Genomic DNA, 251,907 nt, shown 5'->3' with positions numbered 1-251,907 from the left:
ACAGCAGCCCGAGCAAGTTAACACAGCTCCCCAAATGGGATCCAGCAGGCGAAACGATGTGGCCAGGTGGTCCTCAGGGGTCAGCCTCCAGGATCCCAGAGCAGAGCAGAGGAGGGCAGAGCACAGATGGGGGATTGGGCGCGGGGCAAAGGAAGAGTAACCAACACACGGTGAATCCTGAGTTGGTGCTGGATGTTGAATGTGGAGCTCAGAGGAGTCGATCGCGTGCTCAGAACCCAGCCTGACAGTGGAAAGTTAGAGCTGTGGCAGAGTGAACTGCGTCCACCACAGGAGCCAGGTGGTGTCCTGGGAGAGGGGACACCCGGGTGTGAGAGCCTGGGTAGAGAAGAATACAAAATCACTGTGAACCGCCAGCATGGAGAAGCAACACGCAGGCTGGGTTTACCTGTGAGCCCAGAACGCAAACGGTATCAGAGGCTCTCATTCACGGTTCTGAGGACCTGGTGCTCACGGAAGCATGCAAACTGCAGGCACCGTAACCAGGACGGAGGTGCTGACATCCAGTACCTTCCACGTCGGGCCGTGCACTGCATCTCACGTATTTTATCTCATTTTGTAATCCCAAGATTGCTAAGCAAGAATTGAGATCTAATTTGCAGATAGAGACTGAAGCTGCAGAGAGGGCTGTGTATGCCCCAGGAGGGAATCTTGACTTTGTTCCCCAGCACTGGATCCCCAAATAATGAACCTAAGAATCATCTGAGGAGCATTGAAAATGCAGATTCCTGGGCCCTGGGCCAGGAATTCTGATTCTGTGGGCGTGGAGTGGGGTCCCATAATGTGCATGCTGAACAAACGCCCAGGGATGCAGGCAGTCCTTTGAGTACACTGGCACAGGGAGGAGGAGGCATCGCAGGGCTAGAGCAAGGCCTGACCCCACTGGACTTGCTCGTGTGTCCATGGCCCCAGCCACCGTGTGATGGCTTGGATGTGCTTCGGGCATGGGGTGGGCAGAGCAGCCGCTGGTGAAAGTTGAGCGGAGCAATGCCTGTGGAGGTTGGATTAGCGGAGAGATTCGAGGGGACAGGGAGGCAGAACCGACCCCCCAGGATGTGTCAATTACATGAGGCAGTGAGGGAGGGGGCCCTCGGTGATGGCTTGGCGGATGGCAGCACTAATTACCAAGGTCACTGGCACAGAGCTGAGTGAGCTGGGCAGAGCTCTGGGCTGGAAGCCCTTCCTGGAGGCACCAGGGCACTGGCGTAGGTGACTAGGAAGTGGAGCAGGTCATCTAGGCAGAGTGTAGGCTGGAGGGAAAGGAGTTGCCAAAAGGTATTGAGCAGAATGGTCAGAGGCTAGAGGGAGCACAAAAGCCAAAGGAGGGGAGGGAAGAGCGTCACAGGCTCCTGCAAGGACCGTGGCCTGAAGAGGGTCAGAGCACAGTGAACATTCCACGCAACGCTCAGGAGCCTGTTGCCTCCGGCAGGCCGGACTGCAGTGGGTTAAAGTGGGGCTGGTCGTAACAGCAGCACTGGGATGCGGAAAACCAGGAACATAGGTGCATGTCCGTCGGGGATGCGGTAATAAATTACACTTGGAGGTATTTGTAAATCAGTGGAACAACTGGCAGAAGTTTAAATCAGTGAAGTAGGTCTATATGTGCTGATAGGGAAAGAGCTCAAAGACGCATGAAGTGAAAAAGACAAACTGCAGGGCAAATATATATAATACATAGGTATGACCCAAACGTCTAACAGAGAGAGACAGAAAAAGGAGAGGCGCACCAGTAGACATTTAGCCACGTGCTGAATGGCCAAAAGTGAAGAAAACAATATTTAGCTGAGAAAGAAGTCAAACCCAAGTAGCATCATGTAGAATGGACTTCTGGGATCCAAAAATAAATCTCCAAGTCTACGAAAATTAACTTACAATTACCTTTTTACTATTAAAAATTTAATAACCAAATTGTAAGAGTTTGACGTTACACATCGTAGGTTCATAATTTTTACTCTATATGTAATACACACTAAAGCGAGTAGCAGGCCAGGTTAATTTTTGTCTAGTCCTGTGAGGGTGGAGTGTGCTGATGGTGAAGTTGACACCAAGTCGTTAACTCTCTTTTGCTCTCTCCTCCTCTGCCGTGTGGTAGATTGGACCATTATTCCCTCCTTCCCAGTCTCTCCCTTTGCCATCTGACTCAGCAGAACCTCCCTCCAGAGAGCTCACGCCCCCTGATTGAGCCAGGCCATGCGACCTGCTTCAGCCGACGGCATGTCAGCAAACACAGCATGAGCAGAGGCTTTAAATGAGCTCCTTTGCTCTCATGCTTAAAATTACAGTCATAGCTTCGTTTCTGAATTTGAATGTCCAGGCCCAATAATAATAATAACTCCAAATTTGTTTTAATATCAACCCTTCTCTCCTCCCCACACTGGCCTGGCTGCTGTGGAGGGAGAAAGGGGGCACATGACCCTTCTTTTTGTCCTCTTGTCCAGTGTTTCTGTCTTTCCTCCGGGTCATCGCTGGTTAATCACCTTCCTAGGCAAAGTCTACTAGCAGACAACGGCCTAGACCCATTTTCCTAGTGGTGTTGCCCAACTGCCATCACGCCTGCCCTCTACAACTCCCAGGATAGGACTCAGACCTCAGTCCTCAGTGTCCTCAAACCTAGGAGACAATGGGATTTCCAAGGGTCACTCTAAGGTCTGCTGTCTCTGGGCGAGGCTTGAGGTAGGGGAACGCCATGCTCCCAAAGCCCTTCTAGGCCCCTCCCCGCAGTCCTCCACATGGGACTCGCCACCCTCCTACCTCCTCAGCATGGTCACTGAGGGGCTCAGGAGTCTGAAATCACTCCCGAATACCTGCTTTGACAATCGGTGATACAACTGAGCACCTCCCTTTGTCATGGAGTGTCCCTGGCAGCTGGAGTCTCTGTAGAGACATCATTTGTAACACCCTGTTGTTCACACCACATCCAGGAGCCTTGGGTGACGTTAGTAATGATGTCCTCTCCCTTTGTCCTCTACTCTTTTTGTTTTGAAGACATTTATTTCTATCGCACCTCCCTCCTGACCATCTCTGGGATCCAGGAAACCATTCCTTCCCACCTATTGAAAGTTTAGGCGTCATTATCTCTCAACCCAAAACTTTTCTCTGCTTCCGGGTCTGATTCCCCACCCCAAGTCCCGCCTCCTGCCACCAGCCAATTCTTCTCCTTGGTTTCAAGACCTTCAGTGGCTCCCCACTGTCTAAGAAATGAAGTCCAAGCTTCTAAGCACTTCATGGGCTAGCCTCAGCCTCTTCCCTCCACAGTCCTTTATGTCCCAGGCACAAGAACTCACCCTCTCTGACTGAAGTGTGCCTCTCGGACCTCAGTAACTTTGCACCGCTGTTCTGTAAACCCAGAAGGCCCCACCCAAAGTCCATTCCTTCTAGTCAGCCCCAACTTGAATGGCATGCTCTTTGAAAATCTCCAAGTTGTAAGGTAGGTTGTCTTGGTGGGCTCCCAGGACAATTTTTACATCCCTCTAGCATTGTCTTTATCTCACCGTAAGGCAACTGTTTGTTAAACACGTCAATCTCCCCCTCTGGGCTGTGGAAAGTCCAGGCTTGGAGGCCCACACTGCATCATCTCTACATGCCCGAGATCTAGTCCAGTGCCTGGTGGCAAATACATTTTATTTGGAAGGGTAGCTTGATGGATGAACAGATATATGACTGGATGGATCATTTCTCATAGTCACCTGCAATCTTTTTAGAAGACACAAATAAAGAAAAGATGATGACAATTCAACAATAAAGATGATAAACCAGCTCCTGGACAAGCATCCTCTATGCAGTGGGGTGGGGAGTCCCCACTCCATGAAAACCACAGTTCTTGTCAAACCCCCTGCAACTGGCAGAGGTCACCTGTGGGAGTCTGCTCTCCAATATCTGTCCCCAGTAGCACTGCGGACACCAGCCCATGGACACAACCCGCTTGCCACGCCTCCTCCCTGCCTCTAGGACTGTCCCCAGCAGTCCCTGCCTGTCTCCTGGCCCTTCGCTTCTTCAGATGGTCATCCCTGCAGGAGCTACTCCAGGGCCTGAGTCTGTCATGACAACAGCAGTAAGACATGGAGGTGGTGTCCTAGGTGCCACCACTCACCCTGGAGGTGAATCATATTGGCCAGCTGAGCAGACCCAGATCTGGTGTCTGAGATGCAGACTTCCCACCACTCTTGTCCGGTGGATTTTTTGAAGCTTTTTGGACAATTAAATTCTTTCTTCAAATAGGAGCCTATTATGTCAGATCTTTACAAGGTGTGACTCTGGTTGAAGCTGGGTTGGGTTGCCCAGATCCGTCCTGCTCAGCAGCCACTCTCGCCCTGAGACATCTTCACCAGGCCACATGGCTTTATGGCATATGGTCTAAAGTCCACTGGCTTCATCCTCAGTCTGGCCTTGGGCCTTGACCTGCACCCACCCACTGGAACTGTTCAGGCATCCTTCCTGCTGTCCCAGACCCCTTCAGTCCTACACTGAACTCCAATAACGTAGCTGGGCCCCAGAGGCCCCACCCACCCCCAGCAAGCTCCTCACCTCATGACACTAGGCCCTACTGTGAAAGGAGAGATGGCCCAGAATTACAACCCAACTTGAAGGCTTCTGCGGCCAAGCCCTTCCCCATCTCATTGCAAGACCTCGTTGTTTTGCTTTTACTGATTCAACTCATCCAGAACCCTGATATTCTTTGGGGGAACACCCCCCTCCATTCTTATACCCATTCCATATCATTTGGATGAGGCTGACTCCATCTTTCCCCATCTCAACAAGCAGACACCAGACCCAAGCCGAATCAGTTGAAGCACACGTCCCTGTAGCCACGGTGAGTGGCTCAGGGATGGATAAGTGGTCCAACCAACCACTGAGATTCAGTTCTGGGACTTTTGCCAGAGCTTTCTTTCAATATAAATTTCTTTCAATATAAACTGAAAGAAAGCTATATGAAGAAGTCACTGCTGCTGGTGGCCACTGTGTGAGGAAAGCCTGTCCAACAATGGAGTCACAAAAAGAAAAGAGGAAAGAGATGGAGAGAGACAGATCCTGGTACATTTGAGCATCATGCCTGACGCTGGCCTACCCCTGGGCTCCTCGCTAATATGAACCAACAACAATACTTTCCTTTACTTAAACCAGTTGGAGTTGGAGCTAAATACAATCATCTTAGCAGCTGACCTATCCCTCACCTTGCTTTGTCCCTTAGACTATATGCTGGACAACTGTCCATCCTTGCACAGGCAGCTTCAGCAGCTTGGTGTCCCCAGCACCCTGCCTCCTCGGCCACTGCCTGTTGGGACATCCTCTGCCCTTTCACCCTCTGAGGCCATTGTCACATGGTAGCTGAGGCCAGCCTCTGCCCACTCTCCTCTTGTAATCCACAATACCACCTCTTCCAGCCCTTTCCTCAGTGATATTTTGATTACTTTGACGACTGAAAGGAAAATGGAACAATTCACTCCAAAGCGAATACTGGCATCCTTTCAACGTGTTTCTTTTCTGTGCTGTACGCACAGCCCTGTCTGCTGGCTACACGGCTCATTAAAGTGCAAAAGCGTCGGAGGCAGGGTTGATGGGATGTTTAAACTGGTGAGAAAAGCTATTGATTGTTGACATGCTGCTGGCTCCTCAGGTTCAGGCATCAATAGCTCATCGATGCCTCCCTCTCAGTGTTTACCAACGTGCCTCCTTCTCCACTCCAGACCAAACGAGAGCAGCCCCGACCTTGGGGGAGAAAGGAGAGCCCGTTACGGGGCACGTGGAGAAGATTTTCTCTGTTTCAAATGATTTGTTTCAAAAGATCTGAATCCCACAGGCCCGAGATTGAGCCACTGTGATCTGCCGGCTTAGATAAGAATTCACCTCACCAACACCCGCCATGATCCTCCATCCACTGAATTCAAACCCCCTCCCTCCACCGAGATGCCCCAATAGGCCTGAAGCGTCACAGCAAGGTTTCCACGCAGGTCCAGGGGCCGACCCTGTAGGGAAACAGTTTCTCACCTCCTTACGCCTCATTACAGATTCAGCTGCCTCTCTCAGTGTCATCAGGGTACTGATGTGAGAAATGCTGTGAACTAATGGGGCTCAGTGTTCATTCATCTGTAGTCTCCCCGGGCCATCTCATCCACTGTGGAAGCCACTTCCGCTCTGAAGCTGGCGTTCCCCAGGTCTGAACCTACCTCTGATGGGACCATGACTTCTAGCCCAAACTGGAGCTCCCTACCTTCAGGGCATTCTCAGATGACCCGCAGACACCTCAAACTCACTATGTACAAAATTCAGCTCAGCATCTTCCCCCCAAAACCTGACCATCTAGCCACATCTCCTGCCTCAGTCTGGTGACCCATCCCTCCGCTCTAGCTGTGTCCATGAGAATGATTCTCGCCTCCTTCTCTAAATGGCTGCCACCGCCAGAGCCAGTTGATGCTAAATGCTTGCTCTCTTCCTACACCCGCCCGCCGTCCCCCAGCAGCCTGGCTGCGCTAGAACAAGAGCTTTCCACTCCATCCCCCACTTCCCCTCAAAGCTGCTTTCACCCGATGGGCAGAGTGATCTTCTCTAAAGTGCAAACCCAACCTGACCTTCCAGGGTAAACTCTGCCTCCAGCCCCAATGTTCCAGACATCTAGGTCGGCCACAGTGCCCCAAGACGTTCCACACCGCCAGGCCCTCCTCTGGGCCGCCTTGCCTCCCTTCCAAGCCCTCAGTGTTGATCAGTCCGTCTTCTGTGTATGCTGTAACTCGAACCTTCCTTCTACGGGGCACTCATTGTAGGCCTTCTCTTCTGGGTCCATCTTGCTTATTAGGAATGTGAGCTCCTTGTTGTACCCCTGCAGCATCCCAGGATCTAAGCGGCATTCAGAATATCCTTCTGACTCAGGATCGGGAGAGTTTCGGCCTCATCAATAATGCTTTCCTCACTGCTAACATGGCCCTCAGTCTGACCTCGGAATCCAGCTGGTCCTGTGCACCCACAAACCGCTATGGACAAGAACCTGCAAGGCAGTTCACATTGCTGGGCAGGAGGACAGTGCCCTGAAAGCTTGCAGCAGGGCAGCCTGCCCTTTAGGGGGAAGAGAAAATGATGCAAGCGCCTTCCTGACCCCCCAGAGAGCCCAGTATGCCCACAGAAAACCCCTCCTGTCCCCACGCGTTTTCTCAGGTCACCTAGGCACACTGCTAGGTATTTACGAGCGTTGGGAAGTCTGCCACCAGGCCTTTTCCTTCTGTCCCATCAGCCAGGAATGTTCTATGGTTTAATGCTCGCTCTTCTTCTCAAATGCAGAAATGTTAGTGGCTCCTTGCTGTGAAGACTAATCTTCATTCCCAGAAGGTCGTTTCACCTGGAAGTCATCTGTGGGAAGGCGTCTTCAAGATTCTCAGCCTGGCCTCTGGAAAAAACCACAGGATGTGGTCCTCAAACCCCAGAGGGCCAGCTTGGAAGACGGCTTAGCTTCTCGATGAAAATGAGAGAAGGGGTGAAGGGGAAGCACGTACCCTTTTCAAAAAATTCCACTACCGTGTGATATTTTCTCCCAAGATATCATAACACACATCCTTTGAATTGATATTTTCAAACGAGCACATTCAACACAAAAACCGCTGCACTGCTGTCTGCTGTTGCTCAAAGCACTGGAGTCCCAAGGGCAGAAACAGGTCTGGAGTCAAGTGGTCAGACAGAGCAGCGTGGAGGCTGAGGCAGGAGTAGAACCAGTCAAATAGTCAATCAACAGTTACTAAGCTCCTACTATGGGCCAGGCACATGAGCTCAGTGGCGGAGAGGACAGAGGAGTCCCTGCCCAAGAGCTCTTATTCTCCTGAGAGGTGGCAGAAGTGGGAGAGACTGGGAAGCGCCTGAAAGCCAGGAGGAGTCCACATTTCATTCTGGGGACAACCCAGAACTTCTAAATTTCATTCTGGAAGTCATCAAGGGCTTTTGAGCTAGAAAGTGACATTCTCTGGTTTATATTTGGAACGGGCCATCTGGCAGTTGGGGAAAGAACAGATTGTTGCAGGACAATAGTAGAAGCAGGAAGCTCAGTTAAGAGTTATTATAGTAGGTCCAACAACCAAGGAAGAGAGTGAGACCGGGGTGGCACTGGAGATGGTGGCGTGGGAACAGATTTCAGGTGTACCTCTGGGGTGCGCCAATGAATGCAACGTGGAACATGAGAGAAAGAAAAGCACTGGGGATGGCTCTGTGATTTATCACTTGAGCAGTGGGGTAAGGAGGATGCCCTTTATAAGATGGAAGAGCTGAGAGCAGGGACAATCTGATTTCGAGGAGGGGGCAATCAGAGTCTCGTGCTAGACATTTTAAGGTTGAAATATCTGTGTAACAATGTCAAGGAAACAGTTGGACATGAGTCTGAAGCTCGGGGTGGAAGGAGTCTGAGCTGGAAACAGAAAGAACCTTGGAGACTGCAGAACAGAAATACAATGACATCTTATATTCCAGAAGGGAACGCAAACAATGAAATAGCCCGCAGAGTTTCCATCTAGGAAAACAGGCTTGTTTCCGAGTAAGAATAAGAAAGGGTTTTGAAGGGAAAGAATCCCTCTCTGGAATAAGTTCCAGATTTCCTCTCCACTGGGGAGGGGGCGAACCATCCATCAATAGAACCTGCGCCCAACCCCAGTCCTGCCAACTCTCCCAGTGGTCACAGACAGTCACTGCACCTCTTCAAGCCTCAGCATCCCCATCCATGAAATGAGAGAGTTCAATTCGATGATGTAGCTGTGGTCCCTTCAGTGCCTCGCCTCAGAGCCCAAATCCTTCTTGTGCTTACACCCTTGGGCCAGCCCAGTGCCTGGTCTGGGGCAGTGTGCAGGAGTGTAGAAAAGGTCCCTACTTCAGGAAACTCTTCCATAAGATTGGAGAAGCCACTCACAAGTGAGGGATGCTAGGAAAGTGCATGGCGGATGTCTCCAAGGGCGCATCTTCTAGACTACTAGCCCCTTCTCCATCGCTGGCTAGGAGAGCTGTAGACCTCCATTGTTCTGATGACATGCAAACTCTTCTCTCCTTGGGAGGAAAGGAAAATAGCTCTTTATGATGGCGGCAGCTGAGAGCCACTGATCACTGCTTTGTGTGCTACAAGCTGTGTTGTAGGCAAGGCCACCATGATGTCTAAGGGAGAGAGTTTAAGAAAATTACCTGATGAGTCCTAGTTCCTTAACTCAGAGCCTGGCAATCACATTCAAAACTGCTCAACAACCACTCAGTGTAAAGAGTCTGGTTCCCACCACTGGGGAGCGGGTAGGGGAGAAGGGGCGGAAGGAAGAAAGAGAGAAGATGATGCTGCTGAACAAATTGTAAATAACTATTGATTGTTTAAAAAAACAAAATATATATATGCACATGCACAGTCTGGAGCTAAAATCCAACTTAAGAAGTGACAAGGTGATGATGAGGGAGTAAGGAGGTAAAACTGCGCTAAGATTTGGCCACAAAAAGGAATGAAGGACTAATTTATGCTACAACCTGGGTGAACATTATGCTAAGTGAAACAAGCCAGTTACAGAAGACCATATATTGTGTAAGTCCATTGACGTGAAATAATTGAAATGTCTAGAATAGATAAATCCACAAGAGACAGAAAGTGAATTCATCATTACCTAGGGCTGTGACCTAAGGTTCTGGGGGAGGGGTATTAAGGACTGATGACTAAGGGGTCCAGGGTTTGCTTTGGGGGTGATGAAAATGTTCTAAAGTTGATTGTGGTGATGGTTGCGCTATTTGAGGAATATACTAAAAATCACTTTATTGTATACTTTAAATGGGTAAGTTATATGGTATGTGGTATATCCCACTAAAGCTGTTTTATATATACATATATTTTCTTTTTTAAGTGCACTGAGGCTGTTCTTGTTATATGGGGGGAGGGGCTTGTAGATACTAAATGACAATAGTTGAAACACTGACTATTAATTCAATTCAGTTATTAAAGTGAGAGCCACTCCTGCGTCACAAGAGAGCAGAGACTAATCAAGAAATGTTGCTCTCAAAAACTACCTGCTGGACTCATTCTATTTCTAGATTTGTTTGGGGGTTGGAAGGAATGCCATAGTTGGTGGTGAGGGAGACGTGATAAAGTGAAATACATGTTTCACAATAAATGTCACTTCTGTCAATGCTGGCAGTTGCAATATGTGCAAAAACAGAGCTCTCCCTGTAGGGTGTGAAAGTGAGAGCTGTGCTTGGAGGAGTTGTGGAGCCAAGCCAGAGGGATGCAGCATGCTACAGAGGAGACGATGCTGGAACGACACATGGGGAGCAGGTGCTGGGTACAGGGATTGAGAAAATGCATACTTTGCAACTCATAATCTTGTGGCCCACAATGAAGCAGACTCGATGGATATCAAACTGGACCCTACTTACGCTTTCCATTATTATCTTCACACTTGGTCTTGCCCTATCCAGTAGTTCTCAAACTCCAGTATGCATCAGAATCATCTGGAGGGCTGGTTAGAACACAGCTTATTGGACCTGCCCCAGAGATTCTGATTCAGTAGGTCTGGGGTGGAGCCTGAGAACTTAGATTTCTAACAAGGTCCAGATGATGCTGATGCTGATGCTGATGTTAATGCTGATGCTGAAACTGAAGCAGCCAACCCATGGACTGCATGTTGGGTAGAAACAGTGAAGGGACTCTGCCAAATGCAATTCAGTGCTGGATGAGATCACAGTGAGGACTCTTCAACAGAAATGTCTTAAGACCACTCTTGAGATGTTCCAGGGGCAGAAAGGATTAAGGGAGAGGTATTGTTCTGCCCTGGGAAGATGGGCCCAGGGCCCTCAGGCAGTTTAGATTGGATTCTAGGCTTCTTGCTTATTGTTTGCAATCAGTCAAGTTACCCCTGTAACAAATTGCCTTAAATTATTGAAAGTGCAAAAGGCACGGCTGGGTAAATAATGCACAGGATGGTAAAAGTCTATATTCATTAAGAGGTTGCCCACACTGCATGTCTCCCACTTTGTCTGACTCCAAATGATTTGTTCCCACCAACCTGATATTTCTCAGTGTTTTCCCGTCTACAAACTCTCCATTTGAGGAGACTGAAATTCCTCATGCGTTTCGTACAGGTCTCCAAACATAATCTTCGAGGTTTGGCCGCAGAGAGCCATGGAGTAGCCTCACAGATCCACATCCTAAGTGTCTTTAAGCTGCTCAACAGCATGTATGCTAATATCTCCTGATGATATGTTTAATGTGTTTAATATCTCTTGATGATAATGAACTCATGATTAGAAACAAGTAACTCTCAATTACAGGTTGCATTAAAGGCAAATTAATGAATTTGAACCCAAGAAGTCTTTGTTTCCAAAATGCAAATTTTTTCCCCAGCTTTATGGAGACATAATTGACAAACAAAATGTTATAAATTTAAAGCGTACAATGTGAAGATTTGATATACGTATGTATTGTGAAATGATCACCACAATAAAGTCGGTTAACACATCCATCACCTCATATAGTTACCAGTGTGTGTGTGTGTGTGTGTGTGTGGTTAGAACATTTAAGATCTACTCTCTTAGCAAATTGGAAGTATACAATACAATATCATTAACTGTAGTCACCATGCTGGACATTGGAATTTTTGCCTGGGTGAAAGATGCATTAAGAAATACAATGTTTTCTCAAGGAAACTTTCCCTGTAACGAGATACGGTAAAGACTAGCCGTGGTAGGCTGATGAAGATTAAGATAGGCTCCTTAGAAAGCATCACGAGACAGAACATGCAAATCACCATGGAAACCGAGCCATGTTTTTATTGTATAGTAGGTTTGCTAATTATCCTAAAAAGGTAAGAAAGTCCCCTGTCTAAGGGGAGATCAGGATGGGTATTAATGAGTAATATAGCGAGAGAGTGGAGCAAGGAGGTAGCTGGGAGTGTCCATCTCTCTCTGACCTGCCAGGCAGGGGTGATACACAGGGCCGGGGCGTAAAGAGTCTGGCTGCGCTGCTGGATGCAGGGACACGAGCATCAGCCGTGGACTCATGCCCAGTTTCCCCAGCCCCTGAGGTTGCTGCTCCCCTCTGATGTTTCCAGTATGCATGGAGCCTCCCAGATTGTAGGGGAGCAGACAGCGGGAGCACACTGTCCTATGCTGTCCCAAACCCGGAAGTCAGCCTGGCCCTGTGGTATGCACCCCCCAGGTAAGAGACTGGACCAGAACAGGAAGACAGGGAGGGAGGGTGCGAACGCATCCTGGGCACGTGCCCTGGGAACTTTCACTCACGTTCGCTCATTGAACACTCTCTTAAAGCCTGGTCTGGACAAAACTTAACATTTGCTGAACATCAGTTATGTGGCCAACACAAAGCCCTTTTCTCTTTAATTCTGATAATCTCGAGCATAAAGACATAGGAAGCAAGGGATATGACGACCCTCTAGGTAAACACAGGCTGGACTTATATATAGATTTGCCATGTTTATTTCAGAACTTTTCATTTTTTTCCTTAAGATTTTTTTACTTTTTTCCTTTTTCTCTCCAAAGCCCCCCGGTACATAGTTGTATATTCTTAGTTGTGGGTCCTTCTAGCTGTGGCATGTGGGACGCTGCCTCAGCGTGGCTCGATGAGCGGTGCCATGTCCACACCCAGGATTCGAACCGACGAAATACTGGGCCGCCTGCAGCAGAGCGTGCGAACGTAACCACTTTGCCAAGGGGCTGGCCCCAGAACTCTTCATTTTTTAAACACAACATTTCTGACGTAATTTAAGTAACTTCTGAAACACTCTCTATAGTTGGGTAAATCCTTCCTTCTATGCTTCTGTTTTTACCAATCTAAGTATTTATCCATAAAAACAAATAATATTGTGTGTTTTAAATTTTACATGATTGGCATCACATTGTATTTATATTCTGCAGCTTCATGTTTTCACTTGACACTAAGTTTTCAAGAACTGTGGGCATTGATGGCCTAGATCAACAAGTGAACTAGCGACGTCACCAGATTTCTCCTGTGACTACAAGGGCAGTTGCAAGGAACAGAGTCTGTATGATATATGCCCTTAGGACTCAAGACTTTGAGACCTAGAATGTGACCAGTTTCTGGAAATGCTCCATGTGGGCCTACGAAATTTGCACTGTCTTTGTTTATGGGGTTCTGTCCATGTCAATTTGATCAAGCCAGGCAAGTGGCATGTACTTAATTTGTGTCTACTTAAATTGGTTTCTAAAGAACAGTGTTTAAAATTATAGTAACAGGACTTTACCTGTATCAATTATTTTGGTCATCACAACTTTTCAAAAATATGTATGATACGAGTCTGACAGATGAAGAAACGTGAGGCTCAAGGCTGGGAAGTGACAGACTCCGGGCTGGACCCCATCTGCTTCCAAAGGCAGTTGGTCTTGTAGAAGTCAATATCTGCAACTGAACAAATGATCCAGCCACTGGGGCAAATAGAGGCAATTCAGCCTATGTTTAAACCCAGCTTTGTGAAACTCCAAAATGATAACTCTCAATCTCTAAACTATTGTGAAAAATCTAGCAAACAAAAATCCAGCCTCTTTGAATTACTTCCTGCTACGCTACGCTTGACATTCTCATTAACCTTGTCTGCTGACTTTGGACGGGTCCCCCTGAGTTTCCCCACTGTGTCCTACTTCCCATGGATGTCCCTACAAGCACCAGGCACACCTGTCCTCATGCCCACCCCCTCCCACCTCTCAGGGCTCCCCTGGCCATTGGATGGTCCAGCGATGGCAGGTTCATAAATTATAACCAAAGACAATCCAAAATGCCTTCCCAGCCTTTATGTCTGCATTTTCTGCCTCTTAGAATGGAACCTGAAATAGCAGTTTCACCATAACATCAACACAGCTTAGGCATCAAGGCCCCTCCCTTGCAAGGACCCCTTCTCAAGCCCTGTACTTAATTCTGTATTTGTAGTTTGGTTTTCTCAAAAAGGACTCCGAAAACCATGTGAACTTCAGGCCACCCAAAGCTGAGATCCATCTTTGCAGAAACGACTTCTTTATCTTGGAGATCTCCTAGTCAAGTACGTACTGAGGTGCTGAGGGGGAGTTCACCGGTCACAATCTTGGGATTAAAGCTTAGCTCAGAGGCACAGGCCGAGATCTTCCGGTGCCATCTCCTTCCACTTGTGCGTCAGGCTGGGCACCTTCCCCCACCCCGTGGGATGCGCTGGCCTTGGTCAGCCCTGCTCCGCTGCAGCCTTCAAGCCAAGGGAAGGCCACTGCTCCCAGCTCAGCAACCCGCCTGGGCCCCGCCCCGCTCCAGCTGTGTCCACTGGGCTCTTGGGGAAGGGCCAGACCAAGCCAGATGATCTGACATGATGAAAAGGGAAATTCTCAGCATTCCTTCTGCAGAAGACATTTGCCAAATGCAATGCAGTGAGAAGAAGCAGGCTGAGGTTTTCTTGAGCAGCCAAATGCATCTTCAACTCTAACAGAGTTCAATGCCGGAGAAACTGGGTCACATCTAATTAAGTCGAGTTTCGGGGGGAACTAGTATCTGCTATGGACAGAACAGGGGGCCACAGAGAGGGAGGCCAAGGAAGGGAGGATGCAGGACCAAGCATTGAGATACTCTCCCAATGCACACAGACTTCCAGTTTTGGAAAAATGTCTTCATATTCCCAGAAATGACCCAATGGAACAATCAGATTACATTATTTTCTCCAGTCATCAATGCACAGCGATGGTTCCAGATGGAAAGGGCCAGGATCCTGTTTTAACTCTGTCTTGACTCCCACACGGACCGATTAGCCAAAGTTGCTTCTAAAAGTCCTCTTTCCCGCATGCTCATTTTCCTCTCTCACCAACAACAAAGGAGGTTTGGTGGGGAAAACGTCAAGTCTGTCAGTTTTGATTTCCCAGGCCAGCTTCAGCTGGTCAGCTTCCACCAGGACACTTGATGGTGTTCAGAAGTCTGGCCAGAGTCGGTTCCCTCACAGCCAGTGAGCAATCTATGGCTCTAGAAGCACTTCCTAACGGACCCTCTTAGAAGCCTCTGCATTCTAATTATTAAAATAATTTATTATCTGATCCTCTTGGCAAATGCAGTGCAGTGAGGAGAAGCAATACATTGGCAAAATATTTGGCAAAGCCAAACGTTCCCTCAAGGTTTAGCTGAACACCTCCTCCATGAAGCCCTGTCTGACTGCCTCCCACCTGGAGGCTGAACCAAGCGTCTGCCTCCCTGCTCATCTCCATATAATAGCACTTATGGTTTTACACAATTGTCTCCATCAATTCCATCTTCCCCACCAGTCTGGAGACCTCACATTGCCACCCGTCCCTCCTGTGGTTCTCTATATCTCTACCACCCTTTAGAGCTCACAAAGTCCTTTCATTTACTGCCCACTTAATGCATATGATTATCAGCTGCCATTTTACAAATAAAGAAGCTGGCCTGGAAAGATTAAGTGTTTGCCCAAAGTTCCAGTGCTGGTAAATGTCAACAGTTAGTCGTACCCCTTCTGATTCTGAGTCCAGTGTCCCTTTCACTGTTTGGCGTCTGTGGGTAACAAGGCTTTAAGGAAATGAAGACATTGGGAGGGCAAAAATCCACATCATAGCTTTCCTGCCCCTGAACAGATGACTGAATTATAAATTATGTGTAAAACATACAACACAGTCACAAATTAAAATGCCTAGAGAGGCCAGCCAGGAACTGACAACTGCTGAAGCAGGCCGGGTGGGGGCCGGGACCCATAATGCCTTTGTCCTCACAACTCACAGTAGAATAACCTCATGATTTTGATCAACCAATGAGCCATTCAGATCAGTCAGCCTCCTAGAAGAGACTATTTTTTAATTTGTGTCTAATTTGGTATTTATTTTGCTTCCATCAGTCTTTCTACTACTTTCTTCCAGGATGCCTTTCAGATTGTTCTACAGAGCCTCACCCAGCATTTGCACAATATCGAACATTTCACAACTGTGAAATGGAAGGAGAAATGGCATCCCAAACTTTCAACACTCTCTCCTTCCTGCCCCTTTGCAGGCATCTCCATCTCAGACCAGCTGAAAGGCTGGGTTTCCGCAGGCTGATAGATCTCTGCTACTTTTACGATTACTGAGCGCCTGCTGTGCGCCTGGCCCTATTCCTCACGGAAGCCTGGCAACAATCCTCCAACAAGACAGATCCTAGCTTGGTCCTGTGCTACACATGAGGAGAACAAGTTCCAGAGAAGGAAAAGAACACTCAAGCAGCAAAGCTAGGATTTGAACCCAAGTCAAAGCGATTACAGACTCCACACCCAGTACATGCTTCGTGCATACTATCATTTATCCCCATTTTACAGATAGAGAAAGAGGCCAGAGAGATTACAAAACTTCCTAGAAGTCACACCCCACTGGTAAAAAAGCAGAGTTCACGATTACATCTAGTCAACAATAGGCTCAGACCCAAGGAGCAATTCTAGATCCACTTCTAAATTTTAACACAGGCTTAGAGGAAATGAAAAAATGATCCTAAGAAGAAGAACAAAGTTTAATGCTGGCTTTGCTCCAATCCCTGCTAATCATGCCTTTAATTAAGAAGCTAAAAAAGGTACACGTGAGCTTAGCATGTTGGATCTTCCCTTCATTTGTGAGTCTGATTTTTTCTCTATTTACAAGTATGGTCTTGTCTTCCAGCCTCTCGTTACTCAATGTGTGGTCCGTGGACCAGTGGCATCAGCATCCTCTGGGAGTTTCCCAGGAATATGGGATCTCAGGCCTCACCCCAGACTCACTAAATCAGAATCAGCATATTAACAAAATCGCCAGGCGATTTGTATGCACAGGAAAGTTCGAGAAGCACTGGACCCCATGACACCAAGAAATCTCAAATATCAATCACTTTATGAACAATTCTCTTCAGTGCATCGAAAGACAGGATTAACTAGTGATGCTACTTTTTAGAGGCAACAACTCTGCTCAGAGACACAGCTTGCAAACAAGAGCAGCTTGAGGGGCCACGATGAAGTATCTCGGAATCTCAGTTTGCAGGTGAGCGAGCCCACTTTGGGGTGCCTGCTACACCCAGCCATCAGCGTCGTCTGCCATGGCGACTGTGCCTCTTCAAAAAGACGCCCGCCCATCCACCCTTCTACATGTTCTCTGGGCCGGTTATTCACGGAGCTCCAGGGAGGGTGTCACTGCTTTCAAACTCCTTGCTGAACGACTAGAGACTAAAACTGACCTTTTGCCACAAAAATGCACCCAAAAATGAAGTAATAAGGGAATAGCAATGAACCTTAGGGGCTGTCCATCAAGCAAGCCCAGGATGGGTTTGAGAATGTCCTTATAAAGCCATATGGCGACTCCTCGGTGGCCAAGCTGTGGGTGGTATGGGACTGAGACCAGAACCATGGAATCCTGGGTTATAGGAAGGTCGGAACTGCTTCGGGTTATGGCCAAATCTACAATTAATCCTTGGAGGATAGACTCGGGAAGGGACCCTTGGCTGGAAGAAGGATGCAAGCCCGGGAAAGCCAGGAGCCTTCTCCAGGAGGCGGTGCACGGCTTTTCTTGGGGCCTGCTGGAATTTCATTATCCTGTGCACACTGTACAGATGGGAATTTAATAATTAATTAGGGAATAGCTCACCCCAGAGCCCGCGCAGGGGGATTATGCAAATCCACTGAGATATGGCAAGGGGCTGAATATTTTATCGTATGTTTAATTTGCAAATACAACCCACCGAGAAGGCTCAGGCGGGAAACCTCTCATCATAATAATTATTATTACTCATGCAAAACTACTTGAGTTTCCATCAGACCTCCTTCCTTTCAACTGCTTTCAGCAAACACTTCTCTGAAGAAATGTAATATATTTTTTTAATGAAAAAAAAGTAACTGAAATGCACGAGAATATTAGGAACGAAACGAACCTGTTTGGATGGAATAAAAACTAACCTAGAGGGGCTTGCCTGGTGGCATAGTGCTTAGGTTCACATGCCCTGCTTCAGCAGTCCGGGGTTCACAGGTTCAGATCCCAAGTGTGGACCTAGCACGCTCGTCAAGCCATGCTGTGGCGGCAACCCACATAAAATAGAGGAAGATTGGCACTGATGTTGGCTCAGCGACAATCTTCCTCCTCCCAAAAAAAACTAACCTAGACCTTACCTTTGCTCAGCCTACAACTCTCTTTACCACTCAAATAGCTCCCATCAAAAATTCCTTCCAGAATTTTCTTTCATGTGCACTCTGATTACCAGCTGAGTTAGGAAGCTGAACACCAGAAGAAACTAATGCATTACTTCTTGTGTACTCCAAGCACTACTTAATGCATTACTTAAGTCACTCATTGATTCTGAGTACCCCCAGCATCTGTCCTATAAGTTTTCCTTTGCTTAAATAAGCCAGAGTAATTTTCTGTTGCCTCCCCAACAAGAACCTAACCACTCTGGTCTGTGTGGATAATATGAGCTAACTAATCACCACCCCAAGGACTTCTAGCTAATTCCACTTGTTCTACCACAGGTTGAAATCATCTAGAACAGGGTCAACAAACTTTTCGTGTCAAAGGCCAAACAATAAATATTTCAGGCTTCATGGGCCATATGGTCTCTGTTGCAACTTCCCAACTCTGCTGTTGTATTGGGAAAGCAGCCACAGAAAATATGTAAACAAATGAGCATGGCCGTGTTCCAATAAAGCTTTATTTACAAAAACAGGTGGTGGGCCAGATTTGGCTGCCATCCAGATCTTGCGGTACTTGCTGTTCTGCTATAGCATTTCTCAAGACTTCGTGCGATTTTTCTTTCAAAAAACGATGGACTCTCTCTATGACTTGGAGCGTGTGTATACGCAGACCTACACGTATTAGATTAAACCAGTGGTCCTCACGTTTGGCAATGTCCAGAGACCAGGGTCAGCTCCATGGGCGTGTAAGTTGCATGATCAAAAGGGGTACCTCACTTAGAAGCGGCCCAGCCCCAAATTTGATTTAATGCTCTGCTGTCATTGTCCTGAATTTCTTAATAATTTTTGTACAAAAGGCCCTACATTTTTATTTTGCACTGAGTCCCGCAAATTATGTTGCCAGTCCTTCTGGAGACATAGACAACATCAAAGATTGTCACCACTGGGGAGGAGCTCCTCCCATATAGTTGGCAGAGGCCAAGGATGCTGCTTAACACCTTACAGCACACAGGACAGCGGCCCATAGCACAACAGAGAATTATCAAGAGGTCAGTAGAGCCAAAGTTGAGAAACCACGTGAAATTGCCAATATTCTACCATTTTGACCTACAAATATAGTCGTTTTACATGGTGCAGCCTAATTTAACTATGTTTTACATCTTTATAAGACTTATAAAAATACTTACAAACCAGGAAAAAAGTCCTCTCTCCATCTACTTGTTTCTGGTTTCTCTTTGTTCACCACAAATAGGCCTCCTTTAGGCTGCCCCCAGTCTGTGTACTCATGGCTTTATCTGTTTCCTGAATTTCCTAGAAAAGTAATACATGCAAATGGAACAAATTTTTAAGATTGCGAAACATCCTCAATATAAGTGAACATCCCGCCTACTCGGTCCCCCTTCCCCGTTGCCCTCCTCAGAGCAGTCCCATTCATCATTTTCTCATCTGTCCCCTGATGGGGACATTCTATATTAGGGTTCCTCTCCTATTTTCTTTAGGATGTTCTTTATCAGCCTGCCTAAGGTATTCACCGGACATCCCCCACACCTGGTCCAGCCCTGCTCTGCTTCCTGGGGCTTCCTACTTCCGTAACGAGGTCTCCAAATGTTCCAGAACCTTCTCCTCCAGCAATTCTGCCTCCTGGAGCCAACTCATTCCACTCCCCTGCTCCCCCTCTTTTAAAGCCCTGGCTGAATAAAGAGTACCATTCCATTTTCCATTTCCTAATTTCTCTCCCTCGGTGCTCTTTGTCACAGAATGTATCATTGCCCTATTTAAAGTCTGTTGGGACCCAGAGCCTGTCAAAGCTGTTGAACAGAATAAAAAGCTCTTGAGCTTGATCCAGGCCAAACCTCTATACATAACCTCGACCCTCATCTCTGTTCCAAATAGAGCAGGAAAGAGACAGCCAATGTTGGAGGCTCTGACATCCCTGATCCTGATTCTGACTTGCAGAGCGAAGTGGGGCCGCCTCCCTGGGCGTGCGAGCACGGGGATATGTGGTCACGTATATGCTCATAAACTATTAACATCACTTTTGAATTAAAAAGAGAAAAAGACTAGCAAAAGCAACCAGGAAAGCACAAGCAGGCAGGGAACACGAATTCAAGAGAATGATTAATTATTTAGAGGTATTTAACCACTATCTTGATGCAAGGGCAACATTACTAGTTGGGAGAAGCGGGGAGCCTGCGGGAAAGTGTGGCTCTGAGCCCAGCCAGCGGCTGATGGCCGAGGGGAGAGCAGCAGGTCCCTGGGAATCAGCCTTCTCTTCCTTCTTGACCTTTCAACTCCCACAGCTGCCTTCCTGTGTCTCCCAGGAGGAAGGCTGCAGGCTCATTTCCCCCAGCCCTCCAGGGAGGTGCGAGTAAGATGCCCCAGAGCCGGTTGTCCTGGCTGCTCGATGTCGCAGGTGGCAGCTTGGTGACCAGAGAAGGCTGACGGGAGAGTGTGATGTCAGAAAACTAAGCAGATCTGAGGTTCACGCCCCCAAGCATGGCTGTCCTTACGCTCCAAGGTCACACTGACCAGAGAGGGAGGGTGTTTGGGAGAAAATCTCAGCGCTGCTACTGTATGGTCCTCCAGGCAACGCTAGGTCCTTCCCGGTTCTAGCCACATCTCTGTCCGCATGGATGCCTTGAGATGGTGAGTGGAGGGAGGGAAGGTGCAGGACGAGCTGGGGGTAAAAGAAGAGAAGAGAAGCATTTGTGACGGAGGAGCAGTCTCCGTGTGGAGTTCCCAGACTCATTGTGCCAGAAAACCCTGTGCAGCTTTTTTTTTAATTGCAATAAAATTCACAAACACAAAATTTATCACTTTAACCACTTTTTATTGAAATATATTTGACATATGATATTGTGTAAAAATACGCTGTACAACATGTTAACTTGAAACATTTATATATATTAACATGATTGCCTTTGTGCCAATAATTAGCACCTCAGTCATGCTTCATAGTTAACTTTTCTTTTTAATGGTTGGAATAATTAAATTCTAGTCCCTTAGCAAGTTTGGTGATTATAATATGATATTGTTGTCTATATCCATTTTAACCATTTTTAAATTTACAATACAGTGCCACATTTTGTTTATCCGTTCATCCATCCATGAACACTTGGGTTGCTTCCACCTTTTGGCTATTGTGAATAATGGTGCTAAGGGCATGGGTGTACAGATATCTGTTTGAGCTGTGTAGGTTTTTTAAAATCACATATCCCCAGTCCAGCCCAGACGGCCTAGTGGTTAAAGTTGAACACGCTCCACTTCAGCGGCCCAGGTTCACTTCCCAGGCACGGAACCACATCACTCGTCTGTCAGTAGCCATGCTGTGGCAGCGGCTCACACGGAAGAACTAGAGGGACCTACAACTAGGATACACAACTATGTACTGGAACTTTGGGGAGGGAAAAAACCCACATTCCCCAAGTCTTACTTTGCGAGATGATGTTTCAGTAGCTCTGGTGTGAGTCCTGGGACCCTGTATTTTTAACAAGACCCCCCACACACCCGACTCTAATGCCAGACGGGGTTTGGGAAACAAGGAACTAGATCTCTGAACAAGTTATGCTGGTCCCAGTAGTGCATCCTCTTTGTGGCTCCCCTGTAATCCCGCCCTGAGGATGAGGGTAAAAACGGCTTCCATCTGGTAAACATCAACTCCAACAGTTCGGACAAGGTAGGTCTGATTTACAGTAGGGAAACTGAGACGGAGACACAGCTCAAACACCAGGATTCAAGTGCATCCCTCTGATTCCAAAGACCTTGCTCTTTGGCCCGTGGACCATACGGCTCCAACTCCACTAAGCAGCTGGGAGCTCTCCTGGGTGACTCAGGGGAACATCCATCTCCAAGGGATACGAGGTAAAAGGAGAGAAAAAAGCTGCACCACACAGGGGCTGCTGTAGGAATGAGCTCCCAAAAATGTGAGGTGCGGAGTATGCGAGAGGTGGCTGTTTCCCATTTCTGGAAAGGTGTCATCCACAGCTTGGAAACAGGGAGTGTGGCTTGTGTTTTGGTTTAAAAATGGTGGGTCAGCTTCTTACAGTCTTTCAGTTAAGGACAGAAGCAAACAGGATGAAGGAAGACACAGAAATGCTCAGTCACATCCGCTGCCCTTCCACCGTGTGACCCAAGGCCCCGTTCATGGTGTTTTATATGCGTGTTCTTATTGAGTCCTCACGCCAACCCTTCAAGGAATGATTCTCTCCACTTTACAAATACAAAGATGAGAGCTCAGAGAAGTTGTATGATTCGCTCATGGTCACCTAGTGAATGCCAGAGCCAAGACTAAAAAGCAGGTCTTTCTGACCTGTAAACATGTTCTCTCCTGACTCTTCTTTTTTTTTTTTTTGGTGAGGAAGATTGTCCCTGAGCTAACACCTGTGCCAATCTTCCTCTATTTTGTATGTGGGATGCCGCCACAGCATGGCTTGATGAGACATGTGTCCACGGCCAAGGTCCATGGCCAGGATCTGAACCCGCAAACCCCAGGCCACAGAAGTGGAGCATGAAAACATAACCACTATACCACCAGGCCAGCTCCACCTCCTGACTCTTCACACTCCCACACCTCCTCCCCATCTTCTGTCTCCAAGCAGTCCCAAGGTTTTCTTGCCCCATCAAAGCACTTCAGACTAAAAAGGTTTAAAACCACAGGACTTGAAGATTGGGGCCATCAAGTATCCAGGAGAAAAAGAAGTTTCTCACTTTTGGAACATTCTGATAAACTTCTCATCTTCTCATGATTTGAGTTTAGACTCTGGAGTTCCCAGAAAACAGGTGTTTGTCTACCCAAACCTGCAGTGTGTCTCTGAGCTCCTCTAAGACTTACTACCTTGTTGCTTAGCAAGATTCTGCTGGCCATCTTCAGGGAACCACACCATAAGTCCATCACGCTTCCTGTGATGTTTTACAGATCATGTCTAATGCCATTCACAGTGCTATACACATGTTTATCTCAATGAGTGGTTACCGACTGGATGAAGAAAGGAATGAATGAATGTGTATTTCTCGTATGTCTTGAGTGGACCTGTTTGAGTGCTGTATTAGTCAGAGTTCTCCAGAGAGACAGAATAGAGACAGATTTATTTTAAGAAATTGCCTCACATGACTGTGGGGGTTGGCCAGTACAAAATGCGTTGGGCAGGGTATCAGGCTGGAAACAGGCAGGGTTTCTATGTTTCAGGCTTGACGTAGAATTCCTTCTTCTTCAGGAAACTTATCTCTCCCCTTAAGACCTTCAACTGATTGACCGAGGCCCACCCACGTTAAGGAAGGTAACTACTTTACTTAAAGTCAGCTGTTTGGAAATGTCAACCATATCTAAAAAAATGCCTTCACAGAAACATCTAGAGTTTGAACAAACTGGGCACCATAAGCTAGCCAAGTTGACACATAAAATTAACCATCATGGGGCCGGCCCCGTGGCTGAGTGGTTAATTTCTCACGCTCCACATCGGTAGCCAGGGTTTTCGCTAGTTCGGATCCTGGGCGCAGACACGGCACCACTTGTTAGGCCATGTTGAGGTCGCATCCCACATGCCACAACTAGAAGGACAACTGAAAATACAACTATTTACTGGGGGGATTTGGGGAGGAAAAGCAGAAAGAAACAAAAAAGATTGGCAACAGTTGTTAGCTCAGGTGCCAATCTTTAAAAGAAGAAAAACCGTCACATGTGCATGCCTCTCAAATCTAGAGATGTGTAAAAATACAAGTTACTGTGGATACTTGTAAAGGGGAGGAAAATAAGGATATTAAAGACTGACTAACGTTAATAATAAAATTACTATGAACTTGTGATCACCAAGACTAGAGTCGGGATGTTGTTACTATTTATATTCTGCTTGCTTGCAGAAAATATTTGAAGAATCAGAGTCGAGAGCAAAACTCCAGAAATTGTCCAGAGAACTAAAATTATTGCGCTTTACTGAATAGCCACTCTAATAAGTGATACAATTACACATTATTTTATAGCTACTAAGTCATAAGATTTTAGAATTATGAACGATCTCAATTCAAAGTTCACTATTCTATGTAAAAAAAACAAAAAACCAGGACCAGAGATAAATTCATTTACTGAAGATCGTATCCGATTAAGCCACGTGCCCCACTCTTTGCAACTAGGCCACACAGTCAAATTAACCCAACCTTTATTGAGTACCTACTGTATGCTAGGCTTTCTTCCAGACACCTTGCTGGGTGGTAGAGACACATGCTGGGCATTTTTAAGCACTTTATGCATACAAAGTCATTTAATCTTCCCAAGGATACTCGAAGGGATGTACTGTTCTTATCTCTGTTCTACAGAGAAATCATTGAGGCGTAGAGGGCATAAGTGACTTGCCTGAGGTCACAAAGATTCCAGGCCGGGTTGCTGGAATTCAGACCCAGGCAGCCAGACTCCTGAGTATGAGTTCTTGTCCATTGCCTGATGCTGTGTCTGGGAGGGAAGACAAAAATATAAGCAAAGTGCTTCTGCTTGTATTTTTTTAATGCACTGGGAGGGGTGATATTAGCCAGGAGTCTTAGAACATGCCTGGGAGTGACGTAGCTAGGAGAGGTGAGTGCCGAATTGGAGCATGAGAAGATCTAGATTTTGTGGGACCAGAAACTAATGTAATTTGGAGGCCTTCCTTTAAATTGCAAAGTTATGCATACAAAATTAGGTGCAAAAAATGAATATTTACTTAGAACAAGAAAAAACTCAACAAATTGCAAATTGTAAAAAGCTGATCATCTACCACAAACATTTACACTAACGGGAAAAATAACATAATCTTCTTCTTAATTAACCGCCTGTTCCACCTCTACAATGCTTTTATCCCTACGTTGTCCCACGCATCCTCTGATTGCCCCTGCCTTTGACGTTGGAATATCTCCTACAGAGAAAACAGACGATGCAATCCTTCCTCCGACGTGGTTGACAGAAATTTTATTTTTATTCTTAACAGTTCAGAAAGAATTCTTTCTACTTCCCAACGAATTTCTCGTTTGATCATGTAAATTTTTAAGATTGTTGCCAAAACTGAGAAAACCTCTCAAGGTTTATATATGAGCTGTTAGATTTCAGGCATTTCAAGTTTTCTCCTGTAGCAACCAACCTGATAATTTTCAAATTCTTTGAACTGATGCAATTCACTAACCATGTTGCTGTTGATTTCCTCATTAGGGGGGTATTATAAGTTTAAATTATCTTGTTAATGTAAGTATTTCAAGGCAAATTAGCAAGAAACTTAAATCTTTTTCCAAAGTGTTCATATGATTAACTAGATTATCAAAAAGTCCAACAGCTTAGTCATCATTTCTAGCAAAAAAAGAATAACTTTCTCTTAATGAATTTCTGCCTTTGACATAACTAAAAATAATTTTTGACAATTTTTAAATGTCTGAATGATTTCTATTGATTTTGTCATGAATTTTGATCACATTTCGTTCATAGTCTATTAAGCTTAACTGAATTTGCTCTTGATTCTCTAATGAACAAATTTAAAGATGACAAAATAGGTTCGCTTTTATCTACATCCAAATTAGGGGTCTGTAATTTTTCACTTCTTTTATTGAAATATTCCAAAACATTTCCACATTCCAAGAAAAATGCATATTGAAGGTTTATTAAGTTTTCGAATAAGCTTTATGCCCTTCATGTATGTTCCGGCTTCTCTTCCAAGTCTTCAAAAATATCTGTTCAAGTCGTCGACACTTTCCATGTTGCAAAGCTCCAACAGCTTCACAAAGGGCAGACATCCCCATGGCTCGTAAACTCTTAAAGAAAATTCCCAGCCGGGCGAACCTGAAAAGAAACCATATAAGAGATGCAAACTATTGAAGCAGTCGACAACTGTGGGCATAGTGGAGGCACCAGGCGACAAGGGGAGAAAACGCCGGGGTGACTCCTGAGTGCCGGTAGAATATTTTTCTTTTTGCGGATTGACAAAAACTTATGACCATATGAACACATCAATAAGACCCCCCCCCCCCAGGGCCTTGGAAGGGGCCCCGAAATTCACTCTGTAACGTGGAGAGAACCTGAGTGTCACCACAAGGTGATGATATCAACAAAGGCCCCAAGGACTTGATAAGGCGAGACAGGGTCACGGGCGTGTCACAGGTGAGTGATGCCAGAGCAAGGACAGCCCAAGGCACTAAGAGAGCTTGCCCTGTGGGAGATGAGATGTTCAGGACGGTTTGCTTTTTTCAGGTTAAAAACAATTTTTAAAGGGAGGAGGGGGGGCTGGCCTGGTGGCGCAGCCGTTAAGTTCGCATGTTCCACCCCGGCGGCCCGGGGTTCGCCGGTTCGGATCCCGGGTGCGGACGTGGCATCACTTAGTAAGCCATGCTGTGGTAGGCGTCCCACATGTAAAGTAGAGGAAGATGGGCACAGATGTTAGCTCAGGGCCAGGCTTCCTCAGCAAAAGAGGAGGCTTGGCAGCAGATGTTAGCTCAGGGCTAATCTTCCTCAAAAAAAAAAAAAAAAAATACTATGTTTAAAAAAAAAGCAAAGGGAGAAGGGAGAATGGGAAGTCAGTGTTGAAGTCAGTGTTGAAGGAGTGCAGAGTTTGAGTTGGGGAAGATGAAAAAGTTCTGGAGATGGACAGTGGTGATTCGACGTTTGCAGAACAATGGGAATGTACTTAATGCCACAGAACTGTACACTTAAAAATGGTTAAGATGATAGGGCTAGACCTGTGGCATAGTGGTTAAGGTCGTGCCCTCCACTTCAGCAGCCTGGGGTTCATGGGTTCAGATCCTGGGTGTGGACCTACACACCGCTCATCAAGCCATGCTGTGGTGGCATCCCACATAGAAGAACTAGAACGATCTACAACTAGGATCTACAACCATGTACTGGGGCTTTGGAGAGAAACAAAAAAAAAGGGAAGATTGGCGACAGATGTTAGCTTGGGGACAATCTAACATCTGTCGCCAATCTTCCTCACCAAAAAAACAAAAAGTTAAGATGATATATTTTATATTATGCATATTTTACCACAATAAAAAAAATTTTAGGAGAAATAAATTAACAAAATTTTGTTTTAATTTGAGATAACTGTAGATTCACATGAAGTTGTAAGATATAATACACAGACATCTCTTGTACACTCTACACAATTCCCTCACTTTGCAAAACTCTGATGCAACAACACAACCAGGACATTAACACTCGTACAATCCACCCCCATCTTATTCAGATTCCTCAGTTTTACTTCTACGTGTGTGTGTGTGTGTGTGTAAGTCTATTGAGTTTTATCACCTCTGCGGGTTCGTGTATTCACCACCACAGACTCCTCCACAGTCCCGACACCACAGGGATCCTTCATGCTGCCTTTTTATAACCTCACCCACCTCCCTCCCACCCTACTCTCCATCCCAAACCCCTGACAACCACTAACCTGTCCTCCATTTACAAAATGTCATTATTTCAAGAATGTTATATAAATGGCATATCATTCATATATGCCTTCTTGGATTGGCTTTTTATGCTCAGTGTAATCTCCTGGAGATTCATGCAATCCATTTACAATAGTTTCATTAGCTGGCTCCTTGGGGCTGCGTAGTATTCCATGGTATAGATGTATCACAGTTTGCTTAACCGCTCACCTATCAAAGGACGTCTGGACTGTCGAAAGACAGTTTTTGGCTATTATGAATAAAGCGGTTATATGGGTTTTTGTGTGAACATAAGTTTTTATTTTTCTAGATTGAATGCTCAGGAGGGCAGCGGCCGGGTTCTCTGGCAGTGCAGGTTTTTTAAGAAACTGTCAAACTGTTTTGCAGGGTAGCTGGACCATTTTACATTCCCACCGGTAACGTATGAGTGGTTCAGCTCATCCACATCCTCGCCAGCATTTGGTGTCACTATTTTTATTTTAGCCATCCCAATACGTATGTAGTGGTATCTCATTGTGATTTTGATTTGCATCTCCCTAATGACTACTGATGTGGAGCAAGGTGTTAAGCACAAGAGTGGTGTGACAAATGGGCACTTCAGAAAGGTCACTATGTGGAAGTGGTTTCAATGCAATAGTCCCTGATAACAGCTACTGGCGGCCTGACCCAGGTCGTGAGGGTGAAGTTGGGGGGAGGGGGGGCTGGAGGATTCCAGAAATGCTTTCAGAAATAAAGTTGGCTAAATGTGGTGACCAGTGAGACAGGGAGAGGCACCAGTGAAGAAAAGAGAGGAATCCAGAATAACATCTAGGTTTCTAATTCAGTCTAGAAATGTTGAGTTTTGCCTACAACACATCCACGTAGTGCAGAGCATTTGGATCTGAGCGTTCCAAATCGGAGTGGAAGCTGGACTGAAGTCATGGACTCCAAAGCTCAGGGGTTTCCATGGCTAAAATCAGCAATGGGAGGGGCCTGACTTTTGAAAGCTCTAGTCCGCTGGCTCCCGGTGTAGGCCGTGCGCCCAGAGCGTCTGGGGACTGCGGCAGAGCACCCAGCAATGCACACCCAGACCAAGCATCTTCCACAGCACGTGACACGCCTCCTACACCTACGGGCTATTTTTCGCTTGTATGTAGATTCGGTTCTGATTTCACAAATCCCTTTTAAAATTTTTAATTATAGATTCTTTCCTTTATGATTATTTTTCAATCAAATAATAAAAGTGCTAAAACTGGTATGAAAGTTTGCAAAATGTTGAATCATTTAGAATGGGCCGTGGCTTCAGCTAGTTGGTCTTCCCAGGGCCGGGGGTCTGCGCTGCTCCGAGGGGCCGGCTTTCGGGTCCTCCGGGTATTCCCTCCGGGTATATCCGCTCTCCTTCCCGGAGACTCCCTGCCTCCCCACTCCCCCCGCCCCCCCTGCCGCAGCCATCCTTTAGAACTCGAGAATCCCTCGCCCCAGCCTACTCCTCGCAGAAAGCACAGGCCCGAGGGCCGATCCCCTCGGAGTTGGCCCTGGACCCCCTCCGCGGGGAGTCCCTCCTGGTCCCCCGCCCCCCGGGGGAAACAGGGCCAGCCGCGCCGGAGCCGCCAGCGCCTCGCATCCTAGCGCTTCCAGCGCAGCTGTGGGGTCTCCTTTGCAACCTTTGAGATACTTTATTACATTACCCAAGCCCTGTCCAGCCCTGAACCCGCACCCTGACCCCCGGTCCCACCCGCAGGTATGCAGTAAGAGAACCAGCGCAGCCTCGAGATGCCCAGAGACACAAACCCGGAGGCTCTGTGTGGGCGCAGGCGGCCAGGCACGAGGCGCGCCGGGGAGTGGGCCCAAAAGGCGGGGCCTGTGGATTCCAGCTTTGGCAACGGTATTGCATAAGGTTGCTGCTTAAATACAATTCCAAAGAAATTGCGAGTCTCCTTGGGAAGGAGAGGGAGGGAAGAAGCGACCTTGGCCTGCTCTGTTCCCCGAATGGCAATCTCTGATGCGTTGTGACTGTAACAAAGAAGTCGCAGGGCGGACCCAAGGTCTTACTGCACATTGGGGGGGATTCCTCTCCCGGGGATCTGAGACTGGTCTCTTATCTCCCGGTAATGCCTCTGAAGTCTCCTGCGCTGAGAATCAGCGAGGACGATGGCGCAGGAGGCCGTAGGGACCGCTGCCGCCCCCGCTCTGCGTCCGGTTCATTGGTTCTGTGTGGTAGTCAGCGCTGGACGCCCAAAAGCTCCGCCCTGCATTTTTCCAACAGGGAAAATAGTGAAGCTTCTTTTTACTTATATTTGTCTTTTTGCCTTATTTTTGGAGTTTTCTAAAATTAAAAATCCAATGTGCAGACCCTGGTTATTTTAAAACAAGCAAGTTAACTTGCGCTGCATGAACTGGCCGCTTGAATGGTTTCCCCTGGAGATCCTGAGATTCCTAGGATGAATCCAATCGCAGGAAGCGGCGAGTCAGGAAGGAAGAAAGGGAGAACTAGCGATGGAGGAGGTATGGCCCTCACTTTGCCTCCTGAATCTTCTCGGGCCCATGATCAGAGAACGCTCTTCTGCACCAAGGCAGCCTCACCCATGGGCTGAGCCAGGCCCACCCCTCCACAGTGGAGGCAGCCCCTTGGCTTGGGGGAGGCCCACCTGAATTTGGCAGCACTGCCTCGGCCTGGGGTGATGCCAGAGGGGCCCTGGTTCCCACTGTGGGGAAGGAAAGGCCTTCCCAGCTTTGAAAGTTGGTGTCCTTCTTTTGGGACTCACTGCAAAAGGTTCCCATTAAAAAAACGTCATGGCCACATGGAGAACTTGTCAGTGGACGACGTAGTAGATCCAATGATTAGGGGAGTTCACAAATAAAAAAAGCAAGAAACAAATATGCATTAGCTAGCTTTTTATTTTGCCAAGAATGGATATTTTTTAAACAATTACTTTCTCCAATCACCATCATTTCTTCTAAGAAAGGGTGCTTAACTCATGCACATACATGGACGCATGCACACACTGAAAGATAAATGCCTAGACTAACGGACAGCCCATTAGTCGACAACGTGGAGCTTTCTGGAAAGCCTGGAGAAGCCCTGGTTTGGGGTATCAGTCCCCTCCCTTGGCTGTGCGTGGGGACCCCGGCTACACCTACATCAGCTCTCAGAAAGATTAGTGGGTGTGAGAGCCCCAGTTTTCCAATGTGAACTTCTCGGGTAAATGTACATGAGAATGAGTTGACTCTCTGGAAGCCATCCCCTCCCTGGAGAAAGAGCAGAAAAATGCAAACTAACACAAAAATATTGTTTTCATTCTTTAACCATTGTTCACCACCTCCTAAATGTGAGTTTCCAAGGTCAGTTTCAGTCTGAAACTTCTGATTCCATCTCAGTGGTGATGGAGGCCTGGCCCAAAGCTGGGCCAGCACAGGGATGTGGCCTGCCCTGGTGTCAGCTATAGAAGGGATTCTGTCTGCTTACAACTCACCACAAGGCCCAAGTCACTCCAAATGCCCCACAAAGACCAGGGAAGACATCTCCAGACCCAACTGGTCTGCACTGCTTTGGTGCTCCAAGGATGCCCTTCTAATTGCGGTTGGGTTGGCTCTGAACAGGCCTGCAGGATGGAGAAATGGAGACTTTTATCCTGATAAAGATGCTGAGGCCACTTTTTTGTGCCAGAAGAGAGATTCCCCCTTGTCACTCTAAAGCAACTTGTAAGGAATTGGAAACCTCTAAAAGGGGAAGCATCTGTGACCATCATCCCCACCTCCTTCTCACAGTCAGCTTTTCCTTTTCTTCACAAAGGCACATTCCCAAGCATCCCACGGTCCAATTTGTGTTCTAATGGTGAGGAAGCGGGGGCGGCTTCTGGGGAACTTGGAGTGCAACGCAAGAATCAATTTCCTTCATCCTGAAAATGTTCTCGCACCTGAATGTGGGCCTCTGAGGATGAAAGAGGAAACTGACAACCAGAAATAAGGCTTGGAGATGAAGCCTCATTTTGAAAAGGGCCAAAGAGATGAATAGGTGGTTAGAAAAAGACAAAAGAAGTAAATACAAAGGGCCAACAAATAGAATTAAAATGTTCAACATCACTGGCAACTTTTTAAAAATGTGAACCGATCCAATGAGATACCATTTTTAGTGCAACTAATTGGCAAAATAAAAAGTTGTAATAGTCCTGGTTTCCTGGGGTCTGGGGAAATTGACACCCCTTAGGAGGGAGTAGAAACGATTGCAATTTTTCTGGAAGTCAGTTTTGCTTTATATATCAAACCTCAAAAACATGCATATCCTTTGACTCCATCATTTCACATGCGCAAAGGTATTCTAGGAAATAATGAAGAATGTGCAAAGATGTCTCTATATGAGGATGTTCACTAAATATCCAACAGTAGGAAATTGTTTAAATCACTTACGGTATATCTAAGTAATGGAACAGAGGAATATAATATGATACTATAATATAATATGATAGTTGTGTAATTGTTGGAAAGGCATTCAAAATATATTGCTAAGTTTTAGAAGGGTTACAAACAGTAAGCACACTTTTTTTCTGGTTTACCCATTTCATTCACCAAATATTACTAAGCGATAGGAATACATCAAAGATCAAGATAGACAGTTCTTTGCTCTTACAAAGAATACATTTCTTAAGGTAATGGGGTCTGGGGATTGGATAACAATAAATTAGTTGAAAATTAGCATATTGTGATAACTGCTATACAGAGAATTAAAGTAAGTGACATGATAGAGATCTTTCTGACAATTTTAACTAAGATCTGAATAAGAAGGAGAAAGTAATGAGAGCATTCCAGGCATAGGAAACAGTTAGTGCAAAGGCCCTGAGGCAGGAGCCAGCTTTAGATGGCATGTTTGGATACAGTTGGGCCATGTAGCTAAAGTGAAAGAGGGGCAGAGTGTTGGATAAGTTCAGAGAGGGGCAGGGACTGGATCACGTGAGGGTTGGTAAACCAGGTAAGGAGCTGGGATTTTATTCTAGGTGCTATGGGAAGACATTGCAGTTCTCCAACAGGATCCATGATCTCATTGATGCTTCTAGACTTCACGCTGGCTGTTGTGTGAAAAAATGGATTTGAGAGCACAAGGATGAAGGCAGAAAGACCAGTCTGTGGGGCTGCTACAGTGGTCCAGGCAAGGCTTGAGGGCTGCTTGGACTAGGGTAGGAGGTGAGATGGAGAGAAATGGGGGCAGTCTGGATTTATTTGGGAGTTGGTACCAATGGTATTTGCTAAGAGATGGATGACTCTAGGATTTTGCCCTCTTTCAGCCTGTTCCCCTCAGTTGCTTCCAGCTCTAATTCCAGTCCTTCCCTACTGAGGTTCAGCTATATCCTCAACAAGATGCACCCAGCTGCTAGCTGTCCACCAAAGTCTAAGCTCCTTTGATGCATAGAAACAGAACAACGGCTGCCTGACTACATTAATTTCCCAGCCTCCCTTGCAGCCAGGTGTGGACATGTGACTTTCTCCAGTGCACTATTAGAAGAAAGGATGATGCAAGCAGAAACCATCATTCCTCCACACTCTTTCCCCTTCCCACAGGCTGCAAACCAGGCTTGGCAGCAAACCAGCTTCAATGATGCAGATTACAATGAGACTTTGGGGGACGGTGGAACGATGAGCTGGAAGGAACCTGAGTCCCTGAAGGACCACCTGGAGCTGAGTCTCCCACCAGCCTAGAAAGCCCACCTGGATTGTTATGCAGGAGAGAAAAAATGGAAACTTATTCTTTAAGTCATAGAATTGTTGGATGTCTTTGTTACAGCAGTCCACCTTGCCATAACTGATACACCACCTCAACACGATCTATATATTTTTAAATACCAGTGGACTCTTTTTGTTAAAAAATAATTGAACCCCTCAAACAGTACCTCCAGACAAGGGTAGATCTTTGGGTCTCTCCACTCCTGTCCATGGCTGAACTTGTCTCCTCTGTGGACTAGATTCAATGCTTGGTGTACCTTTAAAACCCAATTTGGGTTGGAAACCAAAATCAACAAGCCCTCCACGCAGGAGGTATGGGAATTTTTTTTTTACATACTATTGTTCATTTATAAAAATATTTGAATTAAGTACCGTATTCCTTGTTCTCAGCAAATGCTTAACAATTGAGAAATCAAAATAAAAAAGATCATGCCATCTAATGTTAACTCTGCTAGAAAAGGAATTGATTTTTTTTTTTCATCGAATTGGGTGTATTCCAGAGAGGCGAGCTTGGAGGAGTCATGGAATCTGGCTTTCATGTGTTAATGAATCATCTTACTTTCCAAAGATGTTGGTGAGTTAGTCAGCAAGGGGAAACCCTAGCTGATCAATGAGAATTTATTTATATCAGCCAGTGAGCTCCTTCCAAAGGGTCCAGACTTGGAGACCAGCTACCCCACGGTTCACAAGGCTGACGAAGTACTCCGAAGCCCACCAGGAAAATGGCGTGCCAGGAGAGCATGCTCTGCGGACGGACGTTGGTGCCTTTCACCAGAGGTGACAGCCCTGCATTCCTCCTGCACAAGCTTCAGCATTGCTGCAGAAGGCGGAGCACGAGCTCGCTCCCCAGAGTGGCGGGTGTAAGTGTTTCCGGCGGCCTGTGGGAAAGAACATGAAAGAGAAACAATGAGTTAATAAGGCCTCGCTTCTTGAGGATGGGCACAGGCACTGGGTTTTTAGCTTAAACACATGTACATACTATCAAATGTGGAAAAGCAGGTGATTTTTCTCAGTATGGTTTTGGGGTTCCCTCCCACGCTGAGACCATGATGCTGGGTCCAATAGCCATCCGCTGGCTCCCCGTCCAAGCTCCTCCTCACGACTTCCCAGCCTCTGTAATGAGTACTCGCCACCTCCCACACTTGGGTACTCCTCCATCTCCCATTCCTGCTAAGCACTTGGGACTCCCATCAGTCCCGGGCTTGCCAGTACTCTCTTAGCACTCCAGTCATGCTCTCGATAACACTGTGCCAAGATTAATAGAATCTTCTAGCTGGTCTTCCACCTCCTATCTCTCCAAACCATCTTCCATTGACCTACCTAAAGCACAGCTTCACTTACATCGTTCCTCTGCTCCATAACCTTCAATGGCTCCCTATTGCTCATTCTGCAACCAAGATTCTCCACCATAAGGCCCTAACCTCCCTTCTACTTCACGTCTCTTCTCCAGTACACCCAGTCCAACTAGGCTTAATCACTCCTTATTGAACTTGTGCACTTTTTGCCATTTCCAGGCCTTTATTCATGTGATTCCTTGACCTGGAATACTGTTCCTCCTTCCCCATCATCCACACATTGAAACCAAATCTGTCTATCAGACACCTTCTCAAGTGACAACTCTCCCATAAAGACTTTCCCAGTTTGATGGCATTGTATTTGCGCTGTCCTTCTGTCCCTTGTTCCCCTCTAACTTGCAGTGTCAACCCCGAAGTGTCTATCGGAGCTTCGGAGCAGCAGCCTGGTTGGAAGGGAAGGCCAGAGAATGGCCTTCAAGCTGCCTTTGCATGAGCACCGTGTTTCACTATGATTGTATGAGGGGAGGGGCTGATGAGCTGGAAAATGGAGCTGCTGAGGTCCCTTCCCCCTACACCAGCCACTGAGCCCTATTTGCTCTCTTTTCTTTCCCCCACTGAACTGCGAGCGTCTTAAGGGTAGAGGCTGTGTTCCTCGAGTCAACGCCTGCTGCAGGGTTGCGCGATGCCAGCTGTGGAGTAAGTGCTTGACACGAAATGCGCTGAGTTTATTAGAGTAGGCAGTGCCTCTGGGAGGCATCCAGCTCGCACAGCTTCTTCCCATCCGTGCAGAACAAGTCACTGCCCAGCACACGTTCCCACCTGTGTCTCGCCGAAGCCAAGGGTGAGATAGGCTCCTATGGGAACACCTGACCTGCTTCTCCTTTAGGCTGTCCTTTTACTTTGGAACCCAAGATCCCCAGAAAAACGTAATGGGGTGGCACCCAAGCCAAAGGGACAGCTTCTCATCTGGACCTGATGGAAGAGTCATGCAGTTCATTTCACATTGTTTCATCAGCTGAGAAGAAACCCTTCATCGATTTCAGCAGGAATCTACTTTCTGAGGGCGCCACCCCTCATCCGAAACAGACAGAGACAGCAAATTGCTCCACAACCCTGTAGCCTGGTTTCTGTGCTGCCTGGGATGCCTCCTTCCACCAGCCAGAGCCCCGTGAGCCCCACCAACACAGCGCCCTCTCCCCATAAACTGAAAGCCTTGGCAAGGGACATGGAGGGGGACCCGGCAACGGCACGTAGCCCTCACAAAAAAGAGAAAAGGAAAGAGCGGCCAAGGAGGTGGAAACCCCAGCTCTTCTGTTTTCCTCTATAAATTCGAGGCCAGGTTTTACCTCTCCCTCGGCAACTCCGCCTCTGACGAGAAACTACTACAGATACTAGCCTTGTGCTGCATTAGGCATTCACGCCCCCACCCCTTGTCACTTAATGGCCTTAGTTTGTTTTGTTTTTAACTCTTGAACCCAGGCTAGCTTATTTCCTATTCATATTTTTAAGGAATTCAGGCCCTCTGCAGCAAAGACAGACAAGCATACCCCGGAGCTTCACATTAGGGATGTTTCTGGATTGTTGGTAGAAAGCATGTATATTTGTTAATTTGCACCCTAAACACACCCCACGGCCTCATTTAACTCTGAGCGCTCATGTGTGTATTGCAACTGCCTGTGCATGGTTCCAACTTAATCAAGTACTTAATGAGTAGCATTAATATTCCTTGTCTTCTCCACGGGAGACCACGCTCATCAAGGTGAATAGCGCCTGGCCGCCTCCACAGCCTGCCGTTGAGCTAAGAATTGTCTGTCCTCATCTACACAGTGGACTGTTTGTCCCCCAAGATGGGAAAACCCTGCTGGGCACTTTCCAAAGGCTTCATTTTAGAATGAGATGTTTCCACTTAGAGATCTTTTGAAAATGCCAGGCAATTTGGAAGAGCAGTGGGAAACGTATTATCTGGGTGATCGTCTTTCAGAGATGCTCCTAGCGTGCCTGTTACGTGCCAGATGCTGCGTCAAGTGCTGGGGATGCGATGATGACCCAGGCCCTAGTTCCTGCCTTGGTGGCGCTTACCGGCTGATGGGAGAGGCCCACACTTATGGAAGGGTAACCCTAATTGGTGCATAATGGCAATGTGAGATCAGCATTAGGAAGGAAAAGCTGGGGTGCTGGGGAGCCATTCCCTAAGATGTTGGAGCTGAGCTGAAAGACGAATAAGGACAGAAATCAGTTATTCATGGAATATTCCAGCTGGAACACACACACACACATACACACACCATCTAGTATAACTCCTCTATTTATAGATGGGGAAACTGAGGCCCAGCAGAGCTAAACGTCTTGCCCAAGGTCAGAGCTAATATAGAAACCAGCATCTCCATACCCACGCCCTTCCCGCTCACTCACATGGATTTTATTTATATCCCAGCTATAGATTCTCTCAATACACTTGGCCAAGAAAATGCCGAATATTGAGTTAAAACCACATCCCTCAAGACCACAAACATAAATAACGATCGTGTTTTAATGTGGATGTTACCTTTTCATTTCGCAAATCCGTAGAGTTCTCATCATATCAAAATGCAAGACAGTTTGTTTTCCGTAAGAACAGGAAGGTCGTCACCCTGTCTAAAACGCACCGGCCAGTCTCTCTAACCGTGCATTGCTAATGTGGGCGTGAGCTGTGTGCTCAGGCTGACTTCAGCCCCCAGCGGGGGTTTCAGATTTGCACACGGCGATTGGGTGGCTCTCTGCTGTTCCCTGTAAGTGTCCTTCCCTGGACTCCGGGAGCCTCGGGGGATCTACCGCTGCCGGAGCGGCCGTGTTCTCGCCAGTGTGTACATGCGCTGCATGGTGAAACATTCTTTTGAAAAGCCCGTGAGAATCCACTTGCAGTCCGCCCTTGTGCACCTAACAGCGCAGAGCAGGGGCTGGAAAGCAGCGCAGCAGACTCGAGGTTACCCCCGGGGAGCGGCTGCAACGGGGAGGGGACGTGGTACCGTCTCCTTTTCACTCTAGAGATGCCTGAGTTGCGTAAAATCGTACGCAAGACCGTATTAGTGTATTACACACTGAACACATATGGATGACTTTTTAAAAAGAAGATTCTTAAACAAAAATAACACGTCAATAGAACAAAGGTGCCTCTCCGCAGAAAGCAGCGGCGTTTCTCCTGGATGTGAACGTCCATTCCAGGAACCTCAGGGTATCTCCCCCTTGACCGTCGTGGACTATCTCCGGCATCTCAGGCAGAGATTAGGAAAGTTGTAGGCGCCTCGAGGGTCGCCGCACTTGCCGCTCGCGCCCGTGTAACCCGCGCGTTTGGGGAAGTCTTGACTTGCCAGCGTGCGCGCTCCCCAGCCCCCAAACTGGTGCTGATGCGGGAGGGTGCGGTCGCGGCGGGGCGGGGCCAGCCGAGCCCGCACCCCCACCGTCTCCCCCGCCCCCTCCCGCCAGCCCCGCCCGCGCTCGCCCCCCGCCCGCGCCCCGGGCGCTCGGCCCGCCCCCTCCCCTCGGCGCTCAAAGGAACCTCGCGACGCCGCGCTCGGCGGTGGCGGGCGGGGGCCGGGCGAGGGAGGGGTGGCCCGAGCCGCCCGACTCTGCAGTTGTCTCCCGAGCGCGGGCTGCGCCGCCCGAGCCGCTGGGTGGAGAGGCACCAGCCGTTCGCTCCCGGGCCGGCTCCTCCAGGCGCTCGCAGGCATGCAGCCCGGGAGCAGGCGGCGTGCCCCGGGCCGCTGCTGAGCCGGCCGGGGCGGCGGGGGCGCGCACTAGTTGAGCCCCTCCCTCCTCACCCCGGGGCCGACCGGAGGCGCCCCGGCACCCCCTCTTCGCCCGCAGCTCCGCCAGCGCCACCCCCCGCGGGCCGCAGGGGCTCATGCAGCCGCCAAGGTAAGCGCGGGCCGGGCGCGGGGCGGACCCAGCTCTGACATCCCCAAGCGCCGCCGACACTTGCCGGGGCCCCGGCCCTGCTTTGGTGCTCCCCAGCGCCGCGTCTCATCCTGCTCCCGTCTTGCCCAGATTTGGAGCTTTGCTGCGCCTCGATGGCTTTCGCTCTTGGCAGCAGTAAAGTTTTTGTGGTTTGGTATTTGCTCTTTTTTCCTCAAATGCTCTCCCCCGGCAGCCGGCAGCGCGCGTGGTTGGGCAGATCCAGCGAACGGCTCTTCCACTGTGTGCGGGCTGGGAGCTCCCTTCTTCCGGCGAGGCCACCTCCTCCTGGGGCGGCCGCGCTGCCCGGCCCCTGGAGCCTGGGACAGTCTGGGACGGAGCCGGCCACCGGGCTGTTCTGCCATGAACCCCCATTGGCCCGACTCGCCCGGGACGCCTCCTCCTACTCCGCGCCTGGCTGCCTAGGCCTGCCCGGGGGGGCGTCGGCGCTGCGCTCCGTCTGGGCTCGGGTCGGGGCAGTCCTTCGCCTGGGAGCGCCACTGCGCGGGAAGGTGCAGGGCTTGGGATGAGTGCTAAGGGATAGGACTTCCCGAGAGCCTCGGTGTTCCTGAGTGGACGAGTCCGCACCCCGCTCGCGCCGTGGCTCATCCCAGGGAACAAGCTGGGGCAAGGGGACAGGTGTATTTAGGAGGAGGGCCGATGCGGGGCACGCAAGGATGCGGTTCTTGGTTGCATCCTGTTAATGTAAGTAATTACACTGGTTTGCCAGGAGGTAAAGTCAGTTCCCCCAAGTTGCGATTTTAATGGAAGCCTGCAAGCTGCTATGATATGCTGTGGTTTCAGAAGGCGTTGGACTGTATTTATTTTATAAATCGGGAGTCTTGCGGGCGGATTAGGGGAAACCGCGCCATCTAGCGGAAATGGCGAGCTGCGTGTTCCCTTTAGGCAGCGAAGTTGGGTGTTCTCAAAGTAGGAGACTCCCTCGCGAGGTGGTGAGGAGGGAACTAGCCCTGGCGTCCTTGGGAAGAGTAGCTCTCGGTGAATCTACAGTCCCCGGGAGTGGATCGGGGCGCCCCACGACCCGAGCTCAGCATGCCGAACTCAAGGGACAGAATTGCAGGTCGTACTGAGTGGCCGGCTCTCACCTCAAGGAGATCTGCCAGCATCTCCACCAGGCTTTAGGATCCTCCAGCAAAAACATAACATATAATGTCACCTGCTGGTAAGAGGATGCCCCTTCCTCAGGCGTCTATCGCAGAAATCTGAAAAACGTACGCACAGACATTGCTCGTCTCCCGTGCAGCCCAGACAAGTGACTTTGCAGGCAAATCTTGAGCCGCGCGACCCTCAGAAAAGAGGCTGGCTGTGCTCTGAAGGGCAGCTGAAGGAGAATTGGGAAAGGGTCTGTGCCACTCTGTACAGGAACGGTGTAGTGTACCAAAAATAGCAGTTTTGCTCATACAAAGAAGAGGTTTCCTGCTGTTCCACTACCACAGCAGGTGACAAGCCAGCCCCCTTTATAAGGGTCGTGATCTCCAATTAACAACTGGGGCTGACTTTGCTGGATGGTGTACAGAAGGGACAAAGGCTCTGGGTGGGGCACCCACACATCCAGGCGGGCTTCACATTCTCTGTGGCTGGTTTTTGCTGCCACCTTCCAGGCCAGATGATATTAGCAATGAGCTGGGTTCTCCCTCATCTGAAGGGTACGTGGGTTCCTTGTAGAGCAGCGTGGTGTTCTGCTTGTGGTGCAGACTCTTGCCCCTTGAGACCCTCTGAGCTGTGGTGGTGGTGAGGGAGGTCCCAGCCTCCTTGTTTCAATAGGCTTGCTCCCATCATTTCCATCCCAGGTGACAGACAGGTGCTTATACTCCAAACAGGCATGTGGAATGGTGGGTGGCCTATCTCCCCACCCCCTGTGCTGTCTCAAAGTCACTCTTCGTTTGCAGGTGTTTATTTAATAATCAGATTTGTGACAAAAAGGATCTGGCAGTAACCTGGCATCTTATTCAAGGAGAACTTCTCTGATTTTTGCTAAGAAGGCTCTATCTGCTTTCTCTCCTTACGAGCCTTTCCAAGGTATGACTTGCATCTCCCCAGTGTGTATAATAATACAGAAAGGAGGCATGAGAAGCTCCTATTTAACATGCCCCTTGACTCGGCTCTCCAGCTGCCTCGTGTGGGGCCAAATAGAAGAATTCTTAGATGAGGAGATGCAAAATAAAATGAATAGGTACTGAGCATCCCTAACATTGGGACAGGCAGTTTTCCAAGCCCCTCTCACAGTGATGCTCGCTGGCTCCTGGAAGCAGGCAGGAACAGGTGTTTTCATTTCCCTTTCTCAGAAGAAACTGATGCCCAGAGAAGTGAAGGGGCATAGCCAGGGTTCTGTGGGTTTAAGGTGCATTTTTCCCTACAACCTTGCTACCAAATGAATTAAACTCAAGGACTTCCTTTTACCAAGTATGGTCCCAAAATCTCGTCATGCTTTAGCAGGTATGATCACCAGTCTCTCGAGGTCTGCCATCCAGGGAAAGAGACGGGATATACCCACGTGAAACGGAGCATAAACAGAAACTGTTGGAAACCAGTGACAGACTCATTGGAATCTGTTAGTTCTGTGAAATGCAAAGACACTACTCCTTACAGATCATTGTTCTAGAACTTGACTTATAATATCCCAAAGGTAAATTTAAGTAACTTTTAAGTGTCTGCAGCGTTCCTGTGGCGCTTTAGTTCTGAGAATGGCTTTGCTTTTCAAACAACGTTCATTGTTTATTCATTCAACAAACTTAACTCAGCATAAATTTAACCTGAAGAAGAGAGGCTTCAGACTTTCCCAGGTGTCTGGTATACAGTCCTCTTCAAATGACAGGCTCCTCTTTTTCTTATTTTGACTGAACAACAGCTCAATTTCACCCTCCCTTTCCTTAACGACAGAACTATGCAATGAACAGTGCAGTGGAAAAAATTAAGAACTGCCTCAGCCAATTGCACGTACAGAGTCAGGCAGAAGTCAGTTTCCTTGGTGATAAATGAACATCTTTTAAAAGGATGCCCAATTTCTTAGCCAGGTCTGACCTAAGAGTAGAACGTGCTGTATCATATTAGAGCCTAGGGGTCAGGAGGCAAGAATGCCTACTGAGATGTGAAACTTTACAATTCTAAGGACAAGAGGAAAAAGAAATTTGGAAATTTGGGCAGAAATTGGAAAAACAAATGCAAACATCTTTTATAGCCCCCTTTAAAAAGTGAAAAACACTGCTACTTGACAAGTATAAAAATGCACTATGTACCTACTCAACTTATAAAATTATTATATCTATTGTATCTATTATATATGTTGCTAGAGTAAAGAATTAACGTGTAGCAAAAACTTTATAGGGAGAGTAATTACAAAGTTGCTGGTTGAGTTTACTTCTCGTTTTTTCAATTGTTTGTTTAAAGCAACACTGAGAGATGGAGAGCTTTCAGGAATCAAGATACTGGGTTGGCCAGAGCCTGAAAATCTGGCAAAAACTTGAAAACAAAAGATTCTGTCATCTATCTGGTAAAACAAGGCCGCTGCCTGTAGATTCTAGTAAAAATGCCCTAAACCTTGTTGATTTCTTTCTCACTAGGGCATTGTTTAGGACTTACCATCCTAGCTTCTCCTTATGTCTCATTGTTTCATCTTCGGGGACTCCCAGATCTCAACATCTTTGCCCCTGGCTGAGAGCAACAATTTGTCCTCTTCCCTGATAATACTTTCCTCCTGCCCTCGTGAACAGAGGTTTTCTGTGTAAATCCTCAGTAAGAGTGTCAGTACTGTTACTTTACTCTTAGCACACTTTTCTTCTTGAATGTGGATGCAAACTTTTTTTCCTCCTCCTTAGGAGTTTTGAGGAATTTTCTCCTTGACCTCTTTAAGCAAGATTAGGGAGAAACATACAAACACGCAGAGATTCATCCCTGATGACCTCCGAAACTTCTGTTGTGGTATTAGCATTGTCAGCACAGTGCAGACACTCTACTTTAGAATTCACTCTCCTGTTCGTCTTTTGTACATTTCCCAGTTGATCTGTACCATGCCATGTCTCTTCCCTCCAGATTATCTATTAAAAACCATGATATTTAGTTGTTCAAGGCACTTTCACAAAGTTTTATCCTCTCTATCAAAGTCTAATGAGACTAGAAGACCTTGCTGGTTACCCCTTGCAAGGATGCCCTTTCACCTGTTCAGATGAAGGCTTGCAAAGAGGCCTTGCTCAGAAAACCTCAGGTGGGCAAAGGCGGGGCCATCTCGGTGTCTTAGCAATTTGCTGCCAGAGTGCATTTTCAGCTCCTGGCACTGGCGTCCTGAAGAATAGACTGCTCTTACAAGAACATGTCCGCTGGGCTGTGAGAGTTTAGCTAAGCTTCTCCATGGTATGCCTGTCTCTGCATCCTTTTGTTTGGCCAAGCAGACCTCAGGGGCCTTCAGCGGACCCTAGCCCCTTGTGCAAGCGCATGCCCTGGATAGCAGCCTGCAGAATCACAAGCAAATGTAAGTTGCTAGTATGAACCCCCAACAGCCTTTGTGATCAGCAGTGTCCCCTGCCTCTCGGGACCTGCCCAAGATCCCTGTGGGGCTCACCAAAATCCCCCTCTTTGGTTTAAAGTGGCCAGTCCAGCCTTAGCTTGGGAACCCCAAAGCACTCTACCCCTGGATCCTAATAAAATGCATGTGCCCCAGGTCCTGGTTCTCTCTCGCTGTCTCTGCCCTCTGACCTCCCCACGAGGCCCCTCAAGGCATGCTGGATACTTCCTCCAGGACCTGTGAATAATAAACTTCTCTATTTCAGTTTCTCCTGTGGTCTGTTGTTGAGCCATGGCTCACCATCTGGAGGCCTATGCTTCACTTAACAAGTGTTAATTTGACAGATTCATAACAGAAGAACACACAGAAATGCAGATTTCATTCACAGAATACTAAAAAGGACAGAATTTCTTCAAAACAATTGATGCCTTGAAAAGAATGAGAGTTAATGTTTGTTTGGAAGTTTTGGCAGATAATATACTCTCATTTACATTTAATTTAATATCCTTTATGGAAAGAGGTAAAGTATAAATAAGAAGTAGATTTTTTAATGCAATTGCATTTTCTCAGATGGGCTTCCATTTATCCAAGAGAGGCAAAGCAAAAAGAAACACAGAGCTTAGAGGCCAAGCTCCCCTGAGACATTAGGAGACTCCTAATAGCACCCCCTCGTGGGTCCAGACTTGCTAATAACCCCTCACTGCTAAGTTTGGCAGGTCATTTGCCCCAGAACAGGAGATTCATGGGAGTTTAATTTATGTCGTTTTACATCAGTCAGTGCAGCTAAAGTAGTTTGATACTCAGATTTCAGAATACTGAATTTAAAATGCTTCCCTTACTGTCCAGAAGCATGCTTGATTTTGTGTCTTTGGGTGTCTCAAGGTCACATGGTAAGGAAAAGCCAGATGCCACCCTCTTCATGCACCCTTTTCCATTGCTTTTATTTTTCTCTGCCGAGAGCATTTTGAGAAGAAAGAGCCTTACACTCCAAGCTGTCTGCTTTCTTCATGAGTAAATGGATGCTATCGGCAGAGTCTGTGGACTTCGGGTCTGGTAGGGAACATATTGCCCACCCTGAGCCTGGGCCAAGAGTCAGTGAGGGCAAGGCAAAGCAAGCCAAGATGGCGCCCAAGCCCTCCCTCTCTGGTTCAATGAGCAATGTCTAGGGGCCGAAGTCCATCTGGCTTTGAATTTGAGACATGACCTGAACAGCTTGTGGTCTGAAGGGACTACAGTAAATGATAATATAGGTAGGTTTACCTTAACATCTTCTTGTTGTGTAATATTTAACTGTCATTCAGAGGCTATTAAGTCTGGGTAAGTACGCTATGAAAACTTGACCTAAAAAATACCGTTTAGCATCCAAAAGAAAGAAAAAGAATTCTATATAACTATTTTGACTTTGTAAGATTTTAGTGGGGTGGGGAAGATCGTTCAGGGAAATTTTTCTTTTCTTAAAACATTTTTATATGTTTCTGGAAAACAGTGTGTGTCTGAACATATGCCTACTTCTAAGGCATGACCCATCATTATACATACGGAGCATATTATTTGACTAACAGAAAACAGTAAACCCCAGGTGAATATAAGAAGCAGCTGTAATTGGTGGGAAGAACACTGAACTTGGCATCACAAGGCCTGAGTTTGAGCTGCTCCCTGCTATTTATATTCTTGGTGACCTTGGACAAGTCGTTTCATCTCCCAGAGTCTCAGCGACCTCACTTACGAAATGGAGATGGCTGTAGCCATCATGTAGTTGAGATGACTTTCCAGTTACACGAGAGGCTCTGTCTTATGGTGGTTGCTCAAAAGAACTTGAGCATGGCTGATAATGCGCTTAGAACCCCCCCAGAAGTCAAGGTTATCCCAGAGTCCTTGGAGAATTCTGCACATTTCCCCTCGGTTCCCATACATAGAAAGGCTCCAGCAGAATCAGGCACATAGTAGACATTCTGTTATAATCCAAACAATGGTTTTATCCATGCTATAAAACTAATATTGGCAAGTACGTATCAACACTTACTCATGCCAAGCATCTGTTCTGAGTGGTCTGTTACTGTGTTCACTCATTTAATCCTCACAATGACTCTGAGGGAGCTAAAGTATATCCCCATTGTACAGATGGGATAAGTGAGATCTAAGAGTCTGGGTTCAGGCTGCTTGTTCTTAGCCAGTGTGCTGTATTGCCTCTCTAATGTTAAAGTGAAGAAATTCCCTGAGCCTCCAGTAAATTTTAAAAGGAAAACCATGGTGGTAGAGAGAATGTCACACAAAGCGATGCATTTGTTCTTCTGTCTGGATTGGCTCTCTTCCCCACCTCCCGTCAACTAGGGATCTTCTTTATTTCAGCTTTGCATTAGCCATTCTAAACAATTTTGAACTTGATGAATAACTTGGTTATCTGTTCCTATTGCTAAATGTCTATGGTATTTGCGCTTGGCACCAAATTGTTCATTAATCCAAATATTCCAGCCTTCTGCTGGTCGAGAGAGAGACACAGACTCACTGTCAGTTCAAACAGTTGCCATTTGGTGGATAAATGGTTCCAAGCTGGTTCTTCTCCCAAGAACTTACTGGAATGGGGAGAGGTAAACGCTGGGTGGTCTGTTCTCCATTACCGGAACCTGGTGCATCTCGGTATGAGTATCCGAAAGTTGCTTTAAAACAAGAGGTTACTAAATGTTTTTAAGGTGTGGTTTCAGGTACACAGTACTATTGCTGAGGATTATTGCTGAAGAATTTCACGCTGACACTAAAATATAAAAATGTCACTCATCAAATAACATCTCCCACTCGCTCGGCAACATTTTTGCTTGGGGAACCCAGAAATGTTACAGATGAGGCCCCAGCATGGCTCCTTGGACTCAAGTGTCGGCAAGGCCAGTTAATTACAGAGCCAACATCAGTTCACTGGATCCATAGAGACACCAGACTATGGAGCTGGGTGACTTCTCTGGGGCAGCCAGGCCATGATTCTGCAGGTTGCAAAGGTGAGGGTCCATGGATAGGACAGGATGTGCAGGGGCCACCTAGCTGGGGTAGAGCCACCGCAAATCCCAGGTCTCTCTCTTTCCCCGTATCTACTGCAAGGTCTAGAAAATCTCAGTCTCAACACTGTCGATTAAGCAATTCAAAGATGCTATCACTTTCATTCTGGGCTTTGGAGGCAGAGGAATTTGCAAGCTGTAGACCACATAGTAGGTGTGCTCCAGAGTCGCAGACCAGAGGCTCAAGAGGAGAGTGAGGGAGGCTTTCATATCTGAAACTCCAATTGTACACTAGTTTGTTTCTCAAGTAGGGAGAAGTGGGAGAAGTATCAAAAGAAAAAATGTGGCTGCTCCAAGAGCTTTCTGAGAAACTTAGAGGTCAAGAAGGAGAGGTGAGAGGGGCTGGCTCTGTGGCGCAGCGGTTAAGTTTGCACGTTCTGCTTCGGCAGCCCAGGGTTTGCCAGTTCGGATCCCAGGTGCAGACATGGCACCGCTTGGGAAGCCATGCTGTGGTAGGCGTCCCACATATAAAGTAGAGGAAGATGGGCATGGATGTTAGCTCAGGGCCAGTCTTCCTCAGCAAAAAAGAGGAGGATTGGCAGCAGATGTTAGTTCAGGGCTAATCTTCCTAAAAAAATTTAAAAAAAGGAGAGATGAGAAAAGACAGAAGGAGGGGCTTCCAAATACCATGAAAATGTGAACCCAGAAATTAGCAGGTCATCAGAAGGGCTCTGAAGCCTGGGCTGAGGCTGGGGGAACACAGAGGGATCATTGCTTCTATTCCAGGCAAGAGGATGAGCACGTAACGTAGAGTAGGGTTCCCAGAGGCAGAGGGAGACCAGACATCTCCGTGCCTGGGAAGGTGCTGGTGAGCTCCACAGAGGTGGCATGACAGCCAGGAGTCACCCAGACTTGCCCAAACCCCACTCTGCCACCAAGCCAGCTGGGTGACCTCAGGCAGGTTACTTACCTTCTGCAGTGTAAGTGGGGGTAAATGTGAGTTGTCTGACTTCCAAATGAGAAGGGACAGAATAAGCATCTTGAAACAGAGCTCAGAGTCCAGGAAGAGAAGAGAATGTAGCTGTGTAGAGGCACGTGGCATCCCTCACATGGGCTATTTTATATGTAAGTCTACCTGTACATACATCTGTAAATCCCCTGTGCACTCAGTTCTTCTCTGACTGCTTAACTCCTGCCGTGATGGAGGGGTTCATAGGACTATTTAACTGAGAGAGAAAATAAAATAGGAAATACCCACGGGGGAGGGGGCAGTTGGGAAGTTGCTAATAGTTTTTGGTAAAATGATAGCTAGATTGATTGATTTTATATGTGCTTGTATGCACATGGAAATATCTAGAAAGATGCACATGAAGCTGTTGAGTTATTGCCTCCAGAGAGAGTGACCTAATTTCGTTTAACAGGAAATTGATTTTTTTAACGTGTGCATATATTACTGTTTCACTTCTTTAAAATGAATGTGATGCTAGGTTGAAGGAAACAGAAAGCCCAGAAAATTTATTCTTCCAGCACTTTCTTTTTTAAAAAGATCTCTTTTCTATCTTTCCAGCACAATGGATGTGTCCGTGCCTACCAGCAGGGGTGTGCTTCTTGGGGGAGGGGGCACTCTGTACAGTTGTCACATGCTGAGGTGGTCCGCCACGCCCTGAATGTTCCCAGACTCTGTTCCTGAAAGTGGACTCATGAGCATGAATGCTAAGCCATGGGGCAGTCTGATGTGAATTGTCCAAGAGGTGAAATTTTAATGGAGGGTGTTCTGAGACAGTGTAAGGCTGATGTTAATGTAGATATCACCAAATCTGGTACTAGTGACATCATGCTTTGCAGACAGTGGTCCTTTTTGGGAAAGAAGTTAGCATCATTGACCCCCAGCTTCTAAAGACTCGCCAACTCTGTAAAGTCCCGAGTGGATTTGCAGTAATGCTGATGGGGCATAAATGTGGGGCTCCCGACACATCGCATAAACACCCCTCTCCAAGTACTCAGAGCACGCTGCTGAAATGATTTGTCTCCGCATCTCAATGCCCCCTGGGCTGCCTGGAGGGGACCTGGACTGTCTGCTGCTCTTCTGAGAATCCCAGACCCCTGCTCAGAGCCGATGACTTGTTGAATGAGTAAAACAGAAAAACGGTCAATAAAAAGAATCTGCCTTATGTGGGGAAAAAAATGTCATTACTCTGATCACACGCATCTAAAGACACGTCCAAGAGCAAATAAAATCTGCTACTGTGTTTTAAATCCATATAAAAGAATTCAAAGAGAAAGTAAGCTGCTTCTTCGGTTTCTAAAGAGAGCTATTGGAATGTCAAGAAAAGCGTGTTTCAAAACACCATTACAATATTGGAATAAAATCTGTATGTTTTAATTACTAAGCATAAGCGTCTCTCATGGCGAGGGAGGGAGAATATAAGCAAATGAAATAGTGCGCACACAGACAGAAAGGAAGCCTCTGGCAAAAGCTGAGAAAACGAGACAGGACATAGGAGGGGCACCCTGTAAGACTTTCTGAAATCAGCAGGGAAGGGTCTGAACGCCAGAGTCAGGACAGTGAGACTCACAAATGGTTTGGAAGAAGAGAAGCCGCCTCCTAAATTGTCATGGAAACAAACAGGTCAAGGAAATTCTGTGGCGCTCCATCCCGGACCATCTGGAGGGAAGGGAGCAGTGGTAATTAAAGATGGCAGTGATATCCTGGTGGCCAGAATGTGCGACTGTCCTTCCACACCGGGCCTGCACCTAAGGGCATGCACGCTGGGTCCCCTGCCCACAGAGGGAGCCCATCTATCCAGGAAAGGTCACTTTGAATAGCCACTTTGGTGGAATGTATACTAAAAAGTAACATTACCAAGCACCTATTAAAGTCCCAAGTAACTGGACAAAGAGAGCAGCACACTTTCTGAAAAGAGAACGTGAAGCCAGACCGATCTGTTAGCCTTATTCGAGGAGCTAGAAACAGGCCTGGAGACGAGGGAGAAACCGAGGGATGGATTATGTTTAGACTCTCGGAATTCTTTCTGACGAAGCTGCACCCAAGGGTCATTTACAGTAGCAAATTGCTCCAGAGCGAGAGGGTGGCGGGGGATTCCCACAGATCGGAATTGTCTTTAGAGACAGGAGACAAAAAATAGGAGAAACGGGTACTTTTCTGGATGAAGAATTATAAACAGTGGGGATCCCCAAGGATCACTGGTACTCCCAGACTTCATTTAAATGTCCATCGATCATCCGAAGGAGGGATGCTCAGATGGTTCTGGGCCTGTGGATGAAATGAAGGCTCTGCAGAGACATGGCAAACAAATGGTGAGTAACTGCAGGACGAGCTTACGAGTTCGCAAGAACGTGCATATTAAGCTTTTGCAGGGGCAAGCCTCGGTTAATGCGTTTAGGAGAACATAATCCAAATTACAAGAAAACGGACTCTGTCCAGTCTGTTTATAGCCACAAAAAGGGATCTTGGGGGTCTTTGCAAAATGTTTGTTCCTAAAGGCGGTGCAGGACCAAGTACTCAGAAAATGCTCTCAGAAATGGTAACCAAGCCAAAAAGGGATTCTCCCTGGGCCGTCGCCAAACCTGGCAGTCTTACGACCTTCTCGAGAAAAATATCTCAGAACTGTAGAAAGGTGAGTAATCACCCAGACAGAAGGCTTTGCCGAGAAGCTGTGCCTCTTTGTTCTTTAAAGACTTTAGTGTAGAAATAGGAAGCCAGAAAGGTGATGTGATCAAAGTCTATAAAACCTTGAAGGTTATGGAGAGAGTGAACAAGGTCTGGTTCATCAAATCTGAGACGAGCAGACCCAGGTAGCCCTTGAAGTTTGAAAGAGGAGTTTGAAACAGGAGTTGGAGGGATCAATTAAAAAGAAGAATTGGGTCCTGCTCTGAGTTGTAAATTGGAGCAACTGAGATCCTCAAGACATGGTAAAAGTTTTTTCAAAGGTGGGGGGGAGAGGAGGGAATCAGGCTCAAGAAATTTCGCTAGTAAATGAATGATGGATTAAAAGCCATTGACAGCATACCCCTGCGCTTCTGAGGTTGGCAAAAATGCTTCTTGGGACCAGTATTGGCTCCTTATTAGTCAGGAGTCTGTGCCTACAAGGGGGAGAATCCCAAATTAAACCAGTTTCAGCAAAATAAGGATCTTTCTTGGCTCATGGCTGGAGCAGGTCCTAGTGGAGCTAAGGAAGAGCTATGGGGAGAATCTCATGCTGAAGAGGGGCATGGGGATTTAGCCCTGAGAATCTCCATCAGTCCCCAGAAAGCTCATCCGATAAAATGCAACTTTAGTAAAAACAGTCTAACAACTCTGCAAACACACCTTGGACCCACAACACTCATAAACACTCCCCTTATCATCATATTGCTACCCCCAGACCCATCCTATGTAGGAATCAGAGACCAGAACTGGGGCGTCCCCCATAGCAACAGTCTCAGGAGAGACTCTGACTGGTCAGCTTGCTCATGTGCCACTCACTGCTTTATAGAAAGTGATTATTCAGTTTTCTGTCTTGCCTTGACTTTAAGTCCGGGAGGATAAACTGGTGGACTCAACCTGGGTCTTCTGTGCACCCAGGCTTGACGGAGTGTGATTGAACTCACAAACCTAGCGAGGCCCTACACATGAGTCACCTGGGAGAGCTCATTAAAAATGCTGATGCCCAGGCCCTCCCTCCAGGGATTCAGATTCAGCTGCTCCGGAGGGGGGCCTGGGCATCCATGTTACTGTTAACCCCTCCACGGTGGTCTCCTGAAAGAATAAATCCCTCCCTTTCTCGAGGCCCTGGGTGGGGCTCCCGGGTGCTGGCCCTTCACGGGCTTTCTCAAGCTCCTGCTCTCTCTTCCTGCAGCCTCACCATCCTTGAGCTTTTCCAGCTCCTCGGGCAAGCCACACCTTGGTATGTGGAATACTCAGTGCTCCTTCTACCTGGACTCCTCGCCCTGCTCCCCACTCCCTCGCCCACCATCTTCCCCTGGCACACTCTCCCACCGGAAAAACTTCCTGCCCTGCGCCCCAGGCTGGGCTGGAGGCCCCTGGCGCCTGTGTTCTGTGTCTCCCCCGTTAGTCTGTTATGCTTTATTGAGAGTGATTGTTAAGTTATGTGTCTGGCCTTGATGTTAAGCCCAGGGCAGACTTGAATCATTGGAATGAATGGCACATTCCGTCAGTCATGCGTGGGGTTCGGTGTGCTCCGCTCTGCAGCTTATTAGCCGGGAATGGGGTGAGCACATAAGCTCACTCGGCCTCAGTTATCTGATCTGCAAAATGGGGATGATAAGAGAACCCACTCAGCTTGAAGTGTCTAGAAATGTACAGTACTTAGCCAGCCCCTGCATAAGGTAAGGGCACCTCGAAACATTAGCCATTATTACCATCATTCTCACTAAAAATGAATCCTTCAAGACACCTTGCAACACGGCCGCCTTTTTGGTAACACAGCCTTCTCCAGGCACTTAGTCACGAGTCACCTCTCCTTGACCCCTCACCTTCCTCTAATATCTGTTTCTCCCAATAGTTCAAAGACAGGGGCTGTCTTCTTTATTTCTTTATCCCCCAGGGCTTAGCAGGCAGCATCCTCGATAGAGATTTATTGACTGATGCCTCGGGCCCTGGATTTGGGAACCCCTGTTCATGCCCTGTGGCAGGGAAAGCTGTGGCCCCACCCACTCCTGACCCCGGGAGGGCTTCAGCCTTATGCATTATGCAGAAGCTGGCCTTTCAGATGCCCCCTACCCCTCCACCACACAACCCTAGCCCCTGAAGGTGAAGAGGGAGAGATGGGGGCGAGGGTTCCAAGGTGGGGCCTCCACAGCCAGGGCTGGGAGAAGGGAGCAAGAGCCAGGCAAGAGAGGTCTCTACCCCGAGGCCAGGCTGCCTCCCAGGGGAGACCAAGTGAGGGATCACACTCCACAATGGGAGCCGACTGTCTCAAGTCCACTGCGCTTTGAGTTAAGCAAGTTTCTATGGCGAGTGGAGTGCTAGTTCCAAAACCCAACATTTCAAGAATTTCTTACTCTGGCAAAGAGTTCGGGAGTTGTCAATAAGCTGGTTGTTTTGGCCGGTATAGACAGATTCCTCGAGGTCAGCACGACCCCATACTGCTGTATTGGGACTGGATTTGTCTTGAGAGTCCAAACTGTGTAAAGGCCAAATCTGCACTTTTGTGATGTCCAACTTCAGCCTCACATGTTCCTCCTTGTGAGAGAAAAAGCCCTTTGCATCCCTTTCCCAAATTATTTGCTTATGTCATAAGAATTGGATCTCCTTCCAAAATGGCGGTCTATCCCATAGCAGGAAGGCTGGGGAGCTCCCATGGCCTGGTGCCCCTCCCGAATTGTATTCACTTGCCATCTGGGGCTGACGATATTATCAGCCTGCCCCTTACAGATGAAGAAACTGAGGCATAGAGGCTTAAAGTCCTGCTGCCAATGATCCACTCTTGGGCAAGGACAGTGCTGGAAGGGCCCGCACTCGGGCCGTCTGAAGCCTGCCCGGCCTCTGCTGGGTCTTGGGCCATGTTCTCCGACCTGAAGATGCTGCTGCAATGGTGTTGGATGATTTACTGCTGGGGCTGTTGGGAATGCTAATGGACCCCTTCTCTCTCATTAGCCAGAAGCTTTAGGACTAACTTGTGCAAGGCGGAGTCCAGCACATGGTGTTCATTGGTGGACCTCAGAGGTGCATCTGTGCCATCTGGCTGTGTGCCTGCCTCAGTGTGCCAGGGCCGTCGTGTGATTCCGTAGAATAAAGTGTTGGGTCTGGCCCAAGGAGGGGCCGAGCTTGAGGAGAACGGCATTCGAGACCTGGATGTTGAGGTGGTGGCTTTCACTGGACAAATCTGTCACACTTTGCAAACCGGGGCTTCAAATTCCCGTTTGAGGGGAATGATAATTAGAGTCTGCTGGACTGAGGCCTAAATATTTGAGGAAAATACGGTGGCACCCCAACTGTGAAGGCGAGCAGTGCCACCGTGGCCTTTTGCCCTAAGGAAACAACAGCTTCCCTTTGCCCCGGGGCACAGCTGGCTGGGGCATCTTTCCCCCTTTGACTGATCTGTGGAAGTCAGAATCACAAGCATCAGTGCTTTGGGCTGTCTTCACAGACAGGGAGCTTTCTTCCTCTTGCCCATAGCCTGCTGCTCTGGAGCTGCACTCCCCTCCTGGCGCGCAGAGCCTTAACCCAGACGCGGCCCCGCAGCCTGTGTGGCCTTCAGCGAGTGAGGACTGTGATAGCACTTAAGAGAAACATCTCAATTGGATCAAAACTCAGAATTTTTTTCCAAAGCACCAGATGAGTAGGCTTGGAAGTGAGGTGAGGGGGGCCCAGGGAGGAATTAATTTGACTAAAGACACTTGCTCTGGCCTACTTGTGTTCCATTCAAAAGATGCTTTTCTGGGGAAGTTGCCAGTCTCTTAAATACCCCAACAGCGGCAGAAGAGCTGCGGGGCCCAGGGAACCTTGGGGAGGAGACCTTTTTCTCCTGGAAAAATAAGCGACCAACTTAAGGGAAGTCACCAACCTAATGTCCTCCCAAAAGCAGCCTTGGTGGCCTCGGGGCTGCCGGGCTCTGCGCACCGCGGGGACCACTGTACCCGCACCTCCCCCGAGGTGGCAGCTGTCCTCCAGCCACCTCCGTCAGGCTCGAAGGCCCCCAACTCAGAAGCGCAGCCAGGGCAAGTCCTCGGGAAGCGGCGAGGTGCTTGGAGGGGATGCTGGAGGCGGCCGAGGCCAGGCAGGGTGGGTGGCCCCGGGGCGACGGCGGGCGGGAGCCTCGAGGTGCGTTAGTAGCTGAGAGCCAGCGGGCCATCCCGGCCAACCCCGGCCAACTCAGAAGCGGATTTTTCAGCCTCCTGCACTGGGGACACATCTGAGTGAGAGAAATGAGCCAGGGGGTGTCGGTGGCGGCTTCAGGACGGCAGTCTAGTTGGAAAGGGGACCTGGGGTTTGTCTCGAAGCGCAGTTTCTACTTGGGTTGGATATTTATGGGGAAGACTGCGGGGGCGCGCTGCCGCCCTCGCCCCCTGCAGGGCTAGGCCGTCCGGGGGACTGCGCCTTTTCTGCGCGACAGTCGCGGGGGTCGCGGACCCGGGGCGCGCCCCCCGGCCCCCGGTTCCCCATGTCCCCGCAGCAAAGCGCGGCAGCCCGGCCGCCTCGATCCCCGCCCAGCTCCTCGTCCCTCCACCCGCCGCGGGCCGCGCTGAAACCCGAGCGCGAGGGGGCGGGCCGCGCGGCGGCGGGGGCGGCGGGGCCGCGCCGACATTGGCGGGGGCCGGAGTGATGGATGGCGAGGGAGGGGCGCGCGGGGAGGGGGGCGCGCCGGGCGCCCGCGGCCGAGGTGGACCGAGCCTCCCGGCTCGCTGCTCCCGCCGGCGGAGCGAGGCTGCCCTTTCTCCGCAGCGTGATTTATTCTTTTCTTTTCTTCTAAACTCTTCTTCCAGGGAGAGGCTAGTGGTAACAGGCCGAGCTGGATGGATGGGTATGGGGAGAGGGGCAGCACGTTCAGCCCTGGGATTCTGGCCGACCCTCGCCTTCCTTCTCTGCAGCTTCCCCGCAGGTAAGGCACTGCCCCTGGCCAGGGCACAGCTGGCCGGGCCGCCGCACCCGCTCCTCGCGCCTCGTCGCAGCACTGGGCCACATGTGTGCGAGCGAGTCGGGGCTGAAGTTCCCGGCTCCCCTCGGGCCCCCGCCTCCCATATCCACGGGTCTTTGTTTCTCGCGCGCCCCGGCGAGGGCGCGATGGATGCCCGGGGGGACCCCCGCCAGGGCTGCAAGGAAAAGGAGCCGCGCGGGGAGGTCACAGGGGCCGGCGGCGCCTCCCTCCTTCCGCGAAGGAGGGGGGGACCGGGAAGGCGCCCCTTAGGGGCCGGGGAGGAGAGAGAGAAGGGGGAGGCTTGGACACAGTGCGGGGGGCACTTTTTCCGGCTTCTCGCCCACCAGTCTGCAAACCTGCCGGGTACCCGGGGGTGGAGCCCCTGAGGTCCCACACCAGTCCCCGCCCGCCCCCTCCTCCGGGACCCGTCCCGCCCCACGCGCGCGCCCACGCGGGGATGCCCACGGACCCGGCTCCACCGAGCCCGTATTCCTGTTTGATAACATTTCGCGTCGCCCCCTGTTTGTTTTTATTGTGTCAGAAAGGGAGAGAATTTCAGAATTAAAGCTGAAAAAGCCCATCTGTTTCCAATGAATCCCCCATAGTTTTTCACAATGTTTTTGGCAGATCGCTGCTTTCAAATTCCTCCGAGCCCGGACCTCTTGTTTTTGTTGGGGGAAGGGAGACCAACTCCACAGAGAAGCGTTTGTTCCTTCCCAAACGCTCCAGTTTCTTTACTTTTTTTTTCCCCCCCTTTCAGGGGGAGGGGGAAGGCACGAAACTTAAATCCCCGGTCTGTTTTCTTTATAATGTTTCATAAAACTTTATGTCATTTTTGCCATATGCTACTCACAGCCTTGGAAACGTCAGTTAAGCCCATTATACCCATTTTCCTCTTGCTAAAAATACAAATAAACCCAGTGTCACAGACCAAATGGTCCCCGTCGCAAGGCGAGATCTTCCGGCCGGTGTCATTGCGTTGCGGGTTTCCAAGGTGTCTTTTTGCAAAGATGCGAGCTTGTCTCGCTCAGCAGCCGGACTCAGATCCGGTAGCCCCCGCGCACAACCTAGCTTTGCAAGAAAGGACTTGAGTTAGACCGAGATTGGGTTGTTTCGTTTTGCTGCTCAGCCAACTGGGTTTTAGGAACTGGCAGAACTGGGCAGTCTGGCCTCGGCCTGGCTGCAAGCTGGGGCTCCCGGCCGGCGGTATGCAGGCAGCGGTAAGGGGCGAGGCCTCAATTTACCTTCTCGCCCCTCCCCTGCTCTGGGACCTCTGGCGCGCCCCGTCTCACTCAGCAGCTGTGCGCCCCAAGGGCGTCCGGGAGATCCGGAACCTGCTCCCAGCCCCGCATTCCGTGGGGGAGGCCCCGGGCAAGGGCAAGATGGGGGGGCGCGGTGAGTGCCCCACGGAGCCCTCCGTCCCCGTCCTCCTCGCCCAGGATTATTAAAGCCTCTATAGTGGGTCAGGCAGCGGGGTGTCCTCCTCTTCTCTTAGAAGGCAGTTTCCCCAACGACAGAAGGGTCTAGGGGAAAGGCTGATTTGGTTCTCTCCCAAGAGCTAAAAACATCAAATAAAAAGTGAACCCCTTTCTTTAAAAAGAAATCCCCCTTTTGGGGAAACAGGAGTTTGCAATTTGTGTGCATCTTGGTTTGGTCTAGATAAAGATCCAGCCCGCTGGAAGTTTTATCAGATGGGTTGATAAATGGCTTTTGTCCCTTGGCTGCCATGGGGGATGTGATCTCAGCTCGAAGCTGAAATTGAGAAGGGGGGCTTAGAGGCCCTTAAAACGACACCTTCCCGCTCTTAAAGTGGCAGCACTTGCTAACTTCTTGGGCTGGAGAGAGAGGAAGGAAGGGCTGGCGAGGGACTCAGAGTTCGGAGGGAGCTGCAAGGGCTGCTGGTGGTGTTTTTGTTGCTTTTCAGGTCATTTCTCCATCTTAAAACTTTATCTTAAAGTATTCCCTATAGTGTGAGCGAAGCTGGTGGGTTATGTCATTCACAGCCTGAATTCCATCACTTTTGTTTCTAAGCAGCCCATTTCTTTTTGGCTTCGAAGCTGGTAACTAAAAGCTGCAGATAAAACAGATAGCTTGCTGCACTGTCATGCCCACCGGCTAATGTTGCTCCTAATTTGAGGCCTTGACAGCCGCATTTAGTGAAATTGCCCACCTTACTGAAAAGTGAGCCTCCAGTATCCCCAAACGAAATGCACGGGCGGCTCTGAGAACTTGTATGCCCAAGAAACCTGGGTCAAAAGATGGTTTCAGGAGTAAGGGAGGAAATGGGAAATTTCCACAACAAAGAGATGGACTGTCATCTTTGAGGTGTCGCCAGAGAGGCCGCTCTGGGGTAAAGTCAGAGAACCTGCAGGTCTGCAGGAGGGCAGGGTGGGCGATCGAGAGAAAAATGAAACGCTGGCCATTTTGAGGCAGGAGACACTTGGGCCCCCTGGGCAGCGGCCTCGCCCCCTGAAGACAGGTGGAATCTGGCTGGAGCAGCCCCGTGAAAGCATAGGTTTGTTCAGTGCTAGTCAGCTTGAACGGCTGCCAGGAGTAAACCCATAGGAGGACAAATTAAATTGGACATAGTTATGTGGAGAAAGATGCCTTAACCTCTTCTAGACTGAGAGGGCTTGTGTCTTTTGAGAGTGTTTACACGGACTCACTCACTGTGTCTGGTGCACCTACTGTGTTCCTGACTCTGACAGCATTTGGGGCCCTTGACTGAGCAAGGCCACATCTGCCTTCAGGCAGACCCCAGCCCCATGAAGGGACAAGGGCTCTGCGCTGTCCCATGAGCCGTCAGGGTGTCTGCTTGGACGATGCTGTGCCTACAGGGGATGGACAGAGTGGCCGTGTCTTGCTGGTGGGGGTCAGGGGAGGGGAGTGTTGAGGCCAAAAAGGGCTTCTTAGAAGAGTGTTCCACAAATAGCAGCCTTTTCAAAACACAATCAATAGATACTTTTTAAACTTTGAAACCGTTGTGACTTAATAAGACAGATTTCTAAGAGAACTCCATCAGAGGCATCCGTTTTAGACGCGTTGGCATGCTTCCCGTTAACTGCATATGGATGCTATACTCTAACACGGTGGTTCTCAAAGTGTGGTCCCCGGACCAGCAGCACCAGCCTCCCCTGGGAACTTGTTAGAAAGACAAGTTCTGGACCCATCCCAGACCGACTGAAGCAGATCCTCTGGGGTGGAACCCTGCAGTCTGTACTTGCACACAGCTTCCAGGGACTTCCGATGCACACACAAGTGTGAGGAGCGCTGTTCTAAGAATTATTGCCCTGCAGCCTTTCTTTTTCCCTTGTTTCTCTCCTTTTACTTTGAGTCCTTAGTGGAGACCCAGGCCCTCTGTGCGTGTGTGTCATTGTAGAGATGAGAGTATTTCTCCCAGAGCTACTGTTCAGAAACGTGCAAGCAAGTCAACCTGCTTACCACGTTGTTGCGCTCCCAGCAGGACTGTGTGTCCCAAGGGAGAGAATGAAATGATGTCAAGTTGCAAGAGCCAGATGGCAGCAGAGCCAGCTAGCAGGCCGGTGTGTGACACACCAAGGGGTCTGCAGGGCAGAGCCTTGGCTCCCCAGGAGGGCCGATGGATAATCTATGGGCAGTTGGCCCCTTAGGCCCCGAGGGTGGATTGGGGAGCAAGGAGAGCATCGCTGGTGTTCCTTCTGGATTAAGACGGAAAACCTCTCGGCAGGGTTGGAGAAATTGCTAGCATTCACCCAGAGCACAAAGGAGAACTGGGGAGAGGTGATCCATGGGCCCAGTTAGGGACACTCAGTGAGATGGGGAAGAGGGGGTCCTGGGACCCTGTGGAGGGAAGAGGATGCGACGGAGACCAGTTTACATCTTGGGGGGGGCATGTGGTTCCTGCTAAAAGTCCTCTCTGGTGAAATGTGCAAGGCCTTCGACAGAACTGGGCAGAGAACCCGACTTTATGTTTTGGCTAAGTGGTTAGGCGCCATGCTGTTTTCATGCTTGGCTAAATTCAACCTGCCTAAAATTGAAGGCCCTGTTTCTTCTAGGGCAACTCATCCTAGTTCACCCAGGACTTTCCTAATTTTGAAACAGAAAGCCCCACGTCTTGAGAAGCCCTCTCAGTCCTGGGCCCATCAGGATGGTTGCTCACCCTAGATTCTTCCCCTCCAGCTCACTGGACTAGTGCCTGGCCTGTGTCTGTTGGAGACCACACTGCCTGGAACCCTCAAGTCCTGGGGGTGAGGTGGACCTCTCCATTCAGTCCCGTCACCTGAGGCTGGGGGGGTCCTTCTTCCACCCTTTTCTGCCTCTTTCCATTATCACCTTGCTACAAGCAGCTGACCAGCTCTAGGACCTGCCTCCTGCCCACCCCTGACAGACACACACCAAGATGCCAAATGAATTGCTCTAAAATTCCCGTTCAGGAACTTGTGGCTCCTCGTGACTCTTTTGAGCATCAGGAACTTGTAGCTCCTTGTGACGCTTTTGAGCATCCAGAAGTCAGGGAGCATCCTCTGACTTCTGGCCCCACACTCCACCTGGGCCTCATTTCCATGGCTTCCAGCACATGCCCAGGCTCCAGGTGACACTTGGCTTCCCCGTACTCCACTATCACCCCACCTTACCCATGGGCAGCCCCTGGGCCTTGTTCGTGCCACTACCCGGTTTGGAATGGAATGCCTATCCATTTGATCGAGGCCCAAGTTCACTGCCATCTGTTGGGGTCCAGTGCAGACCCTCAACCAACAGCCATGCCATCTCTCCAATGCCCTGGATACCTGTCGCTTCGGCTGCTGACACCTGCACTTCCTCCTGGCCTCGTTGCTTCTTGAGTCTTGGGTTTTTGTCCTCTTCCAAACCAGCAGCTGTGTCTGTAAGAGTAGAAACCCCATTTGCTATTCCTTTATACCCTTCTCCTTGCTCCCCACCCCAAACACACCGGGACAGTCCTAGGAACTACAGGGCCCTAGGGGTTTTTTGCATTTCTGTTTGTTTTTTGCTCAATAAACAGAGACCGCAAGGTTTTTTTTCCCGAGATACCTCAATCTTTTTTCCAAAATAATTTTTTCTGGTTATAAAAACAGTACTCATTTTTAAATCTAAAGGCCAAAAAGGATAAATATGAAAATGAAAATAACCCAAATTCCAGCCTCCCATAGGCAACCATCACTAATTAACACTCATGAACAACCTTCAAGTTATAATACCTTTATATTGTTCTATCCAAAAGGACAATCATTTGAAGGAAAATAATAATTTTTAGTGCACTTCCATTTATTGGGTGGCTGCAGTGTACCAGGCACTCTGCCAAATGCTTTAAATATGTCACCTCATGAGATGTTCACACCTTCCCCATGAGCATCATCATTCCCACTGTACCGATGAGGAATCAGAGGGTCAGAGAGGTGGCCTGACATTACACAGCCAGTTAGCAGCAGAGCCAGGAGAAAAACCCCAAACTCTGCACTTTTCCATATACCAGATTCTGGATAAACACACTTATTAAATTTGCCATGTAGCATATTAGACTTTGTGCTGTGTAGCACATGAGGCTTTAAGGCAGGGAAAAAGTAAGAAACAGACTTTGGAGATATGTTTAGACAGCAGAATGAAGAGGGACCCCATTTTCCATGGATCTCGCGTTTTTGCCTCCTCCCAGGGGCCCTCTCTGCTCCCTGATCCATCCCTGGCTTAGCATCGCAAAGAAGAAGATGCCACCCAGCGACAGGTCAGGGAAAGCAAATTGGCAGGGCTGTCATTGTGCAAATTTTCCCAAGTCAGATTTATGTCTTCTGGGTTTTGCTTATTTATTCATTTCATGCACCATTTCACCCGAGCAGGCAGAATACCGAGACGCCTATTACAGAGATCCCTCTACACCCAGGGCCCTGCAGAAAGGAGCCCATTATTGCTCCCAACGCTGAGGAATGTCCCGTGAACACAGGCTCACACACATGTGCGCGCCCGCCGGGCATGTGCCCAGCTGGCGTGCCTTTGCCCTCCCGCTGCACGAGGAAGGTGGAGGAGAAGGGACTGCCGCGGATGGCAGTGAGGGAGAGAAGCCACTTCAAATGCATTTGGACCTGCAGCGGCCAAGCAGATGAGCCAGGGTTGCTGGAGGTAGAGCCAGGAGGGAAAATGATCGTTTCCAGAGCCATCCTGAGACTCAGGAAAAGGGGTTCGGCCTCACAGCTGGAGGAGCAAAATGCTCACGTGCGAGCTGCTTGCATATCTGAAAAGTGATGTCTCTGCCATGGATCACCCTCCTTGTGGAACCCAGGGCAGCTTCGTTCTCTGCCCTAGAACAGGATGGTATTGGCATGGATCCTGTGCTGGCCCTTGCCCACCGTGGGTCCATCTTACCCAGAGAGGCCCTCCGCCACCTGAATGACAGGCCTGCTGGTGGCCTTGGGCCTGAGGGTCAACACACGTGCTTCCGAACGTTCCACGTGGCCCCAGTGGGAGCTGGGGGAGGGTGTCCAGCTTGGAAAGCTGAGATGTGTCCTTTTCCTTGGCACTCAGCGTGGTTTCTTGCTGCAACTTGGCATGAGTGGAGGCTGGGGCAGAGTGGCCCTGGCTGGGTGTGACGGGGGCAGTGCCTCCTGCCTCAGCTCGGTGAGTGGGGCCACCTCTGCCCACACTTGGCAGTGAGTTAACCCCCAGCTCCCCAACCTACCCTCCGCCCCTCCTTCCTAAGTCGATTGAGATTCTCCGAGAAACTTCCTCTTGCCTTGCTCTTTCTCCTGTAGTCCAGTTCCTGGAGAAAGCCCCCGAGCAAAGTCCTCGTGCATTCGAGGGTGGGAGACACATTGGAGTCTCGGGCTCGGTCAGTTCCCTGGGACAGTCTTAGGCTAGACCGGGGGAAGAATGCCTTTTAGGAAAGGTGATTCTGGCTGCTCGTGGGTTAAGTAAGCTGGGGTCGCTGCACTGGATGAAAAATCCAGCCTGTCACCTGGGTGTGTTCCTTTCGGCATCTGATGCCAAACACCTGGATGTTTACATCGGGACAGTCAAGTGAAATTCCTACAGGAGTGACACAAACAGGCAGCCTCAGGCATCTCTCAAGCAAAGAGACTCCGGAATACGGCCCAAGCCAAAGTTTGCCAAATATTGGCACTAGATCCATTCGCTCTCGCCTCCTGGATTCAGTGCTAAGGGACAGGAGGGGGACAGTGGCCGGTTGCTCGTTCTGCTGATGCTGCAGCGTGGGTTTCACGCCGGGCGCGAGCAGGCTGACCCCCCTAGCTTGGTGCTCCCTTTCCCCCTCCTTCAGGACCTACACCCCAACATGTTGCTGAGAGGGGAGCCTCAGCGTCACTGCTGTCTAGGGCGGGCGGGCAGTGAGGACGAGGGACACAGAGGTCTCAGGCTGCAGTGCTGGCCTTTCCACTGAGGCTGTGCAGTGATTTCTCTTTTAAGCTGCTCTGCCTGCTATCCCAGCTGAAGCCGTCACCTCTGAAGTTACACCACTTCCTACGTAGTGTTCTGCTCATGCTGTGGACTTACTGAAAATTATCCGGGGCTCCCCACATTCAGCTGGATCTAATCTGAAATCCTGAGGCTGGAGAGTACATCAAGGTCCAGTCAGGAAAATAGAAACCACACGGGGTATTTCCACAGAGGGAACTCTCCTGTATGGATATTGTTAGATGGATGTGGGAGGACTGAAAGGCCCCGGGGGGACCACTGAGGTACACACAGTTGTAGGAAGTGGCTTTTACCCCTCTGGCTACAGGGACAAAGGGAAGAGCCCCCCGGGGGCCCAGGGTCTGTGGGGCTGCTGCCTGGCTGTTCTCAGTACTTCTGGGCTTCCAGTCTTCCCCCTCCATCTAGTGCCCCCTTGTGGTGGAATCCAGCAGGGAGCTGAGTGACAAGAGACACAGGGCTTGCAGAGTCCCAGCCCCACACAGAGCAGAGGAAAGCGGCTTGAAGCTGAGTGATATTTGCTTCATAATGGGCACAGGTGGCACTCAAGTCTTTGTGTCTGACTCAAACTCCTGGCTACGCTCTTATCAACCAGCATTTCACCTCCAGCCAGTCTCAGCCCTTCTGGAGGCCCCCTGTGCTTCTGGAGCTTTGCTGCCATCACCTGTCAAATCCCACTCTCCCTTCAAGACCTGGTTGAAATGCTTCTTCCCTGACACCCTCTCACACCTCGGTTCTTACATCTTTGTTGTGGGTTAGTGGGTTTGATGACACGTGTTTGCTCTGCATTCCAGAAGTTTGTCTGGCTGACTCTACCTGGGCACAGAAACTCACTGGGGCTTGTTCCAGGAACAGCATGGAGCACAGTCCCGAGCACGAGGTAGGGTCCAGAACTTTCAGCAAGTAGTGGATTCAGGCAGTTTCTACGCAGACCACAGAGTTGGACACAACCAACTTGACGGTGGGGCTTGTGTTCAGAATGAGCTGTACGCCTTTAAGGGAGGCAGGTTTTTCTCTGTCCCGGCTCACCCCACCCCTCCTACAGGGCCACTGAAACCTGATCTAATTCCTTTGCACGCCGGTAATTTATTGGTCTATTGGGCTTTTCTTGGTGGCAGATTGCATTGTCTTTATTCCTGGGTTCAGGCGGTGAAGCAGCTCACCACATTCCTAAGACTCCTTTCTCAGGGCAGACCCTGCACACCCCCTCAGAACCCCTCAGTAAGTTTTATTGGGCTTCTTTGTTATGCAAACAAGGCGGTAATAATCAGGCTATTATTCTGAAAGATTGGGCCTGATTAACAGTTCAAAGGAGGTCTCTGAAAGCAGCTAATGCTGCACTGGTGCATAAATATTTTCATCCCGCCTGGGTTGGTACAGCTGGTGCTCCTAGCTCCCTGCCCCCATCTTTCTGTTTCCAAGAGGCTCTGGGTTGCTATTTAAAGGAAAAGAATTGTCAGGCAAGCTGTGCAGCCGTGGCTCAGTCCACAAGGAGGACAGTCTGGAGCCCACCTCCCCCAAAAGTGAAATGTTACATACGTGGGGTGTGCACTTAGGTGGGGCCCCGGGGCGCAGAAGCTTTAAGTTTGGAGTGTGGGAGCCAGAGGATTCCAGGACAAAGATGCTCTCAGGGGACTCGTGAGCAGGAGGTGGCACCCGAGCTGGGGCATTGATGGATGACACACACAGTTCAGTGAGGCCCACAGAGAGGAGCGGCCGGGGGTGAAGCCAAAGAGGGTGACACAGGGAAGCCAAGGGGCTGTTTTCAATATTTGCAAGGTAGTTATATTTGAGCCTTTTCTGTGGCTCTAGAGAAGGACCGAGGCCCCATGGAGTCCCTAGGAGGCAGATGTGGGTTCACAGCTGGAGCCCTCCACAGCAGGAGGGGCTAGCCCAGCCCCTGCAGAGTTCCAGTGGCAGTGGAGGCCTGATGCTCACCCATCAGGGACGCTACAGGGAAATGTCCTGCCGTGGAGGCTGGAGGTGGAAACCATGACCTCTGGCGTCCCTCAGGCATGAGGTTCTGAAATTCCATGGTGCACCTTGTGGAGCCAACATGGAGTCTGGTCACAAAGTGATCCTGATAAAGCAGATTGCACAGAGAAACCAGGAGCTCTGGCCCTAATTGCACGAGTCAGGAGCACATGGGTCCAGTGATTGCCCAGGGTCCCAACCCTAGTACCGAGGCACCCCCCCCCAGCCCTGTAAGTCAGGGAGCCCACCCCAGCCTGTAGGCCTGCGCCCCACCCTTTGAGCCAAGTTCCCCGCTTCTGGAGGGAGTTCGGGGTTTCCTCTTGGTGAGTCCAGGCCGGCCACTGTCTGCAGCCTCTGGATTCTCTTCTCTTTGTCCCCTGGTAGCTAATCCTAAAAGTTCTAAGATTCAAGAGGTCTGGGTCAGAACGAAACGTGCATCGTGCGCTTCTGAGGAGGAGAAAGTTTTGCGCGGCCGGCGCATTTGCATTTTCCTGCATGTCCAAGGACTTGGGGTTAGCGGAGGCCCTGAGAGCTGCTCCTGCCTGAGGACACAGTGTCTGCGATGGAAATAGAAGCGCAGGAGAACTTCTTAACTACCAATCAGATTCCTTAATCCCCTGACTCTGCACCCATTGGCTGTCCTGGATCCATTGAGAGGTGGCCGACAGGCCAGAAGGGGCCACCTTGCCATCTGCAGGAATGGGGCAGCTGGCGGCCTTCCGTCACCCTGAAAGCACCAAGAGTGGCTTGCTCTGCAAAGCTGGTGTCCTCCCCCTGCTCGCACGAGTTGCAATAAGATCTGTTTCAGATGCTCAGACTTTCCTCTCCGTGCTTGCTTCCTTGGACGCTCACATCTGAACAGTCCAAAGTTTATGGCCTGGAATTCAGGTCCTGTGCTGTTTTAGAAAGATACGGCACATAAAAATCAAGCCCCTCTGGGGTCTCCTTGGCAGGTGACGCCACGGCCCAGAGCCTTTCCTTTTGATGCTGGGCCAGGTTACATTCAGGTCCCTGACCTGGGGATTCCTTCGGCCCGTGATTTACGGGAGTGGACACGGGGTGGCAGGATGACTCCGTGGGGGTCAGGGGCCCCTCAGCTCAACGCCCATGGGGATTGTCCAGCCCTGGCATTCCCTACGCCCTTCTCCGAGCCCCCCAGGAAATGATGGCTCCATGAACGTCCACTTTAGGCAGACAGGCCCAGGGGAGCTGCGTTACCACCCGGAGACACAGCAGAGGGAATGGGAGCCCTCAATTCTGGTCCCAGCTCTCATCGCGCTCAGTGCCTCACGAGCATTCCGCGGTCCTGATCCATAGCTTCTCCATCCCTGATGGGAGTGCTCTGGTTCCTCTGAAACACTTAGGAAGATGTGCAAGGCCCCAGGGTTTGGAGTGCTGAGGAAACCCAGGAGGTCAGGGATGGATCCGTTCACAGCACATTTGCTCCTGGTGGGCTCCACGCAGGCCTTTGTGCAGGAGGCTCAGGATCCAGTTGGCAGGTGGTCGCCACCCTGAGAGTGGAGGGGTCGCTATGGCTGTGCCTCAGGAGCTGGGCGTGGGAAACCGCACCATGCTTTTGGGGATTTGGGGCGCTGGATCATTCTCAGCCTGTGTCCCAAGAAGGTATGGCAAACACACTTTGAAAAGCATAGAAACAGCCCCAAAGCTTGGCTGGGTGGGCCAGGCTGGCTCCAGCCCCAGAGGTGTTTGCATCTCTAAAATGAAGATAAAAATTCCTGCTCCATGACTCAGAGGAGTTGTGAGGATCCAACATTCAAGCAATTTGTAATCCGCACAGGCCAAGGGGTGCCAGTCTTATTATCATTGTCATTATTTTTGTTTTGTGGGGTGAGGCCCGGCCCGTGTGCCCACCCCCTCTGCTCCCCAACTCCCGCTGCCCGATGCCCTCATGGGTACACAGCCCTTTCCCCAGTCAGCCCCCTCGAGGGCAGAACTGTTATCTCTGTCTTTGTGGCCCCTGGGCACTGCCTGGTGTGTGTAGAAGGACAAAAGGTCTGAGGAGGAGGAGGAGGAAGCAGCTGTGGGGGAGGCTGTGGTTTGCATTCACCTGTGTCAGAGCACCTGGGAGAAGAGGGCTGTTGAGCGCCTCCAGGCCTCGGTTTGCCTGTCTGTTGAATGGCACTGGCAGCTCCTGCAGAGGGGACTCGGGAGGGCCCAGGGAGGGGAGGAGAGAGAGGGGCAAGGATACAGTTCTGGAGGCTGAAAGTGTGAGAGCAGGGTGCCAGCATGGCGGGTATCTGGGGGGACCTCCCTTCCTGGCCTGCACCTGCCTTCTTGCTGTGTCCTCACGTGGCGGAGAGAGCTCTGCTGTCTCTTCTCACAGGGACATTAATACCATCGTGGGGGACCCGCCTCATGACCTCATCTAAACCTAATTACCTCCCAACGCCCCCCCCACACACACACCAATGCCATCACCTGGTGGGTTACAGCTTCACCATGTAAATTTTGGAGGGATACACTCAGTCCCTAGGACCCCCCCCCCCCGCAGTGAAAGTTAGGTGGTGAGTGAGGCAGAGGGGCGAAGCCACCCCAGGTGCAATGGGAAGTGTGGCCCCCAGACAGTCATGGTCCTGGACAGAGCCAGGTAGGCTGTGGGGGTGAGCCCGTGCACGTGGGTGGTCAGCGAGCGGATTAAGGGGGCTGCCCAGAGTCTGCTGATCAGAATCCAGGTGGAAAGGCCGGCCCGGGCACCAGCAGGGACCCCCCCCCCCCGGGGAGGCAGCGGAGGGCTGGCTTCCATCCAATGCCCTTCCCATCCCCCATCTGGGACTTCTACCCTCTGACCTCACAGGGGGTTGGATTTGCCCCTCTCTGAGACATTTGTCAGGGACCCTGTTTATGGAATGTCCCCTGCATCCCAGGCATGCCATGTCCATCTCCCCATTTCATCCTCGGCAGCCCTCTACTTCACAGACAAGGAAACTGAGGCAGAGTCAAGTTCCCACAACTACTAATAGGGGACAGAGCAGGAGTTTGAGCCGGACACCATCCCTCCACTGCCCATTCTGCCCATCACCCTACATGGCCAGTGTCCTGGGTGATAGCATCGAGAACGTTCTCCAGACGGCTGAGCAATGGCATCGGCAAGACCTCAAGGGAGCAGGGGCCGGAGGAGCTCACTCCTGCGTGGAGCTGCCCAGGAGTGGAGGCCCTGCCTGGCTCCTGAGTGCACAGGCAGATGGAGAGCGATCTCTGTGGCCACCTGGGGGTGGTGGGAGGAGCCGCCAGGCCCCCTCTGGGGTTGTCTTGTTCCTGCCAGGGCTGGAGTGGGCAGTGGGTGCAAGTGAAGGAACCGCGCTGAGTGTTGAGGAGAGAGCTGAGAGCCCTCGTCTCCAAGGGCTGAGGGCCCGGGCTGTGCTGGGTGGGCTGCTGTGTCCCTGCGGGCTGCACTCCTTGGGAAAGCCGTCTCCCTCACAGCCCCCGCCTGCCCAGAGGAGATGCCCCGCTCACCCCCTCCAGCCTGTCCTGGCTCCACCGGGCTCTCCCTTGGCCCCTTTGTGACTGTGGAAAAGGAAATGACCCAACTCTAAAGCAGTGTGGCCCATGGACCAGCCGCAGGGGCTCCCCAGGGAGCCTGGCAGGGACGCACACGCTGAGGCCCAGTGAGACCACTGAGTCAGAGCCCAGGCGGTGGGCGTGCAGTGACACTGGAGGAACCTGCTCTGAACAGGTATTAAGAGCCACGTCTGTGATTAGAGATCCCTCTTGTGACCCCAGAGTATGTGAGGGACCCTCTTTCAGGGTGCCTCAGTGGGATTTCGGTCCTGAGTGCCAGACACACCGGAGAGCCCCATGGCTGGGATGCTGCGCTGAGCCCAGCTTTCAGGCTGTGAGGAGAGCAGAGCCCTATCACCACGTGCCCCTGAAGTTCAGGAACCTGGGGAGTCGCCCACTGCGGGGACAGAGCCACAAACCGGGTCAGGAGTGGGCCACCCCACATGTCCCCCACTGTGTGCAGGCTGGTCCTGCCCTATGCGCCATCCCCAACCCCAGCTTTTGAGTCCCTGCGCGTTCCACGGGCCACACGCCGAGAAACGGCCCCTTGGAACTAGTCTGCTGGAGGCGAAGCCACAGACAGTGTGTGGGTTCAGGCCTCCTGGCTGGTGGGGGCTCTCGGCCTCACAGGAGGGGTCCTCGGCGGGGGGGGAGACTGAGGTCCCCCCAGGTGGAGTGGGCCCTTGAACCAGGCAGTGGCTGGTGCAGGGAACTGTGAGCACTAAGATTGTCTGATGCCGTGGTGCTGCAGGAGCATGTGCTCTCGGGTCTGATGGGCTGGACTCAAATCCTGCCTCGGCTTCTTCCTCGCTGAGCCTGGCTTTGCTCCTTGCGAGGCAGGAATGGCAGCAGTGCCAGTCCCTGGGGCCGAGAGAGGCCTGCAGGGCCCCTAGCACCGAGCCTGGGACAGGGTGAGTTGGCTGTGACTTCAGTCTCTGCCATCTCTGGTGGGGAGCGCAGGCCAGCGCAGCTCCTGCTTGTGTTGCAGCATCTGCTGGTAAACGGACAGGCGGTGTCGTTCTCTCCTTTGGGCATGAGGGCCAGAGGGCGACCCAAGCCTGGACGTGGGCAGGGGTCCCTGGGCCGGTGGGCTGGTGGGTGGTGGGCAGGGCCCAGGTGGCCACAACTCAGCACCAGGCCTGTGTCCCTTTTGGACGGTTTTCTCGGTTTCTACCTGATTCTGAGAAGGCAGATGGCAGGTGAGCACACCCCGTTCCTGGATTAGCGAGACTGCAGAGCGGGTACTGCGTGAGGCCACTGACTGGAGTTGGAGGGTTGGTGGCCACCCCAGCCAGTCCCTCTGCACTGCGTTCCTCCAAAGCACTTGTTCCACGCAGCCCCTTCCACACACCCCCTCCCCTCCCCACCCTCCACCCTCGGCCAGGGCCCGCTGACCACATTAGCCCTTTGGAGCCCAGGGGTAGGTGGGGCCCTTGGATGTCTTCTATAGGTTGGGGCACATGAAGACCGACAGGGTCAGAGAATCTTCCAGCTGCCTTTCAAGGGAGACCTGCCCCTGGAGCATGCCTCTGAGAGGTGGACCATGCCCAGTGCTCCCCACCGTTGGCCACGGTCCCTTCACCTCAGTCATCACCTATTCCTTGCCGAATCTGCTGCTTCGAGTCAGCACCCTTCTCTGACTTAAAATAAAGCTATGAACATGGAAAATCTGTAGGTCTTCCATCAAATCTGTTTTATTTATCCTAATACACATTTAAGTCAATCCGTACCTTCTCAAACTGAAAGAAGGAAATGTTCACCCAGATACCACCTGAAACAACTTTGTTTGCTGGCAGACGACAGACACAGGTCGAGTGGGGAAAAGCTTGAATTTGAGGCCGTGCACCAGCTCTGCCATGCCCAGGTGGCTGACTCGGGCAGGTCACTTCAGCTCCGTGAGACGGATGGTTGAGGCGTCCAGGTACAGACCCTCGCAGCCCAGATGGGCTCACACAGGCAGCTGCTGGGATGGTTCTCTCGTTAGCCTGCCCTCACTTATTTCTGTCCCTGGTTTTATTCACAACTTGGTTTTATGGGTAAAAGCCAGCACCAGAGACATATACAGATTTTTCCAAAGTCACAAGCCAGGTTAGTGGCCCAGCCAGGAATGGCTGGAGCAAAAGCTCCCTTCCCCTCTGTTGACCACCCAGCATTGGGCTTCGACCCCAGAGCCCGGGCCTCCCAGCTGGCTGGCCCCTTTGCTCCTGGAGCCTATATAGAAACTTCTCTCCCGCTGCCTGTCTGCATGCCAGCCACGTGTGCTCAATACAGCTGTGCAGAAGAATCTGGAAGGCCAGGAAAGGGCAGGTTCCACATGTCCAGGTACAAGATCTGGGTGTGCTGAAGCCACGGTTCTTGGGGAGAGTCATTTGTAGCTAATTATCACAAACGTCTGAAAGCTTGCGAGTGACTTAAAAAAAAAACAAAACAACACTGCTTAGGGCAGATCCACAGTTACCACTCTCAGTTGCTTCCCAGCTAGCTTTCCTGAGCAGGATAGAGAGGGATGGAGGTATGCGGATCAAGAGGGAAGCTATCCTTACTCTGCAGACGAGGCGATGGGAACCAGGCCCTCTGTGACAAGTGCTAATATAATAATCATACTAGCCAGCATTCATGGAGCGTCTGCCATCTGCCAGTGCCGTCCTAAGTCCTTTAACACTTTGAGCAACCTCACATGATAGTGTTGTTCTCCCATTTTCCACGCAAGTGTAATGAGGCACAGAGACGTTCAGTCACTTGCACAGGGTCACACAGTGGCAGAGCTCTGGACACATGTTGAACAGTGGGGCTTAATTCCCTGCCAAATTTCTGTTGCTTTTGCCAAAATTCTTAGGGATGGCTGTGAAAGTGTCAACAGATGTCAAAGGCCCAAGGGTGGCCTGTCAGCTCCCACAGTCCTGTGGCCCAGAAACACTGACCCTTCCTCTTCGCGGGCTAGGAACGTGGGAGGGGCCCCGCTAACCCTTTCAGCGTGCCAGCTACATGGGTGGCCACTTGGGGTCCTTAGGGACTGTGCAGAAGAATCTGGAAGGCGGGACGGGTAGGTTCCACACTTCGCCACCACCTACGGGAGCTTTTGAGCCGTCTGCGTGCGAACGTGCCGTGCGGGTGGCGCCGTGTGAGAGGAGGGCCCCCGTGCCATGTGCCTGCAGCCCTGGCGCACGGCGCTGGAGGCGACTTGGGCTCGCTGCGCCCTCCCTGATGCGTGTCCCCTCGTTTCCCCACAGCCACCTCCCCGTGCAAGATCCTCAAGTGCAACTCTGAGTTCTGGAGCGCCACGGCAGGCAGCCAGTCCCAGGTGGCGGACGAGGCGCGCGAGTTCTGCGCCGCGCTGCGCACTTACGCCCTGTGCACGCGGCGCACGGCGCGCACCTGCCGCGGCGACCTGGCATACCACTCGGCGGTCCATGGCATCGAGGACCTCATGAGCCAGCACAACTGCTCCAAGGATGGCCCCACGTCGCAGCCGCGCCTGCGCACGCTCCCGCCGCCGGGGGACAGCCAGGAACGCTCCGACAGCCCTGAGATCTGCCACTACGAGAAGAGCTTCCACAAGCACGCGGCCACCCCCAACTACACGCACTGCGGCCTCTTTGGGGACCCGCACCTCAGGACTTTCACAGACCGCTTCCAGACCTGCAAGGTGCAGGGCGCCTGGCCGCTCATCGACAATAATTACCTAAACGTGCAAGTCACCAACACACCTGTGCTGCCCGGCTCGGCCGCCACCGCCACCAGCAAGGTGAGGATGCGGCTGAGGCGGGGGCGGCGGGTCACACCCCCCAGAACCTGCTGTTAGGAGAGCCCAGACCCGCCCCGATGGGACCCAGGTGCCTCCTGCACCCCCCTCTCTGCCCACCTGCCACGTTGTTATTTTCAGTAAATGGGCAGATTATTGAGAAAAGAATGTTTTAGAGATTCTTTGTCGTGCGGTCAACCACCTAGGAACCACCTCTGCATGTTGCCTAGAGTGTGTTATTTCTCCAACTTCTGGACACTGCCCACTAGAGGTTTGCAAAGGCAGCATTCTAGAATCAGAAACCAGCACACGTGGAGCCTTTTATTTAACTTGTGTAAAGTGGAACAGGCATCACCTAGCATACACAAAAGGGAGTTTGTGAATGCATTGTACGTGCCTAGGGGAAATTTTTTGTGAAAGTTAGTGTTTGTGTGTGCACGTGGGTGTGTATGCATGCACACGTGTGCATGCACTGGGTCCAGAAGTAAAGTGGATTTCCTGCTGGGGTTATAGTCCAAGAAGTTTAGAAACATTTCCCAGAGAGTTCCGTTTCAATCTTGCAGAATATTATTTTCTTGCCCCCAAACTATGTCTTGGTAAAACTCCAGTGATAAAGCCCGGCAAAGAGGAGCCTCTCTACAGAGATGGCCCCTTTGCTGCCCCCAGGGAGCTTACAGTGTAATGGGAGCATAACCCCCCCTGGGCGAGTGGACCTGGCACCCTCCTGGAGGTGCTGGTCCTACCCAGGGATTCTCATGTAGCTGCATATTTGCAAACTGAGCAGAAATGGGTCTGACCCCAAATCTCTGGGTGGGGTCAGACGTGCTTTTGTAAAGCCCCCAGTGATTCTGGTGCATGGAAGGCATTGGGGACGCTCGGTTGCAGGTCAGGGCTGTGGGGTGTGGTCCTGCCCTTTGTTTTAGTGCCACACCCACACGGAAGGGCTGCAGCCCCAAAGCAGAAACGGCCCTCCGTGAGTGGGAATGGGGGAAGATGGAACAAGCGAGCATGAGGAAGCGGCTCACTGAGCAGCCCAGGGACACCCATGCAGCCTCTTCCTCCGCCCTTGGGTGGGCCTTGCCTGGCTGGGGCAGCTCTGTTTGATGCAACGGGAACCTGAGGCTCCAAGAGGGAAAGTGGCCTCCCACCCAAAGTGCAGTCAGCCCAGAGTGTGGAGCTAGGAGTTGACCTGGGCCCATGACTCTGGAGTCTAAATATCCTCACTACCAGGAGAGGCGGTTTCCGTCTGGGGAGCCCCAGAGGCCACCACGAGCTGGTCGCCTTCTGACCCAAGGAGGCCTTAGCATCTGGGTGGCTAACTCAAGTCCTGCTCACAGGGCCAGAGTCAGAGGCAGCCACGATGTGGCCTGTGGCCCCAGCAATGGGACATTTCCATCCATCCCCGATTCTCCATCCCTAGCCACTTCCAGGAGGGTCTCCTGGGACCTCATGTCCAGACTCAGCCAGAGAGCTGGCCTCAGAGCCAGACTCTTGAGAGTCCACGAGGTGGGGACACCTCTGTGTTCCTCAGGGCCCGGCCCTCCAGAGCCCCTGGAGTTTCCGGGTTGGCAGCGGGTGTGTTTTCCTAGGAAGAGCACGTTGCGAGGCAGCGAGTCAGGCAGTGCCAGGCTGTCCCACAAGGGCGTTTCTGTTCCTTCCCGTCCCTCCACACCCCAGAGGAGGACAGTGAGGTGACCTGGCAGCCAGGAAAATTCCTGCCACTTCCCTCTGCTCTGGTGGCCCTTGCATGCCTGCAGGGGGCCTCTTTCTGGGCCCAAGGTAGGAAACAAGCAGGTCTGCGCCCTGAGGGTGCCCTTACAGGCCATGAAGCCTAGTGGGCAGCAGAATTGTGGCCAGGGCTCTCTCTGCCCTGTCCCCCCTCCCAGCTCTCCACAGAAGGAGGGGGGCCCGCATCAAGGACCCAGCTGCCTTGCCTTCCCTGCGGCCCCTCCACCTACCCGCCTCCCTCCCTAGAGCCAAGATAAATGAACACCGGGAGCCTGAGGCTGCAGCTTCTAAATCCGGCAGCAGGCTCCCTGTTCCATCTTGGCAGGGCGCATGGGGAGGTCTGGGGTGTGAGAAGGACGTGGACCTCGGGAGGCCTGCCACTCCTGCCCCAGGGTGGTATAAGCACCAAATGTGATAACAGAGCCGAGCACGGACCTGGGAGGAATTATGGTTAGCGACCAGCAAGGCTGGCCTGCTGTCCCCAGTGACTGGGGGTTGACAGGGTGGAGGGTGGGTCCTGCAGGCTGGGGCGATGTGCCTGGGCTTAGGACCCCTGGATGCCACCCTCGGCTCTCCGCCGACCCACGCTGGGACCCTGAGCCCAGCGGTGCTGTGCAAAAGCCAGATGGACTCATCATTCATTCATTCATTCATTCTTGTGTTCCATTCATTCAGCTGGCCCACATTTTTCAAATGCCCGCTTTGTTCCAGGCCCACTGCTGGACCTTGTGGCCAGCAGAACTGCCCAAGCGGGCGTGGGAGGACCTCCCTTCCTATCCTGGTGTGGGGTTTCCAGAAGGGCATGGGGCTCTGCAACAGAGCCTGACCAGCCCAGCCCAGCCCAGCCCCTTTCTGCTGTGACCTGGGGCCACCTTGAGAACTTAGCAGCCAGGAGGCTCTGCCTGGGGCCCAAGAGTGACAGGGTCAGGGTCAGTGTCTGTGGCCGGGCCGGTCTCAGGACCCAGGGCAGACTGGAGCCTTGTGGTACCGGGTGAGAAACATCGGTGGCTGGGTGCCAGTGCCCTTGGCCTGCCCCTGCCTCTTTTCTCGGGCCTCCTTTATGCAGGCAGGTTTGCTCGCTCATTCCTTCAGCAAACCTTTCCCAGACCCCTCTCTCGCGCAGCCTCTGTGGTCGGGCGTTCCCTCCCTCCCCACAGCTCTCAGGCTAGGAATGGAGAACAAAGACCTGCAAAGGGGTGCTCAGGATGGGTGCTCGGACAGCAGGATGTTGCAGGCTTTGGGGGCCCGGCTCTGCCCAGAGTGCTGGGGAAGGCCGCCTGGAGTCCTCCCACTGAGCTTGCCCTCGAAGGACAGGAGCGGGCTGCAGCAGAGCCGGGCAGAACGTGGGAGAGGGGCCTGGAGCCTCGAGGGAGGCAAGAGAGACCAAGAGGCTTTTATCTCCAAGGTGATGAGGGTCTGGGGCTTTTATGACCACCCCTCCCCCACAAGAGCCCTCTGCCAGACTCTTCTGCCCCCTTGAACCCACACCCCCTCCTCTGCTCAGCCGTGATGCCTCACCCAGGGGCTGTCACTCAGTTCCCGTGATACTGGTGTCACCCAGCCCGGGCCGTCCCTCTGTTCTTGTGGATGATCAAGATCCAGTGTTTTCCAGTCCGGGCTGACATTTTAGCCAGCTTCTCGCCCCCATGGGACTGCCTTTTGTGCCCAGCTCCCTGCTCTGTTCCTCTTTCCAGCTGGGCTGGCAGCACCCCATTTTACAGGTGAGGAAACTGAGGCTGAGGGAGGAGAGGCACTCCAGCTCCTGCCTTCCCCTTGCCTCCCCCCTCGCTGGCTCCCGGAGCACTTACCATTCTGTCACACTGCACCATTCACCCACTTGGTCTGTGACTCCCTCGGAGCATGAGCTCCGTGAAGACAGGGGTCTTGGGCTGTGCTGCTCCCCGTGTGGACACAGCCCCTAGTCCCAGGCCTGGCACACCGTTGGGGCTCCATAAATAGTTGTTGCTGTAGCCAGGCCTCTGCCCTGTGCCCGCCTCGGTGGAGAGGGGCCCCAGGCCCCTCTGGGAAGGGGGGCAGCCAAGGCAGGAGCGGCAGCCGCACCCGTGGCCGTGCTGGCAGCGAGCCGCCCGGCTTTCGACAGGCTCCCTTCATGCTGTTACTTGTGGTTGAGTCCTGGCATCGGTGCCAAGAAGAGTCGAGCTGCCTGTCAGCCTTCCAGGAGACTGTCTCCACAAGAGATGGCGGTTAGAGTGAAACCAGCCTTTCCTGTTCCAGGGAGACTGATGGCACTTGGAAAGCAGCTCCCCTCCCAGCGTCTGTGTGGCCCTGCACACCAGGCAGGGACACCAGAGTCCCTCATCCTGCGTCCCCTCCCCCAGTGGCAGGACCACCCACTGCCCAGACCACCCTGGCTGGCCCACTTCACGGCCCCCCGCAGGCAGCCTCCACATCAGGGTGGCAGCCTTTGGGAAGCAGCAGGAGCGTGACTGAAGTCACCATTTTCTCAGGTCAGAGAGGGTAGGGTAGTGGCAGTTTCGTGCCGTGCGGCAGTTTCGTGCGGCTTCCTTGGACATCCCACAGCAAACCAGAAGTGTGCCCCCTCCCATGAGCAGGCTGTGACCTTGGGGAGGGAGATGAGGAAACTGAGTCCTGTGCCCAACGAGCTGTGCACATCAGGACCTCCCAATGTAGCACCCAGTGGAATCCAGCCTCTGCCCTTTGGTTTCAAGGCACCAGCCCCTCCTGTGCCCAGTGAAGATGGCAGAATGTGCCTGCTGCCCCCAGGGCCAGTCATCCATCAGGCCCCACGGGGACAGCGCCAAAGGCCAGAGAATTCCAGTAGCCCATGGAAAGGCTTTCCTTTCTTTTAAAGTCAGAGGGGAGCATCAGCATAATCCAACGTAGACTGTGTTAGTCCTTATGGCAGTGCAGTCACAAAATACAGTTTTTCAATTTTTGATGGAGGGAGGGGCCCACGAAGGCCCAGTGCCTTGAGTCCCCTGCAGTCATCCTGTGGCCCGCCGCTCACCGAGTCCCTCTCATCCTCGCCCTTCTGAGAAGGATTGTCCAGGGAGCCTGGCCAGGGCCTTCACGGCATCCTCTCTGAAGGTCCCAGGCCCCTCGTTCTCTGCCCCCTGTGACCCCTGAGCTTTATACCATGCGTAAAGGGGGGCCCGCAGAGCAGCGATGACACAGCCAGGGACACCTCCAGCCAGGCTCGCACTACAGTGTTGCTTGCTCAGCCTAGAACTTTCTGCGGTCCCTAGGCCGCCCCCTCTCTAGTCCTCAGGTCTCTCCTCTCAGCAGCTGCTCCTGACCCCAGGCCAAGGCCGCTCCCTGCCGGCTTCCTCTCAGCCCCCATGCTCCCAGCCACCCAGAATTGCAGCCGGACACACTCCTGGGCCTGTGGCCCCCACCCAGCCTGCCCTTGCTGTCTTGGCCAGCCTCCCTCTGACCCTCCTGTCTGAACTGAGGTCCTTAGTGGCTCTCCCTGCCTCCCTTCCCTTCAGAGCTGCTGTTGGTTTCATCTTTGGTTCTAGCAGATTGGGGGCCTGTCCTTGTCATACACCCACTTGTTGTACACCCACTGTTAGGCCTTGGCGCTTCACAGCGCTGCCCTCCACCCCGAGAGCCGTCCCAGGCCATCATCACCCCTCCAACTGCCACGTCCCGCAGGGCGCCCAGGCAGAGAACTCAGCCATGGCCAGGCCATACGTGTCATCAGCAGCCCCCGCCCCTTGCTGGGGCCCCTCGGCCTACAGACCCTCTGAGGAGCTGTGGGAGCCCTCAGGGGCCCTGGGAGCTGGCTGGCCAGGCCCTTCCTCTCCTGCGGGGGGAGGAGGTTGGAGCTTGGTGTCAGGGGTGAGGGGACAAGGCCTGGGAATGGTGGCGGGGGGCAGTGCAGGGGGTCCTCAAAGGCCTGGGCATCACCTTGCTGCCATCGCCCTGCCTCCCTCCCTGGCTTCAGGCTGGGAGTTCAGGTTCTAGCTGCCCTTGGTCCAGGGCGGGCAGTGGCCTGAAAGGCATCCAGAGCTACCAGTGGCAGAACAGCTGGCACCTGGGAGCAGGAACAGGGGCTGTTTCTCTTCCAATTTCACTCACGTCTTCACCCCGTATGATCTTCCTAGTTAGGATTCTGGAGGAGAGGAGAGAGCAGCCAGACTCCTCACCCAGGATGACAGGGAGAAACCCATTCACTCGGCGGGCTGTTTGTTTCTCGTCCTTCTCCCAGGCCTCCCACCCTGTGGGCTTGTGGCTGACAAAGCTTAGGGGCTAGAAACCAACAGACTCAGCCCAGCTCTGCCTCATGCTGGCTGTATGACCTTGGGCAAGTCACTTTACCTCTCTGAGCCCAAATTCCTCATCTGGAAATCCACGATAATGTCACCCTCCCCTGCAGTGACATACGGGACTGCAAATAATAAACGCAGTGTCCCCCCACACCAGATGCAGCAAATGTGCCTGTGTCTGTGGCTCTCAGGAGGACAGTTACTAATGTGGCTGCTCAGCCCAGCCCCTCGCCCCCGACTTCAGGCTCCAGCAGAAATGAGCCTCTCTGCTCCGCCCGGCTAGGGCTGCATGTTCAGCCCGGAGCCCCCATCTCCCTTTCACTGATCAGCACCTTCCTCCTCTCTCTCTTCCTCCTGCTCATCTCCAAGGCTGGGCGACCCCTCAGGGCAGCCCTGCGGCTGTGGCCTCCGCCTGTGTGGATTTCACCTGCTCGTTCTTTCTTTGAGCATCAGTCTCTTCTGTTCCGCCTGCTGTTCTGTGCAGCCAGTGGCTTGTGGTCCTTTTTCAGGAATTCTGCTGCAGGTCCACTGGTGGCAGAGAGATGACATTAGATGGTTGTGGACTGTAGTAGTTTCCTGTTGCTGCTGAAACAAATACCACAAACTGAGTGCGTCAGACAAACAGAAACTTATTCTCTTATAGTTCTGGAGACAAGAAATCTGAAATGAGTCTTATAGGTCGTAACATTCAGGTGTCAGGAGGGCCGGTCCTTCTGGAGGTTCTGGGCGAGAATCTGTTCCTCCCCTCCTCCAACCTCTGGTGGTTGCCAGCATCCTTCAGCTTGTGGCCACATCCCTCCAGCCTCTGTTTCCATGGCCTTCTCCTCTTCTGTGATCAGATCTCCTTCTGTCTCCATCTTGTGAGGACACTTGTGATTATATTTAGGGCCCACTCCAATAATCCAGGGTAATTTCTCCATCGCAGTATCCTTAACTTAATCACACTTGCAGAGTCCTTCTTGCCATGTAAGGTAACATTCACGGGTTCCAAGGAGTAGGGCCTGATATCTTGGGGCCATTATTCAGCCTGCTACAGTGGGTAAGGACCTCTCATTTTTAATGAGCTATGCTTTTCTTTTTATGGTTCATATATGTGGTTCTATATATAGTAAATGAGCTGGTTTTCTAGTTAGGGTCGTGATCTACAGTTCCGCGAAGTCGGTTTATTGTTAAGTAAAAAAGCAAATTGTTTTAAAGAAAAACATTAATAGTTTTTCTTTAATAGTAATAGTGCAGATGGAACTGAACGGTGATCAAAATGGGGAAGGGGTGGTCTGGGGCATCCTGGGGGCTCCCCCATCCCCTGCTCTCAGTCCAGAGCATCCTAAGATGGGGCTGGCCTTCTCCCCCTGCAGCCGCCAGCACTGCCTAACCCCCTCTCTCTGCCGCCTTCCCCACACGCAGCTCACCATCATCTTCAAGAACTTCCAGGAGTGTGTGGACCAGAAGGTGTACCAGGCCGAGATGGACGAGCTCCCAGCCGCCTTTGCTGATGGCTCCAAGAACGGCGGGGACAAGCACGGGGCCAATAGCCTGAAGATCACGGAGAAGGTGTCGGGCCAGCACGTGGAGATCCAGGCCAAGTACATCGGCACCACCATCGTGGTGCGCCAGGTGGGCCGCTACCTGACTTTCGCAGTGCGCATGCCCGAGGAGGTGGTCAACGCCGTGGAGGACCGGGACAGCCAGGGCCTCTACCTCTGCCTGCGGGGCTGCCCCCTCAACCAGCAGATCGACTTCCAGGCCTTCCGCGCCAACGCCGAGGGCCCCGGCACCCGCAGGCAGGCGGCCGCCAGCCCGGCACCCGCGGCCCCGGACACCTTCCCGTACGAGACGGCCGCGGCCAAGTGCAAGGAAAAGCTGCCCGTGGAGGATCTCTACTACCAGGCCTGCGTCTTCGACCTGCTCACCACGGGGGACGTGAACTTCACGCTGGCGGCCTACTACGCCTTGGAGGACGTGAAGATGCTCCACTCTAACAAGGACCGACTGCATCTCTATGAGAGGACTCAGGAGCCGCCAGGCCGCGCGGCCGCTGCGGGGCTATCCCCGGCCCCCAGTCCCCTCCTGGGCAGCCTCCTGCTCCTCCCCATGCTCCCGGGGCTCCTGGAGGCCATGGCCGCCTAGGGCGCAGAGCGAGGCGCTGCCTGTCCCCAGCTGGCCGGCGGCCGCCCGATGGCCCGCGGGTCTCTGCAGGGGTCAGAGCCGGGGGCTGTGGGACAGCTACCTCAGAGCTGCCTCGGGCTGTCTGCTGGCAAGGGCTGGGGCCGTGGGGCGGCGCCCCGCCCTCTCGAGGGCCCGTGATGGTTGTGGTGACTGGTGCTGTGATGTTTGTGACAGTAGAGCTGTGGGAGGGGGCGCTGCGCCCCTCCGCCCGCCCTGCGGTGTGAATGTGCACACCAGAGCCCCTCAGGCCGACGCCCCGCCCCGCCGGAGACACTGGGAGAGGCCAGAGTCGCCTCCTCCCGCCCCTAATGCACTGAACCAGGCCCGGCGACTGCTGCACGCGCACTCGGGGGCCGCCTGCGCCCGCCGCACGCACACACTCTCACACGAGCACACTCGCACACACTAAGCCGGCGGGGCCGAGGCACCCGCGAGGCGGGCCCCCCAGGCAGAGCTCCTCTCCCCAGGGGTGATGCTTGGCATCTTTAGCAAATTCATATACCCCTTTGGCCACAAGGGGTTGTCCTCCGGGTGCCCTCCTGCCTGTGGCCTCCCCGTGAGCCGAGGGGAGACCCCCATGTGCGCCCTGGCTGCTGTAGGCACGGGCTCCGGCCCGGTCACCAGCCCCTGCGCCGGAGCCCCGCGGCTGGGGACCATACGTGTTGGCAGGTGCTCTTAGTTATGCCCCTCTTGGGCTCAGATGTCCTTTTCTGGCCCCTCCCCCTGGTGCCCATTCCCCACTGTGCGTAGGAAGTCAAGTCCTTGTTTCTAAATGTCTAAACAGAGAACTACCCCTCGATTTCTGTTCCTGCCTCTCCAGCAGATGACAAGAGCCCCCGGCCAGGGAGCTTGGGCCGCAGCGCGTGGGCAGGAGACCCAGTGGATAGGGCCAGCTGGCCTGCCCTGATCCTCTGTTCTCTCCTCCCCTGCCCTGCCTCCGCCCCCACCCCCCCACCCCCCCCCCCCAGCCGTGCTGCCTGCCGCGTCTGCCCAGGTCTGCATTCTGGGAAGAGGAGCAGATCTGGAAGGCCTCTCCGCCCTGAGCATCCCTTGCAGGGTCTCCTCCGTCCCGTCCCTTCCCTTGAGCCCCGTGGCCACACAGCCAGAAGACACTTGCTGCGGGGAGCCTGGGCCACACATCTGTCGGAGAAGCCCTGGACCGGTCCCGCCTCTGCTGCTGTTCCAGAGAACCCAGGGACCAACACGAGGCTGGGCTCCGCTCCCAAAGGTGCGGCGAGGCCCCAGGGGGCGATTGTCCCAGAAGCCCCACAGCCCCGCCCTGTCCCCACCCACCCGTTGGCACCCGCGGCAGCCCCTCTGCTGTTCCCCAGGGACCTCTCATACACTGGCCCAGGAGGCTGTGGACGTGTCCCCGCCTCCCCCTCCAAGAGGTCCCCTCTCTCTGCCAGACCCCGGTGGGTGGGCTGGTGGGGCAAGGCCCCTGCTGGTTTTTAGATGGTCCCTCTGTTGGAAGTAAAAAGTGAAGCACTTTATTTTGGTTGTGTTTGACCGCATTCTGCTTGGAAGTGGGGACCCCTCACTGTGTCCTTGTGTCTGCGACCTGTGTGGGGTGTCACTGCGTGTACATACTGTAAATTATTTATTAATGGCTAAATGCAAGTAAAGTTTGGGTTTTTTTTGTTTTGTTATTTTCTTTTGGACTGCGTGTTGGAGTTTGTTTTCTGCACAGACTTCGGTTCCTTTGAGGGTGGAGAGGTGGCTTCGCTGGTGGGTGTCCCCTTACAGCATGTGTATCTGGGGAGGCAGCTGGCATGTGTGCGAGTGTATGTATGAGCGTTGTGAATGTGTGCGGAAGACGTAGCAATTTAACAGCCTAAGCCCCCTGCTTCTCTAAAATTACTTTTTCTCCTTAAGGTGGGCTGCCTTTGGGGCGTGAGGGGTCCAGGGTCCTTGCTCTGGCAAAGCTGGAGCACAGCATGCACACAAATGGCCATTTTGCGGGGAAGGACATAAAACGCCCTCTGAAGGTTGGGTGGACCGGCTTGAGATCCAGGATCACTGTGTCTCAGCTGCCACCGTCAGTCTAGGAGCCTCAGACCTGGGACTGTCGCTGCCACCCTCCCCAAGGGTCCCCCTCCTCACACACCTGGGGAAAGAGTGATGGCAGCTTAGAGGGGGCTGCCATGCACATCAGAAGGCTTGCTTGGGGCTGGTTCGCTGCTGGCTGCCATCACATTTCATCCTTGAAAACTACCCAATGAGGAATAAATTCATACCCATTTTACAGATGAAGAAAAGGAGACTCAGCGATGAGCTGACTTGCCTAGGGTTCCTTCGCAAGAGCAGGGCCCAGGTGTACACCTGGGCCTGTTTTGCCCCCAACTTCCTGCTCTTAGCATTAAATACCATGAGACAGAATAGCAGTGCAGTTAAGCCAGGCCACATCCCAGCTTCTCCACTTTCCTAGCTGTGTGACCTTGGGCAAATCACTTAACCTCTCTGAGCCTCTGTTCCCTCCTCTGTAAAATGGGGAGTTCCTATCACATAGGTGGTTTGGAGATTCAGTGAGTTAATTCCTATAAAATACTTGGGACAGGGCCTGGCACATAGTGAGTGTCCAGTGTTGGTGGTGTTATTATCCCAAAGCAAGGGGGGCTGCGTGAGATGGTGGGAAGGAGGAGAGGGGAGAGGGCCACACAGACACTGGAAGCTTGGGAGGGAAGCGAACCAAAGGGGAACAAGGGGAGGAACCTAAAGACTGAGCAGTTACACCAGTCCCAAGCTGAAAGAGGAAGGCCCAAAAGAATTTTCTAGAGCCTTACACAGGCTCCCAGAGAGAACCTGGGAGTCTGGGCTTTGGGAAGGGGGAACCAGACTAGAAGGGACAAAGACGGTGCAACAAACCCACACATCTTACCCAGTTGCCCCAACTGTCCCGTACAACAGGGCTCCCACCATCAGCAGTAACTGGGATGAAATAAGGAACTCACAGTGGGGGCACAGGAGAGAGCAGAGCCCTCGGGCCTCAGCCAGCGCAGAAGAAGAGATGATTGAGAGGCGAGGGCACACAGGAGGAAAAAAAATCTCTCGCTCACCATCCGATGAAATTGCTCTGGCACTTGCCAGAAAAATATTCTTGGTTTGGAATTTGTTCAGTCCCCTAAATTTAACCAGCTGGAATTCTTTTGCAAGCGACTAGTGGCCCTCCTGAACATGGAAATTTGCATTTCATCATGAATGTGGAACACAGCCTTTTGCTGAACGCTTCCCAGGAGCGGCTTGTCTTGTCCCAGGCTGGGTTTGGAGCAGAGGCTGCCTCGTGCCAGCGTCCTTGAGGCCGGTCAGCCTGGAGGAAAATGCATTAGCGACGGAGGTGTGGCCCTGCCTCTCGCCCCGTCCCCATGCACTGCTGCGTGGCAGGACTCTTGGAGGTGTTGTTGGCGACCCAGAATTTGTGAGGATTGAAGACAAGCGAGAAAGGCCTATTAAACACAAATGCATAATGAGGGTCATTGATAATGAAGGGGGCAAATTCTGGGATGGAAATAATTACCAGAACGCTTGGGCAGAGACGCGTCTGAGCCAGGCAGGAGCGGGGCACCTCGGGGCAATGCCAGCGAGCAGCGTGGAGCAGGGGGTGGCACCGGGTCTCGGGCGGCGGGCCGACTTGGCGTCTCGACTGGCTCTGCCCGTCGCTAGCTGTGTGGTCTCCCTTGGATTTTCTGAGCCTTAGATTCCTTATTTGTAAAAGGGAATTATGAGGACCTACCTCCCGTGGTCGTTTTAGAAATACAGTGAGCTAACTCTCGTAAACGGTCGCGCACACGGGCCTGGCACGGCGCAGGGAGGCCACTGAAAGTGGCAATCCGCTGCGTTTGCAATTGTGAGTGCAATCATTTGCTCGTTCGGTAACTCTTTCGTGGTCACTCGTGCTGCAGGAATACAGCAGAGATCCACAGAGACCATCTTGCATTCTTGTTGGGGAAACGCGTCAGTAAACGAGCAGTTATGTCATTGAATGTCCCATGGTGACAGAAAGCAACCTGGAGGAAAGGGTCAAGCGGTTAGAGGCTCTGAGTGAGCCGCACCCTGGATTGGGGGAGGGTGGGGAGGAGCTTTTATCTCTGGGGGGAGCCAGGGGGACCTCTGACCAGCTCACCTGCGTGAGTTTTGGGAATGAGCCACTCAAACATCTGGGAGAGTATTCTAGGCAGAGAGAACAGTGAGGGCACGGCAGCAGCCCAGAGACTTTAAGGGGCAGCAGGAAGTGATGTGACAGGTTGGCAGCGAGTGGTTGGAGTAGGGTCCAAGGAAAGGCCAGAGAGCTGCCGGAGACGGCAGGCCTCGCCCACGGGGAGAGCTCGCTGTTTTGCGCCGGTTGCCGTAGGAAGCCATTAGCAGGCTTTGAGCCTGGGAGTGATGTGCCTGCCTTGCGTTTTAAAGGAATCATTCCAGCTGCTGAATAGAGCAGAGTGGGGACCATCCAGGGAGAAAGAGGCAGTCGGGGCTATGGCATAAAGCCAGTTGGAAGTGGGATGGCGGTGGCAGTGCCAAAGGTGATGTGAATGACCAGCTTCGGGGTTCAGTATGAAGGTGGAGCCGACAGTGTTTGGGGAGTAAGAGAATTTGAGAAGAGACCAAGATTGTTGCCTCTAGAGGTGAGGTTGAACATCTGCGTAAACCGTGGTGCCACTTACTGAGCCTGGGAAGACCCCAGGAGGAGGGGGTTTGGAGCACTGAAATAGAAATTTGACTTTGAGGCACGCTAGAAAGCCTGTATGCATGCCGGCACCAGATCCCCTGGACAGCCCCCACTGCCCAAGGCCAAGCCCTCACCTGGGGGGAGTGACCTTGGGTTTGATGGGCCTGCATGGCCAGGGGTGGGCAGTGGCGTGGGCAGGGGGACTCCTGCGCAGAGGGAAAAGCCAGGCTCCAGGACCAGACCTGGCCCAGGACCCCAGCTCTGTCACCTGCAGACAGTGTGACGGGGGTGAGTTGTGATCACTCTTGGACTCAGTTGTCTCAGCCAGGAGGGGACAATGACAGCACCTCCCTCACAGTAAATGACTACATCTGAGTCTGCCCTGAGTCTTGCAATTGCTCTGACAATTTTCACAATAACCCTAGAAGGTGGAATCCATTGCCCTAGTTTCCAGATGATACCACGCCACCGACCTGCTCCTCCTGCGAGGGCCGAGAAGGGGCTGGGAGAACCCAAAGGAGGGGTGGAGTCAACCCAAGAGGCTCAGGGTTGCAGGAAGAGATGGCCCAGGGCCACCAGAGGGTTCTTGGTTGGGTCACTGGTCCAGGGGCCGCCATCAACTTTCCCAGATCGAGGACAATCCTTCTTAGCAATCCCAAACGTGATCCAGCTGGCATGGACCTCACTCCCACGGCCATGGAGACTGGAGTCACCACAGCCAATGACAGCTACATTTTTTGGACATCTGCCGTGTGCAGGGCACCCTGCCAAGCATTTGATCAAGTACTGATTTATCATGGCAGAGCCCCCTTCCAGCCACGTCCTTCCTGAAGTTCAGTGGACCCAAAGCCCAGGCTCCCTCAGAGGGGCTTGCGAGCAGGGCCTCTGGGTGGCCCTCAGGTCAAGGCTGGGGGCCTGGACCACCAGGAACCAAATACCAAGGTGTGCAGGGCCAGGCCCCTCTCCCCTGGGCACTGCAGGACAACTGCAGCATCTGCCTTGTTTAGTTGACACATCCTTCCCTTTGAATCCCCTAAGGCAAGTGCCTATGGCCTTCTCCCCTGGGTGTCCCTTGTGTTGATCTGACACAGCAATGAGAGTCATTCCTCTCTTCCTTTTCTCTCCCTCCCTCCCTTCCTTGCACAATCGTCTGTAAGAGCATCCCCTATGTGTCCAGTCATGGTCTAGATCTGGAGGACACATTTGTTTATTCCATGCCCAGCCCTGTGCTTGGTGTTGTGGATATAGCAGTGATCACAGTACGTGAACGTGCCCCCCCTTCAGGGACTGACTTCTGGGGTGAGAGGCAGGCGATGCACAAGTGACATGTGGTATAAGCAGAGCAGGGAAGGGCGGGCGGAATGGCCGGGGGAACCGGCACAGCGCTGGTCCTCACGCTGCTCACCTGCCAGTTCTCTGACCTTGAGCCAGTCACACGCTGCATCTGAGCGTCCTCATCTACAACCTGGGAATATGCATGACACACAGACCCTTCTAGGGACCAGTATTTCTCCAGGCCCTGCAGGGCTGGAGCGAATTTTCTAATTCCTGAGGGTAGGTATAACCTCTTTGTTATTATAGCTCCTTCTGACAATAAAATCAAGGCAATTTACTAATTAAGCTCAAATAAAACTACAGAACCAATAGAATTCAAACAGATGGCATCCATTTAAAGTGAAGGGTGACGTTGCTTTGCAGACATGGAATGGGCCCCGTCCAGGTGACAAAGGTGGGCTGTCCCAGCTCAGGCTCTGTCCAGCTCAGCCAGTGGTTGTCAGCGCTCAGCAGTGACTCCCTCTGTCCGCCTCTGCTTTTCACTCTTCAGCGCCTGTGAAACCCATTGGAGTATGCCCTCGTCCACCCTGGTACGGAGCACTGACCCCTCGGCCCCAATGCAACCCCAAAGTCCTGGGTTCCTCCTGCGCGTCGGATGACCCAGGATTTGCTTAAATTGATTTTTAAAATGTTCATCAAAATGAGCCCCTATCCGCTGGGGGAGACAGCTGTGACAGCGTGGGGGCACTAGAGTGTGCCAGGGACTCTGATGGCATCTGTGGGCACAGGGAAGGGACAGGAATGGGAATGGGAACAGCAGGGTCAAAGAAGGCTGCTCAGAGGAAACCAAGCTTGAACTGAATCTTGAAGATGAACAAGCTTCAGCAGGCAGCTGGAAGCGATGGAGCAGGAGGACGGAGGAACAGCAGCCTCGAGGCAAGCTCTGAGCAGTTTGGGCTGGCTGCAGGCGCGGGGCTCACGGAGGAAGAGTTCAGGATTGCCAGTAGGCGCAAGTCCCAGAGGGACCTTGGACTCAAACCGGGGAGCTTGGCATTCAGGGGAGGGTCATGGGGAGCAGCAGAGTGAGGCCTGGGCCTTGTGGCTCAGGATGCTGGAGGAGAGAGGGGGCAGGAGCCTGTGCGTCCCTGAGTAACAGCTGGAGGTGACAGTGTAGCGGGGGCTGCCCTCGCGCCCTGGGGGGCTGAGGCCCCTGAGGAGGCCGGGCCGTGGCTGCTCAGCACTGCCCCCTCTCCCTGCTGCCTGTGCCCCTCTCCTCCTCACGTCTCCGTGTCACACTTCCTGCAGGGCAAAGGCAGCTCCATGTCTCCTGGGGTGTGTTGGGGGCTCCCTCACGGACTCTGCAGCCAAGAGCAGAAGGCCGCAGGGATGGGAGAGTGACGGCTGAGCCTTCCCTGGGGTTGGGATGAGGTGCTGGCCGCGAGGCAGGCTATTTGTGGAAATCTGCTGCCCTCTGCAGGATGGTTCTAGAGCCATGTTCACTCAGGGCCTCAGAGAACAGAGGCTGCTGATCCTCCAAACACCATGAGGCCCCACCTGGGATGGCAAGACTCCGACAGGCAGCTCTTCAGCGCCTCAGGATGTCTCAACATCGCCCTCTGAGGGTATTGACAGAGGCAGAGCCCACCACATACGTGACATCTGTGACCTCCCTCACTCGCCACAGCCTGGCAAGGGGCTCCCATCATCCATGTTTTGTGGTCGAGGCCCTGAAAAGCAAAGAATGCCAGTGGGTTCAAGCCCGGTCTGCTCACCTCCCAGAGCCACGCCCTCCTGCTGGTCCTCGCGCCTGCCCTGACCCTACCCCAGGGCTCCGCTACGAGCACCCAGTCCCTCTACCCGCCTCCAGGCTGGTCTCCTTGGTGCTTATGTGACCTTTTGTCCTCTGTTTGCTCATCTAGCGTCTGCCTCCCCAGGCCCCCTAGCTAGAACGTCAGTTCAAAGAGGCAGGGGCCTCGTCCTTCTGCTTCTCCGTGGGTGTTTCCCCAGCTCCTGGAGCAGGCCCGGCCCACAGGAATGGCCAGATCTTGGTCAAGGGAAAACTTGCTCTCTCACAACTGTGCAGTCCCAGCTGCGTCTCCCCCAGGAGACTGTGAGCTCCCTGAAGGAACCTGTCTCTGTGTTTAGATGGTTCCAGTCCCTCCTGGGCCTTTATGCTCCCCAGCACAGGCTTTGCAGAGCCCCTCCCGGGGTTCCCCTGGTGAGCTGGGCTCGAGGAGGGCAGCTCTGATTGCCTTGCTGGCTCTGGGGTGAGGGCTGCTGGGGCGTAATGCTAAGCCGGGCCTGCCCCCCAAGCCGGGCAAGTTCTGTCCTAGGTACCCCAACCTCTCCCTCCAGGACCCGCCCCTCCCAGCCAAGAACTGCCGAACACTGTCTCCTCCCCAGGTAGCCCTTAGTGCTTACAAACCTTTTCCTTTTCCACTGTGTGAGCTCTCACGTAAGACCCACGTTAACCCTAGAAGCTGCCTCCTTCATTTGCAGATGACAAGGCTGGCTGCCCCACTGCACACAAGGAGGAACCAAATGGAGGCAACGCATGACTTTGCTGCCTGGCCGCTTTAGACCATCCAGGCCCCCCAAGGCCACCTCGGTGTAGGTGGTCAGCAGGACTGCAGACTGCACTTTAGGAATGACAATCCCCTCAGGGCACGAAAGACGTTAAGAACAAAAGGACAGGGGAACCCTCCACGGGGCAGCTCTGGCCCCAAAAAGTGGGTTATCACTCTGCTCATCTTTGAGATGAGAAGCCTATAGGTCACAGACTTGTTCATGTTCCCACACAATGCAGGTCACGTGGCCAGAGCACTGACCAGGAAATCCCCAGATGTCAACCTAGGGCACGGCCCCCGCAGCAGCAATGGGGCGGGGCCCACTAGGGCCCAGGTTTCTAGAGGATAAGGAGCTTTTATCTATTTTTTTGTGAGGAAGATTAGCCCTGAGCTAACATCTGCCGCCAATCCTCCTCTTTTTTGCTGAGGAGACTGGCCCTGAGCCAACATCCGTGCCCATCTTCCTCTACTTTATATGTGGGACACCTAACACAGCATGGCTTGCCAAGCGGTGCCATGTCTGCACCTGGGATCCGAACTGGCAAACCCTGGGCTGCCAAAGCAGAACGTGCGAACCTAACCACTGGGCCGGCCCCAGGAGCTTTTATTCAGACAAGCTGTGTCTCTTCTTCAATTCACAACAAATACTAGAGGAAGGTTGGGAAGTGACACGGACCCAGTGGGTTTCCAACCTCAAAAGGTGATGGAAAGGGCCTGTACGGGGCTTTAGTTACGACAAGGCCTCTAGGGCCAACCCAGTCCTGCTCCTTTAAGAGCCACAGGCTGGAAGCCGGGGCCGACTGGTCTGGCAAACCGCAGGGCCTTGTGTTTCACTAAGTGACCTTTCTGCTGGCGCTAATTGAGGAGGACTTGCCTCGATGCCAGACAGGCAGGCCCAGCCAGGGAGGAGGGAGGGGCCAGCGTCGGCTTCTTCCAGTAAAAGGCAGGCGTCTTGGCAGCAGGCAGTTGAGAAGCCTCGTTGCTATTGTAAATCGTAATAAGCTGATTACTGCAGCACTTGTTCTTCAAGTTTCCCAAAGCTCTTCCAGCCGAGCTGTGGGTCGCAACATGATCGTGAGTTGAGTTTATCGCAGCAAGAACCCTCAGCTCTTCCTTGAGTCTTTTACTCAAGAACGACCTGCCCTGAAACCCCTGGGCGCCCCTTCCGCCACAGGCTGGCCGAGCGGGAACGCCTGCAGCCAGCTCCTAGGCTGACAGTCACGGGAGTTAACCCCTCAACTCTGAGCGACACATAGGTTTATTCGGCATAGAGAGTTAAGAGCTTCGCAAAGATGGGAGTTTGGTTTCAAAGCCACTTAAGTATTAGTAAAACCCCTGGGGTCTGGCAAACTTCTCCAACTGCTATTCAGACGGCTCTCCGCCCGCGGGCTGTGCCACCCTTCCTCTGTCTGGGCCTCGCAGGAGCTGGGTCTGCGCTGTGCCAAATTGCTCGAGTTAACATTTGTCAGTGTTTCCATTATAAAACCCTCCTCCCCCTTCCAGAATATGTGACCCGACTGTTAAATTACCCTCAAGGCAGCAGGCCTGCAGACGTGGTGTTTTCACGTCCTCTGGGAGAGGGGGCTGCGGGGCCCGTCTGGACCGGCGCTGGTATTCAGGTGCACCTTCCAGGTCTCCCAGGACCCTCCCTGGCACGACCGACACGGGGAACGAGGGCGGCCCTGCTCTTCCACGCTGCAGCTCCTCCACGTCATCTCATCAGGTGCAGGGACCTGGGCTCTGGGCTGGCGCTGCTGGGCTGGCCCCATCACCTCAGCTACTCAGGAAGAATCTTAGACGCCTGCAGCGCAGAGTCCCGGGCCCAACACCACAACCCGTGCTGCGCAGGGAAAACATGCAATCTTAAAGGGCTCCCTTTCACAAGCCGTCAAAAATCCTGATGACCCAGCAACCAAGGGAGGGGGAGACCAGCCGCCACAGTTCACACCGATGCAAGGCAACGTGTCCACCCGATTCGGAAGATCCTTAGCGACACTTTCCATATACAAGAGTCAAAAGTACGGCAGTTTTACAATGTAGGAAAATTTAATACATACTATATAAACAACATTATTTACATCAGAAATCACTAGGACAGTGGCATTTTTCACAAATATAAATTAATTACTGTTTAGTCAACAGGTTTTAAAAGTCCACAATTTTACAATAAAGAAAAACCACCTGTCCCCAAACGAGTGGGACGCAGATGGACTAAAGCAGCCTGGACCCTCTGCCTGGCTCTCCTTGCCCGACACGGCAGCTCTCAGATCAGCCAGCAGACCCCCGGTGCCAGCCCGGCCAGCACCCCTGCTGCCGGCGGGTTTGGTCTGCACGGCTTCGGTGTCACGGCGTGAATAAACGACTGAACTGCATGTGTGCCACGCGTCCTGATGCAGCTTTCAGACATCAGGCTAGAAGGTCTGCAGCGCGATGTGAGAAGCGTTCTGCTTTCCCGTCGAAGGGCGCGTAAGGAATGACTAAAAGAAGAGGGAGCCCAGGGGCCGGGAGAAGGGGCTTGGCAGAGAGCCGGACTGTTCCTCTCTAGCTGGCTCTGAAAGCCAGCGGAGACCGGCCTGGGGGTCACCGAGTCCTCCTCCCGGCTGTGGTACCCCATGTTAATCCTCGCTTATCTCCAGCTTGCAGGTGATGCTACCCCACCTCCCACTTCCTCAACCCCTGCTATTTCTACCCAATATCTACGCCTCTCAAAGCTACGCTCCATGGAATACCTTCCTCACAGATTCTTGGGGCAGCTTCTCCCATCCCCAAGTGAGAGAATTTCTACCTGTGCAAATTTCTGGTTTTGATAGAAGCATACAGTATTCATACTGATTTAGATTAATGAGGAAATGCCTTTCTCCCAACCCACTCTTCAAACATACTTCAATACCTAAAAGAGATGCTGTTACGGGGATACTGTACTTTCATAATCAATTTAACACTGATCTGGCTGATATCGCCTTTTGCTACATTATATGGCACTAAAAGTCCTGAATGTGAACAAAAGAAAGTTCCTTTTTCCTCATAATGAGACATCTTTGGGAATAACTCACATCTCCTATCAATGAGTTCAGAGAAAAAACCTTGATGAGTTTCCAAAAGCAGGGCCTCCAGTTACTGCTCTGACTGAAAGGAAACACCGCGCCCCCAGAGCACGCGTACTGACTTCCACAGGGGAAGCCGTGCTGGGCTCATTCCTGCCTGCCCTCACCCCATCGCTCAAGCACCCGGCCAGCCAGCCTAGCCCTCCTCTTTGGCCTGGAGTAGTGTCAGTACTGTCAGCCAGAAGCTAAACTGGTGGTGGCCAAAGCAGAGACGTAATTTCCCACCTTCTGCCCCTCAGCAGTCATAGCACGTCCTCGGGGTAGGACTGTGGCCAGGAGGCTCCCATGCAGTCCTGTGGGCTTTGCCCCACTGCATGCGTGCCAGAAGCCCCAGGTGAACAGCCCCATGTACCATGAGGAGATAAATAAGAAGGCAGCGGCCCCACTGAGCTGCCAACACGAGCTGTGAGGACCCAGACTCTCGTCTGGAACCCAGCACTGGCCAGCCCCAGGATGCTGTGCAGCAAGCAGCAACGGCCCTGACACCACAGCCGCCTCACTAGAGGGGAGTTTTTTGGGAAAGGCATTAATGGTGGTGCCCAGGATACCAGCAAGTAAGTGATAATGATTTTACGAGGTCCTCACAGGTTAGTTCAGGGAGTTTAACACTCTGTATGCCCAACAGAAGGGTTTTCACCAGCTCTGAGCCTGGACACTTAGAGGCACACTGTATGTTCAAGTCGGTTATTCTGTCTCCAGCTAGAGAGGCCTTCGGATATGCTAACAATACTGGCAGGCTGTGTTCAAAATGGATAAAATGGAAGGCCCCAGAATCAGAAGGAGGAAAGGAGCCTGCTTTAACTGATGCAACCAACTTGCCCCCAGTCCCAATGCAATGCAACTCTAGTATGACTCTACTGTCTGCAGCGCAGTCACCCTGTCGTTGGATGCTTCCTATTGTGGGAAAAATTTAACTTAGGTCTATAGTTTACTTGATCTCATTCTAAAAGAAACTGAGTTCAATTCTAATGGTCTTCAACTAGCCGCGGAAAGCTGTTCACCACAGGAACCCACCACATGAGGGTCAGGAGACCTGTGATGCTGTCATCGACTTCTTTAAGCCATGCAAGAGGAACTACGATGCAGCTGCAGATGCTGCCCTAAACAACACTGAGCGCTCCCCCAATGCTGGCGCCACCAAACCCCACACTGGGACACCTTTCACCACTGGCACCAGCACCCACTCCTGGCACATGCCCGCAACAAGCTGGTCAGCAGGCCTGCCTCCACTCCCCCTCCTCGCTAGGCCCTGTAGTTTTACTTCTCCTCACAGGAATCAGGAATCCACCAGGGATTCCAGCTCCTGGGCCACCCTACCCCCTCCCTATCCCCACCCTGCCCCCACATTCAGCCCTCTCCCAACCAAGTAAGACCCATGCCAACCTCAGCGGCACCTAACTCACAGTACTCAGAAGGCAGCTGCACAGACCCTACGTCCCCGGCACAGGAGGCAAAGGAGGCCCAGTCAGGAGACCAAACCTTTGAAATGTGCAGAAAGTGTGGGGAAAATTAGTGTTGGTAGGGAAGGGGCCATTGTGTCCCTCTCTCTATCCCCCCTCCCCGCGCCAGGGATGTCACATAATGAGGCCCGAGTGTCATTTCTCCCAAGAACACATTCGAGGGGTGTACCTGCTCCCCTTCAAGTCCTATGATGCAAGACCCCACCCCCTCATCCCCACGCCCCGCCCTCCATCAGCAGCATCCGTCACATCACAGTGAACCAAATCACACGCTGTCCAGCAGGTCCCAGCAGCCTTCACACACACGCCTTCCCAGACCACTGCACCGAGGTCCAGGGTGCAGTGACCCTGGCAATACGACATTCATGACTCTAAGATGCCTTCTTCCTTCATCAGGGAAACGGCCCATGAAGCTGGTACATAAAAAAAAAAATCACCTCTTCCTCCTAGCACCCATCAAAGCGGGAGGCCAGATCCAGGCTGGAATGGGATGGGGTGCCAAAGTGCAGGAGTGGTGACCCAAATCAAAGCTGGACCGACCAAAAGGCCTCCCCCTCCCTGAAGTGCTCCTTCAGCCGGCGAGCTGCCAGCAGCAGCATGTCCAGAAACTCCACTCACTGGTCTAGGTAACTGGCTCCTGTTGGATCAGACCAAAAATATCCAGGTGCTTAATGACTCTTTGCTCTCCTCTTCTTTCTGAGCTGTCCTTTATGTTTTCCGAACATTCCAGTTATAATCTGGGTTGTTTTTCTGTTCTAGTGATCTCTCCAAAGGAGACCTATGATCCAGGGGTGACTTGGAATCGTGAGGAGATTTCTGAGAAGGGGGCGAGCGAGGATCTGAGACTGCAGGGTGCAATGGGGGCAGGGGCTGTTTATATTCCCCCAGTTTGTCTGTGTGGAAAGAGCGGTAATGGTCTGAGGGTCCCTGGCCGTGGTAGCCCATGGGGGGGCGGTGATCAGACATTCGTCGGAAATCCTGCTGGTGGTAATTTTGAGGCCTAAATTCATCGGATCTCCTCCGCTTGGAGTCATGATGGTGCCTGAAACAGAGATGCAAGGATTAGCTAAAAGACCAAAGCCAGATTCCCATCCCCTTTCTATCACCCATGGGCTCCTCCTCATGTACTCAGATTGAAAGACACTTCCAAAGGACTCAGGGGCAAATACTTACATTACTAGGAATCAAAAAAACAAAATGAAAGTACTAACAAAGGGCTTTTTTATACTATTGGCAAAACACATCCTATGAAATAACCATGAGACTCATCGAGTCTGCAATGAAACAAGTACACGTGTGAATCACTGATGGCTTCGCAAACTCATACTCCCTTTAGGAAAACTGGCAAGATCTAGAAACATTTTCATATTCCTTGACCTAGCATAGGAGAAGAGCTACAGAAATTATTCTGTAAGTTATCAGTAACTCACAATCAACCTAAATATTCAACAATACGTGAAAGGTTAATTAAATTATTTAAAAAATGGACTCAATGCAAAGAATATTAAAATCTTTTTCTTAGGACCATGGTAAACTGCTTATTATCCTATTGAAAGAGAACTGGTACCAGTCAGCAACAAAAAGACAAACAATCCAATTCAAAAACGGGCAAAGGACTTGAATAAACAGTTCTCCAAAGAAGATATACAAAGGGCCACTAAGCACAGGAAAAGATGTCAATGCAAATCAAAACTACAATCAGATACCACTTCACACCACTAGGATGCAGAGGGTTCCCCCTTGAGTATTCAGGGTGTACATGTGCGCAAACTACAGAAGGCCAGGGGAAGAATCACCCAGGAGAGTAGAGGTCCAAGTGCCCTGTGCTCACACAGAGCCAGAACAGTGCCCATTCTCACCAGCCATCCCAAAAAGCCTCAAGACCCAGGGGCACTGGCAGAGCACAGTGAGGATCCTCGCCTTGGTGGTGGGGAACGGACAGTTCTGCCTAACGAATCTCAACAGCAAGACCTGAAAGAATCAAACTGTTTCTAAGTAACCTGACTGTGTCTTACAACAAAGCCCAAGAATATTTATAGGAATGCAAAAATATCCAGCACAACAAGGTATCTAATCCGAAATTACCAGGCATGCAAAGAACCAGGAAAATAAGACCACAATAGGGAGATAAATACATCAACTGAAATTGACCCAAATGACAGAATGAGTAGACAAGGATATAAAAACAATTTTTCAACTGTATTCCAGATTTCAAAAGGTTAAATAGAGACATGGGAATTTAAATTAAGGGGGGAAAAAAGGCCAAAATACAACTCTCTAGAGATAAAACTACAATGTATGAAATGCAAAATATACTGGATGGGCCTCAGCCTCAAGGGAGAGTAGACATTAAAAAGGAAAATATTAGTGAACTTGAAGACACAGCAACAGAAACTATCTAAATGCAACAGAGAGAAAACATAATTTAAAAAAAACAAAACAGGGGCTGACCCCATGGCCAAGTGGTTCAAGTTCCGTACAACTCTGCTTTGGTGGCCTGAGTTCTCAGGTTTGGATCCCTGGCATGGACCTACTCTGCTCATCTGCCATGCTGTATATAAAGCGGAGAAAGACAGGCACAGATGTTAGCTCAGGGCTAATCTTCCTCAGCAAAAAAACAAACACACAAAACCAGAGTACCAGTGAGCTATCAATCAAATTCAAGCAGCCTGATATAATTAGAATCTTCAAAGGAGACAAGAGTTGGGGGACAGAAAAATATTTGAAGAAATAAACGTAAAAAAAATTCCAAATTTGATAGTAATGATCATTGTTTATAATCAAATTGCTAAAAACTAGAGATGAAGAAAAAAAGACACATCCTGTAAAGAGGAACAAAGATAGAGATGATGGACCTTTCAGAGACAATGCAAGTACAGAGAAGAGGAACATCTTTAAAGTACTGAAAGAAAGTGTCAATCTAGAAATTTATACCCAGCAAAAGTATCTTTCATAAATGAAGGCAAAATACTTTCTCAGACACACAAACAGGGAAAGAACTTATCACCAACAGACCCACACTAAAACAAAAGTCCTTCAGGCAGAAGAAAAATGATACTAAAGGGAATACAGACCTCCACAAAGGAATGCAGGGTCCACTGGAACCTGACTGGACAATATGGGAGGGCGGGGGTGAGGGGTACAGACCCGTTCTAAAGGAGGCAGCTGCTACTTGGCTACAGATGCTGGGCCAGTGCAGCCTGGTGTTACCAGATCTTCCAAAAAGAAGGCAGAATACTGAGATATTTATACAAAATTTTCCTATTTTAAATTCAAAGTGCAGTCCAAACAAAGCATACCATTAGTCAAATGGTTAAGGAAAACCAAAGTTGCTATGAGGTTAAAATACAGCCAAGTCTTCAAATTAGAAAGAACAAGTAAAACCTCTTCAGCCCCTCTTCTACTTGCTAACTCTCACAACTTCAAAGCTTGGCCCTTCGTATCATATTATACAGCTATAGAGAGGGTATAACTTCAAAAGTCTATGACCCATAAATTGTGGGCTGGTATCCACGTGGATCCCTGAACCTAGTGTGGCTGAGAGCCTAGCACACAGCTTAACAATTCTGGTTGCTTTACTTTACTATTTTATGGCTACCACTTCCCTAGATTTCCTCAGAGGAAGGCAAAAACTTTTCCTGCACAATTGAGATAATGAAACTGCAAATGGCTCCCTATGACCCAGAGAATAAAACTTAAAACCTATAACTTGGCATTCAAGACCCCCACTATGCAATCTGTTAATCTTTTAGGCATCCCTTCCTGGGTCCCTAGCCTTGGTCTGGGCCTCCGATGCCTATTCCGTTTCCCTCTGCTTAGCTCTTTAGAGCCCAAAACAAGAAGCAACAGCCTTCCCTCTTGCCCAGCCCTCAGGAAAAACTCAAAAATCCCTACTTTCAACCATCCAAGCAGCGCACACACAATCAGCTGTCTACCTCGTGACTCCTCCCCAACATCATGAAGATGCCTTGACGGCAGAAATGTTAGATCAGACTTGGGACCATGCCTGGCACATGAAGATGTTTAATGAGCACTTGATAGATTAATACATTAATGTATTAGGTTGCTTGTCTCTCCTTTGCAAACAACAAATCTCCTGGCAGAAGTCAGCTCCTGCTGTCTCAGGGCCTTCTGCATACCTGTCATAATAATCTCTGTGTCCCCGGTGGTCTCGGTCACTGCTGTACTGGTCATAAGGTCTCTTTCTGGAAAGGTTGTTGGGTCGGTAGCTCCCAGAACGGTGGGCGTCCATGTGGCGCCGGTCCCCATAATGGTGGTCCTTGTACCAGTGTTGCTCATACTGATGGTGCCTGTCACTACCCCACGGAGGATTGTTGTTGCCACCACCATAATTGAACTTTCTTTCCCTCTGCCAGTCTCCTCGATCTGCGGGAAAGGAAAGAATGGTCTCATGACTGCAAGAAATGGCTAAATTTCACGTCCACTACAGTTTAAACTGAAAGGCTGACACATGTTATAAACAGACATTTAATTTCCTCCTTCATGGCCTTTCTGTTGGTGGTTAACATACCAATAATGAGTCCTAACATTCTTTCCCCCAAATTTTAAGGCAAAATAAAATTCACTGCCTTTCGCCTAAAATCTTGAGAACTACTACTCTTCATTTTCCATATCTGTTTACCTTCCAATCTAGGGCAGACCTTTAAAATGAGATTTCACTCAAAAAACAAAACCAAACATTAATTTGGAAAACAGCACTGCTGATTTTCACAGCCACAAGACAATATCCTGTTTACACATCTAACGTTTATTTACCTGCTGGTACCATAAGCTGTGCCTAGTTTCTGAAAATCTTTCCGGACTATCCCTACTGATTCTACTCTATTCTTCTTCAGCTTAGACCAAAAAATGGATCTCCTCCTATAAAAAGTGATTCCTCTAACTCTGCATTTGGGTCAGCATTCCAACTCTCAAGGATAGGGTCAAATTGAAATTTGTCTTAGCTTCTATAGCCTCTGTTTTGCCCTGAAGAGAAGAATCACACTTATTTGAATCAGAGAAGGCAGTGAAAACACAGACGTTCAGGAATGGAGGCTATTGTGGGTTGAATTGTGGCCCCCAAAATACATGTGCACCCAGAACATGTGAGTGTGACTTTACTTGGAAATAGGGTCTCTGCAGATATAATTAAGGATTTAGAGAGGAGGTCATCTGAGATCCAGGTTGGGCCTAAATCCAATGACAGATATCCTTTTAAGAGAAATGCAGAGGGAAACTTGCGACAGAGACACACAGAGGAGGGCCATGTAGAGATGGAGGAAGAGACTGGAGGGATGTGGCCACAAGTCAAGGAACACAAAGTGTTGCTAGCAGCCACTATAAGGTAGGAGAGGGGCACGGAACAGATTCTCCCTCAGAGCCTCCAGCAGGAGCCAACCCTGAGGACACCTCGATTTCAGACTTCTGACCTCTAGAACTGTGACAGAATAAACTGATGTGTTTTAGGCCACCCAGCTTGTGGTACTTTGTTACAGGCAGCCTTACAAAACTAGTACAGAGGCTTGACCAGAAGGAACTACGTGGCCTCATGAGAAATCCAATCTTCTATCTACAACTATGTTAAGACAAAAGATATACCACCAAATAAACGTCTACTTATTTTGCTGGTCTTCTAGCATTCTTCTACAGATCCAAAGAATAATACCATCAAGGAACCTGTGTAGCTTAGAAATGTCTACCATTAAAATAATGTACAGTCAACAGTGGTTTAAATTCATTGCTGATCCAGGGTGGATCAGGCCAGAGGACCAAGAAGTAAAAAACGTTTCAGTATTCAACTAAGAATTAACAAATAACAACAAAAAGAGACACCTTCACAACATGAAAGGATCACTTGAAGATGGCTTCAAACCAAATGGAAAGTAAGATTTCAAACAGGGTGTCAATGTCTGTGGAATAGTCAAGATGCTTAAAACTCAAGCCAAGTCATTTACTTCCAGAGAAATCAAACAGTGCTTTTCTTTCTTCTAGAACCTTCCAGGAGGTAGGTCACTGGTTAGGAAGTACTGAGCTATTAAGGAGATGGGTGAGGAATCCAAGATTTAAATAAAAGACTACAGTTACCTCAATAAGAAGAGTTCTTTCAAAGGATCAGAATATAAAAATCAGTGACATCACATGAATAACACAAAACTAGTCTAATCCAGGAAAAAGTCAGTACAACTCACATAACTAGATCTAAGAACATGGAAACATTTCCCAACCATCCTGTACAGTCATTACCTTTTCTGCCCTCAACAAAACAGTGATCAATTAATTTTGAACTATTTAGATTTTTAAGATGAAAAGACACGGAACTTCTGTTTCCAGGTAGTTTGCAACAGAATCACACTCTGCCAAGAACAATGAGAAAGGCCAGATAAACAAAATATAACCTGTTTAAAGACATCAAAGAACAGCCAAAGCGATCAGGACTAGAGGGAAAAAGACTGAAGAGCAGAAAACCTCCAAGAGGTAAGAGTTGCCTTCTGCAGCCACTGGGGAAACCTGTGATTCTGAGCACAGGCGAAAGGATGAAAATCCGAGCTTTTCCCAGGCTAGAGGGCCACTGCTGGAGGGAAGACACCAGCAGAGCCTTTGGGGACCGTTTAAGGCTAGAGGGACATAGTAGACTTGAGGGACTTCTAACACACAGCCAGTCTTCCCTTAGGACATTTGCTGAAACTTCGAGCAGAAGGCTTTTTAAAAAGCTAAGCTGAAACCCCCTGAAGAGCAGAGCAGTTGGGGACCGTCTCATGGTACCGAGAAAACCAAGATTCGAGTTTAAGACCTGCCAAGGGGAGGGGCAGAGGATGCCACAGGCCCTTGTTGAGCACTATGAGGAGCTAAACCCCAGGAACAGGGGAGCAGAGGCAGACCAGATCAAGATGATTGCCTCCCACCTGAGGTGCCCCGGGGAGGAAAGGGAGAATTTCTCTCGGAGAAGCTAACATCACTTGGAGCTTCTACAATTTTTTTTAAAAAGTGTACCTCATTTAATCAAAAATAACTTGACACGTCAAAAGACAGGACTATGTGACTGAAAGCCTAGAGAAAACAAGCACACAACAGAAAACGACTCACAATAATTCAGATATTGGAGTTAACAGGCAAGATTTTTAATAACTACAATTAGTATATTCACAAAGAGAGGAAAAGATGGAGAAAATTGACCTTTCTAAATGCTTGAGAATTTTACCAGAAGACCAGAATGTATTTTTTTTAAATCAAATGGAAATCCTAAAATTCAAGTTTAGAAGGAATGTATACTTCATTCTGATTATTATGGAATATTTGACTGTAAAATCTTATACTCTGCTTCTATATATACTACATACTTTTTAGATTTTATTCTATATGGTTTTTCTCCTTTATTCTTATAACTTTTATCTTTAAAAGTAATTCATGCTCACTGTAACCAGGGAAGCAACAGATGATGGAGACACTAACTTCCTTCCTCCAATCTCCCCTCCATTCCTACCGTCCTAAAGTAACTGATATTGTGTGTATATTTTCACATCTTTCTCTATCTTATACAAATATATTACTCAAACATATACTATGAAAAAAGTTTGATGGTTCCTCAAAAAGTTAAACATAGAATTACCACATGACCCGCAATTCCACTTCTGGGTATATATCTAAAGGAATTGCAAATAGGTACTCAAATACTTGCACACAAATTTTCACAGCAGTATTCTTCACAGCAGCCAAAAATCAGAAACAACCCAAACGTCCATCAACTGGTGAATGGATAAAAAACTGTGCTGTATCCATACAATGAAATATCATTCAGACACATGAAGGAATGAAATATTGACACATTACAACACGGATGAACCTTGAAAATATTATGCCAATTAAAACAAGTCAGACACATATTATGATTCCATTAATACGAAGCGTCCAGAATACATAAATCCAGAGAGCGAGTATAGATGGGTGGCTGCAGGGGCTGAGGGAAGGGGGTAACAGGGAGACACCGCTTAAAGGGTCTGGGATTTCCATTTGGAGTGACAGAAATGTTTTGGGACAAGACAGAAGTAGTGGCTGCACAACACTGTGAATGTACTAAATGCCACTAAATTGATCATTTAAATGGTTAAGTTTATGATGTGAATTTCACCTCAATAAACAAATTCAAACATGCAGACATACGGATTTTGTTGTTGCTGCTGCTCTTTTTCCCTCCGATTTTTTTTTCTTGTGAGGAAGATGAGCCCCGAGCTAACATCTGTTGCCAATCTTCCTCTATTTTATGTGGGAGGCCATGACAGCATGGCTTGTCGAACGGCGCTAGCTCCATGCCCAGGATCTGAACCTCCAAACCCCAGGCCGCCAAAGTAGAGCACGTGAACTTAACCCTACACCACAGGGCCAGCCCCTCCCTCCAAGTTTTTTTAATCTATAAAGCTAACTCATTCTTTTCAATAACTGATAATAGTATACAGTACAAATGTCCTATTATTCACTTAACCATTCTCTTATTAATGGACACTCAAGTTATTTCTAGCTTTTTGACATTATAAGGCTAGAATGGTATCCTCAGACACATGTGTGTTTTTATTTCGACAGGAAAGACTCCCAGCAAAAGGGCCTATGTATTTAGATATTTCAGATTACCTTCTGGAAAGATTGTAGCAACTTATACTTAGCAATTTGTGTGTATTTCACATTTTAATTTTTGCTGATCTGAAAGGGGAAAAAAACTGGTTGCCTTGCTGCTCTAATTTACATTTCCCTAATAGGAATGTTGGTTATCTTGTCACACTGGCTATTTCAATCTCCTCTCCTATATGAATTCCCTATTCTTAACATTTGCCCATTTTTCTATTTGGGTATCCTTTCATTATCAATTTACAAGAGCTCTTTCAATATTAGCAGTTTCAACAATTTAACTGTCATATATAATGTAAATTGTTTGCCTCAGTCTATCGTTTGTCTTTTGTTTATGGTGGCTATGTTCTTCTTAAAGTTGAAATAATAGCCTTTTGGAATGTTTATCTCATGCTTTATCTCATTCAGAAAAAAGAGGACAATAAAGTGACAGGAGAGAATAAAGCACAAAGGTCCAGCTGCTGTGTCTGGAAAATAAAATGACTCTTCTTTTGGTACCTCTTTTAAAAACTCCACGTAGTGCCATACCTGCATTACTAAAGTGTCTCTTGTTGGGGTGATTGTAGTTATCTCTTGGGTGTCCATGCATCTGTGGGCCATGGGAGGCAGGCAAATGAGGCTTCTGAGGGTGAAGGGTGTGCGGGGTATGGGACTGAGACATCAAGGAATCCCGGCTTGAGCCCGAGGCCTCTGGTCGAAATGGTTTCTTACCACCAGTCACGTCATCTTTCTTTTTTTGCTCCTGTAGATAAAAGGAAACCAAAGACTCTCAAGATCCCAGGCTGAATTCTCAAGAATAGTATAAATGTCATCATCTCTAAATATTTCCTTCTTGTCCCTCTTGGCTTTTGATCTGCCATTTACCACCTTCTTACCAAAAACTGCTCATCACTTCCACTGAGCTCCCACAGCATGAACGGCCTCACAGAGCTCCAGCCGAGGCTCTGACCTACTAGGCCACTACAAGAAAACCAACCTCCACTGACAAGTACCTGTAAGCACATGCACACGACTGCTGGATGTCACCGCACAGGGCGTGGCACAGGGGCCTATGCTGGCAGCATGCTCGGACATTCCTCTTAGACCAGGTAAAACCAGGGCCATCAACTTTCTGAGGCTAACTAGAACAAACAACCCCCAACTAGTCCAGTGGGAACTAGTTCCTATGCCAAAGTCATCAAACTAAACATCTAAATGTTTGAGTAACACCATTTCTTTACCAAATAAGTAAAGTATTTGATATAGAAACATCAGAAAATACAGTAAGAAAAAAAGAAAAAAGGCAAAGTCACCTAAAATCTCACTACCAAAGGAATCACTGTTAATAATTTGGTCCATGTCTTTCTAAGCCACTTTGTGCGTGTTTACACATACATACTACATATATTTTTAAACAAAAATATTATTTGGTATTCTTTTTTCACTTAATATATTGTACAAATCTTCTCATGTGAACTTATGTCCACAACATTATTTTTATGGTTGAATAATACTCCCTGATATGGATATATCATGACTTATTTAATCTATTTCTTACTGTTGGATGGTCAAGTCATTTCCACTATAAACATGTTTTAACTCTTAATTATCTCTTTAAACTAAATTCTTAGAAGGAGAATTGTATGTTTTAGTCTGTTGATAAATCTTCCTGAACTGTCCTCTAGAAAGGTTGTGACAGTGTACACCCCCACTAGTGGGATCACTACTTTCGTTATTCAACTCACCCAACTTCTGGTACTGAGACTAATGAAGCCCTTTATATTGTATGTCCAACTTCAAAAGCTCATTTTAATTTTATCTCTTTCCTAAAGGCCTTTTCCCAACTATTTCATTCCCTCCTGGGGCCTTTCCTGACTATTCTTTCAAGTCTTTTTATAATGCTTAAAGTTCACACTAATGTTCAGCAACATTAGAATATTATTCCTATATATTACTGCCATACCATATTCTTCCATATAGAATTCAATTATAAACGACTTGAGGGTACTATGCCACGCTCCAAACAGTGCTGGGGATAGGACATGCTCATGCAACAAACAGTTCTGAGCATCTGCCCTGTGCCCAGCTCCACCCCAGGAGCTGAGGATGCAGCAGGGGATGAGAGACATAATACCTCTGCCTTCGTGGCGCTGACGTGTTAGTGGAATAGGTCATAAATGTTCCCAGACGGGCCCTAACCAGCTAATTTGGGTATGGCCCATGTGGCAAGTCAGCAGATCTGCAAATGGACATGACTGCACACAGAACACTGCCCCTGCAGCGTCAGCCAAGTCACTTCTGCGTCCATCCCACTACACCAGAAAAGGGGAGGCAACTTCTGGGCACCTTCTCATGTTTGCTCCTTTACGTGAGCAGCTGGGACCCTACGTACAAAAGCTGGAAGGACATCAAGTACACATGGCCCAGAAAGAACAGAAAAAGTATTTTCTGCCCACAACCCTGTTACCCATCAGGAGCCAGATTTATAAGATAAAATTAAGACCTGCACTCATGGAAGAAGGAAAGGCCTGGTGAATAAACGATTCCAGGACAGAAGAACACGGGGTAACAACCCCTTCTCAGAATCTCAATGCTGGTCCCAATACCTGGCTATTTCACCATCGGGTCTGAATGTTAGTGTGACCACCAGTGAAGAATGTTAAGAAACTGCACAGTTGATACGGTGACAGAGCACACTGTGCAAGACAGGACAGGCCACGGGTGGGCTTCCTCACCCCTCTTGGACCCATGCCTCCATCTGTAAAGTAAGGGAAGACAACCAGCGACCCCTCCAGCACCAAGAACCTATGCTCCTCTCCCCAGGGAAAAACAGTCATTAAGGAATTTTTCTGAAGAACTGGTTTTTATCTGTTTGTATGAATTAGGATTAAATTTGTATTTTACCTCCTCTTCTTGAGATCTTTTCTTATGGGCCATCTTGTATAACTTATGTAATTTTCGAGCATCAAATTCTGTAAACTTAGAAACAAAAATCCATAGGTTCCTAAAAAAAACAAAAACAAAAAAACCCAGTTGGTAAATTATAGTATTTCTAAAATCACTTTTTTATTCTCTTTATGGATGGCAAACTATTGAATTTTGCCGTGGAATACTCTCAAAGTATAGAAATTAAGTTACAGAAATATTCTTTCAGTTCTTTGCATCAATAATACATCTTTATACCTTTTTTTCTTTTTTTGGTGAGGAAGATTGGCCCTGAGCTAACATCTGTTGTCTTCCTCCTCTTTTTTGCTTGAGGAAGAGTGTGGCTGAGCTAACATCTGTGCCAATCTTCCTCTATTTTGTATGTGGGATGCTGCCAAAGCCTGGTTCGATGAACAGTGGTGTGCAGTTCTGCGCCTGGGATCTGAACCCGCAAACCCTGGGCTGTCAAAGTGGAGCAAGCAAACTTAACCACTACACCACGGGACCGGCCCCAATAATACATCTTTAGACGCTACTATCAACAGAGATTGACCAAGGGGTCCGGAGACCAGGGTTCTGTCTCAGCTAAAATCCCATTTTAATTTATTTCCCTGGCACCAAGACTCCAGTCCTAAAGTCCTCCTCCACCTTCCACACTTTCTGGACTCTGCCATGCAACCCGCTGTAATCGCCATCTCCCAGGTTGGGACCTACATACAGTTGGGCATCTCCGCACGGTTGCCCCTTCTTCCCTCCCAGTCAATGCCACCAAGGACTGTCGTTTTTTCCTTAAAACTCTGGGGGACTTCTCCCCTCCAATTCCACTGTAGTCACCCCAGCATGGCATTGCCATCGACAGAGAAGTGAGAGATAAAACAGGTGTTAAGAGCAGCGAATAGGAAAAGGAGTCTCGCCTCCTCTCACCCTTTCCAGAGAGCAGTTTCACCATGCCATGCTGTACCACTCACAGAATACTGTACTGGCCCCCAAACTAGTAACCTGCTGCAACGCGTGGAAAGCCATTTACTTTCCTGTCTAAGGCCTTCTGTCACAGGGCTTCAGTTGTCTTAACCAACTGCCTTCAAACCCTAAAAACCTCCCCACCCCTTCACTGCCCCACGTTCAAGCCTTTGCTGAAGCCTGAGAACTCTCTTCATCTAAGCAAGTCCACTCAGCCCCTCTCTGCCCAGCTCAAGCATACGTGCCTGCCTCTCAGAAGACCACCCTCCCTCACTATTCTTCTGCGTGTGCTTCCTCCTGGGAACTCCCAATACACGTGGTCTTGCAATTACCACCTCATGATGGACAGTTTCTCAGGAGTGGGCAAGAACCTCTTATGAACTACTGCTAGCCAGGACCACAGTGCCCAGCACATTGGAACAGACAGGCCCCAGTGCACAGGAAGAAGCCTAGTTTCACGGATCTATGTACCAGGATGACCTTTGGTTATCTTCCAACAGGGATTAAGGTTGGAGCCATGTGGCTAGGTACGGGAAGAAGTTGGTAATAGTGTAAAGGGGAAGAAAAGTTAACAATTCAAAACTTGTATCTTTTTTTTTTTTATAGGTATGAAGCATGCTATGGATAGCATCATGACAGAAGATGTTCTTAAATCCATTTTTACTCAAAAACCAATCCACTGATACTGGGCATATTATACAAAGAGAATTACATTAACCATCAAGTATATGTGTTCAAAGTAACCGTGGATTATGAAAGAGACAATGTCACAACTGTCTTTCAGAAATTCCAGTCATGTTTTCTTAAAATATCAAAAGTAAATATAGAAATGAATATATGTTAACTCAAGATGCCTTACAAACTAAAGTTATAAATTAACTGCATTAATCCAAATTACTACGAGAGTTCTTCAATTACTAAAGAGAATAGACAGCTCACAGTTCCGATGGTGTTAACCTTTGTTTCCCCTCATGTGTTAGTAGAGAACTAACCAATTAGTTATCATATTATATCTGAACATCAACCTGAGATGGGTGAAGCAGTCAAACTAGATGATTTCTCTCTCTTCCAGGTTTAAAGACTGAGTCTTTATTCTGAAAGTAGGCCAGCAAATCCAGCATCACTGTCTTTCTGTTGTAACATAATGACATCATCCTACCCATTCAAAAAACTGGTCTCAGTGGAACAGCCTATTTCAGGAAAATAAGATTGAAACCTGCAGGTATGTTGCCAACATATGGCTTTCGCTGGGGGAAAAAAAATCATTATATGGCTATGTCACCTTTTATAAGACACAAACAGAAGCCACACACACACTCTGTCAAATGAAAGCGGGCAGTTCGAGGCCAAGGTAGGTTACCTCCTCCACAGTTTGATGTGCTCCTGGTCTGAGTAAGCTTTAAGGCACTCGGCTATGCGGTCTCCGATCTTCAGCAGGCAGTTCCGCGTGTGCTCCAGCTGTTCTTGCACGCTCAGCCCCTTGTCGGGTTTGTCCAGCTGTTTCAGTGCCTTTTTCACAGGCCTCATCCTCTCCTTACACTGGAACAGGCCAAGGGAGCAGAGACATAAAATATCTGCAGCCAAGAGGTCTTCTCCCTTGCTTACTGTGCCCTGAATTCCCAGAGAAGACATGGCCCACCCTCATGCCATATAGTCACTATAGGAGACGCGGGGAAAGCCAGCAGCACAAGTATAAACGTCAGAGTCAGAAAAACCTGAGGTGCAAGTCCCAGCACCAACCTTTAGAGCAGCAACCTTCTACCGCTTATGTGGCCTCTCAAAATGCTGCTCTGTTTCCTCATCCACAAGAGGGGCATGACAATCTCCTAGGCCATTATGGAGATCAGATGAGAAGCAAATTTACAGACCTGACCTGAAAACTTCCCAGCACAAACTATCTAAAACTCCAGGATAAAACACTTACAAGTCCTTCAGAACTCTAAGAAACTAAGGGAAAGGCTTCCAGATAAAGATGGTGGACTGAAGACAAGAATCTATTTCTCTCCCTCCCCAGCCCCCTTATAACAACAGTAAAGGGATTGCTTTAAAGAGAGAAGCTCACAAAGACAGGGAAAATGAAAGAGAAAACAACAGCAACAAAATATTGGCAGCAAGGGAAATGACTTCATAGACCTGAGAAAACTAAAATCCTAAGGCCGCAGTGAAGAAAGCTGAGAAACAACCTGATTTATACTGCAAAATTCCCCCAAAGACTAACTAAGGACCTTTGGAACTGGAGTGAGAGCTACAAATAAGGACAGGTTTCTAAAAGACTGCTGAAGAGGAAGAGACACTCGGATTCATAACAGACACCTAGGTCTCCAACTCCACCCAGCACAAGACAGGAGGTTTATTCTTTGGAGAGGACAAAAGAAAGGTCTCTGAACTGGACTACACAGGCATAGCTGAGCGGCAAGACTACTGCCTTGAAAACAAGATTCTGTGAACACACGCACACCAGATGAGCCACTGCCCAGTCTTTTGCCTCTGGGACTCCAGAATGAAGAGGCCAGGGCTTCCCCTCCAGTCAGGAGACTGGGGGATTCTTCCCCACAACATCTGACCACCCAAGAGGAACAACCAGAATATGCTGACTATCCGTTGGAAGTTTCCCAAGGAAGAAGCCCAACCAGATCACCCTCCAGTGAACACACTCAAAGCTGATGAGCCCCATGTGCTCAGAGCTTCAGCGCAGACACTCAGTCCCCTACTCTGAAGCATGAGCAAGGATTACCAAGCCGTCTGAGAAAGCATCTAACACGAATGACAAAAAACAAACTAAAGAGAAGAGACAACTGAGGATTACCAAACCATCTGAAGAAACACCTAACATTAATGATGGGAAATAAAGAGAAATATAAAAACATCCAAATAACCATGGAGGTGGGGGAGGAAGATCTTGGAAATAAAATACGACAAGAGAAATGAAAACCTCAAAAGAAATAATGGGAGATAAAGTTGAGGAGATCTCCCAGAAATGAGAGCTAAAAAAGCAGAAATAGAAAATGGAAAAAAAGATTATATTAGGGAGCATTCCCAGAGTCCAATATCCAAAAACAAGGAGTTCCATAAAGATAAAACTAAGAACTTAGGAGGAAATTATCACAAAATAATTCGAGAAAATTTCTCAGACCTGTAGGACATGGTTGTCAGTCACTAAATATCTGGTACAACAAATTTATAAGGCACATGATCACGAATCTTCAGAACAACGAAAATCCTACAAACTTCTATCACTTTGTGATAATTACCATAGCTATACACTTATAATCTGTTTATTTTTCCATGTTGTACTTCAACTTAAAAATAAGACACAAAAGAGAAAGATACACCACAAACCAAAAGATACTTGTAATGACTATAACAGATAAAAGATTCTATCATGAATGTATAAGGATTCTATAGAAAAGGCAAGAAAAGAGAAATTACCCAAAATAGGCAAAGGATTGAATAGGCAATTCATTCATGGAAACATGAATGTCCAACTACACCACTGGTCACTATTTCATACCCCTCAGATTAGCAAAAATTAAGAAGTCAGAAATTACCAAGTGTTTCCAAGACTGGGAAGCAATCGGAACTCTCATTCATTGCTAGAAGGGGTGTAAATCTCTACAACCACTTTGAGGAATAATTCAGCAATCCCTAATAAAGAAGTAGATGTGCATACCCAATGAAACACCCAGCGCTTCTGTTGAAGCTACAGACTCTAGAGAAGCTCTTACACATGTGCACAAGGAAATATTTACAATCTCACCAAAGCCTCTTTGTAATAGTAAACATTTGGGAAAACCCCAATGTCCACTGATAGAATAAATTGTGGAAGTTATAGAGCAGAATAATATGAAACATTTAAATCAGAGACACAACTATCAACATGGATAAATCTCAAAAACGTCAATGCTGAGGGAAGAAAAGCAAGTTACAGGAGATGCAGAGTGCGGCATTTATATAAAGCTTTTAAACATGGGAAGCAATATTCGATGCTATTTATGGATAAATGGGAGGCCGTGTAGTACAATAGTTAAGAACCCACACTCTCATGCCAAATTGCCAGGGTCAAATATTTGCTCTACATCTTAACTGTGTGACATAGGACAAGCCACTTAACTCTCTGCACCTTATTTTTTAATATGTAAAATGGAAATAATTATCTACCTCACAGGATTGTTATGGAGAAAATACACATAAAGCACACACACAATGCCGGGCTGTTTATGTGAGCTATTACTGTCTTTAGAGACATAAGCAGTAAAACTCTAAAATCACGCATGAGAATAATAACTGAATTTAGAATCGTGGTCACTTCTGGGGAGGTAACAAAGGAAAAGCATGGGTTTAGAGTGAAGAACACCAGGGGCCTCAACTTTATATTCTGAGCTTTAAAAAATTCAGATTTGACAGAGCTCCGTGGTACCTATATCAATGTCTATTATATTCCTGAGATTTTTGTGTATTTTTTAAAGATTTCATAATACAAAAACAAGGGTAAATGAGCCAGTATGTAAAAGTATTTTTTAACATAGTATGGTATTGATAGAAGCATTATGTAGCATTTTTCTCTTACAAATACTGGGCTAAGGAAGAACCAGCAAACAGATCAGATAGCTGGTTGTATAATGAATTTATTCATTTACTCACTTTACTCATTTATCAATATACTTCTAGCATCTGGATGTACTTTATATAAGACACCGTACTTGCCCTCAGAGAGCTCACAGGCAGAAAAGTAAAGAGAATTAAGAAAAATGAGATAAGTGCAAAGAAAAAAAATATACATATACATATGCATATGGGTTTTGGGGAACAGAGAGAAAGGGGTAAAGAGAGAGGAGACTACCTTACAGGGTGAGGTCAAAATTCTATCCTTTGCTGCCACAGAGCAGGAATATTTTGAGATTTAGAAGAAGATCACTTTCTTTTTGAGACTGAATTAACTGCTCAAGTGAACTGTGGTTTATGCAAGTTCGGGGAGAAGAGACCACAGGAGGGTTGGGAGGAGATCGTCGACTGGGGCACAGAGAAATGACGTACATGCAGCTCCAGGAAGGGGCTAAGGGTCTTGAGGATACACCGGCCTGTTCCCAAACCCTGCAAGATCTGGCCCTTGCACTCCTTCCCCACCACCTTCCCTGTCTCAAAAGGAGAGATAGACCATATCCTAGGCTCCTTGCACCACAACACGGAAGCACATAAGATATGCCACGTTCACCGCTGCTCCAGCTCACTCAGCCAGGATCCCAGTCTCGTCTCCTGTCATGCTGTCCCGTTGCTCTCACCACTCCAGCCAGTGGCCTTCTGTAACCTCCTCAGTGCACACACCTTGTCCTGCCACGTGGCCTCCGTGCGTGCTGCTGCCTTGCCTTGGCATGTTCTTCCCTCCCCTCTTTTCCTGTTATCTTTTCCTCTTCCTTCGGAACCCAATTCACACATTGCTTCCTTAAACATGCCTTCCTGATATCCCCTGACTGGGTCAAATCCCTTTCTCACAGGATCTTCGTGGTATCTGGTCTTTTTCCTCCACAGTCCCATCACAGTAGCACAAACATGGTTATCTATCTCCCCTCCTCAAACGTAAAGTTTACAATGATAGAAACAGTTATTTATTCAACATGGTAACTGCAAGGGCTGGCACACACAAAGCAGTCAATAAATGTTAGCTCAGTGAACATTTCCATTTTCCAAACGCCTCTAAGGGCCCCTGCAGCCTCTCCAACTAGCAGCACAAGACATGAAATCCATTCCTTAAAATTCTTTTTCACTAGAGACAGAGTAAGAAAATCTCTTCCTACCAGCCTGTTCCAGAGCACAAGGTCTTCAGATATTAGACTGTTTTTCCAAAGTAATGTCTTAGTGCTTAGACCAACTGAGGCTGTGTGGCTGGACCTATGAAAGGCAGAGCTGCAGCAAGCATCGTGGCTGCAGACACCAGTGTCCCTCAATTTCAGGACTTACTATGCTGAATGTCTCCTGGTCCAGATCATCATCCTCATCCTCTCCAATGGGGACAGGTTCACTTCCTGCTGTAATATGGACAGGACCCTGAGATCGCTTTGATTTACTCGAAGATTTGGCATCACCACCTTTAGGCTTTTAAAAAAGAGTTACAAGGAGTCATTGTCATTTGTGCAATCCTGCCTTGCAATTTGGACTTTTTAACCTATGTCACATGGCTACAGTGGGTAAACACGATGGCCTCAGTTTATTAAAAAAGTAAAATAAAGTCCTCTGAGACATCATGAAGACAAACCTATTTGATTAGCAGCTTAAGCATACATCATTCCCATTTCTGTCTCTAAACATATCCAATTATAACGTGAGCTTCATCAACGCTATTTTGGCTTCTATTCCCTCATCCATAAATGCACAAAAATGACATCAAGAGGTTAAGATTGTAAATTGGCAGAGCTCTTGTAGAGTATCACGTAGCAACTTTTATCAACAGCTTATAAATGAATATACACTTTGATCTGGGGATGTGCATTAACTAAAATATTGTAAGTGATTACAATCTATATGAATCCACATGGATAAATCTCATTTATCCATGAAAAGCTACAGAAGGATGGATATAGATATATAAAAAATGACTTCAAATATGAACATTTAAAAACATAGAACAATACTACGTTTTATGATTATAAAATATGTAATAAAAGTATAAAATATGGACAGGAAGGCTTCAAACCAACTTCAGAGTAGTGTTACGGAGAAGAGAAAAGAGAGGGAGAGTCATGAAGTCGGGAGAAATAATAAGGGGAGCTTCAACAGCATCGGTAATGTTTGCATGAAACACAAAATACAGCAGCCAAAAAGAGCCACTTGAAGTAAACATGAAAAAATGTCAACAACAGCTGTAATACTGGGTAGTGGATAAATGGATCTTTGTTAAATCGTTCTTTGTGCTCTTAGTTTTGAAACGTTTCACCTTAAAAAAAGAAAATCTTTCTATGGAAGCACAAATGCAAAGATACCTGTCACAGTATGGTTTATAACATTAAATATTTGAAAGCAATTTCAATACGAGAGACTTAAATTGTTTCCAAGATGTCATAACCAACTGGAATCTTCCTTATCTCTTAAAAATGATTTCACCAATTATTTATTCACTTGGCAAGTTGTTTGTGATATATTGGCTAAGTGGGGAGAAAAGGCTACCCAAATAGCCTGGTCTGATTTTTATTTTGTATTTGTTCCTACTGCATAACACAAAAGTTCCAAAGGTATTCATCAAGAAATCTACTGGAGAGATAACTGGATGGTGGAATTACAGTCGTTGCCTGTATGTTTTAACAACAATTAAGGATTAATTGCAAAATAATTTCATCAGAAGTCAGCAAACATACACGCAACACTGTACCAGGATTCTGTGGTTTGGAATGAACGTCATAAAACCCCCAAAGTGAAGCTTATATAATAGCAGGGGTTTTCATTCATTTCTACTCCAAAAGCTTAACTCTTGATAGTATTTGGTTTGAATTCCAAATGCTTCAAATATTGAAAGCCATCTGTGGATTGTGCTTTTCTACCATGAATCTGAGAGCATATTTCAAGTAGTTGCCTGTAGATGCAGCTTGTTTCACCTGTCCTATCTCATTCAAACACCCACCTCTGACATACAGGATACAGAGCAAGTAAAGGCTTTCTATGTTAAGGAGCACTGCACACCTGCAGTCCCCTCTCCGCAGGAAGTGGTGCAGGCATCCCTCTGACAGCCCCATCCTTCCTTCCTGCACACACCCATAAAAAGATGCCTATTTCAGAGCCCTCAAACCCCATTCTATCTCTAAATTCTGGAAGAGAGTTTCAAAGGCTGCAGAATCTCAATAAACTAACATCAATACCTTCTCCTTCTTCTCTTTGGATTTCTTCCTCTCCTTGTCGCCTTCTTTGTCTTTCCTAGAACTCATCTGCTTCTCCTTGTTCTCCTTGTTCTCTTTCTTCTTCTGTTTCTTTTTCATGGGACTTTTTTCTAAGCCATCATCCTGGAAAAGAAACAGGGCTATAAGCTTTTGCCACAAACGTTGTATTTACTTGTTTACTTTCTGGGGGGAAAAGCACTGTCCTCCATGGCTCATCACTGCACCTACACTTAGAAGCTTGTTTTCAAGCACATGCCCTTAGAGCCCTCAACTCACACAACTCTAAATTCTCTGTAAAAAACAGCTAAGGCTGTAGAGGTGGATCCTCTTCACTTACATCGTCTCTTTAATTCTCAAAGCAACCCTTCAATATTGGCACTATTATTCCCATTTCACAGATGGAAAAAACTGAGAACCAAAGAGATTAGACACCTGTCCCAGTCAGCGTGTAATTGGTGAAGCTGCTAGTATCTGAATTCATGTATGCATGACTCACATCCATGCTAGTTCCTGTACCCAGTGCTGATCGTTGGAGCTAATCTCAAAGTACAACTGCATTCAAAGGGTAACGCAATAAAATCCCATAAAGTTGTCACTCACTGAAACAACACATGGAATGACACCAATGTACTTTTTCATTTTTCTTAGACCAGAGGTTACAGACTGGCAGGCCCCGGGCCAAACCTGACCCACAAATGAATTCTGTTTAGCCCAACAAGGAACTGAACTGCATGGCAGCTGCCCCCTCTGCATTAGGCATGAGCCCCCTGGTTAACCACAGTCCCTGCCACTCCCTACCATTCTCAACAGCGAGGCTGAGTGTCAACTGCCATTTAACATTGAAATTTGCATGGTTCCCCTTATTTACTTCCATTCTCTATGAATTTGCAATTGTTGACTGAAATGAACAACTATATTCCTCTCTCACAGATTCAACAAAAATATATATATATTCTATTTCCATTTTATCTACTCTACATGGAAACCAAATGCATTTCACATGGTTTTATATCAGTTGGCAGAATAAATGTAGCTAAAAAAACTCCTCAACCGAAATCCAGCCTCATACCTTTACTTCTCCCTCTTCGGATGGATTATCTGAGTGTCTAGGAGACGAAAACTCAATTCCATGCTCATCTTTCAGCCTGGGGGCTTTGTTTTCCTTCTTTACTCGAGGCTTCCTCTTCTTTAATTTGGCCTGAAAGGGAGAGAAAATGATGATAAAACTACAAATCAAGTCCCTCAAAAGCATGACCAAATAACATCATGATGCTTCAAAACAGTAGCAGCCATACAAATCAAACAAGAAAGTTCAGAGGAAATTCAAAGGAGTGCAACCATTTTTACCTGGGGCAAAGAAGGAAAAAGAAACTGTAGGCCTATCCACATCCTATACCACATAAAAACATCTATATCCCTGAACCTAGTGATGCCATTTTTTGGAATTCAGCCTAAAGATATAATTCAAAAGCAGGAAAAACATCTCACGCACCAAATACAAATAAAGATAATATATAAAAAACTTAATAGTAATATTAAAAAACCTAGAAGTATGCTATATGTAAAAATAAGGACAAGGTTAAAATATCATTTATCTACTCAATCAAATATGACACAGTTATCTACAAGTTCAGCATGATCTAATTTGTCTCTCCAGAACCTAACTTATAGTACATACTCAACGTATTATCCAGAGAATAACACTACTTATGATACTATTACGTGAAAAAGGGCCAAGTGTGGAGTTAGGATGAGATTCCCATCCTTCTAGGCCTGAACTGAAATGATAAGTTGGGGAAATAAAAGGAGATAAAGCTCAGATGAGTTCATTAGCAACTCAGCTGGTATTTTCACTGAGCAAGTAAGGCAATCCTAACTGAAGTCCAGTTTCCAAATTAACTGTGGATTCTAATTAGCCATTTTGTCCCTGGGACCCATTATTACAAGGAGCCCAGAGCTGGCTCTAACAAAAGGAAAACTAAGCGGTATTCGCACAATAACCGGAACTATGTTCCAAAATTGAAACAGCAACATACAGAAACAGCAAGCGTTCATCTGGACCAGTGACAGTGGGAGAGATGAGGACTATTCTGAGGCAATATTTGAGGAGAATGGGTTTTATAAGAAAGTTGCCAAAATGTTTAGGTCAATTATTAAATGAGCATTTCTATTACGACCAACCAAACCATCACTACAGGAACCTCAAAAGCAACACCTGACTACGAGAAGGTACCATTCTGTGCAGCACGAGAGGACATCCTTTCTCTTGCCCTAACTCTAACCCTGAGGCTCTGCAGGGTTGGAGCCTGAGTCCCCTGAAAGAAGCCCATCTGGCAGCCGCACTCACCTCTTCCCCGCCTGTCACGGCCCCCTTCTTCTCCAGGCTCTTCCTGAGCAGCTTCAGCAAGTAGTCCGCTCGGGTCTGCAGCTGCTTCCCCTGAGGCTTTTTATCTGTCTCCACAGGCAGAATCTTCAACAGGAAAGGAAGAGAAGCACCCACCACCACCCACATCCGGTTAGTGGATCAGGATCAACGGAGACAACAAAGAATTGAGCAGTCCTTTCCCTCCCCAACCACCCAAAATACAGATAAAGCCTCAGATCCTATCTCATGTCCATGGCTCCCAGTCACTGAAAATCCCTTATGAGCCGTTCTCGTTTTACAAAATGGGATGGAGAAATCCAGCTCTCCCACTGGCTCCTACCTGTGCTGTTAACAGGGTAGAACAACTCAGGTAGGAGGGGCTTGTTGGCTTCATCTGCTAGAGCATCCCAGCCGTCGTGGATTTCCTCCTTCCAGGAGCAGGGAATCCCTGGAGCTAGGTTAAAGCTTCGTTTTAGATTGAAATGCTTCTTAGAGCATTGCGGAGAGCACTGAGCTATGCCAGGACAGGATCCATCCCTGCTACCACGGCTGGACCTCTCAGGCCAGACTGGATTTGGTCTCAGTGCTTATGGCAGGGTGCTGTCACCCTCTCAGAACATTGCACATGGGATGAGCATTGTTTGACGTGCCAGGAAAAGCCCTGCCAGGAGCACAACATGGAGCGCATCCTACTAAAATTTGAGCCAGTCAGCTTTCCCTGCTTACAGCTCTGAGCACGGCCTTACTACTTGGTAGCCTGATTTGCAACAGATAGGGTGGGAGGCTCGATTTTGTGGGAGAAGTACAGCTAATGTTTAATTCCATTACAGAAAATACCAAGGTGTGGCTCATTCTTTCTTTTTGTGTAGAACAGAAACACGGTTGTTTTAAACAAAGGGCCAAGAACTAAGGCCAAAGAATGCTTTTATTATAAATAATCTTACCCTGGCATTTGTTGCAATGAAATTTGACCTATAATAAAAATCAGAATTTTAAGATTTCTCCTATAATTTCCCAAAAATTTCCCCTGGCTATTATCTGCATCTATGAAACAGTGCCACACGCCACTAAAGATAGTAACATTTCCAAGGATAAAGAAATCCCAGGAATTTACAATTATACCAATTTATTAATTTCCAACTTGATCCCCCGACCCCAAGAGAATAGATAAAATTAAGTAATAAATATAAAAATATTAAACAACAAATATAGAAATCTCCAGCATCACAGTGACTTACTTTGTCAGTTAACTTAAGCTCTGGATCCGTTTTAATTAACTCCCAGTTTCCATAGCCATGTTCATAAATTCCCAGCAATAGGCGAGAATCATCCTCCACTCCCCATTCTACATCAAAATGTGCAGCTTTGACGCGGCAGGTTAAGCAGTATCTAAAGGGATTTCAAAAAAAGGGAGGACATTAGAGGAGGAGTCTTTCTGATTTGAAAATGAACACAAATGAACACGGACAAAGTATTCTGCAATGTTAAGACAATAAAACGCTACATAACTAAATATAACTGTAACTTCAAATCTATTTTCTTATGACACAACCATCCAGGCATGAGCACATGAAACACTCACTTTTTTTTTTCTTCGGGGTCCACAGGGATAGATTTATGCAGCATCTCAAACTCTTCTTCATGCTGGATAATGGATTTCACATTAACCTGAACCCCTGATATCTTGATTGTTGGGCCTCTCTTTTTGCCTGGTCCCTTCCCTAAAGAATACCAATTTCACATTAGTTACATGAGAATTTGCTGAAGTTTCCCCAAAAACACAGATCAGCAAACTCTGAACTCTTCCTCCCTCAATATACATCTCTGGCTTACTGTTAATTCAAAGATATAATCCATAAAGCAAAAAATTTTCTTAGTTCATGTTTGTAAAATAACCTCTAAACTACTCAGTTTTTTAAGATTTAGAATTTTTTAATCCACTAGTGTTTATAATTGTATTTTAATCTTCCTGTTTTAGACTTTGGCTCTAAAATTAATAAAATTAACAAAAGAAGATTCTGAAGGAATAATATTAATGGCTTAAGTTTTTCCTGTTTTTTAAGTATCCCATTAAGACAGGGTTTTTTTTTAAGTGTTTTAAAGATTTTTCTACTAAAAAAGTATGAGGTCAAGTTAATATCTAACACATTTGAAATGATAAACAAAAGACATCACGAAAAGGTTACCCTCTCCCTAGTTTCAAATTAAAATAATCCTAGAAGTAAAAATTAAACCCAGTCAACTCTAACCAAAGAGTCCAAGTTGAAATCCATGAGATAATGGTACTCATCTGTGAGAGGAAAGATGCCTTAGGGCCTGAGAAAGATTTCATTTTTTTTTAACATTCAAGTTAGTGAAATGGTACTACAATTATAAACAATTATTTAGGGGTTCTCATGTAATCCATTACAATTTCACTTGCAGATGCTATTCCCAACAATACTGATGAGAGCTGGAACAGAATGTGGTAAAATGGGAAAGACACTGCTCTGAAAATGAGAAATCTGATATTTATTCCCAAATCTGAACAAACTGCTCCCCTCTCCTTTTTCCCCCTCTCAATTCTAGTTATTAACCTCTCTAGGTCTCAGTTTCCCCATCTGAAAAATAAAAGGATTGCAATAGAAAAAGGGGCAAAGGATAAAGAGACAATTCACAGAAAGGGAAATACAAATGGTTCCAAAACATATGAAAAATACTCAACCTCACTCATGATAAGAGAAATGCAAATTAAATGTCTACACATAACATTTTTAACCTATCAAGTTGGGAAAATTCAAAAATTTGATAATATTATGTTGGTGAGACTAAGAGGAAACAGACACTGTCATTCACTGCTGGTGAGAGGGTATAGAACAAAATGCATAGAAAAAGATAATTTATCACAACAAGGTAAAGCAAAAGAGTAGAAAGCTAAATGTTCATTAACAGGACACATACTGTATAATCATGACAGATTATGCAGCACTTAAAAAAAAAATCAGGCAGCACCATTTTTAATGAACAGTAGCCATATAGAAAAAATAAATAAAACTGGATACACCAGGAAAAAACTCCAAGTTTATATCCAGAGATATAAAAGTAAATGAAAAATCACATAAAAGCACAAGAGTGAAAAAAACCAGCGTGAATTCCTTTATATCCTGGGAGTAGAAAACACGTTTTTAACTGACTCAAAATACAAACACAACAGGGTAAAAAACATTGATAAATTTGACTACATAAAAATTTTTTTTAACAGATATTTATTTATTTTTTGAGGAAGATTAGCCCTGAGCTAATATCTGCTGCCAATCCTCCTCTTTTTTGCTGAGGAAGACTGGCCCTGAGCTAACATCTGTGCCCATCCTCCTCTACTTTATATGTGGGACGCCTACCACAGCATGGCTTGCCGAGCGGTGCCATGTCCGCACCCGGGATCCAAACCAGCAAACCCCAGGCCGCCGAAGCGGAACCTGCGAACTTAACCACTGCACCACCAGGCCAGCCCCTGTAAAAATATTTTTAAGTTTTCTGCACAAAATACCATAAGCAAAGTAAGAACACAAATCACAAACTAGAGAAGAAAATTGGCAACTTTTATCAAAAAAAGATTCTAAAAATTAAGACCAATAGCTGAAAAGAAAATGGGCACAGCATATGAATAGACAGTTCACAAAGGGCCCTTAGACAAGATGCACAACCTTGCTCATTAAAGGAAAAACGAGATACCACTTCTCACCTATCAGTTTGGCAAAAGTCCAAATATTTGCCAACACATTCTGTTTGTGAGGCTTGTAAACATATACATTGCTGGTGGCATTGTAAGTGGTGCCAGATTTTGGAAGAGAATTTGGCAATATCTAACCAAATTCCATATGCATTTTCTGCAGGACCCAGTGATTCCAATTCTAGAAATCTATCCTAAAGCTATGCTGGCAGAGATATGAAATCGCATATTCATTAAACTATTTATTCATTGTGGCTGTATTTATAATGGTAAAAGACTGAAAACAACCCAAATAGTCATTAGTAGGGAACAATAAAGTATGGATTAACATCTAGCTACACAGCGGAACACTGCAATCGTACAAGGCAGGAGTGATGATCTCTACATAATGTATGCAGTGCTCGCCATATGTGAAAATAAATAGGTGCAGAACAGAACACACAGTACGTTATCTTCTGTATAAGAGAGGAAATATACCCACACTCAGATTTAAATTTTTAAAAAGAAACAATGGAAAGATAAATCTAAAACTCATAGAAACGGTTACCTATGGGAGAGAAAAGAGAATAGGACTGGAGGACTGGGATGAAAGCATCATTCTCCAAATGTTCCTTTGTTTTATAGTTTTGAGTTTGGACCATGCAAATGATTTACATGATTAAAAAAACAAAGTTAAATCAAAATGAGAAAAGTAATCCCTAAAAATTGAAACTAAATAAAAATGAAAGAAGCTAAACTATATTAAGTTGGTGGGATAACCACAAAGAGAAAAGAACAACTTCGAATAATTTTAAAACCTAGTATTTTGACTGCACATTGATACTGGGATGTATTCTAAGCACAAAAAGAAATGCAAAGACATCAAACTTTGCATTGAAAAGTCTTACTGTTAACAGTAAGATTGGTATTGATATTTGGTAACATGTTATAAGACAAGACAAATACACGATTACGTTAACATTTTCAGGAACAAAAATTTTCAGCTTAAGAAAAGAGGTATCGATAATCTTACGTTTGAACTGGAAATGTCAGCCTGGACTCAGAATACCTGAACACCAGTTTACAGGCAATACAGGCTTAGGGAAACAGGCAATGCCAGGAGGAGGCAAGCAGTCAGATCCAGAATGTGAACCCCACAGAGAGAGGCACGTGAGAGGAAGGGCACTGTGAGGAGGAAATATCTCCAAAATATGCTGAGAGAAGGACAGAGCAAGGTATAGCAGCATGCATGCTGCACTACCATCTGTGTTAAAAGGGGAAAAAATATCATTCATTTTTTTGTACATATGTATTTTTAAATTTCTAGAAAGAGATAAGAAATAGGGATAACTGTTTTTCATTTTTAAGCCATGTGATTATAATACTTATTTGAAACAATTACAATGAAAAAAGAAAAAAATGTAAACTTGAGGTTTACTTTTGGATATATCCTGGGTACTATTAAAAGCACAGATTTGGGGACCGCCCCCGTGGCTGAGTGGTTAAGTTCGAGTGCTCTGCTTCGGCGGCCCCAGGTTATGCCAGTTCCGATCCTGGGCGCAGACATGGCAATGCTCAACAAGCCATGCTGAGGCAGCGTCCCACATGCCACAACTAGAAGGACCCACAACTAAAAATACACAACTATGTACCAGGGGACTGTTGGAGGAAAATTAAAATCTTAAAAAAAAAAAAAAGCACATATTTGAATCATTGTCCAAACCACTCAAGTTACTTAAAAGTTTCTTTTAGGGACAGGCCCAGTGGCATGGTGGTTAAGTTTGCGTGCTCCACTTCACTGGCCCAGAGTTCACTGGTTTGGATCCCAGGTGCGGACCTACACACTGCTCATCAAGCCATGCTGTGGCAGCGTCCCACGTAAAAAATAAAGGAAGATGGGCACAGGTGTTAGCTCACAGCCAATCTTCCTCAGCAAAAAGAGAAGGCTTGGCAGTGGATGTTAGCTCAGGGCTAATCTTCCTCAAGAAAAAAAAAAACAAAACCAAGTTTCTTTCACAAAAAGAAAATACATTTAAAATTTTTTTCTATATTTAAGACTTTTTAAATTCTATTACCTTCAATAATATCCTTAAAAAGAAATTCCCAAAGCACAACTTTTTTACTTAATAATTATAGCTAATATACTGCAAGCCAGACACTACCTAAGCACTTCACATGTGTGGAACTGTTCAAGTAGTCATCCAAACCTTTTGAGGGAGGTACTGTTACTCCATTTTGCCAACAAGACTGCTGAGAGGCTATCACTTGTCTCAGGTCTTGCAGATAAGAAATGGCAAAACCAAGATTCCAGGTAACCTGGCTGCCTCCAGGGCCCGAACACTTAACCACAGCGGAGAGAGCCCCCTGAGAGCAGCTTCTAGAGTAGTGAAGGGTGACACAAGAATGGGAGAAATGGTACAAATGGACCACAGTACCAGTGAACCGGAATGACAACACCCTCATCTCCCTGTTTGAGGTTCAACTATGAGGATGTCCTTTAATAATAATGACTTCAGAGCTCTCTCCTCACAAGCCACCCCAGACCTCCTACTATTAGAGGACAGGCAAAAACACTTTCTGGGGTATAACGGAAAATACACTACAGGTCACACCCAATTACAGTCACGTGCCACTTAACGACAGGGATATGCTCTGAGAACTGTCGTTAGACGATTTCATCGTAGGAACATCAGAGTGCACTTACACAAACCTAGATGGGATAGCCTACTACACAGCTAGGCTATATGCTACTAATCTTATGGGACCACCACCATCCATGCAGTGCATTGCTGACCAAAAAGTCGTTATGCAGCGCATGACTGCACAACAACTTATAGTGCCATGAAAATCTCACTGTAAGAAAAATGATTATAATATTCCTCCAATATTTTATTATCACAATTCTCTAAATCCTTTAAATTTGCCACAACAAAACAATAGGTATACATATATAGAAGATAATTACTGATGCTTGTGGTCTATGATGTCCTCGTTTACAGCCAAAATACAGCTGTATTTTGTACCTGCTCAGCTTTGCCCACTAGGTCCTCACGTCATTCAAATCAATTTAAACTTTCTATAGCAACATAAAAAGAAACCAGTCATCTTGCTCATTACCCTGCACCTTCTGCAAATCAACTTCGTTTGTGAATAAATCTTTGGGATCTTACAGCACTGAGCTCACATAAAGGTGGGTCAGCATACACGCCTCAAAGGAATAGAGATGCAGGAGATCCAAGTCTGTTCTAAAAAAGGCCCTTCAGCAGCAGAAATCCCAGTACACAGTGCGAGGTTTCGGGGAATCACCGAAGTTGACTTACCCTCACTGGCATTTTCTTTCAGCTGTTCCTCATATTCCTGCATCGCTGACACACAGCTGTTGTGAATCAATTCACCCAGCCGCTTCAGATCTGCCACAGACTTATCCACTAGCTCAGCATCACGTGCTATGCACTCCAGCCTGAGGAAAGACAAATACAGGGACACTTCAAGGCCCTGCACCCACTTTTCTAATGTCATGAGATAACACTTGGTCTCATCTAAGCTTGCTACTGCAAACACACTTTTCCCTACATTCCTTTATTAATCACTCCAAGGCTCCAGCAACACTGGGGTAACTTATTCATTTCCCATTATAAAGAATTGTGCCTTGGGGCCGGCCCGGTGGTGCGGCGGTTAAGTTCCCATGTTCCGCTTCTCAGCGGCCCAGGGTTCACTGGTTCAGATCCCGGGTGCAGACATGGCACCGCTTGGCAAAAGCCATGCTGCGGTAGGCATCCCACATATAAAGCAGAGGAAGATAGGCACAGATGTTAGCTCAGGGCCAGTCTTCCTCAGCAAAAAGAGGAGGATTGGCAGTAGTTAGCTCAGGGCTAATCTTCCTCAAAAATAAAAGAAAAATAAAAAAATAATTGTGCCTTGGAATAGTCTACAAAACAAAGTAATTTTCAAAACACAGAAGGAAAAGGGTTCAGCTTTCTTTAATAACTAAATAGGCTGTCTAATAATGGTAGCAGGTGAAGAGCCCAAAAACCGTTTGCACTAGTTTGCTTCCTTGTGCTTTCCTTTCCAGCGTACTCTCATTCACTGCAATGTTCCTAGAAGCAAAGTACAGTTACTTCTACAATATGTTTCATTGATCTCCAAATCATAGGAAGCATGTGAATACATTAATGTCTAAAAATCAGGCTGTCAAAAGGTGGCCGACCTTAAATGGAAAATAGTACCAAAAAAGAAACTGCTCCATAATAAAAGTGAATAAGAGGCAGACAAGGAACTATTACTAAGCTTACCGTTCAAGAGGGAGACCAAACTTCTTATATGCCTTGATGAACCTAAGAACGTGATAAATAAAACACATTAAAAAACAGAGACTTCAGCTATGTTAATGCAAACATATCCTGTGATGAAATACAGTCATGTGTTGCCTAATGAGAGAGAGACACTCTGAGAAATGCACAGTTAGGCGATTTCGTCGTTGTGTGAACAGCACAGAGTGGACTTACACAAACAGATGGTAGAGCCTACTACACACCCAGGCTACAGAGTACTAATCTCATGGGACCACCATTGTATATGCTCTCCATCGTTGAATGAAATCTTGTTTTGCAGCACATGACTGTACGAGCATGCAAACTGTCAAAAACAGAGCCCAATCCTTGTAACTGCCACTAAATGAATGAACACTGACTGCCTTTGAAAATGGCCAACTTAAAATAATGAGGGCCAGAAATCCATTCAAACTAAAGATGAACTTTATTCTCAGTGACTGATGGTGAAAATGCTTAGGGACATAACTGAGAACAGTGACTTAACTGTAACAATATTATCCTTTTCAGAAGTACAAGTTTATGGAGTTCAATAAGTAACAGATGATTCAATCACCATAACTCTTATGATAAAATCCCAACACAGTCAACTGGCCTACTCAGTCCACTACTGTTACTTTCAATTCCATACTGCAATATTTCTCATTATTTTCTGGTCAATAATACAACCATGACATTTTTTAGGACTGCCTCAAATACTTTTTGGAACGAGGCAAAGTAAAATAAATATATGATTTAAAACATCTTAGGCGAAACTTAGGAAACTGCTGACTCCTTCTGCCCAACCTTGTCTCCAACCAAAGATCCAATCTATCCTTTCAAACGTCTCTACCCTAAACCATGCTATACACCAATCCACATGTCACCTGCTCCCCTCCCTACAGCTAACCACTAGCACTCTCACTAAAAAGCACGATGTCACTAGACATAAAGGGCTTCACTGTAACAGGCCAAAGTACTAAAACAATCTGGTCAGCTAACAGTACAAGAGAGATACTATGGGGGAAAAACGGAAATAGAGGCACGGCAATTGAAGAAAATGGGAGTGAATATGACACCAGATAAGACAGAACACTACAGAGGCAGCATGGATACAAGGATTAGGCAAGTGTTGTAAGCGAAAAGTGAATTTGAGGGTTATTCCTCAACTCTACATTTCTCCTTCTTGATATATACTGAAATATTTTACATCTGAAATAATATGACCTTTGGGATTTACTTCAAAATAATCCTGAGATGGAGAAAGATTTCTGGAATGGTAGAGTAAGGATCTCTGAAAATCTGCTCCTCCATAAAAGCAACAAAAGCACAGACAAAAATTGTCAAAATCAACTTTGCTGGCACTCTGGAAATTAACCAAAGGTTTACAGCCATCTAAGGGGCATTTATTCAAGAAAATGGCTGGGTCTCAGTAACAACAGTGTGCTCTCCAGCATTTTAACTTGCTCTAGGCCCATGCCCCTCTCCCCACTTCCGTGACAGCCTTGAAAACCAACACTTGTGCAACTACATTAGTAGTGCAAAGGAGCAGTGCAGCAGCCACTGGAAGTGACAGAACATGTTTGGAGCTCCCCAGAAGCTCCTTCCCCAGAGAACTGCGCTATTTGACCTGACTCCACCCTGAGAAGCTCCAATCTCAGACCTGTCTTCATTTGACCTGTGTGAAGAGCACTGGTCATAGTTCATTGGCCACAAACAATTCAAGGCAAAGGTTTAACACCACAGCTGCCTGAGGAAACATTACCAGTCAGGGCTATCAACAGACTGACCAAATACTGAAAAGGAAAAACTGGGAGGAAAGATGTCCACAGGGGGCTTTGAAAAAATCTGACATAGTACTGAGAATGTAGAAGGCACAGACATGTGTAGGGGTATGTGCTTGCACAGGAAAAGACCTGAGAAGCTGTTCATCTCTCCCCTCTGGCTGGCCCTGAGGCTCTACGCAAGCAGAAACCGAAGAATAAGGCAGAGTGGTACACTGCCTGCCGAACACCGAAAACATGCCCCAACGTTCACAGGGAGCCCTTCAGACAAAGGCTGGTAGACTTAGTGGATCAAGGCGTTTAAGGAAATCTCTGTCCAATCATTAGCTGATCACTAAGCTAAATGAGCAGAGACTTCAAATGACATGACAAAGAATACAGACTTCACGGAACTAGTCTGGCAAGTTACTCAACAAGCAAACAGTAACAGAGCAAACAGCAAACACAACAAACTCTGGCTGGCAGGGGGAATCTGATTTCCAGGCTTGCCACATTCTTACTGAAAATGTCCAGTTTTCAACAAAAAATTGTGGGACAAAGAAACAAGAAAGTATTGCCCATTTAAAAAAAAACAGCCAATGGAAATGTTCTCTGAGGAAGTCCAGAAGTTGAACTTAATGAAGACTACCCTTCAAAAACAAAGGAGAAATTAAGACGTTCCCAGATAAACAAAAATAGACAATTTGTTGCTAGCAGACTTGCCCTAAAAGAAATACTACAGAGGGTCCTGCAGACAGAAAGGACACTAAACACTAACTCAAATCCCCATGAAGAAATAAGAGCCTCAGTAAGGATACTGAGTAAATAAATATAAAGACAGTATAAATGTATTTTCGTTTGTAACTCTTTTCTTTTCCTATCTGATTTTTAAAAACTGCATAAAGCAATAATTAAAAAACTACGTTGATGGGCTTACAAAGTGTAAAGACAGAATTTGTGTGACAATAATAGCACAAAAGAAGGGGGAGGAATGGAGCTATAGTGGAGCAAAATTTTAATGTATCATTGAAATTAAGTTGGTATTAATCCAAACTTAACTGTTCTAAGTTAATATTTTAATTGTAATCTCCAGGGCAACCACTAATAAAATAACTAAAAATATAGTAAAAGAAACACCAAGAGAATTTAAATGATATACTAAAAAACACCTATGTAATACAAAGGAAGGGAGTAATGGACCTGAAGGACTAAAAAAAAAGACACAAGACACACAGAAAACAAAGAGCAAAACGCAGATGTAAATTCTACCTTATCAGTAATTGCATTCAACAGAGATTAAAGGTTCCAATCAAAAGGAAGAGACTGAGGGAGAGGATTTTAAAAAAATGATCCAACTATAGCCTGTCCACAACAGATACAAGTTAGATTCAAAGACACAAATAGCTTGAAACAAAAAAAGATCCACAACACCCGTATACAATACTCAAAAGAGAGCTGGAGTGGCTATACTATTAGCAGACTAAAAAATGAAGTTAAGACAAAAATTGTTACAAAAGACAAAAAAGGACATTTTATAATGATAAAAGGGCCAATCCATCAAGAAGACGTATCACTGACACCCAACAACAGAGCCCCGAAGGACATGAAGCAAAAACTGACAGAATTAAGGGAGAAGTGATGTCACCATAAATCGTTCTTGACTCCACTCCCCCTCACAAGAACAACTAACATCTATTCCAGAACAAGGAAATGGAAGACCTGAACAACACTAAACCAAACAGACCTAACAAACATCTGTAGAACACTCTGCCCAACTACAGCAGAAAACACATTCTTCTCAAAATAATCCTGGGAGAAAGGGGTGACAGAAGTAGGATACACATACAACAAGACTGACGACAAATTCAAAATGGTTAAGATGATAAGTACGTAGGGGTGATTTATATTCTATTTTATCAATGTTTGTACGTATTTACATTTTTGCATAATAAATTAAACAAAGAAAGAAAAGAATACATATAACATTTAGGGGAAAATAAAGACCTTATGATTTCAAATATATTGACTTAAAAGGACTATTTGATATAATTATAACATGGATTAGACCATAAAGCTATCTTCATATTTTCTATTTTCTTCAGCCTTTTAAAAAAAATAACACGGAAACTGGGGAAAAAATGGTTTGGAAGCAACAATTTTAGATCTTTTTTTTTGGCGGGCAGAGGGGTGTGAATCGGACACAACAAATGTGGAATAAGGACTGAGGTAAAATTGATTCTAAGTGGAAAAAACGCAAGCTGCAGAATGGTATGTTGTGTAAAACCAACCAAACCAAATCATCACCAAACTGATACCAGCACTGATAGGGGTAGATTGGGGGGGGGGGGGGGGTTGGATAGAGGGTGGCGGCAGGTGGAGGGAGGCTTATCTGTATCATTTTAATTTTTGGTATTTATACTATTTCTTTTATTTATACAGACACACACACAAATACATATGCATGTATGTATTCATATTCTTGACTAAAAACAAAAAAGAAAGTTGCAGCCCAGGTTTACCTCCTATTGTCTCTTTTCTCCTGGCTGGACTTTCTTTGTGAAAATGTTCAGAATAAGCACAGAACAGTTGGAAACAAAAAGAGCTCAACTGAGGAAAATCTCGGAGGAAGCAGCGGCACCCCGGAGACGTGGGGCGGGACCCAGTCTCTCCTGCCGTTCTTCTAGGCATTAGCCTCCACCCACCCTGTCAGAAACGTCAGGGATCCAATCAGCCCAAGGCTGACATCACGCCCTCCCAAGAGCTCCAGCGAGAGCAGAGCCTCCACCAACCTTCGGATCTCCGCATCAGTAAATCCTTCTACGAGGTCCTTCCGCACACTTCGGGGACGCCCTCTGCGCTTTGGCTTCTTGTCATCATCAGAGTCATCCGTCTCACTCTCAGAGGCCGAGGATCTCTGGGCCTGTCTCTTAGACTCAGTGTCAGAGTCACTGTCATTCGTCTGAGCCTGAAAATGCAAAGTCAAATTATAACAAGTGCCAGGTGCAAGAGGTCTAAGTACCAAGATCAGCCCATCTTAATTCTTTGGTACTTAGAACTTCCCATCACATCAGCCAATTCCATTTTCCTTTAAGAAATAAGGAGGCAGATGTCATGTGATGAAGGAAGACCTGTTTGAGATATCCATACTTCCAGAGACATACTGAAATGTAATGATAAGTGAACTGGAATAAAAATATTTGGACTGTAGGCTCATGTTTACTTCCTTGGGCAAGTTACTTTACCTCTTTGTGCCTTTGTTTCCAATTTGTAAAATAGGGATAATAGTACCTATAATACAGGGTGTTTTCATGAGGATTAAACGTGTCAATAAGCGTAAAAGCACTTAAAATGATGCCTGGCAAACAGCTAGTGCTCAAAAAATGGTAGCTACTATTAGCCAATACTGATTTACCACCATTTGGACAAACCTGAGTCTATCATGTCCAACAAACTGGGTAAGAAAACTTGTCCTACCTACTTTGATGTTGTTGCAAAAATCAAATTAGAGAGTGCTTGTGACGGGGCTTTGTAAGCTGTAAAGTATGTGTATGTTCTTTGTTTACAGCTATATAATCTCTTACTAAGTATTTATACCAAGTGCTATAAACAAACAAAGGCAAAAAGAGGTTTGACTCTGGAAGTTGAAGGCACTGTCAATTAGAACAAAATTGTTAGGATTACTGGTCCTAATTCCAACGGCAGAATGCAAACTTCTGTCAAACTCAGATCCTGTTCAGCCGACTCACAAAGAGCCAGTGTGCACAGATCACTGTCTCCCAGGTAAGCACATGAGCCCTGTGCATTTTTCCATTCTCCTCTGCGAGGTTCCCTTCAGCTCCGCCCTGGAACCCTACAAGTCAGGGCAACAGTGCAGGGCCTCTTGCTTGAATAATCAGCATTTCGGTAGCCTTTAGAGCATAAAAAGTACTTTCATATCTTTCATCTCACTTGATCACCTTTTTAGTGGAACTCCGAATTCGAGGCAACATGTAAATTTCTTCCAGCTCCTTCTGCCGCTCCTCCTCCTCCACTTTTTTCCTTTGCTCCTCTGGAATGATCTCATCCCAGTCCTTGTGAGGACGTTCTTCCAGCTCTTCTTCATCTTCCATTGTTGCAAAGTTGGCAACCTTAAAACAAATGGAGAACCCACTGTCTGACAATTTCTCAAACACCATCTGCTAAACCACCAACTCACCCAGTATTTTAAGTGTAAGATGGTAAGAATAACAATAGAACTTTTACGATATTAGACAACCAAATAATCAATCTGCTACTAATCTCTCCCTTCTTCCCCCAAAATCAACTTGCCAAACCCTTAAGTTCATCAGAAATTTTACAGAAAAGTAGGGAAACAGACATAAAGATATAAATTGTCTTATAACTTTTAATTGTTGTCAAATTATATACATTTTCTAATAAATGATACTAATTAGAACATTTAGATTTATTTAGATTATAAAACGCTGAATACCTAATACTAATCCCTTATGAACTTAAAGTTCTACAAATTATAAATTGCTACTAAATAGAGCTCATTTGAAACGATGTATAATTCAAAGTACTAGCTGTCATGTAGCTAACTAGTTCCTTATCCATTTTGATCAAAATTATAGAAGCTAAAGGTATATCATGATTTCATCTGCTCAAAAGTGCTCTTTAGTCTTAAGAACGAAAATCAGAACATAAAATGCAAAACACTCAAACCTGGAAGAATATTCCATTTACTTTGTAAATATTTAATATCTATTTGTATTGAAACAGTATGTATCCCACAAAGAAAACCATCTAAGTGCATTCATTTCAAAACTCACACAATGGCCACACAGAAACATCCACACTCTGGCCAGCCTCTGAGCAGTGGTGGGCAGGCCCCAGGCCCGGGCTCCACATTCTTTTTCTTTCTTTCCACCTAGCCTTTGTGACTAGAATGAAGTACAAAAGAGTTTTCGGAGATTCCATCCCTCAAAGTCACTTGGACCGTCAGTGAACACAGAAGTTCATGACTTCTGGCCAAAATTATCTCTAACTTCCAACAAAGATATCGTGATCTTTACAACCAGATTTTTTAAATTCCAAGAAAAAACAAGAGGTATAATTTCTGAGATTGAAAATTTAACATTTTTCTGTTTCATAAAATGAATCATCTGGGGCTGACCCAGTGGCATAGTGGTTAAGTTTGCACACTCCATTTTGGCGGCCTGCTGTTTGCGGGTTTGGATCCTGGGCACAGACCTACACATCACTCGTCAAACCATGCTGTGATAGTATCCCACATACAAAGTAGAGGAAGACTGGCAACAGATGTTAGCTCAGGGCCAATCTTCCTCATCAAAAAAAAAATCATCATCTGACCAATCTCTTAAATTAAGCACTGTTTATAAATTCCTTTAGACCTGATTTTCAAAACAGCTAGATGAAAATGATATAAATACACATATATGTTGGTAGTTCATACAGTTGGGAATTTAACTTTTCCAAGGGTGGCACAGTGGTTAAGAGTCAGACTGTAGGCCAGACCACCTGCCTACGATGTAATCACAACTCCACCTATGTGTGACCTTAGGAAACCTACTTAGCCTCTCTGTGCCTATTTCCTCATCTACAAAAGAAGATAATACTAGTATCTACTTCATCATAGGATTGTTGTAAGGACTGAAGGAGTTAAAATAGTACTTAAAGTATAGTAAGGGTTATACATATGTTGGTCATTATTATGAAAGAAAATGGAAATCTTAAGTTGTCACAAGAAAATATTTGCTGCCCTTCAAACACGTTACACTAGGGTAAAAAAAAAAAAGAAAAGGATCATCAGGAAAAATTAAAGTCCACTCAGTTGCATCACTCCAGAAACAGAGAGCTCCTAGCGTTAGCCGACTCCTACTTTAATCAGATTACTTGCCCAGGTGCTGAAACATAATGGCCAAAAGGGCTTTAGTAAGGCAAGAGTCACTGCAATGTGCTGACTGCTTTTGATTAACCTGTAATATACAGAAATTTTTAGACCTAAATAATCATATGATACTCTGACCAAGACACCGTCAAGATTACGTCTGTTTAAGAAGGGAGCAGTAGTCATCGAAGTTGAATCCAGCTGAAACAGCAGTAATTCACCTCCGTCCTCTACATCCTCAGACACATAACTCTGGTCCTAGAGCTCTCTGACACGCTTAGCTCCTTCCTTGTTCTTCCACTGACATAACGTCTACCTGTGGCCAACCTTGGACCTCTTCACACAATACTGCTTCCTTCCGAACACTTCACTCACTTCTCCCTTAATCCTAATGGTTCCGCCACACTTAACCATCATTACAACCTCCACATCTCCCCTGCTTCACTAACCTGCAGGCAACCAGCCCATTGCCAATCCTTTCAATCACGTTCTCACTTGAACCTGGAAAGCCTTTGCCACTTTGACCTCCAACACCTCCCAAGCCAATCTCCCACCTTGGGATCGCCAACTGATCCAATTTCCCTGACCTCAAGTATTGCTGGAGAAAGTCTTATGACCCTGCTGAGTGGTTCCAAGGTGAAACTCTATCTTCGGAATTCAGTTCACTCCCTATGAAGCTCCTCCCAGCAACTCCTGGCCCCACCTATGGCCATCCCAAGTCTTTTCCACTTCCAGCAAATACTTGACTTACTTTACCACCAATTGGAATTCCCACATCTTCTCTCCCCTCCCATTCCCTACAGTGGACTTTCCTTTTTCTTTCAAAAGCCATCTCCTCCAGCTAGGCTTTTGATTATCCCTTCCAGTCTCCTCTGGGGCAATGTGTCATCAAATTTTCCTTCTTTGCTTAGAACCTTCGGTGTCTCCCTATTCTCAAGTTCTTTCCAAAAACCTAGAAACCTGGTAACATCTTTCAAAAACCTTACTTTGTTTGGCCCTTCTAGGCTCATAAATTACCTTCACTGTGCACTTTACTAAGGTTTTTAATGTCTATACTCAACGCTGCCACCTCCTATTCATCTGGTGCCTAGCTTCTGCATTTAGTCCTGATCTCACATAATTTTCTGTTACATCATATTACCACTGAGCACCCTGTAATTGCTCTTAAAAAAAACCCCACCAAGTTATCAAGAGCTTCCCAACTGTCACCTTCTGTTTTCACACCTTTGACCTTTGTCATCGGATTCTATTAATGTCTCCCTTACCACCCTCCTCTTCTCCCAGAGCTCCACACTATCTAGTTCTCCACCTATCCACTGACAGCATATTCTCAGCCCTCTTCACCAACTTTTCTACTCACTGACTCTGAGCAGGATGGACCACTTCAGTGGTTACCTTCATGAGGAAGACCGAATCTACACTCACAGCATACTCGGAACTCAAGAGAATGATACTGAAGATATGAGTCAATTAAGATGAAGATAAAAGTACAGTGCCTCACACACAGGAAGTACTCACAGACTTTAGTTATTAATAGTTAATGAATCAACGCTGAGGACTCTCTCCCACAATGCTTTTCATACCTTAAATTGTGATAGAAGCTCATCTGTCGCACTTGTCGATACTTCATTCTCTCTCGTTTCAGCTAAACGCAAAATTTCATCTATATCCATTTCCTAAAGGAAAAAAGCAACCCAAATACGGTAAAATGGCAACAGTGATCAGCACTGACTGCAAGTGTTTGGCACAAATAAACTAAACCTCCTTTCTGATATTCCATTTACTTCTACAGTACTCAGGTTTACATCCTTTACACCTCAAAGTTCAAACTATTATTTATACAAATGACAAGGTGAAACTTCAGAAATTACAAGAAAATGGAATAAAAACAGACAAAGACAGCATCCTCAAATGCTTTTCTCATTCTTTCCTACTCAATTTAGTAAGAGCTTTGAGCTCCAGAATTGAAAAAAGAAGCTATGTCCTTCAAGTAATTACTATTTCTTTATACAAGCCTCTAACACAGACTCAATCTGCTTCCAGAAAAATGTAGACTCTCACAGATAATACTTGTCAAAAAACATTTTCTACATTGTTAATTACCTGAGGCTCTGACTCTTCCCCTTCAAGTTCTTTGAAGAGATCCTCTGCTCCAAATTTCAAAATAGCTGTCAGCTCTTCTTTATTAAAAGGATTTGAGCTGTAGAAGTAAAATATAGTTGTAATCTCTTAGGAATGTCAACCTCAATGGAGTTCTACAGAATATGTATCCTTCATAAAGGGTGAAAATATAAATTCTGCCCCAAGAAAAATGATCTCTGAAATATTTCTTCTTTTTTTCTTTTCTTTTTTTATTCACAGGATGACTCTGTGGTGGTAAACCTAACTCAGCAGAAGACTAGGAAATTAATTATTTTCCTGCTTGCTCACCTACTACATGGTTAAGAAAGAAAGATAACGAACAACATAAAAGAAAACATTTCTTTGTCCTTCGACTCAGAAAGTTATCATTCACCAAGAATTTTCAACCTCCTCACTTCTGGTCCAAAAGAAAAGAACCAAGCTTTTTCCATTTGGCTCCTCTTGAATGGAAAATTGTCTATAAAGAATGTGTTTAGTAAGGGCTCACTTGATTTCAGCTTTAAGAGAAGCTGCAGGACTGCCACGGAAGACCCTCAACAACTTGGTCAACATGCAACCTCTACAGGAGAAATATTGTGCTTCCAAATAAAGCCAATTCGAACTTGACTACTTCCCTTCTATAATGTTCTGTTTTTAATAGGAAAAATAACAATATCCACACAAACATTTTTACCAATAGTAAGAAATCAGCTGCCAATTCAATCTGGTGCACTCTCACTGCTAAAAAGTCCAAGGCAACATCGTGCTGCAATCAAAGCCTAATGGGGTGCACACGGCTGCCACTGCTGCTGCTGTGTCATATGTCACATGTACAGCCAAAAGCAAAAGGCAAGAGAGAGGGGCAGGAAAGAAAGAGAAAACACGTAAGCAGAGGGCTGACAGGCGGAAAAAAAAAAAGAGAGAGAAAAGGAAAAATAGGGAAAACAAAATAAAATGAAAATGCCGTCTTCTTGTGGTCTTGGCTTGGCCTTTTGCAGGTAACTAACAGACTAACGTCAGTTCTAGAGAATCCTATTAGAAGGATGAATTCTATCAAAGGTTGATGCAAAATCAGTCTGACTCTTCCCACTTCCCCCATCTTTCTGGCACTTACTTGGACCTTCCTGAGTTGTTTTCCAGGATTGTCCGACCAGTGGTATCCATGCGCTGAATCACCAGATGGTCCAATACCATCTTCTTTTTGGCCCGTTCTATGATCTCCTCCTCAACCGTCCCCTTTGTAACCAAGCGGTAAATATTTACCTGTAGGAAAAGGAAACGTTATGCTTATGATTGATGACTAAAAAAAAAAAAAAGGTACATCTGTCTAAAACCAAGAGGAGAAATAAAAAAAGATTTGCTATTACCATAAATGACTGTAAGCCATCCAGCCAAATAGGCAACTTAAGTACATGCAATATTTTTACTATCTGCAGGTTACATTCTTAAATAATACTGCCTCTAAAGAACTGTTATCACAGCCTTGTTCTAATGATAAAAATCTTGCTAAAGAATAATCAGTTTCATTGATGGAAAGTTTCACCAAAACTGAATCTCTGAGTGAGAAATTTATGAGTTACCCAATACTACTGCAGACTTTGAGATTCATATACGAAGGAAACAAGCATGTACTTTTCAACCTAGCTCAGAGCTAACATTATCACGTATAATAACAACAGACCATCTTGAACAACGTTAGAATATTTAACAATTTCTCCCTATTAAAATAGAGAAAAACTTCAGTTCTAAGTCTATTCATCATATCTCTTTCTTGAGGTAAACCAGAAAGTCACTGGTGACATACTTTTCAAACAGTGAAAGAGAATAGTTCCATAACAGGTTCATCTTAGCCCCAAAGACATTTTCTCTGGACTAATTAAGAAACAGACACCTACCCTTCAGGAAATGACAGCAAAATAGGAAAAAAAGGCATTTTACAAACACCCTGAAAGGGCTCAATAACTCCTTCTTTCCTCCTCCCCCAAGCCACATCCAGAAGTCGCTCACCACTGACCTGCTTCTTCTGACCAATTCTATGGGCTCGGGCTTGTGCCTGCAAGTCGTTCTGGGGGTTCCAGTCAGAGTCAAAGATGACAACTGTGTCCGCTGAAGCCAAATTGATTCCCAGGCCACCAGCCCTTGTCGAGAGCAGGAAACAGAAGTCCTGTACACAATGCAATATACTACTTTATGCAGTGGCCTTCTCAGAAACAGTTTCACAGTCCAATAAGCCCTTAACCTGGAAACCCCTGCAGGTGTGAAGAAAAGTGAGATATGATGGACAAACTTTATGGAGGCTAAAAGAATGTCAGGGACTTGATGGCAGAGTGTATTTTCATTTGATTAAGAGGTAAGAGTCAGTGCAGTGAACCAAGGAGTAAAGTAGACTCTGGTAAGACAACAGGAACGAAAGAATTAGTGTTCTCTCCTGGCTAAAACTAGTATACAAGCAGTTAACAAAAACCAGACAAACTTAATTATCAAGGGGATCATTGCAGCAAGTTGCCTAGATACTCGTTTTCTAGGTAAAGGTGGATTCTGCCATGTAAGGCAGTCAGCAGAAATAAGGAAACTTTATTATGCAAACATCCACCCATTTGTTAGGCTGGCGCGGATACAGAAACACTGCACTAAGGATCACATGATGGAACTGCTGAGAAACACAGGATCCTCAATCCCAGAGAACATGCACAAAGAAAACCAGAGCAGGTGTGGCTGAAGAGCCGTGTGTGGGAAAGACCCAGGCATTGACACAGTTCAGTTTCCACAGCAACGATAAGACACTGGGCAGGCACAGTCCACCCGCCTGCATCTGAGTGCTCAGAAAATATGGGCAGGAGGCAGAGAATAAACTATACGAGCCAGAGAAAAAGAAAGCCAGACTTCTATTTTCAGATAGTTTAATCATGTGTGTCAAAGGCTGACACCTTTCTGGCACAGAAGTGGCACTCAAAAACTGGTAGTTCTGAGTTACATTTTGATAAGTGGGTACTTCTAATATACGTACACAGATGCAATGAAAAGGTCTCCACATTCCAATAGTCACATTTGCCAACATTATGCCATAGAAATAAAAATGGAGATAGCTGTCCCACAAGAACTTTAAATAATTCCAATAAAGAACTGATCAACAGGTGTGTTGAGGCAGCACATACTCTGGGACTCTTGGTAGAAATACCAAGCAACACCATGCTCTAAAGTGAAGTCTGCAGGTGAACACTTATTAGAACGAGATACCTAAACCTTAAATAAAATCTGGGGTCTGAATGATCATATAAACCACTTTTGATGTCACTCTTTATCAAAGAGAATATGAATTATAATGAGACGTCATTTGTGTCTATTATCGAATTGACAAGGTTAAAAATTATGAAACAGTGCTGCTAAGGGTGAGGTAAAATGGAAATATTCATACATAAACAGTATGAATATAAACTGGGCAAAGTAATTTAGCAAAATGTATCAAAAATCTTTTTAAAACGCTCATATCCTCTTAACTAAACATCCAACAATGATAAAGTGGTTAAATAAATAGTGGTACATGTATGAAAAAATAGTAGAAATTACAATTTTTGAAAATCTTTAATGACATGAGAAAAATGCTCAGAGTACAATTTTGAATGAAAGGTGACAACACAACTATACGTAGTATGATCCCAGTCAGATAAATATATAAAGAAATAAACGGTTCCATCCAGTATGAATGGAAATACACTCAAATGATGTGAATAGCAAGTTGTCTCTGGGATGGGAGTTTTGTACAATTTTTCCTCCCCGTACTTTTCACCAGCTTCCAATTTTCTAAATGTGCAAAACTATTTTCCCCCAATGATAAAGTATTTAATTTTTTCAATTAATTAAAAAAGATAGGTTTGCAGAAAACGGTAGAGAACCCGTATTTTATATATAGCCATAGGGTAGGGGAGATCAATTGAGAACCATAAAAAAAGCAACTCTAGCTTTTTTCTGAGAAAGAAAAACACAAAACATTCCACTCATTCTATTTTTTAAACTAAGAGTAGGGAACATAAAGCCAACTTCAATAAATACTAAATAATAAAAATAGTTAACATTTACTGAGTGCTTACTACAACCATGGGTCACTTAACGATGAGGATATGTTCTGAGAGATGCATCGTTAGGCAATTCTGTTGTTGTGAGAAGATCAGAGAGTGTACTGACCCAAGCCTAGATGCTATAGCCTACTACATGTCTAGGCTATATTGTACTAATCTCATGGGACCACCATGGTACACGCAGTCCACGTTGACCAAAACGTCGTCATGCGGCACATGATTGTATACGCCAGGCAATGTGCTTGGGACTGTACACTGATGAGCACATTTAATCCTCACAGCAGTATTAGGAAGTAACTTTTGGAATTATTGTGATTTTATAGTTGAGGAAACAGGAGACAAAGGAGGGTTAGGAATTAGACGATGATCAATGTTTTCAGTAATTCAATTCCTCTTCTTAACTATTCAGAGCCTTGGTTCTGAAGAGATTAGTGCCCAAGGCTCTGCAAGGCGAACTAAAATTTTAGGCTAAAGAAACAGAACACTATATTCTAAATAGGAGTATGTGCAATTCGAGAGGCAGAGGTCACATCATTCTGGAGTAGCAGACACAGACAGCAAGAGTGCTTTTAAAGCTCTTCAGAAAGCAGAAAGTTAAGTCTGTTTATCTGTACAAAGTAGTGGCCCAGGCTTCAGAAGTTCTAACATTCTCTCCAAATTACTACTGGTTCTACTTCTGGCTCCCTCCTCTGCTTCCTTTATCTCTACACATCACTACAGTGTCACCAACACCAAAGTGCTCCCCACCCCACTTCTTTCAAATCCCCTGGTATTCAATAGTTTGATATGCACAAACTACAATGTTACCATGGTTTCTAATTTGTCCTAAATAGCTCTTCTATACGTGCCTTAAAAACAAAATGCTTCATAATGCCAAATCTAAGCTGGACACTTACTGATTAACAAGTGTTGCTGTTAGTCAAAGCAAGAATATTAAGTCACATTGTACCAGGAGTCCAACAAATCTGAGACATGGCAAACATACTTTTCAAGCCTCACTCACCAAAATAGTACAGATCAAAACCTTCTGATGTAAATACATGTCAAAATGAATCCTACTGGCCAGCCCTCCCCAACCCTTGCCTTGTGGCTCTCTTAGGCCCAGAAATTTGGTATCTGGAAGTCACCAGAGCACACTCGTTTGACATCAGAACAACCCTGTCATTAATCCAGACCAGAGGAGATAAACAAGCATGCATATGCTTTTCTGGATTGACAAACAACAAAATTCAGAGGCATCTTTTATATTAGTGATTTCTCATTCCCTTCTCAAGGCAGGAGAATTGCATAGTGAAATGTCTCTCAAACAGAATACATTTAGCTAAAAAGGCTTTCCCCTTGATACAGAGCCCAAGCTGCCCAAATAACAAAGCCATGCCTGGTGTACCTCAGACCCATCTGCATTGAAGTGGTCCAGCGCCTGTTTTCGGATTTCTCCCTTGATGGAACCATCCAGACGCTGCAAAAATAAACAAGAAAATCATAAGGTAGGAAGATTAGCCACACTCAGAATAGAACACCAGACTTGCAACCTTTATCACTGCAACACGCAGAGTAAAAATAACCAGAATGCACTGGCTGTCAAGGGGCTGTGCTTAAGCAGCACACTCTACTTGCCCCAAGCTCTCCGGTTACAAACTCAAGGTCAGAAGCTTCTGATTCACAGGGCCATCTAGGTTTATCCAAGGATCACAATGGCTGCAAGGACCCGTAAGGAGAAAGATGGCAACCCACACTGTGCTCAGAGGTTTTGCTTGCTTCTACATCTGTGAGGACTGAAGAGATTAGGAAATACTACCACTGGTCACCTAATAATTAACTCCTGCCAAACAATGATGCTTCTCAGCTAATGGGGCCCAGTTATTAAGTGCTACACAAACCAAAAAGTTATTTAAACAATTTTGTTCAGAAAACGTATGCCATAAGACTGAAAATGTTAAAATTAAGTTGATCATATCCCAGCTTTTCCAAAATTTACACTCTAAAATCAGTGCCAAGTGTTCAAGCAGCAAAAATGCATTAGAATCCCTGGCATCTACTTAGTGTGCATAATTCCTTTTATTAGAGTATATGTCAGCTCCAGATCCAGAACAATGCCACCACAGAGAAACCATGTAAAATATAAAATAACTACTGAAGAATTATTACCTATATGCTGTACATATAAAGCATTTCTCACTCTCTAAATCACTTTCACATTGTTCCCCTCTGGCTGGGAGCAGAGTCTGTGGAAGGACCTACATCTCCCCCGCTCAGAGCTCTGCCCACCAGACCCAGAGCCAGCAGAATGCAAGCAAACTCAGACTTTGGAACCCCTTTCTGCTTTCTGACTCCCAACTCCACTCAGAGCCTTAACTCAAAGATAAGTTTAAATGGCAGGTTCATAGCTTATTATTTGAAATGAGAAAACCCAAATGCCCTCCTTTTAATATTCCCATTAACAGAAGACATTAGGCAGGATAAACCTGAGTGGACTGTAGTCTACTTATTCCCTAGAGAGGAAAGTAACATATTATTTTTCTTGATACCAAATGATTAGCTAGACCTGAAAGCTCACAGGGATCAGATGCACTAAGAGATAACTGTCTTTAGGTAGACTACTTTTCTTGGATAATAAAGCACAGTATTAAACTATATTCTAACACAGCTGCTACTGAAAGACCTCAGAAGGTATTATGGATATAACAATGCCTTTCAGGGCATTTTGAAAGATAATTTGTTAGTAAGTTTTAAAGCTTAGCCTTCTTAGGGGCCGGCCCAGTGGCACAGTGGTTAAGTTCCCATGTTCCGCTTCTCGGCAGCACAGGGTTCACCAGTTCAGATCCCGGGTGCGGACATGGCACCACTTGGCACGCGATGCTGTGGCAGGAGTCCCACATATTAAAAAAAGTAGAGGAAGACGGGCACGGATGTTAGCTCAGGGCCAGGCTTCCTCAGCAAAAAGAGGAGGACTGGCAGTAGTTAGCTCAGGGCTAATCTTCCTCAAAAAAGAAAAAAGCTTAGCCTTCTTAGGAGGGAATCATTGACTCTAAGCTTCTTCAATACCAGCTAATTACATGAGGTGGTAGAACAGTCTACCCAGTCAAAGTTAAACAGAAAAAAATTTTAATAAATCTTAAAAATCAAAGCGTCATAAAACTATTATGCCAAAAGTCAAGGTAAATTGTATGCATGTCTATAAATAGAGCAGAAAGTTTCCCATACTCTAACACCCAGAAAAATACTATTATACTGAAGAAACTCTTTTTTTCCCCTTATTTTATTTTCTCATCTCAAGTAGATAAACTGAATGAAGATGAAATCTGCAGTGACAGTTCCAAAGAGGGGCACCATCGCCACTTGCTTCAGGGACCAGCAAGGTTTCAAGAGCACTGTTCTGCTCAGTTCCCAGCCCCACAGCCAGTCAACTTCCTTTGGGGTGAATGTACAACACTGTCACCTCTCTTCTCCTTTCTTTCTAGGATTTGGGCCTCTGTAATCAGGTTCACACTTCCTTCTTCTCTACTTTTACTACAACTCAGAGATGGAAAACACCATCTAACATGCTTTTCTCTTGCCCAATTTTCCTTTCTCTAATCCCCACCCTCCAGGCCCCTAAAAAAGAAGGATGATCTTCACATAACCAGCATCATTACATGGTAGCCTAAAGGCAGGAAGCAAAAATTAAGACCCTTCTGGAATCTTAATTTCAATTTGTTTCAGGCAAGAAAACTCTTGTTTTCTACTTTAGGATAATTCAGCAAGCAAAGCATACAACCCAGACAGAGAGAGGGGGGAAGGGAGAGACCCCAGTAACAGCATCCTTACCTGGAAAGGATAGTGTTTAATAGTCAGGTACTCAGCCAGGATATCCAACATTCTCACCATTTGGGAGAAGATAAGTACTCTGTTTCCCCTTTCTCGAAGTCTTGTCAGCAGTTTATCTAATAGAATCAGCTTCCCACTGCTCCTGATCAGGGACTGAAGATTGAAAAAACATTCCAATCATCATGTTCAAAATAATATTTCAATCTGCCCTTAATCTCTAAGAGTTCATATGTTTTAAATCATCTTTGTCATTTTGAAGCCATCTGCAATCTGGCTGAGAAGCAATTCCTGAAACGCTCTTTACCTGGTATCTGTGACACTATACTTTCCAGATTTTTCCTAGCTATTCAACTTTTCTCATCTGCTCTTTAAAGCTTCTTTTACTGCTCCTTGAAGAGTCATCAAGGAGGAAAAAGAGCATTTTGATAAAAAGCATCTATAGAAATTAAATTGTCTTCGAGAAAGTAACTATGAACAAGGTCCCCACGCACCAGCAGAATCTCCTGTCCATTCTCCCTTTCGTTTTCTTCAGGGGGTTTAATCAGGTAACAGTGGTTGCAGCATTTTTTCAGTTCCATCACAATATTAAGGAACCCAGATGTGCTGCCTCTTGTTCCTTTGGCAAGAGCCTTGTAATTCCTGGTCAGAATCCATCTGCAAATTAAGACGATAATGATATTATTAGATTCCAAGAAATAGAGAGTTGGGGGTACCAGAAGATTATAAGAGCAGGTAGTATTAGTGGGGGGGGGGGGGGGAAGGTTGAAAAGGCAGGGAGAGACACTTAATTTTGCATCTCTTGCCACCTAACCAGGACCCCTCACAACTCCAGGCATATTGAGAATACTAATCATTCTACTGGGTATTTCAATCTGACTGAACACAGAAATATTAAAAGGAAATTTTATATATCACACACACACACACACACACACACACACATACATGTAAAACAATGACTGTCACTGAAGCACTCTTTATTGCAGTATAAAAGTGGAAATAAGTTGTCTAAAAATAGAAGATCAGTTAAATAAATTAGATATATCATAAGACAGAAACTATGTACCCATTTAAAATGTTGTAAAGGGTATTTTACATGATACAATGTTCATAATAAGTATGTTTTATATCCCAATTTGGTAAGAGGGGAGGAGAAATACACATATACTCATGTATATCCATGTACAGTAGTCATGTATCACTTCATGACAGGGCTATGTTCTGAGAAACACTTTAGGCAATTTCATTGTTGTGTGAACATCAGATGTACTGACACAAGCCTAAGTGGTATAGCGCACTACTACACACCTGAGCCATATGGCACTCATCTCATGGGACCACATCATACACGTGGTCTGTTGTTGACCAAAATGTCATTATGTAGCACATGACTCTAAAAGCTTTACCCATAAACCCTAAAATATTATAAGTGCTTTTTTCTGAGTAGTGAAATTTCTTTACACTTTTAGCAATCACACTTTTAGGAATCTACCTCAAAGAAGAATGCACAAGGATTTTCACTGCAGCACTACTTAGAAAAGGAAAAGTATTTGAAACAATCCCAATGTCCACCACTAGGGGGCTGGTTGAATAAACTATACTACAGATCCACAATGGAGCACCATGCAGCTGTAAAAGGAAAGGAGTATCTCTTTAAACTAGTATGGAGTATTCCTTCAGCACATATCATTTAGTGGAAAAAAGTAAGGCACAGAAAAACGTATACAGTATGCTATCATTTATATAAGAGGAGGGAGGTAACAAAAAAGTTCTTTGTATTTGCCTATATTTTAAAAGTTAAAAAATAGAGGAAAGATACAGATTAAAAAGAATAACAACAATTAATACCTAAAGGAAAGAGAGATGAGAATGGGAGAGCAAGTATAAGAAGTTAGATACCTTTGAACAAACTAGGCTTTGTAGCTTTGCCTTTGGAATTCGATAAATATTATAAATAATTATGAAAGAAAGTTAAACAAAGCAGTCTCTTAAAAGAGAACTACAATGAAATAAACAAACCATTGTATCTAGCTGGTAGCCTAACCACGGAGAAGAAAAACTCTCTCAAGTGCTTTAAGACTCTTATCCTTCTAGTAGGATATACCTTTAAAAAGAAAAACAACTATTACACAATCTTAACCTGTTTTTGTTATTCATATTGCTGGCACTATTATTCTAAGACTGTGTGTGTGGGGTGAATTAGGTAGGTGCAGTTGAGAAGGGGAATTTTTTGGTATGGGTTTAAGATATAAGGTCAAATAAAATCTCTGTACTGTTTAATTGGGAAAAGTTTATGATGTATTTTTTACCTTTAAAAACAAAACAAATTTCCTAATTATGTCCACTGAAAAGAGCTGTCAATAATGTCCAATGCAGTTGCAAAAAGCACCCCTAGTGTCCAATTTGCAGTCTCCAAATACCATTTTCCAATAAACAGTATAGAGAGCTTGCTGGATATGTGGCTGACTCCAGTTCTGGGGAAGGAACTATACAAGGCGAATCTAAACATTTTACCACTCCAAAAAGCAAAGAAGCTATCAACTACTACTAGGATTATGCCAAAAAGACTCAGAATCAACTTGAATAAGCTCACACAGGTACAAATCGGGCTATCAGACCATGAGCATAGATAATCACCGCAACAGGATGAAACACAAATATGTTCATCAATGAATTCATAACCATACCAAAATAAATCTCACTGGTCAAAACTTTTGAAAAAGTCAAAAATCCAACATGAATGGACCTTGAGCATATTGTGCTAAGTGAGATAAGTCAGAAAAAGACATTTTCAAAAGAAAAAATATCTTTCAAACGATCTGGAGGTGGGAATGGGGATGCAGAAGAAGATACAGATGAACTAAGATCGACCATGAGGCGAGAACTGTTGAAACTGGATTATGGGTACACGACTACATGCTACTCTGTGCACACTTTGAGATTTCCTATAATAAAAAGATTTTTAAAAAATCAAGATAGTGTTAGGTAAAAGCGTCAGATAGTAATTTTTGAAAATTAAAATCTTGCTTTTACTCAGTTGTAATAAGAACAAAGGGGGAATATTATTAGAAAGATTACCAAACCTCTAACTTTAAAAGACTATAATTTTCATGGCAATACAGTTAGTTCCAACTATTCCAGATCCAACTTTATACATCAGCAAAACTAAACTGACAAGCATGCTATATTCCACCCTCTGTCCCAAGCCCACCATTTTGCCTGTAACATAATCTAAACCAAGTCCATAACCTGCCTGTGCCACTTGGAATGCTGGAAAGCAAAGCGTCTTCGTCCTCCAATACAGAGGTGAGTACTTTCCCTACTCAACTTCCACAGCCTCCTGCTTATGAATCAGCTATTAAACAACAGCCTGCTTTAATTATCTGCCTCTAGTCTGTCTTCCCTACTAAACAACAAGGCTTCTGGCAAGAACGCATTCCATTCATCTTCATAGTCCCAGTATCTAGCAGAATGTCTAGCACGTTGCAGCATTCTAATAAATGAGTGAATAAGGGAAGAAATATATGAATGAGTAAAATATGCCTGTTTATTGGTAATGGGATCAGCATTAAGAATTAACATAAAGTTCAGACCACTTAGATAATGAAAAGTATTGTGCAGATTCTCACTCAAATAAAAAAGCAAGAATAATATAGCTCCCTGTTTCTAAACATAAATAAATTGCTACTTAAATCTGCATTGAGGCTTCACTGAAAAAAGCAGTTTTGGGGGGCCAGTCTGGCAGTATAGTGCTTAAGTTTGTGCGCTCTGCTTTGGCAGCTCCAGGTTCGCGGGTTCAGATCCCAGCTGCAGACCTACACACTGCTCATGAAGCCATGCTGTGTTGGTGTCCCACATACAAAACAGAGGAAGACTGCCAACAGATGTTAGCTCAGGACCATTCTTCCTCAGCAAAAAAAAAAAAAAAAAAAAGATTTTTTTTGGTAAATCATCTATCTCATGGCTTCATGGCACTAATCTTAATTCCAACTCAGGCCTAACCTAGCCAATAACTTACTTGTAATACTGTTTCTGAAGGGCCGACATCTCCACCCTGAGAATCTGTTCCACTTTGGCAGGAAGGGATTTCTCCACATCTTTTTTAACTCTCCGGAGAAGGAAAGGCTCTAGCACCTTATGAAGACTCTGGTAGCCATTCTCTCTCCCTTTCCCATGGTCTTCTTCAAAATCTTCCCAGAACTCAAACCTAGAGATGAAACAATACAGTGTTACTTAGTTACCAGAAGAAAAAAGCACTTTTCCAACTAAATTTTCTTTTAAAAGGAACTAAAATGGAAAAAAAAAAATCTGTAAATAAGTGAATATCCCCCATATAGAAAGATAAACTTATCAGTCATTAGCTCTTGACTACAAGAGAGGAGAAAACAAAAAGGAAAGGAAAAACCAATTAAATCAATTCCATCAGTCTACACAGGATAACAGCAGGTTTCCAATTCTGAGACTGGATCCAGAGTTCACAAAACATTTCAGTATATCATGTAATTAGTATATAAGTAAACATAATAAGTTACTGTGATGAAACATTATGCAGAAAAATTAATCATAAGCTATCTTTTAATAAGCTGTAATTTCTTGGGAAAATAAAATTCAGAGGTAAAAGAATACTTAGTGGCAATATTATAGCTGTCACTGTTCAAAGGTAAAAGTTAGTTATGTAATTTCCGCCAATAATATTCACTGTTCATAGATTTAGAAGTTAACGGCTTCTAAGGATAGTAAAAAAAAGACTATAGCCCCAGACAAGAAGAGCAACACAAGTGATACAAATACTAACAGGACTTGGGGGCACAAATTTCATTCATTTAAAAGCTTGTCACCCATAATAATTCTGCCTGAACTCTATAGATAAAAATTTCTTATATTTAAATCTTACTTCAACCATCTTTGGTTCACTAAAGGATCTGTGGCAGAAATCCAGAATGGGACATTATGATCAAATTTCTTTCAAAAATAAAAAAGTGAAGGAAATTTATTTCATGAGGATTAGAAAAATGTGCTTTGTCTTGCCACAAGAAAGCCAACGAGCAGCTGGAAGAACTAGGTTAGTTTTGTGGGCAGACTGAAACTCAGTAGGTGAGAGCATGCCATTGACTGAGGCTAGAACTGGAAGCTTCACGGCCCCATGGTCTGCTGCCTGTTGCCAAGTGGCCCTGTTCTCCTGAGGCCAGTCAAGTCCCAGAATAACTAACAAGTGACTCGGTATTACCTCGAGCTATTTAAGACTCAAAGCATATGCTCTCTCATAAGATGAAAAGTCAGAGACAGCAAATGCCAGCACTGCCACCAAGTACAACGGTGTCAACAGTCTGCTGCCACTTCTGACCTCCTAAATGGCCAAGCATTTCATCAGACACAGCCGGATGGATCAACATCAGCCTTACTAACACCTGCTAATGCCTGAAATAATGATCTTCAAGCAAGCAGACAAAATGATCTGTTGGGGTAGAGATCTAAAAACATCATTAAAGCTTAAAGCCTGATAAACCTAAGGTAAACTGTATTTTGTCACACTGCTATGCTAATACTCCAAGAACATAAAATAAAATAAATGAGGAATTAAAACTAATAAGAGGATTAAAAGGAACAATGTAAACCGAGCTATCTCAATGCTCGGGATGGCACCTCACACACATAACGTACGTAGCACTACTGGAAATCAGGGACTACCACAATATCAGCCTATTTTCTGAAGAGCTGAGAGACAATTTCAAGAAAATATTTTAATTTACTTAACACATATTATAATTAATTAAAACTGTACTAGTCCAAAATCTTAAATGTAAACTTTATTTACAAGACTTACTTCCCCTACCGTTTTAGGCAACAAATCTTCTCACCCACCTCGTGTATTCTTACTACTCTAGAGGAGTTAACATGAGATACTTTTCTTTATGTGCACACCGAAGTCTTCATCAAGTGTCTATGACTGCTTTCCCTCTAAACAGCAGAGATGAGTAGCTGCAACAGAGACCATAATGCCTAAACAGCTGAAAATGTTCACTATCAAGCAAAAGGTTGCTATTCCCTGCAAGAGACAGCTGGCAATTTATAATGCCACGTATTTAAAAGGTATATGGTCATAGTGGTGAACTTATAACGACACCACACCACAGCCTAGAGATTATTTTAGATATATCCCTGTTATAAACTTCTGTCCTTAACATACATCTCTCACGAAGGCAGAAAAAATTTTGATTATTTTCCAGTCCCTGGGATTTTAGAGAAACAGAAGTTCACTCTACTGAGGAATAACAGAAAAGAAAATTAAATCAAAGCAGTGAAAATGATATGCTAGACATCACATGATAAATAGGTGAAAGGAAAGGTACAAAAAAAGTCAGAGATTGGCCTATACAACAGAAGCAAAAGTAAAAAAGAAATCCTAATACTATGAGGTAAGATCTCTGAAATATGCTCTATCAAACTGAGTTATTTCGTGAGGTGAGAATGAAGTACACATTTGCATGTGATTTATTAATAAGCTGAATTCTTCGATCTCACCATATCTTTTTCTATCTTTAACACCAAGCCCTATGCTTTACAAAATAGTACGTACAAAACAAAGTGGGTGACTGACATATTTAGAACAAGGGTAGCAATGAGATTTATAAGGACAGGGCCCTGGTCAGAGCCACTGTGGGGGAAAGGGGCTCGGACAGAGTCTGCACTAAGGAAACCACATTTCGGTCGGTTAAAAAGACGACTAACTTTTGGATTTTGAAAACAATGGTCTGTCACAGTTGAGAAGGAGAAAGTTCAAAGGTTACTCGACCAAACCTAATTCCCTTCTGTACAATAACATTTCTTTAGTGGATCATTTCTTTGAAAAGACCAAACGGTTCCGTTGATCCACAAGGAATCTAAAGAACTACCGCTAACCATGGGGAATACTCACAGGATTTCACTCATCCACACGGAAAGCTCAAGCAGAAATAAGGGTAAATCTCAACTCCCTAACTAATGGATTTCCTTTTTATATATGTATCTTAGTGAAAACCAATGTTTTTTAAAAAATGTTTGAAAATGGTAACGTTTTAAAAATGTTTTCAAAGGGAAAAGCTCTCTTCCACAAATACACAAAAAAATTGTGTCTCTAACTCCAATCCATCCATCATTCCATAAGTAACCCAAGTGGCCATAAGAAAACCTTTGGAAGACACTATCTGAATGATCATCTCTACTGGAAAAAGTAATTCAAAGTTCCCCTCTCCAACTATCAAAGGATATAAAAGACGTTATTCCAAAATATAGCTCATGCTGGATGGACTTAATAGAAACACAAAAATTAATCATGACCATTTAGGAGCCAAAATCCCTACCATCCACTTCAGTAGCCAAGAAGAGAAGGACAAATCCTAGCTAACCATTCACTGGTGAAACTACACACCACATTCTTGTTCTAGATGATAAGCACAGATGTTCCCCCAGTGCTTCAAGACTCCTACCATGTAGAATGCTTTCGCCTTGCCTCAATGGTGCTATGAAGGATGTATTTTTCCTCTCAGAATCTGAAGTTCAAAGGACAGTGGCCTTGGTCATGGAAGATCTGAAATTGATCTCAGTCCCTCTATTTATTAACCGTGTAATATGGGACACATTTTCATCATCTAAGTCGGCATATTCTTACTCGCTATCTGAGGCTAAACACTTCTAGTCTATCAAAAAGATCAAATATGAAGAAAACATATGAAAAATAAAAAGTAATGTACATGAAAGTTCTCTTATTTCAGAAAACAAAGATTAATAACTAATAATTGATAACCTCCACTGTTTCTAAACTTGCATACATTATCTGTTTTACAGGACTTACATCTTTGAAAAGCATACTTTATAAAACACAGGCTTCTGCTAATACATGATGAACAGCATATTCACTACAGAACGTACAGCAGAATGTTTAAAAAGAGAAGGGGGCAACTGGCTCCATCCTCAGGAATGACCACTACTGACTCAAAGAGCTCCAGGGAAGGAACAGAGAATCCAGGCGAGCAGCAAACAGGACAGGCAAGAGAGTAGCAGTGAGACCGGCTGGGTAGGGAGGAGGATGACAGGAGAATGAGCAACGTGGGGAGACATCAGGAACCCTCTAACATAGTGCTTTATAACTGGTGGTGATTTTGCCCGCCGCCCACCCCAACCCTGCCCAGGAGACATGTGGCAATGTCTGGAGACATTGTTGGTTGTCACAACTGAGGAAGAGGGCTGCTACTGGCATGTAGTGAATAGTGGCCAAGGATGCTGCTAAACATTCTATAACGCAAAGGACAGCCCCCTACAAAAAAAATTACCCAGCCCCAAATGTCCATAGTGCTGAGATGAGAAACACTGCCCTGAGAGAAGGCAGAGGAAGGAGGGTGCAGAGGAGGCCCCTCTCCAGAAGCACACTGTAGGGAGGATGCCTGCAAAAAAGGGAATAGTTTAAGCCTGTGCTACAAACAGCTGTAGTGAGGGCAGCTCAGTCAGAGTAGTCAAGTTTCTCTAACCATCTTCCGAAGAGTCTTAAAATATCCTTCAAAAATAAAGGTGAAAAAAGGACAGTCACAGACAAATGAAGGTAGAGATTTGCTGCTAGTAGGCTTCCCTTAGAAAAAAACACAAAAGGAAGGCCTTCAGGCTAAAAGTGACGCTTGATGGCAACTTGAATCCACAGGACGAAGTAAAGATCACTGGAAATGATAAAATAAATGGGTAAATATAAAAAACCGTATGAGTGTATTTTTCTCTTTGCTTAATTTCCTTAAAAGACAAGCCTGAATAAAACAATAATTATATCACTGTATTCTTAGGTTTACAACCTGAAGAGGGAGGTGAAAATAACTCTACCACTGAGAAAATAACTCTAAAAAATCAACTAACCGAAGAATTAAAATGGCACACTGAAAAATATTTGTTGAAACAAAAGAAGGCAGTAAAGGGGAAAAAGAGAGGAAATAAAACATGGGGGGAGGGGGAGCAAAATAACAGACATAAATCCAATCATATCAATAACTATTTTAAATGTGAATGAACTAAATACTGCAATCAAAAGCAGAGATTGTGAGACCAAATAAAAAAGGAAGATCCAAGTATATATTGTCTACAACAGACACAGTTTAGACTCAAAGAAAGAAGTAGGTTGAAAGTAAAATGATGGTAAACAGTATACCATTCAAGCAGGCAACAGAAGAGAGCTGAGGAGCTACATTAATATCACACAAAATAGACCTAAGGAGTAAGAAATGTTACTAGAGATAAAGAAGGAAATAGCCTTCTTTGGAGAATCCTTTTTTGGATAAAAAAGAAGGAAAATCCTTCATTTATTATAATAATAAAAAAGTCAATATACCAGGAACATAAAACAATTACAAATGTGAACATACCTAACAACAGAACTCCAAAATACATGAAGGAAAAACTGACAGAACTAAAAGGAAGAGTAGATCATACAACAACTATAGTTAAATATTAAAATACTTCACCCTCAAGAACCGATAGAACAACTAAACATGAAGTCAGCAAAAATACAGAAGACTTGAGCAAAACTATTAACCAAGTTGACTTAATGGACATTTACAGAACTCTACCTAACAAAAGTAGAAAAAATATTATTCTTTTCAAGTGCACATGGAACATTTTCCAGGATAGAAAACATACTAGACTATATAACAAGTAACAATGAATTTAAAGTGTGTTCTCTAAGACAAAATTAAATTACAAATCACTTGGGAAATACCTAAATACTTGGAAATTAAACAACACACATCTAAAAAACATCCATGTATCAAAGAAGAAATCACAAGAGAAATTGGAAAATAAGTGAAAATGAATGAAAACAAAAACACAGGACATCAAGATGCAATTGAAGCAGTGGATAGAGGGAGATCTATACCTTTAAACACCTATATTAGGAAAAGTAAAAAAGGTCTTAATAATCTAAGCTTCTACCTTAAAACAGAAAATGCGAAAATTAAGTGAAAGCAAAAGAAGGCAAGAGTAAAGATGAGAACAGAAATAAATGAAATAGAAAAGAAAATAGAGAAAAAAAACCAATGAAGTTAGAAGTTGGTTTGTTTGAAAACATCCCCCAAATTGTTAAACCTTTACCTAAAATGCCCAAGAAAAAGAGACAAGATACAAATTACCATAATCAAAAAATTATTTGGATCCTCATTGACTCTTCAAAAATTAAAAGGATCATGAGCAAATACTATAACTTTATGCCAACAAGTTAGACAACTTAGATGAAATGGACAAATTCTTATAAGTACACGAATTAACAAATCTAAATAAAAAAGAAACAGAAAACCTAAATAGAACTCTAACTAGAAACTGAATTAGTCATTAAAAGTTTTCTCACAAAGCAAAGCTAAGGCCCACATGGCTACACTGGCCAACGCTATCAGATATTTAAGGAAGAAATAATACCAATCTCAACAAATTTTTTCGGAAAATAGAGAAAGAGGGAACACTTTCCAATTCACTCCATGGTCCTGATACAAAAGACAGGCAGATATTTACCCCCAAAAAAGAAAAAAAATCTAGAGACTGATATCCCTGAAAAACACAGATGCAAAAATCTTTACTAAAATATTACCAAGCTGAATCCAGCAACACATAAAAAGGACTAAATGTCATGACCAAGTCAGGTTTATCCCAGCAATGAAGGGTTGGCTTAATGTTTAAAGCATAACTAACATGATATATTATATTGGTAGAATAAAGAACAAAAACCACATGGTCATCTCAACAGACATAGAAAAAAATGTGATAAAATCCAATACTCAATTCATTATAAAAACTCTCAAAAACTAGGAATAGAAGAAAATTTCCTCAGCCTGATAAAGGATTATCTACAAAAATTCTATAGCTAACATCCTATACTCCCACCAATTCTATTCAACATAGAGGTTCTACTGAGTACAATAAGGCAAGAAATAAAAGGCATCCATCCACTTTGGAGAAAAGAAGCACAACATGGTGAAAATGTGATTCTGTATCTAAAAAATATCAAGAAATATACAACCAAAAATAGTGGAAAAAGTAATTTTTGCAAGTTCACAGGACACAAGATAAATATATAAAACTCAACTACTCTAATACAATCTAAAAATTAGATTAAAAAAATAATTCCACTCAAAACCAAAAGTAGGAGTAAATCCAACAAAAGAAGTACAAGACTTATACACTGAAAACTTCTAAACGTTGCTGAAAAATGTTACAGAATATCTAAATAAATGGAGAAAACTTTCCATGATCATGACTAAGAAGAGTCAAAATTGTTAAGATAATTCTCCCTAAAATGATAACAGAGTCAACACAATGCCTATCAAAATTCTATATTTTTTTCAGAAATTAATAAGCTGATCCAAAAATATATATGGAGATGCAAAGGATCTAAAACAGCCAAAATAATTTGTAAAAAGAACAAAATTGGAATTTATACTTCCTCATTTTAAAAAGTAGCATCAAGCCACAGTAATCAAGACAGTGTGGCATTGGCATGAAGACAGGAATATGTATCAGTGGAACAGAACTGAGAATCCAGAAACAGATCCCTACATTTATGGTCTCAACTGATTTTCAACTCAGGTAGCAAGGCAAATCAATAAAAGAAAGGATATTCTTTTCAGCAAATGGCACTGGGACAATTTCGAAAATCCCTCTGCAAAACACTGAACTTAGGGCCTGGTGGCATAGTGGTTAAGTTCACATGCTCTGCTTCAGCAGCCCAGGGTTTGCAGGTTCAGAGCCTGGGCGTGGACCTAGCACCACTCATCAAGCCACGCTGTGGCAGCATCTCACATAAAATAGAGAAAGACTGGCATAGGCATTGGCTCAGCGACAATATTCCTCAAGCAAAAAGAGGAAGATTGGGAACAGACGTTAGCTCAGGGCCAATCTTCCTCACACACACACAAAAATGAACTTAAGCCCTCACACTTCACACTATAAACAAAAAGTAACTCAAAATGGAACACAGACTCAAATATAACATAGACTCAAATTTAAGAATTAAAACTTCTAGAAGAAAATAAAGTCTGTGTGACCTTAGGTTAGGCAAATATGTCTTATTTATATGACATTAAAGCACAATCTCTTTAAAAAAATGATAAATTAATTTTTGTAATGAAGTAATGATTAATTACTTCATCAAATTTAAAACTTTTGCTCTTCAAAAGACAACATTAAGAAAATGAAAAGATGAGCCACAGATTGGGACAAAATATTTGCAAATCATATACTAATAAAGCACTTGCATGTAGAATACTAAAAAAAAAGGAAAGAAATTAAATTAAAAACCTCTTCAACTCATAAGACAAATAATCCAACCTAAAAATGGGCAAAAGATTTATACAGATATCTCACCAAAGATACAGAAGTGGATAATGAACACATGAAAAGAGGTTCAACATTATCAGTCATTACAGAAATGCAAGTCAAAACCACAATGAGATACCACCATACACCCACCAGAATGGCTACAATCCAAAAGACTGACAATACGCCCCAAGTATTGGTGATGATCCAGAGAAAAAGAAAACTCAACATTTCTGGTGGGAATGTAAAATGGTAGAGTGTCTTTGTAAAACAGCCTGGTATTAGTTTCTTAAGAAGTTAAATACAAGCTTTCCCAACAACCCAGCAACTCCACTACTAAGTTATCAAACAAAGATAAATAAAAACTAAGGCCACACAAAGAAACAACAGCCCAAAACTAAAGCAATCCAAATGTCCATCAACTGGCGACTAGATATACAAACAATAAAATATTACTCCATAATAAGAGAATAACTCACTCCTGATAAATTCTTATGACACGAGTGAATCTCAAAAATAGTATGCTAAGTGAAAGAAGCCAGAAACAAGAGACTACTTATTAGGATTCTATTTATATGAAATTTCTAGGAAAGGTAAATCTCTAGAGAGGAAAGCTGATGAGTGATAAAAGGCTAGAGGTAAAAGCAGTGATTAACGACCTACAGGCAAGAGGGAACTTTTTTAGGTGAGGAAAATATTCTCAAACTAGATTATGGTCATGGTTGCACAACTCTATAACTTAAAAACACTGAATTGTATACTTACAATGGTGTATTTTATGGTATGTAAATTATATCTCAATAGGCAGTTTAAATAAAGTGAACACATGAGGGAAGGGACCATTTCTGTACTGTTCATTAGGCTATCCAAAATGCCTTGCGCTGTTTATGGCCTGTAGTAGGCACTCAAATCTTTTCTGAATTAAAAAAAAAAACCGTGGAGCATTTACCTGTCAATTTGGCAACTGTTAATTGAATTGTTTACTATGTGCCAAATATTATTCTAGGCAATGTGGACCATCCAAGAATAAAGTAAACAAGATCCCTGCTACTTATGAATGCATAATTTAATGGCATGAAATGAATGAGAAAATAAATGAAAAAAAGAGGTATCATATAGAAAATAAAACAGGGTAGGCATGTCTAACAGGCTACTTTAGGTTAGGCTGTCTGAGACCTCTAAAAGGAGGTGGTCATATAAGGGGAGGCAAAAATATGAAAAGTGAGTGGCCATGTGAACTTAAGGAAGAGAGAAAACATTCTAGACAAAGAAGAATAGCAAGGGCTTCCCATGTTAAAGGAACAGAAAGATGGCCGGAATGGCTGAAGTATAACGAGTGACAGAGAAAGGGGTATAAGATGAGTCAGAGTATTTCCAAGGGCCCAGACTGAGTAGGGTCTTCCAAATTAGGGCAATGAATTTAGATTTCATTTTAATTATCATGGAACATCACTGGATAATTTCTAGTTTAACAAGATGTACATACAATCTCTCCCATAAAAATCTTTTCAACAAAGGCATTCCATTAAGTAAAGATTTGATAAGACCTAAAGCTGATATTTCTGTTATGAAAGGTTTAAACTTAAGATATGTTTTAATACTTGTCAGATTGTGTACTTTGCATAGTTCACCCCAATTATATAGATTACCTTCTAAAACCAGTGAGAAGGTCTGATGTTTCCTGTTTACCGATTATTTCCCCAAAGCATTAACTGATTCAAATGTTTGGTAAACAAGATGTTTTCCTCCTTAAGAGGCTGATTTCTGTGCCGTCTATCATTATTATGGAATATTTTACTACTTTTGTTCCTGCCTCAGTTTAATGCTTTGTTTTTCCCAAACCATGCCATCTGTTTTCCCTAATTCTATTAAAAAAGTTAAAAAGCATTGGCATTTCAGACATTCTAGCATCTTTTGAAATACACAGGAAGGAGCTTACTTCTCCGGCATAATAAAGTGCAGCAAGGACCAGAGCTCTTTGAGGGAATTCTGAAGAGGGGTCCCCGTAATCAGGAGCCTATGGTTGGACTTGAAATCAATCAGAGTTTTATACAACAAAGAGTCATCATTCTTCAACCGATGGGCTTCATCCACTCCCAGAAAGGCCCAGTTAATACTGCCCAGCACAGTCTAAAGTAAAAACAAAACAGAACGAGCCACCAGGTCAGAAGGGAACCCAAAAGTACTTTCAAGTGTTAATTATCTCTGCACAAATACCATCACAAAGGAATACATAGAAACATTTATTCTTCACTGACTTAGAGCATATTAGGACTCTTCTGTTTATTCTGTTAGTTGCCAAACTGGTGTCTACTCAAAAGAGCACGTCACCATCTAAAAGGTATGGGGGAGCGGTCGCATGCCTGGTATTGCTGCATGCCCCAAAGCAAGAACACGAAAATTGGTATGCTGGGCAAAAACAACACAAAAACAAAAACCACTTGATTTTGCAGTCTCTCCTTAATTATGCTTCTTCTCTACGTATTCTCCACCCCAACCCTGAAGCACAGAAACGCCAAGAGCCACCAAATTGAACTTGTTCACACTTATTATCAGCAATGGGATCACCTGCCACATACACTACTTAGTAACTATAGAAAGGAGACAATTTCAAGAGCTTTATTTTTCTGTCCTCCTCATAGATACCATTCACATAATCTGTTCTGGGAAAATGCCTTAACAATAATATGGGACCTGCCTGAGATGGCACTCAAGCCGAGTTTCCAAAGACTGACTGGAATCTCAGGTGAGTCACTGTCCTCAATACCCTTTCATCCTGTTTAATTCAATTGGACTAGGCAACCAAAGGTCCCCTTCAACTGTAAGGTTGTATTAGTTATTTATAACCTTAATATTCTTTGTGGATTTTTTTGTTTGCTCGTTTGCTTTTTTTAAAGAAAGAAGGAAAAACAACATGGCAAGTGGGGAGGCACAGACGCCACCATTTGGACAAGTCACACTACAAAATTTAGCCTCTTAGCTACCAATTACACACCTTATCTTTTAAGAGGATCTCATATGTTGTTATAAGTGCATTGAACTTCAGCCTTTTGGTCTGAGAATGAATCCATTCATACTCCCGTATCTGTAAGAGAAAACAGCAATTAAGATACCATTTCTGCTTTTACCTTTCTACATCACCAGCAGGTCTTGTGACAGATGCAATAGAAACATGCCAAATAAAAAACAAATCTGATTAGAAGTTAATGAATACTTATACATTCTAAATTGACCTAAGCAACCAAAATACAGAGCAGTAAGAGTTAGAATTAAAAGATCTATCACTGAGCTGCCAAAACTTTATTGCCAGAATTCAAATAAATTGTCATCTCTCCCCACACACCCCACCCCCAATACATTTCACTCAAAAAAAAGCATTTCATCAGCAATTAAACCCTGGTGACTTGAACTTATCTAGGGAATCTCTCAGAAAGCGAATTTTCTTAAGGAAATAATAATTTGATTATTCTTTTGGTAGGGCAATAGTTCTACTAACAAGTAAAAAAATGCTAACTTCGGGCTCGGTCAGAAATTTCATTAATCACAGAGCAGAAAGATGTTGCCCACAAGAAAAATGAAAGGGAGGCTTAGAGGATGAAAACATAGTTTAATATGAATGAAAATAATGTTACTGTGAAGGAACACAAGAACTGACACATTCATACTGAAGTGTCACTGCACCCCAGCAAGCACAGTGGCCCACGACAAGGCTCCTGCCATTTGGTTGTCAAGGTAGGAACTAGAGAACAGGATGAGGAACACATGCAGGTGATTACCACCAAGTGGGAAAAAAGAACAAAGAAAGGAGTACTGGAGACTGCAAAGAAAACTGCCCTAACTCCATAATTCTTCAGAGTTCACTTTCTTTGTCCTCATCTTCGAACACAGTGCTTGAAGCCATTCTGCATAATCTAGAAGTTTGTTACTTTTTTTAATGGTTAACAAATGGATTACAAGCTAAGAACTACCATATGCTTACAAACTCAAAATTAGGGCAGCAAAATCTGCCAGGGTTTAGGTTAGACAATTTTAATAAAAACAAATTTGAATTAGCAGGCTATCTCTCACCTCTCTCAAAGGTCTGAGGATTCCTGAGGGCTTGCTCTTATTATAAGCAATCCCCCAAGACAGTTTACTTTAGCATACAGTGGTGAAAGAGCAAAGGTCTAGGACCAGACACATCTGTGTCCCAATCCCAGCTCTGCCATTTTCTAGCGGGCCTGGGGACAAGTGTTAAACTCTCTGAGTCAATTTCTTCATTAGTCAGTTAGAAAGAATATCACCTACTTTGAAGACTATCGTGAGGATTACAGGAAATACTGTCCTTCCTCAGTATCCAAGAGGGACTGGTTCTAGGACCTCCCACAGATACCAAAAACTGAAGATGCTTAAGTCCCCTTACATAAAATGGTATAGTATAATGAATACAGTTGGCCCTCCATATCTATGCGTTTTGCACACACAGATTCAATTCCTCCTTATCTGCAAAATCTTTTCTTTCTTTTTTTTTGTGAGGAAGATTGGCCCAAAGCTAACATCTTTTGCCACTCTTCCTCTTTTTGCTTGAGGAAGATTGTCACTCACATCTGTGCCAATCATCCTCTATTTTATGTGGGATGCCACCACAGCATGACTTAATGAAGGGTGCTAAGTCTGCACCCCAGAATCCGAACCTGAGAACCCCAGGCCACCGAAGCAGAGTGCACAAATTTAACCACTACACCACCGGGCTGCCTCCATATCTGCAAAATCTTGATCTGCAATTGGTTGAATCTGCAGATGCAAAACCCACAATTCGTTGTGTTATAAGCTCATGCAAGGAGAAATAATTTTTGTTACTCATATTAACATTGTTGCTGCAGAGGGCCGACTGTATATACAAAGCACCCAGCACAGGGCCTGGCACATGACAGGTGCTTTGAAAAGAGTTAGACGTTATCAAGAAAAGATTTGCTAAACAACAATAAACTCAAGACTCTGTGTTCCAAGTTCCTCATACTCAAGTTGTTTGGTAACAGACAATTCTCATCTCCACAGCCCTCGAAGCCTTCACTGTCCTTTCCCTTTATTCCTTTCTTCTAAGTTATGCAAGCGCACCATTTTAAAAGGTTGGGAAATAAACTCTAAGGATTCAAATATTTTCAGTAATATCTCTCTGTTCAAATAGCAAAAATAATATTAACATTCCACAAAGTATTAATTCCACTTATAATCCTTAATAAATAAAGTGATCTTGGAAGTACAGCGGACAAAGAGAAGAAAAACTTAATATTCCCATTCTTGTATTGCTGTTGCCTTTCTTTAAATACTAAGCATATGTTTTAAACAAAGAATATCTGAGTTGCATTTTGATGATACATAAATCTCTTAATATTGGGGGCACAGCACAGTGCCAGAATCATAATTTTACTAAAGACTACAATGGCTTTAGATCAATTTCCAAAATACATTTATAACACAGATTCTATCCCAATTCTTTTTGTTTACACACCGTATTTCTGCTCATCAGGTCACCTATGTAAACCACTACGTTAATCTCTGGTGCCCAGATTTCAAACTCCCTCTGCCATGAGGTGAGGGTGGATAAAGGGACGACTATAAGAAAGGGGCCATACAGCTGGTGTTGGTGGAACAGGTAGGAGAGGAATGATATGGTCTGGATGGTCTTTCCTAGGCCCATTTCATCAGCAAGGATTACACTGTTACTTCTGCAGAAAGAAAAAAATAAAACAAAAAAACCATTAGTTCACCAAAAAACAGCATACGCACAAATAGCAATGACACCAATGTCCCAAGCAAGACACTGGATGTGAGCCTCAACTGTATTTCCTCTCATCTGCAATTAAGTCTCCCACATAAGAAGAAAGCAGAAGCTATAAATAGCAGAATAACACATGATCTGAGTATAATCAAGATTTGGATGACTATGAGAACCTATTCAGACTATGTTCTTTACCTTGCATTTTGGTCGTTTACATCTATGCCTTGTAACAGAGACGCAGGTTTTGTCATACTGGTGTATACAAGCACATGACCTTGGGTTCCACCAGTACAGAGAGCAGGGGCAGAGTGGCTATCATCACTGCTAGTGAACCCTACAGCCTGACGGTCAGGTGCCTTTGTTCCAATTACCTGCCCACTCCACTGCATGCCCCTGGGCTGTTCAGTGCTACACACACTACTCCTTAGACCCACAGGCTGCAGGTGCATGGAGCTTGTTTTAAATATACTATGGCAGGGGTAGGCTGCAGATCAGATTTCTGGACCCCACCCTGGACCTATGGAATCAGAAAATCTGGGAAAGGCCTCAGGAATCTTAACAAGCACTTGTGAATATTCTGATGCAGGTGTATGCCTTTAAGAAACACTGCTCTAGGAGATGGGCTGGACTTCAACAGGATACTAATAGGAAAGGATTATCCAGACATAAGGAAAAAACTTGAAGAAATGTCCAGAATTAGAGAAGTAGGTTCAGGAAATACAAAATAGCCCATGTGGCAGGAAATTAGGAATACACGTATGATCTAAGTTTGCAAACATTAAAAGGTTCTTGAAAAATCAGCTCACTGAAGGTTTACACATACATAATATATGCTTAATCAGTGAACCAGAGAGAACTAAAAGTAATATATAAGTGAAAAACAGCTTAATTGATTAGAAAAGTAAGACATTTAATTCACCAAGAGACTAAACTTTTAAAAATACATGCTACATTCCACAGAATGGCAAGTTTTAGGGAAAAACTACAGAAAAGAACAAAGCAGAATATACTGGGGGAAGAGAGAATGAGGGGGCCACGCTCTATAAATCTCAAGTACACCTAATTTTAGGTACTGTTCAGATACAGCGTTACTCCTTTGAGTAATTACCCTCCTATTTCTCTCACCTTTCCACACTACAGGGGAGGAAACAGGACTAATTTTCTCCAACATTTCCTCTCCCTAGCAAACTGCCACTGTCCATATACACACACTAAAGCAGATCTGAACCGATGTGCCTGTTTTTCTGAGATAGCACGTTACTCAGTGTAAGGTTCCTGTGAGCAGGCCCTAACAGCTGCCTGGGTCCTTTTCGGTTAATTGGGAATTGGTCAGTTTAAAGTAAAAAATGCTGGCCAAGGACTCTACATGAAACACACTATGACTGTGGACAAGACATATGACATCTTTGTTCCTAAGAGTCCTCAACTGTAAAATAAGAGGGTTAAATTACACAAATTCTTAAGGTTCCACCTAGCTTTATAAACTATCTTTAAGGAAGATTAGGTCTCACAATTTTCTCAAACCAAACTAGTTTTCAAGCAACTTAGAATAGGTATATCATTCTCAGTCATACAAACTGATCTATTCAAGAACTTTAATGTTCATAACTGAATGTTGAATACTGTATTAGATTTTACGGGACAAACACAAAGCAGGTGGTTCAACCGGAAAACAGTCATCATAACTGTCTCTCTTTTAACTAGAAACCATCTTTTCAGCATTAAGAAAAGAAGCTCAAGTGTTTTTATTTTCAGGCTGTAGTTTAATTGTGAAATAAGAATTTTTGCTTTACTGAACAAATTAACAGTGAAGAAATTAAGAGTGTGTGTGTGGAGGACGGAATCTGTAGATAGGCATTCAAGGTACTTCTCACCGGGTCCGGTCTGGGAGGAGGGAAATCACGCCTGTCTTGGTTCAGTGTTAAATTCTCAACGCTTAGATGGGGCCCTAATGCATAGTAATCAGAGATTACTTGAATTTGCAATTGGACTTGGTGAATAAAAGTTATGAATGCTGCCTCAAAATACCTTTAAACCTCAAGTGCTATCACTGTCTCATCTTTCTTTTTTTCCCATGATTAAAGTGGTCTTATTACAAAAAGCAAAGATAATTTCATAGGCTCAGCCATCAGAGACCTTCCTCTAAATGGGACAGCCTGTACAGCAATCTCAGGTGGGGGCGGGGAGAGCAGGGAGGAAATTGTACTACTCTTCAGCAGCAGTACAAGAAATTAAGTGAAAGGCGTCCTGGGCCTAGACAGAAAATGCATGGAAAACAGACATTTTCTTCTTTCTTCTGAGAGTAACTCCTTTCACACCAAAAAGATCTGGGCAAATTATCTTGCTATTTATACTCCTGAAAAACATATTACAACATAGGTCTCTGGCTATGACAAATTACCCCCAAATAACTAAATAACAAAGTACTCTTTACTTCAGATTAAAACAGTATTGCACATACATAAAAACTCTCACAAGAGTTTTCTCTCAACCACGTAACTTTATTTCTATAATACACAATAGAAAGAAGTAACTCTTTGCATCTAACAATAAAGAAGCCAGAAACAGTAATGAAAATTTCCAACATATTTTTCTACCTACTTGCACCAGGAATGAGCAAGCCAGTTGAGACCTTCTAGCTGATAATCACGGAGCTCCAGATTCTCCCCTCCTAAATATGCCGGCTGTTTCTTTAAAGCCACGAATCGTGGTCTCTGCTTCAGGGCCTGAAAAACAAAAATTAAGCTCAGGTCTGAAGAAGACTTTCTTCCTATTCCTGCCTTAAAAAGACAGCCATGATTTAGGTGATCTGCTCCAAAGCAGATTACATTTAAATAAAAACTTACATTTCACATCTAAACACCAACCCCGGCCATCCTGCCACAAATCCTTTCACCGTTTTCTATATTCCCAAAGCCAGATTGCATCCCAAAATATTTTGTAGTTAACTTGCTCCTTTCCTAAGGAAGTTTGTGAACATCACTAAGCAGCATTTGTCTTATATCGTCTCTACTGTATGGCAGAGTCCTATTTTCATCTTTATGTGACCTTATCCTACAGAGTACAAACCAACGCTTCTGGGAAAGTCCGTATATGCTAAATGCAGCAGAACTTTACCATAATAGCTTTTGTAAATTCTGAAATGCAGCCCACCTACCTTGAACCCCCAACTGTGTGAGTTTGGTTTTCTGAAGGAAAGGATGCTGTTTTCACCTCCAAAGGTGTGAAGAATAGCAGTCTAAGGCCATGTCTCTACGGTTTGCACAAAATGTGGATTCTGTGGCCAAATCAGTTTGGGAAACAATGGATTAAAAAGTTATATAAATTTCATTACTCATGACTTTTCAAAGTCTAACATGCTTGTGAATTTATAGGACAAATTCATTCAGGAATGCTTCCCAAAGTTATTTGGCCACAAAAATCTTTTTTCGGGGAGCATTTCTCTGAAGTTTAGCGCTCTATGGAATTAGTGCCCTCTTATGATAAGTATCATCCTAATAGTGTATTTGATAACGTAATTATTGACAGTTTCAGCTCTCCTCCGTGAGCACCTGGCAGTAAACAGAATCTGACTCCTCACCCTCACCCACCAAAAACCGGCTGTCCACTTCTGCCAAGTCTCTCCCATAATGCTTCTCCCATCTGACCCCACGGCTGCCTCCCTTGCCCTCACATTAATTCTTCCTTCAGGACCCCTATGACATTTTCTTGGCTAGATAACTGCTTACTCCAGAGTCTCCCATATACTGCCATTAGACGAAGCTTTCTAAATGAACACTGTTCCCATCCCGCTGCTCTACTCAGCAGGGTGGGCATATCCACACCCATAGGGTAAACTCAAACATCTCCAAGGTGCTCAAGACCTGCACACTTTGACCTAAGTGTACTCGCCAGGTTCACCTCCCCATCTCTGCCAGCTAGGCCTAGTAGTCCTCCTATTACAGTTTAAGAACATCTTTAACTTAATATCTTTCATGGGAGGGCAATAACCTGGGCCCCCTCTTGTCTGTCTATCCAGCACTGATCCATTCTTCAAGGACCAGGGTAGTTCTTAAAACCCCCTCAAGGATTACTGGAGCTCAGCAAAGTCTACCTCTGTCCTTCTCTGAGCACATATTCTTTATCACACTCATCAACCCTCCATTACACACTGCTTTTCACAGATACAAGCTTGGTGCCATCAACTGAATGTCACCTTCTCAGCGACAGAGGCCATGTCTTACAGGTACTTCTATTACCCAGGACCCAAGCACACCACTCTACACATGGAATGAATTCTAATGAAGGAAAAGGATTTGTACAACCAATCTAGCAAATAAAAAAGCCTATACATTTAGTTTCTAACTTAGAATTCAGAGACGCTCCCCTTTCCTGTCAATTCTCTTAAAGTTTTCGAATTCTTTCAAGTATCCTCCACACTATCTCTAATTAGACATATCTAATTCTGTAAATTATAAGATTAAAGTCAGCAAAGCCATTATACGACTCATTCTCTCCTTTTGTTTTATACTTATTTTTCTTTGATGTCAAGGTTAAGTCATCTTCTTTCACTTCAAAATGGGAATTATCATTTACTTTTGTAATATTTTTCTCTTTCCAATATCTATGTGACCAACTCTTTGTATCAACACATACTTCCCTGAAAAAACAAGTCAGCAATCACCACACCTTGCATTCTCTTGTTGGGATGGTTTTCGAGTTGTTCCGATTATGGAAGCTGTCGATGCAGCTCTGGAATTTCTTTCCAATCAAGGCTTCATCTTCCCAGCTGCACTCTGAATAGGGTAGTCCCATCCATTTGCATAGATATTCAGGTTCATTTGAAGGGGCCGGCTTCCGACTGTGAGCTGTTTCATATATAAAGATTCACAGGTCAGCAACTGTCAGTTACAGCAGGGGTATGACATTCTGTTCTACATATAACCAACGAAACACCATGAGGTAAAACCATAAATACGCTGCAAAACATGAACTGCCGATAAACACTAAACAACAGTGATCAATAAACAAGGTCTCTTACTCACCTGGAAAATCTGTTTGACCCAGTGTAGATTTGCTTGTCTTCACAGCTAAACGTATGGAAAATAAGATAGAAAAGTTATTACTATAATCAAGAAAAGAATGACATTTTAAGTCCTATGAATAAGAATACAAGTATACTCTACTATCTCACAACTTAAAAAAAAGAAAAGGAAAAACAGTCTTGTTTTCACAGCCCTGTCTAGCAATTGCCCCATTTGTCTGTTCCCCTTTATAACAAAACTCTCCAAGAGAGCTGTGTTTACTCACTGTCCCCGCCTGTTCTCTCTTGAAGCCACCCCAATCAGGCGTGCATACCCACCCCTCCATGGATCCATTTCACCAGTGCCATAACTATCACCAAAATCAAGGATGAAGTCTCAGCCTTCACCATATTAGACTGGGAGCACTTCCTCCTCCCCGAGCCATGTGAATCACTCGGCTTCCACACTCCACTCTCTCGGCTTTCCTCCTATCTCACTGGCTGTTGTTTCTTAGTCTCCTTTGCTGGTTTCTTCCTGACTTTCAAAAACTGGAATGCTCTCAGACTTCTCATTCTCACCACATATGCTATTTCTAATGACGTCATTAAATCTTTAAATACTATCTATAGGATTTAAATACTATCTATATATACGGATAAATTCCCAAATTTAAATCACCAGCCCAGACTAACAGTTGTAAACTCCAGGCTCACATATGCTATACCCTTCACAATACTCTCCGCTTAAATGACAAAGAAGTACATCAGACTTACAAATATCAAACTAACCTGTTGATTTCCTCTCCAAAAATCAGCTCTTCCCTTTTATCTTTCCATTTCAGTAAAGGGTACCTCTATTCTCCTATTTGCTCAAGTCAAAAATCGGGGCATCATCCTTGACCCCTCTTTCTCTCATCCCCTACATCCAAATTTACCAGCAAATCTTGTTAGCTTTTCCTTCAAAACAAACCTAGGTATCTGTCTATTCTCAAAAAGTAAACCTACAAAATGCATGTTTTAATTTACGTTACTCCCAAAAGCAAAAGCCCTTGTTCCTGGAGCCCAAACCCTGCTAAAATAAGTTTCCACATACTTACCTATCACTCTTTCTACTATCTGGTACTGTTTGTTCAACTCTGAGGCCAGCTCTTGTTGGCAGTTAAAATACTCCACATCTTCGGGAGAAACCTTCCCTAACCTGGACAGAAGACAGAAAAAGTACATACTAATTAGATTTGGGGGATCCATACACATCTATCAAAGCAAAGTCAAAGGCAGGAAAGGAAACTTAGTCTTTACTTCCACCTGTGCCTTTAGTAATCTTCTACTAGCAACTAGGCCAGAGATTTTACAAAACAACATACACTTTCAGAAAACACTGAAAACCTTACATTCATAGGACACACCAGTCATTCTCCGCTCTGATGTGGCCTATTTACAAAGTAAAGAAAACTAAAAATAACTTTTATTTTTGAGGAAGATCAGTGCTGAGCTAACATCTGCTGCCAATCCTCCTCTTTATGCTGAGGAAGACTGGCCCTGAGCTAACATCTGTGCCCATCTTCCTCTACTTTATATGTGGGATGTCTACCACAGCATGGCTTGCCACGTGGTGCCACGTCCACACCCAGGATCCAAATCGGCGAACCCTGGGCCGCAGAAACAGAATGTGCGCACTTAACCGCTGCGCCACCGGGCCGGCCCTAAAAATAACTATTTTGTGTGATAAATTCATATATCTAAACAGACCAGGACAATACAATCGTCTTCCAGCTTTAAAAGAAAACATGCCTTTTTTCATATATGGATGTGCTTTAGGAATGATTAAATGTGGCTTTTTGGGAAAACTAGTTATTCTCAGCACCAAAACTCTAGAAAAGGACAACAGGAGCAACTTGAAATCAATATTACTATACTTGTGAGGGTTTTAAATTTCTAATTGCTTTACAATCTACCCCTATCTTAGGGATGTTTATTTTTGTTTTCACTCAAAGGAAAAATATGTGATTTACTGAAGTAGCACATTTTCCATAGTGGTAAAATGGGAATTAGAACCCATCTCTCACTATTCCTAAGACAAACTAACCTGACCACATCATACTACAGACAGGTATGTCCTCAGCTACGACTAATAAGAGTCAGTTTAGGTTTGTGTGTGCTGTACCCCCACAGATTTCTCCTATGCAACCTCACACGTTCAAAGCTGTAAGCAAACTAAAAACACAGTGGGCTATCAGTTTCAGAAGTTATCTAATCGTTTCCATCACATCATTTCTGCAAATTACGTAAAACCAAGATTAGTTTTAAGTGTATCATAACCCAGAGAGTTCTAGAATATTAACTCCTGACATCTAAGCTACCCCAGCATAACCACAGGAAAATAACAAGGGGCTCAAGAACATGAGCTCTGGACTCGGGCTGCCAGAATCCCAATCCGAGGTCCACCTGCAGAGCTGCTCCATACCTCGCTCTTCCCACTTAGACATTTTGTACAAGGGTACAAATCTAATAGGCTAATTATGGCGAAGACTAAGGGGATCATGTCTGAAAAATGCACCATAAGCTAGTTACTATTAAACTCTATAAACTTGGTGGCCATAAACAAAAATATATAGTGTCTTCAGTGACAATTTTATAAAATGGAATTGTGGCTGGCTCCATGTTCAGATGATCAAGGCAAAATTTGAGATCCTAAATAGCTATATTCTCCATGCATTATTTTTAAAAACCCTCCCTTCCCTCAGGCTGCAAATATATTTCTTTAATCCATGATGGAAAACATACCATTGCTTGATTTCATCTTCCTTCTTCTTGAAATTCTCTAGCTTTTTTAGGCCTTTCACTTTCTGCTGCTGTAAGGACTCTTCACTCTCCCACGTGCTATGGATGTAAGACCAACCCTTCCACTTGATGAGGTACTGGACTTCGCCTTCATCCTTTTCAGTGTCAAAGTCACCACTAGGGTCTCCATTAGCTTCAATCGCATATACAGTAGTAGAAGCTCCAGTAGCTGCAAAAAGATTCACTTAAACTTTAAAAAGTGTATTAAACCAGACATTGAAAAGCTTCCCAAGTGAGTAATTGTCTAAAGAGTCCCTTTTGGATAAAGCATCAAAATATTTTGACTTGAAATAAGCAGAAACGCACAAATACACGATGAACAAAATCAATAATTTCAAATATTTTCAAAACGCAAACCCAATTTTTACACTTTAAAACATATTCCAAAATTTGCAGGTGAAATTAAGGAAATCTTTGTGTCTAAACACAATAAAAACGGAACAGCGACATCTTTGTGTTTAGATCTCTACTAACTCAGAAAACAAACCTGTCTTTCTAGGAATATTAAGAATAAGGTAAGAAAATAAAAATCTCCTCCCCAATTATCATCCACCCAAAGTTCTCTATTAACTCTCTTAACCTCAAGTGAGCCCAGATGGAAAAAAGGACAAAGAGAAAGGAATTAGGCATTAATTTTGATATTTCATTTATAGAAAAGTTACTTTAAAGCAACTGAATTATGAGATATCTCAATTTGGATATAAAAAAATCTTCACTATTGTCTAAATATGTATTCAATCAATTTGATACTTTTTACAAGGAGATTCAGAAACAACTAATTAAAAGTAGATTTGCTTAATGTTAATAAGCAAGCGTCTCTGCTACGTTACTGCTTTTTAAACCATGAACATTTATCTTTACTCAGGTAATTTTAAAATCTCAAAGACATGGTGGATACATTCCTATATCCTCAGCTCTGAAACATGAAGATTGGGTCAAAAAGTCTTCCACATTTCACAACAAATATGGGCATGGACACAAACTTATCACTTCAGAGTTAGAACACATAAAATTTGGGCCTTATTGAGCAGATATAAGAAGTAATTTGATTCCCAAAGATGCATACCTCCTTTCTTTCCCAGCCTTGAATCTAAGACCTTTTCAATAGTTTCACTATTATCCTGCTGTTCATCAACTCCTTCTCCAGTCATTTCAATGAGGTCATCTGAGTCAGTCTCAAAGTCATCATCTTCTTTGTAACTGCGTGAGGAATAATGCCGAATAAATAAGAAACTGTTTTTTCAGAATTAAACACCACCATACATAACATCATCAGAATAAGGAACCAGACCATTTTAGCTCCAACATGGTATTTTACAGATCAGCCACAAAATCACTGGGCACGGAGTTCATTTCTCTTCCTAAAGTACTGGTGCATGTTCATAGACAACTGCAGAAAAGCTAACTCACATTAGACAGAAAATCACTCTATTTGTAGTAATCTGTGTAAGCAAAATACAGAAAACTACAAGGACACATGTTTTCATTTTTTAATATGAAATCATTACTATGTAAATAAGAAAATAAACACAAAGAAAGAAAATGCATAATGAATCAAAAAAACTGCTATTTTCACTAGCAAAAGAGAATACTTCTAAGATTAAATAAACGTTTCAACCCTGTATTTTTGTCTCCCAATAATAAAAATATGATATTTAAGAATTCTCAAACTGTTGAGAACTTCAATAAACATATTTCCTGGTAATAAGACATTAAAATGTAACCTTCCACCGTATATTAACAACAAACGGTTTGGGAGTCACACAAGAGAAAACATAATCCAGGATTCAATATAGTTGCAGGAAGAAAAAGTGCTAAGCTACACATCAGAACACTCAAAGCCTAGTCCTAGCTTTGGAATTATTAACTGGATGCATTGGACAGGTAATTACTATCTCTAGGACTCAGTTTCACCATCTCTAAGTAGACGGAAAGAAACTCGCGCATGCCCCAATAGAAAATTAAATGCCCTTTGAATTATAGAAAGCAAAATATTAATGTTGGCATTATCTATTCCTTTATTTGATTTTCTACTAATGCTTCATATCTTATTAGGAAGCTTGAAAAAATTATTATACCCAAATATCAATACATAAGCTGAACGTGGGAAGAATTTGTCTGATTCAAAGAGCAATTCAGAAGTGAGAATACAATCCAAACATCTTTCCTGAAAAACGATGTTGTAAAATGAAGATAACGTCACTAAGCCACTTTGACAGGATGTGAACTTGAAGCAATTCTCTTTATAGGAATGAAGGCTTGAAATGAACTATGCTACTCTTTCCATATTTCCGTTGCCTGATAACCATTCTTCTTGCAAGAACACTGACCAGACTTCCGAATAGAACCTCAGGACACAGACTTAAAAATAAAACAACAAAAAACCATCATTTTATTTGTTCATAATTCTGTGGGTCAGAATTTCAGATTCAGAATACTGGGGACGGCTTATCTCCGCTCCATGAGGTCTGGGGCCCAGAAAGGTTGACTTGAATGGCTGGGAACTAGCTGGATAGACCAAAGTCCTATATCTAGAGCTTCCACAGGTCATTCATTATTTTCACATATGAAATGCACAACCCTGGATGGATCAGAACCAAGTTCTAGGTAACTACACTATCACTCTCACAACTGATGAAAAGCTTCTGGGGCATAACCTACCTAACATTTTTAGCCGCTCTGCGACGAGTCTGCCTTTTGGGAGCTTCATCATCTTCATCATCATCATCAGAGGAATCTTGCTTTTTTCTCTTTCCACGCTGAGTCTTAGGTTGCTTTTTAACACGAGGCTTGGGCGCTGTTCTAAAACGAGAAGAGGAAAAAGGGCAAAGTTTTTACTTTATCATTTGGTGTCAACATCAAATCTATATAATAGTATTTCCCAGAACAGGGGTTCCATTCAATAGGATTCACCAGGGGAATGTTAGAGATGTATATTCCTGAGTCTCATTCCCTGAGATCCTAATTTAGTAGAAATCTGCATTTTGATCATCAAAGAGATTCTAATGTTGATAATAATCATTTATAGGAGAAACAGTGGGTTCTGAGGCAATGGTTCTCAACTGTTCCTCAAGATCACCTGACATAAAAATACACATACAATATGTTGCTGATGGTACCAATCTGGCAGGCAATTTGGAAATATCTATCAAACTTACAAATAGAACAACTTTACTTCTAAGAATTGATCTTACAGATATACACCAAGACAGGGATGATAAGGTATTCAGTGTAGTATTATTTACAATAACAAAAGATCAGAAAAACCCTAAATGTTCATCAACTGGGAACTAGTTCAATAAACAGAATACTATGTAGCCATAAAAAAAAGAAAAAAGGTGTTTTCCACATACTGATATGCAAAGATTTCCAAGATACTGAAAGAAAAATGCAAATAAGATGCATGGAATGCTACCAACTGCATAAAGGGAATAAAAGGACAAGAAATACCTCCACACATATTTCTATTATGTGTGCGTAAAGTATCCCTGGAAGACTACCGAGACTGCACGCTGCCGCAGACCGAGGGCTCAGACGGCCCCTCGAGACTCCCCTCACAGTCACGACTGAGAGCCACCATCTAGGAGCTCTCATAAAGAAATCCCCAAATACTCTTTTATCAGTGATAAAAAGGTGAAAAGAGAAGAGGGAGACAGGAACTCACAATCACATCTATCTGTTTCTCTCCTACCTACCGTCACCTACACTACACAGATGGATGATTAGAGATTCAATAACTGATGGGTAAAATCTAGAAGACAGAACTGGAGTGACATTCCAGTCCTGAGAGCTTAAACTCAGAAGGAGACAAAACTCAGTTGATGAAGAATTTCCTCGCTGGGATGAGGGGCTGGGAGTAAGACACAATGTCTGAAGCCAGGGGTAAGCAAACATTTTCTGTAAATGGCCAGAGTGTAAATATTTTAGGCTTTGCTGGACAAGAAGCAAAACTGAAGCCACTACACAGGTACTTATATAATGAGATGAGATGCTATCTTATTGACGAAATCAAAATAAAATAATAAGCGAGTACATTTTTTGTGATACGTATCTCCTAATAAGAAGAAGAGAATTCTTTTTGAAGGGGTAACATTTCACTTAAGTGGGGTTCAAATTCAGTGTTTCCCTATTATCAAACTATAAATGTTCCTTTATAAAAGCTATACTTAGCTCACGGTCATACAAAAATAGGTGGTAAGTGGGATTTGCCGAAAGACAATGGCTTGCCAACCCCATCCTAAGCAATACTGCAAGGAGGTAAATTTTCCTGGGGCCTCTCTGCCTCCTGCCTTTCTCCATCACCAGTACCTTATGTTGCCATCTGTCTGGTCAAAAATTCCAAAGTTTCCTGCCATCTCAGCCTACTTCGTTCTCTGCACAATCAGATTCTCTCCTTAATGTTATATAGATTACATAAACAAGGTAATAAACAGTGAAGTATGCTTTCAACCAGCCAAACACGTTATAAACCTAAGAATCAGTTCTCCCAAAAAGAAGCTATACACTAGTCAAATACACAGGGAGCTTTTTTTTGGTGGACGATTGTCCCTGAGCTAACATCCGTCACCAATCTTCCTCTCCTTGCCTGAGGAAGACTGTCCCTGAAATAACAACTGCACCAATCCTCCTCCATATTTTGTATACAGGACGCTGCCACAACATGGCTCGAAAAGTAGTCCATGCCCGGGATCTGAACCTGTGAATCCCTGGCCACCAAAGCAGGGCACGCAAACCCAACCAACATGCCACCGGGCTGGCCCATAGGGAGCTTTTTTAAAAGCGCATGATACGTTCGCCCCTCATAACTAGTCTGCCATGGAGTAAAAAACAGTAAGATTCATTCTGAGCTACATGCCATGCAAACACCCACAATCAATATAAGTAGTTCAGTCATCTAATCACTTGTTAACAATGTAGGCTGGCAAAAAGTGAACCAAAGATGTTCAAAACCCAGAATCACAACATATTGTATAACATCAATTAAGGCTCTCCTTCTAGCACTGCATCATCTTCCTCAATCTAACACAAATTAAGCTCAACCAGAAGCAGAGATGTTCAAGCAAATGCTGCACCTTCTGGGGACAGGTCTTCTGGCTTTCACTTTTTTTTGCTCTGGTTCACTCTCTGCACTGGTGCCTTGTTCCTGTTCATCTTCTGAGGCCTCCCGTTTCCATTTTTCTCTGTGATCAAAAGCAAAGCAAAATGATTTTTTTCTAAGAGAATTCAAGATTGTTTAGCTTGAAGAATCTGACAAATCTAATTTTGATCTGATTATCCAAAAGGCAGATCATGTATATTTTAGATATTATGCTAAAAAAGCTCCATTTAAATTTTGGTTGCGTTCCTTCCTGGACTATGTAATATCTATTCCTATTTTATCTCTGATAATAAAAATAAGTGAAACTGGAAACTAAAATGTATTTTTTAAACTATTTGTTCTGGAAAAAAATGCTGTTGAGCCTCTCATCTTCTATTTTGACTTACTATCATTGACAGGATTGAAGCCATAATATATACTAGGATCAGTGGTTCTAAAATTTTAACATGAATCAGAACCACCTACAGGGCTGGTTAAAACAGATTTCTGGGCCACAGCCACAATTTCTGACTCAGTAGGTTTAATGTGAGGCCTGAAAATTTGAATTTTAACAAATCCAAGATGATGCTCATACTGGTTAGACTTCTTTGAAAACTACTATACTAGATATTTTAACATCTTTAGAACACATTTAAGGAAACAATCCCTAAAATTATTTTTTAATGATAAACCTATCACCTACTGAATAATCTGTTCAGCTAAAGATGTAGTTTTTAGTAATTACTACATACAGTAGGTGTTCCTTTGTTCCTTAAGATCTTAGGAGGCTTGAAAGAGCCATACCCTATAGGTGTCCTACTACCTCAAACAGTTTTTGAAATTTACTTGAAGACCAAACAAGATGTCACAGGAGCTTAGCTCATTTCCCACCTGTAGTCAAGAAGGAAGGGACAGAATAATAGCCACTGGGCATGAAATTGCTAGGAAAAAAAACCTTACAGGCAAGTACCTGGGGTTTCTCTGTCAGCAAAACAATTACCACTGTGACTCTGGGTCTATAAATAGGAAAAGAGGTTTCACAAAAGACAACTGTTGCAGAATTGCAAAGTCAAATCAATATTCATGAGAGATAGGTCAAACAGCAGAAGCTTGTTGCAAAAAGGTGATTCCTGAGAACCTTCCTAAAAGGTGCAGGAGCCACCCTACACCTGAACTAGTAGAGACTCCAGGGGAAAAAAATTTTCAAACCTTTCATGAAAAAGCAGTGAAGCACTTTTATGTACATGACTCAAGTCCTACTGGCACTGTTTGTTGCATATCTTATTTCCCTAAGAGTAGGTGACACCTTGTGGGGAGGGCCATTTTGTTCATCTTTGTGCCAGAACTTAGCAGAAAAGCAGGTAAATGGAGATACTCCTTTTGTTAAATGAAGAAATTATTAAATGAATCATATCAGGCTATCAGTCAGACAGGTAGGGGAGCTTTTGGAAGCAGACTGGTAAGACATTACGGCCTATTAGCATTGTCTAATATCCTTCAGCCTCTCTTTAAAACAAAGACCTCCTTATATCTAACTATAGTCTGGGCACCTGTCATTCTCCTTCCCTAGAGCCTTGAAGAATAAATGTTTGGTAAAGAATCTAAGGGATAGAAAGTGATAGCCAGGAAGGAAGAAAAGAAGATGTCTCCAGCAACTGGGAGATTGGCACATGAGGCTGCCATCTCCCTTGGACTAACCCCACAACAGTTTACCCTTCAGAAGGGCTTCACACAGTCAAACTGGGGAGAAGTGGTTTCACAGGAAACAAGCTTGGAAGAACACAAACAATTAAGACCTAAGGGAGAGTAGATCAGATGACGAAGACCTTATAGTTACGCAATGTAATTTACATAACTCCACCAGGAAGTGAGACTCGAAAGCAGGGCAGCCTAATGAGGTCCACTTCTACAACTTTAGGAGACTAAAATGGCAGTAAACACCGAGAGAATGGAGGTTGAGGCTGGAGTTTTCCAGTTAAATTGCAGATTTATAGACTTACGGACAACCAGGAAGACAGAATCTTCTAATATGAGACCGTAAAAAAACTTAGCACATCAGCTGGTCCCAAGCCTTCCTCCTAGAGAAGGAAACTGAAGCCCAGTGAGAACAAGCTGTTTGGCTACATGTCAACTCTGCAGCCCTCCTACTCTCAATCATAACCCACTAAAGACCCAAGAATCAGGAAAAATTGAAGCCAGGCCTATGTGCTGGGAGGGTTTCAACAATTGGAGGCTTTAAAAGGCCAAGTTGAGTTTATGCGAATGTGTATTTGAAATTGGCTGAATTATTTTAAATTTGTTTTAATTTTCAAGAACAGGAAAAAAAAAGTAAGTTAGGATCAGCAATACTAAGTAACTCTGTATAAGGGGTGAAGAGAAAAGAGGGATCAGTTACAAAAAGGTTACTTCCTGACCCTGCAGATGGACAGGGTTCTCTGGCAAGTGAAACTGCTATCCATTCCTAGGTTATTGGCTTCTTACATAAGGCAAATTTTATGAGCAAGCTTCCCTGACTAAGCCATACATTCTAAGTCGGGCTACAATGAAGAGGAGTCCAAAATACAAGATTGTGATCAAAAATTTTTTCCTGTGTTCAAGGAGACTTGAATTGCCAGATCCAGCTCTGAGAGGGCATCAAAGGACTACACTTAAGAAAGAATCAATGGAATTTTTGCCAAAATTTTGGGAACTTGAGAGAAAAATATCAAGATTTGGCCACTGAGGCCCCAAGGCAATGTAACAGACATGAAAAAGTCAGAATACAAGTTAACTGGGTACAGTTTTCTTCCTTTATTGGGAAAAGGTGGTTGCCAGGACACAAATCCTGAGACACACAAATCAAATCTAAACAAATGTAAAGGAGGGAATGAATGAAAGCCATTCTAAAATAAAATGGGCCTCAACTCTGGCCAAGAGTGCCTGAGGCTTCCTATTGACTGTCTCTAAGAGCCCAAAGAAGGGAATTTCTTTCTCCTCTACTTTAGAAGGCAGACCAGGAAAAGAGGGGAACAGCTGCTTTAACTTCATTGATTTCCTGGAGAGGATGCCTTTCAGGAGCAAGTTCGAATGAAGAAGAGAAATCTGGAGCTAACAGGGATGCTCCTCCACCGTGTCACAGGTTTGGGACAGACTCCCAATTCAAAACACTGGAAAGGAAGAAATAACTATGATCCTAGGAGAAAAACTTCTTTTTGGTTAAATTATCGTCAAAATATTTTTTTTTAATTCCAGCTGGGAGAAAGGGTTCTGGAACCATTATAGAGTTGCTTTAAGCACTACTGGGACCAGTATGGGTCAGCAGAAATCCTAAACAACATTTCACAAATTTGAATAACACTAATAGGTACTGCATGAAAAAGGGTTCAATGATCAAAACAGCATGAGGGGTTAAATAAAACTCAAAAATTTTGTTTGCATGACTTTAAGTCAGGGATTACAATCTCAAACACCCACTGGGGCCAACTAAGGACTGTATATGGGGTCAAATGGAGAACTCACGGCCCAATCAAAGATTACAAAGACCACTGTTATTAAAATCAGCAACGACCGATTTTCCAAAAAGAAGTTAGAAATCTAGATTCTTATGCACCATCTCTCAATTTTCAATGGTGCCCACTAATTTGAAGAGTCTTTCAATATTGTGGAGGAATGTTATGCTGTATAACTTGTTCTAAGCTTTTAAAACACTAACTCACATTATGACTGGGGAATTAGTTCCTTGTTAAGACTGTATTCTTCAAAAATATCAATGTCATGGAGGCCAGCCTGGTGGTGTAGTGGGTGAGTTCTAGTGCTCCACTTAGGCGGCCCCGGTTCAAGGGTTCAGATCCCAGGGACAGAACTACACATCACTCATGCTGCGGCAGCATCCCACATGCAGAACAGAGGAAGACTGGCACAGATGTTAACTCAGGGACAATCTTCTTCAAGCAAAAAGAGGAAGATTGGCAACAGATGTTAGCTCAGGGCCAATCTTCCTCACCAAAAAAAATAAATAAATAAAAAATAAAAATATCTATGTCATAAAAGCAAAGAAAGGCTGTGAAAGTGCTCTAGATTAAATAAAACTGACAACTAACACAATATCTAACCCTAGACTGAATGCTGTAGTGGAGGTGGAAAAATGTTAGGAAGGACACTATTGGGTCAATTGACAAAATGGGAATATGATAGATAAAAATGTTAAATCTATTTAGGTTAAAACTGTACTGTGCGTCCGATACAGAGCATCCTTATTCTTAGGAAATAAACACTTCAGTATTTAGGGCTAAAAGGCCATGATGTATGAATCTTAAATGGTTCAAGAAAAAATATATGGGGCTGGCCCCAGGGCCGAGTGGTTAAGTTTGCGTGCTCTGCTTTGGCGGCCCAGGGTTTCCCCAGTTCAAATCCTGGGCATGGACACAGCACGGCTCATGGGGCCACACTGAGGTGGCATCCCACATGCCACAACTAGAAGGACCCACAACTAAAATATACCACTATGTACTGGGGGGCTTTGGTTAATTTTTAAAAAAAAGTTTAGGGAAAAAGCTCCTTTTAAAAACTGTTGAAATCTGTGGTACAATCTGCAGGGTTTCAGAAAAGCATTTTCCAGGGCCGGCCCGGTGGCACAGCAGTTAGGTTCACACGTTCCACTTTGGCGGCCTGGGGTTCGCCGGTTTGGATCCCAGGTTGGGACATGGCACCACTTGGCAAAAAGCCACGTTGCGGCAGGCGTCCCACATGTAAGTGGAGGAAGATGGACATGGATGTTAGCTCAGGGCCAGTCTTCCTCAGCAAAAAGAGGAGGATTGGCAGCAGTTAGCTCAGGGCTAATCTTCCTCAAAAAAAAAAAAAAAAAGAAAGAAAGAAAAGGATTTCCCCGTGCTAATATTTCAAAGCGTCCACTCCCTCTGAGTCTCTCTCAATTCTGAAATTCACTTGCCCACACACTAGGTTCTGCGACACTTGCTCAGATCACAGAGGTCCCCTTTAGTGCTGTGCGTTGCAACTTAAGTCTCAGCAGCTGCAGGCCTCCTCTAATTAATCTTACTAATTATAATTACCTTGACTCAGGAGAAGACCTTCCCCCAAGCCCCAGCACTCACCAGCTGCCCAGAGGGTGGCAGGAAGGGAGGCTAGCCCAGTCCCAAACAAAGAAGCGTGAGGGAACTACCTCAGCTCCTGGTAAGTTCCTAGGGAAGAGCCCCTAGGGGAGGCAAGCAGCATTACAGAAGACACACTCCCCTACCAGGAACTAAGAGGTTCTACTCAGGGGAAATAAAGGTCCGTGAAAGCCTCTGAGAGTGGCCACTTTGGGGAGCTTTTAGGGTTGACAGGAGAGGGAAAATAAGTATAGGAGCCAGTCAAAAGACTAAGTCTGATGTGTTATAGGTGGCTGAAAAATTGCAGGAATCTGCATACCCAGATAAGGCCATTAAAAGGGGAAGTCACAGTTTTCAAGTACAGCACCCTTTAGATCCCAGATAAGAGACCAGCAGCAGTCAGACAGTAAAGGAAGGAGCAGAAGCATGGACTTCCCAAAAGGCAAACAGAGCACAGAGTCCCCCAAGCAGGTCCATGGCACAAAAGTCTTCTAAGATGCCAAGAAGTGCAGGCTTACATACACTTATTATTTCTCTACCTCTAACTAAATATTTAACACACAAATGAAAACTGTATGTGCTCTGGGAAGGGCAATATTAAATACCTGACTTTTCTTAGCATAGTTTCTAATAACTCTACTAGGTCGGCAGAATAAGAATTACTCTACTTTGGAGATGAAGAAATGGGTTTAAAAAACTCAAATTACTTTACCTTAGGCCAAATACTTACTAAAGATTATTAATATTTGGGAACAGCAAATATGTAACTGGGGCTTTCAATAGGGGCCATGGACAATGGTTTACCATAAGAACCCCCTGATTTGTGTGCCAAGTTTTGATATCTACATTTTTCTCAGCATACAGGCTATAGAATTCAGATTGTCAAAGGGATCCACACCCCTCCAAAAAAGATTTTTTAATTATTTATTTAAAAGAAAAATCAAGCATTTATTCACCATAAGTAGAATTTTTAAAATAAATTTAAAAATGAATGTATAATCTATGTCATAAAGGAATTTCACATTAAGCCCAAGAACGAAAATTTTCTGGCTCATGAAGTGCAATATTAAAATTATACAGAAACAATAATGTGAAATTTCACACTAAAATGTACGTCCAACCAATATAATTTTGCCATGCCAACACAAAGAACAAATGAAGATGAAAAATGGTAAATCTAAATCTGTTTCTTGCTTAACTAGGATAGAATACCAAATACTTGGTTTTGCGCACATTTTTAAGAAAAAAATAACTGGGCTTATCAGATGAAATAAGCTGGGGTCTACTCCACAAAGTAGTCCCAGCACATATGGAACACCTAGATGTGTAAAACTGAGAGTCTTGGGCTTCCATTGCTGCTGCTGCTGCTGCAGGTCAAGACAGACAATAACCCAAGACAGTAAGAGACAGAAGCAGACTCTGGGACCCGGGGTAGACTGAGGACACAACGAAGGCAGTCCCAGAAATGCGGACATGTTTGAAAATACTACATTAAGTAATTTCCCCCATGGAAGACTTACTGTTTTTTCAGCTGCCTCTGGCCTCTTCTTTTTGGGCTCCCACTCTCAGAGCCGCTACTTGCCTTCAGTGTGTGAGGGGGGAAAAATGATTACAGACTTTAATTCACAGTTCTTAGGGACAACGTTATCCCCTGGTTCAACAATCTACTTGATATAACATTATTAATATGAGCTTTTAGACCGAAAAGAAACCTAAGCATTTGTCTGGTGGTGCTCACTCTTGTTTTGCTCTGAAAATTAATGTCTGTCGATTACTACTGAGTTATCTCTAACACCAGGAAATACTTCTCAGCTTGACTTCTAAAAGAGAGCAGTCCAGTAAAATTTTCTGTGATGACAACGGAAATGTTCTGCAGCTGCAATGTCCAAAAGAGGAGCCAGCAGCCACAGGTGACCACTTAGCCCCTGAAATGTGGCTACTGTGACTAAGGAATGGAATTTCTCATTTTACTTAAATATAAATTTTAAAAGCCACCTATCTAGAGGTGACCATACTGGATACTGCAGATCTAGAATATCAAACGAAAATGCCACAACATTTAGTGCACCACTAGAGATGATTACTACCAATCTATTCCATTTTAGACTCATCAAAGAGCATGTTCGGTTATGAGCCAACAGTGCTCTGCTAACAGATCTGGGCCAGGGAGAGTTTACAGAGACATGTGAACAGCTCTTTTTCCCCAAAATTAAGCAAAATGGCAAACTATTCCTATTGCTGTTAGTTTTGTGCCCTACAGAAAATGTGTTTATCTATATAAAAAAGAGGAAAAGATTTACACAATTATGTGATTGGTTGTAACAAACATGGCTCAGTAACCTAGTCCTAGACACTGTGGGAAAAGAAAGTTAAGGAAAACCAGCTCAGAGGTCACTCAAAATAAAACACCACAAATGAAATGCAGATGTTACAGTCAATTAGATTTTTAAAATACATTAACTGAAAACCCAACTCAGTAACCTTTGGCTATTAATATTCAACTTTTATCAGAAAGATGTTATATAGTTAAGAATAGCAAGTCCTCCTAAGAATGCAGAGAGGGAACATTTCACTGAGACAAAGACCATCTCTTCAGAATGTGGTCCATAAACCTAACAGAGGTAAGAATCTACAAAAATATCACACAAACTGAGAAAGGTGGGAAAAGTCTTGATTCTATAGAAACAACAGAACGCAGTACATAACATTAATTTTAAAAATTACCAATCTATTTCATCTCTCACAATCAGATGAGAGAGTAAATATGTGCGAAACATTTTATACTGCACACTAAAAATGAACTAGGAAACCAAATTCAAAGAAATCAGATAAAATACTTAAACTCTCCTTCCTTTCTCAAAAATAAATCTGAAACTACTTCCATTGTTTCATTTGTTTACCAAGCAGGTTACTCATTTAACAAAATCGAGATTTAGAAACGAGAGATTTAAAAAAGTAAACTTCTTGCTATAATCAATTTCACTGAGAAACATAAAAAAAAAAAGAAAACAAAAGTTTGAGGCCAGTTCTGTATAATACTCTAACACTCTACTAAAACGTTTACTATGCCATGATCCTTCTGCTGAGTTTCTTTCTTTAAAAGCCACCTGTGGCTTTTCTTGCCGTGCTAGGTTGAGAACGCTCACATTAGAGTCACTTAACTCTCAAGCCTGAAGTCCAGTCTTCATATGTAACGGTAATACATACCAGAGTCGGAAAGGATGAGGTAAGACAAGGAGTTTAAATGTATCCCCTTAAAATATGTTTTTTCTTACCTCCTCCTTAATATTAAATCGTGAAGGTTCTTGTCTGCTTCGGTTTGACCGCCTAACCCCATAAACATCAGGATATTCTTCCCACATCTGTAAAATTAATAGACCATGTGTGAATCTTTTTTCTTGACCCCCATTTACTATTTTCATTATTGGAAAATGTATTTCAATTTAAGAGAATTCAGGTAACTAAATATCAAAAGGGTTGTTCTGTTAGCTTGGTTTATGAGACAATAAAGTACTATCTTTAAAAAGAATAAGGCCCATTATCCTTGCACACATTAAAGTTTAACAACGTCTCTTCATTATTAAATGGCTATTAAACTATGGTACACTGCTCACCCATCATTAAAATATAAACTTACAGGTGAATAACATGGCAAGGTAAGAGAACAACTGCTTCCAGTAAAGACAAAGTACTTACTGATGAGTTAAGTCCTCTAACGCTTTCAGCTGCAGCTTTGACTGCACAGGGGCCTGCCTGAGAAACTCAAAAAACAGGCAGGGCCTCCTCAAGTCAAATTCGTATTCCTTTAAATTCCTTAGGACACGTAACACACCAGATACACGCTGATGAGGTATTTCTAACATTCAGCTAGAAGCTCTCAGCGTGAGAACCACTGCCACTCTTCCTCCTATATACCTAATTTTATTCTCTAGCAGTAATTAGCCCTTTGCCGTTAAGACCTGATTTTTAGGAATAATCCTCATCAGTGATCAAAAAAGTAAAGTTTAAAGGAGGGATTAGTTGAAGAGAAAAATTTGTTTCACAATATATTAACATCATCTTATAAAAAGACTCAAACCAACAAATCTATAGAAAAAATGTAAAAGGCTCCTCCTCCTTCCATCTCTAATGATTAGAGTCTAACCCCCAGTATCCTTCCCACAGATAACTACTGCTAGTGTTCTTGCAAGGAAATCAATCACACACAGGCAAAATGAATTTCAACAGACTGTGCAACACTGAAGTGAAGATGCTTAACAGGAGTTATACACGTAGAAGAGACGCTTGAAAGCCAAGATTAGAAATGTGGTTTGTCCTCAAAACACAGGTGACAGCTAATGTCATGAAAATATTTGGAAAGTCAGGCAAGAGGAGAAGCCACTGGCTGAAACTGGTAAAATGTGTGGAAAGTGGACCCCAAAAGACAAAACTGACGAAAGGAAACCTAGAAAAACACAATGTCACTAAGCCAAGGGAGGACATTATCAACAGTGACTTTAAAAAAAAAAAAAATACCAGAGTAAGCTGAAGAAAAACAAGGCCTCAAAAGAAAAGATGTTCCAAGCAAGATGTTGCAGGAATAGGCATTTTAGAACTAGAATCCAACATAATCATGTAATGCAGTGCCCTCAATTTATAAAGGTGGAAAATCCATAACAGTCTTAGAATCATCTCAGAGTCAGAGAACAAAAGGTTCAATCGAGTTAGGAATAACCAAGTAGTAGGAAACCAGGCGAAGATGCAGCAAATGCAGCACACTGAACAAATGTGGCAGAGAAAGGAAGGAGACAAAGCTTTACACCAGCCTCGTCTGCCAACCCCCACTCCCACCCCCACCCCTTTTGGGATCTCTACTAGAGCTATGAAATTACTTTATTCAACACAAGTGTTTATGGAGCTTTTATTAACCGGGGTGGCTAAATTATTTAAATGTCACTATATCAATTAGTTTTATTCAAAAATCTCAGGCATTCAGGCTACTGTTGGGACTTTATTACAGTATACACTGTAATGCTTAATCCTAAAATCATCTTGTGTTCATATTTGTCCTTTTGAGGGCTAGTAACATCTAATTCAACTCTTCAGTGAAAAAGCTACCACGTGAAAGGGACGTGCATACAGAAAACCTTCTCTAACAAAAAGCCTTCTTTAGAAGTTCTCGTTTCAGAATAATTGTTAAAAGTCACAATCCAATCATTCTGACTGGCTAGTATGTCCATCTATGTATTAACTTTAACTTGTTGGAACTGATGGCTGAATTTTTAAAGTATATTTTAATATTTCTGCCTGAAGCTATACTTTTATCTTGAAATTCAGTCTTAGCGATGCTTGCTTTCTTAGTTCCCTTTTAATCTTTTTAAATGAAATCAAATATATAATGTCTTACAGTTAAGCGTTGTGAATCCCTGATGGTCAACATGATTTCAGGAAAGTTTTAAACATACTATGCAAGTCATGGTTTCTAGGTTTTCCTTTCATCTCTCCAAGTAAAGAACTCTCCACTGTACAGAAGAAAGTTACATCCAGACTTATATTTGGTCATTATCCTTCATTCAAAAATGTGTTGCGGTCTTCTGGAAAGAGCACCCAGTGTAGAAGTACAGAGGAAAGCAGGTTCAGACATCAGGCTCTGAAGATTGCAGACCAAGGCCTTCTGCTACAGGCCTGAGTGGTAAATTTCTAAGTTTTCGACACAGCAAGATCTCCAAATGGTACTTCTACATATGCAGGGTCTTTCTGAAATGTCACCACTTGAACTGTCTCTTGTGAAAGGTCCGCAACACACTGACCAGGCAACAAGGAACAGCACTTGAGTGTCTGCCGGCACTTCTCTGGTGATGAGTTAATTAGCAAGCACAACTTTCACTTTCCTGTCCCTAACACAACCATCAGCATTCCCCAACCTACCACCAGCTCCTAAGGGTCACTTACCATTAAGCAATGATTACACTAAGAACACAAGAAGTGAAATAACATGGTTAATCCCAATTCTGTCTCGAGTTAAAAGCGGCTTTATTTTTCAATTTCAGGTTTTCTAAAGCCATTCTATAGCATTTGCAGGTAATTTAAAATTGTACTATGAAAATCTGAGTGCACAGATACAGAGATTTATATCTTAAAAGAATAAAACCTGATTTCACATAAACCTTTTAATTTCATTAAGACATTTTATTTTCAGATTTCTAAAAGCGATATTCTTTTGTATTTTCAGTGATTCAAACATAACTCACTCAATATGGAATTTTAAAAGAACAGCTGCATTCTTATGATTAATTAAACCAAGTCATTAATTTTTCCCCAAAAAGAATGCATCCCTAAATTAGGGGATCAATGAGAAAATGCTATGCAACTCAGTTTTTGCCTTTTTTCCTTCTTTGCTGGAAGACTCTTCTCTGTTAGAGAATACCTACAGTGCCTAGGTACAGGTAATTGTTTTTCTATGGGCACTATTTCTCTTCCATTATTCAAGTAACAAAAACTGCCCTTATTCTTGGATTATAACTGTCTATCACTAAGCTTTACAAGCGCATTCCACAATCATCCGTCAATGATTCTCTCTGGTATTATTCACTATTGTATAAAAAGAAATAATTTTAACCACCTTTTTTAAAAGTTAAAAACCAAAACTATAAAAATTCGTCTTTTTCCCTCTAATTTGACGGTTCATGTCATTATTTTCCTTATAGCCCTGTTGTCTACTACATCAATTAGTAGAGCAGAGAGCAGTCCCCATTTGTATCCACAGACAGTATATGATCAGAAGAGGTAGCTGCAGCTTTCATTCTCAAGATACAATAAAGAGTTTTCCACAGGAGATAAAGGGCTGCTAGCTGGTCCTAACTAGCAGCACATTTGCACTGTACAGCAAAGCAGATACCTTCTTCACATCGGCTATCCGTTCCTTCTTAGAGGCTGGCTTCTCTTTGGCTTCTGGAAGGACTGGCTGAGATTTGGAACCTGCTGATTCACTTTCAGATTCCGACTGACTCTCTGAAGATTCAGAACTGCTGTTCGACTCGCTGCCATGTCCACTTCCTGGATCGCTGCCCTGCTCACTCTCTGACTGGCTGCCTGAGTCTGAACCCGAAGCTTCTTCAGATGCTGAATGACTTAATAAAAAAAAAAAAAAGATTTAAAAACTACCACATGAATCTGTTAAAAAAAAAAACAATCCTAGCAGTAAAATGACAGTGGATAGTAATTTAGGTAATAAAAAAAAATCAAAATTTTCAAATTCACTTTTATGTTCTTATATTACAAATAATGTCATTACTATCGTTCTCAACATCCCTAATAGCTACCAGTTCCTGAGTGTTCATATGATGCCACATACCAGCTAATTTATATAGATTAATTAGCTCCTTTACAAAAACTCAGAAAGGGGATATTATTTTCCCTTTCATTCAGATGAGGAAAAACTGACACTCAGGAGTTAAGTAACTCTCCCAAGACGACACAGGTAGGATTTGAAATGAAGCCAATCTGTCCGAAGCCACTAAGTCTTATTTGTTCATTATCAGTCCCTCCCGTCCTCAAGACAAAAACAAAACCAAAAGGAAAAAAAAAACATAACAGAAAAAAACCAAACCAAGGCAGAGTTACCCAAAAGGTAAAACTGCAATCTGGTTGCAATTATCCAATCAGTGGTTCTCAACAATAGGCGCAAATTAGGCTCATCTGGGGGGCTATACAAAAATATGTACACATTAACCCCCAAAGCAGAGGTCCAGCCTTGGAATCTCCCGCAGTGAGTCCCAGATCTAGCAGACTCAACAGAACAAAATAAACAAAAAGCATTCTGATTCGACTGTGAATGCCTAATCCAATAAAGACTGCTATCGCTCCCACATATCTCTGCCCTTCCTCATTCCAAACACTCCCCAGGAAAAGCAACCTAAGTAAGCAATGAGAGCCGAACAACTGGAAGGCTGTGGGAAGATAAAGTATCAACCTTCGGAGCTGAGAAGACAATACACCCTCCCCATTCTCGCAGTGAAAAAGCAATTCAGGGGCACGCTAGTAGGAATGAAGATACCTGAAAGGGAAAAGACCGAAAGTTGATGGACTCTACAGAAAAGGAGGTGGACAGCTCACTCAACAATTTTGCTTAAAAACTACCTTTTCATTTAGGAGGGGCAGAGCAGAGAAGGGGAGGCAGTGGCAACCCAGAACCTAGAGGAACATTAACTTAACAGAAAGGTCCTTGAGTTTAGCAACCAGGAAATGAAAGATACATGGCATGAAGCCAGAAAGGGTCAAGAAGGGAGGCTTCATATTTACCACCACTGTACCTTCCAAACTAGGAATGAGGTCATATCACTTGACAAACACGTCCACAGAACGAACAGGGCAGTACACTGGAAACTGGCATCGAGCCCAAATTCCCACGTGATCCAAGGTAAGTAAGGACATTACACTGCAAGGGCCTTTCAGTTAAGATGAGGAAGCAATGAGAATAATGAGGGGAAGGGAGGAGAGAAGGGAAACACCATGCATTAATCGTCTGATCATCGAACAGGTAACCCGGCGCCACATGAACTGCTTTATATGAATGCTTATTCCCCATAACAACGCCATTAGGCACTATCACCCCCATGAGAAGGATGAAACAGAGACATTTTAAGTAATGTGGTCAACGACAAAACCAGAAAGTGTAGGGGTGGGGGGATGGCAGGGATTCCTCCCCAAGTCTGGCTCTCAAGCCCATATTCTACTTTACCACAGGGGTTCAAAACCTTGAGAGACTCAAAAAATAAATCTTAGTCCTGTTAAACTACCTCCAAAACCAGTCAGGCATCCCTGTAAGTGTGCTCAACACTTCAGGGCCTCATTATACTTCCTCATTCCCTGGCCCTTTGCACAGTTAAAGCAGACTGGTCTAAGCATCAACAGTCATTCAGTCTCCACCTCTGACCCATCAGAAGGCAGTCACCAGGCAAGAGAAAAGAAAGAGGAAGGCTGGACAGTACAGTTAAAAAGCGCAAGCTCTGGCATCCGGGGCTTGGGTCTCAGTCCTACATCATCTTGGGCCTGTGCAACCTCTTAACCTGTGCCATCCTGTGACTACCTGCAGGGTCATGAGAGCATCAAATGACAGCTCTGCAAGCAGCACTCTATAAATGCCAAAGCCTTACCCAAACATTAGAAACTCTAGAATTTCACATCCAAGCTTAAATTCTAACACAGAGTCCTTGCCAGCTAGCAACCATCGGTGAGTCAGCACCACACAATCCAAGGCACTAGTTGGAATTTATTAGTTTTGCCTCCACCATTTGCTCACTGACAGAAAGGTACAGAGGCAGCGCCAAAATTTCCTTGTAAGTAAGGAATTTAGAAAGGGCAGTCTACTTGAAAGGTGTGTTAGGGATATACCTGGAAGCTACATTTATACAGCCAAAGCAGCCAAGTACTTGGAGAGACCTGAAAGACTAGGGAGCTAGCGATGCCCACATCCTCCAGGCCACCCTGGGCGTGGGCTACGGTAACATCCAATCTCAGCACACCCTATGAAACCTGGCCTTTGCCAACTTCTCAAGACTCATCTCTGACCCATTCCTTCCCCTCACCCCCACTACTCCAGCCATTCTGAACCACCTGTAGAACAGAAAGCCCTAGTATTGCTCATCTCCAGCCTATGCTTATGCATCAAGCTAAATACTTCTCTAATTCTTGAGGCCTCGGATGTTACCCTTCTGTAGGAAAATATCCTTTGCGCTCACCAATCCTAAAATTGGTGCCTATTATAAAAATGGTGCCTTCCATAATACTCCATCACAGCATCTCTGTCATAGCAGTTACTACCACTGGCAACTGAAAATAGGCAGCCTCGTTTCAGAGTTTGAGCTGCAACCAGCATAGTCTGCTGGCTCTCCTCCCTTATAGCAATGACACACATCCTGGCCCAGAAGACTGACTCCAAAGCCCCAGTTGTGAAGATCTACACTACTTTGCCTCCCCTTTGTCACATTCTATACAGGTAATTTGGTCACTTGTCGACCTCCCCAAAACACCTGAGAGCTAAGTCGTCGTCTCTGCCACTCCCTGTGCATTGTATACTAGAGAAGAGAATGGAAAGGGGTACTTAGTGACTTCGCTAGAATATGCAGTCTTTTCTAAAGCCTTTTGAACGAATGGTTTAGTTTTTTAACTACTATAATGCTTAACTCCAGACAAGAGATTAAGTCTGGAATCATATTCTGGCAATCACCACCAACTAAAATTGTCACAGGACCACAGTATGGTTGCCGTGAAATATAAAACATTCCAACAAGACGAAAAATCTTCAACTACAAACTTAAAGGACCAGAAAGCCACAAAAAAAGCAGTTAGTCTGCTAAAGATAACTAGAACAGCCTGGTTAGCTAGAAATTCTTGTAGTGTTTTGTGCTGAAAAGCAGTAATCACTGCAGATATGACCAAAATGTCCAATGCCAATACCCACGTCAGAGTACATGGAAACGTCTAAAGACCTCAATCCCTTCAGACTGCCTCATAGTATGAGACACTACGTTTTATTTAGTCTGTCCCCTATTAATGAGACTTTTAGGTTATTTTCAAGTTGTTCACTTAACCAATAAGCTACAAATATCCTTGATATACTTCCATATTTCTGTATTTCTGAGTAGAATATTTAGATTTCCAAATTGTTCACTGTAAACCAATAAAATCATAAGTAACCTTGTATATGCCTTCTTGTGCAGCTCTGTATTTCTGCATTTGTGGAGAGCAACCTCTAGAAACGTAACAATGGGTACAGTACTTTTTAGGTAAAAAACAGCCATATTTCTATCAGCACATATCTATGTGCATAAAAGCATTTTAATCACCGAATTGCTAATAGTGTTTCATTCTGTTGGATGGGTTATCTGAAGTACACTAGTGGATCCCATGAACTACTTGTGTAACTCCAAGAAAAAACCACTTAGTAACTATGAAAATCAAACCCAAGAAAAGATGAACATCAAATTCACAGAAGTGCTTATCTCTGGGCGTTGAGGGAGGCAGATGTGATCAGAGAATGATACTGGTGACATTTTATGACTGAAGGTCAGTGGTGAGTTCATAGTTGTTCATTATGTAAGTATTAATCTTTTTAATGTTAACATAGTTAATAAATCCAACCAAAGAGCCTAATTCAAGGCAAGGGATATAAGTATCCCAATCCTACACAAAAGGAGCTAAAGATTTCAGAGAGAGCAGGCCTATTTATTTTTGGAACCAGTAAGTCAGATTTAATAGACTTAAAATACTATTTAGGGGAAAAAGGTTTTTTAAAAAGTACTAATAAAGGTACAACAATTAATGTGTATACTTCTCCTAGAAGTTCCTAAACGTTGAAATGGAAAAGGAATATTAAAGAAAAAAACCTATAAATATCTCCACATTTAAGGCACTGATGGTCTAATTACTCCTTCAAAGGACAAAGTATTTCCTGAAATATTGTGCAGATTTGCTATTAATGCCTAATTATAATACTAGATACTATTAATACTAAATTATAGGTTGCAATATTGATTTAAAATAGATGTGGAAAGTCCACAAGACTGACAAAAAGAGGGAGTTAGTGAGTGAGGAGTCCTTTAACTAAGCTTTCACATAAGCCAAACAGTAATAAAATTACCTGATTTTCAACGGCATTATAGTTATAAGGCAATTAAAAACGGAATTTTCAGAAATGATTATCTACCATACATATAGAATTGTCATGAAAAAGAAGTTAACCTGAAAATTACTCACAACCTAAGTTGCAAACAATCACTACCAGGGAAATACAATGCGAAAATAAAGGGACTCAAGTCAAAACTGGGATTTTAGATTCCAAAAGAAAATAAATGCTTGTTTAAAAAAAACAAAGTATCATTTCTTTTCAGTTGTGGATAAGGATTTGGTATGTCTCCACAATCCTGTTTGAAGTAGGCAAAAATGAAGCGATTAAGCATTTCTTACAACTGGACTTTGAAAGCAAGCAGCATTAACAGCTATTGTACCATTTATAAGTTTTAACAGCCGTTTCCCAAGTGGCCACAAGAGGGCAGCACAGCAACACCTCACTGAATAGAACGAGCCTGTGGCTTCCCTGCCCAAGAGCTGCCATTTCAGCGCTTCGGTGGTGGTGATTTTCCTAAACTTACAAAATGGCTGAACTTCTTGGCAGAGCATGTTTTGTTATTGTTGGTGGTGATGGTAAAAATGCAAAGCAATCTAGATTAGAATTCCATAAAATTTATTTCCAGACTAAGCTCTATCAATGAGCTATATGCAGAAATTCTCTAATCCTCACAACAACCCTGTAAGACAAATTATCCACATTTTATAGAAAGGACTTAGCCCAAGTGTGTGTATATGACGTCATCCCCCACCCTCCGAGTCTGAATTATGGAATCCACGCTATTGACCTCTAAGTGGTATTGCTGTCCGGTCATACATACATTCTTCAGTTAAACAGATTATTAAGCCACCCAGGGCTGATGCAGAACAATTCCTTTTCAGTCACTTCTGTGTGTCTTCAGAGGATAGAAAGACAAAGATCATTAAGTCATGAGTTTCCTATTGATACAGAATACTGGATGTCATTCCTTAAATAAATGGAACTGCATCTTTAAGACCTCCTCCACCTCTCGTTCTTGTCCTATGATTCTAAAGAATAAGCTTCATTATAAATGGTTAAAAGACAAGTAACAGATTGAGAAAAGAAATTTCAGTGTATACACAACAAAAGAATTAAACAACATATGAAAAATTACATATCAAAGAAAAATCTAATAGAAACTGGGCAGAGGAAATGGACAAGCAAATACAGAAACAAGACTGCAATGGCCAATAAACTTATGAAAAGGTAATTAAACCTCACTGGTAATTTGGAAAATGTATATTACACCAGATTATTTTACACTCATCTGCTTTGCAGAAATTAAAAAGTCTGATAATGTTAAATGATGGTGAGAAAGTAGGGAAAATAGTACTCATATACCGTTATCGAAAAAGTAATCAGTAGAGGCTCTGGGAAGCAATTTGGAATTATCCACTAAACTTCAAAATATGCATATGAATCACATAATCCAATCTGTGTGTATATAACCTAGGACAAATTATCAAACTCATGAGGACGCGGGAAGTATAAAAATGGTCAAAGCTCTGCTCATAAGATCAACAAAAGGAAATCATCTAAACGTCCATGTATGAAAATCTAAAAATAAAATGTGAAATAGTCATACTATGTAATTAACAACAGGTAGACTAGGGACGAATTAGATCTATAAATATCAACATGACAATTTCAAAGCTATTTTTAAAACACAAAATACATTACATGAACCATGCACGTTTTCAAAATGCCAAGTTCATGAAAGTAAGAAAAAGGAGTAAACCAAATTTCAACTATATCTTATTTAAAACTTTTATTGTATTCTTTGAATATTTATGAATTTTTCAAAAAACAGCTATTCTTCTAACATTGCAGAATTGATGAGTATTCAGGAGTAGACGTTTCTAGGATTCACCAGTTCTTCTGTAAGTTACTCTAACACTGGTAACACTAGGGATCCTCTTTCCAGAAAAACGCACACGTATAAGAAAAAAGGCACACAAAAATAATTTCAGGGGGTGAAAAGCCAAGTCCCATGGGTACCTCCCAGATTAAGAAAGCCAGTGGTAACAAGGAGAAAAAAATCTACCTTTAATAAGCATGTTTCCAAAATTCCAACCAGTGTCAGGCAGAAGTCACCTAATCTTTATCACGTTCCTTCTGCTCCCCTATAACCAATAAACATTTGAGCAATCCTAAACAGTTTAGGAAGCATCAAACAAATGGCACCCAAACATACATACCATGAGGGAAAAATGAATTATAGCAAGCAGCCTGGGTAAGGTACAGACTGGCTAACTGTTTCACAAACACCCAATCCAGATCTGGCAACGTACTAAGATTACGCAAAGGACAGGGTAAGCTTTCTTCGCAGGTAAGAACGTGAAAGACTTCTGTAACCCACCAAGCAGTAAAAAGCATGTACGAGGGGAAAAGCTCTCCTCATAATCCACCATGTCGAGTGATGTATTTACATCCCTTTAGAACCCTGAGGACAGATGGACTAGTTTGACAGAGTTCCTTTCAGCCCTTTGAATCCTGTCTTTCCTTATTAACTTCTAGGCCATAATCTTCAGACTTTTAGAAGACAGCAACCCTGTCTTATAAAGGAGACCTAAAAGGTCTGGATACTAACTTCAATAGTAAGTGGTACTCATGCTCACAGAGTCAGAGGAAGTAAGTGGATCCCTGGAGGAGGCCACAGAAAACAAACAGGAAAGGTAAGGGCCACAACTGTCTTAGTCACAACCAACATTCACTGTGGCAAGCACTTTGCTAAACATTGTAGACCACAGTTTCTCAAGTGCAGCATTATTGACGTTTTGGGCCAAATAATTCTTTGTTGTGGCGGGCTGTCCTGGGTGTTGTAGGATGACGGTTAGCAGCATCCCTAGCCTCTACCCACTAGATGCCAGTTGCACCCCAGCTCCAACCAAAACTACTTCCCGACACTGCTAAAAGTCGGGGGCGAGAGGGTCCTCTAGTCTAAAACGACTGCTTCTGAAGCATTATTTTATTTAATTCTAACTTTCCTTAGGCACATATACTATACCCTTATTCCTAGCTTAAAAAATGAAGAAACAAGCTCAGAGGTTCCTGCTCAAGATTCTATAGGGAAAAAGAAGCAGAACAGAGACCCAAAATCCTGTCCCATTAGCCCTTATTTCCCAAATCTGCCTCAGTACAAGAATCAACCAAGGTTGTAGTTCAACATACAGAGTCCTGGGCACCACCCCAGAACAAAGGAGTTCAAACTTCCAGGCTAGCAGCCTGAGAATATGTTTAACAAGCACCCCAGGTGATCCTCAGCAAGTAAATTTGGGGACCTAAATGCCCACATAAAGCTACACTCAGAGGGACAAACTTTTTCCTTAATCAAGTGAGAGAAATGGACCACTCCAAAAATTTGACACATCACCCCCTCCCCCCAAATTACTACTTACCAGCCACATGCTGCCTCTATTTGGATGTCAATTACCTCCATTGGAACTGAAGACATACTCCAGTTATTTAAGATTTTTAACACCCACCACACTCAAGAACTATTTCTCTACAGGGCACATCTATAGAAGTGTTCCCACCCCTGGCTATGCAACAGACCCACCGAGAGCACTTCTGACAATTTGATTGTCTCCCCTACCCCACCCTACTACTACATAAGCCCTAAATCCAATCAGGTGTGGGCCTGGTTTTTATAATTCTCAAGTGATTCTGATGCGAAGCCTATTTGGGAACTAAGTTTGGAAACTAAGTTTAGAACAGACCAACAAATTAGAAGCCAAATCTTCATGAACTGTCGACACATACAAAGTGCATGAGGACAAAGATCTTCCGGGGTCTCCAGTACCTCCCTCTCACTCACCCACCTTCCCTCATGCTTCCTCCAACTACCCCCATGGGAATCACTTCAGCAGCTACATTTTAAGGAATTTTTTAAGTAAAAATTGAACAGCACAGTGTTTCTGGCATCAATCACACCTACCATGCAATGCGATTTTGAGTTTTCGGTTTCTTTAAAATGCAAAGTTTTTTAAGAGAAGCAGAGTTTGAAATTATTCTAGATTTTTACTATTTTCCCCAAACTGCTACATAGTTTCCTCTTACCCATCTAATTTTACAGCAACTTTTGACGAGATGCTTAAGTGATCCTGGAGCCAAACTGCCAGTGTTTGAATCCAATTCCACCATTTATTCCCCCTTGTGCCTCAGTTTCCTATCAACAAAGTAGGGATGATAATCATACCTACCCTCATAGACTTGTTGGGAAGATTACTCAAATGAACGCATACGAAAGACTGAGAACGAGGTCCAGGCTCACTGGAGGCACTATGAATGATAGCTACTACTGGGTCTTGCCAAAGCAATCAACTGTTTTCACTGAAACATCTCTCACAATCATTTGTCTATTGGTTTCTATTTAATTGAAAGGCAAAATTACAATAACAACCAACATAAACAAATTTGAGAAGTATCTACAGATCTTTAAGTATACAACTCCAGTGAAACAACACAACGGCTATGGGTATAAAAGAGCTCAGCGGGATGGAGGACCACCGACAGACCTTCAAAGGAAGAGAGCTTGGTGACAGTTAATTTGGGGAGTTAGTTAACCAGAAGAAGGTCGCTAGCATTTCTGCTACACTAACTCTCACATTAAATAAAATATTCAGGGGGAAAAAAACGTTAAACCAATGCCTGACACACAGTAAGCACTCAATAAAATGTAAATCTACTCTGGTCTTTTTCTATAAAATGTTAACCCCATGTTGTTTTCCTTCATGATAAATCCAACATGAAAGATTACCAGCATTACAGGCAGTGCCAGACTTAGAAATAACCCATGAAAATGTGATACCCTGAAGTTTATTGTCATATTCTATTCTTTTTTTTAAATGCTGGTTATGCAACTCACAACCTACCAATGGGTGACAAACATCACTCTAAATAACCGCCCCACCATACAGCCCATGTCCACAGCTGTAGCCTTTGGTTTTACACAGCTACCAGTATCCGCTACAGGGAAAGGGAGTTCTGAATGGAATGTAACTGCATTCAAAGTTAATTCTGGAACTCAAACTTTTGGAGTTATCTAAAAAGAGTTTAAATAGAGAATTACAATAAGGAGGGGAGACCACTAGAAATTAAAGCAACTAGGGCAGGAATTCAGAAATCTTGGAGTGAAAAAATTCCATCAGCATACACATTTTAAGGTATGATAAAAGCTAGATCTGGCATGGCATTTAATACCAAACTCTTCCTCTTACATCAAGCATACAACTCCCCTTATCAGCACCCTACCTGCCGTTGCTTTCAGACCTACTTCCAGACCTCTAAACTGTGGCTCCAAGCTGTTGTTAAAACTGCCCTTACAAGGGGATGGAGAAAATCGGACAGGCAATGGAAAGACCAAGGGTTAGAAAAGAATGTAAGGACAAGAAGTGCTCCATGCTCCAACAGAGATTCAAACACGTGGAGACACTTGCAAACATATGTAACACACGAAAATTTAAAACACACGGGGAGCTTTGAAAAATTAACTCAATCCTGGAGGTTGGCCTGGACACTGGTATTTTTAGAAGCTCTCCAAGGTCTGATACAGGAACAAAAAATAGGAACTCAAGTAACACATAAGCCAAAAGGAAAGGAGGGAAGTAGAGGAAACCAAAAAACACAAATCTTGGGACCATAGTTCTAACAGAATAAACTGAACTTTAGGCATTATGCTAAATCAAATATATGGCGCTATAATGAAGACTGATTACTAAAAGCAAGCTACAGCCCAGAACATATTGCTTGTAAATATTACTTCAGTTACATTTACATCCAAATAGTCCCACACCTTGGTATTCATTATTCATTATTTTGTACAGCTTGAGAGGGCAAATGAGGCAGAGGGTAAACCAGGGCAATAATTACTAGCTCCAGAAGAGGGAAAAAAGGTATCTACTCAGAGTGACTGCCAAGAGTCGGGCTATGTATGACTCATGCAAAAAGCTGTTCCTGTCCAGAAAGAATCATACTCTCCCTTCAAAAGGCTGGCTTTCTCAGAAAAAAATTCTAGAAGAGGATTAACTGCAAAACACACCCAAGGTTTCAACTAACAAAAAGGGGACTCTCCTTCTAAAATCATTTTAACAAGTCTCTCCTAACTAACCTAAACAGACTCTTGTGGGAGGCCAGGACACCAATCTCGGGCCTCGGGCCTTAAAAAGTGCAGAAAGGAGGGGTAAGAAAGTAAGATGAAGCATTAGGAATGAAATAATACTACTAATAGCTTACATGTATTCAGCACTTTCAATGTAACAGGCTCTTTGCTAAGTACCTTATAGACATTACTTAATTTAATCTTCATAACAAAGATTATCATTATCCACATTTTAAAAATGAGAAAATTTCAAGTGCAACAATGAGTAAGTACTTCACTGGCCTAAATTGGAGGAAAAGTTTTCAGTACAAAGTAAACACTACACTGGTGTGTATTATGTACACAGCTCTTGCCAGGCACTGAGGTAACAGTAAACACATCACAAATCACCAAACAACTCATTGGAATTGAATCCAAAGTATATAAAATCAACAGTATCTTTAGAATGATGCCTTAGCCAGGGCTCTTTGGCAACATCCTGCCCCGCCAAAGCAGAGTGGTCACATTTTGCCCAAACTAGAGGGACTCTCCAGTAAAGGGAAGTGAAACACTTTTCAGTATGAAATACAGTCCAGAGATGTCACTGAAACACCAAAAAAGGTGATCCTTAACCTAACATGTTAACAATAAAATGCTAAATTGGAAGTGTTTCAAAATGTAGCATGAACAGCTTCCCTCCACAGAGGTTCTCCACGATTTATTTCATAAAGCAAAGCCTTGTCCCCCACCTCACAAACTGCACTCCAGCTTTTTAGAAAGGTCTCTGCTCCCAGACTTGTCCTATCAATTAAAGTTTAGACTGATTAGGGGAAAAGGTCACAACAGACATAAAAACAATGTGTTCCAACACTGTGCTAAATTTCTGCTTACAAAATTAACACACGGTGGACTCTGGGCATTTGATGACTGAGTCCACCTTTGCTGTTCCGGCTTCACACCGATAACACTGAAGTTCCAAAGCAAGTAGTAAGAGGCAATTTTGCTGAGGTATAAATTTGAATTCAGTGCCCAGTGAGGCTGGAATGCGGGAGGGAACTACTCAGCTATAATAACAAGCACTCAGCATAAGTAGGCCAACAGTGTTTTTACTTTATACAAAATAACTCTTAGGTGATTAAAAAAAAACCTGTTTCTTTGCTAAAGTGACTCTCCTTCCCCTTCAAGGAAGCCAAGTGAGTTCTAAGGTTTTCAGAAAAAAGTTAAAAGACCTTGAAAAAAATATATGGTGGCTCATAGCCAGAAAAAATTTACTACATGCCACACACAGCAGTCACTCAACTTTTATGTCAAGAATAAGCTTACTGTACCACATTTTATGGAAGAAATGATAGGCATTTGGAAATCTCAGGTGGCCTCAGGAGGTTTCGCCGTCAAGAAGTTTGCTTGGGCGCGGAGGGGTATAAACTAATTACAAATCTGTGAGTTTCAGACCCTTTTAGGTAAAATTCAACCGAACTTTGAGATTCACCTCCCAAGCAATAACTTGCTAAAACTTTTACAAACTAAAATTCCTCCTCAAATATTCTTTGCCCACCTTCTGTGATGCAGTAATCTTTACAAAAGATGTTAATCTCCAAAGAAGCGAATATCAATTGGAAACTGCAGGTGTTCAAAGCAAGAATCCAAGAGAGTTTAATCAGGACTTTTCTTGCCATTTCATGCCGATCTGCACACAGGAGGAAACCCACAGAAAGCTCAATGAACAGACCTAATACTCTAGTTCTTCAAAAGGTCAAATGGCTTCAAGGAGCACGAACAGTTCATAGATAAACAGCTATCTCATAACATGCATTTTAACTCAGTAATGCTAACTATTTTGGGCTAAATAATCTCAACAGAGTAGTTTATATCCTGGAACCTGAGAGCAATGCTACTTAATTCTATCCCACTTCTAGGAGTTTAAGGGCATTTACCAACACTAAAATTTTAATACAACTAACCAGAATTTAATCTCAATATACAGAAAGAACAAACATTTGTTCTTGCTGCTTTAGATGCAATTTAAGAAGCTGGAAGCTGCACTTAATGATCATCAAGTTCTCCAAATATTTGTCTCTAAGACCATTAGATATTCTATATATAATTTATATTTGAGAATATAACTAAAAAAAAATCACTTACATAAGCTTTGATGAACAAGTCTGTAAAGCAAACTGAAAACCCGGTTTCACCTAAAGCTTCTATAAACTAAAGAATTCTTCCTAAAGAACCAAGACTACCCGAACCTACAAAACAGACTATTGTAGTGAATTTTCCCTTTTATAAACTTTGTTCAGAAACCTAGGTCATGCCCAGGTAAACATCTCTACCTACACTCAGGAGATCCCCGTGTCTTTGGAAGCAACCTATTTTACTCAAGAAACTTCTGAACTACGGCCAACTACATGACAGCTCACTCCTGCTACCGCTAAAAATACTCCAGGGACGTGGAAAACACGTTGTCGGGGGACAATGAGAAAAACCAAACTAGCCCCTCCTTCAGGCTTAGATTCATTACTTGTGACTGGATAATGAACTTGTTCTTGGTAAATAAAAAGAATTTTTTTAATCAGAAATCCTTGCAAGGGTTTCCAAACAAGGCAGATCATGCACATGCCCACAGCGTCTGAACAAGCCTCCCAGGACAGAATTAAAGTTTCCAGAATGGGGGATCTGACACGTTTCCCAAGAGTTTGCCCCGTGGTTCCGCTGTCAGCCAACGGTGGGGAGGTCACATCTTTAGCAAGTGCTGTGCACACTGACCGAGAGAGCTCTTTTCTAACGCGTGCTTGCATGGTAACGAATGCTTAATCCTGGACTCTGCGTTTTTTGTTAAATTAATATTTATAGTCACTAAACAAGTGGAAATTCCTAAGCTATTTTCTGCTTAACTATCCCGTTCTTGAACTTAAAAATAAATCACTTTGCACATACTGACCTGAGTTTTTCTCCATCAAATGCCAATTGAGAAAATGTATGGTACCAAGTAAAAACGCACGGGGACAAATTCAAATAATCTTCCCTTTGTTTATGAGCCATGTATTAAACGACAGCTGTTAACACGTTCCAATTTACATAAAAGTGCCTCCTCTAACACTGAACCGGTTTTGGTCAATGGTAACAAAACGAGACTCACTTATCTCCTCTCAGTGAACAGAAAAAAAAAGACCCGCTAGGGTATCAGAAAGGAAAGCGAAAAATGTAAAAACTGGCAGGTTTTCCACTTGAAGGTTTCCGTCATTAGTGCCTTTCACTTTCTCCGAAAGCAGAAGACGCTTCTAGAGGAAAAACCATTCCCAGGGACCGGCAAACGAGCGCACGCCGCAGGGCGTGGACGGCAGGCGGAGGGCGCCGACCGGAGCGAGGGCGGTCAGCCGCCTCCGCCCACCGGAAAGTCCCGGCCGAGCGCCCGCCCCTCCCCCTCGGCCAGGCCGGCGGCTGGCCCGGCAGACGGAGCACACAGGCTGCGCACGCAGACCGACGTCATTTCGTTGGCTCCTCCCGCCGGCGAGCTGACGTTAAGGGGCGGAGCCTGCCCGAAGGCCGTCGCTGTTGACCTGCTGTTACCAGGCGCGCGCGCAGCCAATCAGCACTCGGCGCCGGCGCCGGCCGGCCTTTGAACTCGGCACGGCAACTTCCTGCTGTTTGGCGAGTACACAGTGCAATGCAGTATGTCTGTCAGCGCTGCGGCACAAAGGAACAGCCATTTTGTGACTGAGCTGGACCCGCACCAAGATGCCAGGGGCTCAGAGAGCTGCTGGCTGTGCTAACTACCGAGTTGCCCTTTATTTCAGCACCAGAGAACCAAAAAAGAGGAGAAGGGAGGGAAAAAAGAGGTTTTCATATCTGAAGTTTCAATTCGCTTTATTTTCAGTCTTCTCAAAAATCCCGATTCTTAAGAATTATCAGCGTCATAAAATGGCTGCCACTTAAAAAACTGCCTGTTCCAGTCCACAAGTAACTGCATTATGCCATTTCTAATCATCCCCAGGCTTTTAGATTAACTGCTAAAAGGCTGATTAAAAACTTAAGATTTTGCCCGGACCTCAGGTTATCAAAATAAATCTGGTTCAATAGGCAGACGACTTGGAGATAAATTTAATAAACTGTTTCAGTTCTTAAGATAAATTGCAAATACAGCGCCCTAGAACACACCGAACTCTTTTGTGTGCACAGTTCCATTCACATTGCCTTCTCTCCTGTTTCCATTCTTTGATATTACTGAGGTTACCCCAAACTGCAAATTATTTAGATAAATGTGTGGTATACATTTCTATATGTATCACTAAAACTTTGTTTTAACTATTTAGAAACTTTACAGGTATCAAATATTTTTAAAATCTTATTTTTGAAAGTCAACTTTTTAATCTTCAAAAATCATGATAGACAAAGTATAACATACTTAAACATTAACTTCAGAAGTACACAGAAATAATAACTTATATAATCACTATTAAGTGTTGCATTATTTCCAAAATCAGGAAAATATCCAGTTTACCAAAACTTGCACTCAATCCCTTCAAATCCTAAAGTAATTCTCAGACCAAAGTTTACTTGACCTGCAAACTCCTCCCTTCCTCTCCTGTGGCTCAGGCTGCAAAAATGCTTTTTTGTGGTATTGCCTAAACATTAGACTTTGTGGCATATAAACTAGGTCCTTACGGAGAAATTCTGATGGATTAAGGAACCAAGCACTAGGTACCCAAACCATCACTTTTACTTTACTAAAAATAACATTAACCTACTACAATAAAACACCACTAGCATCCTTTAGCTTTATAATTTTAAAAGGAAGTGATGTCATAATTATGTACATGTATTAAGGTATGCAATTTAGGGTAACAGTAAATAAAACTCCATCTTCTCTTCAAGGGGTCTCTCAAATATTCTTGGACATTCATCAGGTATATGAATCAAAATATACTTGACAAAATGCATTTAAAAGTACAGTACATGCTTGTTAAACTGCAACCCCACTGCCAGTTAGGCAAATGCATGACAACTTCAAAGTAGTTTTCCAGGTGAGAGTAAATTATTAGAAGAATAGCAACACTGCTTGATTTTTTAAATTAGAAAGCAGAGTCTGATCAATGATGTTAACCACAAACCTTGCATAAGAAAGCCAAAAGCCATGTGAGACTTATGCAAATCATACTCAAGGGAGTAACAATTTTAGGTATTGAATCTTTAATAGTTTGTCAAATATACCTGGGGATTCCTATTTCTTCAAATCACCATTACTTTTCAGAAAAATCAGGTTAGGATTAGTAAAAAAGTTTTCTGTCCCAAATCTAACCTAGGTAATTACCTGGGCAATTCAATTCAAAAGACAGCAGTCCAAACTATGTGACAACTCAATTTGCAAAAGAATTTGGAAAGGTTATTTTTAAAAGCAAGGGTCAAAATAGTTTAAGTTAATAAAACAAATAAAATTTAACATTTGTAATAACAAACCATGTTCAATCAAAACTTCCAAATTCACTAACCTAAGAGTCTATTATTTATGTAAAATTATAAAAAGCAAAATTGGGGAGAAAAATCATATAACCAATCACATCCTTGTAAAATGTACGATTTAAAATCTGACATGACAATTCATAAGCACACACATCAAGCAATGCATATATTTTTAAAAATTAACATACAGATCATACAAGAAAACATCTTAAAGGCTTTATTACTTAATCACTAATGAGGTACTCCAACAAATGTGAAACAAATCATGATTTGAACAGTACATTTGTAAGCTTCAGAAGATAAAGCATTCCAGGCGACTCTGTCGAAATAAATCAATAAATTTAAAGCAGCTACAACTAATATATGAGGATAAAACACTGCATCTATCAACCAGAAAGCACTGACTGAATATAAGCATACAAATGAAAACCTTAAAATATTTTAAATGTAAAATATACACTTATAATCATAGTATCAAACACAAAACAGACGTAAATTAAGAGTATTCCAGGATTTCTGTGATCACAGGTTTGATTTCATAAATGCAGGAACTGTAACCATCGAGAAAAGGTTTTGATAAATCATATCAAAATTTCCTAAAATGTCAAGAGTATCAAAATAAATATAGAGTCAAATAAAAATATAAACTGAGAGGCATCAGTCAAAGGGTCTTTTTTCCAATTTCATTTTAAAATGTACATTTTTTCATTCATATAACTTTCTCAAACGTCTATTTACTATAATTTACTACCACAGGCTCCTCTATGGCCTTCAGTTACAAGTTTGGGTATCCTAGATTCTTCAAAGAAAAAATTTGCCTTGTATGTAAAATGGTGCAATGCAGCAATGGCTAAACCGACAAGGTCATTTTTCTACAGCACAAAAACCTAAAAACTGAAATTACTGACAGAAAAACTGTAGTTTACAGGAAAGGCCCCCTTGAATAAAGGTACCTTACCTTTTGACTGCTGTAAGAGGCCTTAAGTCACAACTCAACTTTCATAAATTGCTACCAAAAAATTAGGGTGTGGCATATTAGCAATCTCAAGGTCACGCTTTAAAAAACGAATCCAAATTAGTAAAATACTTAAAATAAAACAGACAGCTATCCTTGTCTGTCAAGGTAAACAATGTAAGCTGAGGTTTCCCCAAAAAAAGAAAAAAGGAAGAAAGTTGATAGCTCATACCTCGATGCATTGCTGTGTAGCGAACTGTCCTCCTCTTGGCTTTTGTCCTTATTTCTCATCATCTTTTAATTCTTAAATATTAAGGGGGAGGGGGAATCTGTGTTTGCTTTGAAGTCCTGTGCCCAGGTATTTACTGTCAAAAGTTGAAAGAAAGGTAAGGTCCCAGCTTCTATCGATGGTTTTTATTATCAGGAACAAAGTCCTGACAATGTAACGATATTGTTATAATACAACAGCGGTAAACACCAAAAAACAAAATATTTCTATTTTTTCCTTAAAAAAAAAAAACAGGATAAACCAAACGGGGAATCATCACTATCAATAAGGAAAGTTTCTCAAAGTAACACACTGGATACAAATAACAATCTCTGTATCTTATTGCGTCATCCAGGAATTTCTCATATTTACAGAAAATAAAACAAGCTTAAACATATAAATCCCTAAAATTATCACTAATGATCATGAACTTACCTGATCCATGTAGTAGGTCCAAAGCAAGAGTCCTATCTACTAGTAGAAAAATATCAGATCCCAAATAATTAAAAATAAAAACAAAATTCTCCGTTAAAAAACGAAAAATAAATAAAATAATCCTCAAATATGTTAACTGGTCAAAAAAATAAAGCAACAATTAATACTAAAACGAGTCCGGAAGAAAAAAAACCTCATTAGGAGAGCGCACAAAAATGGAGGTGCGCCATGGCTTCTAAGCTGGAAAAAACAACGACCTGGGCTCTCAGTACGGCTGCTTCTTTCCAACAAGGCACGAAAAGAAAGCTCCTAAAAGCTGCTTTTCTCCCTAAAAAAGGTTCGAATCGACCCCAGTAAGTCACTAGGAGAGGCAGGGGGCTGCGGGGGCCCCCTGAGGCTGCCCGAAAGTTAGGGAAAGTTGCGTAAAGTGAGGCGAAGGCAGGGAGCAGAGCGCGCTCTCTCTAAGGCACAGCCGCCATCTAGAGCCTCCTTCCCAGCTCTGAGAGCTCTGCCTTTGATTGACACTCTCTACATTTACCCCACAACTCAGGTGATGTACCATAGACCCACCCCTTCATCTCCACCAAAAAAAAAAAAAAAAGATCCTCCATCCCAGGGAGCCTGAGGACCCCCACCCCCACACCTCCCTGCCCCTCCAGACCACCCCATCAGGGGGAGGGGGGAGGGTTTCTTAACCCCCTCTGGCTCAAGCACCCTTTTTAAGCCAGAGAGAAATGTAATTTGTTCCTTTTGTCTAAAGATCTGCTAAATATTTCAGTCCTTGAGCTAAAATAACTTCCTCTCTGGACAGGAAGTGGTGTTTTATCAAGCCATTTTGAAAGAGGGATAATTCTTAGAGAATATAAAGCTCATCTTAAGTACTAATCTTTTAAAAAATTAACCCCCCCAGGGGTAAAATGGTTTCCAAATAAAAGCAAAACCTCAATTTTATAAGTTAAATTCAAGTCTTGCCTTCTTTATGAAGCCAAAACATTATCTAAAGGCAAAGTTTAAGGGGGAATTTTCCATCCCAAATGGAAGAAAGGGGTATAACTCAAGAGCGCCTCCCTAGTGTTCAGTTGCATTAGAGCAAAAATTAATGCAACTGGTTTTTCTTCAAGAATCTCAATTTCCTTTTACTTTCAAAAATTCTTTAACCCATTATATAACCTTGCAAACTTTACCACCCAAAATTCTCATAACCACAATATATTTAGTTCACACACTGATTCAGGCGAAACCAAGTTCTTAAATTCAAGAGTATGGAACCATCATGGCCACCTTTAAATAATGAACCCAAGAAACTCCACCTCCAAAACCAACACAACACATAGATCCCAACTCTTCCCTCGTATTTCAAGTCACATTCTAAGTATATACCCATTTCAACAATGGTAAATTAATAACAATCGGTCATATCTGACGGCAACTTATCAAAGTAATGTCACAGGCAAATTCTTCTAAATATCAAAACCATGAGATCTATGGAAACAAAATTATTACTAATGCCAAAAACAAATTATTCAATACTTTCTCTCAACAAACACCCCAAGAAATCATTCACACGTCCAAAAAGAACCATTATCAACTTTCCTTACTCAACATTACAATCTGCCAGAACAATGTCCTTCCCTCACTGAAGAAATCCATTTCAGATTCATACCCAACAAAATCAACAGTGTTGCATCTAGGTAAATGCAAAATCCATAATCAAAACTCACTTTCAATTCTGTACTTTCTACAACAGATAATTTTGTACCAAAAACCCAAAATTCCACATTTCATTTATATAGACCAACCACCTCAGTCATGAGAACAAATGCTGCACAGGTACTGATCATGATTGTGGGTGCCATGGTATTTGCCATTAACCACAAACACAGTAAGATTAACTATTCTAACCAACAAAAATTAAAGCTATTCTTTGTTTTCTGTATAATGGGAAAATATCAACAATTCATTTGGTCTATCAACATGAAGCCCACCACAACTTAAAATGGTTACTAAAACTGGTATTTGTTGATCATCAATAAATGAAACTGCACTATTCATCTACAACACTATAATAATTTGACATGTTGTGATTTATTCTAAATTCCTAAATGTACAGACTAATAATACAAGATAACAATCCTATTTCATACTTACACAAAATGTATTACAGATATTATTGCCACCAAAATTTTAAGACCTTTTATGAATACCCTAAGGACAGTTTCCTATAAATGCAACACCTCTCCCCCAATATTAACTATTAAGACAATAGGAGGCATCAGTTTCAATGTTCAGATGAATATTCTATTGCCAGATGTTTTATTTATAATATTAAAAAACATAGGTAAAAGGAACCTTTTCCATCAACACAAAGTAACTCAGAAAAATACAGTATCACTCATCCTGAATTTTGAGACAAAGGCATTTTGTTTTAAAAGTTCATTAAAATCTCATGGCAAATTAAATGTTCTATTATTACCCATTGGTTATTTTGAAGAGGTTTTAAGAAAGCACAAAATACATTTCAACCAAACAACCATCTCTTAAAACACAAATAAGTTTCCACAACTTTGTGAAAAAAGGCAAATCTAAATCAACCAAGTAAAACATTTTCCAGCACACCATTTCCATTTTACCAGCTTTATTCAGTACACTTTACTGCTGGGAAACTGTAAAGGTCAAAGTGTTATTTAGGGCGATAACCGAACATTTAATGAAACTTCAGCTTAAAAAAAAAAAAGCCCAAACTGAGAAATTTTAAAGCGTTAGAAATTTTATTAAAGTTAACATTCCACAAGGTCATACTCATACAAATCAAACTGCAAAAAGTTCCAGGCATACAAACTATCATCTGTGTTAACGTGCCATCTTTCTTCTCCAAATGTCAAAAATGTACTTGTTTTAATGATACAAAAAGTCTTTAGAAAGTCAAATCCACTGTCCATTGTGTTGGGTAAGAAACCTATATCTTCATTCATGTCATGAAATCCATGTTAAAAGAACCCTGTCTTGGTTGTATATTATCACAGCACTCTTGTATTAATCCATTTTCCTCAATTCCCCATAGTGGACTGCCATCTTGATTTCTCAGTAGTAGGGTCCATTTGAGACTCTTCAAGCTGACTGGGTGCTTGATGAAAACATTAAAAGAAAAAAATGCTGTTGGAATACCAATAATCTTATTCCTTCAAACAGAGAACATCCACCCACCTTGAAGATACTCTTACCATACACAAAGCATTAATTCTGTAACAGCTTTAAACTATGTAACTGTATTAAAGTTGTATGCACTGCACACACAACTTCTCAAGGAGAGAAGCATAGAGAGACTGCACTCAAGCAACAAAGTTCTTCTACTGTCACAGATACATATGTAACCATAAAAAAGTGGCAGTGAAGAGTCAAATTTTTAATAGTTAAATGTAATGTTGTTATACTGTCTACACGAGAAGTAAAAACAAAAATTCAAATTCAAAGATCCTGGAAAGCTAAATCACAGCAACACTATGGGTTCTAAATCTCAATGCAGAAAACTTTCCAAGCTTCTTCAAATAAAACTAATTATGGAAAAGAATCTTAAGGGATAAAAAAAAAAAACCAAAGCAGTAGATCACAGCATAGATTTCCAGTCCAACAGATGTTAATTTTGTTTAGATAACACAAACGGCCAATACAGATGCCACCATCTCTGGCTACATTTCTGAAAATGCAAGTAACATGTAGCCACTAGGAAAAAAAGTGATCAAAAATGCAAAATATCTGCCTGGGTTATTTGATATTTGCCAAATCTGATAAAACGCTATCAGATTTCAAATTAAATACAAATAAAATACTCCCATTCCCAAAACATCAAATGTTCCTTAAAGAACAACAAATCCATTACCTAAATAATTTGAACTAAAGGGATAAGTGGGAAGCCAGGAGATATTACCATTAACTAAATGATCTTGATTTGTCATGATCAAACATAATTGCAAAGCTAAGTTTTAACCCCAGTCTTCTCTATAAACTTTGCAGCTCTCACACTAAATTTGTCAAGATAAAGTCTGGGTGACTGCTAGGAGATTATTAAATATAAAGGCATTTTTGCTCATTACATAGCTAATACCTCGTGTCTCCTAAAACCATAATTAGGATTTATTGTCTACCATATACAATACAAAAATCTACTTAATAAACTATTTGGTTAATCAAGAGACATTGCCACTCATATTTAAAAAAGACTGAAAATGAGTGTCACAACATCAGTAATAAACATCAAATGCAAGATATTTCTCCTTAATATATTCTGCCAATTTCTCTTCCAGCCTAAAAGGAGAATTAAATAACTCATTCATTCATATGTCAGTAAAATATCTCCCATTTGAATTGTTCATTCCTTAAAATGAAGGGACATATACTTCTACACAAAAGTATAAAAATAAAAATACCATCATTCCTCTTGCAGAGTGAATTATAAGTCAATTTTTCCCCAATCTCTACCGCTACAATGCAAGATAAAGCTCTAAATGAAGTTGGGGATGTAAATACTATCATGGTGAACAATGAACTGACACCAAGTTACAATCATTTCAATGGCTATAGGTTGAATTTATTCAACTTAGTACCTTAAATGATAAACTCAATGCTTCTATATTCTTCTGCCACAGGACAAGTAGTAAAATTTATCCAGGACATTATATAAAATTTCCGTGTAAAACCATTGTTGAAAAACATTTTTTCAAAAGAAAACCTAATGATATTAAAATCATTCCAAAATTACTCAATAAAATGCTCTAGTTTATGTGACAAATACAGAGGTCAGAAAATACTAGCGTATTGGTCATGCTATCACATATATTTAAGATGGTTTAAAAAAGAAGGAATGAAGAAAAAGAATGGTACAAGAGAAAGCAGACAACTTTTACGACATTAAAAAGCCATGATCAATCTACATTCCTGCAAAGCCATCCAAAAGCCTGTGGTGAAAATTTTGTTAATAAGCGAAAGTGCTCACAAGCATCAAAGAACCTAAAAGAATGATGAGGGACTTGGGTGTAAGCCATTTATTTTCATGGAATTACAAATTCTTACAAAAGTTCAATTTGCAAGTAAGCAAAGTTATGTTAAAAAGTGAAAAAGAAAGCAGGCATGAGTTCTGAGCGCCTGGAAATTTTTTTGGTAACAAAATCCAGTTCTTCATCTGTAAAATAGAAATAGTAATAGTACCTACCTCATGTGGCAGTAGTGAGGATTAAATGAGATAGGACATTTACAGCTTTTAAATTACCTGGCATATAGAAAGACCTCAACAAATGTTAGCTATTATTCTGATACACCACAACAACCAAGGTACTTGGGGACCTACAGACTGACCTTACTGAATCAAAATAATTTATATTCCAACAGTAATGCTATTTCTGAAGAATCCATAGGATCTTGGGGTCAATTATTTAAAGACAAAACACTTTCTGCTTTAAAAAGAGAATTTAATCTTTCAGTAAAGTAAGATCACTACAGAAAAACTGGGCAGGATTTACATATGAAAGCCCTACTACTCCACATCATTCAGCAATTTGTGAACTACTGAAGAGATATGATGGTTTGATCTAGAATTCCATCATCACACAGATCTAGATCTTCTGTGTATTTCACATAAGCTTCAAGCTCATACTAGGAAAAGTTAGGAGAATTTTTCCTCTATGACAGTCTCTCATTTATACCTCCTTTGTAAGGAAAATTGCTTGTACTAAAATAACAATCACCACAAGCAAAGGTAAAGGCTTCTATGCTAGGAAGGTTATAATAACTACTACCTCTTAAAACCCCCAGATATTACAGATCCGGAAATTAAGAATATAAAATTGAGCAAGGGGGTCTTCTCTTTAAATTTTAGTTCAGTAAATGTATCCCAAAAATACTAGGACATAGTAAAATAAGTTGTAGGTGAATGCAAGCAAGTAATTCATTACTGGATTGGGTTTAAGAGGGACTCTAAAATAAGCAATCTCCTTACCTCCACCTTCCAAGCAAACTCCTATTTTTAATACCAAGAAGAAATGTGGGGGACAAGGAAGAGTACAAGAAAAAAGAAATGATAAATGATCCTTACTTTTAAAAGTAGATGGCTTTAATAATGCTATAATTTATTAAATTAATGTAATTCATATTATTTGAAAACTCAAGTACTTATTGCAAAACCAAAGGGAAAATGGGTACAAAATCAAAATCAGGAGCAGAAATTGATCCTTCCCGTCATGTAATTAAGATTCTTGGTGCTTATGACTTGATTTCAATCTTCTTTGTACTGGTCGTTAAATTTGAAAGCATTTAATAGTGAATTCACATATTTTGTCTTATTACCAAAAATAGCTTTAATCTTCAACAGGATTACAATATATTAATACGTATGGGTCCTAAATAAGATGAGCACAAAAACTACAAAATGATTTGAAAAAGACCAGCCAGCTATTGATCAGTAAGAAAATAAGATCAATTATGATAACTACGAAAAAGAGTCATTTAAGATTTTATAATCAAATCAAATCTTCCCCATTGTCTTTATTAGTTAAAACTTGACAAATGCATGTTAAGACATTGACAGTTGTAGTTTCTTGTCATTTTTAATTTTTACTGAGTCAAAGTTTTAGCTTTCTAGCATACCTAAAAATTAATATTTAAAGCATTAAAACTTGTTTTAATAACGAATTTCATTGTTTTTCAGTTAGACCCAAAACACTAGTTGATAAATAATGTTTCATAGAAACTATATACAATAAATCAACAAGTATTTATTGAGCATCCACTATGTGCCAGGCAATTAATCTCTGTAAAATACGGTAAGACATGAGGTCACAAGTTTCATCTCTGCCCTCACCATCCTCCATCAAAAAACAAAAATGAATTTCACTATTCTGCAAGCCTTAGTAGCCACTTAACACAATGGAAGTTGAAGTAGTAATTCGAAGCAAAAATCATAAAGAATCCGGATTTCCAAATGTGATTCAAAAATAATGATTCCTATGAAACTGCTAGTATGTAAATATCATACCTAAAAAGGTCTGTCAATAATAAATAAATCCTTTTGAGAATGCATCCAAATTCATGTATACAGCCTTACCACTAACTCTTTTCCCACTATTTCTAAGCTTGGGAGTTGGAAAAATTAATCCATGGTAGTAGTAACCAAGTCTTCTAATACCTAAGCATAATCCTAGCATGAAAAGAACTTTTTGTTGAGCTTTCGAGCTCAAGGAAAGTTCAGAATTACTTATTAGAATTACTACATTGAGATGCATTAAAAAGTATGTTCTATTACCAAAAGAGAACCCAAGGGCTTCTTCTGAGTTCTACACAGGTAGGGTACAGTTGACAAAAGGGATGGATCTAGGACAAGAGCAAGCAAGCTTTCCTTATAGGACGAGACAGTAAATTATCTTAGAGTTCGTGGCCATTAGCTACAACTACTCTCAACTCTGCAGCTGAATGGGAAAGCAGACACAGACAACGTGTAAATGAAAGAGCATACCTGTGTTCCAATAAAACTTTATTAACAAAAATAGGGGTGAGTTTACCGACACCCAAATCTAGGGTAGTGTTAGAAGCACGTTCAAATGTGAGTCTCTTTTTGCATTTTAACTTTGCCTGAGTTTAAATGGAGACAGTAGAAAATAATAATAGGTTGGAGTAAATTAATAAGCAAATTTTAATAATAAACTTTACACACATCTAACCACGTTGATTATTTATTTTTGTACTGCTTTGAGTTTCACTAAATCCCTTTATATTTTTATAACTGACTCACTCAAGACTTCCAAACTCATATTTAAAGGTAAAAAAACAGATTAAACATGTAAATTGAATAAAACTTACTAAATGCTTCCACCAACATCTATTACGTTGTACAGGACCTTTACAGAATTCATTCTCAGGATTCACATTTCTGGAGAAAACAGAAAGAATATAATTTTATACACAGAAAAAGACAAAAATAGACTATCAAAATGCCATGATTTATTCGGAAACTTCAACATCTTGTAAGGATCACTCACCAGAAGACTAACATGTATGTGTATTTATGAACAATGTAGTCCAAGCAAAAAATAAACAATTCTAACCCAGAGGATCTTAAATTTGGCTGTACAAATGTAGGGGGCTCATCTGTAGAATAAGTTACTTTCACGTGCCTAAGTCTCAGTCCCCATGAGCTCCAAGAGAATAGGTAAAAATCTGGGCTCCTAAGTCGGTCTAATGGGCAGACAGCATTGAGAACTAGTTGTTTAACAAGAAACATTACTCCTTCACAGTACAGAACTTTTTTATCGTCTGGTCTTTCATCTAATCTACTCTCAAGACTTCTAAAGGAAAACTTCAATTACCCACCTGCAATGCCATGTTTCTCACTCCTTAATATTGCCTATTATTTCACATTATCATGTACTTTAACCAACATTATTCTAAGATAAAGTATTAGAAAGAAAACTGTAGGCACAATTTCAAACTTTTTTACTAATTGAACTGACTTACTCAACTCAACCACCACTAACCCTTTCTAAAATAGGTACTTGGTAATGAAAACATCATATCCACACTTTTCACTCGTTAGACTGAAATACCTTATAAACTAAACATGGAAGATGATGTTTCCCCAAGTCTCAAATACCTTCAGAACACAGGTATACACTTTTTTCAGTCACTCCTGCTTTGAAGTATGATTATAATAATCACAGTAACATGTAGAACTACCAAAAAGCTCTGTTTAAAGTTCAATATTAAAGTATAGCAATTTAAGGATTTTTAGAGAGTAATAGAATAGTTTAGGATTCAAGTTAAAACTAAGCTACCCAAATGCTTTTCCCAAATGACTAAGGTTTCAAATTTTCAAATTATAAAATAAGTTCCTGATTCTCTTACCAAATCTAAATCCCCTTAGTCGTTTTGACTAATCAAGAAATATAGTAAAGATCTGCTTCAAAATTACCTTTAAGAGTAAGGTGCTAAAATATCCTTCCAACAAGTTAACAAACGAAGAATTTTACCAGCAACATTGTATTATGTTTAAGCTTCCAAATTTAATCTGACCTTATAAGGAAGAGAATTTGTGAACAAAGACAAACCTTAAATCAACCAAGTAAAATAAATTGATTTAACCTAAGAGAAGGGTGGAGCTGACTTAGGGAATATTGGTGAAAGAAATATCTGAGGGAAATCCATCATATTGGTCTGATCACGTGCTTATAAAAAAGCTCCCTACCAGTCCAAGGAGGTGCCACCAAAACCTGAAGAGGACTTAGCTCTCATTCACACCACCACAAAAATCAGCGACACCAATGTAACCTACAATACAACCTCCTGCCCAAAAAGTGACAAAGCAGTACTTTGCTTTCCTTTGAAGGAGGAGAAACCAAGTTCAGCTTAGGGAGACTACAAAAGTTGATGATTTTGCTCATATTCCCACCTATCTTTAACATTTTGCAGTATTGTGGATTCTCATTTAATATGAAAGTACAGGTATAACATAAATAACCATTTTGATTGCTGGTCCTTTTATAATCAAAGGTAAGGACAGCTTTAGTCAAGTCCTGTTCATATTATCATTATTCCCGTTTGTACTTTTCTTGGGATATTTAATTCTGTCACTTTTTAAAACCCTTAAAACAATTTTTACATTTAAATTAAGAATAAAACCTGAGAGCAGTGTAAAATAAATATAAGAAATCTCCCACAAAAATAAGGTAGTGATAGTCATTAACATTAATAAGAAATCTTCACCACAAGACAACTCACAAACCATTAAAGCAAAATGTCTAGCTTGATAATCTAAATTAAAATGATGATTACTACATAGTACACATTAAGGGTATAATTGCTTGAGAAATACTGAATTTCAAATAAATGTTTCAAAAAGCAAATGATTGTTTTCCAAAACACAGAACTATCCAGCTTTACACAATGTTTAAATCAAAAGTTTATCAAATTGTTGTAGGAAACATGCTACTTGAACGATATGTAAACAATCAAGTCCCATAGCTTTTATTTATAAAGTTCAGAATATCCTTGAATTTAAACTATAAAGGTTAATTACATTCAGAAATAACAGCCAATTTGAAAATTAAAAGTTTGTACTGAACCACTCAATCTGGAAGAGGAAGGTGGTTGGTAAAATGAGGATATTTATCATTGAATACAGACATTTCTTAAAGGAAATTAAATAGATTATGTCAGGTATGTGAACTATAAATCCCCATTTATATCCCGATGGTCAACGGCAAATGTTCCATGAAATACACTAAACTGTAAATATATTCAATAACTTTCTGAAAAAATCCAAACAATACTTTTATTGTAGCATTCTAAATCTTAATTGCTTAAAGACAATTTCACACTAACTGCTTTTTAAGATCAACTTTCCAGTATGGCTGCATTTGTATTACTTATTAATATTTGGAATGCCTAAAATTAAGAAAGTCAGGTACACCATCGCCCAGGTCTCGTGTCACCACAAAAATAACATAATTTGCAATGCAAAAATTACAAAAACTATTCTCCAGTTTGTACAAGAGAATTAGACACTCCTTACCATTATTTTTATTGCACAATTTAAGAGCTAAAAGTTATCTTAAGAGATTGGAAACTCCACAAATATTTTATACAAATTAGGAGACTAGGTACAGCGACTAAAATGTCAAGATTACAGGGCTAATTTACATTAGAGGCTGGGTCTCCTGGTTGCTGAATCACAGTTATATTTTCCACTCTACCATACACCTCTCATTAATGCAGAAGATGAAGATGTCCTCAAATTATCTTTTTCCCCTATGCCCCTCAACAAAGAATAAAATCTCAGAGGAGAAAAAGTAAATTAATTGGTTGTCCACAGTCCAGATTTTTAAATAATCAAGAAACTGTGAATAGTAAACTAAACGTGAAAGAAAATTTATATTCAAAATTATGTATTTCACATAATCCAGCCTCTAAGTATCACATCATGGTTCATGAAAATCTTGTGATTAACTATGGGCATGGCTTCTTTCCTTTCCATAGAACTTCGGGTTAATTTGTTAAACAGTTATTATCATGACAAATGCAATGCAACCCCATCACCAACTTGTTCATGTGATTTTTATGATTCAAGAATTAGTTTAAAATGCTAAAAACAAGTATTTTAGTATTTATCACTTTGGTTCTTAAGCAGAAAATAGGAATAAACTAAATAATAATTTACTTATGGAATACAGCAATTTAAAATAGTTATCTATGTTTATATTGCCCTCATGGGTCCATTACTTTTATCCATGAAAACCACGGCCCATTTTACAATTTGGCTCAAGCAGCAAGTATCAAAACACTGAATATAATAAGCACTATCATGAAGGTCAAAGTATATGTAAGACCATCTTAAAATGTGATTTATAATCCTTTATCTTGTTGGTGATAAAAGGAAAGCTGTACTCCATTTGACTGCGGATTAATTTAGAAGTTATTATATCATTTAGGTTTTCTTTCTAATTAGTGATACTGGAGTGAAAAGGATAAAAATCTTCATTTAACATTCCTAACCTTCTTCAACCATTCACTTTTTATTTTATGGGTCAAATTACATCTTTGGTAGGCCATTATAAATTTATTGCCGACATATACTTAAATTTACATTACTCTTTATATATGTTTGTGTCTTAAGAGGCCCAACTCTCAATTTTTATCAGTATCCAATCACAGCTGAATACCAATCTAATATCCTATCATTTGCATAGAGTAAGCCCTAACCTTCCCATTTGTGTTGAAGAAGCTTAGGATGAAAGATGTTTTGACTTTTTTGTATATGTTATATCTTTAAAACACCACAGTTAAAGGTCTAACATTTAGTTTTCTTTTGCACACTATAATAAACACAAAATGTGATCAAATAACAAAAGGACTGAAAAGCAAAAAATGAAGCTAAAGCAAAGGCAATAAAAATATTACCTTTATCACCTATTTGAATCAACAGAATAAGCCAACACGAACAGTTAAAAGATTTTCCACATAAACTTCAAGGACAAAGGTAAACTTGCCCTTATATTAATTACCTGGTTATTTGGCTATTCTTAAAATTTCCCAAGATATCTTTTATTGTATTACATATTTCCTCTGGTAAATCCCTTATAATAGCGGCTTGACATTAATTTCCACATTCAGTGTTAACTTTTGAAGAAAGGATATTTCCTGAAAATTATCAGTGGACCTATTTTTTCATTCACGTATCTGGTTTTAAGATGTCAAAGTACTGTATACATGTTGAAAATTATTTCTTCCTTTTATGCTTTAAAAACAATTAGTAAGCCATAGATTCTCAGAGGTCTCTTTAGAGGCATTATTCTAGTTTCCTGTAAGATAACTCATTTTTGTACCTTTGAAAACAAACTCATTAAAAACAGGTAAAATGAATAATTTAAATCCATTAAAAAATATCTAGAATATGAGAGTGTCGATTTAGTTTTTGACATATAGTTCTTTTAAGAACTATGCTACGATCAGCAAATCCAAAATTCTAGGCCATTTCTAAAACGTGATGTGTATCATCAAAAAAAATGGCTGAAGAATGTACATTTCAGAATATAAAGACACATAGTTCTGATGACTCAACTACTAATTTAACCATAACCCTGAAGCACCATTTTATTGGGAAATACTGCGTGTCTTACCACTCTGATATAAATTACATCTATCAACTGTTTTAATACTAATACAAAAGTCCTTTGACGTAAGGTAAAGGAATTTGATGGGCTTTTTCTCATCCTTTATTCGAGATAAAAAAAGTCTAGAGTTTATGTTTCACTGACAAACTTGAGTGATATTTTCCTACTCACATGTTGGTAGCTATTAAATTTCAGATGTTGGATAAAAATATTTACTTACTTGCTATATAAAATAAGACTTTCGCAAAGATTTCCTTTGTCCTCAAGGATAAAACTCCACGGTCTGTCTTCAAAATGGCATACCTTTTGGGGAAAAAAAACAACATTCTAAACAATTTATTGATGGAACAACCAACAGCAAGTAGGAATAAGTGTTTTAAAACTTTTTATTATATAAAAGAAACAAAAACTAAAGTCTATGCTCACAAAGCCTGATTTTTAAAATCTTCTTGCCTAAAATCTATTAGTATGAATAGTAACTAGCTCAAATTTTCTAATAAATTTATTTCTTTAAATATTTAGAAGATTAAACCTGTTTGCCCAGTATATAAGAGAACTAAAAACAAAAACTGTATCTTTGGTATTTCGGTTTTCCTCAAAATATAATCAGTCTTTTCTTAGTCCCAAAATTAAACAAAGGCTTAAAGAACCTTCAGTATTTTAAACTATTCAAAAGGCACATTAAATTACAATGGCTATGCACGTATACTTTTCATTCAATGAAAAGGCTTAAAGGCTTTGTAAAATTATTTCAGATATTTAGTTTATTCATACTCACTACTTACTAGAAATATAAATGATCACAGAACAAAATAAAGATCTAATAAGCTTATTTTTATGTTAAAGTAATAAGAATTTACCCAGTCTTACCTCAAATAAAGGAGCTGTATTTGTTCAGAACCATCGTCAACCAAATTTAATTTTAATCTTGTAAGTTACCTTTAAAAAAAAAAGGAAGATTATATCAATGTTTTGATTTTTAAACATTGCTTGGCCAAAGTTTCAGTGTGATGAAACAATGAGAAAATATTCCAAAGACGATCTATGGATGAATTTAAGAGACAGCTCATCGACACACTACCTGTACATTTAAAGTTGCAGTTATTTCTTATCTTACTGTCAGTCTTTGTTTTCCACGTCTTTTAGTTGCATGGACAAACACTAGACATTAAGGAATTGAGATCAAAATGGAATGCAGAACATTCACATCTTTGGACAGATTTAAGATTATGACCTTGTTTTTAATTTTTCTTCTTTTGATGCCAGGCACTATACAAAACGGAAGTTTACCATTTTTAAAGACTGAAATCATCTCAAAATTTCCTTTACCACCTAGTAATACCTTTTACGAATTATGAACAATTAAAAATTAACTCCTCCAGGAGAAATTAGTGAAGTTAAAATGGCCACTGGTTACTTTAAATTTTTAAACCACAAGTTATTTGATCTCACCAAGTGAGATATTAGCTTTGTCTTTTAAGCAAGTCTAAAACATGTAGTAGCTATGACCTTTATTCAATTTCAAACCAGGGTCTTGAACATTCTCAGTCTCTTCCTTCCCTCATTTCTCATGTAAAAAGATCTTGTGAGGTTTAACTGCTAGCAATTATTTTGCATTTCACTATTCAAAAAGAATTCTGAAAAACTAAATTCAGAATATTCATTTAAAACCACTTTCAGTGTTCAAAAATTTCAAAAATGTTGATTTGAAAAACCAGAATTGGTACTTAAACAACAGATTCTGGAAAATCCAGATATGCGCAACTGATGTAACATGTAGCACTATATGAATGCTATTCGAAAAATAAAACAATTTCACTGACAAAAACACCCTCAGAAATATGGTCGATTACACCTTTAGTACCTTTGGTTTTTTAAGCTCTTCGTAAACCTGCCCAGCACTTTTTTTACGTAGATCTGCACCTTTACAACAGAACAGCTACCGCAGAATGAAGACAAATATATTCTAAAATACACAAAGGTTTGTGCCTTGTGGTTTGTTCTTCAAACCATTCAATTCCCTCTCAAACAGTTTTTTAAATCCGTGGACTATACGGAGGGCTCTGCCAATCTTCTCGAAGCCAATTTATATTAGTAAAATACTGTTCCGTTTTAAGCATATCTAGATTTTTATGCATGCAACAAATGCAACAAATATGGCTCCTCTTCATCGCCCTTTACCGAGAGCAGTCCCACTTCAATATTTACACTCCGAGAAAGTAACTTCAGAAATCTGGTGTCACAATATTCCTTTGTAAAAGTTTTGTCGACCGTGGCTGGTGATAACATACATTATTTTTAGAAATAATACAACGATGAACTTAAACTTTGAAAAGTCTAGGAACTGACCCAAGTACGTTCTAGCATCCAGGTGTGATAAGTTACAGATAACGGCTCCCCAGGACCTCTTAAGAAGTACGAAACAGTCGATGTCACCATTATCCCCACATCAGAATGTCAAATAATCTTGGCGTAATTACGCGGAAAAAGACACTATCTGAATCAAACGTCATCGCCTCGCACCGTCATTAAACTCGATTTCCATTAAACAGCCCGGACGAGAGAGTGAACTTGGCTCCGTAATTTCTCAAATGCCAGCAGCACCCCTGCAACTCGCAGTTTTAAACGACAACCTGAACGTCATCACGGTTCTAAACAGCAGCAAGTACCTTCCCGTCGGTAACACTGCAGCCGTTTGCGAAATCGGCCTCGAAAGAGTTAAAAGCCAACACCCAAAAGAAAAAAATAACAAGTTTTATTTTTGTTTAAACGTCGTCAGGCGTCCATTGTTCTTTGGGGTTCGACCGCGAAGATGAGTTCCCACCTCCCCGGAAAGAGGGGGAAAAGCTCCCCCGCCGGAGAACCTGGAAGGGATTTTTTTCCACCCCCAAGACCAAAATAACTCACCCGGACGGAAAGGGGCTCTCCCCGCGCGGCCCCCTCGGCTCCCGCCCGCGGGCCCGCCGCCGCCCCTCTCCCGCCGGGGCCGCCCCGGCCGCCGGCCGCCCCCCGCCCCCCGCGGGGCTGCGGCGGGGCCCGCGCGCCCCCCAGCCCGGGCCCCGCGGCGCTTCCCGCCCGGAGAGCCGGCGAGCGACGCCGTCGGGCCGCCCGGGGAGGCCCGGCCCGCCGCCCCCTCCTGCTCGCGCGCTCAAGGACATTTTGCTTTTCCTCCCAAGGACAAAGGACAATAAAAGGAGCCGGGGAGCCACTCACCGGGTCCGAGCGCGGCTGCCGGCACCTCCTGGTCGCCCGCGCGCGACGCCCGCGCCGGGCCGCCCGCCCGAGCCTCCCGCCCGCGCCGGGTCGAGCCGCCGGGGCCCCGGGGAGCGGCCGCGGCCGCTGCCGCAGCGGCGCTTTCGGCGTCGCGGGCCCGGCCGCCCCGGGCGCCTCTGCCGGGGGCTCCGACCCCACCGCGCGCCCTGCCTCGCCTTAGCCGCTGCCGCCTCGCTCCCGCGGGCCAGCGGGCCGCCCGGCGCAGCTCCTTGCCGGCCGGCGGGCCCCGCGGCCGCGGCGGAGCGCCTGACAGCTCGGGGTGCTGCTGCCTCTCCGGCCATCTTGTGCCGTGTGTGTGTGGTGTCTCTCTCCCGTCTCCTCTCTCGGCTTTACTCCCTCCTCCTCCTCCCCCCCGCCCCACACACCACACAACATGGCCCCTTCGCTGCGGCGGCGGCTGCGGCGGCGGCAGCAGCTCAGCCGCGCTCCTGCCCGCTCCCCTCCCCCACCCTCCCCGCCTCCCGCCCGCAGCCCCACGTCCCAGCGCGCACGCGCGCCACCGCCCGCCCGCCGCGGCCATTGGCTCCGCGAGCTTCCTGCCACCCCCTTCCCGGGAGCGGCCTCACGCACGCTCGCCGGCGTCTTCCTCCCGCCTAACAACAACTGCTTCGATACTATTGGCTGATTCTGACCCCGCCCCTTGAGGTATCTTTGCGACGATGGGCTAGCCTTAGTGCCATTCATATCTCGTAGGCGTTTCTGGTTTTCTTGAAGGACCCCGGCCCGCGATTGGTTGGTGATGGAACCTGTGGGTTTGGAGCTGAGCTGTGGTTTTGCGCCCCGCAGTGCGGACCCCTCCGGGCGGGCTGGGGTGTTCCTGGAGTGGGATGGGCTAGGCTGGGGTTATTTGTACAGTGCCCTAGGGATGAGGGCTTCGCCTCTGGAAAAAGCTCGCTATTTTGTGTTTCTGAGATCAGAGTTTTATCTTCTTTAAAAAAAGGAAAATGACTGACAGGATGACAAGCAAACAAGATGCAGGTTCATAGTCCTTGGGCAGGCAGCCATATCTCCTCAGCTATAGAACTCAAGATTTTTCTTCTAAACACAAAGTCAGAGCTGGTGGTTTTACAACCAGCGCACCCCAATCCCCCCCCACACACACACACCCCCCACCCCGCCCCAGCCCAAAATCTGAATGGAGATGCCATGTGTTTGAGGGTTTGTAAGCATCGTGTAGCCCGTTTATGTGAGGCAGCCTCTTAGTATGTACAGCGTCCTCAGGCTTTAAGGAGTCAGTATCTTATAATCCTGCTTGGGCCAGATCCCACCCTCTGGGCAGGATTCGTTAAAGGGGTGGTTTGAACCCTAACAATCACAGTCTACCTGGCCAAGCTTTACCCGGAGAATCAGGCAAAGCAAGCTTAATTTCCTTTAAGCAAATCTCACCTTTTTTCATTACTTCCTAGTTCAATCCAAAGACGCTCTAGGCAGACGACAGGAATAACTGAAAACCTAAAACCTAAACCTAAAATGAATGGGAAAAGAAAAAGACGTGGCTCTCACCCACTGCCCAGATTTTAGAAATCTTGGGTTCTTTTGGCAAGGGACATGAGGAAAAGGAAAGGAACACCACACTTCTTAGTTTTAATCGATTTGTTTGAGGGGAGGGGTCTGGGGACAAGGTGAGAAATTTAAATTCTCTTGAGACTGTCCCTGGGCAAGAATCAGAGAGTGTTAAATACTCGTGGGGCCTAGGATCTAGTTCTGGCCCTTTCTTTTAAAAATGACACTGTTAATTGACTTGGCTCAGTATGGCATCAGCTACTTAAGGGCAGAGCTAGGACTAGAACCCAGGTCTTCTGACTTACAGATCTTGGGTTCCTTCTATGCAATCTGCCCACCCTTAGCAATAAAACTTGAGCTCTAAGTGAGCACACAAAAAGAATTAAACCTCTATTTAATTACCAAAATAATTAAACTTTCTACATTTAATCTCCAAAAGAAATTTTAATTTCCAAATTGAAAGTCTTTAATTTCCAAAAGACAAAAGATGTTTTGAACATCGTAGACCTACGACAAGGCTGTTTTCTCTGAAATTGCCCCAACCTGAACCCTTTTTCCTCATTCTTCCAGGTGTGTTCTTGCTGTGCTATTGTTCACTCCCTTTTTCCCCTCCTACCACTACTGGAAATCTATGATTTCTATCTATGATTCTGCTTTTCCAGATTCATCACCAAGGACTTCTGTGCCAGCACGACAGGCCTGAGCAGGCCTTTATTAAAAATAGTAATGGCTGAAAAGCATCAAGTTAGCTATGTGCCAGGTATTGTTCTATGCCTGCGTTGTAGGTTAACTCAGTTGATCACACAGCACCCTTATGAGAGTGTTATTATCCCTGTGTCTTACCTCTATTAGGAAACTGAGGCACAAGGAGTTTAACTTGCCCAGGTTCACACTGCTAAGAAGTATTGGAACCAGGGTTAAGCCCAGGTAATCTGGCTCCAGACCCATTCCCTTCTGCCTCTCCCGGTTTCTTGTTGAAGACTGCCCGCTTGCCAGACAGGTTCAATGGATCTTCTGTTGAGTGGAGCTGTCTGATTTGCCAGTGGCTCCCTCCCATACCACATTGAAGTGTTCTACCTTCAGAATTGGGCCTCCCTCCAATTGGAAAATGTCAGATGCATTCTAACTTAATTCCCAGACTGGACCCCACCCATTGCTGTCCACCTCCTGGCGTGCCACCTGGGAAGCATCTAGCTCTCTTGTCTTATTCCTTCTTTGACTGTGGACCCCCACAGTTCAACTCTGGAGTGTCTCCCTTTAATGAAGATACACCTTGGGTGGCTTACCCAAAAAAGCTTCCTTCTCCCAAGCTTAGATCCCACACAACATCCTCCTCAGAGAATGCCCTTAAATGTCACATTTAAACTTTATTCCCTATCACACATGACAGCCAGGATTTCTTTTGCCATATCTATACCATGTCTTTAGCTAGACGAGCTCTGTCCTAAATTAAAAGCACCTGACACCTGGCAGACCACATCCTATCCTTTCCACAATTCCTTTTTGTGCTAAGAGATCTGCCAATGAACCAACCGAGAGGCGATCCCTCCCTCCCGGAATCACAGTGGCTCCTATTACTGCTGTTTCTTTGCAGGCAAAAATGAAGAGCCAAGCTCTTAGCCTTGGCTCACTTAGAGGAAGGGCATCTGTGTGTGCTCCGAGTAGTTCTGTTCCTATTTACTTATGTCCAGAAGAAAATCTGGATGGGCAGAGAATATTTCTGGAAAGATACAAGGACCAGGTTGCCTCCGAGGAGACCTCAGAGAAAGGTGGAGAATGGCATGGGAAGAGCACTTTTCACTCTACACCTTTGTGACTTTTGAATTTTGAACCATGTGAATGTATTACCTTTTTAAATGAAAGATAGAAAAGAAAAGAAACTAAACTCAAATAATCTGCTGAGCTAAAAGCTGACACTATTGGAGAGGAAGGTAACTTTTTTCAAACTTTTCAATTGTCCATGTCATCTGCATTTGTTACAGTAAATACGTGTAACTTTTTTTTTTAACAAAATAAAGGTCACACAGCACTCAGTACCTCCGGGGATGTGAACAGCACCTGAAACGGCCCTGGTTTGTGATAAGGATTCCTGGTAGGTAAAACGGGGGCAGCAGCTTCCATTCCCAACGTAACATGGCCTCACACACTGCAGAACAGGGCTTCCCGCTTCCCCTGGGCTCTCTGCTTCCCTGAAGATTCTTAGGTCTGTTTCCCCCATTTCTGTCCTCCTGTAGCAATTAAAGAAGCAGAGAGACTAGTGGGGTCTGCTTTTCTCCCTTTTTCCCATCCTCTGTGTCCACCTTTGCTGGGGGTGGTTCCCTTAAGTGGTCAGCCCCACTCATCGTGGCTGCTCAGCTGAAACCCAGGATGACCTTGACTCAAGTCAGAGACACCATTTTCAAATACAGGCCTTTCCAGATCCCTGCAGCTCTGCTCCTGCTCTTTGCAGTTTCTTTGGCTGCTCATACTCTGCATGACTTACACACAGATTCTGTCCTATTTCTGTATAGACCCGGCTCCTTTTACATGTGTGGCAGTCTTTCTTTCCTTTTCCCAGGGTGTATCACACACAGGGTTGAAGCTCACTTGATACTCAAAATATTGTTTCCAAACACAGTTACTGAGCTTCTTCCATGTGCCTGGTCCTATTTGAGAAGCTGGGGATCCTGCGTGGACTGGGGTACCTGTTCTCATGGAACTTAAATTCTGATGGGGCAGAAGTCCATAAATAAGAAAATAACAGGTAGTAATAAGAGCTATAATGCTGGGGGCCTAATTTCGGTTGAGTGGTCAGGAAAGGCTTCTCTGAGGAGGTGACATTTCAGTTGAAACAGGAAGGACACAATGGAGGCAGCTATGTGTATATCTGCACATGAATTCCAAGCTAAGATGGCAGATGGTCTGCATGCAACTAATTTTGCTCCATCCCAAAACTGCACTAAACAGATTTTCTTTCCTTTTTCTTTCTTTCTTTCTTTTTTTTTCTTAAGTCATAAACTCATAAGGAAAGGAGAGTAGGAAAAGAGAAAAGAGCATCACAATTTCAGAAGCTGGAAAATAGATGGATGAGTGGTAACTGATTTAGCAGATCTGCGAAAGCTGAGATCCAACCCAGCTTATACTGGAAATACTTCAGAAGGTCCGGAAACTGCCAGAACCAGGGGCCATCAGGACTGAGGGTGGAGGAGAAGGCTAAAATAAGGAGAACTGAGGGAAAGCAATTTGAGAAGCAGTTAGATCCCACATCCCATCCCTGATCCCAGCAGAAGGGTGGAGGTTTATCCTACAAGGAGCATCTCTGGTCCAGAAGATGCCAGGCACATTGAGGGCATGGGTACCACATTGGAAATGGGGGAACCTAGAGGCCAAATGCACATCGAATGTGGAGACTACAACTGTCTTGCCCCATTTGGCTTTCAGAATGCTGGCAATGTGACCTTCACCTCTTAGGTAGGAGATTGGAAGACTCTTCTTGAGGAATCTAATCAGCCTAGGAGGAAAGACCCACAGAGGCTGACACTTGGGGATCTCCCAACAATGGTCCAACCAGTAGTTGCTCTTCAGTGAAGCAATCTACCAGACACCTTTTGTGCACCACTTCTAATCCTCTTGCTCTACCCACATTTGCAGCTACTGTTCCATCAAGTTCCATACAGCTTCCCAGAGCAAGTGTTAATTTTATGTGTCAACTTCACTAGGCCACAGGATGCTCAGACAGTAATCATTATTTCTAGATGTGTCTGTGAGAGTGTTTCTGGATGAAATCAGCATTTGAATTGGTAGACTGAGCAAAGCAGATTGCCCTCCCCAATGTGAGTGGGCCTCATCCAATCTGTTGAGGGCCTGAATAGAACAGAAAGGAGGAGGGAGGGAGAATTCGGCTCTTTGCCTTACTGTTTTTGAGCTGGGACTTTGGTCTTCTCCTGTACTTGAATTGGAACTTATACCATGGGCTCTTCTGGTTCTCAGGCCTTTGGACTCAAACTGGAACTACCCCACTGGCTCTCCTGGGTCTCTGGTTTGCTGATGGCAAGTCATGGGACTTCTCAGCATAATTGCATGAGACAATTCCTTATACTATATCTATATCTCAATTCCTATTGTTTCTGTTTTTCTAGGGATCCCTAGCTAATGCAGCAAGCAAAGTCTTGCCTCAGCCCTGAATCTTGCTGTCTGTCCCAAAACGTCATTGATATCCATGTGGGTCTGCAGAACCACTCAGCATCAGCATTCAGACATGTGCTACCCAGAAATTCAGGGAAGATGATGTCTGCAGGGCTACTATTGAGGAGAAGTGCTTCCTTCTTTCATCTCCTGAGTGAAGAGTTCTGAGACACATTCCGTAAGACTCAGAATATCCTGTGGATTGGAGCACCAGCCACTGCAGCAATGGCCAGCTGGGTAACACATCTCACACTTATATTGGCTTTCTCTCTGTCTTTTTTCCCTCTCAGTATCCCTCATTCCTACTTCTTAGATCACTTCCCAAATGAACTACCCCTGTGTGAGTCTTGGGCTCTGCTTTTGGGGAAGCCATGGCTAAAACACACAGAAAGGCCCAACCCCACACTCAGCGCTCCCAAACGAGCTTTTGGCTATATTCTTCATCATGAACAAACGGCTAATGCCAAACAGCTAAAGAAAGCTTTTCACATGAAAAATAAGGACCAAAACCAGCAGAAAAAAAAGCAACTTACTTCAAGGCAAAACAGACCATGCAGGGAAAAGACATCAAATTAAAACTATTGTCATAAATTTTTTAAAATGTCATCAGTATTTTCAAAAGGAAAATAAATGATGTCGCGTCCATGAAACAAGGAGATGTTGCCATATAAAGAAATAATTCAAAGAACCAAGAGGAACTCCTGGAAATCAAAAACATATGGCAGAAATGGAAAACTCTGCAGAAAGAATGAGAAAACTGGAGAAGACTCACGGAACGTAAAGCAAAAAGGACAGAGACTTGACAATAGGAGAGACAGAGGACAAGCCATGTAAGTTCAACATCTGAATGGCAGAAACTCCAGAAACAGAAAACAAAGATAATTAATTGAAAAGATTCATCAATTAAATAATTCAAGAAAATTTCCCAGCATTGAAGGACACAATTTCCAGACAGAAAAGGCTGATCAAGAAATAAGACCGACAGATGAATATAGACACACACCAAGGCCCATCATTGTGAAATTCTAGCACACAGGGGACAAAGAAAAGATTCTACAAGCCTCAAGAGGGGAAAAAAGAGTCACATACAAAGGAGCAGGAACCAACAGCTCAGGCTTCTCAGTGGCATTATGGGAATCAAGAAGACAGGGCAGCAACATCTTCAAAACGCTAAGAAAATGATTTTCAACTCAAAATTCTATACCTAGCCAAGTCATCTGATAAATATGAGAATAGAAGGAAAACAATTTTCATGCAAAATCTCAAAAAATGTTAACTCCCATGCATGCTTTCTCAAGGAGCTACTGGAGAATGGATTCCACAAGGAACTAAACGAGAAAGAGAAAGTCATAGGATAGAGGACAGAGGAAATCCGTTGCAGAAGGCAGGCAATCAGTATCTTTGGGTGGATGGTGCAGGGAGATCCCAGGATGTTGACTGCGCCGCAAATGGCCACCAGTCAGAACTGGAGCATTGAAACCCAAGAGACAGACATATTGAGGATGGCTTCATCCAGGAGCTGCCTCCTGTTATTCCTTCCTTTTTACCTGAGGACTAGATACCCAGGTGAACCTGACCCTGATTCTAATCTGTACATGACTTATCTTGGACCATGCATTGATATAAGTTCCTCTCTCCCCCGTAAGCCTTGCCATCTAGATCAGCTGAGGACTCAGTTCTCCTCCCACAGAAATGGTCTGCTTTGATCTACTGCTCCACCGTGGTGAGCTTGGAAGCAGATAAACACAGAGAAGCACACTTCCCCAACCGCATCACTTACCCGTCCAACACCTGCCTCCTGCTATTGTCCTACCAATATCCTCACTGTGCTGCACCCTGTTGTCCCCAGGATTCACTCATGACATTCCCTAGGAGAGGTTCTGGTAAATTCCCAGGGAAGCCAAAGTCAGATTAAAACCTAGGGACCACTCTCTTTGTCTTCTCCGGGGAGTCTTCATCTAACTCTGGCAATATTATATCACAGGTAGGTGTGTGCTTGCTGCTCAGTGTTGCAAAATTAATGATAACTGTTCAGGGAGACCTACATAGGTGATTTTTGTGAAACTGTAAAAAAAACCAAGAGAATGATAACTCAAGTTAACTCAAAACTCAGGAGAATGGGTAACCTCTGGTGGAGGGTAGCGGCACAGTCCTGAAGGGGTACCCAGGGGGCTTCAGATATACTGTTAATAATTTCTTTTTTCTTTCTAAAGATTGGCACCTGAGCTAACATCTGTTGCCGATCTTTTTTTCTTCTTCTTCTCCCCAAAGCCCCCCCAGTACATAGTTGAATATTCTAGTTGTAGATCCTTCCGGCTCTGCTATGTGGGATGCCATCTCAGCATGGCTTGATGAGCGATGCCATGTCCGCACCCAGGGTCCAAACCGGCAAGACCCTGGGCCACCGAAGCGGAGCGGGCGAGCTTAACCACTCAACCATGGGGCCAGCCCAGTAGTTTATTTCTTAAGCTGAGTTGTGGATACATGGTGTACCACTGGTTATTATTCTCTCCCTGTATGTAAGTGATTTATACACGCTTCAGTATGTAAGAGCATTGCATATGATACTTTAATTAATGATAATTTTTAAAATAATAATCCAAAGAGGAGGGAAAATCTACTGAAAAGGACCTAAAGCAGGAGCAAGCTTGTTTTATTCCTAAACAGTATTTGAGGAAGGCCAGACTTGTGAGATAGCTGAGCTAGCAATTATTGCAAATGTCAAAACCCCTGATTTTTCCCAAAGTGGCTTTCCATCCGGTGTTCCTGTGTCACCATCGTGTTAGCCCAAAGCAGTTGGCCGTAGAATGTTAAGGTGAGAACTCATAGGAATGGATCAGGGGACCAAGAAGGAGAAAAAGTCGTGAGAAATAAAGGACTCAGGCTCCTAGGAAGTTGCAGTGGCAGTCACCACGAAGGGAAGGATCCCGACTTCATTCCATCCCGAGATTCCCCTTTAAAAAACATAAGATAGATATTAATCATTAGGTTTTCCACTGCAAATGATAGAAACTCCACTCTTATCTATTTTGTGTGAAAAATCAGCACAAAATTTAGTGGCTTAAACAATAATTTACATTTATTATCTCACAGTTTCTGTGAGTCTATAATTCAGGAGCAGCTTAGCTATGTGGTTGTGGCCCAGGGTCTCTCATGAGGTTGTAGTCAAGATGTCAGCTAGGGCAACAGTCATCTGAAGCCTTGACTGGGGACAGAGGATCTGCTTCCAAGATGGCTCATTCACAAGGCTGCTGGTGGGAGGCCTTGGTTCCTTGCTACAGGGACTTCCCACAGGGCTGTTGAGTGTCTTCACAACATGCCAGCTAGCTTCCCTCAGAGTGAGTTATCCATGAGAGAGCAAAGGTAGAAGCCAGAAGGTGCAGCGTCTTTTATGATCTAGCCTCAGAAGCCACACATCATCATTTCCTCAATATCCTATTGGTTACACAGGTCAACCCTATTCACTGTGAGAGGGGGCCATAGAAGAGCATGAACACCAGAATGAGGGGGCATGATTGGGGCCATCCTGAAGGCTGGCTACCTCACCAACTTGACTTCATAAAAATTAAAAACATCTCTTCTTTGAAACTATTAAGAAAATGAAAAGATAAGGGACAGAATGGGACAGGACATTTCCAAATCATGTATCTGATGTAGGACATGTATCCAGAATATATAAAGGACTCTTCATATTCAATAATAATAAACAAGGCCATTTTTCTAAATGGGAAAAATATTTGAAGAGATAGTTCATCAAGGAAGATATACAGATGGCAAATAAGCACATGAAAAGATCCTCAATATCATTAGTTGTTAGGAAAATCCAAATTAAAAGCACAGTGGTATGCCACCATGCACGTTGTAGAATGTTGAGCATTGAAAAGACCCTGCCAGGTGGTGAGGATGTGGAGCAACTGGAACTCTCATTCATATTTTGTTGGTGAAAATGCAAAATGGTACAGCCACTTTGGAAAAGTTTGATCTTTTTTGTACAGCTAAACATGCTTAGCATATGACCTTGCTCCTAGGTATTTATCCAAGTGGCATATCTATAAAATGGAATACTACTCAATAATTTTTAATGAATGAGCTATTGATACAAGCAACATGGATGAATCTCAAAAATAACTTTGCTTGAGTGAAAGAAAGCAGACAAAAGAGTACAGATGATATGATTCCATTTATATAAAATTCTAAAAATGCAAACTAATATGTCAATTATACTCAATAAGACTGTTTCTTCAGAAATGGCAGAAGAGTTTGCTTGTTTGCTTATTTTTTGATGGAGCATCCTGTGAAAATTGTACTTTTAAAACATTTGTTCCTGGGGCCGGCCCTGCATAGTGGTTAAGTTTGGTGCACTTCACTTTGGTGGCCCGGATTCACGGGTTCAGATCCCAGGCACGGACATACACCACTCATCAGCCATGCTGTGGCAGCGACCCACATATAAAGTGGAAGAAGATTGGCACAGATGTTAGCTTAGGGCTATTCTTCCTCAAGCAAAAAAGAGAATTGGCAACAGATGTTAGCTCAGGGCTAATCTTCCTCAGCAAAAAGAAAACCAAAACATTTGTTCCTACTTATTCCTTTTTTTTTTTTCAGCACATGTGTTCTATTCTTTGATTTTTAAAAAAAATTTTTAATAGTTAACACCTCGTTCAAAATTCAAGGCACAAAACGATATACAGTGAACAGTCTCCCACTTCTATTCCCATCCACCCAGCACCCCTCTCTGAAAGCAATGAATGTGGCTAGTTTCCTAAGTGTCCTTCCAAAGATATCCCAGATTTTAATATAAGGAATATACTACTAAGGTGAATTAGAGTGTGACCATATTTTTTCTGTTGGCTCAAAGATTGCAGGATCAAGGTCATGCTCAGCATCAGATAAATAGACTGGTACGGTCCTTATAAAGCCATGCTATCAGGCAGCACTGCCCCCCTAAAAATATGACCATCAATCTCAAATATTTCTCTCCTTGACCTTTCTTCTGCACCTCACACTAACCACTCACCTCTAACAGCTCTTAGTTCCTGGCCCTTCGTGACACTGCACTGTCCTTGCTTTCTGACCGCTTCATCCATTTCTTTCTCAGTCATCTTCTTGCTTGCTTTCCTGTTCTCCTCTGGCTCTCTACATGAAGACAGCCACCAGGCACTGGTCTTGGTGGGCTCCCTGGGAAGTCTCATCCTTTTATAACTCTCCACACTGAGACTACCTTCAGGTCTAAGATTGATGCTTTGCCAGTTTCATACAACTGCTATTCAGCCACACGGAGGGTGCCACTCTCCTGTGATCCTGTCTGGCACCTGACGGCCCCCTACCTTTGCACAGCCCTCCCCACAGCCCTCAAATGTGTGCTGCACACATCTCCAGCTAGGTACCCATCCTACAGAACAAGTTCATGCACACTGGTCTGTTTTCTCTCTTCCAAAGTGACTGCTTTCTCTTCTCAGAATTTCTATGCGTTAATGGCAATGCCATTCAGTATTCAGTTGGCTCTTATCATAAGTTAATATTTGTTTATTTGCACATAAGGGTCATATCTCCCTAAGTAGACTCCAGGTGGTTTTACCGGAGGTAGAGAACTTGACTTAGACTTTCTTTAGTTTATCACCACGTAGTTGTAGATACTCAAATAACAGCTGATTGAAGATTTGCTACATTAAAATTTCCCAACAGGCCATCAAAATACCCACCAACTGGAAATCAAATTCTGTTAAATAGATTAGGAGGGCTGGCCCCGTGGCCGAGTGGTTAAGTTCACACGCTCCACTGCAGCCGGCCCAGTGTTTCGTTGGTTCGAATCCTGGGCGCGGACATGGCACTGCTCATCAAACCATGCTGAGGCAGCGTCCCACATACCACAACTAGAAGAACCCACAATGAAGAATATACAACTATGTACCGGGGGTCTTTGGGGAGAAAAAGGAAAAAATAAAATCTTAAAAACAGATTAGGAGAACTTGATATTGAATGGGCTTCAACATGATCTAGCCAGAGTAAATCATCACAATTTAACAGACTTTTAATGTAAATATAGGTTTCCATTTATTAGAGCTCCTTAAAAGTAGGACACACCCTGTATGTCAGTGGTCAAAAATAGCTCTTGCCCCTGGCACTCAGATAGCATCTCTGGAATGCTGGCATTATGCAATAGCCCCTGACCAACCAACCAGAAGTATCTCAGCCTGAGACCTCCTTGGGACTTTACTCAGGCTCCTATTTTCAGTGTGCAGTAGAGTGATTCCTTTACATGTGTTTTCTCCCTATGAGGTGTAGGCACTAGGAAAAGAGAGAGTGGAGAGAGGCAGTACAGCAGGCAGCAAAGTGCAGGGGCCTTGACATCATCCGCTTTGGGATCCAATCTGGACTTGGCCATTCTCTGGCTATCTGACCCCAGCCAGGTTCTGATACACCTCTATCTTCAAAAATCCTGACTCTATAGAAAGCCCCGCATTACCCTGTCTGTTTACACATCGTGTCAACCCTCACAAACCCACCCAGCAGAGGACAAGATGGCCCAGTGGGCCTGGAACCTCAGGCTGATGGGAAAGGACCGTTCCTTTTGCACAATAACGCAGGGTCGTAATACCAGCAAACAGCCGGTCTTTATTTAAAATTTCGACATTTTGTTCATTGGGGATAGTTTGACCTTAACTTTAACTTTTTAAAATATTACATTAAAATATTATTTGTCTTGATTTGGTGCCTCTTAAATTTTGTGCAAGGCAAGCACCTCTCTTGCCTCGCCCTGCTAGGTTTGTAGAATTTGAGAAAAGGGACTCTGGTAACCAAAAGGCTTTGATTCTGGCCTCAACTCTGCCACTTACAAGCCTCAAGCCTTGGGTCTCCTGGGCCTCACCCATACAAGTTTCTCAGTCATAAAATATAGATGATTATATCTGCCCCATTTTCTTTGCAGGGCAGTTAACTATGATGATCAGATGAGATAATGTAGGAAAAGGACACTTGTAAAACAGCATTGTGCTACACACACAGAAATGAATAATAATTAGCAATAGCTTATCTTCAGGCTCGCTCTTGGAGCAGAGATTAGCAAATCCAGCTTGATCTGTGAGCTCCTAGATCAGATGGGGTGGTGACCTTCAGAAACCCCACGGCAGCTAACACACACTCAGATCTATCCGGCACCTAGGTACTGTCCTTGAAGCAGGTCTATGCCTGCAGAGTGACCCTGACCACCGCTTATGTCTTTCCAGGACCCAGAAATAGGGTGTAACCCCGTTCTCAATCCATATCCTTTACAAAGTTTTAATGACTGGTGAGCGTAGCTGATGTAGTGTAGGCCTGGTCTATTTCCAGATTGTAGGCTGTGAACAGTAAATAATCATAACTTTGAATGGGCTAACACTTTCCCCATTTGTTTTTTTTACAATGTCGTATTATATTAAACTTACTATATATATTAAGTTATTGAAGTATGGATGAATAGTAATTAAGAGTCTTCCTGAAGTTCTCTTGTAGCACTAATTTGTTTCCTTTACAATTAGGTAATTTATTTGTGACATCTCACCAACGTCTCATCAAAATCTGTTATTCTTTTTTTTTCTTCTTTTGTTGAGGAAGGTTGGCCCCGAGCTAACATCTGTACCACGCTTGGGATCGAAACCTGTGACCCCGGGCTGCTGAAGCAGAGCATGCCAAACTCAACCACTAAGCCACCAGGCTGGCCCCAAAAACTATTATTCTTGCTACTTATTTTCTTAAGTTTATTTTATTGTGGTAAAACATACATGACGTAAAATGTACCATTTTAACGATTTTTCTTTTTTAAGAAGATTAACCCTGAGCTAACTACTGCCAATCCTCCTCTTTTTGCTGAGGAAGACTGGCCCTGAGCTAACATCCATGCCCATCTTCCTCGATTTTATACGTGGGACGCCTACCACAGTGTGACTTTTGCCAAGTGGTGCCATGTCTGCACCCGGGATCTGAACAAGCGAACCCTAGGCTGCCAAAGCGGAACGTGTGAATTTAACCGCTGCGCCACTGGCCGGCCCCCAAATTTTAACAATTTTTGTGTTCAACATTCACAGTGTTGTACAACCATCACCACTATCCACCTCCAGATATTTTCCTTCATCCAAACTGAAATTCTTGTACCTAGTCAATGATGATTTCCCATTCTCCCCTCCCCCCGTCCATGGTAACCACTATTCTACTTTCTGTCTCTATGAATTTGCCTGCCTTTAGGTACTTCATATAAATGAAATCATACAAAATTGTCCTTTGGTTATGTAAGCTTTGTTATGTTCTATAAATATCCAGGGGAATTCCATCTTGTTTTATTTATCTTAGTAGACCCTTGTCCCACTTACGGAAAACATGGTTTCTTTTACTGAGAAATTATATAATAGGTTCTTTCCCTTTCCATCTCCAGGAAGGGACATTAGAAGTTGTCTGAAACTAGCAGAAGAGCTTTTCACTATTATGAAGGAGGTCTTCCTCTGACCTGTCTAGTTAATTAAACATCTAATAATTCTAACTTTTCATTGACAACTTAGTCCAGTGGAGAAGGTGCAGTTGTCCCTAAATATTAAAATCTTACACCTATCTGCTCAATGGATGAATTTGGTAACCTTGGAGGTTCCTGTTCGCCCCAAGCTTCTCAGAATTTAAAGGCCATTCATCTTGCAACTTATTTTACATATGTTCTTTTGCAGAAGCAATTAAGATCAGTGGTAAAGAGTTTACTTTTGGAAGAGGTCTGTCTTGCTTAAAATGACCAAGGATTTTTCAAAGTTTATGAACCAGCATTCCAAAACATCCCCTATTATTTGGAGAAAGTTGTCAAACTGTATATATCTATATAACTTAATGAAATTCTTTGCAACTCTCCCATGTTGATATTTTTTCACCCTGGAATTTGCTGTCTTTTTAAGCAGGTGTGCTACACACATTGGGAAACGAAAGGATCAGTGAAGCAACATGCTTTGTGATTGGGACCCACAGTACCTGTGTCAGTCGCTCCTCCACATTCACCTTTAAAGCAGAGACCGCCAGCTCCAGCACAAGACTACCTTTGCTCCCCACCCTCCAGCTCAAGAGCAAAAGAGCACAGTTGTCAGAGATATGTGCTTTGTACATACATCTGTTCTCAATTTATCTCAGTGTATTGTGATTGTTGGCTTATATAGCTGCAGTGGGTATTTGCTATTTGGCCACTTAAGCAACCTTTACCCTGATTTTGCTTTGGGGAAACTATCTTGACTCCTTGGAGACTGTCTGGAGAAACCACTACAGTTTCCCATCCTTTAGCAGCACATCAGCAAACTCAGCCACTCATTCATCCCTCCCTCCCTCCTTCTTCCCTTCTTGAAGTTGAATCTTATTATGCTTTTAATGTCTGTATGATCTGTACTGATGACACCTTTTTAATTTATATCCTCTCATTTTTTTTTTTATGGATCAGCCTAGTTAGGGATTTATTGACTTCATTGATCTTTTCAAGGATCCAAGTTTGACTTTGTTAATTTTCTCTATTGTTTGTTTTCTATTTCATTGATTACTACTCTCATCCTTATTGTCTTCTTCTTTCTACTTACCGTAGGTTTTCATTGCTTTTAAGGTGGAAACTTCAGTCGTTAATTTTAGTCCTTTCTTCTTTTTCAATATCATCACTGTATTAGGGTTCCCCAGAAAAAGAGAACCAATAGGATATATATTATATAGGAAGAGATTTATTATGAGGAATTGGCTCATGTGACTATGGAGGCTGAGAAGTCCCTCAATCTGCTGTCTGCAAGCTGGAGGCCTAGGAAAACTGGTGGTATAATTCCAGTCCAAGTCTGAAGGCCTGAGAACCAATGGAGCTGATAATGTAAGTCTCAGGCCAAGGGCAGGAGAAGACCAATGTCCCAGCTCATGTAGGCAGGCAGGAGGCAAAAGGAGTGAAATTCACCCTCCTTCTCCTTTCATTCTATTCAGGCCTTCAAGGGATTGGATGATGCCCACCCACACTGGGGAGGGCAGTCCACTTTACTGAGTCCACTAATTCAAATGCTTTGTTATCCAAAAACACCTTCACAGACACACCCAGAAATAATGTTGAATCTGGGTACCCCTTGGCCGAATGAATTTGACATGTAGAATTAACCATTACAATCACTTAAAGTTATAAATTTCCCTCTAAGCACTGCTTCAAATGCGTCCTATAATTTTGGATATGCTGTATTTATTATCATTCAGTTCAATTGATTCAGTTAGAAGTATTTTTAACTTCACTTTTGATTTCTTCTTTGACTTATGGATTATTTAGAAGTGTGTTATTTAATTTCCAAACATTTCCAGTTTTCCTAGATATATTATTGCTACTGATATCTAATTTAATTCCATGTGATCACAGAATGTATTCTACATTATTTCAATTTTTTTGCTGAGGAAGATTCGCCCTGAGCTAAAATCTGTTGCCAATCTCCCTCTTTTTGTATGTGAGCCACCACCAGCATGGCCACTGACAAGTGACGTAGGTCCACACCTGGGAACTGAAGAAGGGCTGCTGAAGCAGAGAGTGCTGAACTTAACCACTAGGCCACTGGGACTGGCCCTATTTCAATAATTTTAAAGTTGTTGGGGCTGTTTTGTTGCCTAACGTATGTCTACCTTGATGAATGTTCCACATGGACTTGAAAAGAATGTGCGTTGGGTAGTTGTTAGGTATAGTGTTACATAAATAACAATTAGGTCAGGGAGGTTCATAATGTTATTCAGATTATCTGGGTCTTTGCTGATCGATATCTGAGAGAGAGAGTTCAAAAAAATCTCCAACTATAATTGTGGAATGGTGGAATTTTCCTCGTCAATTTTTGTTTCGTGTGTTTTGAGGATGTGTTGTTAGGAACACTCACATTCATGAATGTCATATCTTCCTGATGAATTGACTTCTTTATCATTATGAAGTGTTTGTCCTTTTCTTGAAATTTACTGCCTTGCTGGAAATTAACTTGATGCAATGGTAGATTCAGAGGTCACAGAACTGAAAGGCTTATAGACTACATTAAAATGCTTGATTCACATAGTTTATTAAAATCAATTTAAGACACACAGTGAGAAGCAAGGGGAAAAGGTAGGACAATTAATACACTAAGGGTAGGGTTCAAGGAGGGGTGGAAGTTCCACACTACACAGATCTGGGCACACCACATTCACATGTTCTGTGTCTGTATCATCCTTCCCCAGGGATAGCAGGCTTATGAAGACCAGGGTTGAGGTTAGAGCAAAGGGGCCCACAGATAGAAGATGCCCTGTGGAATCACACATACACACTTGATGAGAGACTCAGGGAAAGTATGCCTAGCCAGTAGTTATAGCTTACCAGTTAGACTGCTGAATGCATGCATGTTGTGTTTCTCATAGAGAGGACAGATGGGGCCAGAATGGGCACCACCAGTTGGTGATCGAATTAGGCCTTATGTATATTAAGCGATCACATGTATTTAGCTTGTCCTAAACACTTAGTGCCTGTTATATATTTAGCATCTCCTGTGTCTCATGCATGTTTAGTGTGTAATGAATATTAGATATCTTTTGGCCTTTCTATTTTTTTCTATCTATGTTTAACACACACATGCTGTAGTTACTGCCTATTTATACTTAATATCTCTTAAAATGTTTCACTTATGTTTTAAAAAATTATTCATGTACTGTAATAGAACTGAATATTATCAAAAGCAAATGCAAAAAGTGTTTTCTGGTAACTTCCATTGGGTCCTGGAATAGAACATGGACACTGGTGGAAAGACTGGAGAAATCTGAATAAAGTCTGCATTTAGTTAATAATAATGTGTCGATATTCGTTACTTTGTTTTCACAAATGTACCATGTTATTTAAGATGTTAATATTAAAGTAAACTGTATTAAGAGTATATGGGAACACTCTGTATTATCTTTGCAACTTTTCTAAATCTAAATCTAAAATGGTTCCAAAATTAAATTTTATTAAGAAACACAAAATTCACGTTACATCTATTTTATCTGACATAATATAGCTATTTCTGCCTTCTAATGACGGGATATATCTTTTCCCATCCATTTATTTTCAACATCTGCTTTTTAATTACAGTCGTTAGTCCATTAAAACTTGTAATTATTGATATGTTTAGGTCTACCATTTTATCATTAGTTTTCTGTTTATCCTCTATTTTTCTGTTCCTCTGTTCCCTTTTACTATTTCTTTTGGATTATTGAACATTTTTCTAGAATTTAAATTGTCTGTTGACTTTTTAGGTATACTTCTTTGCATTTTTTTAGTGGCTGTGCCAGAAATTATAATATACATCCTCAAGTTTTCATAGCCTGCTTGGAGTTAATATTATACCACTTTATGTAAAAGGTAGAACTCCTTTGTGACCACATACTTCCGTTTAACAACTCCCCCTATTTGTCATACATATTTTTTCCCCATACCTTACAAATCCCACAAGATAATGTTATAATTTTTGCTTCAAATGGTAACAAGCACTTTGAAGAAGAGGAAAATGGCTTTGTATTTCCCCAGATATTTACCATTTCCAGTGCTCTTCATTTCTTCCTAAAGATCTGAGTTTCCCTCTGGTATCATTTCATTTCAGCCTGAAGAATTTTATTTAACATGTCTTGTAGAGTGAAGAATTCTCTTAGCTATTCTTTATATCAAAATGTCTTTCTTTCACCTTTATTCTTATAGGATATTTCTGGTAAATATACAATTCTGAGTTAACAGGCTTGGTTGTGTTTTATTTCTTCAATTTTCTCCCCACAGTGTTTCAAAGATGTTGTTCCACTGTATTCCAGCCTCTGATGACTTACTGATGAGAAGCTGTGATCTTTCAAATGATTGTCTGCTGTATATGATGTGTTGTTTTTCTCTGACTGCTTTTAAGATTTTCTCTTTATCTTTGGTTTTCAACAGTTTGGCTATGATATGTCTAGGCTTGATTTTCTTCATATTTACTCTGTTTAGGCTCAAAGAGCATACATTCTATAAATTTATATCTTTTACCAAATTTGAGAAGTTTTAAGCCATTATTTCTTTAATTATTTTTTGCCCCATTTTTTTTTAAGATTTTTTATTTTTCCTTTTTCTCCCGAAAGTTCCCCCGCTACATAGTTGTGTATTCTCAGTTGTGAGTCCTTCTAGTTGTGGCATGTGGGATGCTGCTTCAGCATGGCTTGATGAGTGGTGCCATGTCTGCACCTGGGATCCAAACCCGGGATCCGAACCCACAAACCCCAGGCTGCTGAAGTGGAACCCGAGAACTTAACCGCTGTGCCACCGGGCCGGCCCCTCTGCCCCATTTTTTATGTCCTTTCCTTCTGGGACTCTAATTACTTGTATGTTAGACCTACTGACATTGTCCTACAACTTTCTTGTTTTTCCTTTCTATTCTTCAGGTTGGATAATTTCTATTGCTATATTTTCAAGTTTGCTGACTCTTTATTCTGTCTCTTCCATGCTACTATTAACCCCATCCAGTGAATTTTTCATTTTAGATATTATGTTTTTGATTCTAAAATTTCCTCTGACTCTTTTTAATATTTTTCTGATGAGATTTTTCTATGTTTTCATTCATTACGAGTATAGTTCCCTTTACTTAATGGAACATGGTTATAACAGCTGCTTTAAAGTCCTTGTTTGAAATTTGTGTGTCTGTGTGTGAGGAAGATTGGCCCTGAGCTAACTTCTGTTGCCAATCATCCTCTTTTTGCTTGAAGAAGATTGTCACTGAGTTAACATCCATGCCAGTCTTCTTCTATTTTATGTGGGATGCTGCCATAGCATGGCTTAACAAGTGGTGCTAGGTCCACACCTGGGATCCAAACCTGCAAACCCTGGGCCACTGAAGTGGAGTGCACAAACTTAACCACTACACCACCAGACCAGCCCCTGTTTGAAAATTTTGACGTCTAAGTCTCCTTGAAGTTGGTGTTTGTTGACTACTTTTCCCACAAGAATGGATCACATTTTCCTGATTCTTCATATATTAATTTTTGATTGTGTCCTGTAATCTATGATGTTGTTCTGTGGAGAATCTGGATTCTGTTATATTTCTCTGAAGATTGTTCTTGTTTTTGTTTTTGCTGGCAATTACCTTGGTTAGACTCAACTGTAAATTCTGACTTGCCCAAAGTAGGCAGCAGTTCAAATCTCATTTTGACTCTTTTACTCTTAGATGTAAGTTGCTTTGAGTCTGTGCCACTTGTATATGGTTCAAGAATCAGCCTAGGACTTGGGGAAAGTTCATACACAGACTTTGAGACTCTCCTTCTCAGGCTCTCTGTGCTCTGAGATTCCTCCTTCATTTTCTGATGGCTATAGTTGCCCTAGAATGCATCCCCTTGTTGCATAGGCCAAAAAGATGATAGGTTTTCTAATGGGAGTTGAAGTCACCCAATGACACACAATGATTACAGCCTTTTCTCAGGCCAAAACCGCAAAGAAAGGAAACTCATCTTGAGTCAGTTCCTTTCTCCAAATTTTGACTTCCCTTCCAAATCTGCTTTCGTTCACTCTCCAGAGATGTTGGGTAGCTACCTTTTGTATTTCATTTCCAGTTGTTATCTGCGGCGGGGTCAGCCTGTTAGGCACTTACTCTTCCAGAGCGGAAGAGGAACTCCTTCTCAGCTGAATCTTGAGCAGAGAATCAAAAAGACTGAGAAGAGCTGTAACTGATTCATTCCAGAAATAATGTTCTCAGGAGATGGTTTGACACACTCCCAAAGCCTGCTAGGTCCTGTCTTTTTGGAATCTGGCCCTGAGATTTCCCTTTTATTGTGTGTGTACCCTCATATTCTTCCAATAAATCCCTTTTCTGAGTTCTAACCAGGGCAGGTTTATGTAGTTTACAGCTGAAGATTATTCTATCATGCTTTCCCTCCCAATTAGACTTTGAGCACTTTGAGGGCAAGCATTCTGTCTTCCACCTTAGTATCCCATGGACCCTCAGCCCTTGCTGCCTTCCTTTCCAGGCTGCCAAGGCAGCCCCGGTTGTGCGGGAGCACTGAGAATACAACACAAGTAGGTGCTAAGAATCTTGTCCTTGAGAATCTGCCATCCAAGTAAGGTGGCAAGCTCAGCATTTATGAAATGATTGTGGCTAACACAAAGCTGAATATGATTAAGTATCTAAATTGAGGGCTAAAAAATAAGGGCTCTTTGAGGTCCAGAATTGGAAAAGTCATCGTGGGTGGAAGTTGCCCTGGGAGCTTCTTAGAAAAGGGAACTTACCCTGAGCAGTGAGGACCTGGCTGAGCAGAGGGAGATGCTATGTAAGGAGCAACAGGCCTGCCATCAGTGCCCCGACACTGCGCTTTTGAAAAGTCATACATTTTAAAGTGAATATGTTAACATAGCAACTACTCAAACTGGATTAAAAAGAAGAAGCATAAATGTAAAGCTAGCCTGAGACAGGTAAAGAAACGATTGCTCAGCCAGGGATCCTGGGCACCCCCCGCATCCTGGCTCCCTCCCTCAGAACGTGGCCACACCCCTGCACAAGCAGAAGGTACACCTCTCACCTGACACTGCTTTCTAGTCCCAGGTGCCCAAATTTCCTGCCCCTCCTCCACTAAAATCCAGGACTTGTGGCCCGCTCTTCTCTATCATGGTCCTAACCTCCCACCAGAGTCTTCAATAAACTCATTGTTCCACCTCTCCCAGTAGGTGCTTCGTCTGCAATCCTCCTCAAGGATGACTTGTTTCCTTTCTCTTTGTCACTCACCAGGAAAAGAAAAACATCCAAAGCACAAAGAAGGCAGAAATTACTTCCATATAATCCTGAAATTAGCCAAGAAACTCCTAAATTGTTTTAAAGCGAGCAAATTATATAATAGAGAACCAGCTTTGCTCAAAAGCTTTATAGCTCAAGCTATACTTCATCCTGAGCGCAGCATACTGCACTTAAAAATTAACGCAACTGATGAAGTAGAGAGATCAGTTTGCATCACGTGCCGCCTCAGGCTTGGAGGTCAGATAGCATGATGTGTGACATGACCACATTTAAGGGTGAGGTGGATGGTGTTAACCAGCTCTGTTAGACACGTTTTAAAACTATGAAAAAGAAGAAGAGGACCGAATTCTAGGAGCTAATATTTTCCAGTATACTTAGAAATGGGAAAATACGTAAAGTCCAGGAAATATGGGCAGGGCTGCAGAAGGAAAAATTGCAAGGCTGGGTAGGAATTAGGGCTCTCAGCAGGCGAGGTTTTACTGCTTAACTGAAATGCCACAGGGCTGCAATCTTAACCCCTTCTGTACCAGAAGTCCCCGATTCAGTCTCTTTATTTAAATAAACGCTAGTGGAGAAAGGGATTTGCTGTAGCACAATTAACTTTATACCCAAGTGTTATATAAAATAAAGCTTAGGAAGGAAAGCTACTTCAAGGAGGCTTTTAACCCTTCTTTCTCCTCAATCTCATTACAGAGTAATTGAGGAAATCTCATGTTCTGTGCGTTCAAATATTTAGTCGTAAATATTACAGATACAGGCCAGGAGTGCGTCCTCATGAAACTGATCTACAGCTGAAAACAACACCCTGGCCTCCAAGGAGGAAGTAGAAGAGATCCCCAAAGACAAGAAAGGTCTGTTGGTCTTGGTTTTGGAGCACAGAGGTAGGGTTTTAAATACCTGAAGAGGAAGTAAATAGAAGAAGTGCTAGTGGGGGCCGGAGCAGCTTCCTCGTAGGGCTGAAGCTGTGGTGCTGAGAATCAACAGCCTCTGGCCTAAGAGACAAGCCTTTGTTGAGAAGAAGCAACCTATCATGGAGAGTCAAAGGGTGGACGTCTCAAGCTGGGCAACTCAAAACAGCCCGCCGCTGAGGATGGAAGTGGATCCCTCTGGCTCAGGATGGAGAAACACCTCCAAGCCTGGGAAGAACCTGGGGTCACTCCAAAGGCTTGAATTTGGCAGAACTTGACTCCCACGTGTGAGTGGGCAATTCAACATTCATGGTGCTATTTTTGTGAGCATTGAGGCTGTCTATAAGCCAGAATTATACTAATGGTGACCTGACCTTCATGATCATGCTTCAGGTGGCAACTGGACTCTAGATAGATCATTTTCCTAGGATCAGTATAGAAGGTCAAGCAGACCGAAATAGAACATTTCTCCCCAAAATTTACTTAGACACAAGAGGAAGGTACATCTATGACACACTAAAATACATAAATGCCAGAACTGCTTTGTATGAAATTGTATCTGCTTTTTTAAAAATTGTGGTAAAATGCATATAACATGAAATTTACCACTTTAATCATTTTTAAATGTACAGTTCAATGACATTAAGTATATTCATATTGTTGTACTATCATGTATCTGCTTTGTAAAAAAATTTTTTTATCTTATTGAGATCACATTGGTTTATAACATTGTGTAGATTTCAAGTGTACATCATTATATTTTGGCTTTCTATGGATTGCATCATGCTCACCATCAAAAGTCTAGTTTCCATCTGTCACCGTGTGTGTCTCTTTATCCCTTTCTCCCTCCCTTCACCCCCTTCCCCTCTGGTAACCACCAATCTGTTCTCTGGATCTATATGTTTGTTTGTTTGTTTGTTTATCTTCCACATATGAGTGAAATCCTACAGTATTTGGCTTTCTCTGTCTGACTTATTTCACTTAGCTTAATACCCTCCAGGTCCATCCATGTTGTTGCAAATGGCACAATTCCTATCTGCTTCTTTAGAGTTCGTGAAGCACCTCAGGATTTGGGGGCTCATTGGGTGATTATTGAGAACATTAACTCCAGCCATGCAGGAGATTTGGAAATGCCTGTAAGTGGAGAGGTCTAGTTAGCAGAGGACTGGCTTTGATTCTCTAGTGTTCCTATTTTTCTCTGGGTCTGGTAGGGTCTGTTATCAGCCCAGTGTTGGTCATGGGAGCATGACTGTGTGCAACTCGGGGTTATGTTGGTCTGAGAGGCAATATGACAGAGGGGTTGAGAGCGTCGGTCCAGAGTTGGACTGCAGGCTCTGAACTGAGACTGTGCCACTTACTAGCTGTAAGACCTTGAGAAGTTCTTTCACCCTCTCTGCCTCTGTTTTCTCTAGTTTAAAATGGAGGTAATAATACCCACCTTACTGGATTGCTATGAGGGTTAATTGAGTAAGTATATAAAATCCTTAGAACAGTGCCTGGTAGGTCTTACGTGCTATGAAAGTTAGCTATTATGATTATGGAAGGGAAAGAAGAGAAGAAGTGGGTAGTGGAACAAAAGTGACGCTTCTGCGGTTTAGCCTCGAGAGAGATGGAACTGAGTCAATACAAGAGGGTGGAGTCAAAACAAAAGAAACCAAACCAGGGTAGAAGTGATTTCTGCCTGCGATGGAGGAGCTGTTTGCGAGGCTGGCCCTGAGGCAAATTGCGAGCCAGGTATCGGTGTCCTGCTGGTACTGCTGTGATGGGGCGTGCAGAGAGCTTTTTCCTGTGGACCTGCAGTTAGAAATACACAAAGACCAGAGGACCTCATGTATGCATGGAGGACCTCACACTGGCTACCTCACATTGGGTACCTCATAGCGGCTGCCTCAGGAGGGTAAGGAAAAGGGTGGTCTAGTAACTTTGGGAAAGCCAGGACTAACATTTGATTAACTTTGTGCTCACCAGGTTGTGCTTCAGGTTCTTCACCTGAACGCCCCTTGCCATGTTTCTGTTCCAAGCACAACGCACCCAATCGGTCCCTTAAAGGACATACATTTAATTCATGGGGAGAGGGGGGAGATAACCAGCCTTTATAGCTATGAAAAGATCCTCAAAGTAACACATAATAAATGAGATGAAAAATAAAACTCTAATGAGCTCTGTTCCATAACAGATTGTCTAAAACCCCAAAGGTTGACAATATACACCGTTGGCAAGGCTACATACAAAAAGGCACCACCATGCATTGCTGGCGGGAACGCAAAGTGGCAGAACCCCTTTGCAGGGGAACTCGGCAAGATTGAGCACTGGCCCCTCTGTGCTCTGAAGTACATACCAAACAGATCTAGCAATCTAAACCAGAGTCCCAGGGACTCCCCTTGATCTAACTCAGAATTCTTAGCAAAGCAAATGGGTACAGAAAAACAGAAGGCATTCCTGTAGGCCCTGTAAAGTTTCTTCAAATTCTGTACATAAATTCTCGAGGGGATGTGCAGAAAAGAGTCAACACATCAGACCTGAGACTGTTATTCTTAGAAAGGCCTGTTTGCAAGGTTGGCCCTTGGCTGACATCCGTGAACTCGGATTTCAGGAGGATTCTCACCGTTTCCAGAACTGATAAGAGTGGCTTACTGCGTCTAAACTATTTGCACAAACAATATAGTTCATGCTGAAGACCTGCTTTCTTTGGGAGTTTGGAATTTCTGTACTAACTAAGTACAAGGGGCCTATGTGACCAGCCCGCAATAAAAATCCTGGGTATTGAGTCTGTAACGAGCTTTCATGACAGACAACATTTTGCAAATGTCACAAGTCATTGTTGGTGGAAGTAAATGTGTTCTGTGTGACTCCACTTGGCGAGGACTCTTGGGAGCTGGTGCCTGATTCCTCCAGACCTGAAGCACCTTTTCCATTTGCGGGTTTTGTTTTGTACCCTTTTGCTGTAATAAATCATAGCTGTGAGTATAACTATATGCTGAGTTCTATGAGTTCTCCTAGCAAATTATTGAAGCTAGGGATGGTCTCGGGGACCCCCAACATGGAGAAATCTTAAGATTTCTTAAGATTAAGAGACACTTGGTCAAGTCCTCTGACGATGTTGCCTGTTACCATCTTCTACATAATTTCCCTATATTTTGTCAGCCTCATCATTTTCTAGAGATGAAGTGTGACGATCACCACTGTGATAAAGTGCCATTCACATTATTTAAAATGCAACAGAAGTAACTGCAGGCTCATGATCAGAAATAGCTGTCTTTGGTTGTCTCTGTGGTATCAGTAAGTGATGTGGACTTGAGACTGTTGTGACAGAGTCTGAGATGGAAAGAGTAATAATAGGAGACCAGCTGAGCATTAGGTAAGAAGTTCTTCCATGGAAATATCCCTGCAAAATCAACATAGATGTTTGGCTAAACCTCCTAGGTAACTTTTAAAAACAAGGTCCCTTTAGCAGTTGATACCCAGCAGTCTGATGCTTATTATACTTTGTTGTAGTCACCTTGACATCAAAGTCAATTCCTAACTACCAGATTGGACAGATAGCTTCCATGAATCTAGATAGCAAGATACCAGTCCCAACAGATGGCCCAGGAAAAAGGTCCCCCTGGTCAACTATGATGAGGAAACCCTGCATACTAGTGGTGTTCACCATGCATATTAATAGATTAATGGCTCTGAGAAATTTTGTAGTAAATAAACATGTCAAATTTTGTTTAACCCAAAGTTTATTAAATGTTTTCAATCATTTGTCTTCTAAAACTCCTAAAATATATACACTGCACAACATTTATTGACAACCTATGTAAGTAGTGTTTTTCGGAAAACACTTATCCTCAGGAAAGAGTCCTACTAGTCCTTTGTGATGGATACAAGTTGCAAAGGCCAACTACAGTCTCTGTGTCTCCAATGTCATGCCTAGAAATCTATCCATCATTCTTACACCAGAGTTGTCTTCCTAGTACACAAGCTGAACAAAATCACCCCTCTTTTCAGGAACTATAGGTTACCCGAACTTCCTGTGAAAATAGCTTATTGTTTGGTGCCCACTTAGATGATTTGATCACTCTCACTATTGTAGCATCAACTCCAGCTACAGCTCATCCTTCCCCATCTCTCCACTCCAGCCGGAGTGAGGTGCAGCATATGTACTGGAAAGAGCATGGGCCTCGGAGTTAATCCAATCTAGTTGGACCACCATTTGGCCATACATTAACTCTTGGGAAGTTACTTATCATATTTGAGTCTCAGTTCCTCATCTATAAAATGAAGAAAATAGTACCTTATCTTAGGAATATACAGCCATGAGGAGGGGGAATTAAATGAGACAACATACATAAAAGTGCCTTCTATAGTTACAAACACTTAGTAGTGACCCAGTACATACTAGTTTTCTCCTCTTTGGCTCCTTATCCTGGAAATTTTCCAGATTCCTGGAAATCTATTTTTCCACTTTGCTGCCTATGAAGAAGCTACTAGTCCTGCAACCCTGAGCTCATGGACCACTTCCTTTCTTAGGTGGAATTAATGGATCCTTCCTCTGGAATGTTTGTGACTATATTGCAGCATTTGTTCCCATCTGCCTTACTGATAATTAGTTTGCATGTCTGTCTTCTCCACTAGACTGTAAACTCCTTGAAGATGGAAATCTTCCCTCCTTCCTCTTTGCTTCCATCTTATCCAAAGTACATATTCTAGATCTTTGGATGCTTTTGAACCTCAAAACATGTTATTCAACGGACATTCCTTTTCAGGGATGTAAAATAAACAAATTTAGTGAGGAGAGTTTCTTATCATCGAAATATTTTAATGTTAGTAATCATCTTTAGTGACAACAACTAAGAATATTTTGAGCTTGAAATGCAATTATTATATGAAGAAAGTATTCTTTTTTGTTTTTTGAGGAAGATTAGCCCTGAGCTAACATCTGCTGCCAATCCTCCTCTTTTAGCTGAGGAAGACTGGCCCTGAGCTAACATCCACACCTGTCTTCCTCTACTTTCTATGTGGGACGCCTACCACAGCATGGCTTGCCAAGCGATGTCATGTCCGCACCCAGGATCCGAACCGGCAAACCCCGGGCCGCTGAAGCAGAACGTGCGAACTTAACTGCTGTGCCACCGGGCCGACGCCAAGAAGAAAGTATTCTTAATGGAAATTATTTTTATAAAAAATGCACTGAAAGTAACATGTCATTTAATCTAATTAGATAATAATTTTAAAAGGTGTTCTTTAGCATTGAAATGCTCTACAACTATTTTTCCTTGTTCTCTTTCTATAAGATCATCAGCAATTTTATTCCACTTTAAGATGAAAAACTAAATAACCAAATTGAAGTGACTTCCTGTTTCCGGTACCTAAATGGTGTTCAAATCGGTCAATAAAATTCCTTCCTTCCTTGGATTTTAGAGGACTACAGAATAGACTAAAATTTCCAAAGTAGCCTTGAATGGGTCAAATTACCTTGGTTTAAGCATTTTTTATACTTGTGATTGACGACTTATGATTGGCCATTTGCTATTTCAAAAGGAAAAAAATCCTCCAAAACAGGACTTGAATCTTTACTCTGATACTTTAACCTTTCCATCATTGGATTTCACCAAGAAACTTTTCTTTTTAGTTAGCTGTCGTTCGTATCCTTCTGTGGAGGGACAAAAATTTTTTAATGTCTCTCTATCCAAAGCTCTAGGAAAAAAGGCCCTCATGGGGAATGGCTGCTACTGAACCCATGAAAAGACAATCATTCTTTTAATCTGTTAAAGAAATTCCAGAATGTTTTTAAAAACAATTAAAATGAAGCTTTCCAGCTCATTCAAATGAAATTGCAGTATAACTTTTAAAATAGGTGTTATTGAGAAAATGCTCATGAAAATAAAAACCAAACAAATGTATTCTAGTCTGAGCGTGGACTGTGGAGAAACTTGAATGTGGGATTACTGCTTCTCTTACAGAGAAGTTCTCGCAAACTTCTAAAGAATCCTAGAATGTGATTCTAAAGCAGCGATTCTCAAAGTTTCTGTGGGCATTCAAAACACCTTCACTTGTGAATGGACAAATGGGAAACAATGTACACCTTCAAATGATCTCATTGGGAACCTGTTGGTTTCTTTACAGGATGGGTATAGACTTAGTGTCTGAGTTTTCATGCCATCGTTTCCGTTGAATTATAAGAACTTCTATTTATGTATCTGCTATGCAAAAATTGTCCCCACCTAAAGTGAGAAATTGAATCAATGTCCAAGACTTTCTTCTTCATTAAGAAAAAGAAAAAAGTAATATATGCTTCCATGTTGTATGAGTTTCCTAGAGCTACTGTAACGAAGTGCCATAAACTGTGTAGCTTAACAATAGAAATTTATTCTCTTACAATTCTGGAGGGGAGAAATCCTAGATCACGTTGTTGGCAGGGTTGGTTCCTTCGAGGACTGTGAGGAAGAATCGGTGCCATGACTCTCCCCTAGCTTCTGGTGGTTGCTGGCAATTTTTGATGTTTCTTGGTGTATAGAAGCATCGTGTTGCTCTCTGCCATCATCTTTATGTGGTGTTCTCCCTGTGTGTGTGTCTGTGCACAAGCTTTCCCTTTTTATAAGGACATCAGTCATACTGGATCCTTGGCCCACCCTACTCCAGTATGACCTCATCTTAACTAATTAATCTACAATGACCCTATTTCCAAATCAGGTCACATTCTGAGGTACTGGGGGTTAAGATTTCAACATACGAATTTGGGAGGAACACAATTCAACCCAGAACACATGGGAATACATTGATCTTAACAGATAACTACATGGCACTGTGTGAAGCATCTACTCTCTCTGGATCTCAGATTCTTCATCTCTCAGGAAGGGTGATTGTTACTGCTCTTACTCTCAAGATTGTGGATCTCCAGGAGACCAAGGACTGGCTTGCTCTATTGAATAGACAGAGAGGGAAGCAAGCCCAACTTTACTTCTGCCCAGACAAGCACCTGGAAGCAGGACTGTCCCCTTATCTTACCATCAGTGCTGGGGGTGGAAAGCCCTTTGTCCCACTCAGCTGCAATCTTTGTAGATAAACTCTGCTTCATCACCAGCTCGGCAGCAGCTGCCCACGTGATTCTAGCTTCACTGCTAGGATGGCATAGCGCCCGCCTCTCACCTTCCCAGTACATGAGCAGGTTCTCATATCTGGCTCCATATTCTTCCTCTGATTTAGTGGCACCCTGGCCAACTAATATCTCCAGCCTCCCTTTCCCAGGCCCTGCCTTGTCCTCCCAAGACTAACAGGGGCAGAGCCCTTGCCTCTATACCACCTCCGGACAATGGGTGTTTAACCACACATTCAGCTGTTCCTCTTGTCACATGTCCTATTAGATCTGAAACTCTGAAATAACTATTTTGTCAAGGCTATACACAATGTAACCCTAATTCCTAGAATGGAATTCACTGCAATCCAACTTTTGGAGCAGTGCGTTTGTTTCACCAGTGAACTAGCCATAGAAACATTCTGGCAATGATTGTTCTCACAAATCAATGCTATCAAAATCTTACAATATATTTAATAAAACCTAGTAGACCACATACTCATAGACAAGCTTTCAGGATCACGGAAGCATGGTCTGAGAGGGACCTTTAAAAGAAAAAAGACTAGCTGCCTTCCTGGATTTGTGATAAGGAAAGAACGTCAATCAAATGGGAAGATGGGTGTGAAGGTTAATTTCGTGTCAATTTGGCTGGGCTATGGTGCCCAGTTGTTTGGTCAAACACCAGTCTAGATGTTGCTGTGAAGGTATTTTGTACCTTTGTACTATGTAAACGTTTATGATTAACGTTTACAATCCGTTGATTTGAAGTAAAGAAGATCATCCTCAATAATGCCTCATCAAATCAGTCAAAGCCCTTAAGAGCAAAACCTCAGGTTTCCTGGAAAAGAAGGAATTCTGCCTCAGACTGTAACATGGAAATCCTGCCTGAGTTTCCAGCAGCAGACCTGTTCTATGGATTTCAGCCTTGCCAGCTACCACAATCACATGAGCCAATTCCTTAAAATAAATCTCTCTCCAGATAGAGAGAGATTATACATGTGTGTGTATGTGTATATGTCCCACTGGTTCCATTTCTCTGAAGAACCCTGACCCATATGATCAGATTCATTCTTAATGGTGGCCAAGAGAACAGGGTAAGTTGTTTGAGTAAGGGATTCAAAATGAACTAATTGAAAGGCTAGAAACAGAATCTTTCATAATTTTCCACTCCAGATAGTAGGGAAAGAGAGAAAGAGAAAGAGAATGGCATCTGACAACTCCAAATAATTTGCTTCTCACTTTGAAGTTGCACCAGTAAGCCAAAGTCCTTCCAAGAAGGATGCCTAAGATGTTTTCTTAAACCCACATACCTCAGATATAAAGATGGAATGAATTCTCAACATATCTCTATAAATAAATGCTTAGAAAATTCCCCTGTTGACAGGCTACAAGCATAAGGTGGACTTTCCTCCCATCTCTATACAGTTCTTGAAAAGATGCAATAAGTAGGTTATTTTAGCCTCAAAGGCAATGAAATGAATTATGGATGACTCAATGGAGAGAACTGAACAGATAAAAATGTACATCTTCTGGGCCAAAAATAAGCTAATTAAATCAAAACTCAAAACTAGATGAGGGGAACTATTTATTAATAATGAGGAACAGAATTAATAGTCTTAATATTTAAAGAGGTCACAACATTCAGTAAGAAAAACCCCAATTGATAAATGTACAAAGGATTCCGCCAGACAATTCTCAAAAACAGGTTATATAAATGGCTGGCAAACATTTGAAAGAAATATCCAACCTCATGAATTCAAAGAAATGCAAACAGAAACAACAAGGAGATTGCATTTCCCACCTATCAAATTAGCAAAGACGGGAAAAAATAAAACTACGAATCATGGTGCCAACAGAAGTAAATAGCCTATTGGAAAGCAATTTGGCAATACCTACAAGTCTTGACCTAGTAATTTCTCTTCTGGGAATCTACCTAAAGAAGGGTTGAATCACAAAAATGTTGCACGCAGCATTGGTTAAAATAGCAAGAAATCAAAATGTCCTACCAGAGAGGAAGGGTTCATTCATTTAGTCATTGAAGTATATATTGAGTGTCTACTGTGTGATCATTTCCTGAGATGGTTAAACGACTAGTTGTTTCAAATGAAACTTCTTTTAAAATGTGGGTAGAATCTGTGAAGATAAATAGATGTATACGGTTATACACAATCTTCTGCATGCCTGTATATGCTTACGCCACCACTGGAAGGCTACACAAAAAACTCCTAACAGAGATTGCCTTTGGGAAAGGAGCTGGCCGAGGGGTAGGAGGGCAAATTACTTTTCACTGTACTCTTTTGTACATGTTGAATTTTTTAAACATGTGCATGGATTTTGTCAGCATTTCGAAAGTGCATGGTGATTAGATGCACTAATCTTATTTTTCAGTGATGTCTTGAGTTGTTTTCAAATGATTTCATGGGTGTCTCATCCTCCCGGATGTGGAAAGTTCTTCGAGAGAAAGGGCTGTTTTATATTTCTTTGGATTCTCCCATAGTGCTTAGCACAATTTGGGAATATCCTGGGTGCTCAAAAAATCTGTTGAATAGAAACTAATGTAATTTGGTGCTCAAATATCCTGAGAGTAGACGATAAAATCAATGACTCTGGGTATTGCTTTAATGCCGACTTGTGTGTTTTAAAGCATATCACTTATCTTTTATACCACCTAGTTTTGCTAATCCGCCAACGGGGAAAAACAAGATAATTGATTGAAATTATTCGATGAAACTATAGATAAATGCAAAAAGCTCTTTTAATTCCTATGTATCCACCTGCAATCTTAATAGTTAAATTGATTTAAAGACCCCCTCGATATCAACTAAGAAAACATGTAGATAATCTCAAGGTTTTAATTACAAAATATAAAAATTTTATTATCAGGTCTATTTTGTGCCTTTGTAAGAGATTAGGTTTTCTTTAATACTCTTTTTGAGACATTCGTAATCTACAGCAATGCTTTTATCATCAGATACAGGTTTTTTTTCTTTATTCTCCTCTATATGAGAAACAGAGAACAAAGTTGTTATGGTAATAAGTTGCATTCACCAGTGAATTTCCCTCTTCTACAGTTTCATGAATGAAGGATAACATCAGCTGAAACTGGCACCTGATTTAGTATATTGATTCCCTTCACCAATTCTTCACTCCTCGCCTCCTGCCATAGCCATGTACTTTCAAAATATCATTGCCGGCTGAAGAAATTAGCTGGCAAACTACCAAAAGGAAGTGTACTTCACTAAATGAAGTTCCTGAAATGCAGCTTTTGTTTTTTTATTTCTTTTTGCTCTGCCAGCAACTTCAGGTTATGAGAAAGCGCATTCTCTGCATTGCATAGCAATAAGACAGTTCAGGACTGTTCCAGAAGGTACAGCCATGATTCGATACAAAGTATAAAGGCCGGGGGCAGGCAAGGTTGAGCAAAAAAATGAAGGAATTTTTGAACAAAGGATGTGTTTTTGTTTCTGAAATTCACAGAAGGCATTACTTTGATGTTGAATGAAGTCCTATTGGTGAAAAGGTGGACAGAGAAGGCCAGCCCAGCATGCAAACAGAACTGGAGGCAGAGGTTGTAAATAAGGTCTATTAACGAGAGAGCGAGAAGGACCAAGTTCAGTGAAAAAAGGAGTGAGCAAAGTTCTCTGGCCAGTTGAAGGGGACTTTGCTGCAAAATTCCTCAATGAAAGGAATCCACAGACTCGCTGGATGCAGTTGGGCTGGATGGTGGGAAATTGGAAGATTTTATTAAACTAGAAAATAAGATGGAGGGGCCAGCCCGGTGGCGCAGCAGTTAAGTGCGCACGTTCTGCTTCTTGGCCAGCCCGGTGTTTGCTGGTTCAGATCCCGGGTGTGGACATGGCATCGCCTGGTAAAAGCCATGCTGTGGTAGGCGTCCCACATAGAAAGTAGAGGAAGATGGGCATGGATGTTAGCTCAGGGCCTGTCTTGCTCAGCAAAAATAAGAGGATTGGCAGCAGATGTTAGCTCAGGGTTAATCTTCCTCAAAAAAACAAAAGAAGATGGAGATGCTGGTAACGGTAGCCTGTCCCAGTGCACCAAGAGACAAATTACCAATTGCCAATTGCCAGCCTGAAGCCAGAGATCTGGAAAGTTGGCCCAGTACTACCTGGAGGGTATTGTCACTGAAGGAGAGAGGACAGGGTGCTGTATGTATTTTGGCCTCAGTACTGTTTTCCTTGGTAAGAGGAAGAAGAAAGAGAAAGAGGAGGAGGATGAAGAAAAAAGGAGGAAGAGGAAAAGAAAAAGACGAAAAAAATGAAGAAATTTTCATTTCATAGAGAATAAAAAAGGATGAGAGAGGGGGCAGGCCTTGTGGTGCAGTGGTTAAGTTCGCATGCTCTACTTCAGTGGCCTGGTGTTCACCAGTTTGGATCCTGGGTGCAGACCTATGCAGCGCTTATCGAGCCAAGCTGAGGTGGCATCCCACTTATAAAATAGAGGAAGGTGGGCATGGATGTTAGCTCAGGGCCAATCTTCCTCAGCCAAAAAAAGGAGGATTGGTGGCAGATGAGAGGAGGGAAGAGGAAGAGGCAAGAGACCACATTTATAGATGTCACTTCATTTCTCCTCTCTATAATCCCAGAGTGGTATTTTATCCCCATTTTACAGATGAAGGAGGCACCAGGCCACACAGCTGTAAAGGAATAGAGCTGGACTAGAACCTGACTACGGTCGTTCTCCTCCCTTCCATGCCACATATGAACATTTTCAACGGTCAGCAAAGAGGAGGTCTGTTAGTGATGGTCCCGTCACTTGGTGTGAACGTGTAAGGGGAAATCAGTAGGTGGGACATTACTTGCAAAACTGTTGCTGTAACATGAAGTTAAATTTCACCTTTGGGAAAGAATAATGAAGGGCAAGGACAAGCTTTTAACTCCTTTACGTCAATCCTGAACACGTAGGAATGGAAGTTACAACCAGTCATGATGGCACGCTGAAGG

General features: G+C 43.8%; 3 protein-coding genes and 4 long non-coding RNA genes across 25 annotated transcripts; 2 read left to right on the top strand and 5 right to left on the bottom strand.

The window, feature by feature from the left end:
* Positions 1–30,359: 30,359 nt before the first annotated feature.
* Positions 30,360–37,881, bottom strand: LOC139083308 (uncharacterized). The gene is made up of 2 exons (XR_011539928.1): positions 37,035–37,881; positions 30,360–34,072 (listed from the first exon to the last, which is right to left on the bottom strand). It is a non-coding gene; the product is annotated as an uncharacterized lncRNA (long non-coding RNA).
* On the top strand, positions 37,858–80,971 carry RGMA (repulsive guidance molecule BMP co-receptor a). Of its 2 annotated transcripts, XM_070618866.1 has the most exons (4): positions 37,992–38,383; positions 54,374–54,489; positions 70,662–71,176; positions 78,556–80,971. In XM_070618866.1, exons 1-4 carry the CDS (start codon positions 38,370–38,372, stop codon positions 79,276–79,278), a joined length of 1,368 nt encoding a protein of 455 aa, XP_070474967.1. In that variant the 5' UTR covers positions 37,992–38,369; the 3' UTR covers positions 79,279–80,971. The 2 variants fall into 2 exon arrangements, with proteins under 2 accessions (XP_070474961.1, XP_070474967.1); XM_070618860.1 differs by lacking the exon at positions 54,374–54,489 and having other exon boundaries at positions 37,858–38,383.
* Positions 63,699–64,290, bottom strand: LOC139083310 (uncharacterized). Its single transcript, XR_011539930.1, has 2 exons — positions 64,186–64,290; positions 63,699–63,980 (listed from the first exon to the last, which is right to left on the bottom strand). It is a non-coding gene; the product is annotated as an uncharacterized lncRNA (long non-coding RNA).
* A 4,658-nt stretch (positions 80,972–85,629) lies between the features above and the next one.
* LOC103558623 (uncharacterized) lies at positions 85,630–89,817 on the bottom strand. 2 transcript variants are annotated; one of them, XR_011539923.1, is made up of 4 exons: positions 89,352–89,817; positions 88,697–88,876; positions 86,810–86,982; positions 85,630–85,808 (listed from the first exon to the last, which is right to left on the bottom strand). It is a non-coding gene; the product is annotated as an uncharacterized lncRNA (long non-coding RNA). The 2 variants fall into 2 exon arrangements; XR_011539924.1 differs by lacking the exons at positions 88,697–88,876; positions 89,352–89,817 and adding an exon at positions 87,078–87,133.
* Positions 89,818–89,849: 32 nt separating this feature from the next.
* CHD2 (chromodomain helicase DNA binding protein 2) lies at positions 89,850–202,406 on the bottom strand. 13 transcript variants are annotated; one of them, XM_070618711.1, is made up of 39 exons: positions 201,655–202,202; positions 201,184–201,316; positions 183,709–183,940; positions 180,107–180,193; positions 178,352–178,413; positions 171,740–171,847; positions 169,329–169,469; positions 167,734–167,867; positions 166,611–166,836; positions 164,924–165,024; positions 163,849–163,893; positions 163,493–163,671; positions 161,426–161,550; positions 158,555–158,771; positions 156,059–156,148; positions 155,003–155,193; positions 144,764–144,952; positions 141,237–141,399; positions 140,746–140,898; positions 138,326–138,397; positions 134,877–135,026; positions 133,977–134,125; positions 132,845–132,941; positions 132,325–132,417; positions 128,808–128,978; positions 127,641–127,816; positions 123,074–123,115; positions 122,102–122,241; positions 116,676–116,814; positions 116,332–116,482; positions 115,076–115,198; positions 113,798–113,926; positions 112,711–112,851; positions 110,822–110,956; positions 106,227–106,405; positions 103,886–103,985; positions 101,531–101,744; positions 96,526–96,772; positions 89,850–93,428 (listed from the first exon to the last, which is right to left on the bottom strand). In XM_070618711.1, exons 2-39 carry the CDS (start codon positions 201,243–201,245, stop codon positions 93,095–93,097), a joined length of 5,487 nt encoding a protein of 1,828 aa, XP_070474812.1. In that variant the 5' UTR covers positions 201,246–201,316; positions 201,655–202,202; the 3' UTR covers positions 89,850–93,094. The 13 variants fall into 13 exon arrangements, with proteins under 13 accessions (XP_070474812.1, XP_070474832.1, XP_070474843.1 ...); XM_070618731.1 differs by lacking the exon at positions 171,740–171,847 and having other exon boundaries at positions 201,655–202,406; XM_070618742.1 differs by lacking the exon at positions 201,184–201,316 and having other exon boundaries at positions 201,655–202,164.
* A 1,997-nt stretch (positions 202,407–204,403) lies between these two features.
* Positions 204,404–217,937, bottom strand: LOC103558626 (cuticle collagen 2-like). Of its 4 annotated transcripts, none has more exons than XR_546783.2 (5): positions 217,212–217,316; positions 215,175–215,243; positions 214,525–214,607; positions 209,500–209,569; positions 204,404–204,778 (listed from the first exon to the last, which is right to left on the bottom strand). XR_546783.2 is itself a non-coding variant. In XM_070618814.1 (5 exons), exons 1-2 carry the CDS (start codon positions 217,856–217,858, stop codon positions 215,240–215,242), a joined length of 345 nt encoding a protein of 114 aa, XP_070474915.1. In that variant the 5' UTR covers positions 217,859–217,937; the 3' UTR covers positions 204,404–204,778; positions 209,500–209,569; positions 214,525–214,607; positions 215,175–215,239. The 4 variants fall into 4 exon arrangements, 1 of the variants encoding a protein (XP_070474915.1); XR_546781.2 differs by lacking the exon at positions 217,212–217,316 and adding an exon at positions 216,169–217,204; XR_546782.2 differs by lacking the exon at positions 217,212–217,316 and adding an exon at positions 216,654–217,137.
* Positions 217,938–218,062: 125 nt separating this feature from the next.
* LOC139083292 (uncharacterized) lies at positions 218,063–232,381 on the top strand. Of its 2 annotated transcripts, none has more exons than XR_011539899.1 (3): positions 218,063–218,222; positions 223,199–225,228; positions 232,157–232,381. It is a non-coding gene; the product is annotated as an uncharacterized lncRNA (long non-coding RNA). The 2 variants fall into 2 exon arrangements; XR_011539900.1 differs by lacking the exon at positions 218,063–218,222 and adding an exon at positions 221,099–221,172 and having other exon boundaries at positions 232,157–232,374.
* The last annotated feature ends 19,526 nt before the right edge of the window (positions 232,382–251,907 follow it).

This window comes from Equus przewalskii, chromosome 1, assembly GCF_037783145.1.
Source record: "Equus przewalskii isolate Varuska chromosome 1, EquPr2, whole genome shotgun sequence".
Lineage (NCBI taxonomy): Eukaryota > Metazoa > Chordata > Mammalia > Perissodactyla > Equidae > Equus > Equus przewalskii.
Note: the sequence above shows the minus strand (reverse complement) of the source record. Positions and strands in the feature narration are given on the sequence as shown.

Coding starts and splice junctions, on each gene's coding strand:
- CHD2 (XM_070618702.1), bottom strand. CDS start 197,578: ATGGCTCATAAACAAAGGGAAGATTATTTGAATTTGTCCCCGTGCGTT. Junction 156,149..158,554: donor ACCTGATGAGCAGAAATACG/GTGTGTAAACAA, acceptor TTTCTCTTACAG/ATACGGGAGTATGAATGGAT. Junction 123,116..127,640: donor ACTGATGCGGAGATCCGAAG/GTTGGTGGAGGC, acceptor TCACGTTCTTAG/GTTCATCAAGGCATATAAGA.
- RGMA (XM_070618860.1), top strand. CDS start 37,873: ATGCGGGAGGGTGCGGTCGCGGCGGGGCGGGGCCAGCCGAGCCCGCAC. Junction 38,384..70,661: donor GGGCTCATGCAGCCGCCAAG/GTAAGCGCGGGC, acceptor GTTTCCCCACAG/CCACCTCCCCGTGCAAGATC. Junction 71,177..78,555: donor CCGCCACCGCCACCAGCAAG/GTGAGGATGCGG, acceptor CCCCACACGCAG/CTCACCATCATCTTCAAGAA.
- LOC103558626 (XM_070618814.1), bottom strand. CDS start 217,858: ATGGCCGGAGAGGCAGCAGCACCCCGAGCTGTCAGGCGCTCCGCCGCG.